Here is a 225,269-nt window from a genome sequence, read left to right as displayed (position 1 = left end):
TATGACAAATATTTCAGCCATTAGGATCTTTCCATCTCTTAGCAGCTTAAATGCACTCACTTATATTCCAAATCACTGCTTAATTTAAAAGCCTATTTGTCTAGATTGTTGCAGGCACGAAAAAAAATGCAGAACACTTACCCTTTCAAATAGGCCCGCAGCACAACCGGAGTTGTGCCTGTGATTGGATCTCCCGCTCCATAACTTTACACTCAGCGAAGACACAGACTAATCACTTAGTGCACGGCAGAAGCACATCAATTCCACGGAGGAAGGGGTGGGCGCAACGCCGAAGATGCGGAGGCTGGATTGCTGCCTTCTCCCCTCCGTGGTAGTGATTCACCGGCTGTGCCTCAGTTTCCCCACCTGCCCTGCTGGGATGTGGAAGGCATTTGCCAACTTTCTGGAGCTGCTCGGTTGCCCACCAGCTTGGGAATAGTATGTGCGCAAGTGTAAGAAAGTCACTGTTGTGTTAGGGAAGGGTGGGAAGGATACAAAGCCAGCCCTGGCAGTCGGGCAGGGTGTTCTAGTACCTACTAAAGCTATTTCTGAAGACTGCTTGAAAAGAGACTTCAGCTCCACGGGGGCAAGCAGGCAGGAGATATGTGCTGGTTTGATACTTTTTGGGGGGCTTTCATGTTCCCTGTGACCCGAACAGTTCCATAACGTGAATAAACTCATGGCAGTGCCTAATGTCTTCAGCCTTGTTGGCCTCTTTTTTCGATCCTGTAGTTCAGGGGAGGGTGGAACTGCGGGGAAGATGCTGGGCTGCCCACGAACTCCTCCTAGGATTCAGCCAGGCCGTTTCTCCAGGCTGGCTTTTTCCACACCCAGGAGGTCTGAATGCTTCTTTTAGAGACTTGCACATTTTCAGTTGTTCGAGATAACATCAGGGTTATCTCGAGATAACTCCTGGGTTGCTTTAAGGAACGTGCACTGTCTCTTGCAAAGATGGCAGTAAAATCCCTGGAGCTGCTGATGCTCCTGCTGCGTGAAGGTGGCCAGCTCTGCCAGGCTGCCCTTGCTCTCTCTGTGCACTCCCCTGAGGAACTTCTCAGTTCCCCTTTGACATTTTCCTTCCACCCAAAGCCAGGAAGCAAACCCATGCCCTGAGTGTCTGCCTGGCCAGTGAAAGTCATGGGAGGACCAGAGTTTTCTCTGCTGGCTCCTTGCCCTAGGAGGGGCTCTCTGTCTGCGTACCGCACTGGCTTTCTCCACTGAGCAGCCTCCAGCTCCGGCACTGGTTCTAATGGACACGTTTAAATTCATGGGCCGTAGCTGTTTAAAGCCAGCAAAAGGGAGCACTGTCAAAGACTTAGTTGTTGGGGTTTTTTTTGAAGGGATGAGCTTTTCTTTAACTGGCTGTGCAGAATCCCCAGGTAGGCTGTGTGATGCACTTGCTGCTTTTTCTGCCAGCCCTGTTTTACCCTCCCTGCAGGGCTGCAAACCTTCCTCCCCCTCCAGCAGCTCCCTGGGTCTCAGCTCTCCCTGTTGGGGTGAGACACACTAGACTTTTAGCAGATGAGACTCAAAGACTGAAGTTTATTTGGGAGGAAGAAAGGATCCCCAAGTTAACCTAGTTCGCCTCTGCCTCCAGGGGTCCATAGAGGGAGCCACTTCCAAGTCTTTACCCTCCGTTACTCCTTCCCCTGGCTCTCCGGAGCCTCCTCCCCAGTCAGTAGCTGGTGTTTCTGGATCACACCTTGCAGCTTTGCAGGGCAGATAGTGCCAGGTTTGATGAAGTGCAGAGCAACGGGAAGCGAAGGAATTCACCAGCTCTAAAAGGCAAGTGTCATTTGCTTTTGAGGGAAGGTTTTTTGCTCGTTAGTCCCTCCAGCTCGCAGGCATTGCCTGCTGCTGATAATTCTGCAGAGCACCTTCTGTGGTTGTGAAGGAATTTTTTTCTTGTGTAGGAAAAGGAATTTAAAAGTAAAATCCTGCTCACATGCAATTACTGGTTTTGATTGTGTCAGCTGGGGTGTCTGACATCTTCTCTAAAGGTAAATTATCTCTAAAATTTTATGGTATTTTATAGTAGTTTATGGCAGAGGATTCTGACTAAAAATAATACTACTAAGGTAACTCAGTCTTGATAAATTCTCCTGCACCTTTCACAATTAAGGAGTTATGATGGAGACATATTTAATAGCTAGAAAAAGCCACAGAAAACCAGAGCAAACTGTAATTCTTGCTTAGTTTCACTATTCAACTTGCAAGACTCTAGGAGTTCAAATGCTGATGGAAGTGTATCGATTTTCCCCTATATTGAATGCTTCCAAAAAAAAATCTCAAACAAAAAAACCCAACCCACCTCCCGTGATGCAAGTCCCATGGTTCCAATTAAAATCACCTGTTAACTTAAAAAGGTCTCTTTTTAAAAAGGGTTTAAAAGATTTTCATTTAATTGATTCAATGTAAAATGCCCTTTACAATTACCACTATAAACTACTTGTTTCCCACTGAGTAAGACCCAATTTGAGATGTTTATCAAGACTTTGCACCCTTTCCACTCTTCATACTGAGTTCTTAAATTCCTTATTGACAGCTTGCATCTGTCAGCAATGGATATTTTTAGTTTGTTGCAAGAAAGCTTTTAAAAGGTTGTAATGGCTTGATTTTGTCTCTGTGGTCTCAAGCGATAAATCAGCTCTGAATGGCCTCATAAGTGTGGGCAGTGCTGTGCCCTTTATTTCAGAACAGTAAAATGACATGATTTAACAAATTTCTTCTTTCCTTCCTCTGAGTATTTCCATAAAGGCAGCGCTGTTTAGTGCAGAGATCACACACCTCATTTTTCTTTACTTGTTTTTGTCTCTTACCTCACACTTCTTCACAACTAATAAACATTGTGGCCCTGACTGGTTTCTGCTGAAGTCTCTGTGGTGGTGATTGTGGTGCTCATCTAGAACTTTGTCCTCAAAAGACTGACACACATACCCCCCAATTAAGACAAGTGCACTTTTATTAGAAGACAATTTGTTATTTGAACACATTTGCTAGCTTACTGTGCGTACAGACTCTGTTTTATCAGGTGAGACAGGCAGAGAAGCGCTGGGTTTGCAGTGCACGGAGTACATACGCATCCCCCTGTTGTATTTTAGCTCGCAAAGTCTGTCAGGGGAGAGTTTATCCATCCAGAAAGACACAAAATTTTTTGTGGCTGCGAGCTGGATGGTTTTACAGGCAGTCAAACCCCCCACCCCCCCGCCTCATATTCTCAGAAGGGGACCCAGGCCCCAAAGCTCATCCCTTAACATAAGGCAGAAAGGCCACAGAAATTCTCTGACCATCCAGGGGGGAGGAGCATCTGATGGAGGAGAGAAAGAAAAAAGTTGTTATAAAGGATTCAGAAATCAAAGCCCACCTTGTTGGGTGTTTTGAGGAGGCCAGGGAGCCTGGGTGTGTTTTAGTCTGGGATTCTTCATCTAGGGAAGGGCAGTTTTCCCCCTTGAGGACTTGCAGCACCCTGAGAAATCATTCCTGTAACCACAGCTCTCTGGGCCTGTGAAACACTAACATTTCGCACACAAAAAAACCCCTACTTTGCAGTTTTACACCACAGGACCCTTTGAGCCCTCGGGTTTCTTGCAGAGACAGGCACCAGGGAAGGGTCTTTCTGCAGAGCTGGGCTGGGGATGTCCAGGCACCTGCTGGTAATTGGGGTTTTCCCCAGAAAAACCAGCAGCTCCTCCGGGCTTGCCAGACCTGCGGGGCCCAGAGGGACAGAGATTTTTCTCCTTTGCAGCCAGTATAGTTTGAATTTAGGAAATACCAGTCCTGCTTCTGAGGGGTGTCCTAAACTCACAGCCTTCTTGCTGTTAAGCCGAGCCCCAAGGTGCCCAGCCTTCACCCTGGAACATCCATCCCAGTGAGTGCCAGCACTGGGTCCCCCCTGGCTCCCAGGGGTGCAGGGGGGGGACACAGAGACGTGTCTGCCCCCAGCTCTGCGAAGTGCAGCCGGAAGAGGCTTTTTGCCTGCAAACCCATTTGTGTCTCCATTAAAGCAGGTGCTCTCAGCCGAAGGGAAGCACTTCCATTCGGCATCGGGAACACTTGAAACTTGTACATCTCTCCCCCCCCGCCACCCCAGCCGTAGAACAGTCTGGCAGTAAAAGTACAACCACATCTCCCCTCCTCGAAACAGGGGCTGGCATTTCATGTGGTTTGGCTGGATTTCAGCCTTTTCCCAGTGTTTCTGGGGTATTTGGATCTAGCTTTTCCACCCCAAAATTATTTTTAGTTAGTCTGTGGATGTAAGGGGTTTCTCTTCTTTTTATTTCCCCCTTGTTACAGAAAACAAAGCTGAAATAACGTGTTGTCAGCTCCAGGGAGCTGCAGGTAGACAGAAAGCAGTGTCTGAGCTCTGGTCTCCTTAGCCTGATGGTGCTTTAAGGCATCAGTTTCCTTAAGGTTAAATAAAATAAGGAGATTAAAACCAGGGTAAAAGTTGGAAAAGCTGGAACTAGCCCTGCTCTGAAATGTGTGCCCGCGTCCAGTACACACCTCAGCCACCCTCTGTCACCTTTGGGGGACAGGAGTGAGTATGTGGGTTTGCTTGGGGTGCACCCACCTTTCCTGACCCATCCTGCACTTACACAGCCCAAGGATGACGGCAAATGCTTGCTGTGTACATCGGGAGCCAGGAGAGACCTGCCGGCCACTGGACGGAGAGTGGGGCATCCCAAAATAGCTGTAAGCATCACATTTTTCCTTTCCTCTGGGCAGGCTGGGCTTTTTCGGGCTGAGGGGCTGAGAGGTTGCCAAGCTGTAGAGGTGGGGCAAAGTGGGGTGAAGCAGGGATGCTGTGTGGTCAATGCCTCAACCCCCTGAATCCCTGGCCTATCTCCTTTCTGCGGGTGGGGAAACTGAGGCACGAGGAGATTTTTTTTCACCCCTAAATGCAAGCAGAGAGCGGCTCAGCCAGAAGCCCAGGTATTGATCTGAGACCAAACTCTGCCTCCTCTCTCTCTTCCAAAAAGGCCGTATTTGTGCTGCTCAGCAGTAATGCCGCAATTTCTCTTTAATAAAATACACTCATAGTCACCTGGCCTGCTAAAATCCAGCCCAGCTCTCTAACCTACGTTTGCTGCTAATAAGAAACCCTCCTAAATTACCCCAATTAGAGTTTCGCAAACGGAGAGTTTGTCTCCACACTTTCAATCAAAACTCTGGCCGGACCTGGGGAGAGAAGATGTTAGCTTACAGCCCCCGACGCAGACATGCTAATTACAAACCACAACAGGTTAAAGTGTCCAGCACACAGGTGATAAATATGGGTGTAATTATGGGTTATTGTAGGAGCTTAATTAGGATAGCCGTAATTAGCCTATTTTTCCCGAGCTTCATTTAGCAACTAACAAAATCAAATGGAAAGTATTTTAATTTAAAAGGCTTTCTCAGCGTAGGGTTACTAGAAGAGACTTAATTACTCGTTGATAACTATGAGGTGGAGAAATCACGTCTTTTGTGCCAGTAGTAATAAAAAGCAAGGCTGTTAGCCAAAAAATAATACCCAGCAGGTTTTTAGGTTTCAGTCCACGTAAAAATCTGGGAGTCCTCACCTTGGGTTTAGTGAGGCTTAAGTTGCAAACTGGCACCTAATCCTCCAGGGAAGGGTCTCGTGTCTCTTTTCTGGGCTCGGGGGGGGGGGGGACACGGGGGGACAGGGAGAGCCAGGGGTCCCCCTGCACCCCCAGCTCTCCTGCCCAACAGCTACCTCCATCTGCTCGGTGCCCAGAGGCTGCTTCAGGGGCATCCCAGGGGGTTTAAACACCAGGGCTTGAAGCTGAGTTTCCCTCTTCCTAGGAGAATTACGAAGGAAAAGGGGAGAGAATTGGCAAGTTTTCAGAGAGAGGTTTCTGGGTGTGGGTGTAGCAGTAAAGGAGTGTAGAGGAGTAGGTTTTAATTCAGGTGCCCAGGGTCCAATCAAGTCCTCCTTCTGTTTGTACTTGAAATACTTGTGCTGTCAGAGCCTCTGTAAAGCTCTGAAAGTGCCTTGGAGCTAGTAGCAGGCTGGTGTGCCGATGGCAGCAGGAAAAAGCCCTCTCGTGTGGGATCTCCAGCCTCTAGACAAGGAAAAACTGCAGAAATGCTCAGTTTCCTTAAGGTTAAATAAAATAACCAACTCCCCGATCACTGCTGGTGTTGTGGGAACAGGGCACAACTCATATTCAACATATGAGGGGTTTGGGGCGTTGCTTTTTTTAAAGAAACCCCTCCTGCTAACATCCCTGTGGATTAGGTTGCTCATTTACTGGGCTTGAAAACATTTTCCTGTTCACAAGCTAGACAGATGAGACTCTAAGATTCCTCTCTTTCTTGTTCATTTAGGGGTGAAAAATTGCCAGCAAGAATTCAATTAGCATCATATCTGCTTAGCCCGGACTGTGCTGAGGGCCTTCCTATACCCATACTTTCAGTGCGTTGTCTTCACAATAGCAGCATCTGCTTTATTATGAGTTGCCTAATTGATTCTGACATGCCCAGTTATTATATGTTAACAATGTCCTCTAGGGTGAATAGTTAGAGGGAAAGGGAGGGGCAATCACAAAGATGTTTTTCTTCTGTTTCTTGGACCTCCTTTCAGAATTAAAAGCTGTGGCTGACCTATCGCATTGCCTTGTTCACAGAAAGGTCCCTAACTTCTGGACCTAACTTACTTGCAAATGCTGGTGGCAAATTTTCCTCTGGAAGTTTGTTTTTGTTCCTCCCCCCTCAGCATTAGAAAATGCATATTCAACAATGTCAGGAAGGCTTCTAAATTGTGTGAAATGGGCTGGCGTGTTATATGAAAATGAAAATTAAAGTTGCCTTTATCATTTTTCCTGCTCGTATATGAGACAAGCTTGGCCAGGCTGGCAGCAAAAGACAGTATCGTTTACTAGCTCAGTAGATACAGTTAGAAAATCTGGTCAGCCTTCGAAGCTCACAAACCTTTTCTCGAAGAACTCTATACAAAATTCAAAGCCATCATTGCTTTGGTGGGGGTACAAGGTCAGCAGTAAGAATATTATTCTGTGGGAATTGTAAAAATATCCTAATTTTTCCTTCTAAGAAAATAGGAGGATATTGCTGCGTGCTGAGGAATGAAACTTCAGATTGGGTTGGCACTGCTGATATAGGGCATCTAAAAATCAGGGTGATTATGGGAGCAGGAATCGGAGAGGGATTAACAGCCGGGCTGTCGGACCCGTCCCTCTCCAGGTGGGATGTGCAGGGCATGTTTGGGACAGGGAGATGGACTAGGGGAGCTCTTGAGCCGGCTGCCAGTCTTACTTCATACAAAACTGTGTGCATGGCTGGAATATTATTTGGGCAGTTTTATTACCCTAATCTTTGTCAGTCTTATAATTTGGCTTGATTTAGACTCGCTCTCTAATTTCTGTACTTATTTATAACCACTGCAGTGACGCCCTTGTTCTTGGCGGTGTTTGTGGCTCCAAGAGCTCGTGTTGTGCTCGGCTGGGTGATCGAGGTGCATCCACATTGCCCGTTGCCATCTCAGGCCAGGTCTGTCCATGCTCTGTATTACGTGACACCAGTGAAAAGCTCACTCTGGAGGCAACACACGTTGCCCTTCTTGTTTGTGCTGCTGCAGAAGAGGAAGAAATCTTCCTGCACCTCGTGACCCCTCCCGGGAGCTGCTTCTCCTGCGTGATGCTGTAAAGGCCTCTACACTTTGTAAGCATCACCCCGGAAAAATCAAAGAGTCAGATTAGGAGAGAACTCACAGCAATGCAATGGCAAAATGGTTCTTGCTGGGAAACACAGTGTGTGTTTCTCATGGAAGCTGGGTGTTCATGGAAGTCCAGTTCCTTATCGATTTGCCTCTATAGCTCCAATCCCTTATTGTGGCAGTAATCTTGCTCCTCTCCCCCACCCTTCGTACCTTGCCATACCTCCTGATCAGGGAAACCCAGTGCCTTAGGAAAGCAGATTAAAACAGCAGAGCCCAGTGTGGATCCAGCCGTGTTCTGTCTCTTCTTTTTCCTTCCATGGGCCTGCAAAACACATGAAGTTTTATACAAGCCTTTGTCATTTAGATAAAGAAAGTAACGGGGGCTCCAGAGTCTCTCTAAATGTCTTTTGTAGGTCTTCTGCTGTGGTCTTTAGGCAACACCTATTATTTTGTGTCAAATCTCCTGCAGTTAGTAGCCATGAAAAAGTGTTAAGAGTTAAATCGTGAGGCAGATGCTGAAAGGTACAGAGCAACCATTATATACATATATACATATAAATATATGTATATACACACATATGTTTTTATATATATACGTATATACACACATATGTGCTACATATGTAAGGAACTGAAGCACAGCGACACCAAGGAATGCAAATCTAAGTCCGCATTAGACCCCGCCATCCTTCGGAGGACCCAGACCAAAGCGGCTTGTGCAGGGTCACTTGCTCCAAAGTCTAAGCCAGACATGATAATGAAGCCCAGGGTTTGTGACAGTGCCTGGCTTGAGCACCTCCACCCTCCCTGTCCCCTGAGGATGTGACAACTGTCCACCCTCATGGCCCAAGACCAGGTGGGACGACGGCAGCAAGCTGCCACCAGCCTCTCCAGCTCACTGGTAGGCAGGATCCATTAAAGGTGCGTTTTAAAGGGCGCTAATTCTGTCCCAGGGCTTAAGGTGAAAAGCAAAAGAAATGGAAACGGGCTTTGCTACAGCCCTGTGAGAGGTGTCAGAAGCGACGGAGGTGGGTGAGCCTTGCAGGTGTTTCTCCCTTGAGCTGGAAGCCGCGTTTGAGCCCACGGCTCATTACAGCCAGCGGCAATTGATGCTGCACATTGACCAGGCCATTCCCGGGGCTGCGCTGGAAAGCGCCTTGAATTTTGTCAGAGTAACTTATTAGGGAGCATTAATAAAACTTGTTACCCTAATTGAAACAAATACTTAAAATAAAAATCAAGGCTTCAGACATTAATGGATGTGCGTGTGGGAGAGGGAACAGCACACGAGTAACTAGGCTTCCTGTCCTTTTAGGATTGGCTAGCAATAACCTTACAACGATGACAGCTAAATTAGAGAAGATGGCTTTCCCTAATTTCTCCAAACAATCACTTAATGGGAACAGTATAATTCCACGAAATAGGTGAATGGAGTACTGATCCATTTTATGGAACCATCAATAAACTAAACCTTGCCTGCTTTTAAGATTAAACTGGAAAAAAAAAAAAAAAGAAAAAAAAGGAAAAAAAAAAAACCTACAGCCAGGGAAGGGAGAAAAAAAGAGTATTTATCTTTACACATAAAATTTGTGTGCTAGTAAAGTGCAGGCAGTGACAGGAATTTCAATTATTTAATCAAAAAGAAAATGAAAGTGGCTTTAAGTGTTGTGATTTGAGCCAGTGAAATCTAATGTGGGCTCACATTGAATATGAGGAAAATGGGAAGAAAATTAAAGCTGCTCCTACTTAAATCATGTGGTTACAAATGGTAAATTAGTTTCTCGATGTTTTCATTTAAGTGTTTAAGTGGAAGGTTTTATTCTTAATGTAGTGTTGTGACACAGAATAAAAACCTTATCTGTCTCTATAGCTTTTTTCTTCCCCTCTCCGTGCTGCTGCCTTAGAAGGCAAAAGGGGAAAAAGCTGCAGCAATATTAGACTGCTTTTGTTAAAATTGGGAGGCAATATGCTTTCACCACAAGCTCATTAAGGTAATAGATGAATAATGTCTATTAAAAATGCACTAGGCTAAATGAATTTAATGTGTGTTGGGAGGGAAATTGCATTTGCCAGAGGATACAAACTGGAAAATTCTCCTTTTTGTACTTATTTTGAGACTCAAGTACTGATCTCAGTTGGACAGAAATGCACAGAGAAGCAGACGCACAAGTGTGCACACACACATCTCTTATTTGAGACTCTGTTAGAAAGATGCACAAGCTTATAATATTCTAAAATACCCCCTTAGCTTTGAGGATGTTTTGTATGATATGTTGTTTCCCATGATTGTGCTGCTGTTTTCCTCCATTCAAGCTTATGGCCCTTGACCTGTTGGACGTCTAGGTTTAATTTTCCATGTGTAATAACAAATGGCAAACTAATTTGCAAAGACGGCTGTGGGCTGTTGAATGCCAAGTCTTGATCCCCCCGAAGTCAAAAGGAAACAAAAGCAGATTTTGGCAGAGAACAAACACTTTCTCTGCATTGGTGAACCTGGTGATTGCATTGCATTGATTGTTTCTAGCATGAGCTTTGAAGGGAAGGTAACATATTTATGAAGTAGGAAACCCCATAACTCATTATTAAAAACACTAGCTGAGCAGAAGCTGAATCAAGACCAAAAAAAAATCAAATTTATGCATCCCATAAGTGAGAAACCATAGTGCGTTTCTAAGTCCGTGCAGTTTTCCATCACACTTCTCCTCTTCTAAAACAAATACCAAACTCTGTATTTAATGATTTTTCTTCAAAACGGGGAAGTCTTGAAAAACTTGTAATGTGTAGATGTTTTTGTTATCTAGAGTGTGTTCGGCCCATATACAGAACTCTTTAGCACGCATACAAGATGCAAAACTGGTCCCACAGTCCAGTGACATTTGTCAGGAAGTTACCATTCCCCGCTAGGAGCACACGTACACTTTCATGAAAAATTAAAGATGATGCTACAGTGCTGCCCTAGTGCCTCAGTAGCCCCTGGCCGTACAGCCCCCATCCCTGGAGGAGCCCCGCTTTCTCCGGTAACTGAAGAGGGAACCTGTTGGCTGTGCTGGGCATTTCGGCAGCGAGGGATGGCTGGAAGGTGCTGCCTTCTGGTCAGCCACTCACTTAGGAAACATTTGGGGAAAGTGTATGTTTGAGACTGCTAATTGTCCCACTACTTTGATTGAAATTGGCTGCTCTGTTAAAACCTTACCATGGCAAGGGGAAAAAAGAAAGTTGGAGAGGGATGTACAAGCTTCATTTTTTTTTTTTTAAGCAGAAAATCATAATAAAATAAAATACCATAAAGAGCAAGGAATAGCTGGACTGAATCAAATATTGCTGAACTCCATAAACTGAGTTTATTTTTTGAAGTGTGTGAAAATAATGCAAATATTGTCTTAGTAATTTATTATGAGGCATCTGCCTGCATCATTACTTGTTTCAGATGACCTAGAGCATTTTAATATTTCCATTTAAAAATAACATTGGCAAAGGCAAGAAACTGTTTTTAACATTAGACAATATTATATTACATCACATCGCCATTTGAATACCTCGTCCTTGGAAATGTACAAAATACCATTTCAAAATGTAATTTCCAGTTTTAAAGCATTATTTGAAGATGCATTTGCGAGATGCTGACTAGATTCTCTCTTTTTCCCCCAGACCTGTCATCCACTTCTGGAGTGCTTAAAATAAAGTGCACAGATACAGAGTAAGCTGAAACAGTCAAGGAGCAATATAATACAAAAATGTTTCGAGTAAAGTGTGTTACTCAGATCTTTCTAAAGTACATTTCTTCCTTTATTCTGAAGGCCACAGCACAGACAACTCTGACTAATGCAAGTAATGGAACCAATCTCTTCCTTTGATCATCAAAAAGGTTATCTTTTTTGTAAACTATGTCCAACTAGTTTTGCAATCTTTTTGGAGCAAACATGAAAGAAAAAGATTTAATTATCTTTCAATGAAGAATGATTCCTTTTCTTTTAGCAAAATGATCGGCTAAGACAGCATCAGTTTGTGACCGTCACTGTGCGTGTGACACACACGGTGGGAGAGGTGTATGTAATATATGACATTTGTTTATGTTTTTTATCTCAGCGTAAAATGATACAACAATTTATGTATTTAAACTAGGAGGCAAAACTAAGCCAGTATGCTGAGACTTGTCCCAAGCGATTTATAAAATCTACTCACTAGCAGAGATCGACCTTTTAACTGAAGGCTGAATCATATTTACAAAATCTTAGTGCAGAGTTTGTAAATAATCACAGATTTTCAATGGAGCTAGTCAAAATATAAATACAGAAGAATGGAGAGGCTTGCTAGAGATCTAGAGATAAGGGAAAGCTGCTCATTCACCCTGTTTATAAACAGGTCTTGCCTAAGCATACATTGTGATGTATCAAACATAGTTTAAAGAGTCAGGAAACTGGTATTCTTATTCCACAGGCTACCTAGGCTGGATGTTTTTTCTGAGCTTGATACAGGAGTTACTGGATGAAACTCTGGCTCGAGTGATTCAGAAGGTCAGACTGGGTGGTCATAAAAGCTTCCTCTGACCTTGGAGTGCATCATTTGTGTGCTTTTTATTTTTAAGGCTTCAAAATGATACACTTTAAAGTTGGAAAGTAGAGAGTGGAATTGGAAAAAAAAAATCAAAGTATTTGCGTCATTTAGATTTATGTGCTCCATTGGTATTGTATAAGTTACTCCTGACTTAAGCCAGCCTGAGATCAGACTTGGGGTATATTCAAAGTATTCCTCTAAGAAGAAAAGGCATATGAGGTTTTCATGAGGAACCAGGAGCTACAGAAAGAGTATGACAAATAATCAGAGGAAAACCACAAAGAACAGTAGGAGAACAATGGGACTAAACTAAAGGTTGAATGGATAAGAAAGAGAAAAGGAGGATTATCCTGCCCCAAAGGTTAAAAGCAAGGACGTACGAGGTTCATATGTCATGAAATTAGGGAAACATGGGAGGTTCTGAGTCATTAGCACAAAAAAGTGAATCAAAATGTTGAGTTGTGCAGATGATTGTTACACAGCTGGAATGAAAGCAAACGAATAAGCATTAATGTGCTAAAGGCGACAGCAAAGCAGTGTCTACGGCAGCAAGAATGGATTTTTTGAGAGCAAAGGATTAGCTGAGATCCCAAAGTACAGATGGTCTTGGGTGAAGTAATCACCTCCGCCTCGAGGGAGTACGCAATGCCCATGGGTTGGCCACACGACGAGGAGGAATTGATATGTAACCAAATGAAGAGAAGAGTAATTGAATGCAGGTCCCAGGGAAACTTCTAAGCCTCCCTCCCAATTTCTGATTTGTTCCAAAAAAAAAAAAAGGAGGAAAGAAAGAAAGAAAGAAAGAAAGAAAGAAAGAAAGAAAGAAAGAAAGAAAGAAAGAAAGAAAGAAAGAAAGAAAGAAAGAAAGAAAGAAAGAAAGAAAGAAAGAAAGAAAGAAAGAAAGAAAGAAAGAAAGAAAGAAAGAAAGAAAGAAAGAAAGAAAGAAAGAAAGAAAGAAAGAAAGAAAGAGAGAGAGGGAGGGAGGGAGGGAGGGAGGGAGGGAGGGAGGGAGGAAGGAAGGAAGGAAGGAAGGAAGGAAGGATCGATCTTTTTGGAACAGTACAGAAAACCCTGCTAAAGTTGAAAACAGATAATTTAAAAGATCCTAGGTCTCAGTTAGTAAGAGTCACTATTTTAAGGGAAATGTTTAGACCAAACCTGTCGATGTTAATACTTTCATTCTCTTTTTATAAGTACCCTGCCTTCAGAAAATGCTCAGAATTATCACCTAATGAGGCAAATTTTCAGTACAGAGATAAAATTCTGGATTTAGGAATGAAGGTCCTGAGTCCATGCATAGATAGTTGCATTTGGGAGCTGTGTAAGGAAGCTACAGTCTAAGCTTTTGCTCTTTAAATTTTATTTTGCCTGTCATTGATGCCATATCTCTTTTTATCCCCCAAATTCTTGCAGTTGTTGGTCGTGATACAAGCCTCCGAAGTATCTTTCTGGCTCAGTCACTTCTTAATGTGGTCCCCTCACATCAGGAACAATTCCACCCACCCCGTGCTTTTTACCTAGAACTGTAGCCTTGAAATTACCGTGATGTTTGTGGGTAGATTCAGTGATTCTGGCAGAATAACACAGACCCAGCTTTTAACCCGAGTGTTTATTGTCTGGGAACAAAATCAACAGGCTGATTACTTCTCTATTTCTCATTCTGTCTTCTCTGCATCTCAGCTACAAACGAAGGAGAGCGTGCGTCCGTGGGCTGTGGGATGACGTATTTTCGAGGCAGCAAAAGCCAAGGGATGGCAGAGCTGTGAGCCTTAGAATACCTGGCTGGATCTTCTCCCACTGCTGCCATCAACTCCAGTTGGGAGGTAAACTTTTCTCTGACGCTTCAGACCTCTTTTCTTCTGACACTCTTCAGACCTCTTTCCTGCAGCCAGGCTCCCATTTTGATCGTATCAAGGCTGTGTTTTTAGTTTAACCCTTCCTTTTTGAGTGGATTTGTCTTGAAAGGCATGAAAAGGCTGGGCTCCCAAGCTACCTTACCTCTTCAAGAGCCATGGGAAGGTAAGTGCATGTATTTTCAAACCGCACCAAATTTATCCCTAATGCAACACACTGAAATAAAGCTACTAACATCAATGTAGCTGCACTGACCTTTTAAATGACCCCCTAGGTTTTAAGTCAAATAAATTTCTGTTTTCCTGGGCAAAATTTCCCCATAACAACTTCAAATGATCTTAAGTGTGCAAGTAATGGCAACTGGTGTTTATGTAAGCAAAGCATATTGTGTATTATGCATGTTATTAAATCACGACAGAGGTGTGTATATGCGGGGGGAATATGTGTGCATCGCTGTCAGCAAAGTTTATAAAGCTCTTTGAGCCTGTAGGAATCATTTTAATTTATTGAACACACAACAAACATACCCCACAGTGGTGTGGCTACCTGGGCCCACAGATGGGTACCTCTGGAGGTCTGAATCGTTTGGGGTTGCAGGCTGAGATGTTACGCAGTCCCGCAAGGCGTTCAGGGGAGGATGCAAGAGCGCAGCGTCAAGGGCCAATTCTGGTCCCACCCGCCATGGGAAGGAAAACACACACCACAGCCCCTCTTGCTTCCTCTCCTAGATGTGTCCCTCAGCCCAGCGAGACCTCAGTTTCTGCCCAGGTTTGGGGCAGCTTCTGCCAAAACTAGGGAAATACTATGGGATCACCTCAGCAGGGGACCCCACTCCATTGAGAGGAGGCCACTAGAGGGTGTCTTTGGAGACCTGACTCACCCATGAATTTGGCAGTAAATGGAATGGTGTGTGTATGCCAAAATACATAGGCATATCTGCTTGTGTGCATATGTCTGGCCAGCCAGAAAAATGGGCTAGTCTGTGATCTGGGGGCTGGTCCTCGGGGAGGACTGGGGGTGTTTGGGGGTCCGGGGCTGAGATCCATACCATTGGGTCCCCATCACCGTGGGGACCTGCAGAAGAGGCCCAAAAGGGGGAAAATAATTTAAGGGGACAAAGAGGCCACCCTGCCAACACTGCCTGCCAACAATGGGAAGCACCTGGCACCCTCTTCCTGTCACAAAGCGCCGTGAAAATGTTATATTTTAAAAAATCCCTGGGTGTGAGGACTGCAGTGGAGAGGTTCGCCCTTCCTGGGGGTTACCTTTCTTTCAGGGGGCTTCTCCACAGATGGGGGGTATCACCTCTGCTTCTTGTCCTTGAATTAGCACCAGTGAGAGGCTGCAGTGCCCAGTTTGGGATCGGATTTTGCTGCTGTTGCTGCAAGGTAACACCAAGACAGCAGCCCCAGTCCCCACTCCCCAGCAGTACCCTAAATAAAGACGGACCCCGAAAAGTGGCTGTCAGGCAAGCTCATGCCTGAATCCTAAAGCTCTGATCCAATCTGGCTGAAGTAATACGTCTTTAATCTTTCAGATCTGCTTTAAAAATATATATATATATATATATCCGCCAGTGCTGAGTAAAGCCCCAGCCCTCCCGGAGAAGCAATCTCAGCTGACGAAATGGCCAGTCAAGCGGCTTACACGCCCGTGGCTGCGCTCCCTCCATTAACAAGTCGGGCGTTAGACCCGTTTCATCACTGTTAATTCATTTGCTTACTCATTTGCTCCTCAGAGAAAGTTGTTAGCCTGTTGTATTTTTAAACCCCCGGCCAAAATCCCGGGCTGATGCCGAAATGGGCATTTCAGGAGGGGACGCTGCAACAGATTTTTTTTTCCCCCCGCCCCCCGGCGAAAAAGAGGGAGTTTTGCCGGCAGCACCGGGAGAGGTGCTTTTCCCCCAGCCCTGCACCTCCCAAAGCGCTCCTGCCTCGGTGTAACGCTGCACCCGCATCCATACTGTGTGGGCATGGATGGATATATATATATAGATAAATATATATATACACATGCATGTTACTTAAGTGCGTGATGAGCGCAGCGGTGCCTGCCCGCGCCCGGGCACTACGCGTGTAAAACGAAGCGTGTGCGTGGCTGTAACTGCCTGCGTGTAGGGAGAAAAATGCTCCCGTGGGTTTTCCCGGTGAGGCAGGGAGCTCTCTGGTGTCCCACCCCGAATTTTGGCCCTCTGGAACTGATGAAGGAGCCACACCTGTATTTTCAAAGCTACCTCGCGTTATAACCGGTTGCTCTTCGGAGCCCGAGCGGGCGCCTCCCGCTGCTGTGCCCGCCGTGGGCTGCCCGTGCCCTCGCCCACGCCTGATCGTGCCCGCCGGCGGCGGCGAATAGACGGCACCGCTGGAAAACTCGGGCGCTCCGAGTTCCAGGTTCATTAAAACCCGACGATTGCCATTTCTATTCTCTTAAAGGGTTGTTTTCTTCCCCCCCCCCCCATCTGTTTACCATTTACCAGCTCATCCATATGGAAGACATGGCTTACACTTCCCTGAGAACTGTACTTTTAGGACTAATTGATTCTGGTAATTAATTTGTTCTACCTGCTGGATCAGATGGAAATGCTGTCTGTGTGCCCAAGGATTAGCACTTGCCTTTCTAACATCTTTCTTAATTATCTAATAGCATGGGTTGCGCGAATTCTGGCTCTATTAGAACACTTTTACTATTAACGGTAGTGATTGGAATTGTGATGACAACTCGATTTCAACAAATTAGAGCTTAAAATCAGGAGATGAAGGAGAAGTGCCTTCTTTTAATTTCCCTGAGTTTAACATCAATAATTAGAGCAATTTTCTGAGATGCGAACCGAAATTATCTCGGCTATGATGTGGTATATCACCCTCATTTTAGCAAATTGACTCCGGGGAAATGAATGTTACAGATTAGGGAGGGGAAAATAAAAAAAAAGACAAACAGAGGAAAGACCAAAATAAAGAAAAGGAGAAGTGTTAGCACAACACTGAGCGGCGGATGGATGGGAACAAAACCCCAACGGGATAATAACCTGAGCGGAATGGCACAGGCTGCGTGGGGACAAGTTGGGAGCGGAGCGAGGGACAGGTCGGGAAAGCGCCACTCATTCCCCTTTTCCCCCAAGTTTTTGCTTCTTTAAAAAAAAAAAAAAAAAAGGAGAAAACACTGGTGTTTGGGAAAACGTCCCAAGCCCACCGCTCGGACCGGGGCTGGGCTGGGGGCTGCGCTGCGCAGGGGAGGCTGCGCGTCAGCGGAGCGGCTCCGCGCCCGCTTCGCGACCCCTCCGCGCCGCGGAGGTGGTTTGGGTGGCCCGGCGGGCCCGTCCCCCCCCTCGTCCCCCCCTCTCTCGCCCGATCGCCATTGGCTCGCTGGAGACCCCCCTTCCCACCGCGCCTCAAAGGCGCGCATCTCCCCGCGCAGCCAAAACCCACCCGTCTCGCATCCCCCGGCTCTTCCAGTTTATTTCTGGCTGGGGGAATATATTTTTTTGAATTATTATTATTTAATTTTGCTCCGGATTTTTAAAAAAATTGTTATTTATTTATTACTATTATCGTTATTTATTATTTCGGCCCCAGGGGGTGCAGCCGGCCGCCCTCTCTGCTCCAGCAGCCAGCGCTCAGCCCGGCTCGCTGCTTTCCCCGCTGCCCGAGGGGGGGACAACCGAAATGAACCTCAACTTCACCTCGCCCGTGCACCCCGTCTCCGCGCCCCGGCCCACCTCCTTCTTCATCGAGGATATTCTGCTGCACAAGCCCAAACCCTTGCGGGAGGTGCCCCCCGAGCACTTCCCCGGCTCCTTGGCCTCCCGCGTCCCCCTCTTGGACTATGGGTACCCCCTGATGCCAACCCCGACCCTCCTGGCGCCTCACCCGCACCCCGCCCTGCACAAGCCGGAGCATCACCACCACCCCTACTTCCTCACCACCTCGGGTAAGTGCAGCCCTTCGCAGGAGGAACCTGCCGAGTTTGGTGGCCAGGTGGCGTCGAGGTGGGGACACGGGTGGGGACACGAGTCCGCAGCCCCGGAGGGGACGCGCTCCAGCAGCGAAAGAGGAGCCGCTCCGGGGCGGCGGGGCACCTTTGCATCCTTCACCGAAATCGCGGCTGCCTCCCCCCGGGGGCAGGAGCCGCCCGCCGCCCCTGGAGCGCCGGCTTCGTTACGGGCGAAAGGAGCCCACCGAAGTGCTGCTTGTCATTCGCTCGATTGACCGAGGTCTTGAGGGTTTCCCTCTCTTTGCCTTTAATATTATTTTTTCAAAATTATTTTTATTTTTGGACAGATAACATTTCTTTTTCCCTGCGTTGTTCCTCCAGGCGGTGTCCGGGCTTCGCTTTTCCCCTTCCAGCCGCACTGCCCGGGTTGTGCCCGCTCCCCTCCCCGTGGCTGGGAGAAGCTCCCCCCGCCCGGCCGGAGCCCTTCCCCGGGCCCGTTCCTTGCCCTGGAAGGAAACCCTCTTCCAAAGTTTCTCACTGGGCAGCCCAAGTTGTGCACCGGAGCGGCCGTTCTCCTCCCGCCTGCTCTCATCCCAGCCTTTTCCAGGGCTCTCCTGTTTTTTCCGCCTTTATTTCGTTGTGGTTTAATTGCCGCGAGGCTGAAGGTTTCCCTGCCAGCCGGGCTGGTCCCTCCCGCCCGGGCTTTGCCTGCGGGTTCAGCAGAAGCGAAGCGCTTTGCAAAGCCCCGTGTTTTCAGAGCAACGAGACCCCCCAAAACCCAAACCAATGAAACGACCGACAAAAACGAAATAAACGAAAAAAATTATAATAAAAATAAAAGAGGCACGGGGAGAGCCCACCCAGGGGCCGCAGAGGGCAGAGCCCCCTCCCCGGCTCCCTGCCCGAGTCTCTGCCGTGTGTGTCCCCCCCAGGAGTGCCGGTGCCAGCCCTCTTCCAGCACCACGCTCACGCCGAGCTGCCGGGGAAGCACTGCCGCCGCCGCAAGGCCCGCACCGTGTTCTCCGACTCGCAGCTCTCCGGCCTGGAGAAGAGGTTCGAGATCCAGCGCTACCTCTCCACGCCCGAGCGGGTGGAGCTGGCCACGGCCCTCAGCCTCTCCGAGACCCAGGTACCGGGGCGGGGGACCGCCACCACCCCTTATCCCATGCAGCATCCTCCACTTCGCTTTTTATTTTTTTCATTGTTATTATTATCTTTTGATTTCCCCTTCTTCTTCTTCTTCTTTTATTTTTTCTCCCTCCTCCTGCTCTCCTCAGGTGAAAACCTGGTTCCAGAACCGGCGGATGAAGCACAAAAAGCAGCTGCGGAAAAGCCAGGACGACCCCAAGCACCCGGGGGGTGAGGAGAGCCGGGAGCAGAGCTCCCCCGAGCCCGAGCTGCCTGAGGCGGCCGCCGCCGAGCCCCGCAAGGGCCCCCCCGGCCCCTTCCTCCTCCAGGACCCCGAGGACGAGGTGGACATCCTGGAGGAGGGGGACCTCTGCGCCGGCTCCCACCGTCTCTAGGACTTGCCTCTGCGGGGCGGCTTTGCCCCAGCCCCGGCCCCGCAAGTCGCCCCTGCCTTCGGTAGTGCCGGAGCCCGGAGGGAAGGGGGTGTTGATGCGGGGGGAGCCCGGGGCGAAGGCAGCCATGGGACCCCGCGGTACCGCCGGCTTCCCCCCAGCATCACCCCGAGCTTTGCCTGCAAATCCGACGGGGAAGAGCAAAACGAGGCGAGTTTCCTTTAAGTTTCCCCTTTCCCTGCGAAATATCGGACTTTTCTCCGTTCCCCGAACTTTCCTCGATTTTCAAATAAACGTGTCCCGGTGCCAGCATGTTGTGGTTACTGGGAGCGGCAGGGAGGCATGTCTCTCCCCGGACACCCCCCCGAAAATCTCGCCGCTCTTCCCGAGCCGGGCTGGGGCTGGCCGCCGCCTCCCCAGTGCTGTGGGTCGGGTCTGACCCTGGGCAGAGCCCCCAGGGCACGCACGTACTAAAAAAAAATAATTGTAGAAACGCCCTCCAAAGGAACAGGTAAGACCGAAAGAACCGTTTATTTAATTCCGATACGGGGAAGGGAAGTGGGGAACACCACGAATAACTCGATCCTGCCAGGGCTGCCCGGACCAAACGAAATCCCAGCGAGCAAAAGGGTTTTTCTGCAGCTTGGAGAACCACCTGCATCTGCAGCCCGGTTTCTTCATGGCTTCCAGGTGTGAATCACCTTCCGGATACTTTCCTTTTCCTCCCAAAGAGCCCCAGCGCTGGTCCCACGTTTGGTTCCTGTCCCCCCCACCCCGCCTGCGTCTGCCCCAACGCCTCCCTGAGCTCCGTGTCGCAGCCGATAGCGCAGTCACCGTCCGTGCTCGCTTTGCCTTTATCTTCCTGCCAGGGAAACGGTTTTAATTTCCAGGTACATTAAGATTTTTATTTTTTTTTTTTCTTCTCTGGGGTGAGCTGCTGTCTGGCAAATGCGCTGGGAGAGTGGCAGAGGCTCCGCATCTCTAGGGGAGGGCTGGGGCTTTCCTCGGTAAAAAACCTAGAGGAGAAGCTGGTCTCCCTCAGATGTGCAGCCCCCGGTGCCATGGCAGTGTCTCCTTAGGTTATTTAATTTATTTTTTTCCTTTTTTTTTTTTTTTTAACGGGAAGTTAATTTGGTTGTGTGGTGTCATTAGCACTTTCAAGGCATTTTGGATTACAGGACATGCAGTTTTGTGAGGGAAAACGTGTCCCTGTTTAAGACAAAAATACAGATGATTGAAATGTGTATGTTTGCTTCCTTTTCGTGGGTTTCCCTTTATGTTTTTTACACATAAAATAATAAAGATGACATGCTGGGCGGGGGGGGGAAATATACAATACCCAACCATCTGTCCAGAAAATAGCTAGCTGGTTTTTACACGGTGTTTTCAAATACTTCTAGGACAATCATTTTCATCAACAAATTTTGCTAAAATTGTAATTCAGAAGGTAAACCAACGGATTTCCTCCTAAAGCCTTGGTGTGACTTGAAGCCCCGCGGAGAGCCAAGCGCAGGGTACAGCAGGTCTTTTCCCACTGCTGGCTGGAAACGTTTCTCCCAGCTCCGTGGCTCTTCCCTTCTCCCGACTCCTACCCAGCCGTAGGCGGGAGGCGATGGAAACTGTCGCGCAAACCTTTCAATTTGACACTGTTATTCGTCTGCATCCGCACTCAGTCGCCCACTAAGTAATTTGTTGGTTTTGCTCTGTGCTGATTGTCAGCCTCCCCCTGAGTGCACATTTCATTAGGAACTATTAGAAGCAATATAAAAGAGAAGCTCTACAGTGATATTTACATGATAATATTTTTCTGACCACGTCCACTGCTGCTGGGGCCGGGCGCTGTGCACCGCAGTGTGCGGTGCAGTATGGATGCCCGTCTCGGAGCCGGCCTGGCCAATCGCACTCTGCTGCGACGGCCGGTGGCTTCACGCTCAGGTGGACTTGCCTTTGGTAATAGGATTGGGCAGCAAAGTATTTAGTGAGAGAGAATATTAGGAGTGAGTATAAAGATTTAATCATTTAAAAAAACCCTGCACCTGAATGAAAAGGGATATTAAAAATCCCGTTTCTTTACATTTGTGTGTGATTCCTTTTACTTGTGCAAAGAATTGTCTGTTCTCTCTTATTACTAAGGTGTGTAAAAATACTCTGAGCTGGAAAGAACACAAATAAAAAAGGCAGGAGAAAATAAAAGTAGAAGATTAAGGGGCAGAAATGACAGAAGCCTTTTGGGTACAGACATGCAAAAGCAACTTTGTCCTCCTCTGTGCATTTACACCACTCTTTCGCAAGGCATCCAGTGGATGTCAAGAAAATGGCTGTGGCCGCCCATGGGCAGTGCCGGGCTCTGCCCTCCCATTGCAGGTCGAGGAGTGTGAGCAGATGCTGCGTAACCAAGTACATTCCCGCTGCACCAAACACCCCAAAAGTTAGTGCCCATCTCCGTTGCAGTAGTGGGAACCGGGGCATTTGTGCAGCTGTGAGCTGGCGATGTTTATAGTCTAATGGTGGCTCTCAAGGGAGGGCAGGATTCTGGGATTTGGGTGCAGGCATGGCGAGGATGCCCAGGAACAGGCTCTGCAGCATGGTGCCACAACCCAGACAGTGCTGCAGATGACGGCAAGTGACGTGGGAGCAGCTAAAACCCACAGGTATCCTCACCTCAGGGCCATGTCCGTGGGACCCCTTTAGCAGCAAGGTGTCACAGTTCCTCTGGGGCACAGAGTTGTGACAAAGAGCCCATTCCCCTTTCTGCCACCAGCATTATCACACTTAGGACATGCCAGGTCTATGAGGAAGGGTCAGAATATGAACCAAATAACACTCCAGTCTCTGCTGACTCTCCTCGGCCACTACAGGAACTTTCTTCTTCACAGACTATTTATGCTGATCAATAAAATAAAATCAAATCCACCACTGTCCCCCTGTCTTCATCTCTCGGTGGTTCTAGGCACCTTGGCTAACATTTAAAATGACAATCACGTTTAAAACCAAACCCACTGATCGCCAGCAACCTCCGTGACAAATACACACAGAAGGTGATCCACCCAACCCCAGGGAAGTCCTCATCCAGCCTGGACACTGCCGTGGCGCACACTGAGCCCTCCAAGGCAACAGGAGGCGGCTTTGAGAACACGCTGCTTATCCCAAAAGTTTGGTGCAAACAAGGGCAAAACCCCCTAAGACTGAGAAAGAGGAAGGAAATAGTCACTACCTGAGACATCCCCTCCCTCCCCAGCCAGCTCCTTCCAGGCTGGGAAGCAACGAGCTGGTGACAGGAGGCTGCACTTTCTAGACAGTCTGGGCAAGCTTTTGGGAAGAGGTTTTCATGTCTTTGAGAGTGGAGAAGGTCCTGGGAAGAAGGAAGGGCTGCAGAGGCATTTGTTTGTTTATTTCAGAGATTTTTCCTCATAGAATAAGTGAAATGAGGTTTTATTTCTGGGTCCTGCCTTGTTCAGTGACAACTGCTGACTTTTTCCTGCTCTCCCCAAGAAGCTGGAGGACTAGGGGGGAGACTGTTTAGATCTGTCTTGCTCTTTTTTTTTTTTTTAATATTTACATGTTTGTTTGGGAAATGCTGGGGTGGAAATGACTTGCAGGAAATAATTGCTGGAAATAGGAAATCTTGGTGGATTTCCTCTGTTTTTAAGGTACGCACTGAATTTTTGATTTTCATTAAAATTCTTGTGTAAGTTTTTTTATTAAATGACATTGTTTCCTGTTAATTTATTTTAACACCTAAGTGGTTAATGTTTGTTGTTGTTTTCATTCAAGAAAATTAAAAAGCGGTCTATAAAATCCATCCTTGAACATTTGCTTTCTGTTTTGATTTTGAGCATTTTCTTGTTCCTTAACATTTTTAACTTTTATGGCGCTGGAGAGCAGCTCTAACCAAAGTGTTTTCCTTCTATGGCCAGAGCTATGTAAAAGCAGATCAGATATGCAGGCAGTGTGGGCAGCTGTAGAGTGAATCATTTGCGAAGTCCTGCTATTAAACATGTGTAGCATCATCCCTCAAAGGACCATGGGCTGTGGCTTGGTGAAGGTGTAAATAACCTATGGCCAGGCCCAGCGAGTGACCCAGGCTTTGCGTGCACTGTGTAAAATTCTCTCTACAACTGAAATTGTAGACGCTCCTCTCATTGCTTGTCTCTGCTGGCTGATGGACTGAGCGTGTTTCTTCCCGTGGGTTTTCTGAAGTTTCTGCAGGCGTGGGGCCACGCTGAGGAGCAGAGGAGGAGGAGGTGAATGTCGATGGGATGCTGACTACAGCGCTGCGAACTCCTGGGTGTTGTAGCCTCCTAAACGGATTATTTTGTTCTTCATTTCTTCTAGTCACAATAACAAACAGCATCACCTTAACTACCTGCAAACTCCTGCTTGGATGGTCTTATTCGGCTTAAAAAGTGGCTTATTTCTGTCTTGGATTTATCTTGTTTCTACAGCATAATAAGCTTAGATGAAACACTTGTAGCTCTATTGCTGGAAGTGCCTTGGGGTGGCTACAGGTTCTGACACAGTCAGTATTCGGGCAGCAGCAGCAATACATGGCACTTGGTGATAAAGGCGGGTGGGTGTGAAATGTCTGCTTAAGAGCAGGGAGGGTGATCCCGCAGTGACCTGCAGTGCCTTTTCTACCTGCTAGGGTGCAGGTAGTCTTTCAAGGAGGAAGCTGGTTTTAACTCACGATAATGAGGTAACTCTATGACACAGGTTTCTGAAATGCCGGGAGCAAAGGCAAGCTGACAGAATTCTGTGACTCACTTTGCTCAGCTATGGCTGAGACCACTCAACTTGCTTTCCTAAAGTAGAATATTTTCTCCGGTGTTGTGTGTCTTGTTGGCTTTGCTGTGACTGCTGGAACAAATCCTTAAGTGCTCCTATGACACAGAAAACTAGCCCTGTGGTATTACCTGCAGCTGCCCGCTCTGCACTCACGATTATGCAAAGCTCTTGCTGAGCTGCTGGATGCTTCTTTAGCATCTGCTCTATCCGGGTTTTTGGCTCAGTATCACTTCTGTTCAAAACGGGCTCTGCTGTAAGGCAGGCTGCTTTAACTCACCCTTGCCAGCTGTCACCAGTGGAGGTTCAGTGCCTTTACCTATCCCTGCAGTTTTGTGCATCTAGGGCTCTTTCTCACGCCACGGAGGCAGTCGCCAGAGTTGGTCCTTTCTTCACATGCCGGCTTATTCTCACACAGAGGACACTTAGGTTTGGACAACATGCAAAAAAAAAGAAAAAAACCCAGCATATTCTTTGTGCTGTTATAGTGATCCCTAACGGGAGATGAGGATAATCAAGTGCTTGGCTTGTGGGCTGTTTGGACATTATGGCTTGTTCATGCTTTTTTGAAGTATTCAATGACTGCAGGAGTTAGACATAATCTCGTCTGGTTTACAGTCCTCACCTTTGACAGCTTGTCTTTAGAGAGGTAATGATAGAGCGTGGCTTTTAGGCTCTGCCTTATTTAATGTTTTTAACTGATGAAGCAGTATGTTTTTGCCAAAATCAGCAGCCTATGAGGCAGCTGTTTGTACCTTTTGTGAGATGGTGGTGGGAAGCTGACTTCAGCCATCTTTGAAAGGAACGTGACGGTGATGTTATCCTAGGTAGAACTGACCCCGGGTCTTTGCCCACTGAAGGCGGTCTCAGCTTCTACACTTCCTGAATCCAAAATATTAAGAAATGGCAGCACTAGAAAGGGCCCGCCAAGGAAATGTTGAGAAGTTCTGTTGGGTGGTGTACACAAACACATTTCTGCCCCTGTGAAGGCAGCCTGTGCTCACGGTGAGCAACACTGGGCTCTGCGATAGCTGTGCTGGAGCCACAGGACTATGGCAGGCAGGTTCTACTCCAGCTCATCTCTCCCTGAATACTTCATGCAAAATTCAAGGCCCGTTTTGTATTTAAATTTCTTGCCTTCCTAATTTGAAAGACATTAAGTTTTGGCCTTTGCTTTTAAGCAGATGGATGCTCATCATTTATTTGTATGGTCCCTTTTTGTGCCACCATATCTGTTAGGTGCAGGAAAAATTTGCATTAGTATTGAGGCAGATCAAAAGATTTTCTTTCCACATATGCGGCAAATAATGTCTTTTTCTGGGAGGAAAAAAAACACAACCCAGTCCTTTCCAAATGGTTTGTGAGATGATCTTGATCAGTGTTATTTAAAAAATATCTATCCACCCCCCCTAGATGTAGCATCATGTAAGTATCCCTGGCTTCTAGTTTAGCATGGGTTTAGTATTTAAATGTTTCCTGAAAGTTAATTGTTTTATTAAAAAAAAAAAACAAAACAAAAAAACGAAACACACCACCCACCCAAAAAGATCACCCTAATTTATGGGAGCTGTAAAAGGTAGTAGGGTGACAGATAGGGAGGAAGGTGATCAATTAAGACATTAAGCATTTTGCACCACATGGACGCATCTGCATGTCAGCCAAATAATAAGGCCATCAGCTCATTTTCAGGGGGCTGTTGCCTACTTCAACTCAATCCTCAGATCAAAGAGAAAATGTCTGCTTGCATTTTCTAATCAGAAAAGGGATGCTAATTTAGGTTCCTTAATGTGTGGTGGTAAGAGACTTCTTCAATTAACTGAATTCTATAGCTCGGAAAATAAAAAAGGGGGATACAAAGGGAGTCAGGCTGGAAAGGCAGAAGTTCTCATTAAATCAAAGGTCCAATATTCATTACCTCCAGCATCTGGGGCTAAACACTAAACATGGAGATCATCAAAGGGGGTTTAATGGGTTAAATTGAGAATATAATCTAATTAAAATATTAGATACGAGTAAATAGCTCTTTGATATTCATCTGAAGGTTTCATTAAAATAGGTACTTGAGGTTTCTATTAAGGGGGGATTATCACTTTTAGGCAGAAACAACAAGTTGAGGTTCCCTAATCAGAAATGCTTCAAAGTGTTACCATTTGGTTTAAAAATAAAAGTAGAAAAGCAGCAACTGGCAGAGCATGGAAACATTTACCCAGCCTAGCTTGATGGATCATACCACAGGCATGCACCTTCTACAAAGAGGGGCCAAATGCAGTTCCCAAAGGTGAAGAGAAAGGAGGCTGAGGCAGAGGACGGTCCTGTTCCAGCAGTTGTAGTGGACATTTGATGTCCTCTGCTGCACGTTGATATGCAAAACATTTCCCCTGCAACCTGGTCCACGTTCCCCACATTGGAAGACACTTCTTCCACAAAGTTTCTCCCAAAGATGATAAACACCAAAAACTTCCGCCTGTGGAGTCTAACAGTCTAATTCAGCACGTGTGGTGGGAAACAACTGAAAGGGTGGAGAGCTTCCTGTCTCTCGGGTGGGTCAGGAGGGCTTTAAAGAAAGGAACATGTCCTTTCTCCACGATGGAGAGATGCGGTATGATGGTCAGTTTTTCCCGTATTAGGTTGGGAGCCTGACTGGAGACCCTGCAGGGTGTATTTTGGCAACTAACCAACCTTCAGGAGGACCTTACCTTACCTTTCCATTGTTAGCCTCCTTCAAGGAGACTCGAACCCTTTTTTTGGCCCAAAGACTAATTCTATCCTCCCACAGAAAAGGGGACCTAATAAACTGGATAAAGCAATTATACGTAATCACAAGGTTGTTGGGGCTTTTTTCCTTTTAACCAGCCTATTTTCTAAGATATTTTAGTGTGTTTTTTTCAAAATTCCCTTGCTGTGTGTTCTAATCACATTTCATATGTGGACTTAATTCATAATTTACTAAGTTAAAGAAACAGAACCATTGTAAGAAACCCATCCGTTTGTTATTATTTTTATAGATTTAATCTGTTAAAAGCTGTTTCCTCTCAAATATGTAGCTCTCAATTATCCTTAGTTACCCAATATATTTTCCAACTGCTTCTGGCTAATAACAGATTGTCTGCGGATGATCACGTTAAAATGCAACTGGTTGCATTTTTTAAAATTAGGTATAGTAGAAGTGATTCTAATATTTAACAATGATTGAACTTAAGCCACTTTATATTTCAATGGAATGGTAGATCAGTATGTGATGGTGATAGCTCATAATTAAACAGTTCAGACATTTTTGCCTTGAAGATATCCGTAAAAATTTCCGAATACTTATAAGATATGAAAGGTTCTGAAAGCAGCTACAACTTGTTTCTCCCTCTCGTGTCTATTTTGCAAAGTTTCCAAGGATGCGATTTGAGGCAAACTGTCTCCATTTAAAGTCTGTGGCAGAATTCTTTCCTCTTTCGCCTCTTCATCTGATGGTCTTGCCGTGAAGGTCTTCGGTCTGGGAATCTTCCTAGCATATTCCAGCGCCTAAAAATACGAAAACTGAGGTAACTGAGGTAACTGACTAAGAGAAAACTTGACCGATATTTCCAAGAAAATTCAGGTGTTTCTATGTTGAGTCAAATTATTAGTTCTCCTAATTCCTGATCTTGTTTCTGGCAGTGTTCAATACTAGACGCTTCAACGGCGACTGCAAGAAACCTCCGGCAGTGGGCAAAATAACTCACTCAAGGAGATTTGCTTTCTGACACTTACCACTGGAGGCCACCTTAAATACTGAAGCGGTGTTTTTTCTTTTAATAACAAAAAGCAACACAAGTCTATTAAGTTTATAAACATTCTTTTTTTTCTTCCCAGTCTCATTAAGCTCTTGTCAGTCATACCTTATACCAGGGAGTTCTGCAGGTTAATATGATAAAGATGGAAACTGAGTGCTCCATTAACAAATTCTAATGAATTGACATACTGAATGTCCTAAAATGTTCTAACAAGTTTTGAAATGAAGTCTATGTATTTGTTTTAAATTCTCTGGAACCTGATTTAATATAATCCCTTGCCAAATTCTTTTTCGGTTAATTTCAAAGCTAACACAGTTCTGTACAAGAAAAGATTTCCGAACAAGTGAGGATGGTATTAGACATGCCAACATTTAACTGTTTCAGAGTAAAACAAAGACTTGCCTCTCACAGAGATCCCAGAGCTCTTTTATAACCATGCATATTCTTTTGTGACTGGAAATTTCTTTACCAGTAACATCCAGTCTGTGCAGCACTCACACATGCTCTATTGAGAATATGAACACCAGCATGAAATTAACCCCCATTCCAATTCTTTTCTACTTCAGACACTCTGAATGAGTATAAGCTGAACAAATATAGCATTAAGCAGCGGGAAAGGTGGGCAGGAATGGAATACTGACAGGGACAGCATACCTTGAAGAACTGTACTTCCCACACTGGCTGATTGTTCCCTGTTATCACGCGCTTTTCCAAATACGTTTTTCTGTAGCAGTATGTAGGTAAACTTGCATGTGTGAGTGTGAGAAGTAAAGACCACACTATGCAAACAAGAAGTGTGTAAGTTCTGTTTAATCGGGCTTAGGTTCTCCTGCCTGATAGGCTTAACTATCAAAATTAAAAAGCAAAACGGGAGTACTCAAGCTGTTGTTCTAGTTCTGACATGTCTCACTGAAGCTGAGCAGGGTCATGCTGAAAGAGGAATGTAAAGCAGATAGCTGTAAGACTGTCAAATAGTATGGAATGATGTATGGAACCTGGAAGGCTGTCTTGCAGAGGGGATGGAAACAGTATTACAGAAACCCTGAAACTGAGAGAGCCCTGGTTTAACCTGGGACATTATTTGGTGTCTGTGTTTCAGTTGCATGTATTTGTAAACACCTGTTAGGTCTCAAGTTGAAGTTGCATTATCTCACATTCTTGGTGAAAGAGTGTCTGGGAAGTCTTCTGAAGGAATCCAAAACCCTTTTGAAATCCAAAGAATGCACTTTCACCTTTTTGTGGTTTATGTGAGGTTTGGAAATAAATGCAAGTAACTGAGGGATTCAATTCATATTAAACTCTAAAACTTTTTTTCCTGGCGCATTTAATTCTCATTTGTCATCTTGGAGAAATACCTGTTTGTGTGCTTTTGGCACCAGGCAGATGAGTTCCTATAGAACTGATTGGATAAAATATATGATATTTCTAGAGCTTTATTACCTCCTGCAACAGGGAAAAGGTGCTCCCTTTGTTTGTTTGTGTATACCACTGTCGTAGTCAGTTGTTGCTCATTTGGGCTATTTTTGAAGGCTAGTGAAGGCTAAAGTGATGTTGTATGGGCTTGAAAAATAAGACCAATTACTGTAGCTACACAACTGAAGTGAAGAGAGTTTGTGAGTGAGACCGACAGGCGGGTGGATAATAGACTAACAAGAGGATATCTGTGGTCCATCAGAAGAGCGCACTCTGCAGTAGTGTGGCCTCTACTGCTGATGTGAAGCAGAACATATGGCGCACTGGGTATGTTCCTATGGGGGTCCCACTCTCCTTTATTCCCACCCTTTCCCCAGGAAAATATCACTAGCTGGTTAAGCCAAGTTGAGTGCTGGTAGCTTGGGTGGAGTACTGCTCCGTTTCCGCTTGGTACACTCTTACGAAGAGCAAGGCAGGTGCATGGACTGAAGACTGCTGTTGGCAAAGAAATCAGCAACTCTTGGCATACATGTAAAGCCATAACAGAATAGATGCACAGATGAGCACTTGTCAGGATCACATGAGAGTAGAAGTCCTTAGAGTTGTTAAAAGGAAAATCAAAATGGAGAAACTATTTTAGCCTACTGTGAGTTAAATTTATGCTTTTCTTTTTCTTTGCGCAAAGTCCAGAATCCCTCCCTGCATGCATGTTAAAGGGACTCCATTCTTACCTTCTGTCTTGACACTGAAGATATGACCTGGGGTTTTCTGGGTAACCTCTGAACCGAAACAATGTTTTTCATATTGTGTTCCTGAATTTGCTTTGCATATTCCTTTTGTTGCTTTAACTTCTCTTTCTGACAAAAGGAAAAAAGTGTATGGTTAATTAAATGACTCAGTGGATCCATCAATGAAACACTTTTTCCACTGGAGTCTTCCATTTACACCTCTGTTGCTGTTTAACCTGGCTATGCTATTGATCATTCCTCAACAGAACACAACAGGAAATCCTGATAAATGGCACAGCTTTTTTTAGTCACTCTTCTTTTTTAAGAGCTTTCTCTTGGACCGTATTGAGGACAGAGCTCAACAGAAATGCGACAGATGCATCTTTATTCTGAATGTTTCAATATATCTGTTCAATTTTAAAATGTCTATGCTAATTCCTGTCAGCTTTGGCAATGACTTTTGAAAACTCCGTACTTACTGTTAAAACCCTGAATGACACGCTTCATTTACTTAACTGATATTCTGTGTCTTTGTATTTCCAGCAATTCATTATGCTCAAATTCAGCAGCATGCTCTACTTGCCCCTGCTATCAGCCAATGTCAATTATTTCTTTTCAATGCAATGATACCCCAGCGGCATGCCAGGTTCCAGAAGCGTTAAGATGGTGTTAAAAACACACAGAGTCCTGGACTATGCACCACTCTGTCCATTCCAATTTCAGATCTCTAATGTGTTTCATTTACGGCAAGGAGGAAGAAAATACAGGGGCTTCTCAAAGACTCCAAAGGGATGATCGCTTTATCATTTTTGGTCCCTTCTGTCCTACCATGTTTCTATAAAGAACGCCATATAAGGCACCTGTTGTCAGATTAACAGGGTCTCAAAGCATGCAGGATGGAGTCTGCAGCACCTCAGGTATACAGCTGCTACCAGACCCTCGTTATCAGCAAAGAACAGGTCAAACGATAGCAATTGTTCAGATACTTGTTCTGAACAATCCGTCTGCATTTCAACAGGGTAATGTGCATCCAGCTATTTTCCTCCTGTGTTTAGACAACTACTTTTACTTCCACTTTGAAGGTTAGGTAAACTGCATTGGGAATGACACTGCAACTCAGTCACATAAGTGTATAATTTACTGATGTGCAATTAGCCCTGTTGAAGTCTGTGAACTACTTTTTTCTGGAACTACAAAAGTAGAGGGTTAAAATCATCCATGATACAGCTGCTTTTCCTTCAATTTGAATCTCCTCTCAGGCTCTCAAGCTAGACCTAGAGTCAAGGACACAAAGTACCAAATATGAGTTGCTTCTCAGCAGCGATTTCTTTGCCATTCTCCCCTGCCTAAGTTTGCTTCACACAACTGAAAAGCAGATCATGTAATAGGAAACACTTACTTTCTCTTTGATTGCTTCATAGTCAGGTCCAAGGCCTCCAAGCTTTACGTTCAGATTTATGTAGGCTTTTGAGCTACATGGCTGGAAAACAAACAGCAGTGACAGATTTTCCTTTATATGACTTCACGTAAAGCAGTCTTGTAGTGGACACCCAAGGTAAGAGCAGGATGCAACTTGTGGTCTCAGTCTTACCTCCGGCATGTCTCATTTCAAGGACTGTAAGTGACCAAAAAGACTGAGCTAATTGCAGAAGTCAAATTACGCTGTATTTCCTTTGAATCTAAGCAGATAATTGCCAATCATCCAAATCACAAAGCAGTACTTTCTCAGTCAAAAATGATCTTTTGTGAGCTTTATTTTTAAACAGCTTAAAGTGACCCACTTGACTGTTATTAGAATGAAACTCCAAAGAAACTATTTTAAGAGAAGCAGATAAAAGTACCTGATTTTGGTGGTAAAAAAAATAGGCCAATGTTGTTAGTAATCGTAACCTTTCTTTGTTCTCAAAACTGCAATGGACAGTTGTTCACAGACAGTTGAAAAACACATGCCTTGCCGCACAGCAAAAGCTTTACAAGTGCATAGGGAAGAGAGAAGATGGGTGATGGGTGATGCCACTTTAGTATTCCATGACATTACTACAGACCCCAAAACTTCCAGAATCTTTTTAATCTTTCAAGAACACTAGATTAATTTTTACAGGTGGACTATGTTTTGAAAACTTGTCAGTGGAAGCTCATTATGAACAGTGCTATAGTAATTTCAATCACATAGTAATTTCAATCACAGAGTAATGCAGAAACACCAAGAAATTTCTATACGTAAATAAAATATGCATGTCTTCACAGGACATGTTCAAGTTAAACTCAACTACAAAGACACTAATTCTATGCACTGAATTTTCTACTTGATATTTCTTTGTGTCAGTTATTCCTACTTTTTTGTGAAATATTTACATTTATCTTTTAATTTAAGGTACTCTGAAGAGTTAATCATTTATCTATCTACAACAAAATCAGGGTTTTCTCACTTCATGTGATGAGCATGACTGCATTTATTTGTTAGGAAAAGGGGGATTTTTCTGTGAGACATAAACAGTCTTATTCTTTGTGGCGCTCCTCATATATGAAGTGTGAGAAAGCTACTGAAAATACAGGACAGCAACAACGGTTTGAACTCAGAGGAGCAGAAAGGGAAAAGGAAATCTGCCCTTCAGTTACTATCATAATCCAGCTAATTCTTCTTAGAGGCATTCAAGCAGCAATACACACACTGCCTCCTAGATGAAACACATGAGTAATTATTCCAGCTTAGTTTGTCTGCCCTGAGACTTGGAGCTAACTTCTTAAACATTTAATTTGTCAGGGACACACAGGGATATCTCTATGCTGTTCCACTGCATCTGTGTTAACTGGTTACATAGTGTAACACAGTTACTGTGTTAACTGTTCATACAGTATGAAACTGGACACGCAGAAAAGACAAAAAGAACCAAGTTTTAATAAGGACCAAAACTGGATCATCAGGAGACTTGTACCAATGTTTATGCTGTTAGCTTTACAAATCCTCTAAGTTTGTTGTTGTTCAGTTTGATTGCCTTGGAAACCAAGAGATTTGAGTTGGATAGTAAATGAGCATGACCAGGATAATGGTTTGCTCAGATCTGAGGCCTGGCTACCTGCTGCTTTATACAAATAGCTTTATTCTAAATCATTTTATCACTGGATAACTTAAAAGACAAACACTGCTCTGTGTGTTCTTAGAGCTAATCAAGACTGAAAGTGACATAGGGAGAGGTGGTGGTGATCTGCCTTGCTCTTCAGACCAAAATTATTTTAGTGTCTGTTTCCACCTTTGTTCCTTAGTTTTTAATGTTCTGGGCAAGTCAATGTGTGTCAGTGTGCTCTCTGTAACAATGACATATTCCTCAGTCCCCATTCCTTTTTTTTTTTTTGGGTGAAGATCTCTGGATTATTAAGAAAAAAAATATTAATCAGAGGGTGAATTAGAAATGCAAAAAATGTAAAACCATCCAACCCACATCGATATGCTTACCTTCTTGCTGACTTTAGGCTGGTTTTGCTTTTCCATTTGCATGAGATAACCTTCTGAGTTGCTTCGGCATATTTTCACTTGATTTCTGTCACCGCTCTCTGCATCTACCTCTGAACCACTTTCTACCGGTGGGATTATAGGTGGAAGTAGGCTGAACAAGTGCCTGTCAGCTAAGTGAGCTCCTGTCAAACGAGTGATTTCTTGGTGATGTTGCTCCATTGCCTGTGTAAATTGGGAGGTTGTACAAGGGGCTGGTGGTGAATGGTGAAGAGAAGATTGAGAAGGCCTCAAAAAAGAAGGAGGGGAAAAAAAAGAATCTTTATTTGTACATAGCAGATAGCTCAACAAGCAATCTGTACATGGAATGATCCCTGCTCACAGAATATACTGGGAACGTGCACATGGAAAGACGGGTGTTTCACAATGACTGACTTTGGTTGCACCCAATTGTATGGAAACTGTTTAAATAAATCGAAAAATTACAGACAGGGAAACTTTCACCCTGATGCAAAGCTAGCTTAAGCCAATGAAAACTGCCTTTAAAGCCTGCTTAAGCCAAATGAAAACAGGCTTTGGATCAGGCCTGCTGACCTTTTTTTTTTCCCAAGGTGAAAGAATTAATTGTCTATGTGAAATAAAACTTTAATTTTTATTGAAGCAGGTGACATTCTATATAACTACGGATTTCCATGTCCTGTCCCATGTGTAGCGAGCCAGAATTGCTACTTGATTGACTCTGGATATTCACCCTGCAGGGCAAGTTTTGCTATAACTCCATGCAGCTAGCAGCAGACTTATGCACAGGGTTCTTTGCTATCTACTTTTTAAACTTCACCTTCTAGCCTTTCAGAAGGAAACTTTCAATTGTGGAAAATTTGATGTACAAGACAGCCTGGAGTACAGAACTGTCCTTTTCCAATGCCATATTTAAAAATCAATGGTTACAATGAATCTTAAGTTAGTAGTAATCAATAGTGGCAGGTTTGTAGCAAAAGAATTTTATACTTCGGACTTTAAAACATTTTCGTGTTCATTTCTGTTTTTTCCAGGCATCACAGCATTATAATAATACTGTTTCAACATGTATATCCTTATCATAAACTACTGATAGCATAGTTCTGATACCTTTTATCCGCATAAATGCGTCTTTTGCAATCCTGAAGTGATATTTGATCATTCATCAATTCTTGAAAATTGGCATTAAAAGTAGATGAAATATTCCTCTGATTTGGATGTGCTTGACCATTGGTACTGTAATCTCTTGCCAAATGCTGCACAGTGGCCCAGTTGTACAAATGTTGCTGCTCATGCGGAAGTCCATTTGGAGAATCATGCTGATATTTCTTGTTCTCCTGGCTGGTATATGCTGGAGATATAACCCCTGCTGGGTTAAATTTACGTAATGTTGGATGAAAAGGACACGAAGATGTGGTAAAATCCTGATTAACAAAATGTCTTGAATTTGGGAAATTATTTAAGCAAGTGTCTGAATTTGCTGCTGTGTTAGTGTCAGGGTCAACAGAAGGACCTTGATACAGCCGTTTCTGCTGTGCGCTGCTGTTGTCTTGCTCCACTGTCTGCATGGCAGCAGTCTGACATTTTGGTATTTGGTGGTGCCTGTGGTGCCAAGACTTTGATTCTGCTGGTCTCCCTGGTGGTTGTCGGCTATCATTCTTTGGGAAAGGTCTCCCCTTGATACTCTGGTTGGATTTTATTTTATTTCTCTGCGAGAACTTATTTTGGTGATCCTGAAACAAGTTATCAAAAGTGGGGTGAATTTCAGTGGTTGCTATCTCATATGTTCATTAAGATCAACAACATACAAGTTTGCCTGTCACAATGCCTTTCGTGTAGCTATTTCTTAGAATTCTACAAATTAACTGATGTTCTGACCAGATTACATCATGTTCTGGGATTCTAATTCAGGACAACATTCTTATTTTAGCCCTTAAATAGCTGTGCAGGTTACAGTGAAGCTGAGTTCTGAACATGTACTGAACTTTGAACATGTGTTGATGTGGTGCCTTGAACGGGACTGAACAGGCTGGAGTGTGTAATCATTTCTCTCTTTAAAAATCAGGGAAGTATGGAGCCAGCCATCCCTGTTTAATGTACACTCACAACTAGAAAAGTTGCAATGTTTTAGACATCTGAATGAGTACGGCGATGGAAATTAGTTTTAAAAGTGAGTTCTCATCAGAGAGTGAAGTGTAAAAGGAAAAGCATCTGTGTCCTGAAGTCTAGTATGATATGGAGAACAACGTTTCTTTGTGGCATTTGTAAGGCTTTGGGTTTGAATTAACAAAACATGTCTTGTAAAAGGGCCCTTAAAGAGAATTAAGTATGGTATTGGTCCTTCACAACTATGATAACAGGTCTTTAACATTCTGATAATGAGTTAGGCCAGTTTGCACAAGTTTGATTAGAGCCATCAAAATCACTCCGACCTGCTCTCCACAGAGTCTAATCCTGACTCAGGAAATTATGCTTGTGGCTAGACCAGCTGGTGGCCTGGCTAGACTTAATCCAAAATTAAAATATGTAGGAACCCCTAGCCAAGAACAGAAGCACACATGCTATTCAGGTGCTGCAAAGACATGCATAATACTGCATCAAAACTTTGCTTAATGGCCAGAGACAAATTCTGAAGCAGAACAATATAAAAATGGTTCTTTACAGATGCAGACCATATCTAAGAAATGATGCTGTGTTAAATATGGAATGAGGGAGTTTTATCTGAATGAGGTGCAAAAAATAGGTGCCCTTAAATGCACAGGATGTCTTGTTTCTAATCCTGTAGGCAAGTGGTAGCTCATTGTCAACCATCTACGGAAAATGTTTCAAAAATCAAATCAGTTCTTGATTTTTATCCTCTCATGAAAGTAAACTGTACTAAATTTCAGGAAAAGATGGCTACGTACACACTATTAGACTGGTCCACAGTAGAAACAGACTGATGTCAATGAATCAAATGATTTCATTTCTAAAGCAAGTACTCCTCCCTGCCCTGTATCCGGTGAAACGTTATCCAAATTATAAGAAACAATTTAAGAATTTAAGCACACCAGGACTACTGTCTTGAGCTACACTAACATACTCTAAATCTGGAGTTTATTTAAGATTTATCACTTTCCAATTACAGCATCAGGTGTTGCCTATTTTGAGGAAAGACATAAAAACATGGCTTTCCTTCTAGGGAATATACAAATCCATTCTCAGTCCATTTAATCTCCGTCAGCGCTAAAATCCTCCATTTCATCCTCCTGTCTCTCTAGGGTTCTTTTGTTAGCAACACTTGCAATCACTACATAGCATATGCACTCAGAATAACTACTTAATGGTACGTATTAAATCCACATACAGAGCAGAATGTTTTGTCGAAAGCTTTAGCACTGGGGAATCCTGACTCCTGGTGCCAAGATGATGATTTGTTAGCTCGACCTCTGCTGTAATGATTAATGTTCTGGCATACTGTGCCACTGGTGGAAAGCACGAACTGCTGCCAAACTGGGACCAGGCCAACGTTTCCCCATTTATACGGAACGAGTAGCCCTGTAAAATACCTCCTTCATTCTGCAATCCCATATATAAAGCACATCTCTCACAATGAACAGCAGCGTAAAATCTTGTTGGTCCTTTACAGAAGTGCAGCTTCCAGTTTTAAGTGAACAGCGGGGAATTTAAACCTTCTGCCTGAATTTCTTCAAATACGTGTAATACAAAAATATTAACTAGATTTGCCCATAATAATTCCAGTTGGCCTCAAGTTCTGGTTCTCAAGTTCTTGGTTTCTCATCAGTGAGGATAACCTGGTCTCTTTTATTGCTCCAAAGACTATCCATCGGTTTGAAAGGCCAGCATAAAACAGATCTATAGACTTATGTGTATGGAGGAGGTCAGTGCAACCTTTTCTACTTGTAACATTTTCTGTTTTCTGGTAACGCCTTGAAGTTCATGGGGCTTTTATGGGACAAGTAATGCAACAGTAGTTAAGTTCTAGCGCAGAATCCTCATGATCCATCAAACATGATCATGTACTAGCTTGCATTTTTACATTATTACCAACTGAATAATGTCGTAAATAGATAAGATTCTTTGAGCTCAGAATTTCTTAGAATTCGGGATCTATTTTGATTTAAAATAATTGAGTATATAAAGCAGCACATGCATTAAATTTTTGTGGTAATCTACTGGTATATATCTAAGGATTTATTGTCAGTAATTGGTACTTTAAAAGTAATGAGATTACAGCTTTAAATATTCAAACTTCAATGCTTTTATATATATATTTCAATTATCATGTTCTATCAAAAAGCAACCTTGAGCTGCTGTGATTTCAGGTACCATTTGTCTTCAGGTTCCATTTTCACAGTCTGGAGCGGTAGGACACTCTGAACTGGTTCCTCATCAACGGTTGTGGGATCTGCAACCTAAAAACCAAGAATGTTTATGGCCCCAGCCCAACCAGATGAAAGGATTTAAAAGTCTTGGGGAAAGAATGAGAAATAGTTTGCCTCTTATTAAAGCTAAAATGATAAGGTTAGTCATCATACAATAGATAACAAGAAAATGAACAGCTAAAAGAGAAAATGAAAAAGGAAACAAAAACTCAACAGCAGTGTGGTAGTGGGGAGTATTCCTTCTACTTTTGAAAAGAAGAGAGGAAAAGAAGATTGTAGGAAGTATGCAGCACAGAAACCTACTTGTAACTCTCAAACGTCCGGGCTTCTCCATTTATATGAGAGCCAGTGGATGTACCTAATAACAGAAAAGCAACTAGACAATCATCATTGTCCACGCAATCAGCCAGTGTACCAAGATACTGATGGATGACACACATCATAGCAAAGTCTTGAACATTAGAGTGATGCGGAAAAAGATGGCAAAACACAGTAATGTTGGTAGAAAAGTACAAGGAGTAGCTGCAGAAATAAAACATTTAATACAGATAGCCTGGCAACAAAATCAAACAGCTTGTGCAAAATAGCAAGCCCACAAACAAGAACAACACCTTCACGTGGCCACAGTCACGTGGTAGCACGATGGCTGGAAATCAAATTTAAGCAATTTTTTGAGGGTGGCTGCTGGCACTACAGATTTTGAAGCCAAGAGATACCCTCATAAATATGGCAATAATGAACTTTTTCTTGAAAGCGTGAAACTTTTTTTTTCCCTATCTATAAAACTTGACAAAAAACAATGCTTTTTTATTTATACTTGTGTTGTCCCAGCTTATTCTGCTAAGTACTATATCAGGTGTGACCTCAATTAAATGTGCAGTTAGGCACTGGGAATTCTGAAAATCTTTTATATGTAAGTACTGGAGACAGGGATCAGGACTTCATTGTGTAGACTCAATTAAATGTGCAGTTAGGCTCATCATAAAGAGACTACAGCTAACTACATGCTGGACTGTAGAAGTAGAAGTAGAAGGTGGTAGAAGTGAAGAACACTGCAGAGTGACACTGGCTAACACAGGAGAGCTTGCGTATCTGTGACCAAGAGAATTATTCACTGAATTATTCACTGAAAATCATAATGGTGAAATCAGTGTGAAGGAAGTGTTAAATCCTTCTGGGGAGCTGAGCTGCTCATCTTTGGGGGTGAGAGGTTCGAACAACTAGGAAAAGGTAGGTAGGGTCTATTGCTGAGTTTTCAGGTGATCTCATTGCTCCAAACGGCGATGCAGATTCTATTAGTTGTAAATAGAAAAGTTCACAAATTAAAAGTTACCGCATAGGTTTCCTGAACTGTAGATAGATACAGCTTTGCAGTCAGTAAGACGTTTTTGGTGGAACCAACTGACTCACTGTATTGATAGTTTACTGGGCAGGTAAAGCATACTTCTACATTATCTCTTTGAAAGAGGAACAGGACACAACCTCTGCCAGCATTTTTTGTGAACTATTCTATTAATACCAATCAAATTGAGAAAATGATCAAATGAAATTGCATTTTGAGCATCATAAGCTGTGTAATGCCTATTCTGTTAAATTGAGGCCCATAATTGCTTCTCTACTGAAAAGATACAACAAAGACAGCAATCATGGCATGTCATTATCCCAGACTAGAAAACCGGCCTTTGCAGTGAGGACTTCAAAGGCTTGTGGTTCTCGAATTGCATTTGGCTGCTATTGTTGAAGCGCAGGCAATCTTGATTAGGTGTTTACACTGAGGCAAGGCGCAGTGCACAGAGAGTCTGAGTGCCTTGGTCTAGAGCCATTAAAAAATTGTACATTATGTTCCTTGCTTTGAAGTAAGGGGCTTGTAGGTAGGAAAGCAACTCATATTGAGTACAGCTGAGCTAGATTGGACCACTACTACTCTCTCTTTCTCTCTCTCAAAGAAACTCATCATCAGGTTCTTAAAGAATCAGGCAACACTGCAAAGAATTTGATGCTTTATAAAATGCTATATAAATTAGTAAATATACAGATCAACACACATTTATGGTATGTTTTGGTACCTACAGACTGCTGTCTGTATGCACAGAGATAAAAGCTGTAAATCTTGCAATAACGAGGCTGCAAATATTTTACCTATGTCAGTTGAAAAAAGCTGCATGCAAATTACTTACTTCAATGTAAACATTATTTCACTACCACAGTACCTGACAGCCAACAGTGGTCATAATAAAACCAGCTTCAAAATTCTGCAAAGCTAAAAATAATCCAGTCACGGTATTCAGAACATGTTTGATTGCTCCAGCAGGAGACAAATGGCTTGTTTGCTTCTTTGCATACTTGGTGGTTTTGCACTTTTGCTACAGTCTTCCAGGTGAGGTGACCAAAGTTGTCTCGCAGGCCAGCTCTGGTCAACAAGATGCTTCCGTCAGGCCTTCTTTCCCCCCCTCCAACAAGATGGACCAACGGTTGTCTCAACTAAGAGCAAGAGAGGTAATTCATTCTTCCTATGCCTACCTGCAGCAAATACAAAGCTAGCTGACAGCAGGTGGTGATGCTGTTGCGTCTGTATCAACTTGTCAAGGAAAACCCCACACCTTTCTATACACATGCTGTCTGGCTCCAGCTATGTCACAGCCCTGCGGTCCCCACGGCTACTTCAGCAAGGTAATCTTAGAACATTGCCCTGATTTTAACAGATATTTTTTTTATATTCTATATCTCTAAATAGTGTCTACACAATGAAGTCCTGATCCCTGGCTCCAATACTTACATACGAAAGATTTTCAGAATTCCCCAAATAGTAAACATAATCATATCAACACAGCTTTAATTAGCATCAATCTACACTAATTATTTTTACCATCAACCAAATTATAACTGAAAAAAACAAGTGCTCTTAATAGCTCTGCTAGAAAAAAGCTTGTCCACCGTTACACTCATTGTAACATAGTCAGCAGATGCCCTCTAGTGTTGTGTCAACTGTTCATTAGCCTTGGAAAATGTGTCACTTGAAGCAGAAAGTCTCTGTAGTTTTGCAAGTTAAGAATTTTCTATGCTACAACTCGCGAAGTGATCAATGACTCTCACCTTCCCGCATAATAAGTAGCAAGTAGAAGCAACAAACTCATGTATAATCGTTCATTAGGAACTGTAATTACATTTCCACTTAATCCTTAATACAAGTTGTCTGACATTTCGCAGTCAATCAAAGGAACGCTAGGCCCTTCAAATCCAAGTACTGTACATGACTAGTATCTGCTAACTGATTTCAAATATAAGGTTTGGTCTGGCTGAGAAAGCAAGCAGGGGGAAAGCATTGTCTGACCACCCAAATCTGCCACATATTTCTTGGATATTTCCACATGTGTGTCCCTAAATGACAGTGGTAAGCAAAAGTGTGGATGGCCCTTGAAACAGTGTGACCCCAATGTGTTTTCTGGTTCTCAAACTCAATTGTAACTTCACATATACTTTTTTATTATGATCAATGCAGGTGGAAAAACAGCCTTCTAAGCCAAAGGTGACATCGAGGTTTCCTACTGCAGTTAAAAAATTGCGAGTGTTCTTGCTATGAGAAACATTGCTGCATAGAGCAAAACTCATGTTGGCCAAGCAGAGAAAAATCAGAGGCTGCAAAAATAGAACCACTGATTAAGGTGCAATGCAGATCCCATAGGAAAGAAGTCAGCATTTCTTTAGCATCAAGATTAAAACCTAGTAAGAGATCACCTCTGTGACCACGCAGACATGCTTCATGGACAAGAATAAACATAGTTTAACTAGGCTTGTAACAAGGCCGTCACTGGGGTTGTGAGTAACTGAGGACTTGTCAATTATTCCATAAAGCGTGAACAAGATTCACATTGGAAATCGTAAGTTATCAGTTGCATAATAGATTGTAAATCTACTTAGCTCCCCTGCAAACCTGATCGTGCAGCTATTCTATTTTAACGCTAGACAGTCTTCAGTTTTACCATTAGAAAACACGTAAAAATTACCTACCTGCTCTTGAAGAACTTCTTGCTTTTTATTGTGTAATTGAAGGTAGGAATTTATCTTCTCTGAACACAATCCTAAGGTCCGTTTATTTTTTTCCACAAAGTCTTTTTTTGCTCTTTGTGGTCGATCTTTTTGAGTCTGAAGAGAAAAAGCACTGCCATATGTACTGGGACTATCTTTGAAATGACAGCCATCTGCAGATTCCTTCCCTTTGGTATTTAGCCTAAAAGGTTCATTACTGACCACGGCATTTGGTTCATGAAAGCTTAGTAACTCTGTACCAAACTCTGAGAATGAATCTTGTGATTTTGCCTCCTGTTGATTCTTTCCTTCAGGGGAGCCATTGGAATGGAGGTAAAATGAATCTTGTGAAAAGTCCATGCTGGTTCCTCCAGCACCTTGACATGCTTTTTCTGCCTCAGAAAATTCTGCTACCTCTTTTGTGTTCTTCCAATTAGGATTGTACCTTAGGCTGAAATATTTGTCCACAGACTGTTGCTTCCTATTTAAAAAAGGAACACAAAATTATTTATGTGTAAATTGTATAAATTCTATATTTTTGCAGTGTGCAACTTAAGCCAACAAATGTCCTGCAGATACGGTCAAGTGAATTATTTAAGTGCATACAACAGTATGGCCATTTGTGGGATCGGGATCAGAACAGTTTTATCAAATATTTTTTCATAAAACCAGTTTCCTTTAAAATGATGTAGCCTACAAAAGACAGTACGTGTTGCTCATTCTTCAGAGACTCTGCTGTGTGAAAGAAAAGTGATATTTCTGATAAAATCCCTCTCTCACATGTCAGTAGAACTGACTATCTAAGCAAGAACAGCTTACAGCTCTGTATTTTTATTCTCTCTCCTCATTCCTTTGAAAAATCATGATGTTTCAATAAAAAACTCTCCATAAAAGACTCTCATTAACTTCTCATTAAAAAACAGGCTGTAATTGAGATAAGTGTAGAAAAACACAAATCAGAAATGTTTGTGGGTTTAGCTTTTTTTTTAACAAGTGTCCAAAGCGTTGCTCGAAACTACATTTGGCATAAAGCAAACAAACATGGTCTGCCTTAAAAATACCACAATTGATTCTGTTTATGATTGATGGTCTGATCCAGCAGGAGGAAAACGAACTGCAGGAGCCAAATACATACAAACTGGCTTTCAGGAGACGTGCGGGCAGTGGCAGGAGTAAGGAGCATGGGAGAAAAAAAGCTTTTAAGATTGTTTTTTCTTAGCTGGACCTGCAGTATAGTCCTGGTTTCTTGGACACTGACAAATGGTGAGCCTTTCAAAGTGACATTTATGGCACTGAAACCTGGTTGACTCTTCAGCCCCAATTAAAAGAAATGTACTGATCTGCTGGATTCTCCAAACTGTGGCATAGTTAATTATATTAACATTTCCAGAAATCATTTATTCATCCTTTCTAAATTAGTTACATGCCTCTATTTCAAGTGGGTCCTAGTAATAAAATAACCTGTTTCTCTAGCAATGCTTTTTGTTTCAGGTAAGCATTGGTGCCGTGGTATCCTGTATACTAGAGATTAGATGGTTTATATCGGTGAAAACATTATTATTCCTAGTTGTCATACACCACAGGTAAACAGAAATAGGTGATCATATTTTGAAATGAGTACAGAAATATGTGATATAATTGCAATGATTCAAATTACAGAGTATAATGCCAAAGAGTTCTATTGTGCTGAAATGTGTGCACAGGAGCTCAATTGTATTATGCAGGCCAGGTCACCACACGGGAACAAAATGAGTGTGAAGAGCTCCTTCATCTCTAATCATCTGCAGACAAAAAGTGCACCTTTTATTCCTCCCCCCAACTTGATATAAAGGTTAGATGGACTCTGTACTCATCAACAAAAGTGTTGTATGTAGACAACAGATGCAGCGTTTCCTCTTCAAATTCCGAGGTTAGTAATGGATGTAGAGAGGGGGTTTCATATGTATATGCTGTGATATTTGCTCTGGTTAATGGACTGTATTTGAGTACTTACTAGGCTAAGTTCAAACAAAATAAAATCAAATTTCCATTTAATGAAGAGCCTCACATTCAGCACAGTATTCAGTCAAAAAAATTACTAAAAATTAGAGCATGTTTCTAGTACAATTAACATCATTTGCACTCACAATAAAATATTCAATAACTGGCCATTTTGCCTGTTGAGGAGGTGAATAAAAGCATGCTATTAATCATTTAGCCTTCATTTGTTTGCCATTTTATTTTAAGTAGACAATTAAATTGAAACTGCACATTATTATTACTTCAGGTTTAATTTAATCCCTTTAAACTTGAGAATTATTCCCAATTTATACAGTGTTAAACCTTTTATGCATCTGACAGCAAATTAAATTTTATGTTATGTACCAAGTTAACGCTTTCTAAAGAATGTTTAAAGGTGATGGTAACCCTGAAAATTTTAATTTTAGATTTAAGAACCAAACTGCATTTATTCAATCGATCAATTTTTGCCTATAAGTTTTCTTACGGGTAGTGGCCTGGGTTGCTCAGCACAGGTCTTTCAATAAGGAACGAAAAGAGGATGTGCTGGTACTGGTCCTTGTTTTCTCTCTGGTCCTTTCCCACAGCCCAGCTCCAGAAACCCTCCAGCCCATGATCTCAGAACTGCTGCACCATCTGAAGGTCTGACAATTTCATGGCAATGGTTGCCTATTTGAGACGGCAGCCAGCACGTACTGCTAAATATTGTAGTGTGGGGTCCACAGCCCATTAGACACAGGACTCCTTCCACTGACTGCAGTTCTGGATCAAGTAAACAGAAATAAGAGGGGATCTGTATTTAATAGGTCTTTTCCAGAAGAAACTGCAGTTAAATGCTCCCCCACTAGCTAACCCGGTAATGCTTAAGAGTAGGGGTTAGCATGTATCTGTTCACCACTTCCTGCCTTCTTGCCTGCCTCTCTTAACGGTAATTAAATAGGCATGTAGCACTCGCCTCGGTATGCAAGTGTGTAGAGACAGTATGTGGGGAGCCTATACAGGTCTGTGAGGGATGTTTTCTTTTCCATCTTACCCCTCCTACAACTGGTGTTTCAGCCAACATAATGAACAGTTAAGGCTATGTTGGCAAAATGGGTATAATAATTATGAATGTGGGTAAGATGAAACAGTGCATTTCTGTGGGTAACTAAGTCTGTAGGTGCTCCTAATAGCATTTTGGCAATGTAAATTGGTCTTGAATACGTAATGTATATTCTGAGGAGCATAGGTTTTAAAGTGTCAGAACTATTCTACTTATCTACTAAAATCCTATGCCTTACCTTCCAGTAGCATCATTCTTCTGTATTCCTTTTGTATATCGATTTGTGTCAGCTCCTTCTTGTTCTTTTAAACTCCCCTCCTCCAAGATGTCTTCTTCTAAGCTGTCATTCTCCAACTCATCAGAATACAGTCCTACCAGCTCTTCGTTTTCACAAATCCGCTGCTGGAGTTCTAACTGATACTGTCTCTCCTGAACAAGGCTTTCAGAATCAGACTCTTGGGAGTCATGTGGACTTGAGGCAAAGCCCCTTTCGTTTACTGATGGCCTTTTCCAGTTTGCAGGACGAAAATCTGATTGCATGGGTACGCTTCTGGGAAAATGTTTTTTACTCATGTTGCAAGTGTGTGGAGAAGAAACTGAAATATACTTCGTACCTGAAGAATTCATTCCATGTTTTGCACTGATGTTATACACCAGTCCTGTATTTGGAAAACATGAGAGTAAACACATAAAGGTTGTTCACTCTACGATAATGATTATATTTGTTAAAAGCTGGAACTGTGGGTAGTATCATTGGCTTGGGCTCAGAATTTGATCTTCTACAGTTAAAACAATTCTTTACTCTCATCCATTACACTGATTTTCCTGTAAGCAGTTAGTGTCAAGGTCCCTATACAATAAATGCATAACTTAGTGCTATGAAATCTACCTTAAACTATTAGTGGTAACAAAGCTAATCATGTATAAACAGCTTATGAAAAAAGAAAATGAAGCTAAGTCAAAGCAACAAAATTTTATCTGCTAACATCTAAGAGGTAAGAGAAATTTTGTATGTTCTCTTTATTCAACTTTATTCCATTTTGACATGTAAGCTATCAGTAAGAAAGTCTGTGTGACAGGGAAGAACACAGTGAAAAGAACCAAACACTTCTTAGATTAGACAGACAGTTTCTTTTAATGTGATTGCATTTAAGTGTTCCTAAGTAATTTGCACCACCAGATACTTACAAGGTAAAGTGTCCGGGAGGAAGGAAAAAGGCAGTGTTTTGTGAAGAAATGCAGGAGTCAGTTCCAGTGCATACAGTGTGACCGATCTGTTTAAAGGAACGTGGTGAGTTGCACTTTAAGTACACGGGTGACTGTTAAGATATGGGAATGCAAAATATAACTTCTAATTTTTCAGGGTCAGCACTGCTTGTCACACACAAGTGTACCCCCCCGGAAGCCTTTTACCCCTCGGCGGCCGCCGGTGTCCTATCGCTGATGGGCGCACACCCTGCAGCCAGGAGAGGAAAGCCTGGCGCTGGCAAGGGAGCCTTCTCTGGAAACTGCCCCTCCGCGAGGCAGCGAAGCCTTGCCCGTAACCCCTGCCCAGGAGCCTCTCCGCGGCCTGGAAGCAGACCTTCAGCCCCCCTCAGAAGCGACTCCCCAGAGGCCTCGCCTCGCCCCCAACTCCCTTCACCCCAGGTCCCCTCACCGCGGGCCCTCTCACCCCAAATCCCCTCACCCTCGCAGGTCTCCGCTCTGCCCCAAGGCCCGGTCCCCAGCCCCTCCGCCCGACCCGTCGCCATGGCTGCGCCGGCGGACGCCGCGCCGCACCCACCGACGCGAGGGCGGCGGGGGGAGCGCGTCTTCTCCCCCCCGCGCGCGGAGGGTGGTAGCGGCCGGGCTGGCGAGGGGCTGCGGGGCGAAGCCACTTTCCACCTAAAAATGAGGTTATTCCTAGCCGTCACTTGAGGGGCGTTTATTTATTTCCCATTCAAAACCCGTTTTCAGCATTTTGGGAAATAATGATCTCTAACTAGAAAAATAAATGCAGCTTTCTGTTGTATTTCTATAAATTTCCTTTATTTTAGGAATTCGGTTCTATCTTTCTGCAGCAGAAAAGGCTCCCGGTGGTGGCTTGGCGGGGCTCTGCAGCTGGAACGTCTCAGCGATTCTCCTAGCTTGCCCATTTGCAGTTTGTCCCTGGATCTGGGGAGTCCCTTGCGCGTCCTCTTCACCTTTGCCGACCCCTTCTTTGAAGACTTCCATATTCTCAGTAACACCCCTGGCAGCTGAGGCGGTGTGGGAGACTGCAGCACCCACATGCTTTGGTGTCAGAGCCCCTCGGAGACTGGTGCTGAGGCGGTCTTGCACAGCAGAGCGTGATGTTACCATGGTGCAGCTGAGGAACTGCGGCAAAGTCCTAGCAAGGGGGAACAACCTTCTTTTTTTTTAGCATTTTGGACATCAGAGTGCTTTCCTGCTTGGTTAAATCCAGCTGATTGTCCAGGTTTGGGGTAAAAATGAGGTAATACAAGTCCCAGCTGGTTTGCAGCTCCCACGCTTGAGGAGGAGCTGGCCGAAGCATCACATGAATATCTTCATATCCTGTGGTCCTTGGGGCTAGTTGCATGTTCCCTTGCCAGGACCCTAATTGCTGATGGGACCCGAGATGGGAAGCTCTCTTTCTGGCAGGGGTTAGTTAACTCCCCTGAGGATTACAGGTAAGTCAGTGTGTTCATTGCTAAGAGGTTTCTAGGAGCACCGGTCCCATCTACCTGTCCCACTGTTTAAGGAAAAGTCCCAGTTGGCTTTTGGGTTGAGGGTAGCTGTTTGTACTTCTGCTCCTTGAAATCGTATTGATATCTGAGTGCTGTAGTATCAATATCAGGGAACAGCGGTGTTTCTGCCCATTGTACAGATTTGCCATTGCTACACATCTGTTTCCTTTCCACATCTGAACAATTTCTCACTGATCACAATGTTTTTGTCTGTTGGATTCTTCTGGGTTGTCTCCACATATCCTTCTGTTACATACTGCACGTTGGACTTCTGATTGACAACTGAAAGATAAACACACATTTATTACTGATTTTGTAAAGGGTGTGTGTGTACCTGATTGAAATACATATTAATTAGACTGTTACAGAACAATAAAAGATGACATGCATTCCTAGAAATTGTTAGGGTATCCATTGCAACAAAGACTGAGATGCATGATGTGATCTAATGCAGGTTACACAATACTCAAGGCACTAATTTGTACAAGAGTGGTTTAAATATGTTGTAGTTTAAAATATTTAAAAAAGAAGGAAAGTTTTGAAAATATTTTTTACAATAATTATGAGCCCCCTTCTCTTCTAATACTTTTTAGGTGCTTCAATAATCTCATGTTGAAAGATGTTGGCAAAGTTCCCTTATTCTTGCCCTCTGGGCTTATTCACCTGTCGAAAATGATTTTCATTTTGTATGGTCCTGCATCACTCTTTCTAAAGCTATAATATCTGTGGTGGACCTCTGGGTATGAAAGGGTTTAGAATATTCAGGTTTAAAATGTGCAATTCGTGAATATCTCTGTATAGTAAGACTGACTGCAATCTGCTCTGGCTGTGGTCAGTAGCAACGCTCTAATAGGAATTAGTTTATGCTGGTTAAAGCTTTTTACCATGTCCGTTCTTCTCGTGGCCTGGACTGTCTTCATTAGATTTGGATTTATAACTCTCCAGTGTCTGCTCTGAAACATCATTTTCTGTGCAGAAAACAAATATAATTAAGATGATGAGAGATTTTTCCATGACTCTTCCTCGCTTTCTGCCTTGAGCATAAAAATCCTGAGAGACTAGTTGGGGGGTTCAATCATCCCGATCATCTAAGAGGGATGCCTAAGACAACAATTTCGTTGGCTTTTGTGGCATCTTGTGTCAGCTGAAGGGACTCTTCAACAGTTGCTTGCAACAAGTCACAGTCACTGTCTATGGGAGAAGGACATTTAAGCGGTGGCTGGAGGAGCCATGTCTTGTCTCTGCTTAACAGGCTCCTCAGCTGTCCTGCCCCAGCAGATGCTCGGACAGGGTCATCACCCACCTCTTTTCCACACTCCATGAGCTTTTTTCAGCTTCCTCATAAAAAGCAGGACAATGATAAGCAGCATGAAAATCAGAGCAGCCACCAAGATTGGCAGCAGGAGATTACTCTCTCTCTTTTTGATGCCTTCAGACTTCAGATCTTGCTCTGTAAAAGAGGCAGGTGTATGTTTGTGTTGTTAAATAGCTTCCTCTGAGTCTCTGGTAATTAAGATGAGAACGATAGGTCCTGGATCAGGCCAGATGAACACGGTGGGAGAGCAGAAGTCACTTTATTGGACTTAATTTTAGAATGTGAGGTCAATTTTTTTCTTCTTGTATGAACAAGAAGAATGTACTGAAATCAGTGGATTTGTGCTCTGGCATAACAAACAGTAAAATTTAGCTTTTAGCTTTTTACTAGATGATAAAAATGGTTGTGTTTCTGTGGTGTCTCCCCAAGACTGCAAGCCAGCACTACCCTAGTGTACTGACAAAAGGTTTGGAGGTGGATATGTGGCCAGAGAGAACCAGTGTGGTGTAAGAAAACTCGTTGCATGTTTGGAAGCTGCCATTAAAGAGTTCGTACCGAAGGTGATGATGGAAATCACAGTTACATTTTCACTTGGTAGTGGGGCTTCTGTCCTGGAAAGTTCCTCTTCTGTGACATTGCCATTGAATGCTGTTTCAGTCCCTGGAGGAATGGAAAGGAGAACAGTATTTCTCTGAAGGGCAAAGGGATGCTTAAGAAATGCGTATTTTCCCAGAAACTTTGAAGTCCAGGGCACCTGGTACTGCAGCAGAAAGGGATTTCTGGAGCCCTTGACTTAAAGCTCTATGCTCACTTCCTTAACACGGTATTTCGTTTTAATCTGAAGACCACCTAAGCTTTAAAAACAGAAAATCCTCAGAGCCTCTTACACATTGTTGAACTCAGGGCTTCCCATTTACAGCCAAATTAAAACAAAGCTGACCTTTGCCTCTTTGTTCATTTTGGGGCTTTCCCTGTCTACCAGCTTCCTTTACTTGCTTGCAAAAATGGGAATGAGCATGTATCCTTTTCCTTAAGGAAGATTTTTTTTTTTTTAAATTCATATCCTTGACTACTCTTATACTGTCTTCATAGCTCACAGTGGTGCAGTCACTCAGTGTGAGAATCCCTTTCCTTTGCCACCACCACGCCATGTCTGATGATGTGAGGTCGTACCGTTGGGGACATAGTAATTTGACGATCCAGCCAATTCTTCCTTTCCTGCTGCAGCTGGTGGTACTTCAGACCCTGTGCAGACAGACAGGTGAGTTCTGACTTTCTTAGACACACAGACAATATATCCTTTTATAATTAACATTGACTTGAAAAACTAAAATGATAATGCGTGCTGTGCCTAACAAAATTTTACATTCATAACATGGATAACTAAAACATAACATTCATAACATTCATAACCAAAAGAGGGAAGATTTAGACTAGATATAAGGAAGAAATGTTTTACAATGAGGGTGCTGAGACACTGGCACAGGTTGCCCAGAGAGATGGTAGATGTCCCGTCCCTGGAAACATTCAAGTTCAGGTTGGACGGGGCCCTGAGCAAACTGATCTAGCGGAAGATGTCCCTGCTCATGGCAGGGGGGTTGGAGTAGACGGCCTTTAAAGGTCCCTTCCAACCCAAACCATTGTATGATTCCATGTAAGCACACCTAGTGAAAGTCCTGTTGAAAGATTCAAGCTTTCAATGGATGTTTATCAACATAGTACGAATTGTTTATCAGGATGTAGCCATTCTGCGATGTTTGTAATCACTGGTGTAGCACTTTTAAACAAATATAAAGCAAGAGTTCATGTGTTTCTAAAACAGACGATTGATTTTCCACTGCAGGGCACGTCACATCAAGCAGGCACCTTTGCCCACCTTGGTGGGTTTTGGCCAACCAATTTGGGCAGTGGAGCTCATCATTCCACTGGGAACAACTCCTCAGTTCAGCAACTGGAACCTGCAGCCTGCCCTGCGCACAGATAACTGTTGTTGCACAGTGCCACCTAGTGCAACCGTCCAGACAAAGCCCAGCCTGGGCTCACAGCATCCTGCGACAGTGGCCGGTCTGTCTGCTGCTGCTAATGCTGATGTTCTTCTGCATCTATCGAGAGAGACTTTGTCCGCTTTCATGGCTGTAAAACCTAGGGCTCCCCGCCCAGGCAAGAAACTCTGTGTGTTATGGTACGTGCTTGTTTGTAACCTGGAATGTAACACTGTTCTCGGTAGCATTTCTGTCCTGGTTTGGTAAATTCATGTAACTAAAACCAAACTTACAAGTAGATGTGACATCGGGTTGGAGGTTTTGCTGGTTTGCTGTTGACGCTGAGCTGGTAACTACTGGATCCTCTGGTACTGCAGAAGAGACAGTTGGTTGTTTGGATCCTAAAGGAACCCCCCCACCACCACCAAACACAAGACAAAAGTCAGAAGCGACACTTTGCCATTGAACTGATTAATGAAAAAAGGAACCTGCTCTGGTATGCCTCATGGTTCGGGCTGTTTGGGTGCTCTGTCTGATCTGTGGTTAGACTTACAGTCCTACCCTCCCACCTTTGACTTCCCTGTCCTCTGAATATATTTAAAGCTATGAAATGAGGGGAAAAATTGAAAGTGAAACCCTCACCAGTATGCTGTGGGTAGCTTGGAGCGGAGGCCGTGCTGCTGTTCAGATCTGACTCTGCTGCGGTCACTGGGGGAAAAAACAAAGCAGTTCTGAAGGCCAAGCAAAATATCCCCCAGAGCTGATGGCAACTGCTCTTTTGCAGCCCTACCTCTAGGTAAAGGCACTGTACAATATTTTCTGTGATAGATGCTGTATTTATCTGACCTATGCAGTAATTTAAAAAAGGCTGAGCAATAAATGCCTACCTGTAGATTCCCTGTTCTCAGACACATGTGTATCCACTTCTAGTGCTGCTGGTGCAGGACTTGTATTTGTCACTGAAAAAAACCCAACAATGGTAAAACTTTTAGAGCATAACCATTTGTTGAATCATGCAATGTAAGGAAAAACAAGGTAAGAATAATTAGATCTATTTTAAGGATGAGTAGATGGGCAGAAGGCAAACTCTCCTCCAAGAATTACTAGACAAGCAGCTTCAGTGTTAATTTACAACATTTACACCCTGCTACCTTTCCAGGTGGATGCGTCTAATACATGGGAAGCTCAGAGCTTTTTGAGAACATAAACTGTAAACTATGTTTAAAGCTTTATGACAAACATCACCTGAGTTCTAGCAGCAGCACTGGGGAACAGACCTGCCTCTGCTGCTGTGGCTTAACGTTTAATGAATTTTAAGGTAGTTAAGAAGCAGGAAAAAGCCCCCAAATCTTAGTTTGGAGGAGTTCTTTTGCCCCACGTAGCCCTCATTTAAAAGTAGATTTATGGGCTTCAGCTTTGCATGTGTATCTGCGTAGCTTTCACCACCACAGAGTGATAAAATGGGATAGCCACTGCTGAAGGAGCCTGCAGTACCTATCCTAGGGAGGTCCTCAAACCGGAAGGATGCCATCAGCTTCTCTTCTCTTAGTGCCTGGTGGCGGACGATGCAGCTGGCTGTTGAATTGGGCCCATAGGCGAGGACTGTCAGCGTGCTGGTTGCGGTCCATTTCTTCCCATTAGCTTCTAACTTGTGCTTAGTGTCACCTATATACCCATTGGAAGAAAACATTTAAGTGCTTTCTAGTCAAGAGCAATTTAATGAAAAACCTTCCAGGCGCAATCTGCATTACTTTGCTGTGCTAAAGCAGTGCATGGTTACTTCGCACAAGTGGTTCATTGTGTAAATGGATTACATGGGAGCCCAAAGGCAGCAAGGTCATGTTTTCTTCCTTGGCAGTTGTTTAAGTGCAGACCTCGCTGCACCTCCTGTGCTTAACCCAAAGCCTCTGCTCCCTGACATGACTCGCACGGGGAAATTCCCCTGCAGGACTGTGGTGAAATGTCCAAGTACCCACTGTCACTTTTGGTCCTTACTGAACGGAATAAATTGCTTTGCTGTGTGCCATAGCCACGCACAGCCCACAGCGGGGAGCCTCAGGGCAAGGACCTGCTGGTTTGCAGCGCGACTGAGGCCTAGAAAAGTTCTGATTCTGCTATGTGATATCCAAGAGCATTGCATTTGAGTCTTAATAGCTGTGGATTTGTTACCCCGAACATAATTTGTGCAATAGTTGTGCATATTGATAAATATGAACAATAAATATTGATGGGCCATATTTACATTTGTAATAAATAAACATTTATATAACTGTGAAATCCTGTGCAAGTCCTCCATCATCCCCACAATGCAGGTTTGACTCTTCCCCTTTTGCAGCTGGGGGAAGTTAAACACAAAGATTAATTGCCTTGCTATAATGAATTAGAGCCACATAACTCGTCTGATGCAGTTCCTAGACCTCTCGGTAATACTGACTTCTACTCGTGTATATGATATGGAAAAATAAAGGTGTATTTCCTGTGACACAGAGACATGTTTGAACAGCTGTGGTGGAGAAGTTTTTTTTTCAGATGTTTACTTTTAATGCCCCTGGTGGCACTATAATTTCTACTGTCTGTTTATAATGTAGAGGTTCTCTGGAAACAAACTGATGCTTTCTCTTGATCTGTTGCCCTTGGTAACACCCTTATTCTTAAATGACAGAAATTCCTTGTTTCCAAATTAGCCTTTACAGATAACTTGCTGTATCTCATAGACCAGTATTCCTCAACTCTCTTTTCCATCCCCAGCGGGGTCATGCAAGAGCTCAAAATGATTTCAAAGTGTTTTTTGCTAGGAAGAAAATAATCTTTGTCAGCAACGGCTCAGTAATTACAGCTGGTTCGCCCCCGCTGAGCCCTGGTGGAACTGAGGTGCTGCCAGTAATTAAGATGTATTAGCTATTTTCTGATTAGTATAAATATTTGCAGTAAGTGATTAAAGCCGAGAATGGAAGGGGAAGAAAGGAATGTTACTCAGTCACCTTCAAAACAAGGAAAGGCACATGCAGAAAGCCTGAATTTTAACATTTCAACTGGTGTCTGCCACTAGCAGGCCACAGGGTGCAATTAGCGCCTCTTCATGCAAATATTCCTTCCCCTGAAAAGCGGCCACAGCCGAAACCAGCCGAGCAGCCACCGCAGCGGCCTGGTGCGGCGTAATTGCCCTCCCAGGTGCAGGGGGGGCGAGGTGAGGGGGCCCCGTGATGGCTGACTGGCTCCGTGTTACAAGGGCCGGGAGGAGAGAAAGGTAAGCACAGGTTTTTGTTAAAATAAGTGGAGAAAGGCAGGGTTGGATTTATGTGTTGCGGGAGGCGTTCAGCGGCCGAGTTGTGTCTTTTGATGTTACAAATAACACACTTTATCAGGCCAGAACTGAGGTTGCTTCAAGTTTAAGGAAACCACTGTTTCTAGAACACCGGGGAAAAATGCATATAAAAACTCAGAGATGATACAGCGCTTCCCTGAGCTCTCCATGACTTCACAGCTGGTATTCCCTTAATCCTTTACAGTGCCATAGAGCCCAGCGCTTCCCGAAGACACGCAGGATTTTAGAAGCTGTTTCCCCAGGCCCGCGCGCTGCCCCAGAGCGCCTTTGCCCCTGCAATGGCAGACGGCTCCGTGCCCTGCCTTTCGTGTGGCTCCCTTACCAGCTTTGCCGCTTCCCCGGAGCGCAGTTCCTTTAAGCACAGGCCTTTATGCGGTTGCATTAATACCTGTGTATCTGGCAGCCTGGGTTTTTTTATTTAGTCTTAATTTCTAGCTGTATTCAGGCCAGCACACTTCTCTTGTTTTCTGGAGTTCATAGTTAAAAAAACCATCTTGTGGGGGAGCGGGGAGATTAAAAAACTAAGCTTTTGATGATGCAAAGTACACATAAGAGCTTGTTAATAGGTGAAGGAAAATACATTTGCATCTATCGGTGTTTTCCTCACACTTGGACACAGATGTGTATTTCCTCTCTGTGCTACAGTTAACAGCTAATAAGGTAGTTGTTATTAGAACGTGGCCTTCCAAGCAGCTATTTATATAGTGCGCAAGTTACATTGAGCTATGTGGTGGCTCTTTTCCTCCTTGTGTGTCCACCCAGATGCATGGAGCCTCACAGGGTGGCTTGGGCTGTGATTCCTGAGCTTTGCTCTTGCTTCTGCTCATGAGCTGCCTTCTCTGAACAGACTCATGAAAGAGAAACGCTGCTGGTGTGTCTGGGAGCTGCTCAGCAAAGCTGAGGAAAAGTTGTCTACTGGTTGCAACATGGAAATAGTTATAATGGATTTGTTAACTGATTTTGTACTGGGGCTTTGAAAAGCGTTCCTCCAGAGTTTTGGATTTTATTTCAGTGGAATTTCACTCCAGACTTTCAAGGGATTTTGGTGCCAGGTGGTGGTGTTCTGCACTGAATGTGAACAAAGCAGATGAGCGCTGTCCCTTGCACAAACACTGGAATTTAGGGCTGAATTCCCTCCAAACCTGCACCACAGGGGCCAAGTTTTACTAAATGAGTAGTAGTCCTAGCTGATGTGTTGCAGAAGGTGTTTCACCCGCCAGTATTTTTAAACGTGCCCAAGGCTGATAAGAAATTGTTAGTAGTGAATCCCTGGTCCTGTAACACTTACCAGGGAGCTCTATCCCGTTGTCCAACAACCAGGTAATCTGGGGCTGTGGTTTACATCCTTGGGTATAGCAGGACAGTGTAATGCTTCTTTCTGTGTCTCGGGATACTTCCAGCACTGGATTAGAAGGAGCAGCTGCAGCAAGAAGATTTAGAATCAGTTATAGTACATCTTTCTATTCGATTTGATGAGTGGCTCATACACAGCATTGTTTTGGGGGGGACTGAGCTAAAACCAGGATTATGTTGGTTAAGCACCCTACAATTGCATGCAAAAATGCAGGTCTGGAGTTGAGGAGCTGGCCTTGTTGTTCTGCTCCTCTGGAGCAAAGCAGGTGAAGGAACTTACCTAATACCTTAACAGTCTTGTTCTTGCTTTTGAAGGGGATGCCGTAGTAGAAGCATTTATATACGCCTTCATCGTCCACTGTTATGTTAGATAGTTGGATTGATAATTCATCCTTTGAATAACGGATAAGTTTGTATCTCTCATCTCTTAAAGCTGTAAGGAAAATAAACCCCAGCATGCTATGTGTGTCGGTACATAAGAGGAAGACAGATAATCAAAGCAGTAATGAATGAGGATAGTTTTCTTTATTGCATTTTTTAATTCATCAACACTTGACGTAACGGAGCAGTTCTATCACAAAGTGTTCCTGGCTGGTGCTGCGCTAGTGCAGAGCCCACAGTAAACTGAAGAAGGAGGGGATGTGCTGCCAGCTGGGAAAATGACATGTTTTTTCTCGCTTTTATTTTCAGGGGGTCTTATTCCTGTGTTACCAGGTATTATAGCAAGTTGGGTTATTTAAGTGTCTAGATGGATAAATATAAGCAAACATTGGGGTGTGAGGACATTATATGTGGTCAGAAAAGTAATAGGAACTTTGAACTGAGGACCTTTCCCTTCCCTATTCCCCAAGCCTTTATTTGGCCTTGAAAAAATCACTTCCCCTATTTGGGTGTATTTTGTGATATAAAAATGAACACTATGGTGTTCACACACCTCTTCACTACTTACTAATTGGCTTGTCAAATTACATTGATTTTAATGAGACCACTTCCTAGGATATCTGTACTTTGCAGTACAGTCCCCTTTCTCAACTTTCTGGTCTCTGTTCCATTCCTCCTGCTGGGTCTCCCCTGGGAGTGCTCGGAGTCAGGCCAGCAAGTCACATGGACTTTTCCCACAATCACAGCACAGAAAGTTTAACTTTCTGCCCTTAAATTGAACTGAAACTGGGGAAGTGTACCAGTCATTAGGGAGAAAAAGACCTCAAAAACGATCTTTTCCATTTTTTTTTTTTTAGCTGAGGTCTTGTAAAAATACAGAGTTGGGAGAAAATCACAGGAGTACTATAATTTATGGAAGTGATTAAATGTTAAAGGATTTTGAAATCACCATGATTTCAAGACTTGTAGCTAGCTTGTCATTTCTTTTTTAGCTACAGTGAGACTGGAGGGAACTGATTCACAAAGCGGTTTATTGGAGAGGCAATGTGACAGAGATTGACAGTGGTGATTCTCTAAATGAGGAATCTTTTCTTTTGTATTGCAAAAGGAAAATATTCAGTGCACCTGACTTATCAAAGATCCAAATGCTTTGCAAACTCTAATCCTTGTGGGTGTTACGTCATGCATCTTACTGAAGGATAATGGTGGAATGTTGGAACTATGGGTTGAATCCTCAGGTGATTTAAGGCAGGTAACATTTTGTTCAATTGGGTTAGAGTCTGCTCCTATAGATACCAGTGGATATGATCTTTCTCTAACCCTATTAAATTGCTGTGTCAATTCAGCAAAACTTTAAGCATCAAAAGGGACAGAGCCACTAAAAGATGGAGATGATTAGAACTGGGCATGGGCGGAATAAAGTGTCTCAGTCCAAAACTGTTGCGTAGAAAGAGAGAGTTTGTGGCTGTAGCCAGGGCCATAGAGAACTTGCATAAACAAAGGAATTCTTGCTACTCTCGCCTACCTCTATGGTGTAAAATACTGAGATGATACATATAGGTCAAAATTAGAGATAACTGATGGAGAGGTGACTTCCTCCTAGGTCCTGCAGCTCTTGGGTGCATGATCGGACTAATAGACTGCAACAGGAGAGAGGAACGCCTTCCACAGCCTGGTGTGGTTTTTGGAAGCCTGAATGTCAATGCAGCACAACGGGCTCCAATAGCGCTGTTTCCCATACCCATTAGCTGTCAGAGGCTCAGCACTGAGTTTTGTTGGATCCCATTTGAATCTAATGGTTCACGTGCATTATACTGAGACTACTGAACTTAGGATCTGGGATTCCACAGGAAACAGTTCCTCATACATACATGTGTGAGTCATTTAAACATGCTGAAGAACAGTCATCCTACTTGCTCTTGTAACTGAGTAAATAGGAGCAACAGTTACTCGTGACATTTTCCATATAGAAATAATGGCAATACTTGAAGGAAATATTAGTAGGCTGGTTTGATGTGGGTGCCAAGACCCGGTGGCTGGGATTCCCAGAGCAGCTGAAGAGGACCCTTGGTTCCTGGTCAGTTTCAGTGGGAGTTGAGTACCCAGTGTCAATTGGATAAATCCCAGCCATTGTTTTCATTAAAGCCTAAAGGCTTTAACCAGCAGGGATACTGATGAGGTACTGTACAAGTGGGTATGACCAAGGCAGTCCTCATCTTGCAGAGCTGTTGAATTTGGATCTGTTTTCTAAAAATTTCCTCTTGATGCACTACATTGAATTCCCTGATGAGCAGAAATGTACCCAGGGCTTTCAGACTTCTGTCTCTCTTGTAAGGCAAGAGTGGGTTTTTGTGCTAATCTCCTGGTGCTGGTGGTAACTACAGTTCATTGCTAAAAGCTCTAGTGCCTGACCACTCTTGTGGGGGTTTCCATTTCATCAGCTTCCTGCCAGAAAGGGGCTGAACGTAAAACCATCTCGAGTGGTCGGATAGCAGGTGAGTCAGACTGGCCATGGGTGGGAGCTCGGAAAGCCCACTTTGGAGTGACCCTCCAGCCCCACGTGGAAAGTGCTGCATTCAGTTTTCACACTTACCCCGCTGGGTGTTTAGAAAAATGGCAAACCCGTGAGGGTTTAACCACTGCCGGGCAGAACCCTTGTCACTGCTGAGGGTGCAGCGGAGATTTAGGTCCTCTCCTTCCCTTAGAGTTACGGTTTCACTGCCAGCTCCTGGAAAATCCCCTGCCAGAGATGAGAGGAAAAAACAAGTATTAAAATGTGACATGAAGTAAAGTGACAATGTTTTGACAGAGTAAGATGGCAACTTTACTTTTTTCACGGGTGTGAAGTTTTTTCCATATTAGGAAATTTGCCAATATGATTGTACTGATATAAATAAATCACAGTGATTAGATAGGTTATCACAGTCACTGTGTAAGACACATACCAAAGGTTTGTGTTCTTCAGCTGGTAGCACAACCAGTTTGTTATTAAATGTTATTCCACACGAGTCAATGAAGTATTGATAGTAGACCTGTTTAATGCACATTCTCCCTGTATGTTAACGCAAACATTAATTTTTCATTATTCCATGTTTCATTCTGGAGCTGTTGAACCTGATTTGCGAGTGTGTGTGACTGAGCCGTGGATGATCAGCACCTCTGAAAAATGAGGCTTTTTTATTCAGAAATTGTAATGCTGCAACTGCTTTGAACTGGCTTTGGAACTTGCTTCGAAGATAGGATCCACAAACCTGGCACAGGTTACTAAAATGAAATTTCATTCTCTCTTCTCCCAGTTCATTTTACAGACAGGCAATAAAGTGTGTTTTTCTCTCCAGACATTCTCAGATATATAATACACTTTGTGAAAATATTTGATGACCTGGAATGAATTGCCTTCTCCAGAAAAAAGCATGCCCTGGAGAAATTACTAAGAGCAGTGCCTGGGTCAGAGTTAAGTAAATAGGCAGTAGGAAGGTTTTATTTTTCATTCCTGTTTTGTGTGTTTTGATTTTATTTTCCAGCTTGCTGTCTGCTGCAAGTTCCCACTGCATACATGAGCACTGCAGTCTGGGGAAATGAATCTCTCTGGGCTTCAGGAAAGCTTTTCATTTTCTTAAAAACATTTAAAAATATACCAGAAATTAAGCTATCATATGGCATTCTTGCTGTACCTGATCCTTTACCACTCAAATCAGAGAAAGGACTTCTCTCCCTGTAAGACAGTAGTTTCCCATGAGATCCCACGCCTCACCCTTGAGTTGAGCACACCTGACATTTCCTGGGCCAGAGGTGGCACGGAAAAATGGTCAGTGATGTAGTCTGGGACTCCACAAATACACCATGGACCTTTTATCTTTCTTCACTATCTAATCTTCAGAGTCTATAAGCTTGTTGAAGAGATTTCCTTGTAGTATCTTAGTATTTTTGCTTCTGAATTTGTAATACAATGTATGCTGCTTTAGCTAAGGAGAAACTGTGTGATACAGATCTGCTGTCTGTCCTTACTGCACGGTGTCAGGAGACGCCACAGGCCGAGTTCAAGAGAATCACTGTACACCAGGGAAGCCCTGTTGAACTTAGAGTGGCCATAATTGGTGTACCATCACATCAGTGCCTTTGGGCATTTCCTCTTGATTCCACCTCCATTTCCTATCATTAGTGTCCCAGCTGGTTTCTTGGAGCTTGTGCCACGTGGGAGTAGTTTGCAGGGGAGCGGTAGCAAAAGGAAAAGCTCCTTGCATGGGTTTCACTTGAGAAAACCTGTGTCAGGAGGTGCATGTTGTTAAGGCAGCCAAGCGGGCCTTCTCTGTGGTTTTCCATGAGGCCTGTCTGTATTTTTTTGTAGCGATGGTTTCCTGTCGCTAACAGCAGTGTGGGGTCTTTCAAGTCGCACCTTTTGAGGTGAGAGCAGCAAGACTGAACAAGAAAAGGTGGGGGTGTTGCTTGCTTTTCTAAAACAGAAAAAAGCAGCACCCAGGACAGGGCATATTTGCAATTTCCATGAGAGACCATGGCTTCATTCAGACTATGAGTCACGGGTCAAATTTCAAATTAGGGGGCAGTTTGACGTGGCTGTGGTCTTCAAGCCACTGTAGCCTACCACAGTACCGTCACTGGGGTGTGGGAGATGCTGCCATGCCAGCTCCAGAGGACAGTGGCTCTTGTACTGTGTGGGTCCCAGGTGCCCTGACTACCTGGAAAAATTAGTCTGGCATCAATTACAGTGATACATCCACCTTCTTGTCAAGAAAGGGCAAAAATTTCTTGCTAGAAATTGCAGGATGCAGTTAGGCAGAATGGTTCATGCCTCTGGTTGTTATTATTTTAGCCATCAGAAAGTGCATAGAGAACTTGTTAGTCTATGAGACATCCTGTTTAATGAGTTATTTTTGACCTCTGGCTGCAGACCTGCGAGTGGGAGTCTGAATTAATTCTGATAGCCAAGAGCAGCTAGCGGTTGTCACCAGGTACAAATTCATCATGCCAGGAGCCTGTGGCAATATTGGGGGAAGAGGGGTTGTACACTGAAACAGAGTGAAAGCTGCTGATTTGGAGCAAGTCTAAAGGTGCCAGTTCAGCTGGGATATAATTGACAGCTCCTTAAGGCCTGGCTTCTGTTAAACACAATCAATGGTAATAAAATGTCCTAAGCATACAGTATTACGGAATGCTTTGTTGCTGTTAGACGCTGGGATTTGATGTGGCCTCTATTAACAAAACCTTGATGCGTGAGAGTATTAGCAAAGTGTCAGCAATAGCACTGCTATGGTTTCTGCTCCAGTGTTCATTAAGAAGGGAGAGGGACTATTGCTCCAGCCAGCACAAGGCTCGAGCGTGCATTCCTCCTGCAAAGGTCGGGAGTGAAGCCTGCTGTAGATAGCTGTCTTGCTGCTTTCCTTACTTAAGTCTTTCCCTCTTTGACATGGTCAAATATGAACCTTACACAGTCTCCTGTGTACGAAGGAGAGGAGATTAGCAAAGTAGGGATAAGCTACATCCTCTAGTAGGAGTAAGGAGATTGAGCATTTAAAGTGCTTTTCTTTTTCAAAGTACTTTGCAAGAGCTTTCTAAATTACTCTGACTTCTTTATATGAGCCTCTTTTTACACAAGATGTGAACAAAGGCATACACAGATATCTAAGCCAGGGAAAGTAAGCGGTGATCCGCTATTTAAATTTAAGGGAAAAATATTTTGATTTCCCAATGCTTCACCATCTCCAGCGTGCTGCCAGCTGCTAGGAGGTGAATTAGTCTCATTGATAATGGGTTTAGGAGTCAGCTGGAATTCAGCAGCAGCGTGCTTTGGAAATTGGGTAACAAAACAGTGTTGTCAACAAGAACACAACAGCAAAGCTGCCTTGCGCGTGGTGTGCTGAAGCTCTGGAAATCGAGTTCTCCAAGCTGGACTGCTCGGCAAGGGGAGATGGTGTAAGAGCAGGTGTATCGCTTACCTTGCATCAGGAGCAGAGCCGCGACGTGCAGCACCCTGGTGAAAGTCATGTTGTGGTGTGGGTGCAGGAGGTTGGTCTGTGCTGGCTTCCTCTCTCTGCCGGGGCTGCCGTGCAGCCTGTCCCTTTTCAGCACGGGGGGAGCAGATTTACCATGACTTCATCGCTGCCAGGGTCTCTGCCTCCTCTCCTCCTCTCTGCTGTTCCACTCTCTTCTCACCCATCTCACCTTTCCCACGCGTTGGTGACTGCTGAGAAATCAGTGACCTCACAGTCCCTAAAATGGAACTGGTGGGCGACAGGACTGGGGGAACTTCACCTTGCACCCCCTCCAGCTCAGCATCCGTGCTGGGGGGATGTATGTGGAAGCAGGTAAAGAGAAACATGGACCCTGGGGACCTGGGCTAACCCCGCTGGGGACCCCAGCTGCAGTGTTGTGCACAGGATTTAATTCCCCAAGATGGGGAGGCACCCAGGAAGGCAGAGCTTATTTGGTGGACACTGCTGTAGTGCCGTCATTGACAAGGTTGCCTGAAAACCCCGCTGTGCAGTTTAAATCCCTGGAAAAATAGTCTTGTGTCACTCTGCATCTTGTACCGCCGTGCGCACGGGAGGTTTGCGTTGCTCTGCTTGCAGGGATCCTGGCAAAACAAATGACGAGAGAAAGGTGATGCGCTGCGTGTGGTTTGTGACTCTCCAGGGAATGAAGACCATTGGTGAGGTGGTTGTGAAAGGTTTGCTGAGCACTGGAGCATGGGGTGGAGGGATAACTACAACAAGGAGGTCCCAGAGGTCTGGTGGCAAAATCTGGGTTTCCCGTGTCCCCTTGCAGGTCTAATTATTTCAGGAGCAGTCTGGGGCATAGGGAAGCTTTTTGTGTCTCCTGGGTGTGTGCTGCCCAGTAACACCACAAGATTTATCCAAGCCTATTTTAGACAGAGCCGCTTTTTGTCATGCAGCCACATGTGCTGATTTCCAAAACAGCTTTGGCAGATCCTCTTCTGGCACTTATTTGCAGCTGCCCAACGTTTAGTGCAAATGACTAATGTTGTCAAAATGAGCTGGCTTTAATAAGATAAGATATATGGTTTAAAAGCTGTGTGCGTTTGCAGGACACGGGTTTGAGTGAACTGGACAAAATGGTTAATTATAAATACATTATGCGTTTCACGTTATTAGAACCTGTTTCCATTACACTTTCAAGTGCATGGAAGTGCATCACTCTGTTAGTGTCTACTTGATTGATAATAGCTATGGCTTTTAGGTTAATCATAATATAATCAGTTTTACAGGAAAACAGAGCTGTAGGCTATAAAGTTTAATGTAGATATTGGTGTGAAAGAACCTCACTGTCTGATAAAACTATTGCTGGATTAAAAAATCCAGATCAAGAAATAAAATATGTGTTGTAAAGGTAAGCACTACTTTGGTTTAACAGTTGTGCTTCCAGTTCCGCATATCTAAACCTGACAGTAAAATAACTCTGGGGGAAAAAGCCATCAAGCAGCAGAGACGCGGAAGCCACCTGCCTCCAACCCAGAGGGAAAACTCCGTCCCTGTGCAGTAGAAGGGAAACCAAACTTGAGATGGTTTTGTGCCATCTGCTGTCAAATAAGTGAACTTCATCTTTAGTGGAGGGAAGAAAAATGTAACTCAAATTACACCCCATCCAGGTGGGCGTCCCCAGCTGGGATGTGGTGAGGGTGGCACTGCAACCCCAACTGAGAAACAGCCCTGATCCCTTTTTGTTTTAAGGTCCCAGTACAGCTGTTCTCTAGGCACACGCCCAGTACAAGCGCTTTTTCCTGCCTACATCTTCCTGGAGCCACTGAAAATACCACTCAGGTGCACCCCAGCAATGCACAGGCCGCTCTGAAGGGACACTTCATTGAAGGTCTGTGTCAGAATATTCACTCCGTCAAAGTCCAACACACTTGAGGGGAAAATTTAAATAGGAAGGGCAAGGTGTGGCTGTGTGGCATCTTTATTAAATCATCTACGAGACATTTTTGTCCGACTTTCGAGAAATCTGTTTAATGTAATAAGCAAATTAAAATGCAGTGGTTGTTTTAACAGTTGTTAGCACTTGAAACTGAGATTAAAAACAACCAACCAGCCCCCCCCCCAAAATAAAAAAATACAGATGTCACAGGTAATTACAGCTATTTTTGGCAATACAATTATTGTTTTTTTTAAACAGCAAACATTTTTCTCAAATAAATACAATCTGCTCACACTAAAAAACATAATAAACAGAATGATACATGTTTAAAATGGAAAAAAAAAAGTATCCATTGATAACATCAAGTTTTAAGAGATGTCCACAGAGAGAAACTTCAGAAAATACATTTTAATGGGAAGTAATAGAAAGGAACTGGCTGTATATTTTCTGTTATGTAGCATGTATGGTTCATGAATTTTCCCCAGGGAACAAGTACTTCAGGAAGTGGTGAGAAGTAAGTAGCGATTTAGAGTGTATGCAATCAATCAGGCTTACTGCTTTATTTTTTTAAAATTCATTCACCATTTTAAGCATGTCTGCTACCACCATCATTTCACATGTATTTTTAAAATTCAAACAATATCCCCTATGATTACACTCTTTTTAAAAAAAAATTCAAAACCCACAAACCAAACCTCTTAAGGCTCCCTCTCTAAGCAATAGTTTTCATACAGAATTCCAATACGTCTTAAGTCGTGAAGCATCGCAAACTAATTTCCAGCTCTGGGTTTAAATGAGGGTTAGTTGACTACAGCCTAACTCAACTATCTAGCGTCCTTCTTTTTGAAATGAGCATGGATATAGTCAGACACTAAATCTCGCTCTACTTCTGCATGCATTTCTTAAATCAGGACTGGAAGGGCTCAGCCCCGCACAGATATGAGTCTTCCAAATTCCTCATTAAGTCAGTGGCGGGTGAGGGGGAGCAGCCTGTTGTAGGACCAGGCTTTGCGTGACTTCATCCCAAGCCTGAGGAAATAATGAGAAATCTTCCTCTTTTTTTCCCTGGGCTCTGGATCAGGCCTTTGTAAGGACCCTCGAGACCCAGAGGGAGAAGTTTACAACCAATCCAGCCCAGTGCAGGAGCTGAGCAGAGAAGCTGAGTGTCACCCCCTCCCCATCCTCTGACCTTTTTTCCCAAGAGCTGCAGTCAGCACGCAGTCAAAGATGACAGTACCCACGGCCCTGAGATATTGCTACCGGGGGGGGCTCAGGGCTGCGGATACCAAATAATACTCTGGGACATAGTGCTCTAGCATCCCTTGTACCCTCTTTGTTTTGCAGAATTACCGCTTGCATTGCCTTCGCTAATGATAATTCCTGCAGAATTCTTGTGAACAACCACTTATTTGATGATGTAAATTGTCACTTTCATAATGAGGGTGACACTAGAAGCTAACACCAGAGGAGAGAAGGAGGCTCCTACCATCAGCTGACTTCTTTCTGAAACTGTTCTGAGACTGAGTGAAAAGGGAAATACATTTTTCTTCTGAAGTTATGGCCTGGATGCTCTGTTTGCATAAACAAGCAAAGATCTGTTGATTTGAGTATTTACACTCATGGAAAACCTGGCTCCATGCTTAGAGGATTTAAGTATTTGGCTGTAGCTGTCACTGCACTAAATGTAAGGGAAATGCATGAAACTTTAGAATTGGCACCTGCATTAACCTAGAAAGACATCCCCAAGCAGAGCTCAAGCTTTGGGGTCAGGGCATGTGGCAGCCCCCTCCCATCCGCTTCAGCAGAGGGAGATACAAAGTCCCTCTTTGGGGGATAAGGACAAAAACTCGTAATCAAACCTGGACTTTTTCAAATACCTTGGGTTTGGCCTTCTGGTGCCCAAGCGTCATCCTGTCAGCTGCTGCTGGGCTAGAAATTGATTCTGCGCTTTGATTCTTGTATTTTTCTAGCCCAACCCTTAAGTTGCAGTTTATGAAAATGCTGGATGACGAACTTATTCTTGGCAGATTTCCAGCTTTATTCCTTAATTAGGAAGAGAGGGAAAAATCTAGGAACTGCTATTTACCTCCTATTTACCTTCTGTACCCTAATTAAACTGTCAGGATCTGATGCAGCTCACAGTAATGTCAAGGAAAAGACTTGCACACACTTTAGATAGATCAGGTCTAATGTTCTTCTGGGACAAGACACATTAAATACACATTAGTGAGCAGCAATGGAGTGAAAGTGAAGCAGCAATTGCTTTGTATTCTTAACATCTCAATTAAAATTTAAAAGGAACATCTTTTTTTTTTCCTTTTTTCCCCCCCAATAAGCCTTATCAACATCAGACTACTTAACACAAAATCCCTATGAGAAATCAAAATGCTAGAAGAAAATAAGATTTTTCTTTCTGAGATTCTTGACACCTGAAAAATCTAATTTGAGATAAGACTACAATTGTCAAAATACTTTCCCAAACATCCAAAAATATACTTTTTTTTTAAGAAGAGATTATTTTAACATCTACCTTCTCAAACAGAACAACCTCTTCTATATTACTTACTATATGCAAAGATCAGCTAGTACAATATTCAAATTGTGCATTCAGGTTTTGTTCCCTCTTTTTCATGCTTCTGTCTAAATTAACTCTTTGTAATGTCGCTTAACTGCAGTAGGACCTGAGCAGCCTTCACTGTTTTGTATAGGCAATATATGTTGCCTCAGATTACATCTTGCCGGCCCACAGCGTGAAACAAAAAGCGGTCTGGAGAATTACACGTGCATCAATAAGCAAATTAGTTTTGGTGTGATTGTCATCTATTTAGTTTTAAACTCTTTGCAAATTTGCAGTGAGTAAGCATGGAGGAAAACAAGCCAGAAATGCTCTTCAGAATGACTGTACACAGCCAAAAATAGTTTAAATTACAGTTAAAAACTAAAGTGACAGCAGCGTAACTGCACGGGAGCAGTTTCTTCTGTCATCTCATAAGTTATCTCCCTGACTTTTCAGCATACATCCCTGGTATAATAATGCACTTATGAATGGCCTGCTGTGTATTACATAGTCATAAATGTATAAATAATGGACTATCGTTACGGATCATGACAATGTATATATTGCACAGGATGAGCTCTCTGCTGACTCAAAATCTGTACAGAATGTGGTGTACTCTCCCTGGCAAGCTCAATAAAACCCAGAGACAAGCTAAGATAAAACCCCTTAAGAAGTTACTTTGCAACTGCTGAGTGTTTTGCCTCATTTAGGAAGAAGGGATTGCAGTTTATCACTCCGTGTTTGTTCAGACTGCTGAAAGTGCAGTCATATCCTACTGAAGGTGAGACCAGTCCTGCTGAAGGCTTGAGAGGTTAAAAGAAACCCAGCCAAAATCAAATTTTGATCTTGCTATGAAGAATAAGCCTTTGTCAGAGTTGGCCAGCATAAAATTCTGTGCCATACGCACATTTCAAATGAGGATGCTCACGCTTTCTGCAGAGGGAAAGCTGGACAGAAGAGGGGTACCTAGGATGCTAGAATTTCTCTCCTGGTACTTCTGAACTTGCCTGTGATGGTATTTATGGGAATACTCAGACTTATAGCCCAAACCAACGAAGGAGTATGCCTAAATCTCTTTCATCCCATTTAAGCACACTTTTAAGTACCTTCTTAAAGTAAGCCTATGCTGATAAAATCTGTACAAATGTCTGCAGGAACTCTTTGACCCAAGGCTGATGACTTAAGATAATATTAAAGAAACCTGCTCTGAGGCCAGTTTATACATAAACTACCCACTGCTGTGCATTTTGCATTCTCCTGTGAAGCAGCTGATATTGGGATCTTGCAGGTTGTTGCACTAAGAGGACACTTCTTGTGATTTCAAAGATACTAGCTACGGATGGAAACCCTTCTCTTCCCCTTCTCCTCAAAACATAACGCTTTCTCCACCAGATAAACAGCATCTTAATAGGCCAAAGCATGTTGTTCCTAAATCTAAGTGCACTGTTTTTTCAGCTCTGCTTTGTCTTTATGACAGATGGCACTTAGGAATTAAGGAAAAGGAAGCAAAGCATGCAGCGGCGGCTGAATTTCAGCGTCTTTTGGATTTCATCATTAGCTCCTGAAGACAGCTGCTTACTGCAGAACCTCACCAGGGCTGACGGAAAAGCGCACAAGGGACGGAAAGCCACCACTGTGTAAATGACCAGCACAAAATCTCAGTATAAAAGGGAAAACCCTTTTTCAAGGTCTTCTGAAGAGAATTTAAATGACACAAACACTTTAGGCTGGGTCTGTGCACAAGGGTGGATTTCAATAACCTAAATAAAGGGAAAAAAAAAACAAACCCCAACTTTCCAAATCCTTCAGGTTTGGTTCGAAAAGGCATACTTCATCTCCACTTAAAACTGGTCCTAGTCTTTGTTCACAATGGTGCTGTCTTTTGGTGTGCAAACTTTATCTGTAACCGAGGTGAAATTCAGAATTTTCTTCTGACACAGATCAGCGTCAGTCAGTCTTTGCACCCATGGTATGCCCAACACCACCCCTAACACAGTGCTCAAACAGAGGAGAGGGATAATCTGATGCTGGAGAGGCAATGCTGAACTCTCATTTCCAGCTGCTGGTCATACACTTTATGGAAAGTGCTGAGAATTTGGGGGTGGTGAGTGTGTGTGGGGGGTGTCTCAGCTCATGGTCTTGAGCAAGCCTGCTAATGCTTTGCAAAAATAGTAGTGAAAAAAACCCCCAGAATCCTGAATGCTCGACTTTTACACAGTGCTAGTGGTGTCTAACGCGGTGCAAAAGGCAGTGAAAGTTACTGGTGTTATCAGAGCTCCATTCAAGGCGAGAAAATCTTCCCAAGCTACTGACTAAACAGAGACTCCCTGCAGTGTAAGAGCTTCAATCTGTATTTTAATATTTTTTCCCTCAAATAATTCTATTTTGTATTTGCCTAGTTGTATATGAGAATTTTTGCATGACTGTGGCTGTGTAAGAGATATGCTAGAACAGCTGTTTGTGTGATCCACTGAACACATTATGACTATTTTTCCATTGTCAATAAACACAAGAAAGAAGAGACGTTCTCAAACGCTTAGAAAGGCCATGGGTTTTCCTTGTTTGTGTAGCTCTGCCTATTCTTGTAGTAAGGTTTCTCTCCAGTTAAAGCCTCCAGTTGGTCCGTGTGTGAGAGGGAGGATGGGGGGGTCCGTAAGCTGCCAAACACCTGTATCTCCCAGTTCTTCGCACGAACAAAACCCCAAGTACGGAATCTGTGTGAAGAGAGATGGAAATAAAGGCAATGAGCAGGCATCGAGCTGTGCAAGGAGGGAGCTTCCCTAAGGGCTGAAGTCCTCTTGTGCTACTGAAGCATTTCACTGTCTTCTCTCTCTTTCCGTCTCCCCAAAGTCCATTTTCAAAGGAGGATTGTAGGACTCGGGTGTGACAGCCAGATTTTGTGCACCATTGTACATGCAAAACAGTGGGAAAGACAGATTATATACCCTTGTGACATAGTTTAAATATGTGCCAGTTCAAACCAAAGATGTCCTGTTGGCTGACATGGTCCTGAAATCTGAAGGCCAGCATAGCTATGGAGGAGAAATATGGATGCTAGTCTGAGGGTGATAGTCCTCAGATCAAGTATCAGCTATGAATACTCCTGAGAGCATCTGCAAGGCTGGCAGTGGACAATGCCACCTCCTTAGCCAGGGCTGGAGTAAAGGAATGAAGGCAGAAGACCCCATTATAATTTTCAGTCCTTTTCTCTGATGGTTAAGAGCTCTTTGGAGTGAAATGAAAAGGGGAAGTGTAGGGCAGAAGTGCCCTGTTCACTGTGGTTACGGTGTTTTCGGCACTGGAGGGCACTGTGTGAGTCTCTGTACAGTCCAAGCATAAAGCAGAGTCACTGCAAGCCCATTTTTAGGTGGGCATCTGATCCCACAATGTGTCTTACAGAAGTGACACGATAAGATACGCCTTTTAAACCAATCTGCCTTATTCTCCTGACTTCTGAAATGCGGGAAACTCTGTAATAGGTGGAATGATCATACAAGAGGAACAAATTGTCCTCTGCCTGGTTAAGCAGATTGCAAATTTCATTTCTGTATGTAAAGCCAGTGAGCTTTACTCCTTGGCAGTAATTACCTTTCGGACCATCTGTACAAAGTCCTTGGAGTTCTGCGGCGAGAGCCCTTGGAGCTGGCAGGTACAAGCCTCCAGGGAGGACGCGTGTGCCACGATCAGGATGTTATTTCCTGAAATAAAGTGAGAAATGCAGGCTGAGGCGGGAGGTTAAACCTGGTGCCCAAGATCAAGCAGACCATTTACATTTTCAAAGTGGGTTTGGTTTATCATAAAACAACACATTAAACTATGTGTATTAGGGGGGAAAAAGCATGGTTTATTAATGTATTTAGAGCATTTATCAATTTTCAGGATAACGGTTAACTCAGTGCTGCTTAGTTTTAAAGTGGTTTTCAGAAGAAAACAAGAATTCCAGCGAGATTTCAGCTGTCTTGTGAAGCAAATGCTTTTCTCCTACCCCAAAATTAATTCTGATTAAAACAAGCACTTTAATTTCAGTTGCTGGTTTTCCACAGCGATAGCTTTAGATTTCCATTTCGAAGATCCTTTACAACCAATGCCACAGTGTGCTTTCGAGCTTTGTGTGCAAACTATTAAAATAAACACTTACAATGTAGAGACGGAACAGTGAAATGAAATTAGTGAAATCACCAGAACTCGGAAACATCCTATTTCTTTGTTGTGAATGAAAAATAAAAGCTAGAGATATTTCAATATTGTGTTTAGAGAAATGTTCTACAGTCTTTATGGGAAATATATTTCAGAAGAGTAGCTCAGATGGGGGATGGAAGGTGCCCCATCTGATACTGGTAACAGACAGCAGAGTACAAATGGCTTCTTTGTTCCCTTGAGAAATAGCTTGCATTTGGGTAGGGATCCCTAAAATACTTGGGCTGCTTAAGTTTATGGACCTTTCTTGTAAGCTGAGCGTATCTGAATTCATAGTTCTGACACATCCAGGAGTTTCCAATATCTCTGTGAGAGGAGATGAGGGATTCAGGTATGGGGATTCACTCCTTGAATGGGGAAAGACTGGTCAGGAATACTGGCATTCACACCCCAGACAGTCTGTCTTGTTTTCACCCCCTCTGTAGCACTTACCTTTGCCTTTACATTCACTGATGATTTCTTTTGTTACTTGGTAGCTTCTACTTATGTATGTATCATAAGATTCGGAAACCACTAACTTGCTGACAGGAATATGAGGTCTGTGAGCAGAAAAACAAGTGCGGTGAATTGGAAGAAGTGAAAAAGTTTTAAGTGCAAGTTATGATTCATCTGCAAGTATGTGTTTCTTTAACTTTTCTAATTCCCCCAATCCCCAGAACTGCATCTTGTGTCAAGACCGCTATGATGATTTTTAAACTTTGAGACCGAGATGTTTACCATTCCTGCATTAAGGTATATCAGTTAGCTGGGGAAAATGGTAACTGCTTCCTCTAATTGGTGGTGTTGGTGGAGGCAGCATACGACGTGCTGATTATACTTGTGTGACTTTTGCAACAGCATGCAGCAATACTAATGCCACTTTGTGTTTATTTAGTTTTGTGCCCTCTGATCGGCAGATTCCAGGGCTCACCCACCTATGTAAAGTTAGCGAGTGGCAGGAGAACAAGATCTGTATCCTGCAGGAGGGGACAGAGGGATAAGGACAGTGTTGATGCAGCCGCCTGTGGACAGGCGGTCCTAGCAGGTGACAAGGTGACAAGCCATCACCCAAGCTGTCTTTGCAGACTGAGATCTGCACTGTGCTACCATGGCTTCCAGCTCAGCGACTGGGCTGACAACATCTGTGTCTGTCTGAGGAGACTGGGCAGGTCCAGGGAGAAATGTGGAGCGTGGGGAAGGCAGGTGCTGGCTCTCTTCACTGCTCAGGCTTCACTGGTGAAGGACAGAGGCAAACTGCTGCTTTGGCCATCTGTGAAGCTGCGCTGCTGGGAAATGCCTGGAATTAGCCGGCCTCCTCCCGGGCCAGGGCTTTTCAGTGAATTGCCTGGTGGGACTCCGGCCAATTGTATCAGCTGGAGTAGGTGGATGTGCACAGAGAAGCAAGGGATAGCAAGTGGAAGGCTGTATTTTCATGCTGTGGTGCAAGGAAAAGACCTAACTCTTCCATCCGTCCAGTGATCTGATCTATCTACAGGAATTATGCTTGTGAGAGGAGACAGAGAGCAGGAGGGCTGTCTCCCAGTCCCCCAGCAGCTGACCACACAAGAGCAGGCTCTTTTCTTGTGCCGAGAATATTTGTTACGGACTTCCCAGAAGGCACGTGCTTTCTGAAGCAGAGACTCTCTGTGGTCCAGCTCCTCTGCTGAGTGCTAGCCATGTGATACCCTTTCAGGGATAAATACAGTGTAAGGACTTCTATTTAGATATCCGCAGAGTATCTAAGTTGGAATTTTAGCTGCAGGCGGGAAGGATGCAATGAAAGTGGTTTATGGTATAATTAGCTATGAAAAAAAATAAGTTTTTTTTTCCTTTACGTTTGTCTTCTTTTTTTTCTTTTTAATGTTTCAACTGCTTATTCCACTTGAGGGCTCTTAAACACACGGGTGCACTGGGACACTGGGAAACACCAGCATTTCTGGTGATACCATAAACCACAAAAGCCCAGCCACAAAGTATTTGTCACAGAGCACACGTAGGTGGAACTCCTGTGTATGTATACGATGTGTGTATCATAAATGTTTTGGTTTTATCTGAGTTTGCTCAGCTGGTGATCAGTCTCACACTGAGACAGAAAGTGCTAGTCTCTGCAAGAAGTCATAGCAATACAGGTATTTCAGCAGTGAGGTGCAGTGGAAAACTGGAACTGTGTGACCTTTCTGGAGTTTCCTTGTTTGTGGGAGCTCTTTGAGTCTGGCTTGTATAAATGAATCATAAATTTGAGAGCAGGAAGCCTGAACAGATCTTCTTGTCTATTCTTTGCCACATGACTATTTCTGTTGGGTTTTATTTAGCCTTTCTCTTGGTGGCTTACAGTAAAAAGCATTTGTGGGTTAGGCTGGAGGGCACCACGGCTGCGATGCTTCATCGGGGAGTCAGAGGAGTCTTAAGTTTCCCTCTGGACCCTGGCTGCAGGTTGCTCCCAGCAGCCCCACAGTGTTTGCTGGCAATGCTGCTGGGAACGCAGAGGCATAGCCTTGCGGCTGGAGAAAAGGAAAGCAGCAGAGGCTGGCAGCAAGGGCATGAGTTTGGGATGTGGAGCCTAAGCAGGCACCAGGAGTGGTCTGTGCAGCCGCAGGGGTGACTGACAAAAATGCCAAGCTCTGGCAAGGTCAGCTCTGCACTTTTGGAGCTCTGTCAGGGACCCTGAAAGCTGAGTGAATTATCTTTGCGTTTCCCTTTTCTGCAAAGTGGGAGGAAAGATCAGTGGTGCTTATGCATTTGCCATTCAAATGTTTTTTAACCAGGCGTTTACTTTGTTTGCTTTCACCAACTGTTTTTGGGTTGAATACCATGAAAATGTGAATCAGAAACCTGCAATTTTTTCCATTAAAAACTTTTCAAATGTAATTGCTGAGACGTGGTAAACGCTTAGTGGTTAGCTCTTTGATAGAAAACCTCTGAATTTTGATGTCACAGGAGACGCTGGATTCCTGACAGATGCAAACATATTCCCCAGGGTGATGCAAAACTTACGATTAAGGTCCATCACCATACTAATCATAATAGAGAGACAGACAAGCTTTTTCTCTGGGGAAGGGAAGGGCGGGTGCAAATGAGCCCAGGGTCCAGTTTAGTCCATGAACATGATGGTCAGGGAACTGAGTCAGCAAAACAAGTTCTGTTAGCTCAGACCAAGCTTCTAAGTTTTAAGAAAAGGGTTAAAACAAACAAAAATACTTTGAGGGTTTCCTGGACACCTGAAAGATGCTCAGGGTGGAAGGAATACTGGAAAGAGGACCTCCATGATCAGCAATATAGCTGGACCTTGCTGGTGGTCTGGGAAATGTGGTTTATAAAAAGCCATTCTCAGGTCATGTTCAATGCAGCAGCCTCGAGCCTGCCCTAAGTTTATTCTAGGAGCCTCAGCAGCTCTTCCAGTCACTGCTTAAATTTTAAAACTCAGCAAAGTGTTACTTTTCAAAAAGAACGCCAAAAAGCAATGCAAGACCCTGTCACCCCCCTTTCTGCTACCTGTAGGTTGTATCGACGCTTAGAGTAGCTGCAGCTAAATCCACGGGGGGTATCCAGGCAGGTAGTGTGTTCCCAGAGACCCACTTGGTCCATTCAAACAAGCCCGGCTCTATTCGAATTTTCAGGTTGTTCTCTTGTTGCATACCTGGAAAAGGGAGAAAAGAGACCAGATATCACTGGAAGTAGCTGGGGAGGAAAGCAGCAAGACTTTGCAGCTTTAATACTTAAGTTTGATTGTAAATTATATTTTTTTCTCTCTAAGTTGTCAGTTGATCAATAGTAGGTATGAAAGATGAAGCATTTGATATATGTATTTAGCATATAACATGCCAAGGAACATAAACCTCTGGGTGGCAGCTATATGCAATATACTGAACCTAGGCGTGACTGTATTTTGGAGCTGGTTTTCAACTGTTTCCAATGCCAGGGTGTCTCATGCCTTTATTGCTATTTCCCTTCCAAGTTTATGCAGTGAATTACTCTTACTGGGGGTAGCAAGTTTCTCGCTGGTAGCAATTGCGGTGGGAGCGTGCAACGAGCAGCTGCAGGAGCGTGAGCAGGCAAGGGTGCGGGGCATGCTGAGCTGGAGGTGTCCACCTGCCCCAAACCCACATCTGGTTTCTGCAGGGGGAGCAATAAACCCCACCCTCGCCGGCAGCTGGTGTTACGGCCAGCATGCTGCTTGTCTAAGCACTCATCACACCGTGCAATTAGAGAAGGGTTACTTATGGACAGTGTTGCGCTAATGGGAAGTATACTCCCATGGAAATAGTCCTCACCCCAAATTACCATTTACTTGGGTCTCCCATGGCAGGCTCTCTTTTATCTGGTTGGCAGTGTTTTTCCCAGAAAGTGAGGAGAATGCAGCCTTTCCTGCTCGTTGCGTTCTTACCTTTCAGGATATTGTGCGCTGTCTGTACACAACGTAGGGATGGGGAGCTGTAGATGTAGTCTACGATGGTATTAGTTTCTAGCAAGGCTTCACCTGCAAGCAAGTTTCAACCCATGAATAAAAACAGACAAATGGCAATGTAACCGCAACAGCAGCATGCAGGGTATCTGTATCTGCAACCTGGCAAGGAGCTAAAGCAGCTTCCCAGCTGCACTGCTTGTGTTTGGGGAAATACGTGTACCCGTCATATTTTATTTCAGCGGTGTGTTGGGCACTGTGATGTGCACAGCTGTGGAACCGGGATACATTGTTCTGTATGTGTTGCTCCACGTGCGCCTAGGTACTTAACCCATATGCAAAGAAATCACAGCAGCTTTTGCTCAGTTTCTGCTTCTCTTAGATTTAGCCAAAAAAGCAAACAGTGTGCTGAGAAAAATTGTAGAGAGCTTGAATTTAATTTAATTTCATTTATAAGCCATAAATCAGAATGATTCAACTTAACTCAAACCCAACTTAATTCAATTGGCTTGATTCTGCGCTAGCATAAATTACCATTTCATTACACAGGTGGAAGATCACTGAAAATGAGATAAGAATCAACTCCACTATTAGGGTTATTAATATTCTTGCAATGCCTAAGGGAACCAAATGAGAACAGGAATCTGCTCAGCATTGCACAGACTTGTAGTAAGAGTTATATTTTTGTTATATTTGAAGAGGCAGGACAAAGAAGTGGGAGCAAGAAGGGGTTATTAACCTTGACTTCATATGTTTAATGATGGCTGTAACCATGTCAAACTGATCAATAAATCTCTTGAGAGAAGTGGTGTAATTTAGAAGGAGTGGCACATCTAACAGCCCTCCGTCACGGGGATGCTTTAGTCGTCAGAGGAATTACAGCTCCGGCAATTGTCAAGGTCGAGCCTGAGCCGCTGCGGCGGGGAGCGGTTGTCTGCAGATGGCTGGCACGCTGCACCTGCGCTGGCAGGTTGGTGGCGTCTGGGTCACGTATGCAGTTGCGTACTCGGACCCATTTAATGATACCAGCAAAGTGTGCCGTGATTGCTCCCAGAGTCACCTTCTGTTACGTGCATATTGCGAACCCCGATGCCATGTGGCCGGGAGTCTGAGCATCCTGCTGTTGTACAGTGATTTATTTTTGTTTAAAAAGCAAGTATAATTTTAGCTGCCCTAGTTTGAATGTGACCAACATGAAGTACTCTAAAGGATTTGAATTGGAGAAAATGTTAAGTACTGCTCTCTGAAGCTCATGTCTTTAAGGGGCTGGGCTCCCCTAATCACAATGGTCAATATGTGCTCTTTGACTACAGAATAATTTTCTGTGTATACACAAACCAACAGGCTCAGAAGTCAGCGACAAGGATCGGGGAAGGGGGGGAGAACACTGGAAATAATTTGAAATGTGTTTTTGCCAAATAAACGTAAAGCCAGACAGGCTGATAAAAGTATATTAGTGTAGAAAACTGCAGGTCTAAATTTAAGATTGTATAATCAAGGAAAATGCATATTTTGCACGAGGTGAGCATCATGCTGCTGCATTTCTCACCAACATTGGTAATAACAGCATCTTCCAGTGTGGCACGTTTACAGGGCGGTAGGGAATGCTGATGGCTCTGATTTCATACCACGTCCTGGATTTTGTGCCTTGTCTTTTCTTCAGCTGTAGCAGCTGAAGGAGACAAGTTTTCCTTTGAAAGGGGGGGCTTGCCAGGGAAGGTGAAGGGACTTTGCAAAGGTTCTTGAAACATCTAAACCCTGTTAGTTCAGGGCACCTGATTCATCCACGTTAGCAAAGCTTCCCGGGCAAGCTCTCCTCTGCTGAGGACAACTTACCAACAAGCCTTGCTTGTGTACAGCCCAGCACGGTGATTGGCGCATCTTTTTCATAATCCCTGAAACCGCCGCTTCTTTGAGGTAAGCTGTGAGGCATATTCAGGTTACTACGCATATACCTTCCTGTGAGGGAAAGGTTAGAAGCAGTTGCTGGAATTACTCGAGAGGCAGAGGGTATCACCCCTGTTTCTACCCTCTTTCACCACAACGTCTGCACCTTGCAGGCAATGCCTACACCTGGCTGTCAGGCAGTTTTTCCTCTGTAGAACTAGCAGGAATCTGAAAAAATTAAGTATCAGTCCAAAATCATCAGAGAATGTTGCTAGTTGTTTTAAAAGTTATCTTTAGGACACATTTAATGCCCCAAAGGAAAGTAATTTCCATCCTACAACAAATGAAACCTCAAATGTGACACTTTTACAGGAGGCTAAAATGTCAGAGCTCTTCAAATATAAATTAGAAAGAAAGTAGTTGTAAAGTCGTCCTTTTTTCCAATGATTTTGGCTACAAGATATGGGCATTTTTTTAATCGAAAAAAGACTTTTGATATATTCCCAATCAGCTCTAATGCCAATAGTGCCTGAAGTTATAGTCTGTTAACTATAGTTTGAAACTCAAGCATATTACTGGGTTGCAAATTGCAATTTATGCGCCAAAAGGCACTCTGAAATATACCTGTAGTGTTGTTATTTCTTTTAGGACTGGGAGCCAAATAGGCAAAAGAGGCTTTTTCTGACTGTAGTCGATGTTTGCACTGGACACTGACTACCAATGCCATCACTTCATTTCCATGAAAATGCTCTTTGGCAATGTTACTTTGATGGACTCTTTTCTTGCAATAGTTTTCCAAATATTAGCAAATGTAGTATTTATTCCCTGGCTTGTGTTTCACAGCTCTGCCATGGCAGAGCTCTGCACTGAGGTGCTCTGCAGCTGGTAGCTGCTCAAAGCAATGTTTTGTGTTAGGAAATCACAGCTTCCATCTAAGCTTTGCCCCAGGCAGTTGCAGCTCTCCTTCCTTCATCTAAACCTAGAGCCCAGGGGACCGGTGGGAGCCAACTCACCTTTGGCATCAAAACACTGTGACAACCAGTACTTCCCAAAAACGACATCCATCCTTTCCCCGTGTCTGCAGACGAACAGGCAGCGTTTCTGAGGCCCTGGCTGGCTGGTTATTCTCAGGGGCTGGAAGAAAAATTACAGGATGTTTGACCTTCATCAAAGTGCAAGGGTTTTTCTGAGAGCTGATTTACTAACGGGAGTCAGGACCAGGTACCGCTTGCTTTACCCTTGTGTAAATGCGGGTACAGGAAACTCTTCTGAAGTCGGTAAATTTATGCTGGTATAAAGCTACTAAAGGGAGCAGAGGATGGGGCCCTGCTGCCCCCTGCTAAGAGTAGGTTTGGTGACAGCAATGTCTTCTGTGCCTGTGGTTAATTGTGTCATTCAAAGGGTTGTAGAGAACTTTAACTTGTAACTTCTGACGCAGGCAGTGCAGGGAGACCAGAGGATAAGTTGTTGGGGAAAACCCAGTTGCTGGAAACTTGCCACTAAAACTGTGTGTGATTTCTATGTGTGCGTGGGTCCCTACCTGCACATTCTGGCAGATGATAGTGAGTGGCCCCGCGTCCCCGGGTCCTTGGTCTTCCTGCTGTCTTCTTTCCAGAGCTCCGTCAGTGAAGGCTTGGATGGACGGGGAAGACGTAGTATTCAGAATTGAGTAGGACCTGCCAAAAATAGAAGGATGTTGGCTTTGGGTATGTTTTGGACTTCATGCACTCAGGCTGCAATAAGGACATTTCTGTAGTCTTCAGGAACTGATGATAATTACTGTTGTCATGTTATTATGCTATTATTTGTATTTTAGTGCTGCCTAGAGAGCACCTTGCTAGGTGATGTATACACATGAAGGGACAAATCCCATCTCATCAGGCTTTCTGTTTCCTTAGAAACAGTTTCACAGAACAACAGTTCCCAAACTTTGGTCTGTGAGGCTCTGTCAGCCCTCAAATATTCTCATGGAAAATGCCAAGACCTTCCTCAGAGCCACAGGGTACTCACTAACATCATCTGGGAACCAGCTGCACATTATTTACGATGGTCTTGTGGACCAAAGTTTGGAAATTAATGGCTACAGGGAGTTTTCTCTCACCTTTGTAGCATAAGCTATTGCTTCAGTAGAAAGCTGGAGCACAGCCCTGCCTCTCATGCTGGACAGTTTTCAGGGTTTCTGTGCACAAAACAGCTTGTATCCCCTGGTAGGGACAGGGCATATTCAGTCTGAGTTGTTGTTTCTACATTTTTCAGTGCTGTCTATTCCGTTTCCCATCTACAGTGGGAATTTATTCTCACCAGTGCTTCCTGGTAAGTGTAGCCAAAGGGATATAATAGATCGCATTCTCCCTCAAGGGGCTTATCTAATGATGGTGCCTCTGAATAAAGCTCTCATGCCCAGGCGTTCAAGGACTGTAACCACGACCCTCAGGAGTAAACTCTGACAGGCAATTACAGAATCTGCAGTGACCCTCTGCTGATTCAGTTGCGTTGTATGGGTTATGTTTGCTTAGTCATGAAAAAAACCCCATTGTCAAATAATGTATATGGTCATGTACTTTGACAGAAATAGTTGCTGTTGCTTGCACTTTTCAGTGCCTTAAATATGTCAGAAGTTGCTTCCTGACTAGCACCTAGTTAGGACAAAATCTCAGAGGGGTTTCATAGCTGTTAAAATAACATCAGGTGCCTCTACCAATGGAACAAAAATAGGTTATCTGCATTTTTGTAAAGAACTGATCTTCTGTGAGATCATATGATTTGCACCAGTTTAAAGAAGAAAACAATACCCCACTGTTGGTCCCGATGTTGGTCCCTTATCTGGTGGAATTAGGGTGCAAGGGTGAGACCGAGCTACTGGCTTATTCAGTCAGTGAAGATGCCATGCAGAGGAGTGCTGACAGGGAAGGGGAGCAGGAGGTGGGAACCCGCTGTGCTGGGGACAGCACTGTTGATCCCCATCCAACAGCCACCGTGGGTACAGCTCTCTGTCAGCAAATAACCTCTCCAGCCTGTTGCTCTTACTCTTTCAGACCTGACCTTCTAGCATTACCGATTCTCGTAACTGTATTTACTTTACTCATGGTGAGCTCCCAACAAGGGCCGGGCTTGCTCCAAGGAACTGTTCCCCTCACTGCCCAAATGCAGATAGAGCATCAGAGGTCGGGGCAGGAAACATCTCTGAGTTAGGCATGGTACGACTCTCAGGCACAACAGGGGTGGTGAATCTTGAAGAAGAGTTAAACGTAGGCAGGAGAGCTTTGTGGATAGGCTGAGGGAAATATTACTGGGTGCTAGGGTGAAAAATCTTGTCTAACCCTCCTCCTCAGAATATATGCGTGCAATATATTGCAGGCAGAAGTACAGTCACACCACACTTCCAGCTGGCAGGATAAGGCCAACTCTGATCCAAAAGCTGCCTGAGTGCATTTGCGTGTGCCAAGCCCAGGGCGGCTAAGCCTGAGCAGGGAGCACAAACAGACATTTATCACTGAATTAAGTGGTCAGCTTGGAGTGTGGGTGCAGCTAGCGCAGATACATCCTCGCTGACCTGAAAACTTGAATATCTCAATATGAGAAGAACCTGAATTTCTTCGCTAGGACCCATCGCTGTTGCTGTACAAAGTGGCTCTTTGCCTTTAGTTCTGTGTTGCAGCTTCCAGTCCCTCATCCTGTCTCAGCCCTTTCCTGCTTTGCCCATATGATGGTCTTTTAAGGACACTGGCCTGCAGGATACTAAGGATTTGTTTGGTTACCCTTCTTCCCTTTGCCCTCAGGAGCTGCTGCACAATTTCTGAGACTTTCTTTCTCTCCAAGCCCTTATTAAAAGGCCATGAATGCTTTACTATCTATTTATAGATGCTAGGATTCGCTGCGAATGATGATGAGGCAAAGGCATACTATCTTGCTGTGTCTGGAGGAGAGCCATCAGTCTGACTTCAGTGGTATCTCCTTGATGTTGCTGGAAAACAGAAACTGCTGAAGCTATTTCAGCTTAGTCATCTTCTAAGCATAGGTCATTGTTTGGAAGCTTTTCCCAAAGGCTTGTGGTTCCTCTGCTTGGCAAACAGGGACTGAAGGCAGACAACAGCATCTACTGTCTTCTGCATGATGCCTTGCCTTTAGTGGTCTGTCAGTGGTACTGTGTGTCCCTGGAGGTAATGTTCTCCCAGGCAGGAAAGGCCCCTTGAAGAATGGAGGTGCTGCAGCAGAGGATGGAGAAAGGGTCATGGCATAACAGCGCTGGTCCTCCGCTCTGTGTAGGAAAAGGCTCCTCTGCTGCATCACTCATCATTGTCTAGAGGAGAGGGATCCCTGGAGAAAATGAACCAGCCATTGTTGCAGAACAGGAGGAAGACAGAGTGGAAAAAAACCTACTGAGGCCCAAATATAGCTTGAAAAATTAGGGCTGTTTTTCCTCCCTCTGGTACTTGTGCCAAGTCTGATTTTGCAGGCTTATTAAAGGGGCAAGGAATAGCTTTGGCATCTCATAGGGAGCTGAAATAGATGGCTGTGTAATATCTACAGTGCTTCTATCCATTTTGGGGCAGAGGAGGTGACTATTTCTGTCTCTGCTGGTAATGGAAAAGCAGTGCAGGGAACCATCACAAGTTTTAGCTTTAGGGTGGTGCTGGGTCCACAGATACAAAGATAGCACACTGACTTCTGCTGTATGCCTTTATATGCATAGGTGGAGAGCTCCGTGGTCTTGAATGCTTGTTTTTTGTGGCTTCTGTGGGGCAAGTAAATTCTTATACCTTCGCTGGGCTTCCCACCTCCTCTGGGTTGCATGTGCTGAGGGTGGAGAGTTTCTTCTTTTGACTGGGTAGCCCACTACTTTTCAGGCACGAAAGGCAACTTAGAAAATACCCTGCAAGCAGTTTGCTGGGGCTTTTAGGGTGGATATACATATATATATATATATATTTTTAATACTGGATCTGTAGTTTGGATTCATTCCAAGTAGCTTCAGCTCATCAGTAGCTTCTACTGCTACCAGGAGAGGATTTCCACCTTGATACTATACAGGGGAAAAAGTATTTTGTTTTTAACATACCAATGGCCAGGTCCTCTCCTAGGCTCAGTCAGAACAGATCTCCTGACATTGATAGAAACACAACCAGTTCCTCCCCTAAGGAGGGTCCAGGGCTTGTTTCAGAAAGGTTATTTTTCATTTGCATACTGTCACTGAGGGGATGGCAAGAACGGGTTACACAGACTTAGGATCTGGGTTGTGTTGTGTGGGATGCTGAAACAAGTTTCTCCTCACTGTTACCAGCAGGTCCAGTCCTTGGCATAAGAAGAAATCATGAAGGGATGTGCCACAGCCAGCAAAGAAATGTAGTTTAGGTGTACAGAAAATCCTTGGGGTTTGCAGAATAGAAGTGATACCATTCCTATTTTTAGTAGAGAGTGAAAGGATTCAGACCTGGAGTCTCTCAAGACACAACCTGGTTTCATGGGCAGTCACTCTGCCCCGAAGGCAAAGCCTGTTCTCCCCTATTAAATAGATCATCAGGCTTTTCTTTTTAGTGATGGCAGCCTGTTGGTTTGCAGCTGAGGTAGAGACCTTACTATAGGGTAGGGACATCTTTATGTTGTATGTTTGTACAGTGTTAGCCAGGAAGGTCTGTGTGCTGGGCAGGGCTTTTGAGGCACTATTTAGATATTAGCCATAAAAAGCATGTCCTGCAAAGGCCACAGTTCAGCTACTGCCTCACTTGAGCAGTGCAACAGGGAAACCTTTTTCAGGTGAAATGTGCAGGAGCTAGCAATCTAATTTTGCTGTATTAAAGATTTGATCAAATATCCCAAAATAGCATTTTGCCTGTCATATCTCTTGCGTGGTATAGCCAGGGTGCTGCAGCCCAGAGTGAGCTGTATTTTCGTGACGATCTCAATAATGTATGATTTTTCACTTGAAGAATGCAGTCTCTTGTGACTAGGAGGGAAAGCTCCATGGCTGTTATTTCTTTTTCATACTCTGCAGGGATGAAACAGGACATGGCAGCATACACAGCATACACAGAGGCAGCACAAACCAACCCCCAGGATCACAGCATCGCTTGCCAGCAGCAGCCTTGGTCCAACACCCTGATCTGGGTCCCATCTCCTGCACCATGGCGATTCTCCTGCACTCCTGGTGAGTACTGCCATGCTCACTTTCAGGTCTATGAAATGAAGGTATCTGTGCACCATTCGTCTCTTGCCACAAGGATCCTACCATGAATACCGTGGCCTAGATGGCAGTGGGGCTTACTTTTAGCTTGCTATATTGTTTTGACCAAATGACATTCTGTAACATTCCCTGCGGGAAGCTGTTGTGTAAAACAAGACTGTTTCTGGGTATGTAATAATGTTTTTGATAAATGCTCCATATTGCATGCTCCAATTCATGATTTATAGTCTTTCGCGGTAATCAGGGAAGGGGCATTTCCTTTCTTTGCTTGTCTGGAGGCAGAGGTGCTGGAGTTAAAAACATTTGGCTTTCTTTTTAGTTGCTGCTGCCGTAGGAGTTCTTTCCCATGCTAGTCCCTAGGCCTCAAAACCCTTCCAGGCACTGGAAGGAAAAAAAGCAGAATCCACTGAGGCAGGCTGCTGCAGTCAGTGTATGTGGACCTGAGACCATTTTGGCTGGCAAATTTTAGAGGAAGAAAGGATGGTCTTGCTGGATTGGAGGTTGGAGGATCTGGATTAAGTCCTGTCTTCATGCAAACTCTCTACCTGACTTTGCCCGTGTGCCTTGATTTTCATTTCTTTAAGCCCTGGTTCCTGGAGGGCTTTTCTTTTCTCGTAATGAAAGGTGAGCTGAAGTTTGATGGTGACAGACTTGGTATAGATAGGTTTGTTCTGTTTGGCTACCATATGGATGAAAGCCCTTTATTAGTGGTGTTAATTTCTCAGAGGGCAGGCAAAAAAAGAATAAATGGTTGTGACAGCAGGGGTAAATGAAGGATCTCTTGCTATACTTGTCCCTGCCTGACAGAATTCAGGGCTAAGCCAGAGCTGGTTTACGGAAGGGCAGTGGTTGGTGGCAGTCGCATCTGGAAGCCAGCCTGCAAGCTACGATTGCCTTGTGCCTGCTCTCCGTCTGTCATTCACCACGTTGCATGTGTTAAGCCTGAAAAGTCACAGGCAAAGAAAAAGACTGCTTGCGCTTTTGCTCTTTTTGTTACCTGCATTTTGCTTGATTTGAAGAGTTGTTAGATCTGTTTCTATTAAGTGCTGAGTTAGGTCAGTTCCTCTGGTTGTGCCATGCTGACATAGGTTACCGAATGCTTTCCCTTTCTGCTCAGACTCTCTCCTCACAGGTCATGTTTGCCCACTGAAATTTGAGATGCAAACTGTCTGTGCTTTCTTCTGTATCTCCATCCCTCCCCTTTGTAACTAACCTGCTCACTGGTGTGACCATAACCAAACTCCTGTACCTGTACATTGCTTAGCAGAGGGGCAGCAGGCAGGAACGTGTCTCTCCCCTCTCCTTGTGCTCTTACATACAAACTACTCCCAATGCTCCAGATTTGTCAAAGGTGTTTGGGTGCTTAGAGGTGCAGACAGCCTTGCAGGAGTGCCAAGACCCACCCCTCAAGCACTAGTGTTTTATTGCTGTTTAACTAATTCCCATAAAAATCAAGAGGCATAAGGCATAACCTTATTCAGAAGGTAAGGTCTGCATTCTCATCGAAGCCAATGGCAGGCAGGCAAGTAGGCGCTTCTGAAAATCTTGCTAAGTATCTTAAGAAACATTGCTGATCCCAAGTCCCTTTCCCCAGGGAATTATATACAGCAGATCTCTCTTCCCAAATTAATGCTCAAATTTAAACCTTTCTGATCCTAGTCCCAGCACAGAGGTGTCTACACAGCAGTGGCTCTACAGCGGCCATCTGCTCCGGCTCCATTAACCAGCAGTGGTGATTCTATGAGTAATAGTTGCTGTAACATTTTGGCTAAATAAATCACTTCATCCTCTAATCCCATGCACAGGGATAGCATCTGCTCTTCCTTTGCTTATGAGACGGGGCTTTGTGTGCCAGTACATTTTCCCCAAGTGACCTTCTCAGCAGCCCTGGGAGACTCTTCACTTACCCAGGTGAAATCCCAGTGCTGAGCCCCCGTTTTACAGTGATGGAAACTGGACTGAGCAGCTTTACCTACCCATGAAACACCCAGGTCCCACATTCATCCGCCTTCGTGATGTAATTTTCAGGCAGTAGCCCAGAACAGCCAGTTGCAAGGGAAATGCCATAAATCCAGCCCTCACTTGTACTGGTTTGTTCCACTGGGGACATGAAAATAAAGTCCCCTGGGACCAGCTCGAGTTCATCATCATTCTGGGGGGTGTAAGGATAGATCACTTGCAGAGTCTGGGGGAGAAAGAGAAGGACAAATGAATGAAGTGAAGGAGCACTCCCATACCAGACCTTTAACCTTAGCAAGGTGTGAACAGTTCTCCTTATAATGCATCACTTTGTGCTTTATCCAGTAAAGCTTTACCTTCAAGGAATTCCTGCCACTTCCCACTCTTTGCTGTTGGAAAGCTTTTCTAGGTATTTACTCCTTCTTCCCTCTTTGATTCCAGTTGTGTCTTTGATAACCAGGAGGGAAAGGGGGGATGATTATTTTAGAGCGAGCAAAAACATGACTGTGTGCTTATATCTAAGTGCCCTGTTAAAAACTGAACCAAATTCTTATTGGGACCTGGAATTTACACAGCTCTAGCGGTTAGTGACTATTTTTGGTTTACCTACTTGTGCTTGATCTGAAAGAGCAGTTCTCCTTGTTGCTGTTACTTGTGAAGACATGGCAGAGACACTGCTGGGGGGGTTACAGGTTTGATTCAGTGACACCCTGCTCTCAAAGCTGTTCATGAGAATGCACAGGAAAAAATACAGGTGGTGAGAAATACTGGGATTTGGCCACATTGTTTTCTTTGTATTACCTAACATGAACAGGATCGAGTTAAAAGGTGGGGGAAAGATCAGTGGGTATAATTCTGTAACCTCTTCACTGGAGCTTGAGGAATCCACATGTATTAAATGTCTATCAGTAACTTTCCTTGGAAATGGCTACAGCGGTCCCCTGTTTTAAAGGAGAACATGTTATTGTCCCTGGCCAAGCCTAACTTCTGCAATGGCATCATGCAAAGAAAAACCGTAATCTGTTGAGCAGCTCTGATCTCCTGATGGTGTCAGCCCGTTTGCTCACTAATCCTCCTAGACTATTTGTGGCATCTTCAAAGGAAGATGGAAACTAGTCACTGTCACCTGATATCACAAGGCCAAAAGTTTCACACATGGCTGCCTGAAGTTTGATATGCAAAGATGTGAGCTGGTTTTCATCAGCAACTCCCTTTGCAGTCAGCGGTAGTGTTGACTACTCGCAGCTTCTAAAGGACAAGATGACTCTTTGGATAGGAAAGGAGGCTGTCTCACATGGGAAGCATGGCCTGGGCTGGGTCAGAGCACCGTGTGTGAGAGACTTCAGCTCTCTGGAGGCTTTGGCATCTGTTTACTCTGAGGTGTATTGTGTACTGGACTAAAATCACTTCTTTCCACTCCACCACAGGTTTTGTGTGCATGATTCTGAACAATGCTCTTCGGTAGGATTAATCACCTCAGCCTCAGGAGTCTAGTTTGCTGCCTGAGCAGGCACCTTTTGGAGGTTCCCTCCTCCAGAATTTGATTCATCTAGTCCTGAGATAGACATCTTAGATGGGTCAGATGACTCACTTTATGGAGGTGCCTGTTTCTCCGCACTGAGCCTCAGTGCAAAGGGAGCCACAGACCAGCTCAGACTTAGAGGTCTAACTTGGGGATATTTACAGGGAGGTAAGATGAATTTCATGCATGGTTTCTCTATGCCCAAGATCCCAATCTACAAAATAGAATATTTTTTTTCTGTATATTGTGTTGGAGAACAACATTATTAAGAAAACTATGTTAAGACACTTAGATACTGCAGTTATAGAATCCATAAGAGTAACTGAAGTATATGGGCCACGAGGGTAAATTTTTCTTACGCAATTAAAGTAAATGCTGTGGTTAATAATAATGTCAAGCCTGTATAGAAGAAATAGATAGCGGTCAGGTTTATGATACTGGCCTGGTTCCTGAGAGATCAGACCAGTTTACGTTAAGCTAGCAGGACAGTCATTGTTAGAATTAATTAATCCAGCAGGGCATTGTTCCCGCAAGAAGCAAGAAATGAAGTGGGTAAAATAGCAAGTCCAGGCAGTATGAGCAAAAAGCAAAAAAAATGCAAGATGGTCCGTTGGTTAAGATGACTGGTGGGATGTGGGGAGGTCTATGTTCTGGGTGTCCTTGTGGGACCTGAGGCAAATTCCTTCATGTCTGTATAATCTGTGCTGCATATCCGTACAACTCTCAGCAGGGGACATGGGAGTCCTTATTCAGCTCGCTCCTTGTGAGCACATGTGAGCTGCAAATGCAGCTAGAACAGCCTGTGACTCTGCTACATCCTCTTTTTTCAAATTTTTGGACTGAAACAAGCTCCAAAAATTTACCTCATGATTAACGAAGCGTATGTCTCGGGAGAATATCGCAGCAACCCAGTCGCAGCCCAGTTTAACATCAATGTTCTGTGCTAACTTCTCCAGCGTGGGCAGGTGGCTGGTCTGGAAGTGATAGGCCAGTGTCACGTGGAGCTGCTTCTTGTGGGGCTCCACGTGAACATCTGCAAAGAGATGATGTCCGTTAACAACAAGTGACTGTCGAGATTAGCAGCTTTTTGAAGGTGTAAGAGTGTCTATCGGCTCTGAACAGGAGTTGGGAGCAGACCTTTTAAAGATAGCTTAAGTGGAACAAATTGTAGGCCAGTTTCTGAAAAGGCTCAGGGGAAGTCAAACATGAGTTCCCTATGTATGTTGCACCTTGGATCAAATTATTAAAGATTTGTGGTCTGGTTCAGTCCTGAGTCACACCAGGGTGGTAGGCAAGGCATCCTTGCTAAATGGCCAAAGCTCACTTGCATTCAGAAAACAATGGGTTTCTGGATGGTGTGATAACAGTTATTGCCATTTTGAACCCACTGGATCTTCTGCAAAAAAGAGACACTCTTCCAGGAAAAGGGTGGCCTTTCTATCATTAGCAAATTAGGATCTCTCCAAAATTAGCAAGGTAAAAATCAGAATTTTTACTCTCCCTCCTCTGGTCCCTCTCCTACGGTAGTAATTACAAATCCGTGGAATTTACATGTTCATGTGAATTGATTAAATCTTTTCCCTGGACATTAGTAGGATTACCAGATTGCCCACTGAGGGTGAAGTATTCCAGAATTGTGGAAACAGACATCGATATGATAATGATTCAAAATGATCCTACAGAAAAAGAACCTGTATTAGGAAAAGACTCCAGGAAGCAGAAAGGTGAAAGTATGTGCAATATTGAGACTCTTCCAGTAGATGTGGAAATCATAGGATACATTGTTTGCATATAATTTATTCTTGCTTATTCAACCAAAAATTGCAATTAAATTTGACTGATTATTGAGTCAAAATTGCAGCTATTCAGAGACTTGGCTCCAAGTGCCAGCCAGGGGTAGCTTTGCAAGCTCATCCATCTTTTTTTTGATTAGCAAGAAAAAATGTGCTCTGTATCTGTGAAAAAGCCCCAGAGACTTTAATGTGATAACCTGACCAAGCTGTGGACTGCAATGCAGCAATTGGCTTCCCCTAAAAAATAAGCAATTTGGTCTGAATTGGAGCAGTCGCAGGGGCAGAAGCTTGCTGGCAGCCACTGATGCTTCTTTCTTCTGTTTTTGGGGTAAGACCTGCCCTTTTTGACTGTGTTGGTTTGGAGGGTATGTCTCTGCTGTGCAGGGGAACATTTGTACCATTCTTACATGGCTGCAGCAGTCCCTGGACCCGTCTAACATCTCTGTGCTTGTTGCTGCTTTCCAAAATGTGCATGTGGAAATATAACAGCCATTTCCTCTCTCTTCTAAAGGGAAGAAAAGTTCTAGGTCACTGTCAGGTGAAAGCAATGCATTTCAGAGGTGTGATGAACCTACGTCACGTCTGTATGTCTTCCTCTGAACCGGGGCAGAGACTTGTAGCTGTTCTACATGTCATTATGGGGTGCCTGTCTAGCACGGGAACACCCCAGGGACTCAGAAGGTGCTGTATCTTGATGCACTTAAACTCCAGGATGAGCCTGTGATACTGAAGGACTAAACCGGTTGTGTTGTGACTAGTCTGGGCTGAGCGCTACAGTGACGGAGGGTGGGAGGATTAGTCAGGGAGCTATTATAGTGCTCTGATGCTGTTCTGACTTCCAAGTTTGGAGGTAATCGGAGGACACCTGGAGAGCCTGATCAGTGGCAGAGACCGTCAGGGCACGGGGTGCTCTGGTTATTTCCCCCTCCCAGTTCCTGAGGGGTTCCCTCCTCCAGAAGCAGCAGAGGACTGGGTGACAGAGCCATCTGTGGTGTTACTGAGATAGGGCTATTTGAGAAGGTTCCCTCCTATGTTGCCAGGGCACTTGAGGTCTTCTCACAGAACCCTGTTTGCATCTCAGAAATGCAGTGAAAAATCGAACACAGCCTTTACATGGCTGGGGAAGGTTTTGTGACAGTGGCTTGAGGCATTGAGTGGAGCAGGAAATGCTCAGCCTTGCAGACAGAGCGTCTATCTGAAAGGTTAAGGAACCACCAAATGTCAACTTCCCTTTCAGGAGATAACACTTGAGACTAAGTGTGAGGTGATCTTTCAACTGAAAAAGCACTGAAACACAAAGCACCTGACGGGGTGTTCCTCTCGGGCTCTTAGCCTTCAGGACACTTTTAAAAATCAGGTATTGGCTTCACAAGCTTCATTTCTTTGTGCCATCAAAACTTTGTTCTCTGAAAATGCCCAAGCCTTGACCACGTTGTGAGCTCTTTGAGACTGACAGCATAGTCACTCACCTGCTTTAGAAGCAGCCTCTGCAGCGAAGTCTGCAGCAAACTTCTTGAGGACCTCAGCACTTTCTTCCTTGACAAAAAGCCCAATGAAGTTTGAGGACGTGTAGAGCTCCAAAGGTAGAGGGGCAGGGAATTTGCATTTCCACCGCATCACGGTGGCCTGCAGAGCTTCAGTGAGAGCATCGACCTTGCTGTCCTCGCACTGCCAAAGGAAACGGGACAAGCATTTCTCAGGTGGAGAAGCATTCCTTATGCCTGTGCTTAGCTCTCCAGTGTAGAGGAAGGAAAGGCTTGGGTGGGTGGGAGTGAATGGTAATGCAGTGAGAAAAAGCACAGGGTCATAGAAAAAGGGGTGTTTAGAAATCATCTGCCCCTCCCTTGTGCTCAAAGCAGGATCAGCTATCCCCGAGTAACCTGAGTAACCTTCTTAACCTCACCCCCCATCTATTCTCATGTTAATGATCACTTGAGATTATGAGAATTTGGTCTTCTGCTGCTGCTCTTCCCTTAAAACAACCCGCTTAAAAACCAATTACCTCCTCAACAAGCCCAGGCATCAGGCGGTTCTGGTAATACCCCCCCCCCCGCCACGAACTCCCGAGCACAGCCCCTTCTGCAGCGCCTGAATGAAGCATGTAAGGTCTCCAGTCTGGAGCTGGCAAGGGCTGCTCATGAATGCATGCATAAAGGCAACGGAAAGAGGAGCTCTGGTTTACCATAAAGAACTGGCAAAGTGTGATATGTGGGAAAATGTTGTGAGCTTTGTTCTTCCCACAGATCTGCTTTGACTGCTGCCAGAACTCAGACAGCTTCTGAGCCAGGGGGCCCGTGGGGCGCAGGTAGAGGACATACTCCCGGGGCAGGGTGTCATCGAGGAATGGGTCACCCACATGGGAGAACAGCCTGAGAGTGAGAAAAAACTGTTAGATGGACAGATAAAGACACATATTTTTTCAGCAACATCAGCTTCCCCTGTCCTCACTCCCTTTCACTCTCCCTTTATGGAAACAATCAGTTCTGGCAGGTCAGGCAGAGAGGTGCACTGTCTCACCTGCAGCCCATTACCACTACTAAGTAATACAGAAAATTGGTTTTTAGTTTCAGTCTGAGGCTCTGAAGATCTAACCTGGGTCACTGCTTCTGCCTTTCTGACTTTTGGTGTACAAAACACAGGGAGGAGAGCACTAGAAATTGCTCAACATCTTTGAAAAGGCAGCTCTCAGTTTTCTGTTTAGGTGCTAGAGTGGAGAGAGAAGTGGTTCCTTTCTCTCACCTTTTTTTGCTATTACTCGAGATCACAAACTCCCAGACAAGGCTTGTTTCTGGATTGCTTATTTACAGCACTTAAATGATGTCTCACTGATTTTGCTAGTGCCTTTTGATAACGCCCCTGTTTAAACATCCCACATTCTAATGGCTAAAATCTTAGACATTAAATTCACTAATTTTTTTTACTCTTCTTAACATTTATTACTTCATACCAACCAGTCGCATGCTGCTTGAACACTTCTTCCACCTGTCGATGCCAGTGCTTTTTGTCTAAAGAGAGAACAAAATAAAAAAAATACTTCAGTGATGCTGGATTTTATGGCTATAGTCACATCTATTGCTTGAACCTTGGTTCCTTGCTGGGGAAGGGCTGTAACGGTGTGTTTAGAAACCTGCGGGGTACGCTTTCCACACGGATTCCCTCAGCCCTGGGGCTTTCTTTCGGATGAGTGGCCTGTCAAATTGTTTGAGGGGCAAAGTCATGCAGCCTGTTTGAAGCATGAGATATCGACCTCTGGGTTTTCCCTGCTTGGCCTGGTGCTTTTCTGGCTAGTGAAGCACCGCCTGTTGGCATTTAAGGACCTCTTTGCTGATCGTTTCCTCAGCACGAAAATCAAAAGGTTTGGGTCTGGAAGTGCAGACATTGCAATAGCACCGAGGACAAGAAAAATTCAACTGCCACCAGGGGGCACAAACCAGAGATTTTTCAGGTTACGATAACCTGCCAAAATTTGCTAGTTCCCTTCAGTCCTTGCTACATTGAAGATGCTCTTTTGCTTATTTCCCTTCAGGATGCCTCCCTTTCACTCGAGCTAGGAAGACCTAAGTCTGTTTAGCAAGTTTTCCAGTTGCAGAATAAACCAGCACAGTGCTGTTTAACTTGTAGACATGTAATTGTGTTTTCCAAATGCTGGATGTGAGCATTGAAATGCAGCTGTGGATCAGCTCAGCTTTGCAGCACTAGAGACTGCCAACATGAGGAATTCACCCAGAATCCAAAGGCTTAAATATTTAGCAAAAATTATGAATGAAGGAGACAGAAAAGGATAGAAACATTAGGGTCATGGGGCAGAAATCAGGCCCTCAGTTGGACGTCAGGAGGCAAATTCCCCATGAATAGGTGATTTCAGAGATTCCTACTTAAGGGAAGAAGGGGCAGTATTGCTCTCAAACAAGTGGATCTGGTAGGAAGGAGGCCAAAACGAATGGGATGGTGGTCTAATCTAATTAACCAGCACACACTCATGCAAAATGATGTGGGTGGAGGAAGGTCTGAAGAGCAAGAAGCCTTCGCAGAAGGCAAAAGTGGGGTTTCCAGGGAGCTGAAGCAAGGGAAAGGGAAGTGATCCTACAGATGGACAGTGCCAGAAAAGGATCTACATCCTACAGACCCTGCTGGTAGAAAGATGTGTCTTTCCCAGCATTAGACAGCAAGGAATGTGCTCAAGCATCAGTGCAGCTCCCACCAAAGGCAAAGCCCTGCTGGCTGCGGTTCGGCATGTGAAGCACGAGCAGGGATACAGCCCAGGGACTGGGAAAGGCGACAGCCAGTTGTATTCTCCAGTCGTTAATTTGGCTGAAGCAGCTGCCTCCCTTTTGCTCTGTAGGTTGTACGCCGTGTCTCAGAGCTGCCTGCTCTTAGCGACAGAAAATCTGACTGAGGACAGGAAAACTTCTAGTTTACACCGGTTGGCCTCAAGCCGTAACCTAATCTTACTAAATATGGTATGTTACAGCTTGATAATAGTGCAAAAGACTTGCTGACATCTTCAAGCTAGAGGGAATGTGCCTGACCAAAGAGACAAGATCAATGTACACTCTGTGATATTTGCTGCTGGTTGGTTATAGGAAGCAGGTCCAAGTGAGGGAGAAGGGCCATGGCTCGAGGATTAGGGCAGCTGGAACCTTCCAGCATTTCTTGTTTCTGCCCATAGTGCTGTATAGGATGTTTACGGCGCTTTTGTTGCCCTTTCTGTCTGCAGTGATGACTTTCGAAAGCACTCTGATAACCATGCGGGAGTATGCAACGTTACCCACCAGCTCGTAGACATGTGTTGTTGACTCAGCTGTGTTTCAGCTCTGCCCTTGGCTTCCCCACCCCTTGAATATACATATTTTTCTTCATTTTGAGAGTAAGAGGAAGGCAGAAAGATAATGCTGCAAAAAAGGGCTGTGTTGCAAATGTGTGATTATGAAAATACTTCCTCCTGAAGCATTTTGCTGCCCTTATCTGCCAGCATTCATTTGAGATCAGCAGAGCGCTGGTCCAAGCACCTGCCTTCTGGAAGGATGTATCTTGCACGTTCAACATCGTAGTTTGGTCTGTTCTGTCTTGCTGACCTTTCCCTAGTCTGGCTCAGGTGCACTATGCAAAACAGCCACTGCTTTGCTTTGAAAAGTAGTTCAGACAGGAGCAAAGAGCAAAAAGCAAAAAGCTGTCCCCTTGCACAGGCTGGGAACCTTTCAGGAGGCTGCTCCTTGAGCAGAGCAATGGCCGTCCATGGATTTTCCTGGCCTTGGTTTCATTGTCCATTTCTATTAAGTAGCTTTTGCCTGGGTTGTTTATGCTCTTTAAAACACCACTAAAATGTGGCTCTCCTAACCATACATCTTGCCACTGAAGTGTGTCTGTCTGTGTTGCATCCATGGCAGTGAATTAAAACCGTCCTCCCAGTAAAGCTCTGGCTTCGAAATGAGCAGTTTCTCCCGTTGCAAAGTGAGGGCAGACAAGCTGGCTCGCACTCAGTATTTACTCCCTCCAGTCCCCAGAGCAGATCTCTGAAGGAGTAATGCACAATCTAGCAGGACAGACGGTTCTGCCACCCACCCTTGTTGACTTGTTCCCTTAATGAATTGATGTTTCCTTGGAACAAATAGCACAATAGAGCTCTGCTGGAATTGACTGCAGCTCCTTCTCTGCTGCCTTTGTGCTCCCGGGACCCAAAAGGGCATTAGAAAACATTAGGCTGGGCCCCACATGCTTTTGTTCATGAGTGATTTCAAAAGGTGCCTATCTCTTCCATGGGGACAATAAACTCTCTTTTCAATTTAATTTTCAGTGCGAGGAGGAAGTACTGCATAAAACAAATAAAAGCCAAGGTATATTTTTATCATGGGACCTGAAGCTGAGAGGCACTGTTTTTTTTTTCCTTTTTTATTTAGTGCTGGGAATGGTGATGATGATTGATAGACTCTGGTTAGTCACAAAACAGGGCATGCACTGCACCCCTCCCAAATACCTGCCTCTGTAGCACCATCAGAACCTGGAGAGGACCTGTCCTCCGGGTGCTCCAGCTCCCCCCGGCCCTGGAAGATCAACTTTTTAAAAGTTGAGTACTCAAAACTAGTCACAGCTATGTTTGGCCACTTACAAAAGTGGCCTGATTTTCACAACTGCTGAGTGCAGTGGGAGCTGGAAGACATATTCTGCTCCTGAGAAAATCAGGTCACTTAATTAGGTGACTAGCTATGGCTTAGGTGCTCAGATTTACTCATGCTGGGTAGCAAGTGTTGACTGTAGTATTGTAGCTAGTGCTAAGAAGTGGTTTTGTGATGCAGATGCACCAGAAAAGAAAAAAGGGCCAGAAAATAACTTATTTTTCAGAATCTACCAAACCAGCATCGCTCAGTAACCATTTCTGGTCAAGCAAAAATTGCAGCTGGATTCAGATAGGGGGTAAAAAGCTTTATGCAGCATTACTAGTCCCTTGAGCCACCCTGTTCCTCCATCTCTTAAATTCTGCAGCCTCTGAGATGAAGTACAGGGAGTTGATTTAACAACGCACAGCCATGCGTAATAGCAATTTTGAATAGAGAGCAAGGGAGGTGCTATGTCCAACTGCAGGTCTGGAGATGGAGAGTTTAGGGAAGGGGAAAGAAGATCCTAACAGCAGTGTCTTCCAAAAGTACTGCAAGTATTTAAGCCACCACAAAGAATCAGATTTTTTTGATTCTTCAATTTAAAGGCTTCCCTGTGACACTCTTCAATGTCAGATCCCAAGGAAAGTCTTCCTACACTCAATCGCTAGTTAAGCAGTATCAAAATATTGCTAGGAAGCGTCCCAGCTCAACAGTTGACCCCTTAGCCTGAAACATTACAGCAGAACCCTTGTTGCTGCCCTGGAATACATATTAATGTGTAAATGGTGCCCGTTTTAACCCCAGCCCACTTAATGGGAGAGCGCACAGCTCTGCATGCTACAGAACTTAACTCATTACTATTGAAGGATTTTTGGCTTCCTGCAATTTCAGGGTAGACAAAAAAGGCAGGGCAATGTCAATTCAGATAGGAAATATATATCAATAAACATAAAGTATAATGGCAAAATCCCATTTACTTCAGAGGAAATGACTGTAATGGGGAATGATGCATTAACCATAAAGAGGACCTTCAGTCTCAGAAGCACCACACAGAAATCCTTCCTCTGTAAGTGCTCAGCTTTCTTATTTTCATCCAGTTTAATGAAGGAGGGGGTGTGTGGCTGCCGATGGTGTTGTAGTGCATGGGACAGTGCAGGAAAGTTAATGCAAACAGCACAAGAGCAAGGGACAGGGGGAACTACTTTGAGATATTTCTTTATCTGCACCTGCATTATATTTTATCACTAAAAAGGTATGCAAACTTTGGGGTGTTGATGCCCAGAGCAGGGACCAGCCAACGTGCAAGGCTCTGTGCTGGGGTGCGGAAGGCAGGTGCCTTTGTGCACTGTGGCCATGCAGGGTCCCCAGCCTCCATTGCGGCCAGCCTGGGCTGCAGGGGCCGGGACCTTCAAGCCCTTGGCGCTGGCCCTTCAGGCATGCACAGCACAGAGACTGCTGCCGGTAACATCTTGTCCCACTCACACCTTGAAATACAGCAAGGCTGAGCCTGAACCCTGGGGCCAAGAGAGTCTGTCTGGTAGAATCACAGAATCATAGAATGGCTAGAGTTGGAAGGAACCTTAAAGATCATCTAGTTCCAACCCCCCTGCCATAGGCAGGGACATCTCCCATTAGACCAGGTTGCTCAAAGCCCCATTCAACCTGGCTTTGTGGTTTTTTTAATGCATCCATTATGCTGTATTTGTAGTAAACCCTTTCACAAATGTGCTGTGAGAGCACACACACACACATATTTACGTACCCATTCATCTATGCTTATACCAACATATCAACACTGTCTAGCTGAATATTTATTTCTATATACGTATAAGATGTATGTTTCTAAGATCAGATTTGGGCAGACAGAAAAGGATAGGCTGTACTAACAGTGTAGATTGAACATACCTACCACATTATTTCCATGGTGGGAAGACTGTTTTTTCCCATGACTTCTTAATTGTCCACTTTAATATCCCACTGTTGCTCCATATATCTATACACCTATCTATATGTGTAGTTGAGAGAAAAGGACTGTTGTCCAGAATCAATGTCTAATTCATAGAAAGTTGGTCCCTCTGGCTGCTGCTTAGGACTGAATTTCCCCGTTTCCATCAGCTCTCCCTTTGCTATAATAAGCAGAGATTCAAACCCTGCCATCGGCAGGGCTGACCTCTCTCTGTTTGTACGAGGGAGCTTGCTCTGCTGCGTGTTGCTGTAGAAAATGCGAGCAGCAGCCTCTACCTCAGATCCACCTACGAGTTGTCTGCCTACAGAGGCACCGAGGAATTTGTGAATGAGCAATGGAAGGATGGGGGCAGCCTGTTAAAAGAAAGGGAATGACTAAATCTTCCCTTTCATTAAGTGCCTCCAGCCTAGACAAACTTCTTATCCGTGAACAAAACCCCTTGGAGGGATGAATTCATCAGTTCAAGTAGCCCTGAATCTTTGGCCCATAAAATATTTAGCTGTGTAAATAAAGATTTATTTTGGAAACTGCATTAAACATGATGGAAGTACTGGCTCTCCTCATCATTAGGTTCAGTTCAAAGGACTGCCTGACATGATAAGATAGGAATTATGGATCATAATTTATGCCAAATGAGTTTGAAAGAAGAATGCTGTCAAATAGAACACTTTTCTTAGGATTATAAAATAGGCACCTTTATTTTTGCTTGCGTGTGCGTATAAAATATGTATTTATGTAAACATATATTCAAATAGGTATACGTATCTATTTAAAGCTTGACTTTTTTCAGTCTGTGCTGGTTTACGGTAAAAGAATAGAAAACAAAATGCTGTCTGGCTCCAGGGAATGACAAAAGACAGGCCTTTTCTAGATGTGGCTGCAGTTGCTGTTTGGAGCATGCCTGTGAGTCCAGGTACAAGTCAGAAACATAATAGTTAATTCCCCCTTAGCTTACATGTGAAACTTAGCCCTGGTGCAGGACATCCTGAATCCAAACCCTGCTGTATAGCAATATGTATAGGGAAGCAGTTAGAAATTCTTTGCAAACAGTAAAGTTCCCTGCTTTTTTTTTTTTTTTGGTGTGTGTGTTTGTTTCCAAATTGCCTGTCAACTGACTTTATAGATTCCTTAATTTTTTCAGTTTTCATTGTTTATACCATTAACAGTACAATAGTGGCAATGTGTCTATTTTAGGCTTTCAATAAACAATTGCACATTGAAGAACAGTTTTGCAAGCAAAATTTCTGTCCATCTAATGACTTGATTATTTGATATAGGGAAAGATAACCAAATTCCAAATAACTGACTGCATGTCTCAGGAACTGCTTAGTTGTTCTACATACAAAAATGGCCACAGTGAGGTGTTCTTTCCAAATGGTTCCTGATGTGGGTTATTCAAATGTGTTCCTCGGAATTCTTAATATGCAGAATTCAGTTGGTCACCAAAAATCATATGATCCTGTTTCTGTTCTTATTTGGGTGACCTTACTTCTATAAATAGGGACAGGACAGGAAGGTATCACTAGGGATCAAGTTCCTGTTTAGGGTAGGGGGCTGGGTAGGTTCCTTTTCTGCAGTTTGTTAAGAGAAAAACACCCAAAAACCTGGCTTTTTTTACAAGACAGAAACCACTCTTAACATAAATGCATGGCAGAAGAATTACTTTTTTTTTCCCCTTCTTTTTTTCCCTTGAGCTTTGGCTCAATCCTTCAAGTATTACCTTAGTTTATCCTTCTGTTGCTTTCCACACATGATGGAGGACATAAAGTCCTCCTCACGTTTACTGAGTGACTCTAATTGCAGCCACATCCTCCGCAAAACGCGAGTTCATTGCTATACGCCGAGATCCCCGTAGGAACACGCTGTTCGGTACAACATCCCCAATTTAGGTCAGCGAATGCTATAAGCAGATCACAGCTAAGAAAAGACTCAGGTCTTGCCTGAAATACAGGAACTTTCAGAGGAGTACGGGGAACTGCCTGACTGCACAGTGGCTACGGAGGCTGCAAGATTTCAAACTGTGCTATATCCTGTAGGTCACATAAATATTTATAGAAGGTGCCTGACAGCATGATAGGGCTCGGTAGTTCTCTTCCTCCTCCTTCCCAAGGGGTGGCTTCTTACTCCCAGCTATTGAATACCAAGCTCTGGTCATTGGAAAGAGAGAGAAATGGGAAACGCCATTAGAAATAAGTTTGCGAAGCTTGCTGCTCTGTATTTCTAGTTTCCATCATTTAAAATATTCATTTTTTCAGAGGACAGTCCAGCTGGCAAACTGCAGTCTGGCCACATGATGATGATGATGATTATTTTTAAGTGCAAAGAGTGAGGTCTTGGGCGTGTGTCTCTGTTTTACATGTTTATTTTTTTTTAAGTTATGTAAGATTTTGAAGGCGGATTTTTCCACCTTCTTCAGCACATGTGCACTAAGTCATTCCCCTAATCCTCTGCTTAGCCGGCTTGTTAAAGCAAAAGAAGAGGGAAGTACAGACTCATAAAAAGTGTCCGGGATAAAGGCAGGAATGTAGCAGCCATTTAACATTTTTAAAGAGATACACAGTTTAAAAAGGAAACAGGATATTATTTTCTTCGGAACAATAACAGTACAGTGTTTTATGAGGCATGGGCTTAGATGTCAAAGTCCTGAGCTTGCAGTTGCTAGCCACTCTACCAGGTCCCTGCATGATGGAGGAGAAACGAGGTGCAGGTATTTTGGCCGATTGAACTGGTCCCCCACCATCAAAATTTCTTTGTCCTTCTATTCCCTACTTAAGGTGCAAAAACTTGTCATTATTTTTGCTTACCATTATGGTATTGTTTTCTTTTCAGTGTTTGTTTTGGATTTTATTTGTTGTCTGGCTTCCTAGTTCACTTGCTCAAGCTTTTCTCCCTCTATGCGAATCTAGAAACATACTGCTGCTCAAACGGAGCAGTGGTGTCTGAAAATAACAGGAGTCCTGAAGTTGGAGATTCAAGAAAACGATGTCTCACAACTCCCTAATAAAACCTTAAGAGTTGGCAGCACCTCAGCTGGCTGATTCAGGAAGGTTCAACATTTTGATGCAGAGCAATCACTGGAAAACAGTGACTGGGTTAAGGAAGACAGTGGTAATAACCGCTGCTGGTAAAGGGTTTGCAGAATTCTGAATATTAGCAATATAGTCAAATATAGCTAATACAAATAAATTCAGATAGAAAGTGGTTATAACTGGAGCACAATCAGCAGAGGCTTGTCCCCTTCAAATGCCTAATTTTAATACTAGCTGGAATGCAGCAGAACGATCAAGATTTCATTATTCAAATAGCGCAGTGCAGGAGAGCAGGAGCTTTCATCCCAATACTATTAATACATTTTTAGCTAACCAGGAAGACAATGTCTTTGCAAGGAGCCAAGTTAGAGGTTTAAGTATGCTCAAATGTACCATCTGGAGTTTCAGTGATAGCCAGAAAAGGAAGCAGTTGTCATGCTGATTGGAAATAAGTAAGTTCCCTCGCAGCATTCAAGGCAAACATGATGCTTTCTTCTTTCTAATTGCTCTTCTTCCTATATAGAAATGAGCTGGGATGGAACAGAGATTTGCCGTATCTCTGCTTTCTGTATCAAGGTCCTCTTATTGCTAGGGCCTCTTTTTCCCATGGGGGTGGGTTTTGGGCAGAGCGTGGATTTGCCACACGGCTTGCCAGCGCAGGAAGCCGGGCCAGGTGGCTGCTCATGGCACGTGGTGCCCAGTGAGTGCTGCTCGACACGTGAATTGCAATTGTCTCGCTGCCACTTCATCAGCACCTGCCTCTCCATCTGTCACCTCCCCGCTTACTCCGAGTGGCACAGCTCGCCTTTGGCAACCGCTGCTTTGGCAGTGTCCACAGTGTCCAGCAAAGCTCCAGTGGGAAGCACCAGGACACGCTGCCCAAAAACCTAATGATGGAGCACACCCCATAGAGTCTCATTTGGAGAGGGTGAGATGGGAGGTGGAGAGACAGTAATGTCACACAGGTAATGGAAGAGGGGATGGTTTTGCTGTGGATGCTCTAACGTGCCTTGCTCTTCCTGGCCTGGGTCTCTCTGGAGAGACATGCGCTTGTTTTTTTTGCCCCCAGTTCTTTAAGGCAGCGCCACTTTACTCCTTCATATGTAGAATTTTGTAGTATCATGTAGATCTTTAGGAAGAAGGAAAAAAAAAAAAGCCACAACTAGCACTTTAAAGTGCCGGTGTTAACATTTTCCAGCTTCTTAGGGTTTCAAAACAGGAAGTTTGGGGGCGGTGCAGTTGCACAATTTGCCAAAAAGCTGCTGTTCTGTGAAGTTGGTGACACTGGGCTGTACCAGGAACTGGAGCCCTGCAGGCCACCAAGGCCCTCATTTTCTGGGACTAATTCTCAGTGCGATGTGAGGAGGTTTTGACGTGCTGCTCCTATTAGTAGGAGCCATGTGGTTTGAGCTCATCTTGACTGCCAGTGGAGAGTTGACTTTTTCTCCAAAGACAGAGTAAACCCCAGTGCTAAGGGGAAGTTTTCCCAGCCTGACAGAGAGGAAGCGGGTAGAGATAACATAGACCAACGTCAACATGGTGTAGCTAAAGACTGAAAACAAAGCATTGAGCTGCTTGGTTTGGATCTTGTGATGAAACTTGTGATGCAAACTTCCTTCTAGGTTAGAGTCCTGGTCTTTGTATCATGCACATTCTCAGAGGGAGAGTTTGAATGTTTGTCTGAACTTACTTTGACTCGGCAGCAGTGAGATTTGGACTATACCGTCCACTTAGATTTGGACTATATCGTCCACTTAATGTGCAAACAACAAGCGCTCCCAAAGTACTGTTCAAAGATGGTGAAGCATCAGGTTGGGACTTGCATAGCCAAATCCATTCACTGTTTCAGTCTGTTTCCATCTAGTAGAGGGAAGGGAATATATCACAACTAAATCCCATGGTTGTCTCTACAGTAAGGCTTCATGGGCCTATCTGGAATTTAATGTTCAAGTTGGTCAGTACATGAGACGGAATAACTTTCTACCAAGAGGAAAGGCAATGATTAATATCAAAGCAACGATATTTTGTGGTTAGTGTGAATATCTGTTTGCCAGAGATGGAAGAGTTAAGACACCCATGTCCTGACAGCAGGACTTGGCCAACTTAATTTGGTATTCTTTGCACTGGTCAGTTTTTGCATTATTTCCTGCATTTGGAATAGCCTAACTGTGTTCATTCTGACATCGTGTTTTCATCTCAAGTGGTTATTTTCTCTTCTTTATGGTCATGTCTGTTTATCATGAGGAATCTTATATGTTGTATGTACTAATGGAGTCACAACTTTGCTGAAAAGGCAAACCTCAGAGAAAGAAAATGGGAAGCAGATGCCTAGTGAGAAGCTAACTGTGATCTCACACCTAAAATAGACTCACACAAAGCAACAAGAAGGAAGTCTAAGAAATTAAGGAAGGTGGAAGGAAGAAGGGTGGGGTGCTGAGATAGTTGGGTTAAAGGCAAAAAAGAGATACTCAAAATAGCCTCCTGCTTTAGACAGCTCTGTTCAGGAAATTTTCTAAGCCTTGCTGTTTTCAATAATATAAATATTTCAAAATATTTCAAATATTATTCCTTGCTTACTGTTTCTTGACATCTAGACAGGACCAAGTTATGTCAATATTAATATTCATGTGGGAGACCGGTTCAAGAACCCCAGAATGCTGTAGGAAGTGGGGGAAAGGAGGATTAATGCAGCAGATGGTGAGGCACACTTGCCACTGACTTAAGGCTAAAACACCCCCCCAACAGTGTTGGGGTTGGGAGTGCCACGATACTAGAAGTCCCGTCTTGGGGTAAGAAATTGCACAGAGGTTTCAGCCTCTTGCCTCAGAGATTTTAAAGTGTGTGGTTAAACCAGTAAGCCAAAGCTAATGTCAAAGTTTCCATTAGGGGAAAAAAGGTAAAAAAAAAAAGTTAGTTAGCAAGCTTTGGTCTGAATTTCAATTTGGGTGACTGTATTTTGTCTCCTTCAGATCGCTCTGTAGTCCTCAGCTGACGTAAGTCTTTGCTAGTTGTGATGAACTCTCTACAGTAATCGGGAGAACTCCAGTCAAATGAAACTGTAACAAAAACTTTGGTGGAGATGTTTAAGGTAGCTTCGTTTTGGCTTGCCTCTTCTACTTCTTGTTGCAAGAGGAAGAAATTTAAACAAATGTGGATGCTTTTGAGGGTCCTGTACGCTAAAGTAAAGCAAGGTATCCAAACTGGAATGAAGTATTGCTGCGTTGTATCTGTCACCAGCCTCAAGTGGCAGAAGCTGTAAAGATGTGCAGCACAATTATTTTGCTGTTATAATATTAATAACAATGAGAAGTGATAAAATCTTGGCCAGAGTTTAAACTCTAATACCAGATTATACATTAAAAATGTTCCTTTAGTGTCTGGTTAAGTTATCTGGAGTTTCTACATGAGGTCTAGCCAAAAGTCTCTGAGTGGTTTAAACAGCAACTATGGAAGGGTTAAAAAAAGCCACATTAAAAATATATATGTTTGAAGTCTAAAAGGGAACAGGAAATGAAGAATTGTGATAAACTGAGAAACAATGAGATAAAGAAGGATCTGAGAATGTAATGAGAAAACTTTACCACAGACTGGGAATATTTCCCTGCGTACTTTGCTGATTATGGCCTGTCAATTCTAACTGTACAGTCTTTATTCCTGTATCTGATCATATTTTTGCAGAATAAGTAAGTGAATTACAAAAAAAGAAAATAGGAAGACCTTAATGAGACCTGGATTTAGTAATTATCCCTACACCAGAGAGTGTTTATGCATATATTTAAATTCAAGCACATACTTACAGACTTCAGCGAGGCATATGCACACGCCAACTGCTCTTCTGCAAAGCATGTGCTGAAAGGTAATTGCAAATCAAGCTTTGGGTCTATTCTTTCTTCCAGCAGAATTTCTAGGGATTTTAAAACAAGTGTTTGCCATGATAAAAGTATCTTTTTTCAGTTCGCTGAAAACCTGGGGATTTGATGCTAGCAAGTAGCAAACGGATGTGTATTTTCTGGAGCAGGTCTGTACTTAACACCCCACCCAAACCCAAAAAAGCCCCAAAGCAGCATACTTGACCGAAGGTTTGTGCAACCTTCAGCACAGCACAGCACCTGCATGGCCCCGCTCCGTCCCCTCGCCGTGGGATTCTCCTTGACCCAGTTCATAGCCTTCAATTAAGGGCTCCCAAATCTAGCGGGTATCGTGATGCACTGGTTACTCAAGCGCTCACTTCTGATGTTTGTGGAAGAATAACTTCACCTTGTGCTCCAAGATGCCTGTTAAACATCATAAAATGCTCTCTGCAGCTGCAGCATTCTCCAGTGCCTGGCACAGGGGAGCTCAGAGACCTCAGTAGGGCACAACCACAGTATAGATCATAAAACATCAGCTCAGCAGGTCTCTCTCCCCATCATATCAGTCTCTTCTGAGCCATCTGAGTAAGCGCGAGCAGCATTAGGTCTTAAAAAATGCTCAGCACACAGTTTCATCTGACTGCAAGGGATGGGAATTCCCAGGGGCTAAGCACTGCTGAAACTCTGCAAACTTTACAGTGCCGACCATAAAGATGCTCAGCTCCTATTCTATGCATTGCACATCAAAAAATCAACATGCGGGTCCCACAGTCTAGTTATATCTCCCTCCTTCTCCTCCTCTCAGCATTGTCATTTTAATTTCTGACACCTAGGAAGTCGGGTACTGGGAGCAATGGACTGGGATTAAGTAAGGATTTAGTCCTCGCTCCTTTTGCCTGAGAAAAGCTCCTTGTGTATGTGTATGAGGATCAAGACATAACCTGGCCTGTCCTCTGCCTCCTCTATTCATATGCTTGACCAATATGACTACTGGTATTTTGTGACTGCTTGGGTACTTAAATGGTGGGAGATTTGGGGCTTCCCTTTAGTGAAGAGAAGACCATCAGGATTCCCAGATGAGATGTGTTGTCTGAATATAAAGTGTTATTTTCTCATGATTTTTCCTTTGCCAGTCACCAAAGACAGCTATCACTTCGCCTTAGCACTTTACCAGAAGCATCTCCCATGTGGAGGCACACTTCATCCTATTGCCAGGGCTGTGTAGGAGGCCAAGTCTTGGATGCTTGCCTTGAAGACCTTGTTATCCAGATTGATCTTTTCAGGCAGGTATTGTTAGCCAGACAGACACACATACACACTAGCATCACCTCATTTCCATAGTGTAGCTCTCCCCCGCGCCGGAGTATAAGTACTGGTGTGGGGGTGTATTTCTAAAATTATTCATGATGCATATCTTTTACAACTGATCCCCATCTTATCTATTTTGTGTGTGTGTCTGATATCTTGAAAGCATACTAAAAGTGCAATTTTTTCTTAAATGCAGAAGGAATGGAAAGAATATTGCGGCCTTTCTTTCTATCACGCTGACGAGGCAGCCTGTCCTGTGCTGCATGTCACTAATGTGCTTCAGCTCTTGGTAGCCAGGCAGCTGCCACGAACAGCAGCGTTAGCAAGTGCGGCACGTCAGCGGCAGTAACCTGGTAGAGCACTTTGCAGCATTGGTGCTGCAAAATACGAGCTGTGCTTACAGCAAGACCCCCTTTCTCTGCCCTGGCAGAGTGGGGTCTTGGGAGATGAAATAAGAAAGAGCTATAAATTAAATGAATGGCAGGTGCTTAGTGTGGATAAGGATCAGTTATAAAGTCCCCTTGGCTTCAAAAGAGTACTTTGTCATGCAGGCTCGTGTGATTATGGTAGAGGACCTAGATTGACATGAGCTTCCTTTGGTAAATACTTAAGAGCTGCCTTGTTAAAAGTAGGCATGAAAGGAGAATACTAGGTATCAGTTCAGAATAATTCTTTGCAGTAAATCTCAGAGGCTAATAGCAAGGCACATATGTAAATCATGCATGTGAGTGTGCTGTAAGAAGTGGGAGAGCCCTTCTGGAGTCCAGAATCCCATTCTTCCAAGAGACAAACTCTTTCCAGTGGGTCTCCCAGGAACAGAACGCTGCAGCCCAGCTTTTATCCCTGCCCAGCGTTACCTTCTGAATGCAAACGCATTTAGGGAGCCACTGCCCGTTTGAGCCACTGCCCTACAGTCTGCAGCCCAAGTCAGCTGCAGGCTTGCCATCACCAAACCAGGAGACGGGCTTAGAGATCCTCAGACTAAGGCAAAAAAATGAAAATACGAAATTTTAAGTTGAAGGAGGCAAAAAAATGGAACCCAGTTCTCAAAAATATCAAAAAGGAAGACGCTGTGATTTCTTCTTGCATTTTTTCCTAGGTTTTAAAATTGGAGGGTACCCTGGGGACACTTTTCAAGCTTTTCTTGGTAGTGAGGCCTTTCTTTAGTTCTCAAAAGATCTGAGGCTTATAGGACCGTGCTGTGTCCATGTGTGTGTCTATGAGTCTCTCCAACTTCCTATGATAACTTCTGAACCTGCTAGTATATTTAAACCCCATGTGACAGAGATGTAGGGCTATCAAGGATATTTCATGTCTTGCAGCTTCTGTAAATACAGGTTCCTGGATAGCCATAAGTAACCTTAGGAGTGCACCAGCTGGAAAAGATTGTAAGGTGAGCTTACTCGTTACTCAACATCAGAGGATCCTCACAGAAACAAGCCCTAAGAAATGCCGCAGTCATAAGAAAAGCATCAACCATCAGAAAGACATGTGCACAAAACCAGGCTTTGTTGAGTTCTGGCATTCCCAGAGCTGGTTGTTCAAAGACAGTGAAGGTTCAAAGGCAGCTACAGCATGCTCTACACATTTTTCTGCCGTAGATTCATCAGGGTAGGCAGGGCTTTTGTGCAGACAGTGAAAGCCCAAGTGAGATCGGGACTGGACAGGAGTTCAGATCTGAAAGTGCATGAACTATACCAACACGAGCACATTTATACTGCCACAGTTGCAGATATATTGAGAAAGTTTTGCAGAAATTACTATCCTGGGAAAGCCAAAAGAACAGAATATGTGTTTCAACAAGACATATGTGTCTGGTGGATCCCACAGCTCCAGGAGCTGAGGCTTAGAGAAAGTCACCAAATATTGCAGGATGATGGCCTCCTAGCTGCAGATCTGCAGGCTCCGGTGCTCCCAGTGCTGGCGGCTGCTGTTTCATGTGCATGCAGGCACATGAGATAACCTAACCTTTCCTCAGTCCTTCCCCGTTCTCTGAACGGCCCTGCTTCTGCTAGCCTCTTACTGCTCCTACCTCTCTCAACAATTTCACTAAACACCCTTGGGAAGGGCAGATAAGGAGGTTCCATGAAATATGAATTATTGTGTGCATGCAGGGATTTTCTCTCTCTCCCATTCACATGTAGCAATACATGATTTCAGGCTGCAGCTGCAAACAGATCTTCCTCAGTGCATTCCTCTTTGTCCCTTCTGCAGTTTAACATTTAACACTTTATCTCTGCAAAGCATATTGGCAGACATGTTTCTATATAGGGCGAAAATAAATTGCATGGAGTGAGGCTACAGTGAACATCAGGGTAAATTCTGTTGGTAGGAGGCAGACCTCGGTACCATTTTCTGCTGCTCAACACTTACTCTTTCCTGCATTAAGGTTTTTGGGTGTTTGCGGATGCTAAGCCCAGTTCTGCATGGATTCCTGTGTGGACAGACTGAACTGCATGGAAATTACTCCCTCCTGCAAGACAGATAAACATGCAGTATACTAAACTGCATCAAGACCATGAGGCTTTCAGAAGAGCTCAGCACTAGCCTAATTTTGCTCCCAGTGGTATTGAATGAGGCAGAATTAGGCTAGAACTGAGCTTCTGAAAGCTGTACCCTATCTTCCTCTTGCTGTAGTTCTCTAAAAATAAGGAGTCCAATTAAATCAACAGCAGTACAAAGTATGAGGGAATGTATAATTAATTAAAAAAATCAAAGGCTGTCTTACAGCACTGATCAGCATTTAGCAATCCTGCCACCAGCTCTTACTCTTTTCATTCTTCCTTTTTAATCAGTGATTATTGTTGTATCTCCTTACATTACAGTCACATATTCTGGTAGTATTTCAATGTGACTGTGTTCCCTGGGAGCAGTAATCCTAGTCACAGGAGGAGAATAAGAAACTCCATTAAAAAACGAAGGGAACAATCTGTTACCGTCTTCAGTCCTTGTCCTGACACCAAACTGTGTTTTCAACTGGAGCCCTGATATCGGTGAAAGATAAAATTTTACTCACTGTGATAGTCAAGGCCTTAGTTTGCAACACAGCCCCGACGAGAAACTAAAGCCCAAGAGATAAGAAACTGCACGTCCAAAGTAATCTCTCAGAGCTATTTGCTCTCCCTATTTCTATTGTTCTGTATCTAGCACTCCCAAATACAAAGAATTGGGGTTTTTTTGGTCTACCAAGAGAGTGTAAGGTGGCCACCTGCGAGCACAGGGTTTTGCCACCTCCCAAACAAGTGTTTCACACTTTTACTCTTGCAGTGCGTTGTGAAGGGAGCTGAAGAGGATGTGTTCTTCTCAGTTATCCTGGCAGGAATCCCCAGAAGCTGTGCTGGATTCACAGCAAATCTGGAGTGACTCCATCTGGGTCGCCGGGAGCAGAATCTGGTTTATGTTTTGGGTGCCAGCTGTTAGTGGGAAACAGTGAGACAACGTGGAAGGAGAATCTGTATCATCCCATTCTGGTGGCTTCTCATCATTCTATGCCTAGATATCTGCACTTTTCCTTTGTCTGGCTGAATTTCAGGTTGAATTTGTTTCTTTGTGGCAGTAAATGTGGACAGTTAAAAAGGCTCGTGATAGGGCAGTAGGGTAAGGACGGACTTTTGCCTCAAGGAAAGACTGAGGGGGATTCGCTCCATCTAACCAACAGCAGTGGCACCGGTTGCTCACTTTGTGGGTAGTTTCAGGGAAGTGAATGAATCTTGTGGTGGTGGCATCCTTCCTTTTAAATATAGTTATTCATACTGTAGATACCTGCATCTAGACTCCTCTTTACAGTCAATGGAGGCACTTGTAGGGCATGTTTACTTCTGGTGAGGGTAGGCATTTAAAATAGGTCAGATGACTCACGCTCTGCAAGTGCCTGTTTCTCCCCACTGCCTGGAAAAAGAGTGAGATGACTGGTCCAGACATGGGCATCGCCTCCTGACATGTAAGGTTATGTGAAAGTACTCTCGCCCTCTGGTTTTCTGTGCCTATTCTCCGTCTCCTGTCGGTGCGCTCTATCCTTTCCTCCTGTATATTTAGATCACAAATTGCCCTTGGCGCTGTAAACTCCTGGAACGCGTGACGTCAGCGTGACGGTATCTCGGGATCTTTCAGCAGTACTGTCACAAAAATAACAGTACAATACTTTCCAATCAGTACAAACCGACAGGAAAAAAAAAAAAATCAGTTGTGAGAGACAAACTATGCATAGTGTGGTCTCTAAGCTCGCAAAAGAGCCGAGGGGGAAGTTCTTTTACCTCAAGCCATGCAAGCAGCTTGTAGGTGTGACTCACAGTTTCTTTATCCTCAGCTAAATACCCCTTGTAAGAAGCCTGGTAGAAATTATTAGTAAAAGAGCACCCATCTCTAGGTTTCAGTGAAGTTTAGTAGCAAGTTATATCCCTGGTGTAGAACAGCTCAAAGAGGACTAAAAGGGATCACGTTCTTGCAGAGCTCTCTGAGATTTCAACGCGACAGCGTATTTGTACGAACGTCTGCCCTGGGCTGTATCATAGTGGTGTGTCTGTTAAAAAGAAGGGACGCTTTTCGGTTTGAAATATAATTTCAGATAGTTCCTGCATTGTTGGGTCACGTATGAAGGAAGAGTTCAGTACTGCAAACCTGGCTGCCCCGCACGGAAGCCTCATTGTGTAGTTTGTATCGAGTATTTCTGAAGGATCGCCCCTCAGATAAGTCCTTCAAATAGATTCCGAATTCCAGGATACATCCCTGCTGCTGCCAGATTTAAAAATAAAGGACTCTACCAGGTTTTTTTTCATGTAGGGAAGAGCCATTTTTACTCCTCTGCTGCCTTTGCTGACTGGGCACTCATTTCCAGCTATAGGCTGCTGCTCTGAACTGCGCATTTGAAGTTATTTTTGAAGTGCGTTATTACCCTCAAGTTGCTTCTCTCCCTTTTTGATGCATAATTTAGATTTTAGCCTCTTCTGAATTACATGCCTAAGGAACTGATGATGCTTCTGGGAAAAAACAACAATAATAAAACTGTACAAAGTATTCTTTGTGGAGGCTGTACTGGATATAAACACATTTATACTTCTCTGAGCTTTCCCTGTTTTTGTCTCTGGGGCGTTTACATGAATACACACTTCTGTTGTTTGGAAATTCACCAACACGGATGAGAACTCATGAATTCCCGCTGCACATCACCTGTGTCATGAAATCACAGTTCTTTGTGGTACCCTGATGGAGGGATGGATGAGTGAATGGATGGATGGACTATGGATGGAAGAGAAATTAGAAGTAGCATTTTTTCTAATGGAGGAGCTTCTTCATTACAGAAGAGGAGGGCCAAGCAAAACGCAAGGATAAACATGACTATTAATGTTGGGAGGGGGCTTGAGTAGCTAGATCGAGTGCTAGATGTGGTTCTCTTTTGCTGGTTGATGTTGACAAATCTATGTATTTCTGGGTGCATTTTATACCGCCCCCAAAATAGAGATAGTGAGGTCTCTGGCTGCTGCTTTAGCTTGCCACAGATTTCTTCCAAAATCTGCTGAAGCCCACAGAAGAAAATTGCAGTGGCTTACAAAAGCCTTTGGGACTTCTATATAAATTGGTCTGACTCTTTCAGGATGGGATAAAGGATTGTTTTATGTGTGTGCTCCACTTCAACGCGGCTACACGGAGGGAGGGGGCTGGTTCTCTGCATTTGGTTTCAGCATCTGTAAGATGGAGGAGGGTTTTATAAGCTGTGGGCTGCAGAAGGCACTGTGAATTTTGATTATTTGGGCTAACTATTTCAAATGTCAGTCACTGAGGTCAGGCATCTCAAATAGGAACCTAAACAAAATCACCGTGATTTTCAAATGTGTTGTTAAAATCTGTGGACCAACAGACCAACAGGCTGAGGACCAACAGGCACTCAGTATTTTTGTCAAACCGGGTTGCTTTTGTTTTGCTTCATACGGATGTTGCTGCTCAACTTAACAAACCCAAGCTTAAGTGTCTTTGGCTTTAGTATTTCTAATTAAAGGTGTAGGCATTTTGGGTGAGATCCCACAGTGTATGAAATGCCACTACTCTCTACTGAACCTGGCTTAAAATTATTAGTACCATGTCCAAAGTTAATTAAAATCACAGATTTAAGATGTCTCTGCATTGTATGTGATAGCTAATTGTAACGGAGTTCATCTGTGCTGCTCCTGAGGTTAAAAAAAAAAAAGAAAAATTGGCTGAAATTATCTGTCGAGTTAGAATTGAGATATAGTGGGGGAAGGAAAAAAATCTAAAATGGGATTTTTTTTCTAAGTATTGGAGGCAACATCAGCAGGTTTTTAAGTATGTAATTTATAGGGGAAGTGACTCAAATGAAATTATGCACTTTAAAAAATCAGCAAAGCGTTGAGGGCATAATAACCTTTGAAGAATTTTAAAAGCCCTTTCATATTCGTATTATTAGAGTTCCTCAATCCTGTAATTTTACTTCCTTTTTTTTTTTTTTAATGGCACAGCTCCTAATATCAAGTGATTATTTCAGAATCAATGAGTTTCATTAGAAAAAGCTAAGTCAATCCATATCCTTCCAGTCTGGGGAGAAAAGCTTAAGAAAACAACTTACATGTATCTAAAACCTTAGAGACTGTGACGAAAAAATGTTCAGGCTTTAATGTTCTGGTTATTAAATCTCACTTTAAGCCAACCTCATGAGCTCCTGTCCTTAGTCATAAGCCCTAAATTTTGCAGTCCTCTATTGGAGCAGGTGCAAGATGGAGAGAAAAAGGGCTCAGAAACTCAAGTTCTTCCATCCATCAAACTTTGTGGCAGCTCCCCACACGAAGTAAAAGTATGTAGCAGTTTATCGTGATGATGTGGCTAATTTTCTGTATCCCTCTGTCCCATTAACAGGGAGACCTGCAAGAGCATTTTTGGGGCAATCCACTACCATTTAAAAATGTCCTCACTATATTGAAGTCCCCATTATTTTCCTCCTCTCTTCTCTCAAATCAAGGTGCCTTGAATTAATTCAGACATTACTTATACAGAAAGTGCAAAAAAGGCTGTACTTGCTGAAAAAACCTTCTCTGTAATCATTCTAATCTGTTGTTGCCTTTTTTTTTGTTTTTATTGCAATATTTGACACTTGATCTTTGTGATGGTTGAGAAGTGTTATATTAGATCACATAAAAGGCCCTTACAGATTATTATTTTTTCCCATTCTGTCGCCAGCAGTGAGTGCTTAAAACCAGTATAAAAGCAGGCAGACAGAAGTCATCTTCCTCTGCTCATACCTTTGTGCTTTCCCAGCATTCAGCAGCTGGCAGTTTAAATATTTCTTGAGCCAAAAAGTGCATCGGAAGGACTGCGATAGCTGATCTCTGAACCCACTTTCGCCTTCTCCCTTTACAACCCTGCCCCTATGACTTCTACACTGTAGTTATTTGCTGCGTGAAAAAAGTTCTTCCTTGAGCTTATTTTAAGCCTTTTACCTCCTGCACCAGCTGTAGGACCCAAGCAGCCTCTTAATGTTCCTTGTGGCCAAAGCAATGTGTAAAAAGGTAACTGAGAATGTCAGTGTAACACATTAGGGAGCTGCAGATCAAGTGATGGAGGACCTTTACTAAGACCAGAACACATGATCCTGGGTAAAAGCCAAATAAGTGACAGCCTCACACCTTGTCCATTACCATGAGGAGTAAGCATTTGATGTAGAAAAATCAACTTTTTTTTCCTGCCTGAGAGCTATAAGTTTGCCAACAAAATATGCATTTGTTGTTGTTGTTGAAAAGAGCTGAAAATGTTCTGCTTTCAAATTTATTTTTAGGGAGTGGGTTTTCTGATGCAAATAGAAAATTCTGATAAACTCTTCTACTGAACATTTCAGCTTTTCCTTGCCTTTGTAATAGAAACTATGGTTTACTAGGGGTTTCTGAAGGGTCACCTGGAGGCAGGTTGATTTTGTTATCCTCCAGACTATCTCTGGTGGAAGAAAGGTAACACCACTGAACAAACTCCCTTCTGCCTTTGACCCAAAGATTGCAAACACCCTTCACAAAGGGGCTGGAATTTGCTTCAAAAGGAGTCAAACAATAACCTTTCAATGGATTCCATCACTTCCGTAATAAACAAAACATGATTCCCTTTCAAGCTTATCTGTGTGCCAAGTTCTGTGGTTACAATACAATAGCTGTATTGTTCTTGTATGCTGCAGGCTAAAATGTATTTTGGTAACTGCTGCTCTTTATAACACAATCGGCTGATGACAGTTATTCTAGCAAACCATTAACTCCTTCAGCCCGAGAGGACCTTTTCCAAGCTGGCTAGATAAGCCTCAAGAAGTTGATTTCTCCCACTGAGCATTGAAAGAACAGAAAGTAACATAAACTTGGGACTCTCAATGTTAGATAACATGTAAATTATGGTGACTCATAGTGGAAAATCATAGATAAAAATGACACAAAGACTTATTTAACCACCATCTTGTGATTTTTTTCCCTGTACATCAGTGTGTGAGATATACTCACACGTACTTCAGGATAATGCTACTATTTGTCCATCCCCCTGCCCTGCAGCTGTCTCGGAAGATATGAGATACAGAATAAAAATGTACATACATATTCATATTCAGCTCACATTCCCCATTGAGGCATGAATGAACCCTGAAACAGTTTTAATCACTGGTACATTTGTGACAAATATGCTAGTTCCCACAGTTACACTCTCATGAAAAAGCTTGCCGTTTTTTGCTAGAGTGCCTGGGTTACTAATGGGATATTCCCATTTTACAGTGCGGAAAACAGATAGAGGGGAAACGCAAGGAGTTAGAGGGTGATCCTAAGCAGTGAGAAGACTGGAAATAGATTCAAAGTGATGGTTTCCCAGGCTTCCCTTCTTGAACTGAACTACAAGAACCACACAAGCCTACAAGAGCTGCTTGGAAAGGCCAGAATGGGCAGAATATCTGTCTCTTCATGGCAGGAAACATTGAGAACATGGGGTTTTTTTCAGTGTGTGCATGTGGTATTTTTGTAATTCAAGCTGAAGTCATGGGCAATCTCTGAAAACAAACCAAAAAACCAAAACCAAATATGTTAACATGAGTGGGAGACCAATTCCAGCAGCGAATGAGAGTTTAAGGACAGGAGATATTTCTTTCTCCTGTATCAGTAAAGCCCATCCTAAACTATGCTAAGGAAACATGCCCGTGGGGAGAGAAAACAGCTTGGCAAAAACAACAAAAAAAGGTTTTAATTTCTGAAGGACACAGGTTCATAAATAAGTGTTAGAAACTGTGGCTGGATTTCTAAAGAAAGGCTGAAAAAGTGCATTATATTGTAGAGAAGGAGTTTCCATATTACTCATCCTGCCCATCTCCTAGACAGCACAGAATTCTTCCCGGTAGTATGGTCTCATTTGCTTTCTTCAGCTCAGTGTTCAGAGGCTGAAGGAACGAGGCCAGCCGACCTTACAATTAGAAATGTTCTTCCTAATATTCCGCTGTAATTTGTCTTTGCTCATTTTCCTGCATTAGCCTTTATGAACTTCATGAGGCAACCTTAATTGCATTCCCTTCTGGCTGCTTAAGGAAGGACTGTTTTTGCCTGGATTGAAGGCAGGGTTTGAAGCCAGGGTCCTCGGAGCCAGAGCTTTGGCAGTCACATCACGGGAGCGTCCCCACTAACCGGTAACAGCACTGGGCTGTTAGTCCTTCCTACCCACCACTTCCCCAGCACGTGATGCTCCAGCAAGGGCAGGAGGTTCACATCCCTGTCACTCAGCCAATGTACGTTTTATTCCCTCCATTCATTCATTGCAGCTTTTCTCTGAATTTCCTTGCTTTGTTGATAGCTCTCTGCTGTAGGTACTTCAGCAGAATGAAGTCTTTGATGATTTTTTTTTCTTTCTGTGCATTCTGGAGCACCTGAGCTGGGATTTTTTCAGGCACCCTGAAGTGTGAGCTTCCCAAAACAGCTTGATTTTACAAATCACCTTGTTTTGCAAAGATCTAAATTGCTTAACTTCTTTAGCCTCCTCTGAAAACCCCATCCGTGAAAGACTTCGTAAGTTAGAGCTCATCTATAACATCCATGCTGTGCATGCTGAAATGCAGCTCAGTGTGGGGCCAGGAACTTGCAGAGGGAAATGAATTGCATTATATGTACATGGTACATTACAAGCGCTAATGCTTCTGTCTTTCTAGGAAGTCCTGCACTCCCATTTGCCGCACAAAGCCCATCTCTGTAAAGGATGATGAAGCGGGCAGTCCTTCTGTGCTACAGTCCCCACCTTTCCTTGCTTTTTCCCTGTCTGTATTCACACGATGTTACCTCTCTGCTACTTAGGTGGAGCTTTTTGGAGTAAAGGGCATCAGTATGCAATGTATGAACAGTGCTTACTAGCTTGTGACCTTGATGTCAGAAGGAGGCTTTTTGGTTCCCCCAGCATATGCATTATTAATGCAAATATCATCACAACTCGCTGCGAGGAACCAGAATTTTCTTCCCTTGTCCTATGGTGTATAAAGTATAGATCAAGCAGCTTCATTTGCTGTGTCTAAACTAGAGCTCCTTAAAACTCTGGCATTTTCAAAACTTCAATAGATTTTCTTACTAACTTGAGAAATTGTTTTTAAAATGGTGAGCATTTTTTATATCCTGCCAACAAAATCTGATTGTGGTTGTGCTGTATGGGGACTAGCAGATTGTGGAGAACGACAGAAAATGTATGTTAGGCTCATTTTAGGTTTGAGGGAGGCAACTCATAAACAAATACACATGAAGAACCATTTACAGGACTAATACATTCAGTTTTCAAGGTGTCAGTGTATGTGTCTGTCCTTAGTGCGTGAGTCTCTAGTTCCTTCTCAGTCCAGATCTCAGTCAACTGCAACTGTATTTTTCAGTCCTGTAGGAACCTTTCTGATTGGTTTTTTTCAGTGAATCATTGCTTTTCATCTTCTTAGCATTTCTGTGTGCCTGATTCTCTCTGAAACTAAATCCTATTCATACTAAATTTAGTGGCAAAACTAAAATCTTATTTTTTGTTTGCTTGTTTAAAAGCAAAAGGCCAAATTGCTAAGAATTTTTCCTAACAATTCTAGTTAGAAATAGAAGGTAAAGAAGTCTGGCAAAATGGAGAAGTCAGCGTTGAGGTTTGTGTAATTTACTCCATCCCCTGCAGTGGAAACATTTGTACCTGGGTATCGCAGTGATTAGATGTGTGATAGATGGGGAGAGAAATTGGCATTGAAATTTGGGTTCATTAAGGACCATTCACAGGGCTGTAACTCAGGCGTAGGAACAGTTTTTGAGTTTTGGTTGTAGACAGATGAAGTTTCATGAAAAAAGCCACTAGGATCCCATGGAAATGGTATGTTTTAATCCTTAAATAAAAGTCTAGAAGCCAAGAGCCTGACAAGCCTTCTGAAGCATGAAGAGTCCTTCCTGGCCTGTCATCGTGTCACCGAGGGGACAGCGCGAAGCTGCTTTTGTGTTGTTGCAAACCAACATTTTCAAGGTGCATAAATACGCCTGAAAAAACTCCAGAATGAGAATAACCTCTTGCAACTCCCCAAAAAGTTTGATCAAAGCCAGCTCAATTGTCTGTATCAGAGGAGTTAAAAAACAACAAAAAAACATACCCGTGCAAAAGCGGGGAGAAACGTAAAGGCTAAAGGCTGCTGTAACCACGAAGTATCAACTTCATCGCCCACCCACCTCCCACACACAACTAGAAATAACTTTAAATAATTTATTTAAGTGTGTCTGTATTGCAGTTACATATTTAATGACTTAAAGGAACAGTGTTTCGCTTCAGAATAAATTTGAATTTTCCATAATTTGAAGGTAAGCATTACTCCTGCACCCTGTTCTCTGAGAATTTCAGAATGCTTTACAGCGCTCAGAGGATTAAACTCTACGCTGCTGTCTCAGGTAGTCATTACCCTTATTAACAGAGAGAAAACCACGGTGCAAATGCACTTAGTAACTAAACCTGGAACACGGTAATTCAGTGAGAGAACAAAGAATGAGCTAATTCCCCTGTCCTGCTTACTGAAAATTAGGAGAATAAAAATATCTCTCATCTTTCCTCTGCTCCTATTGTTTGTTGCCTGAAGAGTTGTCTTTTCATAGATAATAATATATTCAGGGACTTAAGGGCAAAAAGTTAACCAGGAATGTTAGTGGCAGAATGATGGGGACATTTATACAGTAAAAATATCATGTTGGAATTACCTAAGCTCATTAGAGATGAAAACATCTGACTGAGTCTTGCTGTGAATTTTATTAATAATGGTGAATAGTTCACGTCTCCAGAATTGTCTGTCCTTTTCGGTAAAGATCATCTCCTTGATAATGGTCGCGGTTTGTCCAGCTACTTTCAGGAAATTCTGATTTTCATGTACTGAGCATATCAGTACATTTGTAGAAATTAATTTGGGTTTTATCAGCATAGAAATAATCCCGAATGTGAGGTTTTTTATGGGTGCCCAGTCATTTTGACCTTGCAAATGGGCAAGAGAGCTGACAAAACCAAGACCTGGCATGCTTGCTTTTTTACCACACCATGTAGGCTGATTTGGAAGAGAGAAAAAAAACCTAAAAACTGAACAAGCTTGGTTGGTCATTTCTGTGCTTGCAGCTTGATAGAGACAGTACACCCCCAGAAAAGGGAGAAGACTTAAACTTATACTTTTGGCACCATTTTCCCCATCCCCCTGAAAGAGCTCAGTGCCCTCATGGTGGGATGCTGTGTTCCAGCGCAATGAGGCACCGCGGAGATATCGCAGCACAGATAACGTCCCAGTGCAGTGCCACAGATGTGTCCTTCAGTCTCCAGCTGTGGCTGGAGTCTGGCAACCCTCTCTGGAAATACCGAAAAGCATCACAGTCTAAACACACAGATATTTATAAATTCATGCAAAGTTCCTCAAATCCTGTTAAATTCCTCTCTCCTTTATCCAAACGCTGCCTCTGCTCACACCAGTCCCTTTGCGTGCCTTTACCAACGCATCTCTTCTTTCTGCCAGCAGGGAATCCATCTGACTTGTAGAATAAAACCTGGTTCTTGCTCCCTTCTTCTGCCTCCATGCTTAGATTAAGATCATTATGGAATAGGCACTGCCCTTGTCTGTAGGCTGGGATATACTGTGAGTGTCCCCATATGAATATAATTCCCCTCTGCCTTTTGGTCTGGACCTGGAGTGTGACATTTGGGGACTCTTGCCTTGGTGAGTACGTCCTTCTTGTAGTTGTCTAGGAAGTACTCAGAGAACCACTTCCTGTGCTATCGATGGGGTGAGATGAACGGTACTGCTAGTTTTGCATTCATCCGAGCCCTGAAAGACTCAGCAAAGAGCAAACAGTATGTGGTACAACCATTTTGTTAACAGAGGGAAAATCATGATCTTTAAAGCACCGTTTTCCCCTGTAAAAATACATGGTACGGAAAAGCTAATTATAGCCCCAAGGCTGACAATTACCAATGACAAACACAAACCCCCAAACAAACCCAACAGTTTCTCATTTTCAAGAAGTTACATCAATGCTCTTTAATGGCACAAAACCTGAACTATGTGTCAGCTTTCTTTTCTGCTGATGCTTACCTAGACCGAATCAGTGCTTACAGGGAAAGCAGAAGGCAAGGAAGCAGTTGAGCCCTGGCAGCTGTCTGAATCTCAGGCATCTTGCTTTAATTTCCCTTTCTTGGTGGCAGATGGTAGCTTTGCAGGGGTGTTAAATCTGCTCATAACTAATAGGGTGTTGTTTCTTCGAATGCTCCATCTATTTCCACAGGAACAAACCATCAATTCTCACTATAACATAGCACAACCCAATAGTCAAGAAACTATGATTTGACTGGGAAAAAAACCCCATATCACACCACCTACATCCCCCAAACCCCTATCAAATAAATAGTACTAACCCAGTGTTGTTTACTATACTTTCTCCCTTCTCGTGTATTCTGTTAGTTTAAGAGCTGATCCCGGTGTGCCGTTCCTCAGAGCTTTCGCAGCCAGGCTCCTCAGGCATGCTAAAATATGCAGGCTGAGAGAGATGCTTTAACTTCCTTCAGGCCCAGAGGTGCTGTTTGTTCAAAGGATAAAGCACAATCCCTGCCCTGAAGGACTTGCAGCTTAAACAGAGAAGAAAGAGAATGGAGTAAACAGTATATCATCCTTGGGACCTCCTAGGATCAAAGAGGGAGCGGGTCAGATATGTTGCATAGGTCTCGGCCCTTCTTTTACCAAGCTTCCCTTTCACTAAGCAGTGTAATTTCTGCAGTAGCACTATCATTTTGGTTATTCCCCTTCCACATAAACTAGCACAGCCCTTGGCTGTATCTGGGAGTGTTCAGCTGCCCGACAAGCCACCAAATAGGTAAATCCATAATGCCTGAAGTTGCTGCAAGGAATTGAAAGCAAAGCTTGCAGCACTCTTATGGACTGGTCAAGCAGTACTGTAAAATGCTCTGAGGCTCTTGCATAGAAGACAGTTGTGTCAGTGGACTCACTCTCAACAATAGGTAGAGGGACTTTATATGGCAAATACTGCGATTTATCATCCCTCAGTACAAACATCCAAGAAAGTGGGCTATGTGGTGCTGTAATCTATAGTTTCAGCTGCAGGCTGTAAGAGAAGCCAATGGACTAATTCTCTGCCTCCAGTATTTCCCCAAACTGTAATCCTGTAGACTTTGGCAACCCCCCCGCCCCAGTGTAAGATGTGTGCAGGATGTGTGATTGTGGTGGTGGGGAGGCAGTGGTTATAAAACTGCCCAGTACTTGGTCGTTCACATGACTTTCAGCGTCACCCCCAAACTGAAAAATGACCTGTTTGTGTGAAGCTTTTTCCATACCGTCAGCAGCCGAATCTCCTGTCAACTGCAACCGATGCACCTGCTAAGAGCAGAACCACCAGAGATCACAGCAAAGTAGCTTTCAGACGCTGATGAGCTCTGAAGTGGCCCATGTTTTTGATTTTATCCTGCCTTCCTAGGACCGTAGGGAAAAGTTTCAGTTTTAATCCCAGCATCTGGTGTGCATCTGGTTGCAGAATAAAGGTTCATTCATACTACACATGCAGATTTCAGTCTTCACTGTCAAAATGCTTCCGCCCGAACTCTTCTAGGTAGAGTCCTTATCCTGGTCCCTCAATTGTCCCTCAACCTTTTGGCCTCTTTTATTTTGCCAAGGATCATCTTTACCGTGCAAACTATGCTCAGGGAAAGTCCTCTTGCAATTAAGTGACCTGTTCTGAAGAAAGAGGGGTAGAAGTGCAGCTAGCATGAAGTCACTGGGGGTTATAGCATGATTTTATGGCCTTCGTTGCGCTCACCTGCAGGCCCAGCTGAGGGTCCACATGCTGCCTGCTGCTCAGGGGACAAGCCACGGCTTTTAAAGCAAGCTCTGTTATCAAACATCCAGGATGAATGAATAGACAAAAGAGACACCAAATAGAAGTAGGGAGTTTTCCCACCCACATAGCAGATACAATGACACCTTCTTCTGCTACCCAAAGATAGCCCAGCTGTTTATTAGTCTTAGTTGCTTTTAAAATGTAGAGGCTGTGACCTTCCCATTCAGGTTGAAGGAAATGGAATGGCAGGGATCCCAGTGATTTCACAATTTGGCTTTTGTTCAGATTGTACTCTATGTTAACTGCAGGACAAATTGCGAGGCCCTTCCAGTTTCTTGGTTGTGCAGACGTAAGGCCACATGGAGGTATTCTCTTCTGGATAAACTGCACAGACAACAGGGGCAGACTTTGCTTCCTACTATTCCTGTATTGTTTCCCCCCACCTTCAATTAACCTTTATCATCCATGCAATAATAAGCTCAGCTAAGAATCAAAGGAGTTAGGTACTGGGATTTGCTTATATCACACTTTTATGTGATTCTGTAAACCGGTTTATAATTCTGTTCATCCCAGAGCTGGCTCAAAGAAGAAACACATGACTCTCTTGCCTGATAATGGCTTGCTCCTGGTCTTCCTGACGAACTTCTGGGGTGGTCAACCTAGGCTGAGTTCAGAATACTTTAATAGTGAAGTATTACACAGGGCTCGTTGCAGACTGGAGAATAGGGGAATACCGAGCAGCAGGCAGGAGACAAGATTCTCACGCTGAAACTTTAAGCTCATGTTTTTATCTGCAAGGGAGAAAGGGGATTTCCCACTTCAACTGGATGCTTCCCATTAAAAGAGAATGCAGCTGTAGAATAATAGCCACCGATCTCTGTACTCTTGCAGTAACTTGCATCCTCGTTTCTCTCCATTTCCTTCAAAAATCAGTAAGATTGGACTCTTCTAAACTGTATTCACTATGATTTGATTACAAGTCAGAACTGTGCTCCCGTTGATTTTCATGTCGCTTTGCAGTACTGTCTTTGAAATCTCTCCATGACATGGTCATGGCCTCAGCGTAGTACTTGATGGAGTTACAGCAAGCAGATGCCCAGCCCAGATGAACGATGGATTTGTTAATGCACATTGAAGGCCAGGATTAAAATGTATGTGACCCAATACTTTCTGTGCTGTCAAAACTGATACTAAGATTAATAACTAAGTTTTGTCAAATGCATTTAAAAGAACTAAGGGCATGCCACATCCATGTTTTTTCCCAGGTCTATCAATTCTAAAAATATACAAGCAGCACCCACACAAGTTGCTGAGGAATAAAGGGCTTAGATATCTTTGGGGAGATTGCGAAGGCAGATGTTTGCCTTTTTGTACCAGTAAAATTCAGTCCTCTGCTGAATCTTTGTTTGCTAAACTCAGGGTTGCATGCTTCTCACATAACTAGGTGAGTTTAACTGAGCCACCTAAAATAAAAGCTTAGGAGTCTTGGGCACCCTCTGGAGTTGATTTAGATGGTTATTCAGGCAACCCATGGTCTCAGCTAGAAAGATTGAAGGTCTTCTGTACTTAAAATACAAAATACAAAGTAAGCAAACAAACTCAAGTGCTTTTAAGATAATGCATTAGCGAGTGGTGGAAATTACTGGCACATAGTGTTGCAGAGGTTAAAGTATAAATGCATTAAGAAAAGGAAATATAAATTAGGATTGGCTTAATGGTGGCTTTCAAGCATTTTGGGCCAAATGCAAAGTTTGGCTCAGGAATTTTCCAAGTTGCTGATTAGTACAGACTAAGAACAGAAGAACTGCTTAGTGGCGTATTAAACTAAATGAACCTTTCATCTAACGGGCTGTGCAAGTCTTATATTTTTATGCATGCACATTAGAGGAAGGGCAAGCCGTTATTCTTTATAGTGTGGACGAATGATTTCTGATATCCCTCGTGTCATAGCAGGCCAGGACTGATCGCTGAGTTCAGCATGATAACCATGGTAGAGCCCCACTGGCAGCAGGGGATTTGGACTGTTCATTTATCACTGTGCAAACGTGATCAGAATTAAGCCCATTCATTTCCTGAAACCACTGGCTCACATCCTGTACATGTTCAGCCATGCAATGGTGTGCATCTCTTAGATGAAACCACAGAAAATGAGGCCCTGCAAGACAATATAGACACACCACACTCCCCAAAGCACCGTTCATCTCAATATGGGTCTGAGTGTCCTGTTCTTTTTAAGTCCTGTCCCATATATTTGTTTGACAATAGCTGTTAATCCAGGCCACAACTTGCAAAGCATGGATGAAATAGTAATGTAATATGTTGTGCAAACGAAAGATTTTATTAATCAGGCATCAAGTTCCCATGAGTGTGGTCAGGAAGACATACCTCATCAGAACAAATATGTTGTAGGACAGGTTTGTGTTTCTAGTGCCAGCCCTTCCACATACTTTGCTTGTGGTCTGAATCTCTGGTTAACACTGCAGACCCTCCTCAATACTTGGCTGGCTGGTTGGGATGTGTCGTTCAGCTTTTGTAAGCGGTGTTTGTCTTCAGTCTACAGGTTTTTTTCTGAACCAACAAGCTCTCCTGGCTTCTACTGCTAATTGTGATGGTTTGGTTTGTATTGGAGAGAGGGAGAAAAAAAAAAAAAAAAGAAGAAAGAAAACCACATATTTTCCACAAAATGCTGCCTAACTTCAAGTGTACACACCCTGCATACTTCATTGTATATATTGTAGGAACATATGCTTGTGTATGTGTATACAAATGTGTGCATATGTCTGTATATATATAGTAAGTAGGTACATTGCTGTGTATTTTCACAGCTACTAACCCTAAGTAATCTCGGGGATTTTTAGCATTATAGATATGTTGTATTTGAATAGATATGCAATTGCCTTAAGATGTTTTGGGTGAGCTTCATAGTTGCAGAAGGGTTGCAGAGATGGAAGGAGTCCTTTCCTTCCCCTTCCAGATTCAGAAACAGACAGGAGACCACGTGCCTGTGCTGTGTCAAGACAAGTTCCCCAGGATGGTAGGGGAGGCAGAGCAGGTACTGAACCCCAGTACCAGTGTTTGGGTGGAGGAAGGGGCCTCCACTGTCTTCTAGATACTCTGTGCTCCTGTTATGGCTTGTAAAGATTATGGAAATGGGTAAAAGTCAGATGTGTTCCAGGGGCTGCGCTGGCCTTGGCAAGAAACGAGAAAAATATGACTTATAAAAAGTCATAGCAGTTTTAAACTGGCAGAGTTCGGGGGGGAGAATTATTGTTTCTCTCCTTTGAATTCATCACAAAGGGGAGGGGAGAGGAAAACACAAAAATCCTGTATTTCCACATTTCTTTTCACCTAAGGTGGGCCAGCAAAATCACCTGTCACCAGAGCATATTTCTGTAAGCAGAGCTAAAACCAGAGATGGCCACTGGTGCCAGATTTACAGCTCCAGATTTCTGACCTTTGTTTCCCGCCCAGAGCAAGGGCAGTTGCGTGCTGCGCTCTGTCCGACGCGCTCCTGGGAGAGGGAAGGGATGGGAAGGAAGCCAGGGCCTGTGTTTCTGAGACGTGTTCAGTGCTGCTTTGCCATGAGCTACCACATCGCGGGAACATGAGATATTCTGCAAAAGCAGAGACCCTGAGAAGGGAAACTATAGGTACAATAACCCCAGCAAAAGCTGTCACTGGAGCATGCCTGGAAAGCGTTAGCACAATGGGGAGGAAAGGTTTGCCGTGTGTTTACACTAATGCTGAACGACCTCTGCAGGGAGGGAAGGCGCTGAGGGACAGGCTCTGCAGTTGGACGGGAGGTTGCGATGGCTACGGCCCTCTCCACATCTGTGCTTCTTGTTTCCCCAAACGTCGCTCGCTTACACAAACCTCTGCAAACATGTCAGCTGGCACGGCAAGCCCCAGGGGGGCGAACATGGCACAGAGCTGGATGCTCACTGTGACTCAGAAACCTCCTAAAAGTCAAACCCGCCCGTTACTACAGTGCTTTCTGAAAACTCCAACCAGTATCAGTGAAGCACACTGCTCTCTGAAACCCGGAGGGCTGGGTTTCCTACTGCCATTTGCTTAACGCAGCCATTTTGAACACATGCAAAGTGGGGGGACGACTCCCACTCTGCCAGGCTGCTCGCTGTGTCAGCTTGCACAGGGAGGGGGAGAGCAAAGTATTTCTCTCTCTCAGTCCATCCCATTCACTGAAATCAATGGGATGTCAACATGTGTTTAGGGCTCTCTTGAATGGGAACCTAAATGTCCTTCTCTGCACATCTTAATAGATCCCATTCAGCCATCAGCACAGAAGATTCATTGTCACCAATTATTGCAAACATTTACACGTTCTCTTCTCAGCCTGGTCTTCTGACCAGTTGAAGCCATGCCAATCTCACTGGCCAGGCTAATCTCATTTCCTGGCTGAAGCTGGTTTATAGATGACTTGGGTATCACTAGCACACAAGTAAGGGAGGAAAATCAATGCTTACAACCCAATTCAAAGGCTGCTGAATCCAAGGGAATGATTCCTCTTCAAGCCAGCATGCTCTGAATGAGGCTAGACAAAAGAAAGCTTTGATAGCGATTGATTTTTGAGGGAAAGGAGCTGCGTCTTTTGCTAGGTTTGAAAATGAGTTGTTTAACAGTAAAGGCAAAATCCATGCTGGCTTGGAGAAGGTGATTGTGGCTGTGCAGAGGTTGCGATGATGAGAGGCAGGCAGGTTCCAGTCCCTAATGAAGAGAATTGAGAGGGGCTGTCCTGGATATACAGAAGTACTCTATTGTGAGAAAAGAGATGGTGAGAACTGATAATGAGAATGAAGAACTTCCTTTGATTATTGCGTCTCATTTCCTATAATGCAATCTACATCTTTAAAGAAAGCTCTTCTGTTAGATGTTAGATCCCCTTGCCTCCTCCACGTGATTAGATCTTAGGCTCTAGTATTGAAAAAGAAAGGTTAACCTGAATAAGGTAGAATATAAGTCTCTTTTTCTTCCGATTTATATGCTGCGTTAATGCAATGTAACACCACAGGTATGAGTGGAGCCATTTCAGATGTACAGCAAAATCTGGCAGGCAGGAAAGTGCAAAACGGTATGTGGTAGCAGCCAAGACGGTGCCGAGAGAATGTTGAGAACGAACAGGAGGCGATGGCTGAACCCATCCCAGCTTGCTCCTGGGTTTCGCATGGGGACAAAGGCAGGATTGTACCTGCAGTTTCTTTTAAAAAAGATAGTGGGAAACAAGATGGAATTGTTGCGTGTCTAAATGCCTAAATACTTTTGAAAATCTAGCCCTAAATTATTTTTGAAAATAGCTATTGTATTCGTAGATTATGTTAGACATGTCATACTAGGTTGTATATGCAAATTGGACTGGTAGTTTGGCTTTCAACAAATTACATAGACTCAGTTTGTCAAAAGCAGGTGCTGGTTTTGAATGCTTCCATTTCAGTTGTGCAAGGATTTTCAAAGACGGTGAGGATGATGCATCTGGGATTGGATGTGTGAGTGCTCACACATGCCTGTTTTTACATGTTTAAAACCAAAAAATTGAAAGCCAGTTTTGAAAACAGAAGCTTAATCCTTCTGTACTTGCAGTTTCCATATCTGTGAAATGGGGATGGCGATAACACTTATCACCCTGCTGATGGCAAAGCAAGCTGCCAGAAATTTCTCTGCCTTCCTTACATTGCAGTGGGCGGCAGAACATTCACAGTTATCACAGGGCAACGTCTGTACTTGAAACCCTGTTCCTTCAGAAGTAGCATATCAGGGGCAAGGGCAACATCATGGGCAGCGGGTACAGCCATAATTAGAGCCAAATAATGGAATTGCACATTTCAGAACAAACAGGATGCACATAGACACATAAGAGAAAAAACCTTTTTGATTAACACCCAAGAGGAAATGAAATTAGAGAGACGCTAATCCAGATAACCAAATCGAGCAGTTCTAATGTGGGATGGCAGTTAGCTAATGGTAACAACAGCAGCTAAGGACTATCAGCAAAACTCCACCCTGCACCACAGTATTTAAAAACAAAATTGTTTCAAAGGCCACAAGCTAGCCATGGAGTTACGCACCTGAGTAATCTCAATTGAAACCAATGGAATTATTCATGTGTTTGAACTTGAGCAACACGTTTGAATCCTTTGCCAGATTGGCACCTAAATTCATCCCGGTTTCCTCCTTGAACCTGTGGAAACCTGTGTGGTTCCTCGGAGCGCGCTGTTCAGAGGATGACGTTCCCTCTGCCTGGCGTGCTGCTGCAAAGCTCAGCTTTGCCTTAAACCTCGAAAGCCGCAGGGATGTTTGTATACCAGGCCTTAAACTACTCTTCAGCAGTGGAAACAACTCTGCCCAGACCTTGCAGGGTGTAGACAGGACGCTTCTAGGACTCGCCACTTGTTTTTGTACCAACCACCACCAACAATAACAAAAAAGCCATAGTTTTCAGGAATTTTCATTCCAACTGAAAACTTGTCTCTGCTTTGACGCGTACCTTGAAGCAAAGGCACAATTATCTAGTCACAACATTCAATCCCATTTGCATAATCTCATCTAAATTGTTCAACTGCTTCAAATACTTTTGTGATTAGAAAGATACTCCACAAATAAACTGACTGCATGTTCCTGACACTCAAAACTGATGTGTTGCAAGTAAGGGAAAGATAAAGCAGCATAGAAAAAGGATTCCTTCCTTACCCAACCTAAGAAACCACAAAATTTCATGTCTATTACTGAAATGAAAGTCACATCAAAGGTCCTGTAAGACTTGGGGATATGCTGCAGCAAAATTGAAATAATATTTAGTAGGTGAAAAGTTGAGCTAGACGCCTGAAACAGTATCTAATTTGCACATAAGAGTACATTTTGGTGTTATTTATGGCCTGATGGCAAATCCAAATTACCGAGATCTAAACCCAGTACTGCAAGAGACTCTCTTTGTGTCCTCAGGCGAATACCTTACAGTGCTTTCATGCTTGTTGGGAGGTGTTTAATTTGCAGAGACACTGAGCATCATTTAGCCAAGATTTTCCAAAGTGGTTGCTGACTTCAGGTAATCTGTTTTGGACCTCTGAGAAGGGCTTGGTTTCCAGACGCAGCAAAGCACTCAGGTTTCATAGTTAGTTTCTTTCAGTGAATCAACTCTCATTTGCAAGGAAAAAATCCCCCAAACGTAGCAATACAACTTTCTCCCATGTGCTGCTAAGTAATGTTTTTTGGGTTGGTTTTTTTTTTATTTTGGTGATCTGGGGGAAATCATGCCTTTTTTGTGGTCCATATACAAACCCTGTACCCCATTGCTATCATAGCTCACCCCTTTATATTCCCAGTCTTTAATGTATTTATGCTTGGAAGCCCCTGTGAGACATGGAGTTGCTATCCTCCTCCACCAATGGGCACCTAAAGCCAAAAGAAGGCAGCACCTTGCCCTTGAAGCTGGCTGTGGTGCAAGGAACCGAGGCAGATGTTTCTTCTCTTAAGGCAGCAGCCAATCTGCTGGGCGGGCTGCTCTGCAGCGGCTCTTGCTGCATTACTCGCTTCAGCTTCCTGTTAGATGGGACAAGGTTTTCCAGTGACCTTTAGATGTCAGAAAAGGATGATAAACAAACCCTGGTGACTGTCCTCTCCACTGCCCCCCACTCCCACAGAAGTAAGAGAGGGTGTTAGGTGCTCAGCTTGGGTTGCACGCGCTGGCATACACTGCCCTCATCCCATCCCATATCTGCATAACCCCACTGGCCATCAGGAAGGACTGAAATGACATTTCTGTCACCCTTCTCCCCTAGAACAAGCTGCTGACAGCAAGTATGTGAAATTCTTAAGCTGTTGTACAGGGAAATCCTATGACACCTCAGCAAGCTCCTGGTCCTATGCTCGAAAAGAGGCAGTGGCAGCAGCAACAGCGGGAGAATTTTACCCCCCTTTGTCAATGCAGACTGGTGGAGTGGAGGTGGGGACGGAGTGGAGGGAGGAAGGACCGTTAAGACATGGCAATTCTTTTCCCATGCTAAGGGATCTCTAAGCCTGAAGGAGCCCAGTACCTACTTCCAGATGGTGTTCTGCCAACCTGGCCCCAGGCTCTTTGCAGCCCATTTCTGCATCATCCTAAAAGACCTATTCATTTTTTCCTGCCTGTTGTCACATTTTAGCTGGGCGGCCTTGGCTCTACCCTTTTTAAAGTTCACTTTGCAGCAGATGGGCCTGTCTAAACACCAAGCGCAAGCAAAGAAATCAGCAGCTGGTCACAGGAGTTTCCTAGGAGAACATGAAAAGGATCGCAGCAGGCTGCCCAGCGCCCTTGGTGAGGCTGACTCACACAAGAAGCCTGGCAAGACACGTTTCTTGGGCGTTCAAGTCGCTAAGACACAGCCTAGGCTGAAATCACAGGGGCGATGCCCCAGCAGAAGTTTCTGTGCGATGCACTTTCAGAGGAGTTCAGGGTTGTGCGAATGATGGCTGTCAAATGCTGACAGGCCTATGAGAATCAAACAAAACCCCAGTCAAACCATGCACATCTAATGCACCATTCTCCCCCCAAGTCCTTTGATCCCGATGAGGATCAGCAGCTTTGGGGCAGGAACTGGTGGAAGGTGGAAAGATACATTGACCCCCAAAGTCAGGGTCTTCATAGGGAGTTAATTCCTCTCTCAGGGATGGCACCTGATGAGTGTCTTTGGGAAGCTGGATGATGAAATAGAGAATTCTTATAAAGGCTGACCTTCCCATTTTCAAGTAGAAAATTTTACCCTGAGGAGAAAAGAGGGAACACCATGGGGGAGCAGGTCAGTGAGATTTAAATACCCCCGTACAGCTGGTTTCAGGTTGGTGTAAGAGGTCCCAGTTGTGCAACTCCCCCCCACAGGAGGCTACGCATCAGGGCTAACTCTGAGAAGAAACAGGGTTAAACAGCAGAGACACGGATGCTCATGGAGCACCGAACCTGTAATCACTGTAATATTGGAAAGAAACAGTCTCAGCTGTCCTGTGCCATTCCAGCACAAGCTATCCGCCTGCTGCGGGGTGCGTGCACGATTCAGGTCTCAGTGGACCCATCCTGACCCATCCCCTCCTCAGCCTGCCGCGCTTGGCTGACGCATTTCAGACCCAAAAAATCAGGATAACCTGGGGAGCCAGCTGCACCCGCGCTGCCTGGGAAAACATGGTTACACGCACCAGCTCTGGAAAGCGCTGTGAACCCCGGTGCTCCCTCGGCACACAGCAGCGAGTCGCTGGTTATAAAAGACTCTGTGGCCCCAACAGAAAAATGGCTGTGAATAGGCGAGAAACACCTGAGGTTTATATTTTTCTCCCAGAGGCTTTGGTACTGACTCTTATTTACACACAGGCTCTTTGCATTGCCTGAATGGTGTAAAAAAACTGGGTCTCTAAAGGAAGCTTTCGTAGCAATGAAAGTCGAGTTATTTCTGGGCAAGATCCTCGGCTGGTGTGTATTAGTGTCGCTCCAACAAAGTAAATGGTGCTGGGCTGATTACCGGAGGCTTTGCCCTTTAGAACATGAATGCATTTATGATACAGCTACGCATTGGGAGGGGGTCAAAGAGACCGGAATATACATGTGTCTTGTAAGGTGCAGCTGTAAGTTACATTTATTCCAAGGCTTGTTTTCGTTGCCCATGGACTAGTGTGAATATGAACCAGATCCAGTTCTTGTTTAGTTTGGGATTTCTTTGAACGGTGCCTGGGAGAACTGACTACAACTTATTCATGGGTAATATATTGTGATTTGACACTTGCTAGGACTTGGCAGCTGCTCTCAGAAAGAAATATTGATTGTGAAGAATAAATTCAATATAATAGTGGAACAAGGGAGCAGGACATCATTGACACCGTTTACAGCCTGCAATTCTGGAGCGCCCTTTGTCTCGAGTGGATGACAAATGTTAATTAAGGTGCCCTCTCTGGCATCAAGCGACTTGATGTATTGTCTCATTTTAAATTTTTCTGTCTGTAAAACGGGAATGATACTTATTTCAAAGCCGCTGTTCGTAACAGTGCCATTCTCATGCAGCTGTGAATTTCACCCATCAATCTAACTCACTGTAACTACGGGTAATGACTGGGAGTACAGGATTTTGGAGACAGCGCTGGGATCACTGCCTGTCAGCAGGAGATGATACTGTCTGCTTCCTCATGTGCCCTCTCCCTATCCTCCTCTGTGGAGACAGGTGCTCCTTCTGGCTCCTATTTAGACTACCGGCTCTTGGAGCAGGGATGGTGTTTTCCTTTTCTGTTTGCACAGCCCCCAGCACAACAGGACTGTGGTGCGTAAAAGTCAGGCTTCTACACACTGGTGCCATACAAGGGAAAAACGATACTAGTGCTTCATGTCAGCACAAACTCGGGGCTTGAAATTTGCGTCACGAAACTGATTCAGTCGCTCTCAATAAAATGAGGAACAGCTTAGAAGAAAAACAGTACCACTTTATCTATTCCAGGTATTTCCAATGCCATCTGACGCATCCCCCAGCATGCTGGGTAGAAATGTATCGAACATCTTGATCCCAGCCGTTCAAGAGCAGCACATGCTCAAGGGCTTTGCTGAGTCAGGCCATTAATGAAATTTGTATCATGTAAGAACTTGCTATATTTCATTAGGTAGAGGAGAAAGAAAATAGTCATTTTTACCAATCAGGAGATGAGAAATCTCTCTGAAACACACCCGCCTCTACACTGGCAATTATTTCACAGTCACCGACCACGAATGATTAATTCTGCACTATCATGAACTGCAGAGCCTAGCTAATACTACACGAAAGGCAAAAAAGTGGCACTTGCCTTGCATTTGCTAATAGCAGGGGGGTGATGGGTGTGAGCGAAATACAGTTAAAACCTCTTTCAGTGTCAGGCTATGTAAGGCCAGGGTGTTTATCAGTTACCTGTCTTTGGGTATGTCTCTGCATTTCTGGCACAGAAGACAGATAACCAATGTTTACCCAGGGCTGCTGTTTGCTCAGCCACATGCGTAACCTTTCGCTAGCGTTTCCATGCTCATCTCCTGCTGACAGGGACTGGCCACCAAGGTATTTGTGCTGGCAACGACAGGGGACTTCAGTCCCAAGGACCTGAATCTGGTATCTGGGGAAAGCAAAGACATCAGACGCATCTCCCGTCGCTCATTCTAGGTTCCAGTTTATAATTGCTTGCTTTCTGTTTAAATTTTACGCTGATGTTTAGTGGGTGACAGAAACCACTCAGGTCCTGACAATACCTGTCAGGATATTGTCATATCTGCACGTGCAACTCTGCTCTCCATGCCTGTTTTTATTCTTTTGGGAATCCTTGTGGAAAAAAAGGGAAGGCTGACGCTTCCCAGAGAACAGAGGAGCGATGGCTCCTGCTCCTGAGGTCTGCGAGATCGACATCTCGTAGCTGCATACTGAGCTGTGGGTATTTCGGGAGTACCTTAGAAAGCGCCTCTGGCTGCTGGGACTTGTCAAAGCTTCAGGAGAAATATTGGGAGAGTGGACTTCAAAGGGCAGCACCTGTGTCTTATGAACACAGACAAGAGTTTACAGGATGTCTAAAACACTGTTTATGTAGGTTGTCAGCTGCTTCGTTGCGGTGACTTTAGCAATTCCCTCAACCCATCCTGTTATTTCTTGCTGTTGTTTTTTTTCCCCTCCACTTTACACTGCTCTCTAGATTCAGTCTTTGTGCACGACCTGGCAGTGGAGGATATGGTGAGGAGAGAATAATGCCAAGCAAAGCCGAGGCCTATTCTTTTCAGGTCTGTTTATATAGGGGGTGAGTAAGACACAGGCGCTGCGGCGCACCCCATTGTAATGCACAAAGCCTGCAGCCAGTCTTGGTGATGGAATCCAAAACGCTGTCAGCTGCTAAACTACAGCGCTTTTGATGACTCTGCTTGTTGAGGATAATTAGACTGGTGCAGTACAGACACACACACGGATGTCTCTATTCTTTTTGCAATTGCAGAGCACATGCTGTGAATCCACTATGAGCACCAGTTAAAACCTAGGGCAACGTTTTCAAGTGTGAGCAAGGCTCGGGAGTCTAAGATTCACTTTCAAAGGTGACTTAAAAACGCAAGTCTCATCAGGAGCCAGCAGGGTTAGCACTTGACATTTAAAACCACCAAATTTTTTGTTTTGAAACTTTTGCTCATGATCTTTCAGAAGAGCGGGATTCCCCCCTGACTTCTGTCAGTGTATTTACTCAGGAGGTCCCGAGGGCTGTCAGCACCCTTCGAGCATGGGCTCTTGCGTAGCGAAGTGGCAGCAGTGATCTAGGGGTAAACTCCCAGACTGCTTTCGAAGGAAGTGCTGCAGAATTCTGCAGAAACAGGCCAACAAACTGCCACTGTCACCAAGCCTCTGAGGGGAAGAATAATCAGCATTTTATGCAAACAAGGCTCCATTCAAATAGTCCATGCTGGATATCTGAAATCATGGGTTTCTCCAGCGAGTCTTTGTCTTGAGAATCTCGTCAGTAAATTTAGACTGGCTGCTGACAATAGTATCAGGTCTGTGAAGTGAAGTCTGTGAAGAGACAGAAAAGGAAAAAATAACAGTGATATCTGTACCACTTGGAATCGATATGTAGCTTGAAAGGGAATTGCATACTAAGGATCAAGTTATTAACTCCATGGGTTTTTGACACAGAAGGCACAAAGTACATTTTTTGGGCTCTGCCAGTGACACATGGGGTCTGGGTCGCGCTTTCTGAAGCTCCTCTCCTTCCTCGTGTAGAGGGTAGGATCAAGTTCAGGACCTTTGTTCCAAGACAAAAACATCATCGAAGAGACAGAAGCACAAGCAAATGTTTTCTTGTCACTGTGTCACTTTAATACCAAAACGAGCTAAGTCCTCAGGGACCATCAGGAAACTTTCTGACAGCACTTACAGTGTTTGCCGAAGTTAGATAGCCCTGAAAAACACATCTCAGAAATCCAGGGATTGCCGTCTTCTGGCTGACTTGCCACTGAACCAGGAACTCACTGCTACCAGTGATGCTACTTAGACATTTAAATATGAGATCCCAATGAAGCGCGGTGTGTGAAGGCACTATAAAGGCATAGTTGGTGTTTTTTTTCTCCCCTGAACACGTACAAGCTTGCTTTCTGGGTAGCTAGCACTTAAACAACAAGCATTGCAGTGACTTGCTGAACTTGGCTCTACTGTCAGCAATCTTTGTATAGGGATGCTCGGTCCTTAAACAATTTTCTCGATGTTTGTGGCAGAAGCATTTCCTTTGTCGATATCAGACCTGAATAGCTGATTGTTCCACTTCTCCCAAATATCAGATATGATTAATGGCAGTTCTGTATACAGTATCCTGAATCACTGAGGTAATACAGAGTTTTACTGCTGCCATTATCATTCTAGAGTGTGATCTTATCATAGGAATGACTTCTTCAGCCTCTGATAAGAGAAGGTCTCTCTCCATTTGAAGTTTTTATACAATGACATGGAAATAGATGTTCTACTTAGACTAGATATCTAAGTCTTGTGATTAAGCTACTAGGCTGAAACTGTACAGATTTAGGTGCCAGTGCCAGCCTAACTACAGATTTGATTCATATATCTAAGCTTCTCTGTGCCTCAGTTTCCAGACTATGCAGTGGAAATAAAAAGCCCTCTATGTTTTATCACTTTAGATCTTTAATGTAAGGAACTATCTGATAGAGATCTCCCCCACACCAAACACAATGGAGCCGCTGGCACGTAACAGTCTGAATAATGCAGTAATCATCTCTCAGTCCCACAGCAGAAATCTGTAAATGTAAAAAAATGTAAAATGTAAAAAAATGTAAAATGTAAAATTTTGTAAAAAGCCAATGTAAAAAAAATAATCCGTAAGCAGAGCAGCCACGGGACTCAGTCCCAAATGTATGTTTGCTCAACTGCCTTTCTCCAGTGCACCTTCCTGGCAGCTGCTAACTCAATTGCAGTATCCATGTTCCACGGCGCAGTGCAGACCTGTTGGAGCCCTTCCAGCACAGATGTACAAAATTGTTCAGAGGCCTCAGTGCTGAACCCAGGAATTGCAATACATGAACTAGACCAGTTAATTGCTCAAACTGTTGCTTAAGTTACAATGCAGACTCTCATCCGTTAAACCCCACCGTGGGCAAAGAGCTGCCTGCCCCACCACTTCTCACCAAAGCTTTCACAGGCACATAGAAAAGGGAGGGTCACAGTAGGGGAAGCAGGTCTTGTCCAAGTGATCTGCCAAAGGATTCACTTCCAGCAAGTTCTTCCTCTTGTACTCTTCGTAGAGTGTAAATAGGTCACAAACACTTCCTACGAAGCTCCTACTTAAAAATGTCCATCGGTCTGACGGCTGATATGCAGTACTGGAAATGGAAGTATTTTGGTTAGATGGTTTCTCCACTGCATGATCCAGTGGCTCTATCCAAGCCTGAAACCCACTGTCTTCAGTCATGGGCACAGACAGATCATTAAGGGAAGCTTTTGCTAAGCCCCTGTGGCTACACCACCTGGAATTTCTATTTGGTAGCTGAAGATTTCCTCCAGTGCTGTTAACAAACTTGGAAATCCACTTTCAGCGTAGCCCTCTGAACTGCTGCTTCTAGAAACATTTCTATCCATCAGCTTCTTCACTTGGGATGGGGTTTCCCTCCCCGCACCAGGCCAACACAAGTCACTGAATCATGAAAACCTTTCTAAAGCTTGAGGAGCTTAAGTGGGACTTAGGGGATGCCTACGCTTTGGGCTGGTCCTTTGTAGTAGGATGAATTTCAACCAAGAGTATTTGCAGAAAACTAATACCCTGAAGGCAAGGCCGTGAAGGAACAGAAACCACTTCAAAATTGAAAGATTATCTGCAGCACTTTTTTTCCGTGCAGTATTTTCCCAAACCCAGCTCAAACCCTAGAGGAATGAGAGACTTCACAGCCTTTCTGTGCTGAAGTACTGCTATGTTGCTAAGTCTGTTACTAGGCAAAACATGTTTTAGCAGCCTCGAAAACATTTTCAAAACACAAGAGAAGATTTTACTGTTTGTAAACTGGATCTGAGCTTCTTTTCTTTGAGAATAATGAAACTCTTAATACTCCTAAATTCTCATAGTTACTGAGAAAGCAAATCAAAATCAGGCTGGCTTGGTTCTATTCAGGACCAGGGGAAATGCGGTACGGCTTTGTGAATTAACTTCTCTTCATGCCCACGAACACAGAGTTAAACCCAGGTGGTCTTTTGTGGGAGGGAGGAAGGAGGAAATGTGTAGCATAGGGGAAGCAGTGAAGTTGATTCATGGTAAAACGTATAATATTCCTGTCTATCCCATTTTTATGAGGGGGAAGTGTTTGCAATTATGTCTAGCGTCAGCAGATTCACCCAGGAGCACAGCATTACGCACTGAACCAGCATTATGACCTGTCTGTAGAAGATGGTCCTCCTTTTTCAGGCTGAGATGATGGGAAGGAACATCAGTTTAGTTTTGGAAAGCTTTGCCACCTTAGTCAAGAACAGCGCTCATCTCTTAGGCTTATCACACACAGCATGGCATTCAAAAAAGCACGATGCCTCTAATAAAAGTGTTCTGTTTATGGACAGTGATTTACCTGGTTTGAGTAATGACAGAGGCCAGAGAATTATCTTAATTTTTCTATGTCTGGATCTCTTATAAAACAGTACCTCAGGGCTGTGGCTTTAATTCAGAATTGTATACAGAAACTCAAGTAATGTTTTAAATTTTATATATTTACATATTCATGAACATATACACACCCAGAATTACAACAAAGAAAGGAGGATTTTGTTCTCAAAGTAGAATTTTAACTTTCTGGTTTTGAGGATGTTTTGGAGGAGTTTAAATTCTGGCATGAAACTTTTAAAACTGAATCCCTGAACTTGCAGATTCTGGAGCCACACTGATTTGTGTGCAGGCTAGAGGATTTCAACTGCTTATCCCTATGTTAGTTCCAACAACTTTAGTTTGGTCAAAGGCCTTCTTCCATCCTGAAAAAAACAGTCCATCACTAAATATTCCTATGTTTAGCATTTTACAGAGATACATGTTATGCACAGATTTTTTAAATTGCTTGTATATGTATAATGGTTTTAAGTGATCCCCTGTGTTTTCCATGGCCTGTGAGCTACGTTGTGCTTCCCCTTCCATTTACTCTCAGGAAGACTATCAACCCCTTTATAGGGATGATCACACAAGAATGAGAGGTGCTGTCAGTCAGATTAGATGTGCGGGTGCAACCACTGCCAAGACGAGGTACAGTATTTTGGGACAACTGGGAAGTAATAATTGCGCAAAATCTTTTTCTAGATGAAGCCTGTTCTTGTCTGTAGGTTCTTGAGACACTGGGGATCTGGTTAGACTTTTGTGTGACCCCGGGTAAAATGTTTCTCTTGGTGCCCAAATTGCAAAATGGCAATTGTAATATTGCCTTTGCCTTCCTTATTTAAATCAGAAACTACTTGGGATAAAGACAGCCTCCTGCTGCATGACTAGACAGTACGTAATATAATGGGCTAATTGCAAAATAAAGAAAATAATGGTTGCGTGCTGACAAAAAAAACCAAACCAAAACAAAATAGAACAGCTCTTCACGGTCATAGTCCAAAGTGATGACATACTACAGTGACATACTACAGCAATTGCCAGCCACAGGTAAATGCATCCAAAGGTGGTTTGTACATCGCTGCATCACCACGTAATTTAGAGTAGCCCAGCTGAATTGAAGCTGTCACTGGGAAGGAGGAAAAGAGGCAGACAGACGTCTGTCCAGGAGCACACAGCAGAGCTGCTTTTCTACCTGTGCTGAGAAGGACTTAGTGGGGGATTGGGGAAAACCTCCAGGGTCTCAGGCTGTGTGATGGGACACTGATGTCAGTGGAGCTCGGTTAATTTCAATACCTGTTCTCAATCTTACCTTAGTTCAGAAAGGAAGGATATATCCTTCTTTGACGGACCTTTTATCCCCGGTCCCCATAAACCACATGCAAGATGGACAAATAAAGGCTTATTTAATAACGCCTTGATTTGAATAAAGATCCGTGGCAGTTTTGCACTTGATACATGAAGCATAAATGCCTATGACATCCTCTCTTGGTTTCAGCCTGTCTCATGCTATTTTCTACCTTTACCCGAGCTAGTCTTCACTAACCATCCAGTAGTACTTGGGAATCATATTTAGTCTTTCACCTTTGATTATTTTAGCATACATAGTGTGGAAGTGTCTTGCCCAAAGTCACACAGAACCAGGAAAATAAAATGAACACAAGAATCCTCAGCTCCTGTCAGCAGCGCAAGCCCAGGATCATCCTGGCCATTTGAGCTCTTATTGCTGTTATAAACTGTAAGCATGGATAAATATTATCAAATAATTAATGATTTCTGTTTTGAAGAGACAGAAGCTGACCTGTCCATTGGTAGGGGTGCGAGGCACGTGAAGTTACTCGAACTGAATTAGAAGATGAAAGCTAGGCAATGTGAGTACTCCCCAGGATCTCGGTACTGTCTCAATACCACATCTGAAAACAGCACTCGTGATCTTCAGGGTAGCTCCTGTGTCTCTTACCCTGGCTTCAACAGTCTTCTCCGTCCCCTGCCCCAATTAATCCCCCTGGCTCTGACAAGAAGCTGGGAGGCCACTGGTGCCAACAGCGATGGCATTTTGTGACATGCCTGACAGACTAGTCTGACAACTCGGAGCTTTGTTTTGCATAAGCCATCCAAACAGATGGTCACCACTTTTTAAGTATCAGCCTGGCTTGTATTTGTACGCAGGATCTACAGGCACAGATCTGAAATCTCCTGTTTCGCTGAAATCTCTGTCTCTTGTTGTAACTGTGGCTTTGGGGTAGAAAACAGGAGTTGGAGAGTTTTGGGAGAAGACTCAGAAGGGCTTTACTCTAAGGCTACTTCTCAATAACATCTTTGGGAGACAGAGTGTTTTCACCTCCTTGGTGACTCTGTGACCTCTTTCCTTCACACTTGCAGAGTAATATGCCGTGAGTTGAAAATTAGCTCCTGGGAAGCAGTGACCTTTAGGGAATGTCCTTTTGCTATGCAGTCCTGTCTCTCACGCTTCCGAACCTGTGTGCCGTTCCTTAGTGTGCCCTTGGTGTCAGTACTTAGGGTTTGGGCTTGTTTCTGTTTTTCCTTCTTATCTCAATCTTAATGATGAATTATTTGTAGTATTTCCAGCAGGCTGGAATAGAGGCAGTAACTGGTACCTCAGATTGGGAAAGTGGTCCCCCTCCCAGCAGACAGCTGAAGTGTCAAACAGGGTTATATTATATCACAGTATTTTGAATTTAGAACCAAGACAGTTTTAAACATCTGGCTGGTTATATTTGTTATAAGTACTCCTTGCCGTTGGGGATATTTTACCTCTTTCTGTGGCTTGCTCTCTGTGTTTAACGTTCCCTGTCTTGTATGATGAAGCTTTGGGTCCATTTTTGTCAAATGTTAGCATTTTCTTGGGCAAGAATGTGAACGATAGACATAGTTCCTCGGCTAATGGTTAGGCAAGACCAGGGCTGACTGTTAGCCTTGATGGCATTGTTGTACAGGTAATAACTAGTTTCATTCATAGTATCAAGCTGCTTTTTTCTCTAGCTACACTGAAAGCTGCACGTCTGTTTTTCCAAACGTGCAGCGCATGCAGTCACCGGTCTCCTACTATCTCCGTTTGCAGGCATTGTATATAAATGCTATATGTTGATTTCGGTAGATAACTATAGATCACTGACAGACATGAGGAGCGTAAGTAGGACAATGGAATACACACTAGATTTTCTGTATGTGCTAGTGGATCCAAGGGAACCTCATGAATCCACAGATGACATACGTCCCTAAAACTGCATGTGTATACCTCTACGTTTATAAAAAATTGCACAAAGCCAGGCTGCAAAACCACTGAGTTCTGATTGGTATCAACAGCAAAAGTAAAACTTAAGCAGATCAAGGAATCATCCAAATCGCCGCTGGTTTAATTTGCATCCTGAAGCGCACAGTCCCACTTCAGGAGCCACTATGTTTAAAACTGTGAGAGTCATTATGAAGTTATCATTAGGTTGCTGCCTAATTAATTTAAAGCATAAGCACATGCAGGGAGATTACACCAGGGCATTGCTAAACTGGGCAAGAAAAACCTACCACTTTGGACTACGGAAATTTTCTTCTATAGCTCCGTTCCTTTTTTGGTTTACTTGTACATGGATTAAAGAAAATCTCCCGGGTGACCGAGTTAGCCACAGCAATTGCGCCAAAGGGCTCCTTATTTTCAAAGCACAGGGCTTTGATTTCAGCTGGGGGTGCAAAAATTTGCCTCCCTGCCGATCCCAAACTTTGCAGCGATGCTTGCCGGGCGGTGCAGGCGGGATGCTCCGAGGCCCTTCAGCACCGGCGGGCGGCGGGGACGGCACCTGCCGCACCCCCCCAGCCACCTCCCTCGGTCCCCCCCGGGAGCCGGGGTGACAGCGCTCCTGCCTGGTTGCTGTGGCCGACGAGGGATGCGACCCGCAGCATCCCTCGGCCCGTACAGCATCCCCGGGCCGCTCCGGGAGCGCATCCCCCCGCTGGCCGGCATCCCCTCCCGCAGCTCGGCGCCGCGCCGCCCGCCTGTGGCGGTCTGGAGCAGCGAAGCAGAAAGGCGCCCGTCGCTTCTCGCCGCCGTAAAACGAAAGGGGGGGGTGTTGGAGGGGGGGGGGAAGAGCCGCGGGGAAAAAGGGGCCGTGCAGGCGACTTACGCCCGGGCTTTGGGGAAGCCCATTGACAGCAGGATCTCCAGCGACGAGCCATGTTTGATGGTTCCCGCGCGGTGCTGCCGGTTCCGCCGGGGGATGACTTTGCTGTAGAGCTCCTCTTTGGCAGCCATGGCGTGCGGTGCGGGCTGCCCGCGCTGGGCCATCCTCACGCAGCCATCGCCGCCCGCGCAGGGCCATGCACAACCCGCCGGGGGCCGGGGCAGGGCCCCCCCGCCGCCCCCGGGCCGCCCCGCCGCGCCCACCCGCGGCCCCGCCACACGTGCGCGCCCCGCGCAGCCCACGCTGCTGCTGCTGCCGCCGCCGCCGCCACCGGCGACTTCGCGAAAGGCTCGGCGGGCGGCGAGGAGAAGCCGCGGCCCCGCAGCAGCCCGCCCCCGCTCTTAAAGCCGCCTCCGGGAGGGCGGGTGCAGCCCCGGCCGGCAGCCAAGCCCCACGGCGTCCACGGGGGATCGGGGCGTGGGACTTTTGGAGGGGGGGAGTTGGGGGGGTGTCCCGGTGCCCAGCCGCCGCGGGAGCTGCTCTGGGGCTGCCCCACAGGGAGCGGGGGGATGCGCTGAGCAGGGCCACGGCTGGAGCTGGCAGGAGAAATGAAGGCTTACTTTAAAAAACAAAAGCACGTGCACAATTATTTTGGTTTTTGACTTAGTTTGGGTGGGGTTTTTTTGAGAAAAAGCTCTGTGTGATAGTGACCTGACCACGCAGGGGAGAGAGCAAAGGGGAGGTAGGGTGCTCTGCATGATAACGCTGGGACTTCTTCACTCTGAGGGCGGTGAGCCCCTGGCCCAGGCTGCCCGGAGAAGCTGAGGCTGCCCCATCCCTGGAGGGGTTCAAGGCCAGGTTGGACGGGGCTTTGAGCAACCCGGTCTGGTGGGAGCTGTCCCTGCCCAGGGCAGGGGGGTTGGACTAGATGATCTTCAGCGTCCCTTCCAACCCAAACCATTCTATGATGGTGTCAGGGGCTGCTTCATCCGCCACTTTGATGTGGTAGCACTAGTGGTTAAAGTAGGTGTAGTTAGAGGCGAAGGAGTTGCGCTCCAAAATTTCCACCTCAATCTTGTATTTCTACATCCTTCTCGTCCCTCTCCAGGCCGTCACTTGGAATCAATGGCCTCAGAGCCTGTCGGTTGCAGGGCAGGGACTGCCCTACCCAGTGTAAGGTCTGCTGTGACACACAGCTCTGCTCCTCTCCCCTGCTTCCTTCCCACGCAAAAGCTCCATGTTCCTATGCTGCTTTCTTCCTAGTTGTATTTCAGTTCAGACTTCAGTTTGGTATGTTTGGGGTGTAGATGTGGCCTCCTCCTTCTCTATCTTTTTTCTGACATCCCCTTCTCCCCTCCTTCAGCACACACCCCACAGCCTCCCTGCTTTCCCCTTCACTTTTAAAGACGAGCAGATACCACTACTGATGTCCCCAGAGTGGGCCCAGCTCACAGGGCTGTGGAGAACAGCATGAAATTACAACCCTGCAAATAAATAAAAGCCATTAAGAGACATTTTTTAAAAATACAATAGTTTATGTTGGGGAAGGAAAGCAATGTTGGCAACGACAAATGTATCACTACAGTTATTATTACAAGCATTAGGGAAAACAAACAGCCCATTTCCATTTTGTTGTATCAATGAAGCCAGAGATGGGAAAAAATCCCCTCCCAGCTATCTGCTTATTCCCCTCCCGTGCCAGTTTATTTTCAGCCGCTTTATCCAAAGGCGTGATGAGAAGCGGCCACATGCTGCAGTCAGCGCTCCCGTACCACACTGGGGTCTGTGTTCCCACAGGGACAACAGCCCGGCAAGTCATCCTCACTCTGGCTGAACTAACAAGCGCCATGAAAATTCAAGCTCCAGAAGGGCATTGCACAAAGCACACTTGTTCATTTCTTTAAGTCACTTTTAATTCCTTTGATGTTGCTGAGGCACTGATTCTGTCGTTTACTCCCACTATTAATTGGCAAGAACTTCATTAAAGTCAGTGGGTGAAACCAAGAAGCGTTTAGTCATGGATTTCAGCCGTGTTAGCCATTTCACAGCCGTGAAATCAGGATCAGGCACCTAATCTGTTCCATTTTAACAGAGGAGGAGAGTTAAGAATTATTAATAACAATATTTGCACTGAAACATGTACTGCCAGAGCCCCCAGAAGTGTTCATCACCGACGAACTCATACCCAGCCATGCTGGGAGGACCACAAAGATACAGCTAGTTTTGGATCTGTGAAAAGGGATGATGAAAATCCGGGATTAATGCTGACCCCACCCTCCCACCTCCCAAACAAGCACAAGCAGGCTGTTCCCAGGAGAATCTGATCAATGGACAGGGATTTGCAGCCAAGAGAAATCTGCGAGGATTATTGTGTTTTGACTTAACTCGATGTGCTTCACTTGTGCATGTTTTTTTGCTCCAGCTGTATTACTCAATCAGGAAATAACAATAAAAATGTAATTTGCTATGGAAGTAGCTTCCAGGGACTTTGCCCAGATGAGAATCACTTTCCTCTAGCTGTGACAGATTCACATGAGCAATTGAAAAAAATCCACACTATAGGAGTTATAATATTGAAGTTCTGTTGGTTGGATGAATTGCTGCAACTAACTCCACTGGAAGTATCAAAGATGTGACAACAAACAAGAAGGAACAGAAATAGGATGTTTACACTTCCAAGCTAGCTGAGTGTATAATTCGTAGTTCCATCAGTGAAACTGGATGCGTACTGGCTTGAAATGATTTTTCAAGCCTGCTAAGAAAACCGCCTCATGTCCTTGTAACTTCGGTGAGTGCCTCTGCATTTGATCTGACTGTGCTTTTTTACATTAAAATCCTTTCATTGGGAAGCAGTCCTTTTTTTTTTTCCCTCCCAACAATTAAATATGTGCCTTGAAATAATGCTTCCTCCCACCTTTTTTTTTGATGGAAAGCTGAAAATGGAAGCTGTTTTACTGATCAACTAGGAAAAAGGAAAGAAAATAAAAGTAGAAAGCAGATTTTAAGAAAAGCAAACACCCAGAAAATTGTGTTTCAGTCCCTGAAATGAACAATAATTTTAATGAAAAAACTGATATATATGAAACAATTGTGCCTATATGAAACCTGTGGTATTGCAGTTTATTTTAAAATGCTGTCATATTTTCACATAAAACCTTTCTCTTTTTTTTCACATGCCCTTCCTTCTGCTGGCCTGGTCCTAGAAATTTATATCTGTGCTTAACTTATTCCTGCTAATCATTTTCCTCACTTCAGTGCAACGGCCTTCGGGTGCACGGAGCCCGGCAAGCGTGTGAGTTCCTGCAGCAACAGGCTTGCGTGTGTTCTGTGACTCTTCCACTTTTCCTGGGTGAAACTCAAATATTATCCCTTTACCTATAGGAAAATGCGTTCCTAGGGGATTATTTATATCACTTCCTTCAATGCGACACAGAATTAATTTGGGGGATAGGGGTGTAAAAATGCCACACTGGACAGCAAGTGGGAGTGTTGCTATGTACTTCAATAGGAAGAGGTCAGGCTCCTAAGGAATTTGAGCCAGATTTAGCCATCTTTTCAGGCTGATGCTACCTCCTCACGTTCGCATGCAAAGGGTTTGCTCTCTAACAATGGAAATATTCTGAAATAAACAGCACAACAGCAGGAAACCGAGCAGGGGTTTTGCTTTCCTAACTTTCCTCTCTTGAAAATGGGGTCAGATGCTTTCAGAAAGTCCTTGTTCAAGACACTGTTTTTGAATTATTACCAATTGAATTGCGTTGTTGCCCCGGGGGGGAGGGAGGGACAGGGACAGGATGTGGAGCTCCTCCTTGGCCAGCATCTCTTTTGTAGGAGTAGCAAGGGAAAGACTGTCCCTTCTCCCTCCCAAACCCAGAGACGCGAAAGAGAGAAGTCTGCCATAAGGCAAACACGGAGTAAAAGCTGAACAATGAAGGACACAGCAAGATCGCCGTTTCCTGGACTTTGAGGCTAATCTTGCATGGATTTGCATGCTTCTGCCATTTTACATACACAGGTACTCTGCATGGGAACTCCAGGACCATCGGCAGCTGTGGGAAGGACAGCTACCGCCTTCCCCCTCATCTTGCTTTGGCAAGTCCATCCTCCCATTATTTGCCTGCACGTCGACGTGGTGTCAACACACTTTTGAGGCTGAGCATCTGAATGCGCTAAATGATTAAAACTAAAATTGAGTCCACCCTCAGCACTTTTCCCCCTCTTTTTTTTTTTTTGTCTCCCAAGTTTCCAAATGTCAAGAAACGGTGATTTATCACTGAGAAAAATGAACAGCTGCCTCACACTTGATTCAAAACAACATGAAAATTCAGTCAAAAATTGTTAGTCAGAGTTTTTACAAAGCTAAGACCAAAGAAACTTCAGCAAACTTCAGCCCGTTTCCTATGTTGTGGGTAATTGCTCTGTGGGCAGTGTTTTGTGGCTGCTTGGGCTTTGTGTTATAACACCCATCTAAGCACGTTTTTAACAACTGCTGTGCCTTGCTGAAAGTGGAAGAACAGCATTCCTGAAAGCAGCTTAGTCTTAAAGCCTAAAACACCTTTGTCCAGATATTTTACCTGTTTGGGCTTCAATAACTGAGCTGGAATGAACTTTTATTTGTGGCTCTGTCCCGCAGGGATAGTTTCCTTCCTTTGCTAAGCATCCATCTGCCTAGGTACTTACATGAGCCTCCTCTTCTCTCATCACTGCAATATTTGAGTCCCTCCAGAGTATTTAAAAATAGAAAGAGCAGCTGGTTTATAGGAGAATGGGATTCTGCATTTTGTCCAGAAGGCCGCGAAAGGACTTTCTCACCCTTCACCATATCCACCTCACCTCAAACCCCTGCCAGGAGATTTGGGCTCTGTGAGGATTCGTTAGGGCTGCAGAGCACTCCCTAAGGAGCAGGGATTTTTTATCCATCTCCAGTTTTTATTGCCCTGAGGCTGTAAGTCGAAGCCCTGCTGCAGCCATGGAGGTGTGGGGGTGGATTCGGGGCTAGCGCTGGTCACAGCACTGTTGGCTTCATTAGAGAGCAGCTGGGCCTTGGGCCTGGAGGATCCGAGCTGGCCACAGGCACAGGAGAATGTGCTTTCCTAGCTTGGATTTCCTTCAAATTTGGAGTGTATTTTCCTCATTACAAACAAAATCCACTTTGATTTCATCATAATCCCTTCATGTGTGCTGTGGCGTTGAGCAGGACCGTCAGGTATGAGCCAAGAGGCAAAGTGTCCTTCAGGTATTTCACTCTGAGAGCAGAGGGCAGGAGATGCCATCCAGTGCGGCTTGCCTAACTTTCAGGCCCATTTTGTAGTGAAAAGAAAAATAAAATAACATCTGTATTTTAAAAAGCTTTGAGCTATTTTTGGTTAGAAGGCAACAGGGGATTCTGTGTGAGGAAGGACTCCTGGCTTTCTCGCTGGATATGCCTGGGAAATGATTTACTGTGCCAGTTCTTCTCCTCTGGAGGCCCTCATTCTCTTGATTCGGTGGCCCGGTGGAGCGAGGGTGCTCAGTGTACATGAGAGCAACATTTGCCTGGTGGGAAGGATGGCAGCTTCATTTGGCAGTCTTAGCAGAATGGCCTTTCATGGGTCATTAAAAAAGGTAGGAGTAGTGAGTAGCTGAGGCTTTGCAAAGACAGGCTTCACCCTCTCCTAACCTGTGCAGTGCTGAGTATTTCATATATATGACAAATAGTTGCAGGCAGCAAATCTTCCTTTTAATTTCTCCTTGCAGACTTGTTTGCTGCAGCAGCGCAGCTGATCGGGGAAGTGTGTGCTTCACATGTGTACACATGTACGGTGTGCTGTGGAAAACGCTTCCAGTCTCTGCTCAGTAACATAGGTGGGATTGTCAAAGGGAACTAAAGCCACTGATGAATTAGCGTATCAGTATGAAATCCACTTAGGCTGGGCTTGGGAAGTATGGTTAGCCAGTTCCTGCCATGGTCTGCTCTCTGTAATCCTGCTCTTTGTTAGTGCAAGGACAGTTGAGCAAATGAAAGATTAATAGGCAAGCCATGTGCAACTTCTAGCCCATGTGTAAGAAACATTTTGAGCATTGGTTATCTTATCTATTGGATTTTATGTCTACTTCTGCTATGTTGTATGAATCTAGTTCATTACAATGATTATTTATTTGCTTGGGAATGGGCCAAGAAATAACATGATACAATAGAAAGCTGCTGGGATTTCCCCCACTCCCACACAGTAAAATATGCTGATCTGCAGGAGGTTGTACAAAGTCTGCAGCATTTCTGCAAAGGCCTTTCTTTTTGACTTTTGCTTTTCTTGTAATTATTTTTTTTTGTTGTGATGTGTTTAGCTGCATTCCTGTATCGTTAATGGGAGCCCTTGTCAGATTACTTCAAGAAAAATGCATTCATTTGATATAATATTGAAAAGGAAGGGAAGGGGGTGTTTACGGTCACTTGTAATCTTCCTAATTCTTTTGTAGAATTGTTTGAAAAGATATGAAGATTGGTGATTTGGTTTAGTCTCAAAGACAGGCAGTTACAAACTAAGAGCAGTTGAGTGACGCTGAGGATTGCTGTGGTTCCTTTTCTCATTTTTCTTTAGTTATTTTTGCTTTTTAACTTTCATCTCTTTGGATACAGCAATAGCCTTTGAATTGAGAAGAGTGAAAGTGCTTCCAAGCAAAAGTTAAAACGATTAATCAAGTTTCACAAAGTTCATTGAAATAGAAATAATAAAAGAGCAATAAAGCAGGAATGGTAGAGATAAACATTTGAAAAAATGTTTCTAATGTAGTCATGAAATATGCTTAGAAGCATGAGAGACCAGTTTTTAATGTTTACGATAAGAATTTTATCTGGAAAACAGCACTTTAATAATACATGTTTTTATTACAGAAGAGGCTTGTTTTACATGTACGTGTAAGTCCATAATAGACACATTTATGTAGCTTGAGAGGAACTTAAAGATGTAATTTCAATATGAATGAACATCATCCAACATCCTGCTTCAGCTGCAAGTGTTTGCAATTTATTTCATATTTAAATCTTCATTATATGAATGGCTAAAAGATAGAGGCTGTTCTCTGTAAATTAAATTCCACCGTATGTGGCTCCATGTGTAACTCTTTGCAATCATTTACTAAAATATTACATTCATACTTAGAGCATAAATTTCCATGGTGCTTTGATTTCAGCTGCTACTGTCTTTATAGGACTGAACGATGCACCGAATTAAATACGCTCAGTCAAAACTTTAATCTCTACTAATAGTACTTAGCATAAAGCTTGCTCTTGTCAGCTGCGAAAAGTGTAATTAAGATTTACTGGTTAAGGCCACAGTCCTAAAAGTGTACACATATGTTTAACTTTACTGCTCAGCGTAGCCCCATTGTACTCCCAGCAATGAAATTAAGTCCATGCATCAGCGTCTGCTGGACTGGGGCCCAAGGTAAGACTTGATGCCTTACTCAACACATCACGTAAAAATAAATGTGTTGCTTTGTCAGTGCTTTGTAGTTTTGTTTATCTAGCTCTGCTAGTATGGAGTAGCTTGCAGTCATATTATCCTACTTGTGTTTCTTGTTAGGATTTTGAGGGGTAAACAAAACAAGGCAAGCAAACAAGGAAAGAAAAGAGTTCCTGTTTGCAAATAATTTCCCATCTGTTTCTCATTCTGTTTGACTCCAGGGAACATTTCCACACTGTATACATCTCATTTTAAAGAACATAAAGTCTGGATGAACGCTTTGAGCTTCCTACTTCTGAGCTGGATTCCTGTTTCTCTCAGATCTCTGTAAATGGCCCATGGCCCTGCAGGAATCATAGAATGGTTTGAGTTGAAAGGAACCTTCAAGACCATCTTGTTCCATGAGGGATGTTCATCTTCTGAGAGAGGGTCTTCGGAGAACTGTTGGAGTTCCTAGAGTACAGTTGTCCTTCAGGGTTTCTCGAAATGCAAAGGGAACCTGCAGAAATCCTCTTTACAATCTAAAAATGAAAAAAAACCAAAACAAAACTCTCCATCATTAGGATGGAGAATTGTTGTTGTCTTCAAAGTACAGTCTGAAAGCTCATTATCTCCATTAAATCTTGTAGGATTTCCTGTATCAACTGCTGAAATACTGAAGACAAAGTCCTAAGTGGCTGGATTCAGATTCCTGCTCTAAGGTCTCATAATGTTGTCTTTTTAGAGGCATTATGTCAAAGAGTAGCTGATGAAAGAGTTGAGTTTAGACAAGAAAAATATGGGTAATTACAAGTGTACTTTCATGCTGTCCAATTTAATTTAACCTTGGGCTTAAATGACAGCATTTGCCGATGTAGTGGGAGACTGTGGCTATAACACACCTTGCACTCAGCCTGAGCTTCCAATGTTGTTCACTAAAATGGCCTCCTTAAAGCCATGTAAAGCAAATGAGGTTCTTCAAGGGTCCAGGCATCAGTACAAGGGGAGGGGGAAAAAGACTTTACCATGAAATGACCCCTCTTTTATGCCATCGTGCCCCAGCATGCAAGCACAAACCTCTCAGCTGAGGCTGGAAGCCTGTTGCTCTTTCCCCGCGGCAGGCTGGATTTTGGTGCCGCACTTCCCTCTTGTGTTTGCTGATAATACTGTATTTCCTCCCTCCTGCTTGCAAGGCAAGCACTCCTCAAGGGTGTCCCCCCAAATCCTGGTGAATGGTGAGCCCTTCCTTGATTTTCTTCTTTCCTAAGAGTTGCTGGAATAATTGAATTATTCCCCATGCCATTTTTTTTTTTTCCTGAGGCGGGAGCCCTGGTTTTGTGTGCTGAATATAGCATGAGATAATTCTGGCCAGCTTGTGTACCATATGGCTGAGGTCACAAGAAGAGGAGTTGCCCTGGGATGGTGACATTTTGACTTTTTTATGACAGAAAAGTCCATTTAAGGGAACACTGATTTCTCTCAAGAGGGCAAGGTCCTGTCTGTCCTTTCACGTTCCAGTCCATGGAGTTTAAAACAGCCAGTCGACAATGGCAAAATCAGGATCTGGTCCCAGAGCTATTAAGTCTGAATTATGATTATATACCCTGTATACCCTATATATATATATAGCCTTTTTTTTTAGGCAAGAGATGAAGCAATGAGGTTTTCTATCAGCAATTGTGTTCCAGCATATTTTTCTGACTTTTGCTTTAAAGAAAAATCATGTAATAGTGAAAAACCCAGAACTACGGTGGCTCCAGTAAATTATTTCTCACCAGGATGAATAAGGAGCTTGGAGCTGCTTAATTGCAGGGTGTCTAATAGTGTTTTTTTTCCTGGTTTTACTGTTCCTGAGCTATTTGCCAGAGGTTAAGGTCTCAGACCAGCAGTACTCCCACAGAGGGGGAGTTACCATGGCATTTATGGAAATTCTGCTTTATTTCTGAAAGATTTCACTGCATTCTGCACAATGTTTGGGTACTTTTTTGACAAATCAAAACCCCCCAACAAATCCAAATGCATCGTTTTGTAGCAGATGGGGCACACAAGATCAGGCATCCTTAGAGTATATACAGACAGATGCCTGTCTCCCTCCCTCAGCTCTGGATTTGACATCATAAGGCAGGCAGACATATGAGTTGGGACCAGCTTCCCTTACTTAACTATGCTGAAAGGGACTTCTAACACTGAATATTGTATAGAAATATCTTCCAGTCATGTCTTCAAAGGACTGGGAGTTGCTTTGCTGAAATTTATCTGTCTCTGTGGTGAGATGCAGTTACCTGTTTGTCAAAAGTTCCCCTAGGGCATTTAAATATGGACTTTTCTTTCTATTCTTCCCATACAAAGTAGGTTTGCTTGATGCCATTTAGCGTGCATCATGCTGCTCTCAGCTATTGATTTGGAGCAGGGCCGAAGAGGAAGTTTCCAGCAGGTCAGGTAAAGAGAGATGAGAACACTTCATTTTAATGCAGGCCTCAAATGACTTGTTTCCATTTATCCTCCTCCTTGAAAGCCTGGCAATTATTTATTACAAAACAAGGAGGGGAAAAAATGAATCGAGGTACAGTATCTGCAGGCCAAGTGTGTGATTGAAGATGAGGTTTTTAGACATGATGCGAGACCTTTAATGGGACTGCATTAGTATATTTAGCTAGAATGAGATGGTGAGCCACATGCTGCCTCTGAGAGTACTGCAAGGTGCTTTGGTAGCGGCGGAGAAAGGGTTGTGGCTTGTTAGCGATGAATTGCCATCCTTGGAGGTACACGAGAGCTTTCAGCACAGAAATAAGAAACCCAAGCCAGTCTGAGCCACAGGCAAGGCAAACTAAATTAACTGGCTTCATTCATATGTGCTCTGATTCAGTCTGCGATTTAGCAGTCAGCCTGTTCGTCAGTCCCACTGGCTCTGGACTGAAGATTTCTTATTCCCAGCCTTAAACCCCTATTAAAATATTAGCGTACTTCTGATCAGGAGCAGCTGCGTTTCGATAGTGAGACGTACAGGATTACAGTGAGTTGACTCGTTCTATTTTGGGTGCTGAATCAGGCTTTTCCGTGCAAACGGGTCGTTTTCAAGAAGTGTGTGTTGGAAGTGATGAGTCACTGCAGGAGGAGGGAGAAGGCACGAAGCATGTTGAAGGAAGCAAAAAGTTAACTTTTGTGCCAGGTTTTGCACAGGTGTTCAGTATAACAAGAAACAGGCAATCAGGCATCCAGCAGAGACTAGAGCTGTGCTATAAAAAGAGCTACAGGGACACAGCAACTGTTTTGGTGAATCAGATCTTCCTGGCTTCGGAGAGTGGAAGTTCACAGTAACTCAAACTGAGGTTTTATTTGTTTTTGTTCGTGGAGCTTCGCCAATTTTTATTTCATTTCTTGTAACGTGGTCTCATTAAAGCATAAAGAAGAACAGAAACCTTGTGAGGTGGGAAAATTTCATTAATCGGCTGGTAATTCTGGGTGTGGGTTGGTGGCCTTTCCGTTGGAGAGGAGACTGTGGTGATTAGAAAGCTCATTTGTAGTATGTGGTCATAGCAAATACTGACATTATTTCGTTACGTACAGAGTGGGGTCTAATGTCGACTCCAGTTGTTGCAGAAATTGCTAGGAGGAGAGATAAGGGATGAGCGTGCCTGTAAAGCCTTGGTTTCTACGTGCTGAACAAGGTACTGGCCTGGGACTGTGGGGTTTGGAATTACGGTGTGATTGGTAATGCGATTTCAGCCCGCAAAATGTACCTGAGGTATCATGAACTTCATCCTCCACGTGTTTTCCAGGAAGGTTTTGGGAAAGGACCCTCCCAGTGCGTCAGCAACCCTGAGCTTCATTCTGGATGGCCCGTGGGAGATCAGTGGAAGTTTTTCCATAATTCTTACTCGTTTCTATTGCGCTTTGGATCAGGATTCTGTGCTCTGTGTTTGTGGCCTCACCACGTCAATGTGTCATTTGCTAACATTGCTGTGTGTAAATTCCTACGCCCTAGAAGCATAAAAACCAGAGGAGGTTGCGTACTTTGGGATCTTGTTAGTGCAGTATTAGTGAATATGTGTAATTTGTTCCTATTCTGTACCTGAAATTGCTCTGATTAGAATATCATGCACATTCCGTGAAAGGCATAGTTGTGATGCCGAAGGGGGAGAAATGCAGCTTCCAGAGCAATTGCCTATGAGGCAGGTGTCCTGATCCCACCCAGAGGGCCATCGGTGTGAGGCTGGTGCGGTTCCGCAGGGGTGAACAGAGTTACTCCATATGCAGTGCAGCTGAGTGCAGGGCCCAGCCTAAAACACTCCCTAACACAACACTGGCTGGACAAAAGGCTCTCCTATGACCAAAGCAGCAGGGCCTTAAAGCGAAGGCCACGGTCCAAGCTCAGCAAATGGTTTGGTGCATTGAGCTATGTAAAACGCTTGTGCAGAAGGGAAATTTTTTGGCAGGGGAAGAGTTAAGGTCCTTTTGTTACTTCTAGCTACTTTCAGCTTCTTTGGAGCTGAGGGTTTGCATGGGGTTCATGGCACTTACAACACGCTGAGCTGTCAGTCGGGGCAGCTCTGTGTCATGGACACATGCTTCTTCAAAGGATCATGCCCTTCCTTCCTCTGCAACATCCCCTGCACATCAGCCTCATCAGAGGATCCCTTTCCTGTGTCCTGTGCGATGGCTTTGACGTGGAGGCTAGGTTTGGCTGGGTTATTTAATTCCTGGCTGTAGTAATTCAGGCCTGGCAGGTCAGCGTGTATGTGGGGAATATGGGGGCACAGCCAAGGTGCTGGGCTGCCAGCCTGGAGCAGTTTTAGAAGTGAAAAAAGAAGTTTAGTGCCTAGAGCTCTTTTTGCCTTGTTCTTCCCCCTAGTTGGATGGCCCAGGCGAAACTGTCCTGAAAGGAGCACCTGGAGAGCTTGCCTTTTTTTTTTTTAAACAGAATTTAGCTTTTTGCCCCATCTAGTGGGTGCACTATGTATTGAACCTGGAGTTGTAGTATTTTAATTCCAACATTAAATTTATCTAATGCAGCTCTCAGTCCCCAATTTTAGTTTGCCTTCTGGCTGTTTGAGCAATACTTGTACATGTTAAATACACAGAGAGAGTTAGTTCTCACACAGAGAAATAGCTGAAGTATTAGTTATTGAAAGGAAGTGGTGAGCAAATAGGGCACGATTTTTGGCAGACTGAGATTACAAAGCGAACAGTTTGGAAAATGTTAAGACTATCTAGGTGAAGGTATGGGTTTAAAAGGATGGGTGTACAGAACTGGGAACGCACAAACCAAAAGGATGCTTAGAGAATATAAAACGTGCCTTTCCAACCCAATGCATTTCAGAGGAAGAGTTCTCTTGTTTGGATTTGTTAATCAAGGATGTTGAAATGACAAATGCTTGGTGGCTCTGGCTGTAACCTTGCCGGGGTGGTGACACTCTGGTGTGTACCACAGTTGTATGTGTTCTGCTTTTGAAGACATAAGGGTTTGCTGTGCCTCAGAGCAAAAGGCAAGACAAGGTGGGGAAAACAGGGATGTACCGTAGACATGGAAAGTGTGTTATGGGTCTTTCCCTGCCCTTCGGCTTGCAGGGAAGATGAGAATTTGGACCATGAAGCTGAGACCCCTGTTTTTTGGCCAGGAGAGCAACTGTTTGACCGAGCAGGGGGTGTGTGAGCCTTTCCATGTTGTTGACCTCTGCCCAACTGCAACAGGAGGGCAGTTGTGAGCTCTGATGGTCCTTTGGCCCATGTGACTGTCCTGTTTACTTAGTGTGAGCGCGTGGCCTGTCGAGGAGGAGCTGGGAAGTCCCAGAAGACCTTAGTGAGGGACAGAAAGAGGAGAGGATCAGTTGATCATGTCCACTGGAGGCGGCTCAGACAAGGTAGATGTTCCTGGGCTGCAGCTTTTGTAGCCTGGTCTTTGTATCAGTCCTGCATGTTCTCCCTCATGTATGGGTTGGAGAGGTCTTTCCCCTTCCTCATCCGTTTTCCAGAACAGCTATTTCTCACATGGAGAAGGTCCATCCTTTAAAAAGCTAATGCTAAGGGCTTATATTCATGTTGCAGTTTTAAATGGTGCAAGGGGACTCTTCAGTGTGCAATGGGGCTATTCTTGGCATTTATGAGAATAAATAAGAATGAAATAGTTTTCTTAATTGTTAAGCTAATTTACTTGGATCCAGGGTAAACTATTAAAATGCTGGCACAAAATTAACCTTGCTTTCTTGGGGATGCTATTAAGTGTGCTTAATGTCTGAAATGCCCTATTTGACCTCAACGTTGTTTGGTATTTTGCAATACCATTATGGAACTGACATCTGAGACCTGGAGGCTCCTCCCCATCTTCCTCTGTGTCACTGACTCCCTCCAGACTTCTCTGTGAAGCTTGTAATGGTCCTGTGCTCCAGAAAACGCCCGGCAGGGCCAGCCTGTAGTGGTGCCAAGATGGGAATTATATGGCAGCTCTGCCATCTGCCAGGAGGGGAGAAATAATTTTCAGACCTCAGTAGAGAGAAGGATATTTGTTGCAAGAAATTTTAATAACACATTTAGTTCCTGACCCAAAGAGGTCAGTTGGTACTAAAGGGCCATCTGGCTTGAGGGTCGGTAGAGGATTTTAAATGGAAAAAACTGCGTAATCAGTGTGGTGCAAGGGTTGAGGGTAGTGACTGTGGGTTAGGAGGACAGCTTCACTTCCAGAAGTGGTTTGGACCAAACCACTTTGGACCACACAGTAGTTAAGGACCCCACTGTCACTGGAAAGTAACATGAACTGCAAGGTCTGGAGACGCTTCTGAAAACAGAACTGAAGCTCCTAGTTCAGTTTTGTGCTTTCCTAAGCTGCTCTGCTAATGACTCAGTAACACTTGCAAATCAGTTGTGTTTCCTACCCAGCAGAGTGCATAGAGGCATTATGTACAGTGTCTGATTCCTTGTCTCTTGATTCCACCAAGTGGGAATATTTCCTACCTTATAGAGATTGAGTCTTAATTTAATACATGTAAAATATTATTACAGTTCTTGGATAAAAAGTCAGAGTGGTAGGGGAACAATTATTATTTCATTTACTCTAATACGCTAAAACAGATAGTCTTCTTTCAGGCATACTTTTAATCTGCTTAAGTATTGGACACAATACAGCATAAGGGTAATAACAGTGTTTCAAGTAGGAAAGAGGTAGAGGAATGAGGACTTACCATTGTGAAGAGCAGTAACTCTGAATTTGTTCTGGTTATGTTAATCTTTCCTTGCTGCTTAAGTCACCTTCCTCATCTTTAGAAAGCAGTAATTTGCTGCTGATGACCTGTGTGTTCAATTGTTGCCTACAGGAATAGGGAACGGAAATAACAACATTAGGTCTTTAGAGGATGAGACGAATTTATGCAGACCCTGGATACGTCCTACCTTTCCCTTCTTGGATCCTGTGTTCAATTTTCAGTTGCCCGAAGGCTGATCATTGGGAAGGCATGCTGAACATACAGCTAGAGCGTCCCCATTCGTTGCAAAAGTGACATAAAACTCACACACCATCCAGCTTTCTAGTCCATAGAGTGGAGAGCAAGATCAGATGAGAGATGAGCAGCACCAAGAGAACTGTTGTGTTTTCCAAGGACTTGAGGAGCAGCCTTGCAAATCCATTCTCATGGATGCTGGAGATGGACCATGCCCTAAACTGCTCCAGCCTGGAGAGAGGGGACATGCACCTCCCGTTGTGCTGCTAGTTGGCAGTGGCGTACAGGGGAATGGGGCTGCTTCCGTTTGACTGGGTATATAGTTTATTGCTCGGTGAGGGGGACTCTTGTCAGATTCCCTGTTGCTTATTTGTGGCTGTGCCGTGTGTTTTCCACATATAAAGTACTTTGTACTTTGGTTACCTACCTTGCAGGGGTCTGAGAGCAGTGATTAGTAAGTGATTGCAAAGTGCTTTGAGATCTCTGGATGGAAGAAGCTACAGAAATGCAAACTATTATTATTTTCTAGGTCAGGGGAAGAAAGCAATTACTTGTAGACCAATAATTTTCTATTTTATCCTTGCAAATAAATGTGAGTAGAGGACAGCAGCAATTACACTGATGAGATGGAAAAAGGCTTTCCAAATTCTCTTGGACTATCTGTTATTTTTATTTTATATTCACTTTGAATTTCCTTTGAGGTGTCAAGTCTTAACCTGCTGTAACTTCTGTCTAAGAAAATCCCTAAAGTGCTGGTGTCCAGGCTGGAAAGACAGAGCATGGAAAGATCTCCCATGAAAACCTAACTATTTTCATGTACTGGAAGTTTGAGGAGGGGCAGAAAATTCTGTTCTGTCTTAAAATTGGTTAGCAGTAGCTGCTGGTCTGTGTGTGTTAGGATGTGTTAATAAGCTGTTCACACATGGGTGAATTGCAAACCATCATCGATTGGAAAAGGTGATAAACATCTATGGTTGGCTGGAATTCAAAAATGACAGTTTGCTTAAAAAAGCCTGAGATTTTATCACTTTCTTCCATCCAGATGTGAGGCTAAGCCTTGACTTTTAGAAAACTTTCATAGGGAAATGAGACTCCTTGAACAGAGCAGCTGCTGGCCCGGTGGGCCAGGTTGTCACCCAGGATGTGGAAGGCTCCAGTCCAAGTCTGAGTCAGAAAACAGATCTGAACCTAAGCGTGGCGTTTTCCAAATAACAGACTCAATCACAAGGGCATTTGGCTGGATAAGAGCCAGTGTCTCCCTGAGACTATGAGCTGTCCCATGGTTTCATCCCAGCAGAGACTATCCGACTCAACATCCTTCACAACTTTTTTTTGTTCTGACAAACTAGTATTTCTCAATGAAAGTTGTAATAAAAAATTCAGACCAGCTGCAATAGCTGCTGCCAACGACTAATTGCCTTGCTAGGTTTTTTTTGATAGGGACACAGCTGCTAATGGAAAAAAAAGTCCAGCAAGGGAAAAGAGGCTTGACTATTAATTTGTATTTAGCTGGAGTCTGGAAGAGTCATTCTGGATTTGGACCAATTCTTATATGTTGGTGGACAATGGGATTCAGGTCACTAGAGATATCTGTTGGGATTTACCCAAGTATTTGGTGCATCTTTTTTGACATTAGACATCCTTGTGAATCTGCGCTATTGCTTCCAGCAGTTGCAGAGGGCTTGAAACCAGATAGCAAAGAAGGTTACAATAATAATAACAAAACTCTCTCTGTTTCGTGGTCTAATAAAACATACAAGACTCAAGGGATCTCCTTGGTCAAAGTTCAGTTCCTCACACTTACAGTCAACTCTGGAATAGAGGTGTAGTTCAGAGGGCTTCACAGAACATCTTGGTCATTCCTCGTCATTAACAAAATATACAGTAACAAACTGAAGAGCTGCGGTAAAGATGTGAAAAGTCACAATCACAAAGCACTGCATACAAAAAAAAAAAAAAAAAGAAAGGAGGAAATCAATGCTATTGCCAGTGTCCTAAGGTCTTTCCATTGATGGTATATGTATGAAATAAAGTTCCCAGGTTATCACAGGAACTGGAGCATGGTCTGAGAGGGAGATGTCATTAACATATTAACATAGTACTGGAATAGTATACCTCTTGTCCGTACAAGCAGCTGTATCGAAAGCCTGCAAACTTGAAGAAAACAGCAGAAACAGCGGAAAGGAAATTAATTCTCTGCCTTGGAGCGCAACAGATGGGTCACCTCTGTTATAGGTCATTTCTCATATTTGTGGCCAGCATGAAGCAGACTTAGAAATGTCAGTGTGAGGTAACTGTAAAACTGTTGCATGCAACCACAAATTCTTTTGTCACAAATGTTAGAGGTTTTCATTGTGTCTGTCATCTGAGATTGGAGATCCATTGTAACAGGTTTTCTTGCAGTGTATAACAAGAGATACTGTCTGTTCTTAGGAAGTTGAATATAAATAGCTCAGAGAGTGGTAGGCACAGCAGAAGCAATAGCTTCAGTAACTGGTGGATAGACGAGGAACACAGAGGTGGCTAAGGGTTGCCACTTGAAAGATATAACGGTAGATACCTTTAAAGCATGGTCCTCTGCGATTTATTCAAGGTCATGCAAGGAGTTTGTAACAGAGCCAGGGCCTGCATCCAGATCTGCCAACTCTCAGCGTGATGCCTTAAGAATAAAGGCTATCTTTCATCTAAATTAAAACCCCACAATTTTATAGAAGCTTCAGGGCCTCTGTCTAATCTATGCACATAGCATTCATCACCATGGCATCTAGGTGCCACTCTCCTCATCTCTTAACCTTGCCAGAGTCTATCATGAATATTCCGAGCATCTAGATGGGTTTCCAAATGAGTTGAACACGCTTTTCCGCTCTCTGCTTCGACTTTCACTTTACACAGCCAGGCTGTATGTCTGATAAACAACCCCATCCGTTATAGCCTAAAAAAAAAGAAAAAAAGAAAAAAAAAAAGACAAAACACCAAGAGGATGTCCAATTAGCAAATATCCTACTTAGCCGTATTTTGGAGTGTCTTGTCTCCATTTTGCATTAGAAGTTATGCACTATAACAACACGGCCTGTCACTGCGCAGCCCACCAGCTGCATAAAATCAAGGCATCAGGCTTTTTTAATTGAATGCATAATGAGTTGACTGGCAGGTTTAATTAACAAAACTCATCCTGTGTATGCACCTGGAGGTGAAAATAAGTTTAATCAAGAGGAGTTGGCAAGTGCCAACAGCTCTGTCATGGTCATCCCTCCCCCCCCCCCCCCCTTATTTTGTTGTGTTTCAACCAGGCTTTGTATTTGCAAAAATGGCTCTGGGTGCTGATTAATTATCTTTTGCCCAAGACTGATGAGTTGTTGCAGCCTGCCTTGTAATGAGAACTACTGTTCCTGGAAAAGCTGCACTGAAAGCTTTAATAATCAGTCTGCCTTAGATAAACTACTTACGGCAAACATTCAAGGTGCCTGAACATGGTCCTATCATGGTAACCTTTGAGGACCTCATCCATGTGAGGAAAATGTGTTCTTAAGGTGCATTGGCTGACATTTCTAAGAGAAGGCAGATTCCTAGTAAAGATGGTGATGCGTAGCTTTCTCAGAAGTTACAAGATCAAGGCAGAAACCATGAGAAATCTAGTTACTTAAGTTGAATTACTTACATTTTGAAACAGCAACTATAGCATCTTTGGTGGGACCTCTGTGGTGGTTAACAGTCGTAGCTAGTAGGTAAGAAAATGCCTTCCCTCCTCCTGAAGACAAGGCTAGAGGATATATTCTCATGCGTAAGGTCAACCTGTGGTGTCATTCCCTCTGTCTACAAGACTGGACATTCGCACTATTTCAGACATGCGCTTCAGCGCTTCTGAGTCCAAGGTAAAAGTGCAAAGCTGGGCGGGTGGAGATGGAGAGATGCACCCCAGAGGTGACTACGGGCGAATGCATCTTCCCTGTCTACCAAAACGGGCCCCTGGACACCTGAGGCCTCTGGGACTGCTGGCAGTAGAGCTGCTGGAGTCCCTCGCTCCTCACCCAGCATGTGGAAGGTATCTACCAAGCCAAGTTCTAGCAAAGGTTGTGGGCGTTCTACGGGGAGGTTAATGCATTCAAGCTGTCAAAATATTCTTCCTGCTATTCACCCAGTTAACATGCCCTCTCTTTCTTTTGCCTGAAAAGGCATTTGCTATGGTATTCTAATACATGGTCTGTGTTCAAGATGTTAGTGACAGCTGTTGTATGACTACAGGAAGGAAATTATGACTCCCTAATGATAACATGTCACGGCATGTCTCTTTGCTTTTCTTTTCCTTTAGACGTACATTTCTTCTGCCAATGTCTCCGTCATTGCACACATGCAGTTAATTGTGTATCAATGACATGTATACCATGTGTTGAGAACAGGCCTTTAAAAAAGAATCTTCTGAATGCTTCTACCTTGTCTTTAAATACTGTGGAGCTGGCAGAGAAGATGCCCCATGTGGTAACCCGATCTTTTGTATTTTGGGATGCTTCATATCCAAACATCAGTATTGGCATCCAGCTTTCCTTAGGGGTGATGGAGCTACAATATGCTCAGTTAAGGATCAAGCATTCAGGGTAATGAATGTGTGCACTCAGGTATGCTGTCAGTTTAATCTCTTACGTGACTTTTATGGCTTTATTCTGATAAATTCTGGAAGGGCTGATAGCTGTTGGGGAATGAGCCTGTTAAACACATGGAGGTGGCTGTCCGGATGGGCCACCACAAGCCCTTCTCTGCTGTGTTTCAGCTGTGATTTAACACCTCCAGCTTTTGCAGGGAATCTTGTCATAAAACTCTAATGAGAAATGACCAAAAAAAGTCTTTTGCATCTGCTTTAAGGAACGTACTGGAGTGACAAGTATGTTTAACCTAGTTTTTAATTCCCTCGATATGGGAAAGTTTCTGTGCCCAGGCAGAAGGCCCAGAAGGGTTATGCATCATTTACAACCCAGTGTTCAAAATGAGGGGCAAGCTGGGGGCAGTGGGAGTGAAAATGTAGGTTTATAATTCTCAGCTCAGCAGGAGCCACTGCTCTGCACCAGGGCAAAACCCAACTGATTAACAGCTTCTGGCAAGGGCAGCAGTTCTTGGTTCCCTCTCGCATCCTGCTGGCACGGCAGAGAAAATGTCCTTTCACTGTGGCAAGTTACTGCTGTCAGCGGAGCATATCCTCTGTATAGCTTCCAAGCCGTACCTGCAGGACCCTGTTGGGTTTTGGGGTCACCCAGAGTGATCCAACAGGTAAAATTTCTCACTGTGAGACACAGTGGTCCCTGCTGATTTCCCGTTGCATCTAGGAGGCAGCTGTTTGTCTTTGAGTGGTATGTTGCTGCTGATCAGCATAAAAGCCTGACAATGCCAGGCTGTTTTAAAGAGGATCCTAGAATATTTGAGACAAGGCAGGGACAGCAACAACAAAAGGTGTCTGGTGATATCTGGAGATAGTACACTCTGTAGATAGTCAAACTGTGGTTCCTGGGAACATGTGTGTGGCTCCTGTGAGCATAGGAGTCGGACAGTACAGGGCTGGGTGCTGCTGAGCATCCCAGAGGGTACCCGAGAGGATGGCTGAGGCCAACATTGCCTGCTTGTGTACGGCTCAGTTGTGTAGCCAGGCTTACCATAGTCCTGAATGGAGAAATTCTCCGGGGGATCTGCTGTCTCTCTGCATCTCCCTCTGCAAGGTGATCCCAGAGCCCTCTTCATCTTGCACTCTCGGGGAGTTGAGGCATGTGTTTTAGGACTGTCGTATGGGGATATTAGTCTGCTGCTGAGAGGCTCTCCCCACTCCCAACATGCTCTGTGGCGGTGCCAGCCAGAAAACAGAGCTTCTTCATGAGCAAGCTTGCTTGCGAAATAAAGCAGGTAATGCTGTGAATGCAGGCCAGACATTTTTTGAGTAGGACTTAGATTTTGAAAGTGACCTTTTAAAAGCACTTAAATTTGCTGTGGGATTCCTTGCTTCCGTGAGCTCTGAGCTGTATGGCGGGTCAGCATGATTTCTCAGGTGCAAACTCATAGACAACCTGCATTTGTCTCCCAGAAGGGATTTTCATATTGCCTGCAGTAAAAGAGCATGAGCTTGCAGGAAGAGAAAACGCACTATGGAAGTTGTTTCAACACCTGCTAGCTGTGACAAGCATAGAAACCTGAACAAGCTGCCTTCCTGCTCCATTGCTCAGAAGGGCGGTGTCTATGAGAATGACTGTACATCCTGGCTTCCCGAGACCCCCTCCTGACACAGGCAAGGTGCCATTTCTGTTTCGATTTGGGCAGCCATGAGAAAAAACAGAAATTGCTTTAACGTAGCCACTGAACTGGATGCTACTGGACGGAATTCATCTGTTGGTAGATGACTTCACAAGGGCCCTGAACAGTTGCAAGCCTGATTTTGTAGAAATACGTGTCTCTGTCCCTCTGCCAGGGACTCGTTATCTCCTAAAGGTAGGTTTTCTTTTGAGACTGGCGCCAGGGGTTGAGTAAAGGCCAGCTTTCCTTCAGCCTCTCTGTGGTGACAGACACATGGAAGATGACACAAGCAGAGGCATGAGCACAGAGGGAGTTTTTCAGCCGCTTTTGCCCAGACAGTCTAAATAATGCGGTGGCTGGGGATGAAGGGAAGAGCTGTGGGTCGTGGCTGAGGAGCGACTGCCACAGGAGGTCAGTGTTGCACTGTGGATGTGGTTGCAAGAAGGCAGCATGGCCTTGGAGGAAAACTTGACCCAGAAGTGAGGGTTAATTCGTCTTGGGCACTTCTGGGTAGTTTGCCACCCTGGTTTACTTCTGTGTTCGGCAAAACCCGTTGTTGGTGAGGAATATGTTCCTGGAAGGAATGGGGATTTGTCACAAGTGTGAAAGGAAAACCGCAAAAGGAATGTGGTTGGGATCTGGGGCCTTGGCGGAGGCAGGGGGCTGGGAACCGACGCTAGATGGCTCAGGGCTGAATTGGTCCTGGGAGCTGCAGGCTTTAACCTCCAGATCATTGCCTTGTTTTTGGCCCAGGCTTTTCCTTGCAGCCTCAGACAGCTGTTTGGTGGAGGTGGAGGGGTTTGGCAGACGCAGGCCAGCTGGAGCGGAGGGTGTCCAACACCCCGGCGTACATGGCTGCTGTGCAGGTGGCCAGCTTGTCGTCAGCTTCGCTCCAGTTATCAAGGCTGAAAAGCCCTCTATGCCTGATCTCAATTCCTCTGCCAGTGATTCAGCCTTCCAGGGTGGTCTGGGGGCAGGTTGGTGCAGGAGGCGCGAGGGATGCTTGCACGGCTACTGTCAGGGTCGTGGCTGGTTGCTGAGAGAAGATTTGCATTCCAGGAGCGTCCAGCCACCGCCTTCCCCCAGGGCTCAGTGCTCTGAAACATGTTCTAAGGCCCATTCCTAGGGAGCTCTGGCAGCTATTTGATGTGGTCGCAGTGCTTTTGGAGAATGGCTAGGACAGTGACAGAAGTGAAACTCAGATATTCTCCAGTAGGCTCTGTGGTTCCTTCATTAAAAACAGACAGATAAACAAAACAAATTGCAGCCCATTATGAGCACGTCCTTCAATTCCTCTTCAAACAGTTTTTCGCTGTTTTAAAAAGCCTTAAATAAGGACATAGCCTCCTGAGCCTTGGCTCTTAACTCTTGGATTTATGCTTTCCTTGTGCCTCTAGGTCTCTTGCCTTTGCTGTCTTCTGTCTGTCTGATGCGAGCTTTTCATTCGTTTGGCTTTTCCTGGTGAGAGGCTTCAGAACAAGATTCCTTGTGTGCAGTCTTTGATGTTACACCACAAAGAATCTCCCCTTTTTCCTAATGCTCTGCTGAACCCCATTTAAAAAAAAAAAAAGTTTTATGTAACTAGGTTGAGAGGAAGTGGGGTGACCCATGCAAATAGTTTTTGTGTCACTTACAAAGGCTCAGACGCTATGGTGATGGATTCAGCGAAAAGATCTGAACTCATTTAGACAGGGCTGAGCTGAGATGTCTTTGCATTGCAGTGGCTGAAAGGCAGAGGAGACACAGCTAGGGATATAGTGGGGTCCCTGCCAAGCTGGGCTAATGCAGTCCATCCTTTCGAGAACAGTGTGCAGACCTGACCAGTTTGCTGTCTCTTCTCTGCATACTCGTGGGTATGCTCTGGTAACGCTGATTTTAAGAATGCAAAGCACCTGCAGCCCTCAGTCTTGAAAACATGAGGTGAAATACGCTGTGGAAATTCAGCCAGAGTTTTTCTTCCTTCAAAAATAGATGAATAACTGTTTTGCTTCATTTGACACTTAGTGACTTCTGCTTTATTGCTTTGTTGACACCGGGCTCCTGATATTAGGACTCTGTCCTTGTTCTCCGTCTCTTACATCTTCTAATACCTTTGCATTAGGGCATCTCACATTCTTCCCATGCACAGCACTCTTAAAGCTGAGGGAGAGGGAAAATGATTGTCTTCATCATAGATTAAAATAAAGCTTTTGATTTTTATGGTTGGTGTCTTTGCCTTTGCAATCTGGATTGCTGGCTGAGGGCATGGAGCTTTGGGGGTATTTTCTTTGCGCCCCTGTTTGTAGTTTAAAAACAAAACAGGTGCCACTGGTGTAGCATGTGAATCTTCAGCTTCATGAAAAGGCTTTGTTATAAGTGTGTTTTTGGAGAGGAGAAACCTATGCACTGACCCTTTTCAGTATCATCTGATGCATGCACCATGATTAGAAAGAGCAGGGGAAGTTAAAAATAACCTGTGGAGGAGGCATTCTAATGAGCAATTATCATTCCTTTCCATTGACTTTTGCAGCAAGACTCTCCATGTGTTTAGTCTTCTCGAAAGAACATGCCAGATGTTAGAGTGACTTGTTAAGTCCCTGAATACTGTTCTCACTGGCGTACTGAACCATTGTCGGGGTTTTTTTTATAACTATTAAAATAATTGGGCCCTGAACATTCTGACCTGATAACGTGAAAGAATCTTGGCTGGCTTTCCTAGGGGTCACGTTTGTGAATAGAAAACTCAGGGAGTGTTTGCCAGAACAAAGAAATGTTTCTGCATGCAAAGATCTTCAATAACTTAATCTGAGGTGGAATCATCTGGCTTCAGAAATCGTGCCTCCTGGCAAAATCTGACTTTTGCATTTCAACATCCTGAACTTTAGTCTTCAAGGAAGCTTTTGTGCTTGTGGGGCTCTGCTATTCTCCCAAAAGAGAGTTCTTTAGAAATGATTGACGACAAGGCCAATTTCTACCTTTGCAAAATTTTAATATGGGGAAACCAATGAGGAAAGCAGACGTCTCTTTACGAAGTGACTGAAGCCCTTTGCCATCCCCGCTCGCGCGTAGGAATCTTAATTGGATTAAAATACAAATCTGTATATTGTGATTTTGCATGCTATGGATCCCACCCTCTTGTTTTTAGCCACATTGGCCAAACTCAATGAAGTGCACGGTCAATGTTTTAGCTTTGCCTTTGGTGTCCCTCGGTTGGAGCTCATTAAGCATTCGGGGAATAATAATTCTGGGACTTGAACTTTGATCTGAGGAATCTGGGAAAGAAAGGGCCGGAAATTGTAGCAGCCTGATTAGCTACCCCAAGTTGATCAACTTTTCTGCCAGATGCAGGCAGAGCTCCCAGAGGCTGAAAGACAATAGCGTGAGCGAGGGAGAGCTGCCTTCGCCGTGTTGTGTCTGCGCTCCGATCACATCCCATTACTGTCTCTAACGCAGATGGCAGTTTGAACCACTTCGCACGCACCCACAGCCAACCAGAATCTTTGTCCAAAATATCTGCTTGGCAGAAAAATAGTAATTTTTTTTTTTTTTTTAACCCTAAGTATTTGTTTGCTAATTTTCACGCATTTGGGAGTGGTGTGGTTTCATCTAGGACTGGAAGCATCAAAATATCTTGAGAGAAGCTCAGCCAAAGCTCTGATTGAAAGGGTATCTCGTATCTGACTCTGAACTTGTGGGCATTTCAGAGGGACAAGTTTGAATTACAGTGTGGTGAGACCAGGATAGACGGTGAGTGCTGGAGTTTTACAGGATAAGCAGTACTTTTACTCCTTTTAGATTGGAGTATAAAATCTATTGGAGTAGATTTTCTTTTAGATTGGAGTATAAAAGCTAAAATGCTTATATTCAGAACAAGGCAGAGTTTGTCATATATTTTCATTTTCCAAAAAATATCATGAGAATTTCAACTCAAATTCAAGTACATGTTGTGACAACCTAAATTCAATGACAAACCAGCTTTAGCACTTGGCTGCATCTGACTGGAAATTTTCTGACATTGGCGATTGAAAAATCCCAGCTGTAATTGAGTGAAAAGTGAAATAAAGTTGTTCCTCACAAAGCGGAATTTGAGACTCGGATACCTTTCTTCTTGTAAAGTAGATGGAAGATGTACGTGCCACCATCAGAATACCTTGAAAATACTGAAATATTGCACCCTCCATCTTTGGAAAGCTTTCCTTATCCTTGTCACTTTATCTTAAAACTTTTTACACTTTCAATTTCTGTCAAGAGGCGCATCAAATGTCTACCTCAATATCTAAGGGAAATAAATACCCACAAGCAACTGCTGCCTAGTGCCATGTTTCTGAATGCTTGGCCAGCTGGCAAAGGAGGAATGGGATGTGGAGCTTTTCCAGAAGAGCTTCTGAGGAAGAAAAAAATTTTTTTTTTCCTGCTAGAAATCAAATACTAAATATTGTAGTTGAAAACCCAAATGATTTAGGTTCCAGAAATAAGACATCATGGTGTCTTATGAACTGTTATTGCAATGCTTCTTGGTCCCCCTTTATATGGGAGACACTTTGCTCCTTCTCCCATGATGCTCCCCAGCCTCCTGTCTCAGGCGTGGTCTATCACATTGAAATGTACTCCAGATGTTTTTCAGGAGGAAAATCACTGTCATTGCAAATAATATTGTTTGAAAAATAATAATATAGTTGTAATATAGTTCTGGCAAACTCCCATCTGCCTTCCATTCCAGATATTCCATGTTATGGTTTTGTGTGTGGTATCAGAAACTATCTTTAATATGATTTTGGAAATTCCGTGTCAAGTGACTGGGTGTCAGTTTTCATGATGGAGAGGTGTCCCCTTGTAAAAGAGCCAAACGTTCTGTCAGATTTAAAGTTTTCTGTCCCTATATGAAGCTGAGTTTTAGTTTCAGGCAGGAGGCACAGAGACTGAGGAAGCCGATGCTATTCCAACATGTTGTTCATATCCTGAAGTCTTTTAATTTCCCCTGGCTGCTGTTGCAATAGCACCATTTCACTGAATAAATTAATCAGAACATAAGATTTGTTGAATATGAAGACTCAAAAAACAGGTTACACTTGTGATTTTGATAAAGCTGCTATAGTTGGTGGTTAGTCATTATTTTTCCCTCTATGGGTGAAACGGTTACAAGAACCTCCACTATTGTTGCTAGAAAAAGTGGCTTCCTGTGATATAAAGTAATTTTTTTAAATAGGAAACATATGGCAGGTCTCTAACAACAAAGTAATATTCAGGTGCTGATGGCATATGCCTCCAGTCGTATTACAGGAAGCTATCTGGGAAATCTGGTGGCAGAGGCTTATACACTAATTTTCAGGAAGTGGGGTGGGGGGAAGGAATCTGAAACTGATATGAGAAATACATTTACATTTTTAATTTCACTGAAAGTTCTTTGCTATTTCCACTTTAAAAGTCTCTGATATTCATTCCCAGTTAGCTGTAATGAACAAATACTGTGTGAGGTCTGCATTGCTTTCCTCATCTGAGGAAAAAACCCAGGAAATTCATAATGAAAGCCCCTCTCAGGACTTGGTGTCTCTCATGATTTTACCTGTCTGTACGTAAGCTTGCCAACTCTGCAGAATGGAGGAATTAGAAATTCCTTTATAATCATAAGGTTAGAGGGGATGCTCTGCAGTCCATCCCCACTCTCCAGGTCAGGATCGCAAGGCCCAGATTGTCCCTTGGCAGATGTGTTCCCACTAGAGTTTTCTTGGAGGCTCTACTGAATCCCTTGGTGAGCAAATTGTGTGTGCCTTGTACTAAGAATAGGAAAACTCTCATTCTAAATGATCATTATTATCTTCCTTTTTGTGCCAGCCTTCTAGGTGTTTGTAATCGTGGTCCTCTCCCATCCCACCACTGACCCTCAGCCCCCCTCTTTTAAAAACAGTAAGTCATCCATCTTTCAATCCAGCAGTAAGTCGTTCAGTCTCTTCTCGTGTGTTGTAGCTTCAAGAGATCTTCTCTTAATGCTCACGTTGACTCTTTCCAATAGATTCAGTGATTCTGCCCTAGAGGTGACCACTATGGGCGTTCAAACCAAAGGTTGGGATGTTTCTGTAGCATTAGCTCTTGCTTTGAATTTGTCTGCCTTTTTCATAGCTTGCTGAAAGCTTGGAGGGCCATTAATGGTTAGCAAGTGTGTGCTGAATTACATTGCTCTTGTTGGAGTTCTTGCATTAATAGAGCCAGGCTTCAAGGAAGGAACTTGGACTGGGGATTTTATTTTTATCCTTCTCTGTTGGCATTTTTGCCTATCTGTTTGTAGCCATTGATAATATTTACCTTTGTTTCCTTAGCACTGAAACCTGAGCCAGACTACAAACTTTTTTTGCCCTGGGCTTTTGCTGAAAACTTTAAGTTCCATCACAGCCCCAATATTCATGTCCCTTTTCAGTGGGAGGCTTGGGTTGGGCTCACAGCCCAAAGTAATGTGGGACAGCAGAACCTAGGATGGATCTGGAGATTTGCCATACGTGTCCTTCCAGAGAGATGTGGCAAACAAATGAGGGCTGTATGGAATCAGCCTCACTGGCGGCATAACTCTCCTTGAGCTCAGCGAGAATTGGATGTGTTGGGTGTGGGGCAGTGGCAAGCCACTGAACTTCATTGTGGTTTTATCTTCATTCACAGAATCTTGCACTTGCAATTGTTTAGTCTACTGCAAAACCCCCTTTCCACCATCCCTTGTTCTTGCTTTCGTTATTGTTCAGTTATCCAATTAGTGCACTCACACCTGCAGTGTGGTCTTCATCTACAAATGTGCCATTGCTTTAACCCTTTGGAGGGCCACGGCTGGAGAAACGTCAACATGTGGGAAACAGGTCTCTGGATTTGGAGTGAATTTTGTGTGAAGAAGGGACTTATTTTTTTTATCCCTATATTTGGGGAGTTGGTGCTTAAGCCAAGTAGGGAGTGATTTTTGTTTGGCAATGAGCTCTTCTTAGGGGGCAGATGGCACTATGAAATGTCTTAACTTTCAGCATTAGAAAATGCATAGACAAGCAAGAGTCCCAAGGTTTTCTAGCAAAGACTCTGAATCATGTAAGAATCTTCTTTGGAGTTGCAGCAAGTTGCAAACAGACATAACAGCTCAGCAGGATTGATTACGTGTCTACAACTATGCGCCTAAGATAGTGCTATAATAAAAGTGACAAATGAGGAAGAATAGTGTGTCTGCTAGAAACTTAGCATGACTGAATGAAAAAAATGCACAGTGTAATTTATTGTCAATGAAGAACCATCAGCAGGAGAGACTGAACCTAATTCATCCCGATTAATTAGGTATGGGACTTAAACCTTGGTCTTCCACAGCTCTAGCCACAGAGTCACTTGGTATCTCAGAGGACTTTGGACTCTGACTACAAAACCTTAAGATGAATTTTACTTGATTAGTTCAAATGTCTGCCAGAACAATAACCAAGAAAAACCTTCCGAATGTACGTTGTGTGGGAACGTCACCATTATCAGCAGTTTCCAGAGGCTTCACCTGGGCATTTTTCTGCATGTCCAGAGTGATTTTAGCACTTTAAATAGCTTGTGCTATTTAAAATAGGCATGCTTTTCCCTGGGGGAGGCAGGTGGGGTCTGCGTGGCCTGCCATCCCCACCGCCGCAGGCAGTGTGTGTTTGCCATGGGGCTCTCCTTGGCGCTTGCAGGGGAGAAGACGGCCAGCGTGGGGTGAAAGAGCCTTCTCCAGCATGAGGCTGGGCAGAGCTTTGTGTCACCCCCCAACGTGGCTGCCATCCACCCAGACTCTCCGCAGCCCCCCCCAAAAACCTGCAGGTAGTTTAACAACCGTCCTCCCCTCCCCAACCCAATAAACTGAGCGTCCTGCTGCTAACAAAGAAAACTGTAGTCATTCCCCAGGTAATTTTCCCTTCTCCCCAGCCTTAGGAAGCACTAAATCTGTGTGAGATGGGGAGGGGGCAAACAGCAGCACCTTTTGCATGTGTAGCCAGAAAACCCATTCTCAGGCATAAAGCACAAAAGAAGATGTTTTTATGAGGCTGGGCGAGGCTGCTGCGCACTGAAGGGATCCCACCATGCCGCCACACACTGATAAAAGGATAATTTTATGTGATGTAATTCCCAACATGGTCTGCACTCCGCTGAAGCTTCAGGCAAAATCAGTGTGGTCAGCTTGAGGTTGAAGTGGCTGGGGGAGAGCACAGAGGAGGAGGGCATCCCAGAACAGGAATGTTTTTACAAATAAAGGAACAAAAAAAAAAAAAATCCACTAAAGCTCTTCCTCCCCTGACAGTTTGTCGGCAGTGCCTGGGTTATGTGTGCAATCTCCACATGAGCCAGTCGCTTGTCCTACAAAAATGATTTGTTAGACAAGTATAGCCAGAGTGGAGAGCAGGGGGAGGTGGAAGGAGTCGGGGTGGAGGGGGAACCTTGGAATGGATTCAGGAATGACTGATGGGCTTGACTGCAAATTTTATCCGACTACTACCTTGTGGAGGGGGCTGAGAAGTGGAAGGGGGGAGAAGTGAGAAAAGGCAAATGGAGAAAGGCCGGGCTGTCTGCTCTAGCATCATGATATTTATTTTTCACCACAAAATGCAAAATTGATTTTTTTTCAGATGCATAAAAAGCCGGGGGGGGGGGGAAGATCCTCTACCTCTCTAATTCCCAGACAAAGGAAGTTGAAGCAGACACCCCAGACAATGGTTAGTCCTTTCTCCCTTAAGCATTTGCCTTTCTCAGCAGTTAAGGTTAAAAAAAAAGAAAAAAGAAAAAAAAAAAAACCTGAACCAGAAAAACCTCATTGAAGGAATGAATTAAAAAGATGACCCCGGAAAATGTGGCAGCCTTTTTATTTGATGAGGAATCAAGTTCATAGAGTGTGTCACCAGAGGTGCTGTGATTTGGTCTTTTATTTGTTTCCTGGCAATAAGAACATTCCTTTTTAGTCTGATATCACCCTCTCATCTGCTCCCTCCCTCTTTCTGTCCTTCTCTTCCTCTTCTCGCATCCTTTTTCCTTCCTCCCTTTTTTCTCTCTCTCCCCCCTCGCCCTTTTTTCTCTTTGCTTGCCAGTTCAGGCATTCTCACATACATTACCCCTTCCTTTCATCTCCGGAATGACCTGAAATGACCTTTTGCCTGGCACTAGACGTGACTTAACTGATAATAGCAGATACTTGGGGGCCTCAAGCGGTGGCTTGTCTGAGCACGTAGAGGGAGGGGAAAAAAAATTCCCTTTTTTTTTTTTCATGCAGAAAGCATGGGTTTCTCTTTGTAGCAGCATTTCCTACAAGGTAGCAATTAATGACACTTTGTGCTGCATATTGCTCGTTAGATAAAATCCCTCAAAAGCTTTCCTTACAGTGTCCATCCCAAAGCTGTTACATGAGCGAGGGAGGGGAAGAGAAATCTGTCTGCAAGTGGTTAAAAACTCCACACCATAATTTTTATGCCACTGGCTACTAGTGCTCTGCATTGCGTCTTCTCTGTCTTTGTGCTCCCGCCTCAGCCAAATACTTGTTGGAACAGCACAAATGTCCTTCTGTCTTAAATAATCGCCGCTTTTAGGTGACTAATCTGGGCAAAAGGTTATTATTTTGCTTCTTAATGTCCCTCGAAGCCATCACGGTAAAGATAAGATTGCAGTCAGAGCCACTGGGTTTCTGATTTTATTTTTTAATTTTAACTATTTATTTGGATACTCGGTGAGGCTGGGTGAGTTACCACAGCAACAACTCTGAGTCTTGAACATGAAAGGGCTCTTATTGTGCCATGTGGTGCCTCAGAGATACAGAGAAAGAAGGAGGCGGGGAGGAGAATTCCTCTTTAAAGAAACAATAGTGAGACATTATGTGAACTTTTGGGGCTTTATAATAAAGTTTGAAGGAAAAAAAAGGGGCTGCAACAGTCTGCGGTGAAAAAATGTGCTGACTTACAGAACTTTGGAAAGAGAGGTGTATATGTTTATGGAAATATTAATTAAGTAACTGTTAAATAAAAGCTTAATATATATACACGTATTTAGTTCTTTTCTTTGACAGATCATTTAGCTGGTCAGGCTGTCGGGCTGCCCAAGCAGATCAGAGCTCAGGGTCAGAACCCAAGATATGTTTTTTATTTAATTTCATTTTTTGAACTTTGTTCTGCCCTTTCTTTCAAGAGAAAGGAAAAGGGGTGGGTGTTAAAATGTCAAGAAAGGTACCATAGTGCAGACTGTTTTCCATTGTCCGAAATAATGGGGCGACTGAAACTCCAGACAATGGGAAAACATGGATAATAGGGTTACTAAAGGATGCAGAGCAGAAATACGTGAATGGCTGCATGTGGCAGCAAATTAGGTGCAGAGGAGCTGATTATTTCAGATTTTCCACTACCTTGACCAGATCCAGTCTGGGACTGAACGTGGTGCCACTCGAGTGTCCCTGCGTTGTGCTCTCTCTGTTCCAGAAGGGTTTATTTGCTCCAGACGTGCGCTGAGCCCTGTGGTTGGCTTTACCCTACCAGACCTGTGCTGGTATGGGGCCAGCTCAAGGTGTCTCTGCCGCGTGGCACACTTGGATCACCACTCTGTATAAAACTGTGAGTGACTGTGTGCAAATGTATCCCTAAATATTTAGGTATTAATTTAAGTTTTTGGGCCAAGAAGGAGTTTCTTGCAAAGAGCCCCTATTTTGTTATGTACAGCTGTACCTAGAAATAGCTCCTGCTCAGAAGAGCTTACCAAGACCCCACCTTTTATCATTGAAGTAACCCTTCCCAGATGTGCTGCATATAGAAAATAAATGTAATGATTTGTAGTCTTTCAGTGAGGAGTCCTTGTAGTGGTAGCCCCAGTAAGCAGGGTGGCAGAATTTTGCTTAGGTTAATACACTCTGTTTTCTCTTCCCCAGCTGGTTTGAGTATGTGTTGCAGAACTCACGAGCACTGGCACTTTCTCACCTGCTGTAACCGAGAGATAATGCATTTCCTTTTCAAAGACCCATTCGCAAGTCAATTCAGATTTTTCTCCCAGGTATTCACTTCAGCTCCAGGCATTGCCAGTATTTGGGGTGAGGGCAGAGAATCTGTAATGGGGGAGCAGGGATGGACCTGCTCAAGGTGGCATCTCAGCAGCTTCCTCTGCTGTTTCAGCTTACAAGGCTTGTTTTGCTTAGTGTGGGTTGGCAGCGAAATGTTAACCATTGGTACTGGACAAACCTCGAAGCTCCACATGAAACTTGTCCATATCTCCCATGCTTTGATATAATTTATTTGGAGTTATCACGTAGCTTGCCCTGAAATTCATGTGCTTTCCGCACTTCAGTCATTACAACTGAACACAGTTTTTGGAGTTCCCCTGAATTTTCAGAGAAATACCACCTTTTGACAAAGGAAAAAAAGGAGTCAGGGACTTTACTGAAAGTTAACATTAGTCTAGCAATTTTATATCAACCACGTGACATTGGTACAATGCTTCCCATTCCTCTTTGCCTTGTGATATGCAAATCTTAGTGTATTAATTTGTCAGTAACATTACCGTCAAACATAAAGGTATAAAAATATGGCTCAATTAATGCTGTGGTAGTAACCATCTCTTTGTGAAGTCTTTGACTCTGGAGTGCTTAGTCTCATAATCTTGTTACCCATTTGTGTGTTTATTGTGTATCCATGCAATGTTTGCTGTCCTGGATATTTTTGTAACAAGATTGCTTTTTCCCCAGCATTGTAGTTCAGAAACTTTAATTTTTCAATAATATCGTATAAATACTTAGGATTATTTTCCCTCTCCAGTACAAGTTCAGACTCTATTCTTAATTAATTACCTGGGTTTCCAGCTCTTCTTTTTAGAGGACCGTTGCTAAATTGAGTGAAGTGGATTAAATTGCTGTTGCAGGTGAAGGACAAGGCAAATCATGGTTTACTGCCTGAAAAGCATGACTGCCTGAAGTGAAGATGATTGTATATTCCTAAGGATGTTAAAGTGTCAGCTGTCTAAGTGTCTCCAGTTGTGGTATCATAAAAGATTTCTGTTTTTTTTCATATGTAGGATGCCTGGAAGTTAGGCTGAGATCTATCAGGATAATATTGTCACTAAACCTTCCTCTAAATCTCAAAAGACATATGAATGTGAGATTAAGAAAAAAAGTTGGGTTAAATCTCTAATCTCTTTATCAATAAGAAAAAACGATGCAGTGAAAAAGTGAAGTGTATTTGCATTTGATGGCTGGTCAGGTTAAGGAATAATGGCATATTATGGGTCAGCAGCCGATGGAGTTATGCCTGTGACTCAAGTGGCAGAGGCCTCTGCTGAGCGTTTCAGGTTCAAAGGCTTTTAATTGTGCAAGAAGGGGCCACAGCACAAGAATACCTGTGCTTGCAGTCTGTGGCATCAGCCCTCCACTGGAAAGGTCAGAGGCTGTGTCTCACCACTGCCCATTACAGACATGGTCCGGGCTCAGACGCAGCGTTTGACTGACTGTTCCCATTGCTATTTACACTTTGTTAAATATGTTGTCATTGTCTTTGTCTTCCCTGCTCTTCCCTGTGGTTAGTCACCAAAGCTCGTGTCTTCAGTTGGCACAGGTTCCTCTGAACACCTGAAGCCAGCCAAGAGGTAACATTAAACAAAGTGGATGTGAGGCCACATGAATACCACCGGTAGTCTTTGCTCCAAAATCTTCCAGTCTGTTTTTACTTCTGTACTTGCAGAGTATCTCTCACAGTAGGATGGCAGACTCTGTGTGCTAGGAATAATAGCAGCATATAGTGTATATCAGAAATGGCTATAAGCAACAAATTGACCTGCTAAACTCTTTACTACTTAATATGGAAATGCCTATGTATTAATGGTGTATTAACTCTTCATACATGGAGCTTTATAAACTGGAGCTGTTCTCTAGCTGTAGAACATAAAGGGAAAGGAGCACCGTGTCCCAGCAAGCTGATCAGAAATGATCCTCCCTGTCTACCCAAGCCATGGCTGCCCTGTGGAGACCTGCTGCTCCCTTCTTTTCTGGTATGGACAGGAACTCGCTCGATACTCTGAGACCTGGAAGCTCGTTTCATATCAGACACCAAACAGTTGTTTCCTCTTTAATCAATTGCTTAACTTCTGCCTGTTAACAAAACCAACAGTAAGTGATTTAGATAAGCTTGGGTTATTAGGAAATCTTTTTAGAAACTCTGGAGTACATCAAGCATGTGGAAATGGCTGTTAAAAGCATTTGTATTACTTAGTAATTTGAAAATAGAGAAACATAAAAAGGAAATGATGTCCACAGTGAGTTGGATGGTATTTGCGCATCTCGGGAGACATGAGCTGGAAACTGGAGCGTTACTTAAGAGTTTTGACCCCTTAAACTTGTGTCTCCTTCCAACTGGCAAGCGAACAGTGCTAACCATATAACAGTGCCGGGTCTGTCTTGCCAAGTTCTCCAGCAGCACTCTGCTTTCTGTCGAGAAAGGAGAGAGGAAGCTTCAGACCCTTCTGCCTCTTCCCTTCCTGCATATCCTATCTTGACTGTGTGTGCCACTGCATGTGATGCAGTGTGGAGTCTGTGGGCCTGACTGGTGGTGGAAGCGGGGACTCCTGATTTGTGGTCTCATCTCTTCCATTAATTTCAATGCATAACCTTGGGCACATAACTGCAAAATCTCATTTGTGAGTGGGAGTGGATGTCTTGAGGTGAAGGCTCCCAGCTGTCCGTGTATTCCTCTATCCCAGCCCTCCGGTATGCGTGAGCTCCCTGCTGAACCGCTTCACTTAACAGCAAAGTGTTGAAAGGTGCTGGTGGTTGACTTAGAAAGGCCATGCTGCAAGCAGTGACATTTCAACACCTGATGCTCCACCAGCTCAGGTGAGGGGCAGACAGCCAGTCTGAGCATCCCCAGGAACTGGAACACTCAGTCTACGCGTGCTTTAATTAGCCAACTGGAGATGGCAAGCGTTTAGGGAATGCTTTCTTAACTGAGGCTTATGGAGCAGGCTGAGATCTGCAAATTGCAGGTATAACTTAGGGGCAAAACTTGTGTTGTCTGCGAGAGGTCTGCATCACTCTGTGCTCTGTTATGTACGTGGGCACTGATCTTGTGAAACAGTCAGGGCATTCAGATTGAAGGAGGCTCCTTCAGGAGGCAGTTATTTTCCCCTGGAAGTTTCAAACAGAAGGAAAATAAGCTGCTAATAAAGAAGGAAGGCAGAGAGTTTTTCCTGAAATTAGTTTTCTTTTTTTATAAGTTATTTGCAATGAGAGCTTTTGGCCTGAGTTGACTCAGTGCTCTGCCTGCCTGCGGAAGGTGTTGTACTCTGCAGAAGAGATTTTAAAGGTCACTAATCCAGCGAGAGGAAATGTGACTCTTGAGCTGAGTGCTGTGACACTCCCCTGGTGAGGGGGAATGCAGGTGCCAGTCCCTGTTCCAAGCACTTTGTCTTGGTTTTGTCCTCTGCCTGTTTAATGCAAAGTAAAAAGCAGTATTGTTGAATTAAGCCTACTGCGTTTTCAAACACATATATGTGATAAATATCTGTCTTTAAAGGCACTGCATTTAAAATGTACATTCACTCTATTTTGACAGTTGTGAATTTCTGCATAAGTTCATAATAGAAATCTGTTTTAAACCACACAGGTGCGTAATACTGTGTGCTTTGTAAGTTGTTCTTTCTTTCACGTGGTTGCTACTTCTGAGGTACCTTAAGAGTTGTCACGGGTCAGTAGACAGGTAAACAAGAAAGTACACTATAGCATCTCCTTGTGCTATGGAACAGGAATAGCAGAGCACCATCTATTGCTCTTGCTTTGTTATATTAAAATGGCATCTTAAGTAGTTGGGCTTTTTCTTCTGATGTATAGGTTATATTCGTAGGCGAGTTTCATTAATGATTATAATTTAATTGCCTAAATTTCTTGCATGCTGATAGAAGAATAGGCCCCCTGCATAAGTATCTGAAGCATGCTGGAGTGTTTCTTCCTCTCCTGCTCCTAGTATTATGACTTGTTTCTCTAAACGTTGTTTTTGTGTAATTATTTGTTTAAATGTCAAAAAAGCTACAAATCCTGCAAACACTTACCACTAGGTGTAGCACTCAATACCAAGAGTTTTAGTCCTGCTGACTTTTTTACAATTATGTATTTATGACAGACGTACATTTTAAAGTGGTTTCCAAGTAAACACAAGACAAAATTCTGCTCGCATGAAAGCTTTACTGAGATGTGTATGTATTTATTGCATTTACCTCTGTAACAAATGAAAGGCTTTCACTTCCCTCGCCGTTACCGAGGTAGTTACTTCAAGGTCTGTAGTGATATGGAGATACGTGAATTCACCCAGACAAGTTAAAAACTACTAAATCACTAAAGGGGCTGATCAAAAGAAAAACTATTATGTGCAGTGGTGTAGCGCACCGTTAAAGCGGTGGTGAAAGCCACATAAATAGACAACAGCATTTGCAGGACAGGGTACTTTTAAATTCATGGGACATAAGACAAACATACCATGACACTTGCTTTGACCCTGCAAACTACTTAAACAGGATAAGCTAAGACAAGTTACCAACAGCCAAAGAAAGGATGAGGGAGATATTAAGAAGAAAGGAGAGTTCTTGGAATAAATCAGCTATCAGGCAGTGGCCTGAAAGGGGAAGGAATGTGTATTTGATGGGATAAAAACCCCAGCAGATATTTTCAGGTGAAAGTTAAAAATCAATTGGTGCAAGTTAAAGCTGTCGGGGAATTTCTGGATAAAGAAATTTGGGTAATAAAGTGTCAATACATACAAAATCGAAGTTTTCATAGTGTCAGTTTTAATGCCATTTTTCAAGAACTCTTTCAGATGGGATGGTAAGGAATCATGCTTTCTCTTTCTCAATCTGATCAAATAAAACACTGTTACATTATACCAAGCTTCCTCAAATCGAGGTGGTCACACTTGAAATACTCCACCTGGGACCACCTTGCTCACGGGGAGGCTGTGTGGCTGTTACAAGATTTAGGGACCCCCTAAATCACAGATGCTCCTTGGGGGAAGTCTCTTGACTTTCACATTGTTCCGTGCCTTTGAAAAATGCCTGGGGAACCCTTAGCAAAGCAATGACATCCCCAGAGGCAAGCTGTTATAATCCTAGATATGTGAAAACTTCAGAAAAATCTCATAAAAAAATCAAACATTGATATGGTTCTGTTATTGTAAATCTCAAAAATGAAGTGAGAAAATTAAACTGTCACCTTTCTCCCCCTCTCTGCCACAGACCGTTATGAGTTAAACACAATGTTACATAAAGAAACGCAATATAAAATCCAGAGGTAAAGCTTAGCAATTCTCTCAGTGCTGCAAAATTTGCTTTATAAATGACTTTCCACTCCTCTCACACCACTCTGATTCCAGAGCACCGCGCATGCTGGCAATGAAGACTTTTTTTGTTGGAGTGCCAAAGTTGAACTCACCAGCGACTTTAAGTGGAAAAAATGAAATGGATCCATTTGTTTCATGGGGATGATGCGTATCCTGTGAAAAGCACTTGGAGCTGAAATTTAAGGCAGACTGTGCTGGCTTTTAGCTGAGGGAGATGATTAAGGGGATGGATATTATTGCCTTGTTTTTTAATGTCTTGGCTCTGTTGTGCATAAAGACAGTTGTCATTTTTCTCTGAGATGTTTATGGACTTGCTTTTGCTGTTGGCTCCTGGAAAGAGCCTGGGAAATGCTAAGTCTGGGGGTTTGCATGTGGGAACTGGTAGACTGAGGTTCTAATTCTGGCTAGCCACATACTAGGGTGTTTAATATATGTTGGAAGAGCAGTTGCCTTTCAAAGAAATCTTCCATCTTTGCTAAGGTTGTATGATCAAGGAGAGCAGAAAAGCAAAGCCCTGACCTTGTCTGGATTTTGTGGGAGCTACAGTTAGATTTAGGGTCCAGCCTCATTCCTACGCCAGTGTGATGTCTGAAGAGTCCTGCCTTTTGACCTGTGCCTTGCAGTGCTCCTGGTGGTTGTTATCTGCTCTTAACTTCCTTGTTCAGATGCTGATGTTCACAGCACTATGTTATGCTCAACTGAGAGATCTCTACCAGACTGATGGCTTTGCTGGCATTAGGTACCAGCAAGCTGATTAATCCTGTAAGGATTGATAGATGGTGAGTCCTTTTATACTGGCAAAAACACATCCAACCCCTGCAGTAAGATATAATGGCTTTTAGTTATACTTGAAGAGAAGCAAAACTCTAAGCCTTTTTGCCTTGCATCAGAAATTACTAACAAAAGTTGACTTTTTTTTTTCTTAAGTATCGTGTTTTATTGAAGTTCAGTGGTATTGAGGTTAGAGATGTAGCACAAACGATGTAGCTCAATTCCTTCAGAAGCATTGCACTTCACCAACATCGCTCTACAAGTATTTATCATATGCACCTATGCACACAAAACATTTAGCCTTGAGACAGCTCTCTCCTGTGAGAGGGGAAAAATTAAATTCCCTGAGCTCAATGCTGTTGCTCATGCAGTTTGTTTTTTCTTCTCCCTCAATAAACTTTATTTTGCCTGGAATAGAAAACTGTAGGTTGTCAAAGGAAATGCTTGCTGTCATTTATTATCCTACAATAAGACTCTGAAAAATCAGAGTTAATCTAATTCGTGAAATTGAAAAGTATTATAGGTCAGGAAGAAACAAACAGTCCAAATTTTTGATAAATGCAAAAGAAAAGTCAGCGAGCGAAGGTGACCACAGCTCCTAATTCCTGTGAAATACGAGATGCCGGAGTGCTGAGCAAGGTGGGCTCAGCGAGAGCCGGTCACTTTGACCTTAGCAGAACTACACCCCTTTGTAGAAGGCTGAGCCACACGTGTGGGGGGTCATTTCTGGTAGGTAGCATTCTGCTCTGCTGGGAGACCGTTCTCAGTGTCACTACCCTCACCCATAGCTTGAATCACTTGCTTGAAAATGTTTCTGCTGCAAAAAAGCCTGCAGCCAGTTCGTTTGGAGTTTCAAAAGCAATGGCTGAGTGATATGACAGCATGCTTGCTTTGCTCCAATTTTTTCTCTGATGTGTAATTGCTTTGCATATTTATGTAAAGTTGAGTTTGAATCCCTTGGATTTTTGTGGCTGTGGCCGGATCTTTCCTGCATTATTTGTACCCTTTTGTCAGAGCTGTCTCAGATTTATTATAGCAATCTTTGTAATAATTACATCCAGTTCCTTTTGATTGCTTTTAATCAGAGATGCGAAGTGTCTTGCCCCGAGTTGTGTGGAAGATCAGTGGGACAGTAGTACAGACTTGGAAATTGCTGTGCTTCACAATAACTGGCCTGTCCTCCTGTACTAGCAAAGCAAGAGTTTTGCACCATCTTCAAAGTTAAACTTTCTTGTGGTTTAACTTTTAATATGACTAGATTACCTGCTGCATTCTGGAAAACGTGCCAGCTACTCATATTTAGTATTCCATCAAAAAATGAGGGCAGTAAGTCCAGTATTTTAGTAGATCCTAAAGTTGTAAGAGATACTTAGACAGTTTCGTCAATCTCTGTATACAATCACACAGTTTCATTCAGTTTCTTCCCTCTGAGTCCAGCTACTTGGGTTTGAACAAAGCATATCTTTAGCAGGATATGTAGTCTTAATAGTCTAATACTTTATCAACAGTAACAGTTAGTGGTTAGCATTTTGCCCAAATTTGAATGAGCCTGTCCAATTTGTGCTTTCACTGTAGCTCCACAAATAGCCCTTCTGTAACATGGATATTAAATGTTATGGTGGCTACCGTGAGGGGAAGGATAGGGTCAAAATGCAGTATTGTATCACTCTCCCTTTGAGACAGACTGCTTTGCCTCTGGTAGTAGCTCTGAACCTTCCTCCTTCAGCATCCTTTGCTCCGTTATCTGGTACCTCTAGTCCTGTGACGTGATCTCCTGGAGACACCTCTCTTGGGGACGTTTGTGTACACACCATTATCTAAAGCCAGGCTGAGCTCTTCCACCTGTATGGGCTGCCTGCTTGCTGCCCCAGTGTCTGTCGGAATAAGGTCTTCTGGGTTACATTTTTCTCAGCGCAAGGTAGGAATAAGCTTTGCTGAAGTAAATGGGAAGCAAAGGAAGAACACATCTTGTGAAACTCACATCTGCCTGTTCTGCCAACGGAGGTCTCTGTGGTTTGCTGTCTGGGAGATTTCCAGTGTGGTGGCGTTATGTGATACATACTCAACGCCCACCCTGTGGCTGCTTTGTTCATGGAGCTGTGCCGATCCACTGTCCTTTGCTGCTTTTCCCTCGCAGCTGTTGCACGGTGTGATGGCTCGGGCTCACCGCCGTGTAGAGGACCTCTGCTCTGCAGAGCTCGATGCTCGCAGGTGCGGGCCCGTGTCTCCTGCAAAGCTGGGCCCTGCAGGGCCTCCTGATAGGAAGCCCACACTGGAGCAGGTTTATCCCGAAGGGCTGCAGCTTCTGGGAACCCATGAGCTCTGATTTTCTCCCCTGTCCCTCTCAGGAGGGGGAGTGCGAGAGCAGCTAGGTGGGCATCTAGCAGCTGGCTGGACAAGGTCAGCCCCGCACGACAGGCTCTAAAAGTCACCCCTGAGTCTTACTCCATCGGCCAGACCACCCCGGGATGCCCATAGCCTCTCTCAGCGCTGTTAAATGGGAAGCGGAAAGGACTGGATGTTTCTCCAGACACTCACAGGCAGAACAGGCTTTTCTGCAGTTCCAGCAGGAACCTGGGAGCCCAACTCCTGCTGAAAACCAATAGATTTGAGGCTTCTGAGTCACTTAAGTCCTTTTGAAAAGCTTGTCTATAGCCAAAAGCTAATATTACAGTTAAGAGGACCAGAAACGGGACCCCACCCTTTACAGTCTTTCTTTAATTTGTCCTTTCCCACTAAGAATTGAAGGATGGATGCATCTGAAAACCAAGAACAATGAAGATGAGAGCCAGCAGACAGCATCCCTTGGGAAATCCTGTTCTTTCTCACTGTAGTGCTTCGAGTTGCCACGAGGAAGCATCGACAGGTAGGGCTGAGCTCGTCATGTAGTGCTGGCACATACAGCAGTGCCTGCTGCTTGCATATGGTGGAAAAATCATGATGCGTCTCCAATTCCTCCGGGCAAAGAAGATGCTGTAAATAGCATGGCCAAGTTTCAAGCTCTCACAGTACAGTGGGAAGCGATCCAGGCTTTTCTGGTGTCAGGAAGGAGAGCAAAAATGCATTTTATGCATCCTAGGGGGAAAAGAGAAGCAAAGCTGCCCCAGCTGGAGTTGTTAGCTCTGGGAGGGGCAGCCATTTGGCTCCCATTAAAAGTGGCAACATTTGAAGTAACAATAGTGCCCTATTGGATCTTGGTGAAATGTGCCTTGGTGGGCTCTGTCGTTCACCCCAGGAAGGCCTGCTGCCACGCCAAAGTCTGTTTCAGGTCTGTGCCTTTGGGCACAGCTTACTGGTTAAACAGAATATGTGGGCAGCATCCCAAAACCCAAGTAGTTTCTCTCTCCAAAGCATGTACTGTTCCCTATAGGCTTTTCACTTACACAGGCTTTCTCCAGTCTTTGTCCTGACTCATGGATGCCTGAAGGAGACTGTGTTCTCCTCTCTCTGTTGCTGACAGTCCATCTGTAAGTCACCTAATAGCTTCTAGGCATAGGACGTGTCTCTTTTTTTCTGCTCCTTTGCGATCCTGCCCAACTCTTTGCTCTTTAAAGGCCCTAATTACAGAGCCTAAAGGGTGTTTAAGCATCTCATTCCCACTTAAATTCAGTTTGGACTGTTACCTGGTATGTCATCCGGCAGTCCGAGCTGAAAGGCAGCTGAATAGTTACAGGTAGGACGGATCCCCGTTTCCCGCAAAGAAAACAGTAATCCTGTGTCAGGACAGAATAGCTGAACTCCTCTTGAGGTACAGACATCGTAGCTGTGGCACCCAGCAGTACATATCATTGTCGAATAATTCATGGGAGAGAATAGTTTTGTGGAATTGAATGCCCTGCATGAATTTTCTTTCAAGAAGAAAACTGGAGGTAGAGTGCTTTCCATTTGGACACGGGACTCGTCTGAAGGCTAGGCCAACGCTGTGCTAAATAAATCATCGTGCCAGCGGCTTATGGGTAATTAGGCATGAAGGGAATCAGCAGTCTGCTCCCTCCGTTGTGACTCACAGACGGCATATTTGCAATGTGCCTTTAGCTTCCAGGGCTTCAGTGCTGTGGTACTCGCAAGGAAAACGGATCCTGACCATACAGCAGCCTTGAGGTACTCGGCAGCTCTGTCACTAGCATTATGGGGAGGAGACCTGCGGTGGCGGTGCGTGGTTACAGCCTGAATATTTGAAGCAGTTCATGCAGCAGTAAGTGCCAGGGAGGGCTGAAACACTTGTTCATTTTGTGGACAGCTGTGGAGTTCACGTGTCTCTAGCAAGTTACTGTCCCAGAGTCATGCCACGATGAAGCACACACACATGCTCTTAAGGTGCTTCAGTGCTGTGGCCATTGGTTTGGCTCCTACTTCTGGTGGCAATTCAAGCTCTTGGATGGCACGTCAAAGTTTGCATGTGCCCTGTTCCTCCAGCTGGGCTGCAGAAATGGGAATGAGGAACTGAGGGAGACAAGGATGTCTAAAATCACTACAACTGTTTGCTTAGTGAATATGTGTTTAAGCCTTGGGTTCATCAGTTCAGAGCTTTAAGGTAATTCCTTTTAGTCATCAATAAGATGCACTGTCCACCTGCTTTTGATGTCTCGGGCTCAGTGAACACCTAATAGGTTTAGTTCGTGGCACAGCCAAGAAAAGTGTCTGAGAGATGGTCCTGAAATGGTCCAGAGATAAAATTCCAATTTAGCTGCCTGTTAGGAAAGTCCCCTGTTAGGGACTTCCCTGACCAAAGCAAAGTTTTGGGATATGAAGTGGAAACGTATCAAAGCAAAAAGTCTTTTGGTTAGTGCGTTTTTGTTTAATCAGCCTAACAAGGCTGCTTTTCGAAATCTGCAGGACACTTTCTCTGGGGATTTCCAAAATCTCTTCACGTTCAGTACACTGGAAATACAGCATGGCTTGTTTTTGGCAAGCAGTTTTGGGACTATTTCCTTTTATGATCTTGAATGAAATCAGGAAGAGCAGGGATGTGTGGGCAATTAAAATATTTTAAAAGCCCACTTGGTTGTACTTAGGAGCAAAGGACCCACACTAGTTCTGAAATGTACCTGTGTGAATACAGTCCTAATGTGCACTATTAAAATTTGGAAGCTAAATTGGGTGTATATTCTAAAGGTCTGGGCCATTTGGAATCCAGCGATTTAATCTTTGTCATGATCTGTCCTGTTCAAATCAGGACCCGCAGCCTTGTGAAGTCTGGAGTTACTCAGACACTGAGGTCATGATCGAGTTCTAACCTATTTTAAAATGCAGAGCGATATTCATTATCTTAGAGGTCTTAGACCAATAATGGCCCATCCAGTTGTAATTCTGATTAGTGCTCCTTACTCTGCAAATATTACGGCTTTTGTTATTCCATTATAATTCTTAGGACACTTTGTGTTTTTATGAAGGCTGTGACACGGCAGTCGCGGCCAGCATGGACTTTGTTACAAAAAGGCTAAATTTCTAGTCCTATTGTGGAGGAGAATTGAGATGTGGGAGTTAAGTGTAACAGCAAAGAAAAACTGGAAAGCAATGTAAAAGCTTGAAATATAATGAAGAGCTTTAAAAATAACACATGCGATTTTGTAGAATTGCTTTTCTTCTGCAACTCTTGTGAATTTTGTGAGGAGAGGGACTTCTGCTGCACAGTGTTCGAACACAGACACAGCACTAGTGGAAATTGCAAACTGAAGTGCCAAAACCAGTCTGTCCTGTACAGGTCACTGAAGTAGACACAACTCTTGCCTGAAAGCATTTGTAATCTAAAACCCCAGCACTATTCCCATTGAAGGTAATGACAAAACTCCATGTGATTGCAAACGGAACAGGATTAGGCCCTAACTAAATAAAAGCCCCCCCCCCCCCCCCTTTTTTTTTTTTGGTCACCAGATACTCCTTACCTATGACAAATTCAAATAACTTTTGCTCAGGAATCTAATGACCTTATTTTGTCTGAAAAACTTCTTTATGCAGCGTTCTTTCCTCACTTTAAAGCAGGTTTGGAAAGACAAGATTTGAAAGAGAATTCCCATCTGTTATTGAAGCATTTAATCATTCTTTAAAAGCCGGTGCAGTTTTATTTTCTCTGGGGAGCGAGTAGCATTAGCTGAAGCATAAAGCAAACTATACCAAGTGTAGAAAAAACTCACCCTGATGTCCTGTTTGACAAACTGACCTGCGGGTCACAACCTGAGTTTATTGATCTGTGGGGCCTTGTCTGGGTGTCGGGCATGTTTTCTGGACTTTGGTTTCAGCTGCATTCCTGACTTCTGAAAGAGTAGGGGGTGTGGATTTCTACTAGGAGTAACCACTGGGAAGGAAGTAATGTTCATTAAGTGTGCAGGCAGTGCAGGACTAAGCATGCTCAGTGAAAAAGCTTTTCTCCTTTGCCTGTCAAGCCCTATGTTTGAACTCATTCCAGAATGCCGGATTTACTTTTCACGAAGAAACAGTACCTGGCTGGACTGCATTTTTCTTTCCCTCCTCAGTCAGCGGAAGATTGGAAACAATATTCTTTTGATGATGAGCGTGCTTGCAGTAATGCGATGTGCCTGCGTGCAAGTGTGAATCTTGCAGGGGAGAAGGAAGACAAACTTTGCTACCTGTGAAATGAAGACTTCTTAGGTCAGTAAGGGGTGCAGAGAAACTAACTTGTCGAGCAGCTTTTGACTTTTAACTTGTGCCTTTGTTTTCTGCTCTGCTGTATCCCTTCCCATCTTTAGCAGAGCTGAACTTTTCAAAAAGTTTAGCAGCTTTCTGGTTGTTCAGCCTCTCTGATAAGGTAAACTTGTTTCAAGTGAAAACGTTGTGAGGTTTGTGGGAGCTGAGTTTAGCTTTTAAAAACTTGAGTTGCTGGTAGTGTAGAGGTTTGTTTTCTTTACTTTTTCTTTTCTTTCTTCTTTTTAGTGGTTCCTATAAATGCAATCCTTTGCTTCCAGTGTGTGTCTTTTAAAAGACTGTTCCCCCTTCTCTCCCCGCCCTCTCCCTTAGAGCTGAAAATGAGACTCGGTCTTGAATAATAAACTCTGTATGTTATCAAGCAAATCTTGTGGCTTGTTCATGTGATCATTTCCAGCCTGAGCATAGATGTTTTGCCTTTTAATATGTTCGCAGTTCTTTCTGGAAAATGAATTGCAAAACTGCTATTAGAGGGGTGAGAGAAAGCAATTTTACTTGATAACAACATGTTTCAATGTAATAGACTATTGCGCTTTTAAATTTTAAAGTGCTCTCTACTTTTGGGGTTTAAAGGCATATTTAGAACTCCTGTCTCGTGAGGTTTTGAAATATTCCCAACCTTAGAAAGGGGAAGGAGAATAATTTTTTTTGAGACTTTGTGCTGGCTAATGGATATTTTTCTGAACATAGGCCAAATGGTCAAGAAACAAAATGACCACTGAATAAGAAGTGAAATGGACTCAAATAATTAGAAACTGACTGTAGTTAATGATTGTTTGAAGTAGGTCAGAAACATTTGGCAGTTTCTGGTGTTAAATTTTGTCCTCCGATGTTCTTCAGAATTGTATTCAGAGTTATATTGCTTATGAAAAGTTAGTATTTAATCTTGTAAGAGCAAAGAATACATGCAGCATTCAATATTTGAATTATATGAATTTTATAAACTTGATCTAATGGAAGAAATAACTATATGCAAATGTAAAATCCTTGTGTTTAAAGCCTTCATATTTATTGTTTGGTTATTTTTGAACTGGAAGTTGATTTCCCATGCAAAGGATCTCAGTAAGAAAAAAGGGAAGCAGGTTAGTCCTGGTGCATACTCCAAGTCACGGGATTAGAAGTGCGTAATATCTTCGCAAACTACAACAGGTTATGGGGGTGCTCACCACTCTCAGCTGAAAACTCTGCATCTCTTCTTTGCAAAAGGCAAGAGCAGAGCAAAAGTAGAAGTGACTGGGTTACGCTGGGGCTCTCGGTTATTCCCACCGGGATTACCTGCTGCGTGTACATGGAGGGACAGGGAGCAGCTATGCCAAGCAGAAGGAATCTGCAAATGACCAAAGGTGAAGCTCTCTGATCTCTCCTTACGCTTATCCCCTGAGATCCAAGTTTTTGATGAGAGAAGGCTGGGAAAATTTCTTTGCATTTTTCTTCTTCTTTGATTTAGCAACCTGGGGGGGATTATGGAAGCAGGCAGGGTTGTGCTGCAGATGGACACGGACTTGGTGTGGCCACAGCCTAGTCTCTCCCCTCTTTGCGTGCTATACCTCCATTTCCTTAGCTGGGAAATGGGGAGGGTGACCGGGAGGGTCTTTTGTAAGGTACTTTGCATATTTATAGAAGAAAAATGCCTTGTACTTTCAGAGAAGCGATAAGCCCAGGCTGCAAAACTGCACACCCTCATTTGAGTTTTGAACACTAATGTTTGGACCTCAGGTCCAGATATTTAGCTTAGATCCTTTTAGTGACAGTGGAAAGGCAAAATATTGTCCTAACCCAGACACAAACAACGTGGCTTCCCCCATGCTATTGTTCATTTTCAGGTATCCAATTCCAGCAGTTTTGTATGAATCCACTTCACGTGCAAAATATAATTAGGGACAGGAAATGTTTTTGGATTATTTCATTTCCCCTCCTAGGGTTGAGATTTTTGCAATTTATAGGCTTGCAGAAGTTATAAGTGGAAAACAACTCTTAGGCCACAGAGCCCAGATCTTAACAACCCTACCTGTGATGTATAGTAGTAAAGTCCATTAAATGACTATCAGCCAGATTTTGGCCAATAAACCGTTTAGCCTCTTGCCTATTTTTATTTCCATCCTTCATCTTCCCAAGTATTCCCAACGCAAGTCTATTATAGTTCACTGGATGAATTTAAATCCTTCTTTATTTTTAAAACAAAGGAAGGGCATTCCATAGTTCCTGGAAAGGCCCAGGTCTTTCTAAGGTTTCATTTACTTCCAGAGTGGATCAAGCCATTGCAAATGTGTGTAGCAGTAGCATAATTTTCTGTCTGTCTTTCATTTGTGTTCTGAATCCTGTCTTTTTGAACAATTTAAATGGGGAAAAACTTAACAATGTGTCTCTCCTCTCTCAGTTCTGTGTGTGATCTCGCTCTTTGAAATGAAGGCATATCTTCTGAAACCAGCCATAATCAATAGGCAGAGGTGAAATTTGAATAGAGAAAGCAGGAGGTGGAGGAATGGGATATATCGTATCGCCTTGAGCAGTAGGTTACCTTTGCTGTGAGTCTGTTCCTGTCCTGGGATGTGCAGAGCAGAAGCACAATGGTCTTGGGTTTCTGGAGCAGTTAATTGTGGCAGCTTCCTTGTTTCAGTGCTTATATAGGGACATCCTTCTAAGGCCTTTTTTGAAGATGGTGAGTGCTCAGAGCAGTTTGAATATCAGGATGTCAAGACCCGTCTGAAACACCCTGGCTAAGTCACTCAGAAAAGCAAGCCAGCTGGTATCCGGCACTGCTGGAGAAAAACAGACCCCAAATGGGTGTATCTCTAGTGGGTCATTCTTGACCTACAGATGCTAAATGTGATCTGCTCAGATAATTTACCCTTGCGATTATTGGAATGTTCTCCAAAACTGGGCAGGACTTTCTGTATCGCTAAGTGCGGGGAAGTATAAAACAAATAGGGGATGATTTATTTTAGAGAAAGCTGCACTAGATGACATTGCGCCTCTTTTGAGGAAGCACAGAGTTTGCACTACATGTCAGAATGTGCGACTGTATTTTTTCATGTCTAGCATAGAAGCGCGCAAGGCAAAAGCTGATAATGGTACCTCAGGCAGTATTTTAGAATATCACAGCCAGTAATGTGGATTATTGCCCTGTACTTTTGTCCTTGAGAAGAACCAAGGAACAGCAGGGCAAGTCATTGTAGGCTGCTCTGTCTAATGTTTATTTTGAGGCAGATGATCTTGGTCATTTTTGGGAAGATCTTGAATGTGCCTTTCTTTCCCCACTGTCTCTGTCCCCAAGAGCAGTGTGTGAAAGTAGCTGCCGGGAATGAGCCATGTAGGAGCTGGAAGCCTACAGTCTGGCTAAAAACATCTTTACAAGTTCATAGTAAAGCTGATTCCCTTGCCTATAATTTCTGGCGGAGGCTGCATGTCTACAAGTAACACCTTTTCACCAGTGCAGTTTTCACAGCTCTACCACTCTGGAGGAACCATGTCTGACCCTGTCCCCTCAGTCACCTCTCGCTGAGGTCTGTTCCTGAGCCAGCCATAGCCACAGGTGGAGTGTCAGTGGCCAGGATTGCTGTAGGGCCAGCTGCAGAGCCAGGGCTCTGCTCTGCTGAAGAGCTTAAGTAGTGCCTCCTCCTCTCCATCAACTGACATGAAACAATCTCTTTTCTCTGTGCACTGGTGGGTTCAAGGAGCCATCCAAAGATACAAAGGCATCTTTGCCTCTTTGAGAGCAGAAGCAGCAAAACAGGGATGATTTCTGAGGAACGCTTTTCCTCAAGGCGTTGATTTCACTGTAATTTTTCCTAGAAGGCAGAGAGATGCTTCAGGTATTGCCACGTGGTTGCTATGTGTTTGAGACATAGGACAGTGACCGTAAGCAAAAGACAATCCTTTAGTGAGCACTGGTGTTAATGGTGAATTCCTCCGTTTATTTTTACAGGTAGCAGTGGAAATGAAAACAATTCTATTTGCGATATTGTTCACAGACTCCACAAATGTAAGTACAAATATAGTTCAAAACTGCACTATATTTCACCATAGGTGGAAATGTGAGTCTAATGATCAAAGAACAATATACATGTTAATGTTGTGTGGGTTTTAAAAAAAGCAAACAAACAAGGAGGCTAGGGGAAAGTTACGTATTTGACATTCTCTTGCTGGCTTTGCACAAAATCAGGGTTCATTTGGATTTAGATCCTGCTGTATTTGGGCCAAAGTTGTCTCTGGAGAAATCTGGGAGGGACAGAAGAGGAGAAAAGCTTTTAGCTCTGTCTGTTGAGAAACCTCCTGGGTAGCAATTTCAGAAACTCCTGCGGGACTGAGGAGTCTAAGTCCTATTTTTAGAAGTATTGTGGGAGCTTAAATCAGGCTTTAAAGCTTTTAGGAACCTGAAAACGCAGGTAGGAACCCCGTGGGATCTATGAAGTGTCTGAACAGGTTATGTGCCTCACTCTGAGAGTTAATACTTAACTCGCCATAGGGGCGTTAGTAAAAGCCACTAGACTTCTGCATGAATCTTCATGTATCCCATATCCTTATAAATCTTACATCACCTCATTTCGGAGGAACCGTGATTCATAAATATGAAGCCTGAGTTTAAGGTTCTCAATGGATGTAAGTGATTTTGAATATATTATCCATTGCTTTAAAACCACAAGTGAAAATAATGAATGCACCACATAGTGTCTCTTGGTGCCTCCTAGGCTCGTTTCTGTGTTCACCGAAGTTCAGGCGATTTTTTGTTTGAGGCTTTAGTTTCTGCCACTTGAGAGGCTGGAGAATGCTGCAAAATGTAAACTGAAGTTCAGTGCAGATTCTGGTCTCTGTAAAAGTTTGTGGGAGTTGCAGCCTTGGGTAGAATTCAGCATCTGGATCTCCTTCCCAGGCAGAGACGCAAACAAGCAGAATTTTCTGCATCGATATGCAAATTCTCCCAAGAAATGGGTGCCTTTCTGAATTGCCTCTGTGTTGCTGTTGGGGTTCAGGTGGTTGAAAAAATGAGCTTTGTGTTCACAAGGCAGCAGGGACTAGGGTTTCTCCAAAGTGCCTTTGTTTGGGTATATGTAAAGCTATCAATGCGTCATTCTTTCTGCTTCAGCTGTTAGAGACTCCCATCTTCTCTATTGATTTTACCCAGAATGCTTACTGCCCTTGAAGGTGTGACCTGTACCTCAGGCTAATTTATTTCTGTCATGGCCGCAGCATTTTTTAGAGGGCAGCGGGGGTAGGAGAGAGAACAATGAATTCAACATGGAATATAAATCCCAAGTCTGTAGCCTTCAGACATTCCAGTACATACCCCACTCCATTCTCCCATTTGGCATTCTGCACGGTCTTGGATTAAAAGTGGGTAAAAAAAAAAAAAAAAGCAAGCATTTGTATAACTAATCAGGTAAGCCATTCTGGGGTAATCCCTTTGGTCACACATACTGGCATGTATATTAAAATTTTGCTAGGCTTCTAAACCATTTACAATGACGTCCTACTTTATGAGCCTGAATGCCAAGTCTCACCTTCATGGCCTAGAAGTGTCTCGGATCTGAGCACTGTTACTTTAATCTAGTGAAATTTGTGTTGTGGAATGTGGATGGACAAAGACTTTGTTTTTATGCTGAAAACTCATTTTGGACCATAGTGGTGGTGGGGGGATGGATTTTTAAATTTTATTTTATTTTACACTGTATCGCATATTCTTCCTTGTTCAGTTTTTATAGACAGAAATGTGAAACTTAAATGATGTGTAGGCACAGAAATTTAAACTCTACAAATACTGAATTTAAACACCTGTCTCCTTTCATTATTCTATTGAACTAAGCGTGTTTTGCTCTCATGACCTGCCTGTGTAGCTGAAGTCTTTCCCTCCTGCCCCATGCACTTCGTCAATATTGTAGGATTTCTCTAGGGCAAACGTTTTGCTTCCAAGTTCCCCCACAGAAAGGCTGAGCATCGTGTGCTGCAGTGGGTTGTGAACTTTGTCAGAAAACTTTGTTGGACTGGTACCGTGGTCTGGGGATGCATGTGAGGACTGGGATAGATCGTGCGGTGCTTTATGGACCCCCTCCTCCCACCTCGCTTGGATTTTGGTAAATAGCCGCTGAATCCTCTGAAATTGGAGGCACAAAGTAGTGAGCCCTGGATCCTCCAGTATGGTGATGATGATAATATATACAAAGAGGGTAGATTTAGATAAAATATTAGGAAGAAATTGTTTGCTGTGAGGGTGGTGAGCCCCTGGCCCATGTTGCCCAGAGAAGCTGTGGCTGCCCCATCCCTGGAGGGGTTCAAGGCCAGGTTGGACGGGGCTTGGAGCAACCTGGGCTGGTGGGAGGTGTCCCTGTCCAGGGCAGGGGGTGGCACTGGATGGGCTTTAATGTCCCTTCCAGCCCAAACCATTCTGTGATTCTATGATTCTATGATATCATGGACTGACTGGTTGGACTCTGCAGTTCAGACCAGAATTTGGTGTTCAGGTTTGGGTTCATTGAGTTCTCCAGCAGTGGAGAGGCAGCTTTAAGGAGCTATATCAAAACACGAGCTTCACATAAAGCAAAGTTACTGACTTCCTTGGAAATTTAATGCTCGCACTTCAGAACAGCTGACCCAGGAGTACCTGGCCCGGGGTTACTGCTGTGGGTCAGGGCAGCGAGGCCAGCTGGGCAGGTCAAGCTTCAGAGGAATGCAGAGTTGTCTGGAGTTGAAGCATATGAGATTTCCAGGTGATTTCCTGGGAGCTGCTGCTGCAGAAAGCACTAAATTACCCCAGGATAACTGAATTTAGTGAAATTTCAACCTGTTTGGCCTGAATTCAAAGTTTATAGTTAAATCTTGCTATTTGCCATGTGATTTGGGTTCCAAGTGGCTCCATGTCATGCAGACATAAATGTTTGTTTTTCTTCCCCCACACATTTTCTGCAGTGAATCACTGAGAAGCATTTCTGTAGCGCCTACTGCTGTAGAGAGGAAAAGTGGAACAGGAGGTATCAATTCAGAGGAGAAATGTGAATAAAGAGAAGGTTTATGATTTGTGCAAGGGAAAAAGGGATGCTGTGACATAGGAAATGAAATGGTCTGTTGGTATAAAGCGTATCTTTTCGCACCTCCACTTTCTGCATTGTGGCAAACGTATATATATGACCTCCGCCAACATATTGGTTATTACTCACGGAACAAAGCAGCCAGGGCTGGGCATTCAAGCATGTAGTCTCCTTGTATCTTGGCATCTTTGTGTTTATAGGTCTCACTCTTTTTACTTTGCCCCTAATAGCAATAAAGTAAAACAAGATCCGGTCTTTTCATAGCATTGCCACTCTCCTAAAACAGAGGGAGGGAGGAAAAGAAAGGAAGTTCCGGCACAGAAAAGACCCTGTGCTCCTGTAAATGATTTCTTGGGCCTCCAAGGAAAACCTGAAAGAGAGAGGGAGAAATACAAATGCTTAACTGAAACATGGTAGCAGCCACCCTTGTGATTTAGAACAATGCCTTGGGGTCTTGATTTATTTCTCACTAGTAACAGATTCAGAGACTAATTGTGCCTAGAACCCACCTCATGGTTGTTTGGTTTTTTTAGCAAATCACTGGAGAAGAGTTGCCCAAAATGTTATTTCCCCAATTTTTCCATGAGGGTTGCATTTTTAATTGAAGTAGGAAAATACTGGGTAGTTTACAGCTTAGAGGGAGATCTTAAGATTCCGATGTTGCTTCTACTCTCGTGTCGCCACCATCAAAATGCTTTTGTGCTTCAGGTATAGATCAACGTGTGCAGCTTGGTTACTGTTGTGTGCCTGTCCCTCCATGAAACTTGAGTCTTGGTGGAAGTCTTCAGTCTTTATCGCAGAGGGGGTTGTGGGATAGGATAAAGGTTTCTGCTGTGGAATTCTGGCTTCTTCTGAGGCTCAGTTTCATCTTAGCATCATTATGGCCTTTCATTTCATTTGTATTTTCTCCCTATCATGTGGGATGGCACCCACTGGACAGGTTTGGAAATTCAAAAAGAAAAATATAATAATTAGATTGCCTAATACCCTCAATTGAGCTTAACCCCTCATTGTGTTAAGTGCTGTACGAACTGAGTAAGAGTCCATGACCTTGAAGACATGGCAGTCAGGAGGTGGCAAAAGTGAAATGTTATTATTGCCAGTTTGCAGATGAAGAATTGCCCAGGGTGCCCAGGAAGGGAAAATCAGATCATAGGTAGGAAGATGATGAGATTTTTTGGATTCCTATGAGCCTGTGATGGGCCACCATCATTTTGGAGTCTGTCACCAGGCAGTGTTGCAGCTCTGCTTGCTGCCGTGAGTTTTCTGTAGGAATGCGCTTGCTGGCTTCTCCGAGTCGCTGGTGGTGGCAGTGCCTTCCTGAGGAGCTGCTTTGCATTAGGAATTCTCCTCCTTTGGTTGTAGAAACCCTTCAGAGCTATCAGTACTGAAAACACCTCTGAATCCAGTTCACATTTGCTTCATGTCTGCTTGCTGTTCTAGAAGTCTTGTGATTTTTCATCCTTTACTGTCCGTCTTGGAAAGGGCATTTGTGTGCCCAGTTTAAGCCCGGAGGCAGCCTCACGTCAGTGATGGGAGAAATGAGTCCCAGGGCTAATGGCAGAAACAGAGAATATTAGCATGTCGAAAAATACTGCAGATAAGATGTATAAGGTGTAGTGGGAGATTTTAGGAGTGAAAAGCATTCCAGTAATGCAACTGAGTGGTTATTATTTAATATCTTATAAACCAAAAACATCAGTCAAATTTTCCAGTGTGCAAATGAAGGAAAAATACCTAAAGCTGGGTCTGAGAGACGCTTTGCAAAACAATTTTATATCTGAGAAGGCCTCTCATATGCTTCCCAGATGTACAATCCCATATGTCTGTTCTGTTAGGCTGATTATGGAATACATGCATTTATAGCTCAGAGCAAAGGGAGAATTGATTTCTTTCTAGAGTGGTGTGGGTATCACTGTGTTCAAGATGATTAAACATTAGAACTGCAGTGCACGCAGACAGATCCACCCTGGTGTTTTGGTGTGAGAGGCTGTGGATGAAACTTCTGGGTGTAAGTAGTGCATATGTGAGAATGCCTTGCTTGTGTTGGTAGACGGCTTAAGGTTTTCGGTTGTTGTATCCAGTGCTGCAGGTACGTGTGTGAGTAACTTGACGCAAAAGAGTAGTCCAAAGAGGCTACTTACTGCTTGCACGCAGGAGCTGTACACCCCAAGAGATCCTGGCCTAGGCGTAGCGTCTCTTGTACATTCAGTATAATTCCTCCAGGGAGCTCACCATTCAAACTGACAAGACAAAGGGGCTATTATTACATGTTTAGATGTAAAAGAACTGTGGGCTTGCCTACATTGGAATAGTCGCAAGTTAATTCGTATTAAACTAATGATGCATATATAAAATGTATTAGTCAAAGTGCACTGAACCCCTTTGTGGTCACTCTTGTTCGTGGTGAAAGTGATTTCTTTTCGTTTAAACTTGATTCGCTTCCAAAGTCAGTTTAGTGAAACCTAATTAAAGCCACTTCGATTGTGAAGTAAAAAGTCTATGCAGGGATTTAAATGGTGCTCAACTAACTTACCTCAAAAATTAATATGGTTTAATGTTTTTGAGTGCTCTGGTGTAGACAGACCATGTGGCACAAAAATGTTATATGCTTTCTCCAAAGTCCACTTTTGATTTTATCATCTACTTTTATTGTTTGGATTTTTTGCCTTTTAAGACTGAGCACCAATACAATGTGCTAATTTCAGCTTTCATACAATAAAAAAAGCATGATTTGTTGCAGAGAAACATCTTTGAGAATATTAACCCCAAAGGTGTCAATATCTGAATTCAAGTAATTTTAGACTAATTTTAAAGGTGTACTTGTATTTGAAAGTTCGGGTTTGTAAATGCTGAAGATTATTCAGTACCCTGGAGGGAGTGATGGATATTGAATTCTAGTCAGTGTCATAACTGGAAATCTAATCTCTGTAAAATCGAGCTCATGGTTTAGCACTGAATTATTCCATATGTAGAGGGAAAACAGCTTGGCTGAGCGATATCCATGGTTGTGATGAAATTCAGTTAGGTGTGGGTTTGAGCCTGTCCGAGTCCAGCTGAGACTCCCAAACGTGAGCACACACAGGGAAGAGAGTCCAGAGCATTTGGAAGCCCAGGCTAAAAGTAAAAAAATGGAGCACATTACATGGCTTAATGTGTAAACAAACTCTGCTCCATGCAGTATGCAGGCTTTGGGCTATAGAACGCAGGTAGGCTGTAGCCTCTTCCCATTAAGACATACGTTTAGAGGTTGCATGGACCTCTGGAACCTGAGCTAACAGGTGGCAGTACAGACTGAAGGCAAACAGGATACGGCGATGGGTGTTCCTTGGCTGCAATTAAATCATAGAAATGTCTAAGTCTCTGTAATGGAGACCTGAAGTTTTGCTATTAGTACTGTATTTAGAAATGGAGGTATTTGACAGGCCTGTGATGGGTGGAGGTATAATAATTTTATATAGATTGGGACCAAGAAAAACAGAAATCTGTTGGGTTTCATTTCCACTTGTGTTGCTGGCTTCCTCTGTAAGCTTGAGGGGCAAGTAATTTAAGAGCTCTGTGTGTCTCAGTTTCTTCACCTGTCAGTTGGGGGAATTACTTCACAGGGGGATTGGAAGTATCATTATAATGATACTTGCAATATGCTTTCATATGCTAGGTAGAGGAGTGGAAGCGTTAACATGTACAAGAGAAAAAGAAAAAAGTAGGTTATCTTGTCTGAGCTTGTCATGCTTCTACTATGTCAGCAAACTCAGGGAGACAAGAGAAAGGAGAGAAAGAGAGATCAAAAGAATACATTAAATTAAAAAGTAAACTGAGAAAGTTAAAGTGGCAAGTAAGGAGTTGCATAGGACCTATTCTGTGCTTTGCTGCATTAACCTTGCTTCTCCATCCTCCGCCAGGGTCTTTGTCATCAACAATGTGCCACCAAAAATCACAAGGCAATCCCTGTGTCTACCACGTGCTCTTGAGCTCCTGTCAGCTCTGGTGAACTGGCTGCACTGAGGTTGCTCTGCATGTGAACAAAGGCCTTTTGAGGAGAGCGGGGGATTTTTCCTGGGAGATGGAAGAAGCAGGGATGCTTGGACTAGTGTGGGACCTGGTACAGCTCAGATGCTTGGGGAGCTTCCCTTCGCTTTCAGTAGGACTATCCATATTCCTTACTTGTGGCACCTTAGGGTGTGATGTGCAGCTGCTCCGTGTTGCAGTGGTGGTGGCAGCAGTAAGGTAAGGGTTGTTACACCGGGGCCTTGCCTTCTACCTTGTCACTGGCAGTGGCGAGTGGCACGTGCTTAGGGAAAGACTGTGCAAAGGTGGGGTTTATATGTCCTCCCAGCTCCTAGCAATCCATACTTCAGCAACTCCCTAAAGCACAGGCTGCGTCTGCTGTGATGTGTAAGGCTAATATTGTACTTCTTCCATCACAGACATGACAGAGTTAATTTACCTTTCTGTGCTTGCATTGACACTTCTCTGAAAGCTGCTACAGTTACACACAGCAGCAGTATTGGGAAACAGCTTTCAGAATCTGCATTTTTCCCCTCCCTCTTTGTTGCGGCGGGAGCAAAAAGTCTCTATGCAGGATAGCTGTTTCCTCTGAGCTTTGTCAACGCGTTCACACTAGGTTGGGCTTCTGCACAAATGTTTCCCTGAGCTTCAAAGTCCATGTGTGAAGAAGGCAGCTCTGTAATGTGGTACTGCTGTGCAGCATGTTGCGGTAGCTCACGAAGCGGTGCTGTCTCCTGTTGGGGGACAGACCCGGCAGATTGATTTGGTGCCTCCCCATTTGTGTTCCTACAATATGGATTCATTTTTGGAAGTGGTGAATGCGCGTTCAGTCCTTCAGAGTTGCTGCTGTTTGGCATCTTTTGACAAACAGGCCACTGAAATGCTCTCTCAGCTGTTTGGACACAAGGAAGTTTCTTTTTTTTGTCCTTTCCTTACCCTGTTTGTTTTGAAGGCACATTCTCTTGGGTAGTTAAGATGACCAAACATAGTTTTGAGCTGTGTTTATCTTCTTTTTAGTTTGATCTGTTGTATCTGATCATGAAATAGGCCAAAGAGTCTTCATATGCAGATCTATAATATGGCAGATTTTCCATATAAAGCAGCCTGAGAAGAACAAAAACCATGTGGGGGAAAATTCTTGACAGTCAATATATGAAGGCTTAGTTATATTTTTACAGAATTATAGGTCAAACACTAGGCTGCCGAAAGCAGTCATACCAGCTGTAATCTTCTTTAACTGTATCCAGTCAGAAAAGATGAAAAATTGTTTTTCTGCCTTTGAAGAATGGAAATATCTTTTTCCATATCCACTTTGACCTGTTTTACTGTAACAGATTCTGGATCCACTCAGCTAAATCATCATAAGCAGAGTTTGATGGAAACAAATTGCACCATAAAGCTTATCCTAAAACTCTGCCTTTTGCGCCTTCAGCAGCTGGGTAGTTTTTGAAGAAAAAGTGCTCAGTTTGCATCCTAAGCCTCCTCAGACTGCCTTATCTGTGGCAAAGCTGGACTACTTGGAACCATGGGCTGTGCGGTATAATCTTATTTTTACACATGGTCAGACTGTTTTACTGTGTGTCATCTCAAATGCACCCTTCCTTTTTGAAAACCACAAGTAACCACGAGCTTCCGCTGAAGTGCCAGCGAACAGTAAGTTTTCAAACGGACCGATGAGTAAATAAGAGTGGCAGGAATGGAGCAGAAACCTCTTGTAAAACAAAGGGAAGATGGCATCTGTCAGAGACCTTATTAGTATATGTGCCTATTAGCCATCCAACTGCACTGAAAAACACCTATGCTGAGATAACAGAACACAAATGCAGGAAAGCCCACCACTTTAAATGTGGAGGGCAGGACTTGAAGCACACACTCTCAAAGACATTAGGAGCAGAGCATGGAAGGTGCTATTTGCTTTATGATCTGCCAAATCTTGCAGTGTTGGGGAGTGGAGGAGGGCAGCAGAAACATCAAGCTGCCTTAGAGCAGTTTGTGTGTCACTGCCAGAGAAATGGGTTATGGAAAGGTAGGCAACTCTCTGTATTCATGTTTTAATGCAAATTGAGACACTTGTATGGATAATATCAAGAATGTCTTGGACATATTTTAGCAGATATTTGTAGTGGTGGTGTTGAGGACGTAGATAAGGTCTGTAGAGGGATATAGTGATGAAGTGATGGGATCTCCTTCATATTTCAAACTTTGCCATCTGCAAAAGGAGGTTATTTCACACAAGAAAATGTTTTGGAAGGCATGGATCTTCAGAGTCATCAAATGCGGAAGGATTTCGCATACTATTTCTCTAGATTCGAGCCACAGGACCTGATCAAGTTGACCGTTATCACAGCCAGCAGCGAAACTGGGAGATTAGCTTGTAGAAATGCTCTCTTGCTGAAATAACTTTTCATCTTCTTGCCCAATACGATGGTCTTTCTACTTCTTGAGGAATAGCAGGGTAAATCTTAACCAGCTATTTGTCAGAAGTTACGGAGACTGTGTTAAAATATTTCACCAAGGGCTGTTAGCAAGTATTAGAGCCAACTTTAATGAAAAAGAAAATGATATGCCACTCTTGTGCATCAGAAGCACTAGGAGACATATTAAAAATTATCTCTGTCCAAGTAGCTCAATACTTGTTGATAAAAAAATGACTTGTACACAGTTTTAATTGCTGCCTTCATGATGAGACCAAAGAAAGTAAACTTGTAAGATTCTGGTGTATTTGCAGAGCAGAGTAACCCAGAACTCAGAGTTCCTCAGGAGGCTAAGCAAAATTCAGTGTTGCCATCCCAAGGGTTTCTAGCTACTCTAACCATGAGGAAGGGGCAAAGCGTGGATGGGGAACTGGAAAAAGGTGTGGTGTGAGGCTACTTACTCTTGCCGCCCCTATTTTTCTGCATGGTAGACTTTTAATTCTGTTACTCCTGTAGGTGGTTTCTTAAGTAGTGATATAATAATAAGAGCGCTGTTTCAATAGTGTGGGTATACTAATGGCATTGCTTAACTTGAGCGTGATGAAGAACCAATACAGCTGTGCTCTTCTTGTCAGAGGCTGGCTCGCCTGCTGCTAACTGAGGTGCTGTTCTTGGTTGTACTGTACAGACACGTGTTGTATAACAGAGCTGGTGTTAGTCTCCTTTACTTTTGTCCTAGTCATCATAAATAGCGATTTGAGAAGTGGAACTTGAGAAGAAGGTTATCCTGAGAAAAGACTCTAGGGAGATAAAGGTAACATATCACTTGATACAAACCAGATGATTAATGGTGAGGTTTGTAACTCCTATTTTGAAATGTTAGCGTTTAATGCAAATGTGAGCTATATCAGAGAAGATGATAATTTGGCTTTTAATTCAGAACTGCATATGGCAAGTCAGTAGTGTCTACTGTATAAAAGAAAATTGGAGTTATTGAGACACCTTCCCAGCTTCTTTATTTTATGAATGCATTCATTATAGTGTGCTTGGTTGGTTAGTTGTTAGTGATGCCATAAAATAGAGGCTATCCCTGGTGCTTACAGACTTCTGCTTGTTTTCATGGTTCCCTGATTATGCTGTATATCTGCTTACTCTTCATGCCATCTTGTGAAGATGTCAGACCATCGTCAGTTGAACAGCCTAGTTCTTGTTCCTCTTAAAAGACTTTTTTCTCTTCTGTGCTTTTGTGCAAACCGAATAGCAGCCACTTTCCATTTTACCAGTGGTACCTACACAGTAAGGAGGGCTGGCCACTAGCCAATTCATTTAAGTCTCTAGAATAATAGTTTGCTCTCTAATGAATAGTCGGGCTTTAAATCTCTCCGTTCAATTGTGGTGGCACTCCTGAAGTTGACAGGTACTTATAAGACACTGAGGAAAGGTCATTTGTTGGGTGTTAGTTTCATTGATCTGTCCAGAGAACCTTCTAGTCATTCCTCTCCACTCTTTGAAGGCAAAAAAAGGACAAAAAAAACCAGGCAGAAAATTCATTAATTTTCTCATATTTACTTCTGAAGTCACAAATAATGCATTCTAGGTAAGCAGTTCCCTTCTTTTCTGCCACTAAGTCAGTGTCTATCCAATATTACCTGTATTGCTGACCCATCGTTTGTATTGGTAGCGCGGCAGGTGAATTTGAGGCTCTGTCAGATCAGTTTGCAAGCATATCCAGAGAGAGTTACTTTTTGGCCCTAAGAACTTGTAATGCCAGTAGCCCTGAGAGGAAAAAGAAAACAAGGAAGGATGGATTGTTCTTCCGTTGTACGGATGGGGAAAGATTTGATGATTTGCCCAGGCTTGCACAGGGAATTTGTGGCAGAGTGGGTAGCAGAGCAAAATACCTCGAGGGCTAAGACGGTGTCATAGCTGTAGGACTATCCTAATGCCTTCACGCTGGTTCTTTTGCACGTATCCTAGAGACATACTTTATATAGAAGCATGTTGCTTGATAACACTGTCTCCATGGATTTGCTTGCGAGTACATGATTTTATGTTTTTATGTCTCTGCCAAATATAACAGAATTCAGCTTCACAGTTAGCATCATCTCATTCTGCGCAGGGAAACTGAGGCACAGAGCAAGGGGAGGACTTGCCCTGGACATCAGCCATATGTGCTAATCTTGGATTGGAGTCTGGGTGCTCCTTGGGACTGGCTTGCAGTGAGCTGGAGTAATACCACTGTTGCTAGATTTATTGCTTACTTCATCCTTCTTCCCCTGTACTAATAAATCAAATGCTACCATTTTCTTCCTGAAGCTGGAACTTAATGAACTTAAAAGCAATCTGAGGAAGGAGTCCTGTAGTACAAAAACTGGCTGTGCTAATGCCCTGTTCCATTTACAAAAGAAAACCAAGAGCAGTGGCAAAGTTATTTTTACTGGAACTTTAATTTACTTTAGACCCCAGCCACAGGAGTATCGAGTCCTATATTTCAAGAACTGGCTTCTGGATGCCCATGAGAATAAAGCCTAGAGTGACTTGGATGTTTCTTAAACCATGCTGGTAGGGAGTAGCTCCCATCTGCTAGCAGTGGACAAGAATGGTCTTAAATGACACAATTTGGGACCAAATTCTGATTTTTTCTGTGTAAATTTTTTGTACAAGGGCCAGGGGAGGAAGGAGACTAAAACTGAGGAAATCAGAGAAAACACATCTGCAGTGGCCATTTCTAGCTAGCTGGCTTGTGTCCTTTGGAATAAAAGGAGGGTGGAAAGGAGTGTGAAGTGGTTGGAGGAGAGACACACGCTCAGTGTTTGTGCGGGACCTTCCAGCACGCTCGAAGGGAAGTGCAGAAACCTGCTTGCAAATGTGGAGCTCCAGCTTCTACTCACAAGGCACTGGAATTGCTCTTGCAAAGCTGAATGCATATGAGAAGAGGGTGACATACTGTTAGAAACAAGGTTTTGAAAGAAGGCCCTTTGGCACTAAAAATGCAAGGCTGAGTGAAAGATTCTTTATCAGAATTGGTCACCATAGCACAGTCATAGAGCTCCGTGGATCAGCCTTTGCAAGGGAGAGGATGGTGGTACGGCAGGGTAGGAGGAGAGGACAAAGGGTTTAGATGTATTAGGGTGAAAGCTAAGGCTATGTTTAAGAGGGAGTGGGAAGCTACCAGAATAAGGGTGTGTGTGGACCTGCAGGTGAGGCTGGGAAGTTTGAACCTGAAGAATAACGCAGGAGAAAGTCAGTGAAGTGAGGAGTGCTGTGGTCAAAGCGGACCATGAAATGAATGGGAACGTTTCCCACTGTAGATAAGAGGAGAGCATGCCTGAGGTGAAGAGTTCTCAGCCCAGGGAAGTTATTAAGTGTCTGAATTCCTGGCGGCTGGCCTGAGGACATTGTTAAGAGAGGAATGAAGTCAACCGTGGACCCCCACTATGACTTGGCTGAATGATATTTAATATTTAAGCCTTTTAAAGTGGAGAGAATTGCATAGGAGCAGTTCTTAAAGAGGAAGGAACACAATCCCTATTGATGAACCGTGTGCATTCTCCATGATTTTTGTTCAAAATGATACTGGCAAATTAGCTTAGTCTGAAAAGAAGCTTTGGAGAATTGATGTTTTCCAGTTAATTCACAAGTGCCAGTTACTCCTTCTGTCTCCCCTTTTTACCCAATGTGTTTTTACTTTTTGCTTTGGTTTGGTTGAAGCCAGGGATGGCAGAATGCGTCGCTCTCAGGTGGTGCAGTGTGAACCTTATCAAAAGCAAAATAATACCTGTATTTTTTTTTTCTGTAGCAGTTTTACTTTCTGGAGGACAAAGCATTCTGTGTTTTCCCTGTTTGATAGACGGAAGTGAAGGACTGGGGAAAGGAAGTGACTTGTCACCCCACAAAACGGTAGTGTAGACAAAAATGGAACCAAGGTCTCCTCTTGATGGAGAGAAATTGGTCAGACTGCAGCATTTTCTCCAGGGTACAGAATGTAAAGTCTATTTAAGAAATTGGTGATTTTAGAAATCAGACCGTACCGGAAACTGAAGGTTATTTTATAAGGAAACAAAGCCTGAGTCCAAAGATGACTGAAGTCACTGGAATTCTTTCCATTGCTTTCCATGGGAGCAAATCTTTATTTAATCGTGGTTGGTAACAGGCAAGATAACACCTGACGAACTGTTTCCCATCTCAGTTCTTCCGGCTCTGCAATAAATACTGCTCTTCACTTAGAACATGGTCAGTTGTTAGATTTCCATACAGAAAATGGTCCACTGACTTCCATTTGAAGGAGGAGGGAAGAAGAAATGGAGGTGTGAGGATAAATTGCAGGAACAGGCAGCACAGAAGTGAAAGAAAGAGGAAGCAGAGAGTATTTACTTCTCACCTGCTACAAATTATCCTGCAGCACAATGGCAGCAGAAGGCGGTGAGGAGGAGGAGGAGCGGTGGGACAGGTGGCGGTGCAGCCGGCGTGCCGGGAACAAAAGGCTTTTCTGTCTGGAAACGTTGCGCGCCAAGGTGGGAGCTCCGTGCTCGCGCTGCGGCTCTCTGTGTCTCAGGGCTTTGGTTTCGGCAGACAGACACATGCTATGGCAGGGTTCGGAAAGGCCGGCCCACACGTCTGGGAGATCTTTTGCTCCCTAATGACACTCAGGCTGTGTCCTGCTATTGCTGGTCAGCGTTTTGCTTGCAGGCTAATGTTACAGTTGTACCAGAACTCGTTCCATATTGGCGTTTGATCCTGGGAGAACGGGAAAAATCTGGTCAATACGGTTCTCATTAGCCAGAAAAGCTGTAACATGCTGGAGTCATTAGTAGTTTGTTGATTGAGTTAACCGTGCAAGGCGGGCTGCAATTGATCATCTGCATTCTCATTAAATATGCCGCAGTCGAGGAGAGTTTGTTATGAAAGTATTTGGAGGACATGAGGAATCTTGGTTTCAGCCAAGAGCATCAGTTTCAAAATATCTTTTGGCTTAAAGCTCAAACTGTATAATTAATATCAGAGATGGGACTGAGGTGTAACATAAAAATCATCTTTCACAAAAGTGTTACTACGCAGGGTCTTGTTTCAGCTCAGCATGGGAAGAGAGATCGGGGCTGAAACTTGAATCCAAATCTAAACTTTCTCAGTTCTGCAAGAGGCAAGGGAAGTGGTGAGGGTCTGTGGCTAGGGGATTTCCATTTGGAACTGTCTAGTAGGTATTTGAAGGAAGGAAGCATTGCTGTGCTTCATTTAAAGATAATGAGGTATAGTAAACCCTAACCAAAAGTCAAGTTCGCTTCATCTTTGCATTGCTCATAAGATCGTCAATAAGTTAAAAAGATATATATAGAGAGAGGTGATATAATTTCGCTTTCAAGAAATGGGTGAACAGGAGTTGCTGAAGAGTGTTACCTTGAAAATATATCATGATCACTTTAAACCTTGTCTATGTCTTTCAGCTTTTGAAATGCTGAAGATCACATCTTGAGGGAATTTGTTAGAGCCTTTGAAGTATTTTTATGTTAGGCCCCTATGGCAGAAGATTGTACAGATCAAGAAAGTACCGGGTAGATTTATTCACAGAAAATGCATTTAAATTACCCAGCTATACGGGCACACATTCTTCATTTATAGCCTGGTGTCTGGTCTCTGAAATCCTCCCAAGAATTGAGGTCATAGAATTTGAAAATGAGCTTCTGTATACCATACTTCTGGCCTTTCAGATGTAATGTAGTCTGTACTGTGTGGTAAATTGGACGGAATTCAGAGAAGAGCAACAAAAACGATTAAGGGAGTAGAGGAACTGACTTACATGGAAAGATTAAAGGCGTTACAAATTTGTGGCTTGGTGAAGCAAAGACTACTGCAAGTCATTGGAAGTTTCTGGAGACAGGAATGCAGCTTCAAAATCCCCGGTCTTGTCTAAACCTGTTTTTGTTTGTGTGTTTGTTTAAAGCAAAATCTTTTTAGAGCAATATTCTCATCTGGTGTAACTTACCACGGTTCCAGTGAAAACAATGGAGCTAAGGGATCTCTGCCAAATTATACTGTCTAAAAATGTGGGCCTTGCGCTTTTTTAGAACTGCCAACAGCAAGCGTGGAAGCAGTAGTTTAGGGAGGCAACCGTTGTTTTAACTCCTGCAAGTTAATTCCCGGTATATTCAGAACACAGAGTGGTTAAATGCGGAAGACCTTTGGACGTCTTCCTTCTGTAGGGCCTCTGCCTTTGCTAATGCCCATTCTGGGGCAAGAGTGCTAATGAGCAGAGCTGGTTCCAGAAAGCTAAAGATTTTGTTTAATGCTTCAGCTGAACGTTGGCAAAAGGATGGACTGAAAGGACAATTCTTTTACCTTTTTCTTTAATTGCTCCTGCAGAAACACAGAGAGCTTTCAAGCCAGTAGAGAAAAGTCTAACATAGTCCCAGAAAATGGAGGAACGTTGCCATGAGAAGTCCTGAGAAGCTGCAGGTGTAATCCACTACTGGATGTATACGACATGCCTCCTTCTGTGCAACATTTGGACAGAGGAGCAGTCTGTAAATACCCCAATTAGTGAGTGTAGCATGTTGGAATAGGGTATAGCAGCTCATGTTTTCAACCTTAGAAACCCTTAGTTCCGTCCTTGCTGAGTTGATCAAGATGGTGGCCACTCTGCAGACACAAGGAACGAATTGTTCCCGATGGTCCACGGGGATTGAATTACAGTGAGACTGAGCAATTAAAAACGTGCTCTGACTCTTAGGAGAATGAAGTGTGAAGCCCATTGTACTGTGAAATAGTCTCAGAAGGGAAGTGATGGAGGCCCTGTTGCTTGGGATGTGGTACCTTTCATAAGGATGGAGTGTTAATTGAAGCATTATGGCCAAATTTTAACTGAGAAGTTAATTTCTGGCTCCTTTGCATGCTCCTTGTTCCAGCTGGGTAGGGAGTTATCCTGTCCCAGGGCTGAAGTGCGCTGTGATTTGGCTGTGGATGGAGTTCAGGAGCTGCCACCTTTCACATAAGTGATTGCTTTTATGAGATGGGTGAAGCAGAGGAAGGAGATGGGAATGCAGTAGCTTCTGGATGGAAGTTGCTACAAATAGCAGTTTCCATTGTAATTCATGTGTGATCTTTGCTGAGGGATGAAAGCGGCAAAACCTCTAAAACGTAATTAGGACTAATTTTCAGCCTTGCCAGTTGCACCAAAAAAGCAAAAGCACTAAAAGGGCTTGTGGATACTGTGCTGCCCTATTGATTTCTCTGGGTCAGGAGTGGGGCACAGTGACCTGCCAGATACCTCATCATCCCTGTGATATCCAGCTCAACGGGTGAATAGAAAAAAGAAGAAAACATAGCCCTCCCGAAATGACTGTTTGGAAAATGGGGATTTTGAGTGCGTGAATGAGACAAAACAGTCAGACAGGAATACCGAATGTGGACTGAAGATGCCAGGGGAATTGTTTCCATAGAAACACAACCATGGAGGCTCACATGGCTCCCCCATCTCAGACTTACAAATTCATATGATTATCTTAATGGTCAACATAATGGATTGAAAAGAGGTAGGTGATTAGTAAAATTTGATCCGAGTTTGTTGCAGATGTAGGGAGCATTGTGCTGAAGTCTCTGTCTGATTGCAACTTAGAATGGCTCATATGCTGTGCGCGTATCGCTCTGATTTGCTGCAGTAAATCAGGATTAACTCCTGAGCAGTGAATGGTATCCTACTGGTGTCAAACAAAGGGAATCAGACCTAGTTTCTTTTAATTAACTTGAAGAAAAAAGGTCTACTTTTGTTTCTTGATGCATTGTTCTTTCACCTTTGTCAGCCAGTCCTTTTGCGTGGCTGCAGACATAATCTTTTGCATGTAAATCAATACCATTCAGAAATGCCTCAGGAAATATTGTTCTGAAATGTACTCAACGGAAGCACATGCCTTTCTGTGCCAGAATTTATGAGGGGCCCTGGGAGTCTGTTTTCTTCATTTGTTCATGGAAATATTTCTCCTTGGAAAATCCAAGATGTTTAGGACTAATTTATGTTGCTCCAGCCCCTTCAAAGAAGCTAACACCTAAAAGTGGTGTTTTTGCATGGTGTTGGTAGGCTTCTGAGTGTAATATGGATGGCACCGTGTTTAAATGAGTAAGCTTTAGTAACATTAACAAAGGACATTTAACTTTGATTTTTATGAAATGAGGGTGTTCTGGGCTTTTATGGGTGGTGTTTCTAGGTTCTGTGCATGATCTGTCTTCTGGTGTGCGTAGTGTTTCCAGTTGAGGTTTTTGTGTGGTACTGTTGACCAGTCCTGCCCAGGCACAAGCAGAGTGGGTTGCTGGGACGCTTCAGGAGCAGCTGATAAGATGGTACTTTTGATGTGCTGGGAATTGGGCAAGATGAGGAATACTAATTATCAGGGGTTTCTCGCCCAGTAACCAAAAGGTATCCTGATAGCTCCCCTAAACCCCCAAATGCAACACCCATACAGGAATCACATTTCCTTTGGGAGAAGAGGCTAAACCGTATAGTCTAGGTCTGAGCAACCCCAAATGAAACCCCGAGGTTTCAAACCGTAGTGCAGATGTGTGGCTTGGGCTCCTCTCTGCGAAAGCCCGTGGTGGCCTGGCCATCGCCTGTGATTCTGTACTTTAAGCTGGGCTGAGATGACTTGGTCTGTCTGATTTTTAAAGCAGCCAAAACTTCACAACCCACAAGCTTCATCTTTAATGATAGTCATTTGTGCTCGTTTTAGAAGAGACGGTGTGTGGAGGGGGAGAGAAGAGCAGGAAGTGGAGACAGGACAATTTTGTACACAATTTCCAGTAACTGATGTTTGTGAGGAACTGTCCCATTATCCAAGACAGTAACGGCTCTACAGCCAGAAAAATATGTGGTGTTATCCTTCTGGGTGCATGTGGGGGAAAGCAAAATAAAGGCTAAAATTATGGGGGAAGTGGCTCCCATCTTTCCTCCTGGTTTCCCCAGCCTCTCGGAATTGTCAAAAAGTTGCTAAAGACCCTCAAAGCCTTAAGACTAGTCCGGTTCCAGGCTGGTCTCTTGATAAGCATACATAATACTCTTGCAGCTCCAAAAGGAAAACACCCGAGGTTTGGGAAGGGTCAGCCAGAAATGACATAGCTGCAAATATGAAAGGAAATCAAAGAACTGCAGGGTTCCGCCCAGGAGAGAGGAGAGCGGGAGAGGCAGCTGGGCCAGCCAGCACCGAAACAAGATTAACAGGAAGAGACGCCCAGAGAGAAGGATTTTTCCTCTCAAACTCCATGTGTGTGAATTCAGTGCTAACCTTGACCCGTGCTTTCAATTGCCTTGTTTGGAAATGCCCTCCCTTGAACTAGTTAGTGAGACTGCTCTTCCAGTGCTCCTATGTTGCGTGGTGAATTGAGTAATGTTTGATATTTTTCCTAAGGACCTGGATTGACGAGTGGCAGGAGTGTGTCATTAGCGTTGAGGGTCCCTAATTCCAGTTGGAACTTGTGAATGATACTAAAATTAAAATAACACCACCATTTATAAAGGAAAGTGGGAGTGTTTCTGCATTTCCACACATGAAACCTGTAAAGTGTTATCATGCAGACAGCACTGTAATTCCTTGATGGCATTCTTTCGATTCTCCCATACTGTGAGTTTCTTTTCCGTACTGCAGACTTCTAGGACTCTCCTTTTACTTTGCTGAGAGCAGGTTTACAAGAGCATCTAATGACTTGGACTTCCAAGTCCTATTTTAAACAACAAAAAAAAAGTGCTTAAGGGCCAGAATTTGAAAGGCATTCAGCTGATAATGGCAGGGATAGGTTGAAAATGAGATAAAAGCAAACAACAAAGGAAAGACTTGGTGTCTAGTGTCTCTTGAAATAAACAGGAATTTAGTGTTCCAGTGTTGCAGAAGATTCAGTGAGGCTCCTGGCACTATCTTTAGGAGCCTAAATACCTTTAAACTGATGGTGACTTGTAAACCTATGTAAGCATTCCAGGCTTTTTCTGTTTCCTTCCTTAAGCTTTAATGCAGAGGTAGTCGTCTTGCCTAACTCAACTTGTATGTCAAAACTCCTGCATCAGGAGTGCCACTGCTGTGCTGTGGGCTGTGCAGGCAACACAATGGAACAGGCTCCCCGAGCTCCTGTTGGCCTGTACTCGGCACAAGGATGCCCAGCAATCCTGCCTACGGTGCTGTCATTTACTGGGGACACGTTATGGGTCAAGGAGGGGAGTGTGCCTGCCCTGTGCTTGTGCCATGTGTGCGTTGGGAGGTGCTGAGAACCACTAAGTAACTGCTTCCGATTTACCAAAATGAGGAGAGAAAAGGTGCAGCCTCTACCCAAACCCTATCTCTGAGCAAACATCCACTCTATCGTGAACACTAGTGGCAAGTAGAAAGTTGGTAGTTTACTGAAGGTTTTTTCCCCATCAATTAGTGAGGAGCAAAGCTTGGACCAACTTTGTCAAGCTTTTAATCTGAGGAGACTTTTTGTTGCTGAACTGCCTCTGCATACGAAATGTAATTGGTTGCCAGCTCACACTTCCCTGACCCATTTCCAAAGCTATTTCATTTGACTGTGTTGGGTGATCTTTCTGAAATTATTTCTTGATTTTTATCTGAAATCCATTGATAATGGTTATTTAAGCTCTTGCTGAGCTATCTGGTTGTTTTAATTTCAGGGAGTACATTGAGGAGTTTAAGTATGTATTAGTTATCATATTGATGGATCAGCCAAGCAAGGAACATTTGGAAATTCACATATTCCTTTTCATTGACCTGTGATATTTGAAAGATAAGCCTCTTGCATGCCATTAGCAGTTTGAACATCTATAAACATTTCTCAGTATGCTTAGATTTCGTTTTGGAATAGTTTGAGTATGTACGTGTAGATTTTTTCCTTTGATCCGTCCAAGAATATTAATTGCCCATTTGGTTTGCTGTTTGCCATTTATTAAATACTTTTCCTTTGAAGTAGTATTGGTTTAGTTTGTGCTGAATCGAGTACTCTGGTGAAAGCCAGTAACACCTAGTGCACTGAAAACTCACTGAAAGCTGTGAACTTGTGGTCTGTGGCCGACACAGACATGATTTATATCCTGGGTCAAATTACGCCCCTCTGCATCTCACTTCACCCAACTGTGGAAGGAGGAAGGTAGCACCTCCCCCTCATGAATGTGGTAAGATTTAAATATAATCAGTACAATATGATATTAAAATTGTAGTGTATCCTGGGAGTGCACCTGCATTTTGAATCTCATGCACGGCTGGATGACAAACCCTTTGGGCTCCGGTTAGACGAAGTGGGACCGTCTGTTACAAGCTGCTTTGACTCATTAGCATCCCTTACATCCATGCCAGGTCTTACTCTGTTGAGTTTGGATGCATGATCAAACTTTAAGTATTTGTGGAGGGCAGAAACAGGTTGAAGGGTTTTGCTCTGATGTGACAAGTGTTCAGCTAAAGAGCTTCAGCAAGGTTCACGTGCAGGTCCTATGTTCTGTTACATGGTGAATCGGCACATAAACCATCTCAGTTTTGGTTTGTGCAGTTCCACTAGCTAAAGCTGAGCATGTGAATTGATAGACTAGACATCTCTCTGCCACTTTGAGGTATGACACGTTATCTTGTCTATATGTCTCATAAAAATAAAATTAAGTTGGTAGGCCTAGTGCTCTGCTAAAGCAACCCCATTGATGCCAATTGTGCCAACTTTGGTGTGAAATAATACCCAGCGGAAGTACAAACAGCATCAAAGCTTTGCTTATGAGGCTACTTGGGAGTGATACAGTGTCTCAAAGCGAACAAGGAAAAGGAAGAAGTAACTGTGATAAGATTCACCAAAGCTAGATGTGGAAAAACTGTAGTCACGTGATTTATCCCAATTGCAGGGGACACAGGATGGAATGGGTTTCCTAAACGCTTGTCTCATCCTGTCTCAGCAAGCAGGGTAGCACCTCTTTCTGCTGAAAATTGTCCCATGGATGTGACTGCTTGTCAGTCCTATCTGATACCCTTGAGGTTACTCCACTGGAGTTCAACATTGTGTTTTGCTGTTCTCCACGAGGGCGGTGTTAACAGCGTTGATTCCTGTAGCAAATGTGATAGAGAATTGCTGGAGCTGACGATACATCTGTAAATTGAATGAATTGGGGTAAAGTCAATAAAGTCTGAAAATTTTTCTTAGAAAGAAGTTTGCCTTAAGTGTGTTATGTAGGTATATAGTGGCATGGCATTTGTTGCTTCCGGACGAATGCATCTGTCTGTCTATGGGTTTTCCATAGGTGGATCAGCAGACAGTAGGGTGGGTCAGTTCCTGCCTTTGCTTCTAAATTGCAGATATATGCTCTACTCTTACCAAAATTTGCTTTCTGTGATCAGATGTACTCTCAGTTTAGTGTCTGATGATCCTATGACAGAGACAGTGCTTTCAGAATGTGTGATTTTCCTGCTGCGTCACCCCAGCTTCTTTCAGATGTAACTCTGTTAAAATTGGTTGAAACTGGTTAAAACTTGGTAACTTGATGATGCATGAAAATGCATGATCCAGCTTCGATCTTTAACTTAGGTGATCCAGAAGTGGAATCAATAGAACTACTTTTACACCCTCTCCAGAAGCGTTGTAAGGCTTAATTCACTGAAGTGTGCAAAATCACGTTGTGATCCTTGGATAAAAAAAATAATACAAGAGCAAAGAGCTGTAGGAGTGGTGAAGAATATCCTTCTCTTTAAAACTTCACAAGCATGTAAGCTCTCTTCTGCACTACCTCTCTAGATTCTCAGTATCTGTACTAGGAGTTAGATCTGGTCCTTAGGCAGAGAATTAATCTGGATTCTTCTTACAAAACACATCTCTCAAGTGAAACTTTTGCCTATATTTTTCCCAGAAGATTCTTCTCTTTCAGTCCAGAATTTTATCAGCAATTCTTATGCTAACAGGGGTCAGGAGATGAGATGTTTCTCACGTTACACTTGAAGCTTCTCATGAATAATGGCCTGTATCACCTCTATTGTCTGTCCAAAACATAAGCAACCAGACATAAGGCCAGAGGAGAAATTTAAAGAGTGCTGAATAAGCCAGCAGGACAGACCAAGAACTAAGATGGTCAGAGAGTGAAACAAATACAAGGTAGAGCAGATGGTTATTTGGGGAAATATCTGAGCAGATTAACTACCGGGCAGCTAGAGAATGAGTCAGTCGTCTAGTTAAAAAGTGCCCTGAAATCTTCAGAGTGAGATTAACAGAAGCACAGATGAAGATCGCTGTAGTCAAAATAAATTAGAGGTCATTATTCCCTAGTGAATTTTCTTAAGCGTTAAGTAGAGCACATCAGGCTTTTCACAGAAATCTGAGGGGGGTTGCCATACTTAAGACTATCACTTGCGCCTGTGTAAGGGCAATCTGTCCATTTTGAAGCAATTTTTCCCATCAGTGTTGTCCTTCTCTTCTTTCTCAAATTCATATGTTTGCCTTTTTCGTTCTCATATGTATATGTGTGTGTATTGTGTATGGAAAAAAAAATAGCTGCAGTTTGAGCAGGGTGATAATACCAAAATACATGGCATTGGAAATTGCCATCATGGAAATTTTAGTTCCCCCTTAGCCCTCCAATCTTTTTGTTTTTCTTTAGTGAGACTGCAGCTGCCATCTGATTTGTATTTATATATGCTCTTTATAGATATTAATGCAATAACAGATTAAACCTAAAGTAACTGTTATTACACAGAGAAATCTCGGGGTCTGATCTTGCAAACACTAATGCCTCTGAATAACTTTAATCTTGTGCATTGTATATTTGAATTTAATGGGGACTCTTACATGCCAAAGTTTCTCACATATGCGAATGTTTGCTGCAACTTCAGACTTTCCCCATATGTTGATGTCAATTTGTTTTTGCAACCTCAATACGGTTTAGAAACCTAAGTCTCTGATCATGGTTTGTATATGTTTTTTTCAGTTCTTCAGGCTTCATTGTACCAGATTTTCAATTGAAAAAATGGGCCAAAACCTCACTGCTGTTAGTGAAACCACCTACTTATTCCAGGCTAGACTTGGTTTATGAGGGGTTCTTCAGGCATTTTCTTTGAGGTCTGAGCATGCTCATAGGTAATATGACTTACAGAGGGGTAACACTGTTTTTACAGTATCTTCTCACCAAACATTCTGAAGGTGAATTCCTAAAAGAAAATGAGTTGTAAAACTTGGAAAATCGTACGGTAGCCCAGTAGCCGGTTTTAGTGCTTGTATAAATAGCTGAAAGTGTCCAGGAAAGAGACAGTGGAGTTGTATCAAACTGCTCTAGTGTAGTTGGCCTCTGATTTCTGTATAAGGGCTTAAGCTAAATTGTATTTATTCCCTAGGGTCATCTTTCCTGTGTGGGGACTTAGATGCCAAAAGCTGTTTAGAGGATATTAGTTTTATCAGATTTCCACTAGAATATTAAGTTTTAATAAATCCACTTCAGACCAGATATGGTTGGTCTCAGAATACTTTGGCGGGAACCAAAAAACTGTTTCTCTTGAGCTCTAATACACAGGTGTTTAAACTCATGCACATCCTCCAGCAAGCCAAAGCAGTATATAATCCTTATATTCTGCCTTTGAAAGTATGAATCATACGCACAGTTGCATGGTCAGCCTGTTGTACTCTGCTGTAGAAGGCTGCTGAGTCGAAACACCAGTGGTTAGTTTTGAGTTCAATAATAATGGTAATTTTACAGGCTAATGTAAGGGTAATAAAGTCTTCCATAAGGCAACTACTGTGACCATCAGGAAAGTTTTATTTCTCCAGGTTCAACAGTTTACATGTGACTCGTGTACTCTTGGAGAAGAGGCGACTTCCCTTTAAAACATGCAGCAGCTGAATTACAAGAACACTGATATGTCTGTGTTTGCAGTTAAGGCTCACTAACCATTGGCATAAATCTGGTAAGCATCTGATAGTACCTCAAATTATCCCGCTTCTCAGCTTTTGAGGGAATAAGACTTATTTCTTAGCCTGCAGAAATGTAAATAGGTTTTTTTTTCTTTTCTGTATCCTGGCATTATTTAAGACTAAGCTCCTTTTTGTAAGAGCTATCTGCATATCTGTCAAGACCAAATGTATATGTGTGTGTATGTATAGGAGTGTAGTAGACGAGGAAGAGCACGAAGAAGGTGAGAACCAAGATAGCAGACACAAGAAAATGATTAGGCAATTGAAATTAAGAGATTTGCTTAAGTAGCATAAATAACATTGTGCATAACCTTTTTCTCCCAAGTTTCCACTCCTGAGATGCTAGAGGAATTAATGAGACACATCAGTTTGTATGTCAGAAAGTTGTGTGGGACAGTTGAAATACTTGCTAGGGCTTTTGAAATGTGTTGAAAGGTGTTGTTTTCAAATGACATAGGGTATTCAAGGGTTTTATCAGTTTTAGGCTGCTACATCCCTGTAGGAAACCCCAATGTTAGTCATACAAGGGCTAGACACTTTGTAGAAGATTAATCTTGTGTAATTTTAAATGTCTAAAAATTAGTAGTTTAGGACTACTGTTTTTTTTTCTTTTCTTTTAAATAGAGCCCACTTATTGAATATTTTTGAAAGTCTTTGTAGCATCTGTAGGCACTTACACAACTCTTGAAAGAAAAAAGAGCAAAAAAGCCCGCTTGTTCTTCTTTAAAAGAAGTTGGCACTACTGAATTACTGGTGTTAATTAAATGACTGAGAAAACACCCCTGATGAGGGAGCAAGAGCTAATGTCTTCTGTCTGGGTGACGATGGACTATTGTCCCCTCCTTTCTGAGCTGGGTGGGACTGAGGAGCGTGTAGGGTGGTTCTTCTTGCTTTCTGCTATGAAGCAGCCTCCAAATTTCACTGACTTTTGGAGCAGCCGGGAGTCCTGGTATGGTTTAGTCTTCCACCTTCTGTGCTACCTCTCCAAGCTTATACCTCCAGGAGGCACGGTGGAAAAATAAATCCATTGGAGAGCTGTTCTCACCAAGCCCCATGGTTTTGGGTAGAGTTCCCAGCAGGGAGATCAAGAGAAGCCAATTAATAAACTCCATTCGGTGCCTACTCCCTCCATGTGTGGTGTTCTCCTGTTTCAGATGGGACTGAGGACCAGAGCTTGTCCTCAGAACACCACGCATACTAGAAGCTGCATTTTTGTATAAATTGGGAACAGAACTGGCCACCAGAGATTGAAACTCTGGCAGGCAGAGCTGATTAGACATGCTCAGAAGAGCTCGCAATTTTACTGCCGCGTGCCCTTTGGGCTTGCAGTGAAAAACAAGGCTGAGCGCTGCCAATATTTGTATATGTGATTCTATTGTTTTATTTGAGGATGAGATCAGTCGGTGGAGAGAGCCCAGAACAAAACTAAAGCGCTCTTTTTGATTCCATGGCATCATGAGGAGTGTGAAGCTGGGATCACCCCCCACCCTACCCCACCCCACCCTGATCTTCATGACTCCTCAACCAATGGTCTTCAACCTTTTTTCGTTCCAGTGGCAACACACTGTCCTTTCAAAAGGACCCTGTGCCTCTCTGTCTCATTTAGGTGCCTAGGAAATGTATAAGTGTCCCATATACGTCCCTGCCTCTTTTGGAAATCCTCACCCTTACTTGAGAACTTAAACCACGCCTGACCTCTTCTAGCCTTGTAATCCAATACGCGTCCTCGGAATGTTTTAGCACCTGGATGATCTTTAAAGGTCTGTTCTAACCCAAACCATACTTTGATTCTATGATCTCACTTACCTTCAGGTTTTCCTTTAATTTTCTTATCTACCTTTTGATAATATTGTATAGTCAGATAATTATTTGTAAAATGCAGGTACCGAAGTATACTTTTATTTTGATGGAAAGGAGTGATTGCAGTGCTACAGTTTGAACAGGGGTTTGGAGAAAGCTAGGGGTAGGATTCCTAGATAAGGCGACGCAGGGGAGTTTTTATGGGTGGTGGCTGACTAGCAGCGTCCTTGTTGAATTGATTGTTTTAATGCTGAAATTTAGTTGTAGTATTAATCACGTGCTAGAGCACCAGGAACATTGCGAAGATGTCTTTTTAGTTACTATTTCAGTAGAAAGAAGGAAATTGAATGATGACTATTTAAGTGTTGTGATCAGTAGGGATTGAACCCAGGCCTGTGTTTCTGTAGCTAAATTTCCAGAAGTGCATCCCACCACATGGGACGAGGTCTGACTCCCAAAGCTGAGATTTGGTCATGACTTTGAACAGTCCAGGTGGACTTTTTGTGTGCCTGTCTGTATGGCAGCAAGGCAGGTAGCTGACTTTTTCTGTTGACAGGGGCTAACCAAAGCTCCACAGCTTTTGTAGACAGATGCATTACCACAAGGCCAGATGCTGCCGTTGCCCCAGCCACCGAACAAGACAAACAATTATAGAAGCCTTCTCTTTATCAAATTCATTTGCAGTGGTCGCTCCCAAAGCTCCTTTGAGAGAGATGAAGAAAAGAACCCTGAGAATACCTACTGAAAGCTTGTCCAAACCCATTAAAAAAAAAAAAAAAAAGAAATAAAATACCAGTGTGTAAGTCTGTCTGCAGCTACAGCAGAGGGAAGCAGATGTAAGCAAGCCTGCCCGTGCCTTCTGAAGCTCTGTTAGTTCCTGGAAGGCAGCCAGTGCTGAAATAATGGCTCGAGGCAGCACCCCTTTCTCCCCTCTCCCTGACCTGCTAGCAGACAAGACATTTGTAGGTTATTAAGCTGTGGAGCACATACTGTGCTTTGCAACTGGGCAGTGCAGGGCGCTGTTCAGAGCTGTAAATCTCCAGTCACATACTCGCTGTGAGAATCTTGTATAACGTCAGAAATATCCCCCCCACCCCCAACTCCCGCAACCTGCTCGGGCTTAAAGACACCTCCCTGTGTGTCAATGCTGACAATAAGCACAAAACGTAGTTGGGGTTGTTGGCGATGTGATGTGCCCTGTGAGTCGGGAGAGGTTGATCTGGGCTGACTTCTAGCCCGAGTGTGCCTTGGAGGTCACTGAGGTGCGTGTGCTGCAACTGTGCTCTGAAACCTGCTCTTCTGAAACGTGGTGGGACCCTGAGACACCGAGCAGTTAGGTGCTCTATAGAGAAAGATCCAGTGCCATGCAATATAAATATTTTGCATTTGGCTTCCTAGTCAAAGTTTTACAGGTTTCTCATCCTGGATTTCTTTTTTTCTATTTCTTGAGCCTGCGTTCAACTCTCATGTTTTATTTGTAAATGAATTGTCTTTGCTTCTGCATGATTTATTTATTTATTGTTCTTTGTCTACCAGTGAGTGGGCATCGCTCACTGTGCTTTAGTTGCACTTATTTTGCAAGCCAGCTCATGGGCATTTTCCCATTTCCCTTACTGCCGTGGTGTGTTCAGTTCCCCTTCTTGGCCCGCAAGCTCGCAGACCATGTCTGACTCCCTGTGGGGTAGGATGGGCATGTTCAGATGCAGCATTAACAAGGCTTTTTTTCAAGGTGCTGCTGAAATTCAGAATTGATGAAATTTGATCATAAAAGGTGCTAAGAGGCAAAGCCAGAAACAATCCTTTAAAAGCACTCTTTGATATTTGAAAGGACTGATGAAGTGAACCTTAAAAACCTCCCTTGTTTTCTATTGTTCCATTTCTTGTTTTCTCTCATAAAGATTTCTTTTCCCTTTCTGAAGACTTCCGAAGTACGCAACCTCACTGAAAGTCTCTTGCTTCGAAAAGAAGGTCTTGTAGGTTTTGACCTGGGTCCGTCTCCTATCACAGCCGCAGCTTCTTTCCTTTGAGGTAAAGCCAAAGCTGCTGAAATCGGTATCAGTGCTGGAGATGGAACGCTTCATCTGATCCAGAGGAAGGGGTTAACATTGGCAGGGGCAGTTCATGTCCAGTTGCCTGTCCAGAGCAACACAACGGGATCATTTCTGTAGGCAAGTTGTGTCTCTCATCGCCTGTGACCCACCCTTGTCTCCTGGGAGGTCCTCCAAATCACTCCTTCCTTCTAAGCTGTTCGGCAGCCGCAAGGTGGTAAAGCCTTTTGGTTTGAGCTCTTATTTCCCCGCGTGACCCAGAAACGAGAGACTCTGTAGCTTTTTAGGAAATGCGCAGCTGCGTAATATTGAAAGAGAGGGTATTTTGTAAGTCAGGCATTTTAAGGCCAAAAAGCTACCTTTTAAAACAAAAGACAATTCCGAATTAAATCACTTTAACAAACGCAGTGTTCTGGCTAATTGCAGTTTTCTCTTTCCTGTAGCGTTCAGTTTCTCCAAACAATACCCACAACGTTTGCAGTAAGGGAATTGAAATGTGCTTGGCAGCTCCATTCTGCAAAGCCTCGATAATTTTTGTCATCGATCCAAAATCTTATGCCAGTTCACTGACGTGAGGTCACTGTAATTTCATCCCATGGTTGCTGGTAGACTTTTTTGTCCCGGCTGCCCTCACCCCCTGCCCAGCTCTCTCCCCCACCTCGTTTTGTTGGAGGTTAATCACTGCGTGAGGTAACTCCATCCTTGGCATGTTCTGTGAGCTGGAAATTTTGTCGCTAATTACTGCCTTCGCACTGGAGAACGAGTCTGCAGAGTCCTGCCCTGTGAGTGACTGCGATCCTCCATGGCTCAGGTTGCGTCGAGGGCATTTCTGGTGCGGGCTGACCAGTCTGAGCCTGGAAGAAAAATGGACTCCTCTTTATAACCTAGAGTGTCTACCTAGAAAACACTTAGTGCTCCGTGTGCTTAGCAGCAGAAGAGAAAATACCTGTCTGGAAGGGAGACTGTCCTGCTTTTAAACAAGCAAACAAAAAGCCTGTGTGATTTTTGCTTTGAGCACTCAGTTCTTGGGGTGAGACAGGGATGTAGAACCGAGGCTTGTACAGAGTGGCTTAAACATCCCCAAAAATCTTGCTAGGAGGATGAAATTTTCTTTTCTTTTCCCTTTCTGGTCACGTTTTACCACTGGAGTTACTCAGCGAATTAATAGGTATAGAAATGCAAAGCTCTTTTCTTATTACACGCCATCGATCTGATTGCAGTGTCATTAATTGAAAGACTCGGGAAATGTGATGGATGGTTCAGTTCAGGATTCCACATTCGTTTTGGCATAGCCCTGCAGGAGAAAAGCTGCATGAAGCTGATTGAAGGGCTCTTTTTGTCTGACATGAATTATTCTTTCATTGTCAAACCTTGTAACAGCATTCAGACATAGGGAGATTTACAATGTGAAATCCTAAATGGGGTCTATTCTTAAAATAAAATTAGAAAAAAAAGAAAGCTTTATCTTGCAACGTTGAAAATAGCTACGTTTAAAAAAACCCACAACTATTTCTACAAATTAAATCTCTTCTGCAAAACCCAAGGGGCTGATGTTTCTCACTTAATTTTAAATTATTCCAATGGTAAGGCCTTAAATGAAAAAAACAATTGCTTTAATCACATAACTGTTGTCAACATTTTTATTATATTCAAATATATTTGTTTGTATGAGAAGGCTTGTTTGTTCTTTCCACCGCTGTCATTTACCTAGCAGACCGATTTGTCCGTTAATCTGTGAATCCTGCTTGTCCTGTAAAATAAGCCGAGGTTTTGTTTTTCTTTGGGGAAAACCTAGGCAGACGTTGTTTAAACGCTTGTTTTTAAGGAAATCATTCTGCATTTTAGAAAACATAAAAATGGATCAGTGTTGTATGCTGACAAGATTTCATCTCTTTCCAGTTTATGTCTCAAGGCAGATCTTATCAAATAGCTGTGTGGTTTTCATTTTTTGCTGTTGGTCTTGAGCAGTTCAGTTGTTAAATTCCTGTTGCTCTTTTGTCCGTTTAAAAATTTGTGCCGTGCACTGAGAATTGTCTGCAGCATTATGAAATGTAACAATTAAAAAGTAGCAGGAAGGTGCAGATCAGCTTTGCTTTACACATGATATCGTTTACAGAGTTGATGAAGAGTTTTGAATGCAAAGTAGCCACCCAACTTGTAGTCTCATTTAAAAATAAAATACTGAAATAACATTATACGAGATGTGAATCAACGTCATGCCTATTACAAATGCCGGAGCTGGTAGAATAGCTAGATTACACAGAGTAGGCAGATTAGATGAAGAAGAGCATTCGATTACATTACATCTGATTAGCGGTGTCTATTCATCTGTTGGTGTTTTGTTTGTTTTTTTTTTAAAGAAAGCTGACTTATTTTAGCAGAATGTGGTATGTTTGAAGGGGCGACGGTGTTGGGACTTAGACTAGGATCTAGAAGAATTGGGCATAAAATACAGTAGTAAAAATACCCGGCTCTCTGGTTTAACTGCCTTCCTCCCTTAGCTACCTGACCGTCTGACGGACCTGCGTGCCCAAGTGCAGTTAGTGGATAGATAGCCACGGGAATGATTACAGTCTTTGCTATTCTATTTAACTACTTTTCAACCCCAGATAAGTATCGAGCGATTAGTTTCTGTTTGAACTCCGAAACAAATGCCCCTTTTCACCTGAGATGTACATTTGCAGGCAACAGACTGGCCCGATAAAAGAGATGAGTAATTCACATTAAAGTGGGAAACAGCCTTTTCAGGCACTAAGAAATAAAACGCATTGATGGGAAATGTTGTTCTCATCCCCCCGCCCCTCCCCCTGCCTATTCTGCATGTAATACCCTGGCGTACGTATATTTTAAGGTCTCATTGTTCAGCGAAGGGCGAGATTATTTTGTAGTTTTTGTTATGCTTTTGTCTGCCCGGTAGGACCTCTGGCAAAGGGACGGCGAGCGTGGTTGTTTCTGGTGGAGTTGCAGAGGCGGCCACTGCTCTCCGTGTTGTGCTGGTCCTCTATGCGGTGTCTTTTCTTTCAGAGAGCAAAGAGCCTGCGATAAACTCTGCGCTTGGCATATTGGAAATCTTCTGTCTCCATAGCGCCTGCAATTCCCAACAGCTAAGTTTTGAAATGAAACTGCATGGCGGGTCAGCACAACACCCATTTAGCACCGTTTCTTTTAAAGCCCGTTATTGCTTTATTTTACGCTGTACAGTCAGCTCTGGGACGCTCGCGCTCAGGGCTTCTCTGGGCAAAGACATTGTTTTACGGCAGCTTTTCTTTAATCTTGCTTCATTGTGAGCACCTTCTGTGTTGTTAGCAGTGGCCGGCTGTAATCTTCTAGCCACTAGCCTGTTCTTAAAAGGTGAGGGAGCTGGGGAGTTATTTCTTTAAGGAGGTATTTCTGTTGTTTTAAATTTAAGATTGTTTTTTTGTTTTTCTTTATGCCGTCTACAGCTAAATAAACTTGACAGTTTCTCGGAGCCCAAAATCGGGAAGAATGTTTTTCCTTCGGTGTCACTAATTAGCCTCCCATGGAAGCTGATATAAGTAGAAAGAGAGCTAACGATAGAGGGTTGTGCAGCGTGCATCCTTGCAGGACTCTGTGGGCATATTGTATGTGAGGAAAAAATGCTTACTTCTCAGCAACAAACTCTTTCTGTCAAACCGCTTAATTTTCGGAGTTCCCTGCGCTTCGAAACGTGGGGTATAATTTCTGCAAATTAAATTACGGTTTGGAGCCCTGGTCGCTCTTATCAAATCTGTGTAAATAACATTGTCCACAGACTGTGTTGTCACCTCTGAAATGCTCTCTGCTCATGGATAGCGACCTAGCTCTGTCTTTTCTTGTGGCGGAGTCAGGGTGGTGCTGGATTTTGGAGCTTTTTCATTTTATTGTTTTCGATTTTGTTCAGGGCATTTTTAAATTTTTTTTTAGTCCGTTTTGACTCTGACAGTTTTTTAAAGGTAAGGCTCATTTTTTGAGGTTAAGAAGAAGGAGAGAGTAAAAGGTACCGTATCTTTCTTCTTAATTGTTTGGCTTAAGTCTAAGACATCTGAAAAAACACCCTTAAAATGATCTTAAAAGTAACAGTCGCTTAATTAAAAAAAGTAGGAACAGATTTAGCTTACCCTCTTTATGGCTTAACTTCAGGAAATTAGGCATCCTCTCTGTCTCCTTTGGAATAATCAGTTTCTTATCTAATATATATGAAATGACCAAATACATCTACATCATTTGCATTTTTAACTCAGGAACAATTGATCAAAAAATGGAAGCGGTGCTACAGATCAGAGAATCTTTTAGTTTTAAGCCTTTAAGTCACCATTTATTTCCATCTAGTTAAGCTTAATTTCCTTTTATTGCGTTGTTCAAATGAAAATATACAATGCCATGTCTAATTGTGTTACTATTCACATTAATAACCTGTAACTTTACATAACAATGAGCAAGAAGCATCGAAAAGGCAGAAACAGATGCAATTATTTGTTGCTAGCTAAGTTACTGTACGTGACCCAGGTGCTGTAGTACTATTTGCATGTGTTTCTCACCTTTGTTCACCCAGACACATGGGGATCTCAAGCTATTGCTGACTAATTGATAGTTGTAGTAACTGCTATAGGCTCCTTAGATTAGAAATGCATGCAGACGTGTGTCTTGATTCAAACATTAAGGAACACACACTCTCACTTACTTACATGGGCAGAAAGTCTTCATACTATTAGAGGTGTGTGATGGAGATAGCAGGACATAAAACAGAAGAGAGAGAGGCACAGAGAGAGAGAGAGAGACAGAGACAGAGAGATGGCATGCAGCATATATACCCCTACAAATAGTTCTAAAATGCGTTTGCAAATGCAGAAGTCTTCAGAACCATCCAACAGTTCAGCACACCCTTTTTATCTCTTCTCTGCGGGACGTCTCCATCCAGATTACTCGAAAAAAGCGGAAAAGGTGAGAGCTCTGCCATCTTAGCTCTGAATTCATCTGATTTCCTTTTTTTTTTTTATCCCCCCTCTCCCTTGTATTCCTCATGCCATTGTCCATTCTTATGATGGCAGCCGCCCTTGCTCTTGAATGCAAGTGTCACAGCGGGAGCAAAAAGGGTTCAGGGCTGCATTGTCAAAGCCATGGTTGCCTATTGTTTCTTAGCCTTTCACTGCTCTGCTTTTCCGAACCTCTTTCCCTATCAGTGGCCCCTGTCAAGGGGAGGAGTAGGGAGAAAATTGCAAGAGTTAGTCGTCCTTTTTATTGCACACTGTTATGATAAACAGCCCAGCAATACATCCCACAAAATTAGGAATTATAACGACGGGACGGGGGAAAAATTCTTTGTAGGTTTGCGTTTGTCGCTGCCCTTATGTCAAAAGCTTGGTTTCTTAGGAAAGGCTTTTGTATTGGTGTTTTGCCCAGCAAAAAAATAGAGGCAGCTGCAAAGTGAACAGTGAGCTATTTAGCCACAAGGTAAAAATTTCCTGTTGCTATTTGGATACTGATGCTTTTCAATTTTAAGGTGTGGGGGGGGAGGAAGCATGACTGAAAGCATTTCTCTAGCTGTCCATTCATCCATCCATCCATCTGTATTTTATGTTTTAAAGCAATTGAAAATGATTTTTAAAAAGGCCAGAGAGACTGTTTGCAACTTGGTTTTATTTGAAAATATCTCAGTGTAGAATGAGGTTTGTGTTTCAGATGATTGAATCTTGTACTGGGAAATGAAGGGGGAATGACTGTCCTGCTCGTGCCAGAAAGTGCTGCTTTGTCAGGTCATCTAAAAGTAAAATCTTGTCACAATTTCTTCCTTTCATGGGGGGAAAAATGCATAGAGGACTTTACTTGGCATTTAAGTATGTGTTTGATTGTCTTGTGTGAACAGGCCAGCTTTTCCGGTGTTCAAAACTTTAGGGAGGTTACAAAGTCATGGCCTCAAAAGTTTTTTGTTTTACTGCATTTGATATGAAATTGCTTAGAAAAAGAAATTATTTCTAAAATATGGCTTCCAAGAAAAGTAGAAACATATTTACATATTCAAGTTGTAAATAAGCTAGTAATTTCACTTTCAGTCATTTTTTGTCTTAAAAATCTAACAAAGTAAAAGAGAAGCAAATGCAATTTGCTTTATGCTTTTAACTGTTTCTGTAATATGAGCATCTTTTCAACCCTTAAATTTATACTTACTCTCCTAACTGTACAGTATATTTAGCAGTTTTGGGATTTTATTTTTAGAAGACTATTATTGCAGTCTTTTGACTGAGCTATTATATTATCAGAAATTATAAAAAGAAAACACTACAGACCGTTCAAATATGTGCTTCTTGAGTCTGAATATCTAAGCCACTGCAAATATCTAGTGCTATTTTATCATGTCTAATAATAACAGGCAGAGTGCTTTCACAGATGTAAATATGGTTTAAGCCTTAAAAAGCTTGCAGAGAAATACTCCTTAAACTGCTGAATAGTTAGACTCCTTGGTTTGGTTATGTTCAAGATTATCTAGTTGTCTGAGTCTCCTAAATGATAAATGTTTGCTATGAATTTACTTTGAAAGAAACGGGAAAAGATATTTCACCTGAATTCACTTTTAACTCTCAGAGCACTGAAATATAAGTGATTTGGTGAACAAAGTCTCTTAGTCCGTCCTACAGACAACTTGCTTTGCCTTTTATTCTCCACATTAGTCTTTTTTACACATATATATTGTCTTGCATTGCCAAGTTCTAGGTCAAGTATGTGTCTGTTTGGAATATCTTTAGAATTGAAACTTTTTGAAGAAATGATGAAAGAACTCTGGCCTTGTTTTAAATCAAACTCTGAATGCAGCCGAGGCCACCCTGGGAGCACAATGTTTAATTTCCATTCGACATCTGCCTTATATTTACCATTGCAGAGCAGTGTCTGTGTGCAAGGAGCACTTATCGTTGATAAAAGTTTGGTATCTCTTTTGTCAGAGGTTGTCATTTCTGTTCTCTCAATCTGGACTGTCATTTTGTAAAATCTTTTGTCGTCGGAGCTGAATGGAAAACCTGGAACGTGTAAGAGAGTAAAGAAATGGGGAGGGGGATTCAAATGTGTAGAGCAATTCTGGGCGCTTGACTCTGAGGCAGATGGTGCCTGATCCTGATTTTCCTTACTCCAGTGGAAATACTGAGCTGTCCCACCGAAACCACCCCTGAATACTGATGCAGCATCGGAATCGGGCCTGGCTCATTTCATTGCTTTTTGAGACTGAGGGCTTATCTGGCAGTGCTTTATGCATGCAAAGCTCTCATTTTACACTTCTGATGATAGATGCCCACTGAGTGGCTTCATGCTGATTGCAAACACGCGGGTGTAAATCCTGAGTTTCAGTCACCACTCCGGACTCACGCTTGTAGAAGTGAGATCAGTCTGACCTTCCAGAATCTAGGAATAAATATTTGAGTAACTTGATGTGTTTTTCTTTAGGTAGGTCTGGGTAGGGAAATATTATCGTCTCCAAAGCACTGGGGTGGAATTTTGCATGTCTGGACATTCCACAGTGTCAGTGGGAGTGTGGTGGTGGTGGCTGAGATGTTAGGTCTACCTGGGAGGAAAAAGAAGTTTATTCAGAGCAAAGGCGGCAATATTTGGCCCTGCAGATGTATTTTCCTGCAAAAAGGGTGAATCGGGGATTGAAGGGAGAACAGTTACAGCCGTGAGATTGGGTAGAGAAGGGAAAGGTTTGCTTTGTGTTTAATTTTTTAAATGAATTGTATCTCCTTATTTATCAAGATAACTTGTGCTCATGTTGCTTTTAATATTAGGGGGGGAAAAAGGCTTTCCCCCCCACCCCCGATCCATTCTGTAATCTGAGGTGGAAGTCCTCTGTGTACAGTGTCAGCTCAAGACCCAGGCACCTGTGTAAATTTTTCCTGTGAGATTTCTGTGAAGCACAACCCTTATAAGTCCTGCTCTACATAGGAATAAATTTCTCTCTCTCTTTTTCTTTTTTCCCCCCTATAGGAGTAACTTCAGTGGGAATTGCTCATAAACAAGAAAGAGACAGGGTCATCTGGATTCTTCTGAAGGCAAGAGTCAGGGCCAGAAGTCTCCATGAAAGACCTACCCAAGACACAAGAAAAGGATCCCACCTCTTCTCCAGAGACTCCATCCCGCATTGAGGTGCAGGCAAGTATCATTTTCCCCTGGTTGAAGCTTCGCTGTTGAGTCCTTAGAATTGCTTGCTTCTCGCCCGTATACATTTTGTCAGTAAAGTTTTGTAGTGAATCTGAGGGATGTTTCTTGTACGCCAGTGTGTTCTTTCCCACCCTGCCACTGGCCTATGTGGCATTACACGCTCATGAATATGGCCGGTTTCTGTAGTCCAAAATGCAAGAAGAGCTAACCTTAGTGAGTTGTATCAGGA

At 43.6% G+C, this 225,269-nt stretch overlaps 4 protein-coding genes and 1 long non-coding RNA gene across 7 annotated transcripts; 2 read left to right on the top strand and 3 right to left on the bottom strand.

Annotated features, from left to right (window-relative positions):
• The first annotated feature begins 14,204 nt into the window (after positions 1-14,204).
• BSX (brain specific homeobox) lies at positions 14,205-20,594 on the top strand. Of its 2 annotated transcripts, none has more exons than XM_054222877.1 (4): positions 14,205-14,251; positions 17,659-18,013; positions 18,949-19,145; positions 19,294-20,594. In XM_054222877.1, exons 2-4 carry the CDS (start codon positions 17,749-17,751, stop codon positions 19,537-19,539), a joined length of 708 nt encoding a protein of 235 aa, XP_054078852.1. In that variant the 5' UTR covers positions 14,205-14,251; positions 17,659-17,748; the 3' UTR covers positions 19,540-20,594. The 2 variants fall into 2 exon arrangements, with proteins under 2 accessions (XP_054078852.1, XP_054078851.1); XM_054222876.1 differs by lacking the exon at positions 14,205-14,251 and adding an exon at positions 15,168-17,167.
• Positions 20,595-27,627: 7,033 nt separating this feature from the next.
• On the bottom strand, positions 27,628-45,770 carry JHY (junctional cadherin complex regulator). The gene is made up of 8 exons (XM_054223168.1): positions 45,382-45,770; positions 42,086-42,584; positions 37,997-38,107; positions 34,803-35,425; positions 33,678-33,963; positions 31,623-31,703; positions 30,227-30,352; positions 27,628-27,831 (listed from the first exon to the last, which is right to left on the bottom strand). The coding sequence occupies exons 1-8, from the start codon at positions 45,768-45,770 to the stop codon at positions 27,628-27,630; spliced, it is 2,319 nt and encodes a 772-aa protein (XP_054079143.1).
• Positions 45,771-47,249: 1,479 nt separating this feature from the next.
• On the bottom strand, positions 47,250-62,228 carry CRTAM (cytotoxic and regulatory T cell molecule). The gene is made up of 13 exons (XM_054223276.1): positions 62,180-62,228; positions 58,819-58,965; positions 56,125-56,277; positions 55,780-55,911; positions 52,661-52,831; positions 52,054-52,125; positions 51,809-51,874; positions 51,460-51,567; positions 50,358-50,429; positions 49,740-49,844; positions 49,173-49,319; positions 48,754-48,837; positions 47,250-48,151 (listed from the first exon to the last, which is right to left on the bottom strand). The coding sequence occupies exons 1-13, from the start codon at positions 62,226-62,228 to the stop codon at positions 48,021-48,023; spliced, it is 1,437 nt and encodes a 478-aa protein (XP_054079251.1). The 3' UTR covers positions 47,250-48,020.
• A 1,926-nt stretch (positions 62,229-64,154) lies between these two features.
• Positions 64,155-140,122, bottom strand: UBASH3B (ubiquitin associated and SH3 domain containing B). Of its 2 annotated transcripts, none has more exons than XM_054223315.1 (14): positions 139,877-140,122; positions 91,547-91,600; positions 90,778-90,964; positions 90,065-90,263; positions 87,666-87,835; positions 85,298-85,506; positions 78,681-78,816; positions 78,154-78,274; positions 77,090-77,212; positions 75,236-75,328; positions 74,344-74,488; positions 71,305-71,411; positions 70,264-70,373; positions 64,155-69,389 (listed from the first exon to the last, which is right to left on the bottom strand). In XM_054223315.1, the coding sequence occupies exons 1-14, from the start codon at positions 140,035-140,037 to the stop codon at positions 69,252-69,254; spliced, it is 1,953 nt and encodes a 650-aa protein (XP_054079290.1). In that variant the 5' UTR covers positions 140,038-140,122; the 3' UTR covers positions 64,155-69,251. The 2 variants fall into 2 exon arrangements, with proteins under 2 accessions (XP_054079290.1, XP_054079291.1); XM_054223316.1 differs by having other exon boundaries at positions 91,543-91,600; positions 139,877-140,066.
• A 44,248-nt stretch (positions 140,123-184,370) lies between these two features.
• Positions 184,371-225,030, top strand: LOC128918750 (uncharacterized). The gene is made up of 3 exons (XR_008469698.1): positions 184,371-184,663; positions 188,643-188,699; positions 224,867-225,030. It is a non-coding gene; the product is annotated as an uncharacterized LOC128918750 (long non-coding RNA).
• The last annotated feature ends 239 nt before the right edge of the window (positions 225,031-225,269 follow it).

The sequence above is a fragment of the Rissa tridactyla genome, chromosome 17 (genome assembly GCF_028500815.1).
Source record: "Rissa tridactyla isolate bRisTri1 chromosome 17, bRisTri1.patW.cur.20221130, whole genome shotgun sequence".
Lineage (NCBI taxonomy): Eukaryota > Metazoa > Chordata > Aves > Charadriiformes > Laridae > Rissa > Rissa tridactyla.
This window is presented reverse-complemented; position numbering and strand designations above follow the sequence as displayed.

Excerpts from the sequence above, each read along its gene's own strand:
- BSX (XM_054222877.1), top strand. The coding sequence starts at position 17,749 with ATGAACCTCAACTTCACCTCGCCCGTGCACCCCGTCTCCGCGCCCCGG. Across the intron at positions 18,014-18,948 it reads CTACTTCCTCACCACCTCGG|GAGTGCCGGTGCCAGCCCTC; the intron begins GTAAGTGCAGCC and ends TGTCCCCCCCAG. Across the intron at positions 19,146-19,293 it reads TCAGCCTCTCCGAGACCCAG|GTGAAAACCTGGTTCCAGAA; the intron begins GTACCGGGGCGG and ends TGCTCTCCTCAG.
- JHY (XM_054223168.1), bottom strand. The coding sequence starts at position 45,770 with ATGAATTCTTCAGGTACGAAGTATATTTCAGTTTCTTCTCCACACACT. Across the intron at positions 42,585-45,381 it reads AAGAATGATGCTACTGGAAG|GAAGCAACAGTCTGTGGACA; the intron begins GTAAGGCATAGG and ends TTTTTTAAATAG. Across the intron at positions 30,353-31,622 it reads ATGAAGCAATCAAAGAGAAA|AAAGAGAAGTTAAAGCAACA; the intron begins GTAAGTGTTTCC and ends TCCTTTTGTCAG.
- CRTAM (XM_054223276.1), bottom strand. The coding sequence starts at position 62,228 with ATGACTTTCACCAGGGTGCTGCACGTCGCGGCTCTGCTCCTGATGCAA. Across the intron at positions 51,568-51,808 it reads AAGCTACCCACAGCATACTG|GATCCAAACAACCAACTGTC; the intron begins GTGAGGGTTTCA and ends GGGTTCCTTTAG. Across the intron at positions 49,845-50,357 it reads AAATTACTATGTCCCCAACG|GGACTGAAACAGCATTCAAT; the intron begins GTACGACCTCAC and ends CCATTCCTCCAG.
- UBASH3B (XM_054223315.1), bottom strand. The coding sequence starts at position 140,037 with ATGGCCCAGCGCGGGCAGCCCGCACCGCACGCCATGGCTGCCAAAGAG. Across the intron at positions 85,507-87,665 it reads TACGCTTCGTTAATCATGAG|ACTCTGCAAGTGATCTATCC; the intron begins GTAAATTTTTGG and ends TTTCTCCCCCAG. Across the intron at positions 71,412-74,343 it reads AGCGTCGATACAACCTACAG|ACCTCATATTCCTGTCAGCA; the intron begins GTAGCAGAAAGG and ends TTCTGCTCACAG.